A 270,563-nucleotide genomic window follows, 5' to 3' on the forward strand; every position below is an offset into this window, starting at 1 on the left:
TGTTAGAATACTTTTCCAAGAAGGGCCTGCATTTCAAAGCAATTTAATTTCAGGCTGCACTATGTAAATGCAATTATATGCAGACATTGCCTTGTTCACACTTTGTCACCAGATTTCAGTGTTGCAATAGTGTGCCCTGATATCTTTGACCTAGTCTCAGCTGAACTGTGCATGACACAGGTCATGTCTTTTACATTCCCTGCCCCAAGATCAGGTTGCCCGCATGTGTAATCCATGATGTCTCCAGATCATTGACAGATTGGTATGATGGGGAAGCTCTGTGCCACTCAGCGCACCATCCTACCTGGTTGCCAAGGAGCCTGTGCTAAGAGGTACATTTACCAGCTTTTCAGCAGCTGGAAAATTCTTAGCATTAAGGCAGTTTGGGTATAGTCATATATTATTTGTGTGCACAAGAGCAACAACAAAACCCAAAATATAAAAATGAATGAGCTTGGGGGTCTTTGTTTATAAAGACATTTTTGAAAATACAGCTTCTATTTATTCCTATGCCTATTTGTCACAGCAAGAGCAGCCTTAATTCCCTTCCCTTCCCTTCCCTTCCCTTCCCTTCCCTTCCCTTCCCTTCCCTTCCCTTCCCTTCCCTTCCCTCCCTTCCCTTCCCTTCCCTTCCCTTCCCTTCCCTTCCCTTCCCTTCCCTTCCCTTCCCTTCCCTTCCCTTCCCTTCCCTTCCCTTCCCTTTTCTTCTTTTTCTCTTATATTTTAACTTACTTCTCTGCCACTCTTAAACCTTACTGCCACCTTCATCACTTGCTAGCACAGCAACTTCAAACACTGGAAAGACTGCTATCAGACAGTTACTATCAGTAACAAGGAATTTCATTCTTGCTGATTTGCCCTCAGGGACATTGTGATTTTGCTGCCTTCACTGATGTCAGATCCCATGTCAGCTGGGAGCAGGTGAGAATTAGTTGGGATGAGGCAGCCTGCACGTGGATCATGTTCGCAGGGGAACCCTCCCTCTGTCTCAGTGCTTCTCTTGCAGCTCCCATTGTCCATATTTTCTCTGGCCATCAAAAAAGGGCATGGGAAAGAGAGATGGACCTTTTCAAGTACTGCTGCTTTAGCTCCCACAGCTGCTGGCACTGGAGACAGGGAGGGCAGGAATTCAGAGACCAAAAGCCGCTGTTGTTGCAGTAGTCTTTACTGCAGTGTTGAAGACATTACCAATCACAATACATAGCTGGGGTAGTCATCATATTCTGCCAGCCATGCAGATCACCTTAGATCAGCTGGAGATTATGTAATAGGGCTGGAATAAAAATAGGAAGCTGATTTATTCTCATTGTCCATTACTGAAATTCAGTGCAATTTATTTAAGGGCACTATCACTCACTCAAAGGGAAAATGCAAACATTCATCTTCATAGGTTGTATCTTGGATACCAGTAGTCTGGATAATTAGTTTGCTACCTCTGTGTGTGTGTAGTCTTTTCATATTCAGCAGAAAGATAGGGTTTTAATCAGCCGAAGTGTACCTGTGGCTTGTGTACACATGACAGTTTAAGCAAACAGGAGATGTTTGCTATCTTCAAATCAGTGGCACCCTCACTTTTCATTTAGAGCCAGTTTTATTTCTTTTGAATGGTACTAAGATTGTTACGTTCGAAACCTCAGTGGTTCTGCAGAAACCTCATTTCTCTTGCCTGGATTGTCCAGAAAACTTTCTGACAGGAGTAAGATGGAGATGAGTACATGCTACGGTCTGAGCGTTCACCTTGATTTTAGGACAGGTTTTGCTGTCCCTGTTAATCAGTGCACCCCTAGCTTACCTGTCACATGAAGCTTCCTTCTGGTGCATTGCGAGGTGCAGCTATGTCATTATTATGATGTTCATGTTCCATGTACCATGATCCTGAAGACACAAACACTGCTTTAGGAAGGGACATAGATTCAAGAAGCAGGAGCCCATCCTACTTCACATGGAGATGAAATAAACACCACCAGTGGGCAAATATTCAGAGGGTGAAGTAAGCAAAAATCACTGACTTATGATTTCCTCCTGACCCTATGAAAATACCCACCCTTCAGTACTTTGAATACTGGTGAAGGTCAATCTATGTGACCTCTCCCACTGTCAAAGACAAAGCTATGAAAGAGAAGATGTCCTGCAGTACAAAGACAGACAAAAAGCTCAGCCTTTGACTTCTGCTGAAGCTAGAGGAAGTCACCAATATTTTCAACTTGTTGGATTGTGAGATTTTGTCTATATTATTCAGAGGTCCTCATTGACTGCCTTAGGGCTAGGGTTAGAATCAGGCAGTTTTGCTCCTTTGGAGATGATGTAATGGTAAGGGAAAGTCAAGCTACCCAAGGACAGAGACTTGCTCAGATAGGATAAGAACACCATGATCTTTAGGGATGTCATATGCTAATTATAGAGCATAATTTCTTTGTAGTTCTACAAAATGTAGTGGTTTCTTTACTTTTCTAATTCAGGCAAAATGGTCTGAACTGAGCCTACAAGCCATAGGATAGTGTAATTTTTTCATATGGCTGCAATTTCAAGCCCAACAGATAAAAATTAAAAATAATACTCCATCCCTGACAGTGTTCAAGGCCAGGTTGGATGAGGCCTTGGGTGACATGATTTAGCGTAAGGTGTCCCTGCCCACAGCAGGGGGGTTGGAACTTGATGATCTTAAGGTCCTTTCCAACCCTAATGATTCTATGATTCTATGAATTACAGCTTCTCCAGGCAGCTGCCAAATGACCACATGATGCTTCAACATCACCAGTGAATAATATGTAAAATAAACTCTTCTTTTTTATTCCTTGTGGTACATATGTTTGCATAGTGGCATTTAAGTTGGGCCACCAGTGAAGCCAACTTACTGGCTGGAGTGGCTGGAACTCATTTGTGCTGCTTTTCAGGGGCTCTCCTTGCTGATCTGTGATCAGTTTCCAGGCTCTGGGCACCTCTTGCTGGCACTGGCAAACTGTAAGTAGGATGGATTAAGGTTCACCTCTCCCAACAACTTTAGTTTAAAATCCTCTTCACCAGCTTGGCAATTTCATGACCGAAAATGTTCTTCCCCTTCTCTGTCAGACAGACACCTCCAGCCCCCAGTAGACCAGGTTTCTCACAGTGAGTCCTATGGTCAAAGGAGCCAAACCCCTGGCTGTGGAACCAGTCCTGTAACCAGTCGCTGATTTGCCAGATTCTACTGGCCCTTTCCAGCCCCTTCCTTTTGACCAGGAAGATTGATAAAAAAACTACTTGTTCTGCTGAGTCCCTTAGCACTGCTCCCACAGCTTTGTAGTCTTTCCTGATACACCCCAGACTGCTCCTGCGTGTAACACTGGCTCTCACATTAAACAAAAGCAGTGGGTAATAGCCTGTGGATGGTACAAGTCTTGATAGTCTTGATAGTCTGTCAGAGACATCCCTGATACAGCATCCTGGTAAGCATCCCAGCTCTCTAGAGAATGTGCTGGATCTGCAAATGGGTGGCTCTGTAGCTCGCAGAAGAGACTCATCTGCTACTATCAACCATTACCTCTTCTTCATTGCACTGGCTGTAATATGGGAAGCAAATTGGACTGCCATACCTTTCTGGCAAGTCTTTCCCCTGTGGATGGCTACTACACACAGAAAATTGAGTCTGGGTCCATGTTTGCTTTACTTCATGGTACCCACTTGTCATGTGCAAACAGGACCAAGGAAAAAGCAGGAGCCACACCCCTGAAGTCTTGGAATGCAGACACAGGGACTGTGAGAATGAAGACCCTAGGCCCACTGTAGGAGAGGATCTGGTTTGAGACCATCCTAAGCACCTGAACATGTACAAGTCCATGGGACCTGATGGAATCCATCTGCAGGTCCTGAAGGAGCTGGCAAATGAAGTTGCTAAGCCACTCTCCATCATATTTGAGAAATTATGGCAGTCAGGTGAAGTTCCTGACAACTGGAAAAAGGGAAATACAACCCCTATTTTCAAGAAGGGGAAAATGGATGACCCAGGGAATTACAGACCAGTCAGTCTCACCACTGTGCCTGGCAAAATCTTGGAGCAGATTCTCCTGGAAGGCATGCTAAGGCACATGAAAATCAACAAGGTGCTTGGTGACAGCCAGCATGGCTTCACTAAGGGGAAATCCTGTCTGACCAATTTGATGGCCTTCTGTGATGGGCCTGCAGAACTGATGGACAGCGGTAAAGCAGTTGATGTCATCTACCTGGACTTGTGCAAAGCGTTCGACACTGTCCCACACGGCATCCTTGTCTCTAAATTAGAGACATGTCAATTTGATAGATGGACCACTTGGTCGATAAAGAACTGGCTGGAGAATTGAAAGAATGTAAACCCCACAGGCTGAGATAAAAACAGTCCAGTAACTAAGGTATAATACAAAACTACTACTGACATAATAATAATAAGGGAAATAACAAGGGGAGAAAATATAAATCTAAAAAGGGGAAATAAAAAACCCCAATAAATACAAGTGGTGCTCAGCACAAATGCTCACCACCTGCCAACCAATACCAGCCCAACTTGAGCCAAGCCTTCCAGGTAACTCCCCCAAGTTTATATACTGGGCATGATGTGCTGTGTTATGAAATAGCCCTTTGGCTAGTTTGGGTCAGGTGTCCTATCTCTGCTTCTTCCCAGCTTCTTGTGCCCCTCCTCACTGGCAGAACACGAGACTGAAAAGTCCTTGACCAGGGTAAGAACTAGAGAGCAATAACTAAAACATCGGTGTGTCACCAGCACAGGTCTCAGATTAAAGCCAAAACACAGCACTGCACCAGCTACTAGGAAGGAATAAAAAAAAATCTGTTACAGCTGAACGCGGGACAAGCTTTCAACTAGCCCTAAGAGAAACACCAAGGATTGAAAGAAGACAAAAACAGTATCAATGTATCTCAATTAATTTGTTGCTTTGCAGGCTTGAGGCTGGTGAGCCTACAACCTGGGAAAACATGCCAGGGGTAGACTAATCTCTCCAACACTCCCATTAGAATGCAAAGCAAACCCATGACCTCTGTCACAATGGGAGTTTTTCCACTGACTCCAAAGGCGCCAGGAGTTCACCCTGAGTTTTCCATAATGAAGGCCAGATTGTCCCCTTGATTTATAAAGCATGGGGTTTTCCAGCTTCAGTGCACATTGTCTCTTGTTTTCCAGCAATGCATTCAAAATCTGAAGTGAACCTTTGTGAAACAAAGGTGTACACAGAAATGCATTTAAATAAACTAACCTTTCTAGCGATAGAACTTGATGTTGACCATTTGCTAATTATACTTTGTGACCAATATAAGTGCAAACCACATCTCCTCTTTTCACAGAAGAGTGCTGTAGTCTTAGAAGAGGAGGATCATGGCATTGACCTTATGTTTAGAATGAAAAAATCTGGCATGAACAAAGAAATCCCACGGTGTTTATCTCCAGTTAACTGTTTGTTTAACATGTTGCTATATTTACTTGAGAAACTGTAGCTTTTAAGAGAAAGCATCTCAGTTCTGTTTTGCAATTCTGTTGACTTCTGTAAGTCCATCAGGGTCTCCATTTCAATAGGGTAGTACTTTCATTTTTAAGACCTTACATTCTGATTTAAATAAGCAATTGTCTTCTTCTTCTTTGCACGTTTTCAGTCTTAATGGAAATGTGGAAGATATGATCTCACAATCCTGGAGGATTCAAAACTAAGGATGGTAAGAACATAGAAGGTCTTAATTTTTGTGTACACTCCTAAGCTTCTGAGTGGCAAGTACTTGAGGTTTGCCAAGGCCAAGCACACAAATAAGCCTTTAACTAAGAGATCTCAAAGTTACTTTGTGGTGCATTAGCACTTAATTTCTAATGTGATCATAAAGTGGCATGAGGCTGAGAGAGACCAGTTATATGAGGGTCCTATAGATTTTAAGCTTCCTCACCATGGAAAAGGGTGATGTGATAAAAACAAATAAAAGTTCACGTAGCAGGGCCCTGGGGCTATTAAATAAAATGTATGCTAAGTACTAAATTGTATGCTTAGGAGCAAAGAAGGCAGGCTGTCCTGAAAGCATGTGGAAACATATCCTTGGGCTCAATGGCCCTGAAAGGGCATTAGAGGACGCAACGCAAAAAGCAATTCAACAAGAGAATGGGAATTGATATCATGGGAAATGATAACAAAGTTAATAAGACCATTGAGTGTACGAACAAGGAATAAGTGAACAGGAGAGGAGATTAAGGTAATTTTATCTCTACAAAGTACAAAGCTGACTTCTAGGAGAACTCTGCACAATTGTAAAATAACACTGAAAAAAATGAAGAAACACAGAACTGATACTAGAGCTGAAAGAAGTAGAACATCTTCCAGACAGAAACATAATAAATTTGGCCTCTCTTATCAGACCACATCTTAAGCAAATAAACAAGAATTAATCTGATGATGGAAAGAAAATAAGGCAATGCTCACAAGATCTTTAGTTCAGAAAGGCAGAAAAAACTCAGTATGTGGAAAAAAGAGTGATATAATTAGATGAAAACTGACACAACTTTACTTACTTGATTCAAGCGGGACCAGGTGTTAGACACATTTCTGAGGGAAGTCGAGAGTGCCCACATCCCCCTTACCTGACTTTAAGTTTAGCTGCCTTACAGGAAAGCACACTTAAATAAACAAAGTTAATGGAGCACAATACAGCCATAACTAGATGAAACGTAATGGCCTGTGATGTACACAAGGTCAGACTAGATGATCTAATGATCCCTTCAGGCCTCCAAATTCATAAATCATTTCTCACAAGCAACCCTAATGAGCTAGCTCCCCTTTTGGACCAAATCTGGCTCCGAGTTTCTCACTCCAGTTTCACTGTGGTGGCAGAATACTTGACAATTTCAGGGCCAGAAGCAGTGCAAGTGGCTGAGAAGAGGTTCATACCTGGCATGACAGTCAGGAGCAGCGCAATACAGTGGTGCATCGGGCTTGTCTTTCAGATGTCTTGTTTGTTTATTGCTGGATCTAGTCTTTGAGATCTCAGTGTCCTGGCAAGCTCATCCCCTAAAAAGTGCATCTGCCAAATGATCTTTATTTGTTACTTCATTGTTAGTAAAGCCTGTGAAATGGAACCTGCATCAGTGTGGCCACACATGTACCTAAGTGTGGCATTGCTCCAGTTCCATGCTGAACAAGTCCTTGTTGAACCTCTATGGAAAAATACCCTAAAACCAGGTATTTTAGGTAGAAGGATGCTCTGCCTGAAGGCTGTTTGTCTCATTTGAAAAACAATCTCATCATTTCATTCATCAGTTGGCTACTCCTTGCTTCAGAGGCTTTGTGCAATGAAGAATATTTTTTCTTCTTCATTCTGCCAAGCTTTCCCATGTATTAGCATTTCTGTGTAGAGTGACTGACTTGTTAAGCGATGCAATTTCTGTAGGCATCACAACAAAGACAGGCGTCCATAAAGTTTGTTAGAAATTAGCGATCTCCTTTCATTCAAATTTAATCACAAGTGAAGTTTAACTTGCAATTGTGAAGGATGATGCATTCTGATACGGCTTTATGGTTACAAAAACATGTAATGATTTTGATACTGGAGCCAAAAGGACATCTTCAGACAAGAAGAAAATTATCTCCCTGGTAATATTTAAGATACTTTCAAAACCAAGTGCCTGGAATTGATGCTTTCCCAGCTCTGGAAGGGTATAGTAAATTCTCTCATGTATTGGAAATTACATCTAAATGTAATCAACAAAAGCACTAGTACAGTTTATTTCCAGATGAGACCTTGAAATTCTGCCCTGTTGTTCAGATATCTTTGTTAGACTTTCATCCTGTTAATTATTTAACACAGTTATCCCATCTTGCCCTCCACGCGACTAAGTAGGTGACTTAGTTATATTCAAAATCACAATCTGATGCAGTTTGCTGACAATAAAAGTCACTGTTAGATTGTTGGTTTATTTATATGTTTAGAAATAAATACATGCAGGCTTATTTGCTCATATAATATAGTTGAAAAATTATCTTTCACTTAAAAAATAATGAACTGGGCACATTACCTTTCTCATGCCATTACAGTAAATACATGCTGAATGCAACAAGGAGCAGAAAAATTTAAATAGTGTTCACAGCACTTCAAATAAAACACATACATGCACGTATATATGTGTGGTTTCCTGTGCTAGTACAAAATGCATTAGTTTTTTTTAGAACTGCCAAAATTTATTGCAATTATAAATTAAAGTATTACAATGGATCAAAAATAAAATAACGGTTTTCTTTCAGAAATAACTACCAAATATTTAGTTCTATATTTATGTGACATGCCACAGTTCCAAAATACTTATATGCATAAAATATAATCACAAAACCATCCTTAAATACCTTTTTGATTAATAATGTCTCATTTGATTTGAGGCTTGACTTCAGGCCAGTGAGCTAATTGCAAATACTCCTGGGGACTTTGTTTGGCTTTGGACAAAGGAACACACTTCAATACAAGAAAGAAAGGTCTTGGGCTTTGGCTCACGCTTTGTACCGTAACAGTGTGAGACAACACACTTAAGTCTAGTTTTTTTCTGCTCCCTTCTGTCTATGATACAAAGGCATATATGAGGGGAAGTGATGCTCTGTTAGTTGTCTAAGTTTTTGGCAGTACTTTAGTAGTGTTCAGTAGCAATTGAAATGCACCCTAAAACGTTAACACGTTGTCGTGGTTTAAGCCCAGCCGATAATTAAGAACCACGTAGCCTCCCGTTCACTCTCCCCACTTCCTTGCCCCACTTGTGGAGGGATGGGGAGAATTCAAACAATGTAACTTGCACAGGTCGAGATAAGAATAGTCCAGTAACTAAGGTATAATACAAACCACTACTGCAGCCACCAATAATAATAATGAAAAGGGAAATAACAAGGGAAGAGAATACAACCTCTCACCACCCACTGACCGATACCCAGCCTGACCTGAGCAGTGATATAACACTTCCGGATGTCTACCCTCAGTTTATATACCGGGCATGATGTGCTGTGGTATGGAATACCTCTTTGGTGAGTTTGGGTCAGGTGTCCTGTCTCTGCTTCCTTCTGGCTTCCCCTCCTCCCTGGCAGAGCATGAGCCTCAGAAAGTCCTTGGTCAGAGTAAACATTACTGAGCACCAACTAAAAACATCGATGTTATCAGTGCTGTTCCCAGGCTGAAAGTCAAAACCACAGCGCTGCACCAGCCACCAAGAAGGAGAAAAATGACTGCTACTGCTGAACCCAGGACACAAGCTTTTCATTAGAAGAAAAAGAATCTTCCTGAAATATATCCTTTGACACCAACAGAGTACAGTTTTTAAAAATCTAATCATGGAAATGCAAAACATTTCAGAAGCTATGGGGGAAAATCATAGTCCTGGCTCTTGGATCCACATGTATGGATCTTTTTCTTGAGCAACAGTGGATGAAACTAATTGAATAACCATTACTAGGCCGCCTTCTTTCAGTCAAGCTGAAATATTTTGGGAAAATTTAAGCAATGAAGAAAAATGTTTGGTTGTGAATTATTCTTCTGGAAAATTTATGCATATATGCAAAATTTGTTACTAAACCATTTTTAAGTGAATTATACAAAAGTAACTGGAAATTAATTCTGGCCTGTTTTATGGATTTAATTACTCTCTTAAACAGTTTCTTTTCAGTGCTTTTGATAATTTGCAAATATTGAGAAGGAATTCCTGTATGCTCAGTGTAATTTTGCTGTTTTTCTTAAATCAGTATTTTCCATTAGCAATGCTCCCTGTGCTTTGTACAGAGACATTTCTGACTGACATAAAGCAAGTAAACTCAGCAGGCTGTTCCTGTGTCCCTAGGAGCAAACAAAACCAAAAGGCCAAAGCAGAATAAAAAAAAAGATTTCAAACTGCCCAAACCAAATTAAGCTGTTAGCAAAAATTCATGTAATGTGTCTAGTGAAGACCACTCAAGATTACCAGTCAAGCCTTGCTGCTTCTGCCAATCTAGTATTAGCCTTTGGTTTTTTGGTGAGATTATTTCATATTCTATGAAAAAAAAAAATTGAGATTTTAATGAGGGCCACTGTCCTCTTGAAGGTGGTTTCACAGGCTGTTACAGACTTCTTGTGAATTAGAGGGACCTAGCAGGTAGATTAAAATACAGTCACTACTTTGGGAAAAGCATGGTTTTCTCAGTGTAACAGTTTTTTGGTAGGAAATTTTCACTTGTTGCAGATACAGCTTATGTTTTCCCTTCAGTTTTCACTTCCTTTGCCACTGTTTCCAGTAATGTTCTAAACTATTATTTTGATGACAGCTGAACGACATCTATGAAAAATTAATTAGTACTACAACATTTTAAACTACACTTATGTGGGGTTTTTTTTCACTTCCTTTCACCTCCCTTCTCCCTGTTTATTTGTGCAAAGCAGTATTTGACACCCTAGGCCACTTCTGAGCTGGGCAAAAGCTGAAACTGCGAGGAAAGGTTGTAGGCAGCTTTGTTACTATTTTGACAAAAGATGCTCCAAAAGATGCAGTATAATTTGGGAGTCAGCATGCTAACTGGTTCCAAATTACTGTATTGTGTTGCTTTCTAAGAAAGGGTGTGCAGCTGTGCATGATATCCCCGTTTTCCTGCTCCTACTGGTTTCATTCTGTCTCTACGTCAATCCGTCCTTATTTTCTGGTGACAGGAGATATGAATCAATACATAAAACAGAACAAATGATAGCATACAAAACACAGGAATAAATATATAAGGGTTTAAAGGAAGCATTAATTTAAATTAGCGTGTCAAATGTGAGGTTAATGGTGACCTGTCCTGCTCATAGCTTCAGAGTCATGTCACCACATTTTTCTGTTTCAGGTACTGTGCACACAGGCATTTAGAAAGGCTATTAATTCAAGGTATTAAGTTATTTTGCTCTAGCACTTTCTCATCTAGTAAACAGGGCTCTTAGTATGAATGAGAAAGGAATCTGGATATGCTTCAATTTGTAATGGCAGTGCGGTCCTGAACTATAGTATCGTTGCACTGTACCCACACAGTGCCTGTATCAAAGATTCTAGGGGTGGTCTCTGAAGATTATAGGGCAGTTACCTGCTGGTGATTGTTATGGCCAATATCCCATCCTGCAGCATTTCTGCATAGATCTCTGCTTATGGGAAGAGGAGTCAATGCTCAGGTGCTTGGGATGAATTACAGCTTCCCAAGCTCAGGTGCTTGGGATGAATTACAGCTTCCCAAGCTCAAGTGGGAATAAATTAGATGCCTGCCTCATAAAAATTATCTGGCATGTAATGTATGTGTAGTGCACAGCATAAGGATACTGTTAGCACAATCACCTCCCTGTTCAGAGCATTATCACTGTATAATTATCTTAACAAGGTGAATGGTGGTTTCTTAAGACAGAGAATATGAAAGCTGGCTGTCTTATGCCTCTGTCAGATTGGCTGTTAGTGCTGTCTACAGATGCTTGTGACCCCTTGCTGCATTGAACACCAGGGCAGTCTGAAACATCCTGCAACCTCCCAGTCACTTAAGATAATCCAACGCCTCTTAGCAGATACCTAATTTCTGACATTGCTAGTAAATGCCTTTCTCATACTGTAAATCCTGCAAAGATGGACTACCCCATCTGCAATCCTCTGCATCTATATAGAATCATAGAATAGTTAGGGTTGGAAAGGACCTTAAGATCATCAAGTTCCAACCCCCCTGCCATGGGCAGGGACACCTCACACTAAATCATATCACCCAAGGCCTTGTCCAACCTGGTCTTGAACACTGCCAGGGATGGAGCATTCACAGCCTCATTGGGCAACCTATTCCAGTGCCTCACCACCCTAACCGGAAAGAATTTCCTCCTTATATCCAATCTAAACTTCTCCTGTTTAAGTTTTAACCCGTTACCCCTTGTCCTATCACTACAGTCCCTAATGAAGAGTCCCTCCCCAGCATCCCTATAGGCTCCCTTCAGATACTGGAAGGCTGTTATGAGGTCTCCACGCAGAAGTTCTCCAGTATCCTCCAGTTCTTCAGTTCTTCTAATTCTCCATGCACTCTTACACACGCTTTTGTGTTTATTTACCTCCCAAATCTGAAAGCTCAATACAAGGTGACAGAAAAGAAAAAGGACATTTTAGAAGACCAGAAATCCACAAAAACACCAAAAATAAGTTATGGTCTTGCTCAACTGTGTTTCTGAAGAGAAAGAAACATCAGAATCCATCTTCCTTACAAAGAAATGACACATTTTGCAGACAGAACTAGCGGGATTTACAAATTGTGTAAATCCAATTCTTTAGACGAATGTTATCTTTTGGCATAAGGCTTGCAATTTATTAATTACATTATCCCCAATAAGCAGTCTAGGATCCACTACAGACTAAAACCTTTGTCCCTCTGTAAATTTTGTTTGTTTCTGCCTGATGCACTGAGGTAGTTGAACATCATCCCTACCAGAGGAGGAGCCATCCGCAATGTAAACCTCTCTTTGAAGCTGTCAGCCAAAGAACATCTTCAGATACAACAGTGAAGTGGCTCTTATTTATTACTTGGTGTATTTTTTTAGGTTTTATTTTCATTTTTGAAGACAATTATGAGTATTCTGCTTACTCACTGTGATTTGTACTGCATAGCAAGTACATGTATCTAGCCAAGACACAGCAGCAAGTTTTGTGGTTTTGGTTTGGTGGGTTTTTTTTTAGTTTTTGCTCTTTTCCTTTCTAATTCCTCTAAATCATTAATGTACTTACTAATTTGGAAAATAATTTTCCTTTGGAATTAATGTTTTCAATAGTTCTTTCTATCCCATCCTTAGCAGCTTTCAGGAAAAGACAATGTTGTGTGTTTCAGCTTAGAAATGAACATACAGTGGCATACAAAGCACATGAATAAATATGTAAAAGTTTAAAAGAAACCTTAATTCCAGTTAAAATGTCCAAAGTGAAGATAACTCTGAACTGTCCTGCTCATTGCTTCAAAGAATGTCACTGTTTTCTCATTTTGCATACTATGGAGACAGGTATTTATAAAGCCATACGCAGTATATTGGGAAGCAGCTCCCCACACTTAGTCTATAGTTTTGAAAGCTTCTGGATGGGATCAGATCACTGTGTAAGGAGTCTGGGATGGTACTAACAATATAACCCTGAGCAGAGACCGTTTCCTGCTCCCTACAGCCTGGGAGGTTTGGGGGACTGCAGCCCAGCAGCACAGGGATCTGAACAGAGATCACACAATATACAGCTTTTTTTTCACCTTTTAATAAGGCAACCATTCAATTAATGTCACTTCCATCTGAAGACTTCAACCTGTCGTTGGTACAACAAACACCCATCTGAGATATTTTGTTAAGCCACTTAGGAGATAAGTGTTGAGCATCTGGGTAATCTCAGGGAAAGTGACTAGATGATAACCGAAAAGTGTGAGCACAAATTTTTCTCTTCCATCATTTCATCACTTGTTAGTAATTTGCATATTGCAACAGTCACTTTCACTGCAGATTCCAATTACTTCTAAGTTCTTCTCACATTAGAAAAACAAGTAGAAAATAGGAAAGCAGTTACATAATAATAATTAAAAAATGCAAAGAATGTTCATGCGCAAGAGAAAGAAGTAAAAACATGGACTCCATTTTAATGAGGCTGCATCTGAGGACATTTATTTTAAGAAAGCGTCTGCTTGAATACAGTCATTCTCTGTATTTTGCTAAATTGCAGACGTAAAGGGATATCTTCTCTTGTCGCCTCCAAAACATTCTCATATTTCTTTTTGATGGCTCTCAGCACCTGAACCTGAAAAAAAAAGGATGATGCCATATTCGTCCTTACCATACCACTCAGGATTTATCAATTCTATACTGTAACCTCCTTAAGTGTGAAGACTCAGAACTGTATTTAAGATTCCACTGAGGCATTCCTTGGAGGTTTATTTTTCTTGAAGACTTAGCACACACTATACACTATCACTGTTAGAATAAAAGCAGCTATTCCACGTCTATGAAGGCAGGTTTTCATCTTGAATACCAAGTTCTCTCCCACCCTGTATTGTCTTCATCAAGTCAATGACCAAAGTAGAGGGGAAAATCAAATCATATCCACATTGATTTTTCTCTTTTATGACCAGCATACCTCAAAAACTTTTTTTTTTTTTTTTAAATCTGAAAGTGTAAAGATTTCACACAAAGATATACTTCTCCATGTATTCCACCTTTCCACCTCCTTTCTTCTCCCTTTTGTATTTCACTGACCTTGTTCGGTTTTATCTTCCACTGGATGCAACCACTGCAGGTTTAACTGTATACCTCATGATGTTCACTCATCCCAAGTCCCTAGAAGTCCACTACTTGGAACTTTCTGCCATGCCCTTCCCATCTCTACTATCAGATCTTTTCCAGAATGCAGGAAGACTAGAAAAATTACAGAACAGAAGATGAAAGAGGTGACTAAAAAAAAGTATTTTGTATATATCAATGTATACAGAAAGACAAAGAAATCAAAATAACAGACTTTGAAAAATTTCTTGTAGATGTATACATGTTTTAGAAATATGAGTTCTGAAGAAAATCTCTATCTCAACAGAGGAATGTTAACAAACAGCTAGGCAGCTTTGCTTCTGGATTATGACTGGTTTCTTGTGTAAGGACTTTTACCAGAAATATGTTTTGGTTGTTAAAAAGAAAAAAGAAAAAAAAAAAATTACCTTTAAGAGCTGCACACCCTGAAATAAAGAATGAGAAAGAATCTGACATCAGTAAGTTCAAATCATGTTATGAAATGTTATAAAGGTAACACAGATTTTTCTATGTATCTCCACTTTTTTGGTGCATGTAGTTGAAAAAATTCACTTGTGTTTTGTTGAACCTTGTTTTGGTTGTTCCCAAGGTATGTCTGTATTTTTCTATATTTCACATAGTTGATGGTTTTTTGCTATATTATACAACTATGTCTAAGTAACTTTTTTTTTTAAGAAATAACGCATTTTCTGACACCAAGTATTGTCTTGATGTTGAGATGCAATTAAACCAAAGAACCATTGATTTTTTTTCACATAGTAGTTTATTTTAGATCCTCATTATAATTTTTTACTGAATATTATGACTATGTTGCATCAATTAAAATAATGTAGCTGCCAGTATCCAGTCCTAACTGCATGAACTATTATAGTAACAGGAGGAATAAGCAGAGGAGAAGACAATCTTTCCCAGAGCATACTGCTGTGGCAGGTATCAATAAAGATGTAAGAAGAAGAAGTCATTATGGTACTGTCTCGCAGACCTCATTTTGTGGTACCATATGCAACTGTAAATGATATTCACTGTGAACATAATAGAATTGGGTTCAAAAGTACTGCCAGGTAAAATGTCTTGTCTTCAGGATAACAAGTTTATATGGGTGTGTTAACATCAGTATAACAGTTACTTACATAAGAAATGAGGAAATGAATTAAAAATTTGTTGAACAGCCCCTTGCTCATTCCACCAAATCTTTTAGAGTGGCATTGGGGTGTCTGAACATAAATTCACCTCTTGCAAGTCTCACCTATTTCATCAAAGAAAGTTTCACCACTTACTGCTGGAGGTATGGAAAATGTTTCCCCATAGATATTCATTACAGATCCTTCCGTATCTCACAGTCAACCAAAGCAGCAAACCACTGGACCAGAAAACCAGTTTATCAGGACTTCCAAAACTGCCAGACCGTGACACACAGAAAGCCTTCCTTAAAATAAATAAATAAATAAGTTGTAATGCTCAGCTAAGCAAAGCAGTATAACAGCTTGGTCTGGACTGGCTTATGAAGAACAGTCCTAATGTGAAAGTGTCAAGAGGCAATCGAGTGGGATGCAAGGGTTTCCCAGCATGGATGAACAAGGCCCTTCACAGGGTCATGTAGCCTGGTCTGAGGCACTCTCTCAGAACAGTTATTCTATTGCTCTAGGAGATATGCAAAGACAGCCTTTTCCTGTGAGCTTTCCTGGCACAGCTGTGACATGTACAGCCCAAATCAAGAAGACCCATGCATATATATAGCTGGTTTTCTAGTTGCCTTTGAATGCAGTGCCTCCTTGTCTCAGGGAAGGGATCCTGGCTGAGCTCCCTCTTGAAACCTGATTTACAGCCATGTTTTTCTGACCTGCCAAGGTCTTTGCCCAATCCTGTGACCATGAATATGAACCACAAGCTCCTGCAAAATAAAACCCCTTAAAAGCCTGCACTTCCCAGAGAGCATGGGCTTGATTCAGTCCCCAGTATGGTCAGGGAGAGAGAGAGCAGCCTCTCCATGGAGAACAACCTTGTTAGTGGCTCTAATTTAGCAACCAAAAATCTGTCTTTTTAATCACTTGGTGGTTCTGCTCTGTTTCTTCCCAAGCACAGAACATTTCCAATTTGAAGAATTGCTTTGTCATAATTAAGTGAAAAAGAGTTACTTGCAGCCCTCTGCACAAATTGCTACACAACGAATGCAGAATAATGCATGTATTATAAGCAGTACTCTATTGTATTTATTATACAGGTATTGACGTGTGTTGGATTCATTCTATTTTAGAGGCACTGCCGTGGTAACTTGTTTCTTTTGACAAAGGTTTTGTGTCAGAGCAGAAATGGAAGATGCAGAAACTGAACTTTGAGTAGCCAGTGAGATGAAGGCTGCTCATCATTCACCTCACCAAAGCATCACTAGAAGACATGCCAGTTTGTACATCTCCCATCAAATGTCCCGCATCCCAGACAATGATCAACTGTGGCACAAGACAGAATCAAGGCATCAGCTGGCAGTATCTTCTTATGGTAAGAAGCAAAACTCTGTGCTGCATTAGTTTCCAGGATGCCAGCTGCCCACATAGATTTGGTCACTGGCATGTTTTGATGAAAAAATAACAGCATAGAAGAGTTACCTTGATCTGACAGTGTTATTCACTGCCATCAGGAATATGGCAGGGAACCAAACAACTGGAAAGATGTAATGCCAGAACCACTTTGCTGCCTTTCACTACTACTGCTGTTCTCACTTTACATATAACAACTGCTTTGCTACCATTTCAAGGTACTGCTACAGACTGTCAGTTTTATGTTTTGGGGGTCTGGCCCTGGCTTGATTTCTTATTCTGACATGAGATTTTCTAATCCTCTCTCAAACCCTCTCTCATCACACCCGCTCCCCTGAGCAACCCAGGTTTTTGACCTCTGAAAGGCAAAAAACCAGGGTCTGATCCTTTGTTAGGGTCCCAGAAGACATCACCATTACTCATGCCACAGCCCATGCTCTCTGCTGGTTTGGGTTTTATGGCCCCCACTGCCACCAGCTCTATTATTTTTATAATGCTAATCATGGTGAAACCCAGGTTGAGCATGATGCCACAGACTTGAAATCAATGATACTTGAGTCCATTGGTTGTATTTCTGGATCTCTGAAAAACACATTGACTTTGCTCAAAAAGATCCTGCAGCCAAATTTACCTTGGGTACCATTCTGACTTGGTAAAGCCATCTCTGAACCCTGCCCTGACTCACATTCGCAGGAAGGTATTCAGCAGCAAATCTAGTCTGAAAATTACTGCTAAGCAGTACAGATGATGGTGCAATAGGATTTTGCACATCTTGGGAAAACAGCATGACCTGCAGACTTCACTGATCCCTACCCAGCTGCCTAGCGTGGAAGTCAGTGTGGTTGCACAACACAAAGTGAGCCAAAAGAGCACTGGAACAATTTGTAGAGAACCTAGCTCTTGCCAGCGGGATTAGTCCCCCACTGGTGAAAAAATAACATTTACTGCCAACAGGTGTTATTTTAACCAAGTGAAGCGCATATTTATTCAGTGGCCTCTGTGGTATCGAAGACATCATGTTTACTCTCCATCTGCTTTCCCTCATCCAAGCCTCTTTAGATTCTGGATTGCTGAAAAAGACTGGTGCTAATGACATTTGATAATATAATTCCCCAAATCATAAAACTGAAAAAAAAAAAATCAGCAGAAAGAGATGGCCTGAGTTTACAATGGGCTGTTTGCTGAGACTTTTTTTCTTGTGTAACAGCTTGTACGAACTGGAAGACAGACTGCCGAAGCCCCCATGTTTGAGCATGGTGGGGGGAAAGGGGAGCACGGGATATGAAATCCATATGTTTGTCTGATTTTTCCTCCCAAAGACTTGCTGTTCCCAGCTGTGATTTTTCTTGAAACGTTAATTATAGGAGCTGGGGATGTCAGCAGTACTCTCAGTAGACTAAAGTACTGGGAAAAAAACACACGATGAATAAAAAGCCAGTTTTAGAAAGAGCGATCAGCTACAGCAGTAGGAAAATGCACCACTGGTTTTTGTGAGGAGAGCAGGACTGCACCTCTGCCTACCCTGCACTGCACTGACCAGGACACTTCACAGTGGGTTTGTCCATGTACCAGTGTGCCAGCTTCCTAAGCCCACCTCAGCAGGAGTGGTGAGAATGTGTGGGGCTGAGGAGGGTGTGCCCAGAGCCAGCAGCGGGGAGGCACACAGCCACAAATACTGCTGGTGCCATCCAGGGAGTCACCTGATAAGAACACATGAGTGAGAGGTGGTGTGACTGTGTGTGCCTCTGAAGACACTGGGGAAAGCTATATTGGTTATCCCTTTGTGAGAAAATTTAATTGGTGCAATAAAAGCAGGATAGATATTTCACTGTTTGTATCTTGAGCCCATTAAAGCTACAAAGCTATGCCACTGGGTGACTTATCAGCTGCTGTGTCAGGGATAAGCTGGGATGGTGCCTCACGGAGAGAAGGGGAATGGCTGGTGTCAGGGAGCTGGTCCCCTCCTGGGGCAGGGCTGGGACCCAGCCAGTTCTCTTCTATGAGACCCACAGCTGGGGTCAAGGTGAAAAACTGCACAAGGCACCCAAGAAATGGCCTTGAGGAAGACACAGGGCCAACCTCAGTCACCAGCTATCTGCATAGCATACAACATGCGGTTGCCTCAGTGGCAATGAGAGGCATCCCTCAGCCAGCAAGTCCACCCAAAATGGAGGGTGTACTACTGATGTGCCACAGCCTCTAGCAGTAGCCCATGCTTCGTGGCCACCCTGCTTGCTAGCTCTGATGCCATAACAGCATGAAGATGGGAGTGTGAGCAGCTGCGAGCAGGGTATTTGTTGTGGATATGATGATAGGTGATTCCCATCACAGTGATTAACACTTTTTCCCACTAACCCAAGACCAAGACCATTACACCTTTGCCTGCCTCAGTGAAATTGTGCTCCCTCCCTCATCAAGAGTCGGCCCTACAGTGCTCCAGAGGCTGCAGAAAAGAGTAGGGGAGGATTACAGCTTTCAGGCTGCCCACAGCCACAGGTACCCAGCTCAATCTGGAGATACATCCAGCCACCTCCACAGCACCCCATGTGTCTGTGTTGGGTTACTGCAGACGAACAGAAGGCTTCTTGGCAACACTGGACCCAGCACTTGACAGCAAAGAGGTATTAACTTCGTCCTGCAAATGGTGGATGAGCCGACCAGGAGAGGAGCGCTGCTGGATCTCATCCTCACTAACAAGGAGGATCTGGTCGAAGCAGTAAGGGTTGAGGGCTGCCTTGGTTGCAGCGACCACGAGATGGTGGAGTTCAGGATCTTGTGTGGTAGGACCAGTAGAATAGCAAGTAGAATTGCAACCCTGGACTTTAGCAGGGCAAACTTTGGCCTTTTCAAGCAATTGCTAGGGGAAATCCCATGGGCAAGGCTGTTTGAAGGTAAAGGGGCCCAAGATAGTTCGTTGACATTCAAGGATTGCTTTTTCCGAGCTCAAGATCGGAGCATCCCGACACGTAGGAAGTCAAGGAAGAGGGCCAGGAGACCTGCGTGGCTAAATAGGGAATTGCTGGGTATGCTCAAGTGGAAGAGGAGAGTTTACAGGTCATGGAAGGAGCGGCTGGCCACTTGGGAGGAATATAAGGCTGCTGCTAGAGGATGTAGGAAGACAGCTAGGAGGACTAAGGCCTCCTTAGAATTAAACCTGGCGAGAAGGGTCAAGGACAGCAAAAAGAGCTTTTTCAAATACATGGCAGACAAAACTAACACCAGTGAGGTGGACTGCGAACTGGCTGAAGGAGAGAAGCCAGAGAGTTGTAGTCTATGGGGCTGAGTCTAGTTGGAGGCCTGTAACTAGTGGAGTGCCTCAAGGGTCAGTACTGGGACCAGTATTATTTAATATATTCATCAATGATTTAGATGAGGGAATTGAGTGTACTATCAGCAAGTTTGCTGATGACACTAAGCTGGGAGGAGTGGCTGACACGCCAGAAGGCTGTGCTGCCATCCAGCGAGACCTGGACAGGCTGGAGAGTTGGGCAGGGAGTAACTTGATGAAATATAACAAGGGAAAGTGTAGAGTCCTGCATCTGGGCAGGAACAACCCCAGGTTCCAGTATAGGTTGGGAAATGACCTGTTAGAGAGCAGTGTAGGGGAGAGGGACCTGGGGGTCCTAGTGGACGACAGGATGACCGTGAGCCAACACTGTGCCCTTGTGGCCAAGAAGGCCAATGGCATCCTGGGGTGTATTAGAAGGGGGGTGGTTAGTAGGTCGAGAGAGGTCCTCCTTCCCCTCTACTCTGCCCTGGTGAGACCGCATCTGGAATATTGTGTCCAGTTCTGGGCCCCTCAGTTCAAGAAGGACAGGGAGCTGCTGGAGAGAGTCCAGCGCAGGGCAACGAAGATGATGAAGGGAGTGGAGCATCTCCCTTATGAGGAAAGACTGAGGGTGCTGGGTCTCTATAGTTTGGAGAAGAGGAGACTGAGGGGTGACCTTCTTAGTGTCTATAAATATATAAAGGGGGAGTGTCACGAGGATGGAGGCAGGCTCTACTCAGTGTCAAACAATGATAGGACAAGGGGTAATGGGTACAAACTGGAACACAAGAGGTTCCCCTTAAACTTGAGAAGAAACTTCTTCTCAGTGAGGGTGACGGAACACTGGAACAGGCTGCCCAGGGAGGTTGTGGAGTCTCCTTCCCTGGAGACATTCAAAACCTGCCTGGACACGTTCCTGTGTAACATTATCTAGGTGTTCCTGCTCCGGCAGGAAGACTGGACTAGATGACCTTTCGAGGTCCTTTCCAATCTCTAGCATACTGTGATACTGTGATACTGTGATCATGCCCATCATCTCTATCAGGATGTGAACACCCAGAAACCCAATCAGTGCAGCTACTTGGGTACAGGGATCTGGGACACTTGGTTGCCTGCACTCTCCCCAAAAGCCACATGATCCTGAGGGCTGTGCAGTCCCTTGCAGCAGCACCCATGCTGTGGCTGGTCTGTATTCCTATACTGCCAAGTCTGAGGGGAGAGGGGAATATTTGTGTTGTGGCTGTAGGATATGAGCATGCTGAGAAGAGACCCTCCCATGTTGCTCCTTGGTAGATACCACAGCCTTTCAGTTCTGCTTAGGGGCTGTAGATCACAAGTTCATCTTTTGTCAGCTTTGCAGGCTGGCTGGCTCCCACACATGGTTTTTCTCCTCTCTATTGCATGGACTATAAATACTGTTCACCTACTGTCACAAGTACTGAGAGCATCTGCTATCTCTGCAGTATCAGGACACAGAAATTAAAGGACATTTACAGGTGTGAAAACCAGCTGGCACGGAACAGTCTGAAGTTGATAGCCTCTGCCAGATTTGAAGGCTCTGCCCTGGTAATTCATGCCAGGGAGAAGAAAGTTCCAATTTAAAGAGAGCGCTGCCAGGACCTGGTCTGGTGACACTTTCTAGAAGGGCACACAGGAAGGTTCTCTGAAGAGGAGATTTTTTTTTGCTTTGATTAGCCATCACAAAACCAGATGTAAATTGGTTTCATACTGTGAATGAGAAGACCCTAAATGCCTTGTCATTCCTGTTGCATCCTCAGCCTTCCAGAGAAGGACTTGGTTTACCCTAAGCAGAAGCCTGCCCGGGAGTTACCTGTGTCAATATTCCCATTCTCTGCTAATCACCAATAAATCAATAAATTACTTATTCATTCCCAACAGTTTCTAACTGGGCTAGCTGGCAAACTCAGATTAATTAATGCTGCTCCAGCTCTGGCCATGCTGTGACACACTGAACAGCACTATCAGTTTTTTTGTATTTAAACAAACTGTTTCAGAGAAAAACAAAATAAAAATCAGGATAACAGAGTGGCAGACCTGGACCTTCTATGAGACTGGCTGTCACTGTATCATAACAATCCGCTTCTGGCTTAGAAACATATTCTGTATTGGAAGTACTCAAAATATATGGAAATAATTTGTCAAGTGTCTGTTCTATTTGTCTTTAAGGTTAGACAGTGGGACAGCAAAACTACATGGATAGTATTTACATCACATTTTAAACAAGTGTTTGCCCACTCTCTGATCTTAGAATCATAGAATGGTTTGGGTCAGAAAGGATTTCAAGATCATCCACTTCCAACCCTCCTGCCCTGGGAAGGGACACCTCACAATAGACCAGGTTGCTCAAAACCCCGTCCAACCTGGCCTGGAACACCACTAGGGATGGAGCATTCACAACTGCCCTGGGCAACCCATTCCAGTGCCTCACCATCCTTACAGTAAAGAACTTCTTCCTTATACCTAACCTGAATTTTCCCTGTTTTAGTTTACACCCATTACCCCTTGTCCTGTCACTACAGTCCCTGATGAAGAGTCCCTCCCCAGCATCCCTCTAGGCCCCCTTCAGATACTGGAAGGCTGCTATGAGGTCTCCACGCAGCCTTCTCTTCTTCAGGCTAAACAGACACAGCTTTCTCAGCCTGTCTTCATACGGGAGGTGCTCAAACCCCCTTATCCTCATGACCTCCTCTGGACATGCTCCAACTGTTCCATTCCTTCTTATGTTGAGGACACCAGAAATGCACACACGGCTTCAAGTGGGGTCTCACGAGAGCAGACTTGAGGGGCACGATCATCTCCTTCAGCCTTCTGATCACGTTTCTTTTGATGCAGCCCAGCACATGGTTAGCTTTCTGGGCTGGGGGTGCACACTGCTGGGTCATCTTGTCCCAACTGTCTTTTCTGTCCTTGTATACTATTTAATGCAGACCCCAGCCACAAAGAACACAAGCTCTTCTGTTCTCAGCATCCTTCTTAATATTGGTCTAGGCTGAGTTTTAGCTCCAATTGTGGTAAGTTGTGATAGTACATATTTTGCATAATGTGGCTATCAGCCTAAGAAACTAAAGCATTTGTTTTTCCACACCCCTCTTGTTCTGTTTATGATCTTTCTTATTAGTATTTTTTATTCGTAGTCTTCATTGCATCAATGGCAGAAACAGACCCAAACCCTAAAATCTTTAACTCTCAACAGGCAGTTGATGCTGAAGGAACCCTGAATGTGTTGTGCAGATCAAACCATCTTCAAGGAGTCAAAGCACAGGACTTCTCACTCAGAAACGAGTTGGGTGATTCTTTGAGTGATTGCTTCAAGTATTTTTCTTTCTTTCTTTCTTGCATGAAGTCTTGCATGTCAGAACCTATGGTTTATGACAACTATTAGTAAGCCGCTTTGTCAGGCTAACCTATGAGCTGGTTTAGTAAAGTATGCCTGACCTTGTCATCATGACATCCAAGATTTCTTTTTGTCTTTTCTAGGGTTGTCCTTCTTCTTTGCGATGTAAAATTTCTCAATGATTTAAAAATAAGTTATTGAAGTCATTAAAAAATACTAATGGGAGTAATCAATATGTACTGTGAATCACTTTTAAAATAATACAGTGATGAAGATGATTAATTACTGTATGAAGTATTTAGCACAAAGCCTTCTTTGTCATGAAATCAATTGTGGAAGTTTGTTGAGCCTTAGCAGAAGCAGGTGCAATACTTATGTTGCATATTCCCTCCTGCTATTTCATAACTCCCTGTGGGTTTTAGGCAGAAGGCAGGTGCATTACGAGCTAATGGGTCTTTGGCTGCTGCAAGGATGTGTAAGGCTGTGGCTGAGCAGCAAGTGGAAGGCTGTGCATCTGGTTGTGCACCTTGGGGCAGTGACCTTAAATAAGCTATCAAGTCTGACATGTTTTGAAGCATCAGGAAGCTTCTCAGCCTCATTAATGGGTCTTCTTCAGGCCCCTTCTGCAGCCTGAAGTAATGCCTTTACCCTTCTAGTTGCAGTGAACAAAAGGAAATAAAATTGGCAGCAGCCATTGTGTTGAGGTTGGGCTTTGCTCTGTGACCTGGTGCATACTGCAGGGTCACACATGCCTGGGTGGGAAAGACAGGAATCACATAGAACTCTTCCTCCCTCAACCAGGGATGAGCGCAGGTATCAGTGTATCAACACCTCCTGCCTGACTAAGGGACCAACGGGGAAGGCTGGGATGAGCTGGGGAGCATCTATGGGACACGGTGGAGAAGCGAGGGGGCTGATGGGGAAAGGAAGCTCACACTGTAGTCTTGATGGGGCTGGGCTACACAGGAGAGGAACAACTAACCTACCATGCTGGAAAAATAGTGTACTGCTGAGGCTCTCCATAGGCTTAGCTGGCTCATCTGGCCTCATGATGCAGAGTAGTTATGAGGAAAGGTAATATCCAGTCCCTGCTGCTCCTACATACACTCTTTAAGTGTATGTACTTACAGCCTTAAGAATCCCTGATGAAAGGGAACAGTGAGGCAGGTGTGTGTCCTGTTGTGCCCATGCTGCAGGCACTGCAGTATGATGCTTACACAGGCTCAGCACTGGCAGTTTCTGCAGCTCTCACTGATGCCAAACAGGCTTCATTGCAACCAGTTATCTGCAGTGAGGCGTTTCATTTTGGGATCACAACACCAAATCTGGCAGGAATTTGATTTTACCATGGAAGCAGGTATGGCAGTTCCAAGTTACTGGATGAACATCAATGGCCTACAAATCTTTTTAGTGTCATTCAAGGATATTTTCACAGCTCTGGCCAAACTTTATCCTGAGGCTTCTTCTCAGTGGATTATTTTCCTTTGACCTTCTGAATTCCTGTAGCCAGCTCATCTAATCTCAGAGGGGTCTCCTGGCAGAGGGAAGCAGACACAGCCATAAAGTGGCTCTCACAGTTTCATTCTAACCTTGAAGAACTTGGTTTAGATCAATAGCTTGTGGAGAAATCTTTAATCAAGTTGCTGAACCTTCCTTTGGATGTCTAAGCACTCCGCATTCTGAATCTTAATTATGTTCCTCAAGGATTTCAATTTAATGCTGTATTTGTTCACAATATATTCATTGTAGACTCACATGAGTTACAAAGGACAAGCTACAGTTTTACTGGAGCTGTGGTTTGAGGGACGCTTTTAGCAAAAGGCAGAAAATATGTAAAGGCCTGTTTCTGCTAGAAGATAACCAGGTATTTGCAAAGCCATATCCCCAGATGAAAAAGTATTCAAATAGGATCTCTAATTTGGAAAATTAAGACTATAAAAAGACTCTGTTATCACATTCAAATTGGGTATTCCTTTCCCTGTTACTACGTGTCTCCTCTTTCATCAACTCTAAGTTCCGTGACCTGTTTTTTATTCAGAGCTTTAGAATGCAAATATGTAAATGTGTGTACGCATACCAAACAGTTCCTTATTTTCATACTTTTCTGAAAGAATGGAGGTAAACAAGAACATTCAAATAAAAGAAAATAGCACACAAGACTCATGAAATTTTTAGGGCTTTCAAAGTAATGATTTTATCTTTCTTTTGGATGACATTGTTTATTGTAAGACATCATTTTTATTAAATACACTGTAATACAAGAGACTTTCCATGTCATGTCGAGAGAAGCTGGTCACATGATTCACAAACAAAACTTTTAACACTGGTACCTAGGCATCACTTTGAAATCAGCCAAGATGCAATGACAGTTTTAAAGCAATGGCTTGTTATAACAAACTGCGAAACAAGAACCACTAAATAGTTCCACGTAGACACCACGTTAGGGATTAAAAAGAAAATAAAAAGAAAATAGAAAGGAGAAAGATAGCTCTATACACTAGGTCACGGTTTGGTGACAATATAGAGGTTTATACTTATCTGTAGATATCTTCCTCTTTACCAAAGTGACAAAGAGAGCGATATCTAGAAATATATATACATAAAGTATAGGTGGAGAGCAGGGCTGGGACAAATGTTTCATAATTAATTGATTCTCTCTCTACTGGTAATTCAGTTAAATATTAATATCGAATTAAATTACTTGTATATAAAACATTCTTAGCTGCTTTTCTTTAAGTTACAGAAAGATACATATAAGCTGCAAGATATAGACCTCTGGAAAAATTCAATTTGATCTCTATTTTCTCACATGTTCAATCAAATGTAATGGCCTTATTATTAGCAGCTTCTATTATCCTTGCCCGAAGTATTCAGTGTTTATAAAATACCAGCTGGTCATCACTCAGAACCTTCTACAAGCAAACAAAAAAACCCTACAGACCTGGTCTTGAATGCATAGACGGAAAAATAACACATCCATCATTTCCCATTTCTTCTCCTGAGATGTATGTTTAAAAGATGGCAAAATAGTCACTTGGTTGCTATTGTGAAATTCACAGTGTTTTCCCTGCAACATGTAGACTTTTTTTTTTAATTTTTTGCTTCACATTTGTGATGAATGTAGCATATCCCCCCCCAGCCCCCCCAAACAAAGGTGTTTTAACTAAGGCTCTAAAGGACCTCTTGATTCAAAGCAGCAGTGGTTCATCCCAGCCCTCACAAGAAACTGCAACTTCCTGTGCTATCAAAACCATCACCTTCAATTAGAAACCCCAATCTCTTTCCCAGCCCCTCCCAACCCCCCTCCCACACATTGTATAGCAGTATTTGAAATGCAGTTACAGGCTGCAACAACCCAGACACAGACTTGTTCCAACACATATGCATTGTACCTTAGTCATCCAGTGACCTAATAATTTTATTGGGTTAATTCTTTTTAAAGTGTTTTGTGTAAGTCTACATCAACCACAACAGAAACAAATGCTCAGAAAGGTGGGGTGGGAGGTTACAGAGAGAGAAAGAAAGAGAAGGAAGAGAAAAAGGAAAAGGAAATGAGAAAAGGAAAGAAAGGAAAAGAGAAAGAAGGAACAAAAGCAATAAGGAAAGAGCAAGAAAGAAAAAGAGAAAAAATAGGCAGTTACGTATTAAACTGTAGACAATATATAGATATACTGTTTTCCAAATCAAAATGAATGAAGTCCTTTTAAAAAAGGGTACACTCCATCATGCATCATGGGGTGCTTTTGCTTTACAAGTATCTGTTCTCCATGGCCAGTTCTGAGCTCTGCAGATCTATTGAGAGTGACAGACAGAGTGTGGCGAATGCTGACATTATTACTGCTGAATTTTGGCATTCTCATTGTCCTACGAGTCATGTTGCAGTCTGAATAGTCCAGCTCATTCTTATTTCGTTACTGCAGATGAGTATCAAACGCTAATAAAGCTGCACTGTTATTCTAGGACAACAAAACAACAATAGCACAAACCTAGAAATGGCAGTAAAACAATCTCTGTCTTCCAAGCTTGGAAGCTTGTCTGTTCATTTCGTTGTGAGAAATCAGCAAGTGAGATGGGAATGGAAGAAATGTTTTTATGTAATCATCTGGGGAAGAAAAGTGCATGTTGTTATATCTCTGGCATTCTAGCACTGCCTCTGCTGCACACCAGTTAGTTAAAAAATTGAATCTTACAAACATAGAAAAACAAATTTCAAAAGAAAAAAAGGTATTTTGGTTACTCAGCAGACTTTATCAATTTATTATTAGCACTAATCATAATTTGTCAGAACATAGGTGTATGTAAATTTATACATATACACACAGCCCATACATAATGTGCATGCATGTCTGCACATATATAAATAAAATACAACAGACATAGGCATACATGTATATGCTATGTGTGTATATATACACGCCATATGCAAACACACATATATAATATATATTATATATATGATCAGTTCATAGCACAGTCCAGAAAGACTTTTTAAATGAGTCTGATTGTCATATTTACTCAGTGTAGACAATTTAGCTGACAGTGCAAGCATGATTAATATGCACATATACTCACCCTTCATTGTGATTTGAACACATTTCTTCCTCTTCTCTGCTCATTCTGCTACACTTACCCACTTTTTCATGAACAAACACAAACTATGTATAGCTACAGTTTATAGCTTGTCTACTGTGATTATATATTTTACGCACTATCAAGAACATTAATAATATAGGTCAAAGTTATCCATACTGGTGGCTCTGTAGAACATTTGGTCCTTTAGAAGTTTAACATACTGCTATGTTATTGCACAATGCATTGTAATACTATTTATTCTCTGAAATGACTCTAATAGTCTCACTAGTAAATCAAAAAGAAGATGCCACTAAGTACATTTTCAGGGTTTTGTGGTTATTTTTGGTATACATTCTTTCAGTGCTTGCAAAACCCACCTGTTTGCTTTCAGGCTGGAGCCTGCTTTCCAATAGAAGCAGCATCTCAGATGCCTTTTTCTTCAGCTCATAAGAAACTAATGCAAAATACAGCAGGTAGAAGCTTAGCATCCCCTCCACCACCTGCAGCCTCCTTCCACTGCACAGTAAGAGCAGACTCTTGACACCTTTCTTCTCCGACACTATTTTGAAAATCAACTTCAAATCCCTTTAAAACACAACATTCAAATTCTCAAGAGAATGGGTTTCACTGGATGCTCAGTCTTTATCTAGCTTTCTGTGAACTTTCAAGACAGTCTAGATAAAATCTTAAGGCCCATTTTGTAGGAATCTTCTTCTGGCTTTTTGTGTGTTTCCAGTTCAGTAGCGGTTAAGAAATAACATCTAGCTTATTAAAGAAATACTGAGTATGGCTTTATAGTTACACTGTCATGTTTATTTATAATGCTGCCTTTTCAATGACATTGAGAAGGGTAAAACTTCATCAGTGTCCAGTGAACTGTTCTCTTTTGAAAATGTTCAGAATCTTCATGAGCTAGCTCTCAAAGCTTCTGAAGAAAAAAACCTAAAGTGCTTAATAAATAATATATGCAAGCAAATTATATATTAAATGTGCTATGGGAACACTTACAAAAATAAAATGCTTAATTTATTAAATAAATATCCCCAACACAAAGATGAAGGACTATTTTGATCTGGCTCATATCAGTAAAAATAACAAAAAGAGAAAGCTGAAGGAAAGATCACTTTTTTTTTGCAGTAATGCTCCCTCACAGAGGGAGGCAGAAGTCTTGAGGAGTAAGTAAGGTAGGTTTTCATTTGTAAGAATTCATATTAAAAATAACTCTAACTCTAAATTTGAAATCCTCAAACTTTTGATTTGAAAAATAACAGATATGCCCATGAAGCTGTCATCAACAGAGTGGCCATGCAAATGTACACATACAATGCCAATCCAATCAAAAATAAACTATTTAAGAAAAAGTGGATGTTGGTAATGACAGCACTAGTACCAATACAAACATGGTGCTGAGCTCAGAGTCTTTACACTCTGAATAGTAAGCCATAAACTCAGAGTAGTATTTTTTCTCTAGAGATCTCTATCCCCTGTCATGTTACAAACATAACCAGTGATCTCCATGCTTTAGATTATTAATGTTATATCAGCCTATTGTATCTGTAACATTGTAAAGGCATTTTAACATGGCTAATGTCCTCCATTAGCCTCTTCTAATGAAATATATGCTATATTGTTATGAGTTTGCTATGCCTACTAGGGTGTACTACAGGATGAATGATAGTTTCTGCACAAAGGGCATTAATCAACAAAGACCCTGCACAGGTTGGCTTGCATGGTTCAATTAAAAAAAAAGAAAAAAAGAAAAAATATTGAGGAAGGAAGGAATATTCTGCTGGACAAGCAGAGTATAAGATACACCTGCCCCAGCATCTACAGCTTGTCCTATTTTATCAAAATCCTTAGATTCAACATGTGATCCTGAAATTAACACTGTACATTAATAAGCCTAGCTTCAGCCTTTATTAAAAAATACTAGCTGGAGAACATTTTTATACCAGTGGCATGACAATATCCTACCAGAAGACGAAATAAGGGTGTCTGTTTAGTTTGTCATGTTGTAACGTAATTGTGTTCAATGCAGGCAGCATCTTTTTCCCCTTTACAAATATCTGGCAATGAAAGGTGATGGCAAAGCACCTCCTTGAACAATCCTTTTAGTCCTCAGAAAGACTCTTCAGGGAAAATGCTAAATCCCCTCTTGCCTTTCATCAAATCTTTTCAGTGTTTTTTTTTGTGGGTTTGGATGCCGTCTGATCTCCTAGTTCCTCCAGATAGTGTATCACACAAGACTGTCTTCTTTCCATCTGGCTTTATCTCCGCAAGGAACATGCTTCATGTAGAGAAAACCAGTCTTCTTTTTCCACCCACATGCTGAAGCAACAAAAATTGAGGTGAATCCATAGAAACTCCCAGTAGCGGTACAGCAGAAATCACAAAGTTCGAGTCAAATATATTTTTCCCTTTTTTTCATCCACATCAAAGGCATGAATACAACAATGCATTGTTAGTTGTGGTGGGCAAACTGAAGAGTCTGCTGATATAACAGATCAGGTTTTTAAGGCCTTTGTCTATGCAGAGTTATAATAATGCAGAAGCCAAATTGATTAGAAAGACAAGAAAAAAGGAAAAAAATGATAGAAACTGAAAGAGAGAGAGAGAGAGAGAGAGGAGATACATCTCAGTAATGTCTAAAAAGTCAATACTGTGTCTACAGATGGAGAAGTGCACATTGCTTGCCCTTTGAAAGCTTCTCCGCAACTTTGTCATTAATACTGTCAAAGTTAAGAACACATCTTAATAGAGTTCAGGGGCAGTTGAACACATTAATTCCTGCAGCCCATAAAAACAAATGCTAGACTTTAGCCTAAAATATCCAAGTAGACTGGAGATGCCTTGGCCAGATTCTGGAGGAGTAAATGGATTTCTTTGATGTTGAGCCTCATGTGAGGCTCCCGTTGCCAACAGCCCAGCATCAAGTCATACACTTCCTTGGGGCATGTGCGAGGTCGCTGAAGGACTCGGCCCTGAGTGATGCACTCAATCACCTACAAGAAATCACAAGGAAAGGATCAACACAGCTGTGCCAAGTACATAAGTGTCATCCATGGAAGAGTTAACAGCTAATCGCCACACCAGCCTTACTAGTGGCAGTCACCCAGCCAACTCTGCCAAGGGCTGTGTTTCTAGGTAGACTCATGAGCAGCGTGATGTGATTTGGAAAAATCACTGTAATTTAAGTTGTCAGGGAGCAATAACTTCCATGATGTTAAGTTCGCCCACGTTGCCCCTTTTACTGATGAGGGAATGATAGCCAGGAAGTAATCCCTCTCTCTACTCATCCGTCAACCTTAACTTAACTCAGAAGGAGTCTAAGTTTTCAACCTGCTCACAAACAGAATCAATGGCTCTCCCTCCCTCCCTCCCTCCTTAAACTGTATCACTGTGGCTAATCCCTGGAAAGGGGTGACTTATGACTGCCTGGAAATCAACAGATCATCAGATTACTTCAATCTAGTGAAGAATGGTTTTGAACAACCACCCCGCAACAATGAAATGTATGGTATGGAATTGAAACCACCCAAAACCCATTCAGGGTATAGCTAAGCTCCTTTTCATTGCCTTATGGTCTGTCTCAATAGCCAGAGCAGACTCTGTCCTACACAAAGGAAAAAACTAAATTCCAACTGGTATAGTTCTGTTTGGACAAATTACATCATTTCCAGGGAGAAAAGGGTGAAAACAAAGAAATCCAACCCCAAAGTTCATGACAATACCATGAATACCTGATACCAGGGATCCTGCCTTTACTGAATAAATTTGTTGCTGTCCCTTCTCCAGAGAAGCTATACAGTTAACGTGCCAGCCTTCCCAGTGCAGTTTGAGAATATATTACACACACCTCATTGTTTGAGAGCTGATACCATGGCTGTTTGCCATAAGTAAAGATTTCCCATAGTACAACCCCCAGGCTCCAGACATCGCTCTCTGTGGTGAACTTCCTGTACATGATACTCTCTGGAGGCATCCAGCGAATTGGCAGCATGGTGTGACCCCCAACCTGAGAAAAACAAATGAAAGAGTCAGAAATAATTCCTCAAGACCCTCACAAGGAAGGGTATCAAGATGTTAAATAAGAATCCATGGTTTCCTTTTTTTCCCATTTGAAACCACTCACTTCAATGACCTTTTAAGAACTAGAGATTCATGGTCAAAAGTTCTCTTCCCCCAACAACAATCACTATTATTATAGGTTTCTCAACAGAATCTCCAAAGACTTTGTTCCTGAAGTACAACCTCACCTTTAACATCTACTTGGCACACTCTACCCAAGGAACAGGAAGCTTTATAAAATTATTAACTAACGTAGCTTACCAACCCAGTTTAAATTAGGCCAGTTTTACTATCCATTTTAATGCTCAGGAAAATAAAAAAGATTCATGAAATGTAATCTATTCTACACTTATGATTCTCCTGGAAACTCATCAATATCAGCTGAAATCCATGAAGATACCGTAGTCTGACTGCATGACAAAGTAAAATCAGGATCTGTATAGTATAATATTCTATTTCTGAGTGAGTTAAAGCAATGCTATTTTCTGTTAATAATTTCCAAAATTAATGCATCAAATTATTTTATTCCACATTAACTACCCAGTCCTTCACAGCTTAAAAAAAAATAAAATCAGTCCTTTTGATATATTTCTTTGATAATATACAAACTTGTAAGACATGGACTCCTATCCCAAATTAACTCAAGTTGAATAGGATCTTTCACTGAATTAATGCCTTTCTAAAAGTCTCTTAGCACATTTTTCATTTTCCCCAGAATGCTATACTTCCTTAAAATTAGGATTCCTAACCTTAACTTAAAATATAAAAAAAAATCTTCTCATTTTCTAAACAATTTATTGTTCCTGATACATCCCATTCTGACTGAATCACATCAATAAAGACATCTACTCAAGTGCTTGTGTTATTCTGAGTTACTGTAATACAGATATTTAGATATTCTGATTACTTTTGCATCAAGACAGCTGCAAATGTTTCCAAGGAAGTTAGGATTTAAAAAAAAAAAAAAAAAATAATCTTTCAAGGACGTCTAATTTTTTATCAACTCTCATTTTCCTGTCTGAAAATGTATTTAGTTATGAAACGACATTTGTACTTTCAAGACCCTGTCAATTCAAAATATCATTTCTCCTTGTGAGACTTCACATTATGTTGTTACAAACAATGCCCTCCTTGTTCTCATGTTGAACAAGCATGATCGGAGCTAGCCTAGCTAGAGCCACAGCCGGCACGCTTCAGCGACCGCGAGGGTCAACGGAGATGAGGAAAATCAGAGGGAAGTGCGCAGACATCGCGACTCCCGACACCTCCCGATCCCCGAAGCCCCAGCAGCCCTTGCGAGAGAGCGGCTGACGTGGCGGGGGGCGTTCCCACGGTGACGGTGACCACCCCCCTGCCCCTTGCCTTGAAAGAGCCTTTGAGAGGGCAGCAACCGGTCGGTGCCCACTGGTCGCCGGGAGGAGCAAGCCGGTAGTGTTGCTGGTGTCCCAGACTGCGCACCAATATGGTTGCCTCCAGAAAGAGAGCTTGCAGTAAGGTGACTGCAGCAACTCAGACAGAGACCCCGTCCCAAACCGTGGCTGTTCAGGTCTCTGGGTGCAGGGAGTGCCAGTGCCTGCTGCTGCCGGGAGAGGGAGGACAGCATTCCACCTGCGTGAGGTGTGAGCAGGTAGAAGATCTGCTTAGCCTGGTGGCAAAACTTAAGGAGGAGGTTGAGAGGCTGAGGACCATCAGGGAGTGTGAAAGGGAGATCGACTGGTGGAGTAACTCCCTGGTGGGCCAGTCGGAACGGTTCCAGGGAGATACCCCCCAAAAGGGGAAGGACCCCCTGCCTTCTCAGGCAGAGGGGGATGGCCCGAGACAGCCCCTGCCCTATAGCTGTTGCGCAGAGGTAGGGGACCAAAAAGATGACGAGGGTTGGAAGCGAGTTCCAGTTCGGTGCCGTGGGAAACCTTCCCCCCTTCCTGCCCTGCTTCCCCAGGTGTCCCTCCGTAATAGGTTCGAGGCCCTGGATCTTGAAGGAGAGGTAGGTGAGAATGTGGGGCAAGGCCAGCCCACAAGGCCACATAGGAAAAGGCGGTCGACTTTGCACCTCAAGACTGTCTCTGTTAAGAAAGAAGGGTCACTGTAGTAGGGGATTCCCTTCTGAGAGGAACAGAGGGCCCGATATGCAGAGTTGACCCTCATCATAGGGAAGTGTGTCGTCTGCCTGGAGCCCGGATCAGGGATATCACTAGGGCGCGCCCCAACCTGGTGCACCCGACAGAGTACTACCCGCTGCTGGTCTTCCAGACAGGTGGGGAGGAAGCTGCTTCCCGCAGTCTGAGGGGGATGAAGAAAGACTACAGGGCCTTGGGGCAGATGGTGAAAGAGTCTGGGGCTCAAGTGATCTTCTCCTCACTCCTTCCATCTTCCACTGATGATGTGGGAAGATTCAGTTCATAAACAATTGGCTTCGAGACTGGTGCTACAGGCAGGGCTTTGGATTCTTTGATAACAGCTGGTTTTATAGGGCACCAGTCTGGACAATGACAAGTGAGAAAGTTTTGTCTCACAGAGGCAAAAGGATGCTGGGGCACGAATTAGCAGGGCTCATTTGGAGAGCTTTAAACTAGATTCGAAGGGGGATGGGCTTGTAGCTGGGCTTGCCCCAGTGGGGCAGTGCTCCAGAATTAATGAAGACTGGGAGGCCTCCTATAATCCTAGGGTGAAATCGGTGTGCTCAGCTCGCTCCCTGGAATGTCTGTACACCAATGCGCGCAGCATGGGAAATAAGCAGGAGGAGTTGGAAACCTGTGTTAAGTCAGGAGACTATGATCTGGTGGCAATTACAGAGACGTGGTGGGACAGCTCACATGACTGGAATATAGTCATGGAGGGCTATGTCCTTTTCAGAAAAGACAGGCCAGCCAGGAAGGGTGGTGGGGTTGCACTTTATGTGCGGGAGGAACTACAATGCACCGAGTTCTGTCCGGGGACAGATGACAAGCGAGTTGAGAGTCTGTGGGTGAGAATTAAGGGGCAGGCTGGCAGGGGGGATACTGTTGTAGGTGTCTCTTACAGACCACCAGATCAGGGTGAGGAAGTTGACGAGGCCTTCTACAGTCAGCTGAGAGCGGCCTCACAGTCACAGGCCGTGGTCATCCTGGGGGATTTTAACTTCCCTGATGTTTGCTGGAAGGACCACTCGGCAACCCAGCCGCAGTCCAGGAGGTTCCTCTAGTGTATGGATGATAACTTCCTCCTGCAAGTGGTGGATGAGCCGACCAGGAGAGGAGCGCTGCTGGATCTCATCCTCACTAACAAGGAGGATCTGGTTGAAGCAGTAAGGGTTGAGGGCTGCCTTGGTTGCAGCGACCACGAGATGGTGGAGTTCAGGATCTTGTGTGGTAGGACTAGTAGAATACCAAGTAGAATTGCAGCCCTGGACTTTAGCAGGGCAAACTTTGGCCTTTTCAAGCAATTGCTAGGGGAAATCCCATGGGCAAGGCTGCTTGAAGGTAAAGGGGCCCAAGATAGTTGGTTGACATTCAAGGACTGCTTTTTCCGTGCTCAAGATCGGAGCATCCCGACACGTAGGAAGTCAAGGAAGAGGGCCAGGAGACCTGCGTGGCTAAATAGGGAATTACTGGGTATGCTCAAGTGGAAGAGGAGAGTTTACAGGTCATGGAAGGAGGGGCTGGCCACTTGGGAGGAATATAAGGCTGCTGCTAGAGGATGTAGGAAGACAGCTAGGAGGACTAAGGCCTCCTTAGAATTAAACCTGGCGAGAAGGGTCAAGGACAGCAAAAAGAGCTTTTTCAAATACATGGCAGACAAAACTAACACCAGAGGCAATGTAGGCCCACTGATGAACAGGATGGGTGCCCTGGTGACAGAAGATACAGAGATGGCAGAGTTACTGAATGCCTTCTTTGTCTCTGTCTACTCTGCTGCAGGCAGTCCTGAAGAGCCCTGTACCCCTGAGACCTTAGATGAAGTCAGGTCGACGGAGCGGTTTGCCTTAGTCGATGAGGAATGGGTTAGAGACCAGTTGAGCAATCTGGACATCCATAAATCCATGGGTCCAGATGGGATGCACCCGCGGGTGCTGAGGGAACTGGCGGAAGTCATTGCTAGACCACTCTCCATCATCTTTACCAAGTCTTGGGAAACGGGAGAGGTGCCTGAGGACTGGAGGAAAGCAAATGTCACTCCAGTCTTCAAAAAGGGCAAGAAGGAGGACCCGGGTAACTATAGACCGGTCAGCCTCACCTCCATCCCTGGGAAAGTGATGGAACACCTTATCCTTGGTGCCACCTTAAGGCATATCAAGGATAAGAGGGTTATGAGGGGCAGTCAACATGGCTTCACCAAGGGGAAATCATGTTTGACCAATCTCTTAGCCTTTTATGAGGAAATAACACGGTGGATGGATGATGGCAGAGCGGTGGATGTGGTCTACCTTGACTTCAGCAAAGCATTTGACAGTCTCCCACAGCATCCTCACAGCTAAATTGAGGAAGTGTGGACTGGATGATCAGGTAGTGAGGTGGACTGCGAACTGGCTGAAGGAGAGAAGCCAGAGAGTTGTAGTCTATGGGGCTGAGTCTAGTTGGAGGCCTGTAACTAGTGGAGTGCCTCAAGGGTCAGTACTGGGACCGGTATTATTTAATATATTCATCAACGATTTAGATGAGGGAATTGAGTGTACTATCAGCAAGTTTGCTGATGACACTAAGCTGGGAGGAGTGGCTGACACGCCAGAAGGCTGTGCTGCCATCCAGCGAGACCTGGATAGGCTGGAGAGTTGGGCAGGGAGTAACTTGATGAAATATAACAAGGGAAAGTGTAGAGTCCTGCATCTGGGCAGGAACAACCCCAGGTTCCAGTATAGGTTGGGAAACGACCTGTTAGAGAGCAGTGTAGGGGAGAGGGACCTGGGGGTCCTAGTGGACGACAGGACGACCGTGAGCCAACACTGTGCCCTTGTGGCCAAGAAGGCCAATGGCATCCTGGGGTGTATTAGAAGGGGGGTGGTTAGTAGGTCGAGAGAGGTCCTCCTTCCCCTCTACTCTGCCCTGGTGAGACTGCATCTGGAATATTGTGTCCAGTTCTGGGCCCCTCAGTTCAAGAAGGACAGGGAGCTGCTGCAGAGAGTCCAGCGCAGGGCAACGAAGATGATTAAGGGAGTGGAGCATCTCCCTTATGAGGAAAGACTGAGGGAGCTGGGTCTCTATAGTTTAGAGAAGAGGAGACTGAGGTCTATCTATCTATTAGTGTCTATCAATATATAAAGGGGGAGTGTCACGAGGATGGAGCCAGGCTCTACTCAGTGTCAAACAATGATAGGACAAGGGGTAATGGGTACAAACTGGAACACAAGAGGTTCCACTTAAACTTGAGAAGAAACTTCTTCTCAGTGAGGGTGACGGAACACTGGAACAGGCTGCCCAGGGAGGTTGTGGAGTCTCCTTCCCTGGAGACATTCAAAATCCGCCTGGACACGTTCCTGTGTAACATTATCTAGGTGTTCCTGCTCCGGCAGGGGGATTGGACTAGATGACCTTTCGAGGTCCCTTCCAATCTCTAGCATACTGTGATACTGTGATACTGTGAAAACCAAAACACAACAGAAGTTCGGTCAGTTCACATTATTTCTAAATCACTGAGAACGTCCACTTCCAGCTATTTGTCAGTAATTTAGCATTATCTCAACACACAAAACCACAGCCACGGCTGTGAGAGCTCAGCCCGGTTCTGTGCATCACCACAAGCCAACGCTTGCTACTGAGTCCATAAAAAGCAGAAAGTCGTTGCTAAAACTTTCATAGACTCGGTCTGTTACCTGATTTTTATTCTCCACCCCCTGCATGAGATGTCATGTGGGTGATGGAGGAATGTTTTTGTCAGGATGCTGAATGAAAGGCAGGGCCCCCAATTTCAGTTCCAGGCTACAATGCAGGTTTGTTTCTGACGCAATGCAGGTTGCTGTGCGCAGGTTTTAGAGCCTTTCAACAAGGGACTTAATTCCTGTGGCTTTCCACCTAAACTAAAAACATACATGTGAACACTCTACTGACAGAGAATGCATACACATTTTTAAATGCTTTGGCCCAGTCATCTCTGTGTTACAGTTTAACCCTCTGGCAGGCTGTAAGGCTCTGTGCATCAGAATTTTATATATTGCTCTTGTGAGATCCCTCCTGGAGTACTGTGGGAGTTCAGCTCTGGGGCCCCTGACACAAGAAAGACCTGAAGGATATGTCTTCGAATTGGAGAGGCATGGGTTTAACAGATGGACCACTCTGTGGATAAGGAATTTGCTGGATGATCACACTCAGAGAGTTGTCGTCAATGGTTTGATGTCCAAGTGGAGAGCAGTGACAAGTGGTGTTCCCCAGGGGTTGGTACTGGGACAAGTGCTGTTAAACATCTTTGTTGGCCACATGGTCAATGGGATGGAGTGCACCCTCAGCAAGTCTGATGATGACACCAAGCTGTGTGGTGTGGTCAACAGGTTGTAGGGAAGGGATGTTATTCAGAGGGACCTTGACAGACTTGAGAGGTGGGCTGATGCCAGCCTTACGAAGTTCAACAAGGCCAAGCGCAAGGTTCTGCACCTGGATAGGGCAATCCCAGGCACAGCTACAGGTTGGGCAGAGAATGGATTGAGAGCAGCCCTGAGGAGAAGGACTTGGGCTTGTTGTCTGACAAGAAACTCAGTAGGAGCCAGCAGTGTGCTCTCACAGCCCAGAAAACCAACTGTATGCTTGGCTACATTAAAAGGAGAGTGATCAGCAGGTTGAGAGAGGTGATCCTGCCCCTCTACTCTGCTCTTGTGAGACCTCACCTGCAGTACTGTGCTCAGCTCTGGGGCCCCCAACACAAGAGATATGTGGACCTGCTGGGTCGAATCCAGAGGAGGCCATGAAGATACTCAGAGGGCTGGAACACCTGGGCTGCAGAGACAGGCTGAGAGAATTGGGCTTATTCAAGCCCAGAGAACAGAAGGCTCAGGAGGGACCTTCTTCCTGTCTTCCAACACCTAAAAAGGGCCTATGAGAAATACGGAGAATGACTTTTTATAAATGTAAGTAGTGATAGGGCAAAGAGGAATTGCTTTAAACTGAAAGAGAGGAGATTTAGATTAGATATTAGGCGGAAGTTCTTTACTGTAAGGATGGTGAGGCGCTGGCACAGGCTTCCCAGAGGAGCTGTGGCTTCCCCATCCTCGGCAGTGTTCCAAGCCAGGTTGGAAGGGGCTTTGAGCAACCTGGTCTGGTGGAAGTTATTCCTGCCCGTGGCAGGGGTTTGGAACTAAATGATCTTTAAGGTCATTTCCTCCAACCGAAACCATTCTATGATTCTGTGGTTTTTAACCATCTTTGGCAGAGAAGTCAATGACATGAAGAGTTTGAAGTAACGCACAAACACACTGAGATGCAAAAAAAGTTTACGTTTCCAACCTTATAACAACCCTTTCCATAACCTAAACTGACATGGCCACCAAACAATTCCACACCTGCATCTTGAGAAATATTTCATTAGAAAGTAAGAAAAGTTAGTCCTTTAGAAACATGCAGCCACATACACCCAGACAAGGGGCTAGTGCTATCGAAAGATGGTTGGGGATGAGAAGTTTTGATCTCAGCAAATATTAAACCAGCTTTAAGGTCTGCTCATCGTATAGCCTCTGCTACTGGTTCTATTTGACGATTTCTTTGGCTCATTCCTTAAGCATTAATGAAAGCTGAAAACAATAAAACATGTGTCTATGTTTTTCATTATTTGTCACATCTTACATTAAGAGATTTTGAAAAAGCAATTAAAAAAAAACAACCCCAAACACTCTCCAAAGCTTCTTTTTCCATGGTTCCTTGCTACATAACCACCAAGTATTTGTGGTATGACTCTGTGCTGAGTTTCCAATGTCATTCAGTAAATATGAAGAACACCCCTCTGGAGTGGCTATGATAAATTGCCATCAAATGATGGCTCTGCAATGAACTGATTTACAACATCAGACTTAGCTGTCTCCCTTTGCAGCCATAGAAAGACTGACTCGTCAGTACTGACACCAAGAATTCAATGTACAGATAAGCACAAGCCACAGGGCTCTTTGGTGTTCTTCCCACATCATCTTGCCTGGAGCAGTGTCCATTTCTGTCCCTGAAGGCAGAAGACTTCACTGGGCAGAGTACTAATACAGGTCTCAGAAGTCCTGAGGTCTCTCCATCCCTATCGTTTCAGTTCAACTACATCTAAAGCACAGGTCAGGACCTGGCCAAAGCACATTTCCTTCTCTATTAATGATCAGTGGTTACTAAATCAACACTCACTCAACTCAGAAAACATTAAGGTCTGTGCTATGTATGCTTAAAATGAAGCATATGCTTCAGAGCTTTCTTAAACTGAAGCTTAGGACTTTACACCACTGTTCACAAGATGCCTGAAACAAATTGAAAGTCAGTTGTGAATTCCATCCGATCTTTATTGGACTGTTGAGTCTCAGCACCCAAAGTTGGGCCACAATAGCAATTAAGAGAGGTGCAGTGGATTTTTGCCTTTCTGCCTTTCTGGTGTTACCAAACTCTCTGCAAAGCTAAGGGGTGTTTTCCAAGAAGGAAAACAGGACTACACTGAGCGAACTTTGAAGGTGCTGAGTGCTTCAAAGCAATGCTTTCTGGGTATGCTTTAATAAATGCAAGTATTACACAGCTCTCAGATATCATTAGCACTCTGCAGGATAAAGTTCCTGCTATACACACTGTAATTGCAGTGCTGCTTGACACACATCATTTTAAAATGGTTGCGTGCTAAGCAGACTACAGTTGCAGGTAAATAACACATTCATATTCCATCTAGGTAAGGTTATGACGGGTTTAAAAGCATTACAGTTTTCACTTAATATGCTGTCACTTCAAAATCCATAGTGTAGTAAAAATACTGCAAAAATGACCATTTTATGGAATTAAATTAGGGTATAGTACCTGAAAGCAGCTGCATTATAATGGTTCGTTTTTATTCAGAATCACACTTCTACAGATCCTTTCTGGGACTTAAGTACTTGCTTCCAAATTTCAGTTTATGAAAGCAAGCACTCCCTAGCTCAGCCATAGCCTTTCATTAAGCTCACTAGTTGCTTTTACAGTCAATATTGGGCTAGAAACCAAACCAGAAAGCCTGGTGTATTAGCTTCTGCATGGTGCTGACTATCCACAGGGAGGAGGCTGCTATGCCAGATTAGTCAACTAAGATAGTCTTGAAAGAAGCACTTCCAAGGGGAAGCCGCCACTCCTGTTCCATGTATGAAATGTTGCACTTTCAAAAGTACAGTGCCATTCCACTTGTCACCACTTTCAGCACTCATCTTTAAATGAATTTAACACTTTGAAAGGTGTCAGATAAGCTGACCCTGAACATTGTTTTCATCTATTTGCAAACATCAAGCTTCAAGGACTGTAGAAGCACCGTGTCTTAGCCTTTGTGCACTTTCTGGATTCATATGTTCCATACCCTGCTTCATAGGCACTAGAAAATGATGAAGTTTGTCAAATGCAGAAATTTCCATTTTAAGAAGGAAACCAGGCCAGCAGTACAAAATTCTGCTGCATCATAGAATAGTTAGGGTTGGAAAGGACCTTAAGATTATCAAGTTCCAACCCCCCTGCCATGGGCAGGGACACATCACACTTAACCATGTCACCCAAGGCTCTGTCTAACCTGGCCTTGAACGCTGCTGGGCATGGAGCAGTCACAACCTCCCTGGGCAACCTATTCCAGTGCCTCACCACCCTAACCGGAAAGAATTTCCTCCTTATATCCAATCTAAACTTCCCCTGTTTAAGTTTTAACCCGTTACCCCTTGTCCTATCACTACAGTCCCTAATGAAGAGTCCCTACCCAGCATCCCTATAGCCCCCCTTCACATACTGGAAGGCTGCTATGAGGTCTCCATGTAGCCTTCTCTTCTCCAGGCTGAACAGTCCCAACTTTCTCAGCCTGTCTTCATACAGGAGGTGCTCCAGTCCCCTGATCATCCTCGTGGACCTCCTCTGGACTTGTTCCAACAGTTCCATGTCCTTTTTATGTTGAGGACACCAGAACTGCACACAATACTCCAAAGTGAGGTCTCATGAGAGTAGAGGGGCAGGATCACCTCCTTCGACCTGCTGGTCACGCTCCTTTTGATGCAGCCCAGGATACGGTTGGCTTTCTGGGCTGTGAGCACATGCTGCCAGCTCTTGTTCGTTTTCTCATCAACCAATACCCCCAAGTCCTTCTCTGCAGGGCTGCTCTGAATCTCTTCTCTGCCCAGCCTGTAGCTGTGCCTGGGATTGCTCCGACCCAGGTGTAAAAAGTTGATGGTTGTTGCTGTAGCTGTGCCTGGGATTGCTCCGACCCAGGTGTAAAAAGTTGATGGTTGTTGCTGTAGCTGTGCCTGGGATTGCTCCGACCCAGGTGTAAAAAGTTGATGGTTGTTGGCCCAGAGTGTGCACACTCCATCCATCCATCCATCCATCCATCCATCCATCCATCCATCCATCCATCCATCCATCCATCCATCCATCCATCCATCCATCCATCCATCCATCCATCCATCTCAATATAAACCCAGCTTTCTTGCATGTTAGTATTACTGCTACAGAGAAGAGCCTTCAGCTGATTGCCATCAGGTACACAAATAACGCAATTTCCCTATGCCAATTAAAAATGCATCTGTCAGTACCCTGCCCTGATCACTGTTTCAACTTCTACTGCCCAGATGACATGCGAACACAAAGCCCTGTTGCCCAATGTTTGTGATCAAATGGATATGCTCTGTTAAATCTCTCTTACATTCATCAAATGAAGCCTTGTGCTCCAGCTAGGAGCAGGAGGCTGAGGGTGGAGCTGAGGGAGGCCAACCTACAGAGTTATGAAGAAACAGGCTGCATGTGGGGCTACAGAGATAAGACGCAAGTGAAGGTCTGGGAAGAGCACAAGAAATAAAGTTTTTAGATGATCACTGAATCAATTCACACCAGTTTTATGCCTTACTTTTTTATACAATTGAAGGGGTAGGGCTGAATTGATTGGCCACACTTTTGTGAAGTGCAACTCACTCTCACCATAGCAACACTGTGGTGCTGAGGGCATGTGTGCCAACTTTGTTTGAGGTAGAGTTAATGTTCTTCATAGTACCTAGTATGAGGCTATGTTTTGGATTTGTGCTGACAAGAGTGTGATAACTCCAGGATATTTTAATTACTGCTGAGCAGATGTTTATGCAGAGTTAAGGCCTTTTCTGCCTCTCACTCCACCAGTGAGCAGACTGGGGGTGCATGAGGAGTTGAGAGGGGACACAGCCAGGACCACTGACCCCAACTAACTCAAAGGATATCCCATACCATATGATATCATGTTCAGCAATAAAAGCTGTGGGAAGAAGAAGGAAGGCAGGACATTTGGAGTGATGGTGTTTATTTTCCCAAGTAACCACTACTTAAGATGAAGCCCTGCTGTCCTGGAGATGCTGAACACCTGCCTGCTGATGGGTGAATAAATTCCTTGTTTTGCTTTGCTTGTATGTGCAGATTTTGCTTTACCTGTTAAACTGTCTTTATCTCAAACCATGAATTCTCTCACTTTTACCTTTGCGATTCTCTTCCCCATTCCCCTGGCAGGGGAAGGGCTGCGTGGGGTTTAGCTGCTTGCAGGGGTTAAACCATGACAGTCCATTCTGGTGCCCAACAGGGGGCTCAAAGGGTTCAAGTTAAAAACAGATTTGATTGCAATGTGCTACATCAAATTTATAGCTGTTATTGCTGTTTAGCTGTTAATTGGTGGGCTCCTGTGCTTGCCATGGGGCTTGCTTAGCTTCCTTTGTACAAGTCGTGTGCTTATTAGTGGCTGTTTTTAATTTTTACCCTTTTTGTAGGGCTGTACTGCTTCTCATCTTACTCTGTTAGACTGGGAACATTGGTTTTTTGCTAACAGGAATGTCCATACGCCTGGCCTGGCAGATGGCCAGGACATTGCTGCTATATCTGTGCTGCTGAACTGGACAGGCTGGAACTTCAGTCAAAGGGACTATGACCCATGGATGAATCTGTACAGGAGCACGACACCCTGAATCACCTGTGGTCATGGTTATGTCTCTACCAGAGCAGGTCTAGCTCTGAAGGGGTCATGAACCAAGTATAAGTCCATATTGCAGCAGGTACACCTTGAAGCATCGGTGGCTGTGCATGAGGCCGTGCTGGAGCAGCTGTATTGCTAAAGGCGTTGTGGCCCATGGAAAAGGCCACACTGGAACAGATACACCCCAAAGTAACCATGGCTGTTGACAAGTCTATGCTGCAGCCTCTATACCACTGAAGAGACTGTGGCTCACAGATAAGGCTCCACTCGGAACAGACACACTCCCAAGGGACTGCAGTCTGTGGATAAAAACACGGGCAAGGGAAGGTATTCATTGTGATGTTAAATACAACGGTCTGGTCCAAAGGGACCAGGGATGTAGATTGTAATGGGAATACCTTTAAACTGTTGTAACACAGGACTGGATTTGCATGTTACAGGAATTCCTATGGTGGTACCACTTGCTACTAGTCATTGCAACGTTAAACCCAATAATCTGGACTAAAGGGGCCAAGGGTGGAGAATGTAACAGATATAGCTTTAAATTGTTGTAACCCATTATTTCAGTTGCATACTGGAAGAATTACTATAGTAGAAACCACATGAACCAATGGAAGATTAACCTTATGAGAAGCAGTGAAAATGCAATCGTGACCTGACAAGAGCTGGCTTTGGTACCCAGTAACTCCACACAACAACATCTCTCCTGTTTTGATATACCACCATAACAGATGGAGCCCAAAGTCATTGACTAAATACTCAGTGGATATTTTGTGGACGCATGTGGACATTTTGCAGACATTTTACAGGGGTGGTCCATAGGAATGGGAATGATACATGTGTAATATCCCTGAGGATGGAAAGGGCAGTTGTAGGTAATGAGAATGTATTAGACAGTACTGGACCTGAGCTTAATGTTAATAGTACATAAGAGGGGGTGGGCAATGTGCTGGTTTTGGCTGGGATAGAGTTAATGTTCTTCATAGTACCTAGTATGAGGCTATGCTTAGGATCTGTGCTGGAAAGAATTTTGATAACTCAGGGATGTTTTAGTTACTGCTGAGCAGTGCTTGCACAGCATCAAGGGCTTTTCTGCTCCTCACCCCAAACCACCAGTGAGTAGGCTGGTGGTAGGATGCACAGGGAGTTGGGAGGGGACTCAGCCAGGACATCTGACATGGAATATTCCATACAATGTCATGGGCAGCAACAAAAGCAGGGGAAGAAGAAGAAAGGTGGGACTTTGGAGTGATGGTGTTTGTTTTCCCAAGTCACCATTATGTGAGATGGAGCCCTGTTGTCCTGGAGATGTCTGAACACTTGCCTGCTGATGGGAAGTGGTGAATGAATCCCTTGTTTTGTTCTGCTTCTGTGCACAGCTTTTGCTTTACCTGTTAAGCTGTCTTCATCTCAACCCACGAGTTTTCTCACTTTTACCCTTGTGATTCTTTCCCCCATCCCACTGGAGTGGGTGCAAGTGGCTCTGTGGGGCTTAGATGCTGGAGGGTGCTAAACCACAAGAATATGAACAGGGCTTTGAAGCTCCAGAGCCACACCATAAGATGCTGCATGGATGGGACAGGGACTAGCTGAAACAGGGAGTCTGTTCCTGCTGAATGCTAGTGGCCATGTTTGGAGAGCATCCAGCACTCCTGGAGAGGATGTCAAATCCAACCCCCAGTTTTTGCTGGCATTGCATTACATAACCATTTCACCCTTTCTTTCAGATTTCTGTCTTAAAGTAGTTGATTGCTCTGAATTCATGCAGTAAAAAGCACAGCAACAAACTGCACATCTTTGGAAGAGAGACTTCCTCATTTATGTTCAGTGTTCCCAGGTTCCCACGATTCCTACAGAGTGACATTGCAGTAATGTGTCACAGCGCTTTGTATATTCTCTAAAGACTAGTAATGCTTTTTCTGCCAACAGGATAAAAGTAATCTTTTTACTTTGCAAGCCCAGTGAACCCGAATGACTGACCCATGAGTTCCAGCCCTGATCTTGCCCAATGGCATGGCTGGCTTGACTGCTCCATCTCTCCAGAGCCCTGCGATCTCAGACATTTTGCAGTTCAGGGTGGCAGTCTTGGAAGCAGCAACACAATTCAACATATGCTTAAATTAACTTTTCTGTGACAAGTATATAACCAGTCTCTTTAACACATCTGGATCTTAGTTTGTCAAATTGGAATGGAGATGTACCTTTTGAGCCATTTGTTCACCCTTTCCTAAAAAAGCATCTTGTATACTTGCAGGGTTACAGCATTTCAGGGTAGTTTTCGCTATTTATGTTTGGGTCTTCTGACTTGTTTTCCCATCTCAGGATGATATAACTGCAAAGAGATGTTCTCTGCAAAAATTATCATGTTTTATTGCTAAAACTGAAAACCTCTCCTCTCTTGGTGAACATCTGCTCTTTCCCCCTCATAAAATGTTGGCAAATACTCTTCTCAGCACAAGAAAAAAATCAATAATTGTTATTTTCATTTCTTCATTGCCCTGGCCTTGCAGACAAAGTCAATGTCTCCTCTTAAAATATCATCAGTCCTGCCATGTCCACTTGCTGAAAAGCAATACATCATTTTCACAGTCATAACAAGACATACCACTCTAGCACGAGGTTACTGAATTATGAATAAGGCAAATTACTAGCCAATAGCTAAAGATATGTCCTTTCATTTTCACTTTTAACCCTGTTTTACTTCATCTCTATTCAAAGGGGCTTATGTCTATTAATTAATTCCACCAGTGGTCTTGTCAGAAAACTGAAACAATATCTAGAGCAAAATCTATTACACTTTAAATTTTCTCTTTCCTTGTGCAGCATCAGTTCAATATTGTGTGTCAGCTTTGTGTCACTGGAGATAAAATTATTCTTATTAGTTTCTATGAAAGCATGAGCAGTGTGGCGATCAAACACCTTCACATAACGCTAGAACCAGAAGACAACATAAGGAATTTGCAAATGGCAGGTTCATAAGAAACAGAGTAACCATGTCACATAACATATAATTGCTTGTGGAACTCCTTGCCACAAAATACTGCTAACCCCTAAGGGTTACCTGAGATCAGAAAGTGATTAAACACACACATGGAGGATAAAATCTGACAAGGACTATCAAAAACAAAGATACCATCTCTGGTCCAGGAAGCAACTGAGCTCCAGAGCGCTGGAGGCTAAGAAAGTACATGAAGGAAATATTAAGATGTGCTTTATATGCTTAACTTTTTTTGTACTATCCTGCAGGAACTGGTTTCTCACTGGTGACAGGTTCCTGGACTAGAGGAGCCTTTGGAGAAGTTACTTCTACATTCCTATGTAGATGGGCCACACATTGCAATATGCAGTTCTTATCAAACTTCCTAGCAATGCTTATGGAGATCTAGACACAATTTGCCAAAAGGGTGGAATGAAGGAGAGATACCACGTGAAATTAAAATAGGTGAAGGAGCTAATGTATCTTACAATTCAGCATCTTCCAAAGGTCTTTTCAAATGCAAAGGTGAAAGGATATAGAAACTGCGTCTATTGTTGTTTTTTACACAACATAGTATCATACTGGGTCAGCCACACGTACAGGATAATTAATAAACTGTAGTAGTTACTGCATTACAGAGTGCTTACTCTTCCATGAAAGGAAGATGAAGTGCCCTGGAGGTAAGATCAGATGAGTGTTATAAAGAAGGAGATATGATTCACATCTCTGATTAAAATAAATGTCTCCTGTCACAGGGACAGGAAGAAAGCTGAGTAGAAATCTGCAGCACTGAAAAGTAGTGGATTACAGCTCTTCAGTGTCCCAGGATGAAGTTTGTATGAATGATAAAAAGAAGTCTGTTCCTTTAAAATATCATTTGTTTTACTTCAAAATGAGAAAAACTTCTAATGTTAAGCAATAAATGATAATCTAAGTGAAAAGAATCGGAAGTATACTGTATAAATTGAAAAGAAAGACAACTTCAACAGTGTATTTCAACTAATTCATGGGACATCTAGATCTGTTTCTGAAGGTGAGAATTCAGGATGCTGGTGAAAAAAGCAGGAAGTTGAGATTACTGTAAACCAGAGCAGACTTGGCACATTGAAACAGATGGCTTCTCCTTTCTAAAACACCTTTTATTCTCCTAATGTGCCATATCAATTTATGCCATACCATACAGTTACTGATCACTCCAGCAGCAAAACTTGCAACTCAGAATATTGAGCTCATGTGAAGTCCTAGATTTTGCTTTACAAAAAATTATCACTGTATCAATTGTAGCCTACCATATTTTCATATCTGAGTGTTTGTCTGCTGGTTGTACCAGTGGATGAAAAGAAGCATCAGATACCAGCAGACACGCAGCTGGAACAACTCATGTTAAAATCTTCACAGGCTCTGGGATGATCATCTACTGTGTCTAAGTCAACAGCAAAACAATTTTGCAAAGCTCTATTAAAGGAACTATAGTTACCTCCTTTCTGATTTTCAAAGCAAACAGTTTACAAAATATTGAATTCCACTTTTATATTAATCCCAAGTAGCCTGGGCTACCAGGGCCAAGGAGGTTTTTAAAAACCCCCTTTGATATGCAGTGGAAAACTGGCCTCTACAAGTCTATATCACAGCTGAAATCCTAACTTCTGATTGCTTTTTTAAATAGGGGGTTTGATGTGTGGTGTGGTGATACGCTAGCTGAACTGCACACTCAGTATGAACAAGGAGCAGTTACTCAAGCGCAGGATCTGAAAGCCAAGTATCATACCACATAAGTCAGTTTGTGTTCACTGGGAAATCTTCACTCCTGACGTCAAGTCTGAAGCTGTTTCTCAACTACTAGAGATCACAACCTTTTCCCATATTTTACTGAAAACCACTTTCTTTTTTTTTTCAGATTTACTGTAGGTTAACATAGCATGCCTGATCTCTATTGGTCATGTCAAATTACATTACAGGAAAAGAGGGGAGCAGCAGAGGCTTGTAGGTTTACTTCTCCCTTCTGAGCCACAAAAGTTTATCTATAATGTACACAGCATGTAAGTACCACATTTTTTAGTTGAAATGTCTCAGGTATTCCAGTTCTTTCAATTTTGTTAGATAGCCTCTCCCTTTCTCCCCCAGATGCTAATAAACAAGGCAATGGCAAGGTCCTTTGCTTATTTTCCTTCCTTTCTACAGTCGTGGTGGTGTTTTCTGCTTCTCAGTTTTTCTGGGACATAATTTGTTTACATAAACTAGAAAACATGAGAAAAAATTCAGTAAAATTGAACAGAAAAAAAAAAAAATCTGTTGTTTTACTTCCATGAATTCTAGTTTGGTCTCCTTACTTGTACCACAACATCATTCTGTGAGTTGAAACAGGTATTTGTTTTGAAATGTGGCACCATCAAGCAACACGCAAATATGATCATTAAAAATACCAGTAACTGCTATTGCCAAAGAAAAAAAAAAGTTAAAAAATTACCCATTCCTGGAGCTTGCAAAAACTAAATTGTTCTTATCAAATTCATATGCAGAAAATTCATATGTAGAATTTGATAAGAAGCATGATTAACGTATTGTTCTTGGACACAAAAGACAAAGTGCGGCCCAAGCCATGATGAAATCATTGTGTAGCTCTTGCCTGAATTTCATCACTGTTGTAAAGGGAGAATTTACACCAGCAGAGGGCTTGGAACCACAAATTTGGTTTTAGGTTTTATATTGGGTTTTTTTTCTTCTTTCTTTTCAGTGCCTGTTTCTACCCCTCAGCACTGTCATTTTCCATTTGGAAACATCACACTGTGTTGTGTATGCAATAGTTCCTGGAATACATGACTACGTTTATTTAATACCAACAGTGAGCTGTAAATTATGTCTGTGATGCTGAGGTATCTTTCCTTCTGCCTCTAAAATGAGGCCAGATAATCTCTTGACATGCAAGCATTTACAGAAAGTGTCAGTCTAGTAAGAAATGCCCCCCTAAAGTTTTCCTGGGTGGATCTATTCCTTGATGGCATGTCATCAGAATGGTGGTTTGGCTTTCTGACATAAATCCTGTTGAACATGCTCATTACTAGGTGAGCCTGGGGAACAGAGGAAGAGCACAGCAATCTTTAAAAGGATTTAGGATTCTGAATCAGCACTACTGCATTTCAGGTAAAGGGTCTCTGAAGATTTAATAGATACAGATTCCCATGTCACACCATAGATTGTGCAAAATACTCCTCACATCCTTCACCAAATGCTAGTGGTGTGTGGACAAAGGAGAAGAGGTGAGTGGGAAAGAAACCCACAACTACACCTACTGTAACTGCATTTCTAGCACATATTTTCCAGTGCTTCAAGGGAGCATTGTGGAAAATCTTCTACCTCCTCCTAGGATGAAGCTACTCCTTACTGTAACCATACAGCTCTGAGGTGCTTCCTTCCCCTTGCATGCTCACCTTTTTGTCCGGATGAATAAAAAATGTATGGAACATTGAGTCCTCTAGTTGCTGCACTGCTGTAATAATGTAATTAATTCAAAATCAATGCATGAAGGTAATTCTAGTTTCACTGCTCAAACAAAAGTAGGATCTGCAGCAAAACGAGAACTCAAAGGTTAGATGCTCTTTTTTTTTTTTTAAGCAGGTTGAAATTTTACATCAAGAAGTTAGGGCAGTAATTTATTTCTTTTTTGAGATCTCTTATTGTTAAAAGTGCAGGTCAACTGTATGATCTTCAGTATAAATCTTACATGCAGCATTCCCAGGCTTCCAAGTTGCCTAGATGCAAGGAGGTCCTGGAGACATTCAAAATAAGCCAAGTGGGAAATGAATGTCTTGTATTGTTAAGACAACATATTTCAACTTTTTTTTTGGGGGGGGAGGAGGTGTTCTGAGAGTTTTGACAGGCCCGATGTTTTGGACAGTTCAGGAATACTTCAGGCTAGGAGTCCACATCAATTTCTGTGAAAATCTGGTGCTAAACCAAGTCATATTTAAATTAGGCTGGCAGTAGTTTTTTGACTTATGCTTCTATAATGCCTAGGTGAATGAAATCCTGATCTACGTGAGGCTCCTACACACCCTTGCAGTACATACACATAATAATATTTTTCCTAGCCACTTGAAAAAAATTACAAATGGGCTCATCATAACAGCTGCACTTTAACTTGGTTATACAACAGTGGGTTTCTATAGCTTTAATACTGTTCGTAATTCTGTATTTCAGAGTGTTTTCCATCTGCTTCAGGTGAAAACTTTTGAAATATTGTTCCATAAAGTCTGTATTTCCTTTCAAAGTTATGCCACTTTACAAAACCTTTTGGACATGCTTAGGGTGATCCACACAGAGTATTCTCAAATGCACTTGATGTTGTTATTAAAATGTTATGTGCTTCAGGCCTTAGTATACAGTTATCTTTGTTTTCTTGCCAGACAAATCTATTATTCTTTCTGTGTATTAAGCTGTCACTTTCACCTAACCCTGTATTCTGGCCTTCGTGGTTATTTACATTGAAAACATCCCTGGATCTTGTATCCATTAGGATAGTTTCATTTTATGGTTCACTGCAGCCCACAGGAAGGGTGTGGTTCTGGACTTCCCATTAGCTTTGACCCCATACTTAGGCTGCAGCCCCATTTTATTTTCCTTTCCTCTCTACTAGATAGGAGTTCCCCTCCAAGACACTTCAGTCATCAACCTAGCTAAGAGGCTTTTGTTAAAAAAAACAGATGCATGACTAAGTTCTCTCCTGAAAGGAACTTCATCCTGCCATAATGATTTTGAGTTTAGAAACCACTTCATTCTCAATGAGTCAACACAGGTCAACAGACCCATTCTTAGTGAATGCCCCAGCCTTCCATATCTTAAAGTGAGTGTTTACACAGGTCTTATGTTCATTTTACCAGTTGGCTTATCAATGGCTAGCTAACACTGTCAAAAGAGAGCGCCTTGCTAGCATGACAATTCCATATGAATCTTGACATTTTAAATTAACATTCCCTATGTTGCTGAACTGTGTATTTGATCACTTTAATTTGCTTTTCCATTATTTTGAAGGCTTTACATAGTTATCCCTGTACGAGTGATTTGGTATTCTACTGCTGAGAACCATAAACTAGGTAGTGAAGAAACAGGATTAAAGGAAAATCATGAAGACTCCATCACAAAATGTGTGCCACTTAATTTTGACATGCAGCTTACATCTAGTCACATAGAATAATACTTATAGCATGATAGTAAATTCCCTAGTGTGTGGTGTCTGGGCCCATGGCTGGGGTTTGGAAGTAGATGATCTTAAGGTCCTTTCCAACCCTAACTATTCTATGATTCTATTTAAGTTGTACTGAGATCTCACTGTTATGATACCTTTGCTGGAAAGCAAGAGGTGCCTCCAGTTTTCTGCGAGAACTGTTGAGCTAGGGAAGTAGTCAAATGTGAGTTATTCATCTGAAACCCCCAAATAATGCCACATCTACTTTCTCTGCCTGTTTTGAAAAGGTAACTATGAGTATCGTATGTGAGCTCATAGAGACCATGCTTATAGGAGACAGGAATTAAGTCTGACAATTTCTGAACAAAATTCAATCCAACTTCTCACTCTTTAAGGTCAGACAGCTACCCAACGTCCATGTCCCTCTGTGACAGGTGTGACACAATAATGGCAGAAGGAAGTTATTGCCTCCAAGACTGTCTTGGCCCTAGACAAAGTAAGTAGGGGAAAACTTTCCCTGTTAAACAAACTGAATATGGGTTACTTCCCCTGATGGGCACTTATTCAAATAAGGACTTCTTTAGGCTCAGCAGCAGCACTTTAATGAAGAAGCATCTACTGAACAAAACAACACAACAGCCTAGCCCCGTGATATGGGGAAAGGAATCAAGACAAATACGAACAGAAGAGAAAAGAGGGTGAGGGGTTAGGAGGAGCACAGAAAGTGAACAGGAGCTGAGAAAAAAGCAAAATAGTCACAAGCAGACCAGGGCATGCAGGAACCTATGACCAGTCAGCCCCCTATCGCATCTCCAGTAAGCAAACACACAGCCATGTGAGCACCAGGTCCTACATAACCTTCTTACTTACTGCACTCAGTCCCCTTATGGATGGGCTGAAGCCAGAGAAGACTCTTTCAGCCCCAGTCTTTCATGAGCCTTTCAGTTATTTTGGTAAATACCCAGTAATGTTAACAACCGCCTGCATAAAGGGGCCTATGGTCAAAACACTGCCATGTTGTGAGAAGTCTCAACCCTTCTCTGCTTCAGGGAAAGAATGCAATATTCAAAATGACGCTGTTGAAAATAACACAATATTCAGGTAATAAATATTATTTCACCTTTCCAGCATCTAGGACACAAAAATTGCAGCATCCTTCTCATTTGGTTTTCCTCCATAAGAGAGGGGTAGGGAATAAAAGAGTAAGGCAGAAATGGAACCTTCTCTAAGAAAACAGAGAGACAGGTTTCTCCTGCCCTGAAGGACCCCACAGGCCCTTACTGGTACGAGACAAGGCAACTTCTACTGACTCCTGGGGGATTTCACAGGTTGTAAGCAGCTGTCAGAAAGCCCTGATGAAACTGTGCTTTTCATCTGTCACCACCAGAAATAGGGCTTTCCCTGGAGGTAGGGAGCACAGTCTCTCTGGGCGAGCCTGTGGACTCTCCTCAGGTGAAACTCAGGCAGAGGTTTGGAGAAAGACCTACAGCATGCAGACTGACCCCAGATTTCAAGGGGTCTTGGGATTACGTCTGCCACCACAGGGAGCTCCCTCCAAAACAGTTAATGCATTTGTGTTCTGTCTTGCAGGAGAGTACAAGATTTGGTCATCCTGCATTTGCACCAGACATTTCTTCTTCAACCTCTAGCACTGGGTCAACAATTCTTTACCATTCCTATCCATGTCCTTGTCCTCTGAAAAGCCTAAATTGAAATACACAACTGACAAGTTCAGCACCTGTAAATATATTTGTTATTTCTGTCCAAGTCTTATATTCCATGATTATTCTTTAGCATAAGGCTGAAATTAATCTCCGTGGGGCCATGCCAAGGCCATGCTGTAAAAGTTGCTCATGATGCTCTCAGCTGGAGGGCAAGGGAAGAACTTCTATACACTTTCTGCTGATTATTAGCACTGGGATGGATGTCAATCACTATAACATATTTGCCACAAGTTCATCTCCAGAATAACTAATTTTAGCATGATATAATAATGGAAAAATCTTGTTAGTATTAATATTATCCATATTTTTACTATTTAAAGATATTAAAATGTAATATTTGATCTATACTATAATATACTATCGCTATGATACTACTATAAAATATATATAATATACTATGATAATACTATAAAATACTATCACTGTTAACATTAATTATAACTAAAAAAATGAAAAATGCACTAACTTAAATTACAGCTAAAGCTGCATCTGTAAGCATGAGCTGGAATGCAGGTTCTGGAATTCAACCTTTTTGTACTATTTGAAAGAAATGGATAATATTTTTATATTGTGCCATACTAGCCAGAAGTAGTCCATGCGGAACTGAGCCCTAGATTTTTTTTGTTCTGTATTGCCAATATAAAGAAGAGAGAATAATTACCTCCGTAAAGGAAGAGATGGTTGTATTTAGTCTAAAGACTGATAGAAGAATCACAGTAACTTTTGACTTTTTTATCATGTTAATACATCGTGATTCAGATGTATCAGAAGCAGAAGAATGTGAGAATGAGATAAACAGAATAAAACTCAACAAGGCAGGAGAAAAGTTCACCTTTTACTTCTAGACTGGGAACATCTCCCTTTAAACTTCTCTTACCCAAGAAATCCAAACTGATTTATGCAGACTTCTCCCTAGGCTACCTACAGTAGCCTTGTTAGTCTAGTCAATGAAATCACAGTGGTCAAAAGGCAGTTATGCTCTTTGTGGGAATTACTGGTATTTTGAAATGCTTTTGATTCTGTATCAGGCAAAAGTACTGAACATTTTCAAAAAATGAAATATTTGGAGCAGTTTTGAGAAAGAAATTGCAAAACAAAAAATATTGGTGTTTTCCAGCAAAACAAAACAGCCAGATGATCCCAAAAGATTTCAGTTTGAAAGGAAACTTAAACCAAAATGTCCTCAGATAATTAAAAAAAAAAAAAAAGTGACTGTTACTCAATTTAGGTCACATATTCTACAACATGGTTTTTGATATTACACATTGTCCAAACTGGTTCTGGCCAATGCGAAACAAAGCAAAACAAAGCAAAACAAAGACCGTCAGAGGTCTGTTAAGAAAAATCTCAGCAGTGTCTGCTGCTGGAGCGTTGGAGGGAATGTTATGCATTTAGAGGGCAACTTGCTGCAGACAGTGGCACCTCCTTGAGTATGAGGAAGCCTAACATTCAGGGGATTCCCAGTGTGTTTCAGGCACTGGGTGCTTTGGCACACTGACAGGTTGGCAGGGCCATGATGAGCAGCTCAATGCAATACCACTACTCTTTAAATTATTTCAATTATCACTTCTAGGAGTAATTCCTGGAGGAATTCTTCCCCTGCTCGAAACTGCTCCATGTATAACTTAGATACTCAAGATATACACTGACAGAAGGCACGTGTTACAGAGAATGCACAGGTGAAAACAAACAAAGCTTCACACAAGATCAATAAACTCTCAAAACAACTGGATCCCAGATAAAGCACTAGAACATGCTATAGGGAACAAAGATATATTGGGAAGGAAATGGATTATCTTACAGCCTAAACAGAAACAAACCACAACAAAATGATTAATAGGCAAATCCCCCTGAAATTTCTCTAAGCAAATTCTTTCCATGAACAGTGAAATGGTGGAAGAAAGTGTTCAGCAGTTGTTAAAAAGAAAATAAAAATCTGAAATAGCAGCAGCAAAGTCAAATTAGAATACTTAGAATGTTTTCCTTTTAGAGATTAAATATTTTAGCACATCTATATCACAACAGAATTAATCCCCCTAACAATCTCTGTCACACTGCATTGTTTATTCAGAAATACCTCAAAACATTTATAGCTCCTCTACAGCTGCATAAAATACGTGCAGCTTTTACTGAAATCAGGTCAGCGCAAGATTAAGTATTGCAACCATTTAACGGAACAGAAAAATAAATAAATAAATAAACACAAACAAAGAAAAAAAACAAACACCAAAAAAAAAAAGCCTCACCAAAAAATGCCCCACAAACCCAACTCCAAAAAAATCAGCCAACCAAAAAAAAACCCAGAAAGACAAAAAAAACCCCACCAAACGCCAAAAGAGATTGGGCCTAGAAATGAAGAAAAAGACTATGTCCAACAGAAACTGGATGCTCTACAGGAGGGGGCAGCATCTTTCTCAGCATCACAACTGGAATCTAGCAGAGCCCTTTCATCTGTTCCCATAAAAATGCACCCTGGTCTCCAAGCTGCATCTTTTCCAAAAGTCACGTCCTGGCACCCACTACAAGCTAAGTCGCAGCAGAGAAAATACCATATCTTCATCTGAGTTAAGTTCCCATTCTCTTTCCCTTCTCTGCAGTTCTCCTGAAGAATGGCATCTGACTGGTTTCATATGCACAGAATGCGTAACTCTTGTCCTTGTTTATGCCCAACAGGAAATTAGGAACTTCCCTATTTCTGCGGCATTTAGCTTGCAGGGTGTGAATGATGCCAGAGAGCTCATCTGTAAGACAACGGGTATGTGACAGGTGTGGTACCCTCCTTTCTGCCCCAGCCAACAGCATCTGCCCTTCAGCTCCTGCCTGCTGTAGGCAAATGCCCGCAACTCCATCTTCCCTGGGTGCGCTCTACAGCAGGGGCACCCCTAACTGCTGACTGTCTTTGCAAGCACTGCCTACCACAGCAGCCATGGCCCTGCATACTAATTGGCACATTTAATGACTTTCTCCTGTTCTCCCCTCCTATCTCCTCCTGAGCTGCAGTCTGGGAGCAGAGGAGCCCCGCTGCCATGGAAACAAAGCCTCCCAACACCCTGAACCTGCCCTACCAACCTGTGGAGAAGATTCCAGTAGTGAAGCTCAAAAAAGGGGATGCCCGAGGGTACGTAAAGGCAGAGGAGTAGGAAGGGATAATGATGACTGTGGTTGAGTGGATCTGGGCTGTTCTGCCAAGGCACTGCATAAGCTGAGCATATACTACATAACAAAGCCGACATTCAGGGGAAAACTGGATTAACCTTCTATTACCTGCATTTTTCTCCCGAATGTTTCAAATGCTTCTCAACCCCCTCCCTCCCACCCACTTACAGTCTAGATCAAATACCCCTAATGCATGCACAGTCCATCTCACCAAAGAGGTTTTAACAATCCCAAATATGACTCACACACCAGAAGGACTATTTGTAGCCAGAAAAAGTGCTGATTATGGTGAGCAAAAGGTTCAAGGGGGCCCCAGGCCCTCCACAGCATAAACTGGCAGAGGACAACCATAGGCAATAAGGCTGTAATCCCATGCCCAGCCTTTCATTCCTGCCTCCCTTTCCCAGGACTGCAGTCACAGGAAAACACAGCCTTTGTGGCACTGTCTGTGTGCGCTGATACCTTTTCTGGGCAGGCACCTTATCCAACTCCAGCTCTGTGTCCAAAAATATTCTGGACCCTGCTTCAGGGTGTGCAGAAACGAGAACTCCACTTTTGCCCTCAGTTCTACCTCCGGGGGATTTCTGGGCACATAATGGGGGTGAGTATACACTTAAATCTGAGTTAGCACCCAAATTTCACTGTCAGACACCATCACTCACACCCAGCCAGTCTCCTTGGAAGCTTTCAGGCCAGTAATGGAGAATCTACTTTGGTGTCTTTTTTCTAAGCAAAGTTCTCCATGACATGATTTATTCTTGCAGGGAGCCCTCAGAAAGTCATTAAAACTGGCATGCTTACAAAAATACACAAACAAACAAAACAAGGATGAAAACAACCCACTGGATCAGCACTTTCCTGAAGACTAGATGGAGCTGATTATGTCCCGGGCAGACTCTCTCACAGCAGGGATGTGCCAAATGCTTCAACCTCATACCTATCCCAGCCACTTGAACTACCAGCTTAAAGCTGGAAATTTTACTTCAGATCCAAGTCGGAGTGCTCCGTGCCATGAAGTGGTGCAAGGTTTTGAAGTGGAAGCATCCAAGACACCCAGCAGAGGCCCTGACTGGTATTCCTGTGAAGCAGGTGAGTCTACTGCAGCACAGGCTGGGGAGTGCAGTCAGACAGGTCTTAAGCATGACAACTAAGGACAGAGATATTCCTCTTTGGCTAAAAAGGGAAACTTTGGAGAACAAGCTGAAGTTTGCTTGGATTTTTTCTACTGGGGACTTTATGTACTCTTGCAGAATTCCCACTGACTTGAAGAGGAGTGCCCCATTATAAATCTCAGTGCACTAGGTCTGTCACATATGAGCTGCTACTACAGCACAAATTGGTGCATAAAAGGTGAAGTGCAGAAGGAGTGCTTGCAGGCCACTCACAAGAATGCCTAATCTAAGAGAGAAATCTGGTTTACAGGGTTTGCAGCATTTGTGTAAACCTCCACTCTCACAGAACTGAGAGGGATTTTATTGAATAAGAAATAAAGTTTGAAACAGAAAATGTTAGAGGATTACAGGAAGGGAAAAAGCTTTTTTTCTCAAACACATAGAGAAGTAAGTTGTTCATGTTACTAGGAATGGCATTCACCTAAGTCTGAAGGCATACAGGTGTATCACTATTGTTAAAAAGAGCAACTATGCCAGAAAGCTGATAAAGCATGGAGAAAACCAGTCTGAATCTTTCTGAGCAGAGTGGTAAACAAAAGCTCCTGTAAGAAGGATCCCACTCTATCAGTTCAGTGGTGTCCCACAGGGAGCTGGGATGAATATGAACAAAGATGATCCAGCAGGCAAAGCATGCATGGATTTTCAAAACACCTTTGATAAGGCTCTACATCAAAGGTTATTAAAAACACTCAGCTGCTGCAAAGTTTAGGAAAAGCCTTTCTATGGACTTAGGCCTGGTTAAAGGACAAGAAGCAGCAAGCAGGACATCAAGGTCACTTCTCAGGATAGAAAGGAGACAGTAGTAGAGTCCACAGAGGTCAGTGTCAGGACCAGCTACATTCAACATCTTCATTAAGAACTCGGAGATGGGAGGTCATTGCCAATCAGTCAAATTGTAGGAGTGATACTAAGTTCTTGGAGAGGCTTTTGAGAGTGGGATCTCGCAAAACAGAGAGAGCCAGCAGCAGACAAGGTTCAATGTGATTGATTACATGTGTGACAAACAGGTGTAATAGCCTACTAACCTATGATTATACCCAGCAGTTGCAGCTACAACTCAGGAAGAAGGTTTTGAAACCACCTCTGACATGAACAGCTCAGTGAACAGCAGCTGTCAAAAAAGCTCAGGACATAGAGCATCACTAGCACAGGTACTAACGACACATCACAGGGCATAATTCTGCCACTTCACATGGCCATGGGCCCCCTACATGCCTTTAGTGCTTTCTGCAATTCTGGTCTTCTCAGCTCAAAGAAGATATAATGTAATTGGAGAGGCACAGAAAAGGAGAACTAAAATGCTAAAGCTGAGGCTTAGAAAACCATTAAAGTGCTGGATAAAGTGAGGTCAACCAGCAACAACTGCAGAACTGTTATTAGCAAAGTCTGAAATACTGTAACAAGAGAAGACTCAGTGAAATTAGCAGGAAGTTCAATATGTATTTTTTTTTACATAATGGGTATTAAACTTCTAAAATTTGCAGCCAGTTATGAAGATAGAATGAAGATAGATATGAAGATATGTATCAGAAGGGGCAAACAAGGATTAGACAAATCCATGAATAACTGGTTCATAAACAGATAGTAATGTGAACTGGCAGGAATGTATCCTAACATACCTCTTCCATAGACTCTGGATTCCACAACAGTGTAAGAAAACACCTACAAGAAGTGGCCAGAGATAGGGCAGATAGCTTACAAGCAAAAGTGATTTACACTTAAGAACAGGCTCAGTCATTTCTTAGAAAGGCTGGAAAGTCACATGCATATTGATCTTGCTTAGGCAGGTCAGGACAGACAGGGTAGTGTCTGCCTTGTCAAAGTGAATTAGGCCAGAATGCTGAGCTCTGTGTATCTACGAGATGTCTAATTTTGAAGACTGGACCAGTTTGCACCTCACTTTACTGCTTATTGTTATATATCACATACATTTGACAGCTGGAGGGCTGGGCTAAACCTTCCCTTTTGGAAGGAAATGAAAAATCTCCCTTGCATGTTGAATTAAAATGTAATGAAATGTTAGATCTTTAGCGTTTCACAAGTCCTGGAGGGTTGGGTTTCTGAGCAGACAACCATGCTTGTGGGTAGTGGATAAAGACAGAGGGATTTGTGAATGTACTTCATCAATGCAGCTGATCACATCCTTGCATCTAGTTCATTTTGGTTTGTTTTTTTGGGGATTTTGTTGTTGTTGTTGTCCTGGATTGAAAGATTCCAGATCCACTAGCAATTTAAATATGAATTATGGAAAACAATTTTAATTACAGGATCTAATAATGTTTTTCCACAAAACTCCTGTTTAATTCTGCACATTTGCTAGACTGTGCTCAGCAAATGAGGGAGCTGTTAAATATTTCTTCTTAATCCCATCAGTCAGTGATGCCTAAATCCTTCAACATCCAACTTTATGCAAATGGAACAGTCCCTCGAAATGTGTCAGCAACGGGCTTTGACCATGGAAGGTCCAAATTGCAGCAGATGCACCTGCTGATCTACCTGATGAAGTACAATGTCTCTGAACTGCTATATTAAGATGGGTCAGCACCTGAACCAAGCTCCAGAACAGTGGTTACAACAAGCCTGTTGTCTCTTTGCTGACTTTCAGAAGGACAGATGCTCATCCCAGTTCTGGGATGCCCAGGAGAAGGATACACTGCCTTGATAGAGTACAATGAGAGAGCTGTGGCAGTAAGGAACATAGCCCATGTTTCTCCAGATACTCATGCAGGAGGCAAGCCCTTCTCAGCAGTGTGCTAGCATGGCTTGGGCAGTCATGCAAGTCCAGCCTTACACTGTGCAGTGGAGAAGGCTATGAGGACCTTTTATGTTAGGAAGTGTTTAGCAACCCACCCCTATAATTAGTCTTTCACCAAAGCAAAAGAAAGTATTGAGGTGAAGGGCTGGAAATTGCAAGTTGTGAGCTGAATGACAGAACAATTCTGGAAGGACAAGTAAACTTTTAGTTTTGTTTGTGTTTCATGGGGGTGGGGGATTTGCTATTCAGAGGGCAATATATATCTTGAAATAGCTGCCTGATAATAACTATAATTTAACCTGCCTGTCCCCTGAAGTCTCCAGACTCCTTTTAAAATCTGAGTAGTTGCTCTGTAAAAGGCAGAGGATCATCCTATATAATTAAAATTACAGCTGCAGACAGATACTCTCAGGGATTTCAATATGAAGCAAAAGCTCCACTGCCACCCTGGAACTTGTGCTTCCTGCTACTCAAGGCTCCCAGTGCTTGCAGTGAAGAGAAAGACCAGCACAATGCACCCAGGTACCTGCTGGAAATCAAGCAACTGACCTTGGTGCTATTCAACCTTGTACCACCTTAAGCAACAGAAGAAATTATGAACCATTAAGTGAACTTTAAGGCAACTTTCACTGGTCCCTTTCTGACAAATACTCTTTTTTCTAGGTGTTGTAGGCAAAGGTGTAGTGAGACAAAGCTGCTCATCTTTTTGAGAATAACAGGTTTGTTTAACTACATCTTCTGCTATTATAACTAACAGGAGGATTAGCCTTTGTAAATTTCCCATTTCTACCATGAAAGGCTCAGGAACAGTGCCATATGGGTGTCCTGTTTGTCAGAGCAATGTTGGACTGCTGCTCCCTTCATCATCCTATTAGGGCACTTGAACAGCCCTCTGGAACTTGAAACCTCTAAACAGTGGCTAAGGTGGTAATGGTCCAATGCTCCAATGCTCCCTGTGAAAGAAGTTTGGAGTTAGGCATATAATATCTAATAATTAATGTAAAGAATCTGCTACACATTATAACTCAAGTGACAACCTGGCATTATCCATCATGGAAGCCCCTGTGGTTTTACCACTTTGCTACCACTGTAGTTTTTTGACCTAAGGGGTAACTTCCAGCAAGGGGTAACTGAAAGGGTAACCAGCAAGGATTGCAATAACTTTGTCACAAATAAAAGCCACTCATCCTTTTTAGATGGGCAAGGGCTGAAAAGATGATTTCAAATTGTCACCCCTCTTGAAAAAAATGAAAATGGAAAGAAAATAGAAAGGAGATATAGATGGAGCTTAAGAAAAACTGCTTGTATGTTTTCAACCTTTAAAATCTTCTTCTGACTTTATCTAACAACATAGGGAGGACACTGGGAAAAAACAAGGTCAAAGCAATATTTGCTCTGCCTATGGTCAAACAGAAGCATCTGTAAAACTAAAACTCAACCTGCCTTGAATGTGGAGGGTTAAAGCCTAATTAAACCTAATCAAAATCAAGGGAGGGAAGACTGCATACAGAATTAAAAAACAGATTTCCCCAATGTCACAAATAGGATACAAAGTCAGGCCTGATTTTCTGTTGTGAGAAGTTAAGAGAGAAGCTAAGAAGTTACAAGCAAAATTCGCAGAGCTACAGGCAAGTATTTTCACGAAAAAAGAAAACTTTTATCTTAAAAAGTCTTTCCTTGCCATGAAAAATCAGCCATTTTAAGCTGTCTTTCACAAATACTAGTAACTCTTCTTGGAATATTCTGTGCAAACTAAAGATGGGATGAGCAGATCCAGACAAAATGGAAGTATCTGTGCTTCAAAACTGCTACTTATGTTGACAATCTGTTGAAACCAAACACTTCTGTTACAATCAGTAGTTTTGTTTTTTTATGTGCTTCAAGGTATGTGCTAAGAATTGTGAGGGGCACGCAGAGTCCTCTGGAACTCTTGCACCCTATCACATAGTTTGCCAGCATTACATCATTCTCTTCATAAGTTGCACAATAACACCTTAAAATGAGGCAGTTTTCTTTCCAGTTCACAGGCTGTGAAAAAATCTCATTCCTCTGATGGTTAGAACCCCCTTTTTAGTATCTTTAAATTCTTTCGCAGATGGCTTATACTTATTTATTCTTATGCAAGCATTGTCCTTTAGTTTGCACGAACTTTTTCTCACACTCATATATAGCTCTTTTAGGCTCTCCTTCAACAAAAAAATTTAAGCAGGAATGCCCTTGTACTTCGGTTTGGAGAAGTATTCTGTCCTCTCCGTAACCAGGAAAACAATGCTTGGGTTTCAGTTGGATTGTTTCATCAATACAGTTTGTTCAGTGGCTGCAGAAACACCTGTGCTGGTGCAGAAAAGTGAATGACATGGGAATTAGTTGTTGAGATAGCAAGAGAGCAGGACCTTCTCTTTGGGCAGAAGGGCTGTCTTAATCTGCTTGAAGAATTCATTGAACTCTTTGTCTGCTATCATCAAACAGGCTGTCCATATCCTATGCTGTTCGAGGATCTCTCCTCTATCCCTGTTCCAGGTTTAGCCTTCATGTTCCCAGTCCTATTAACCAAGTTGTCTATAACTTAATATTCAGCACTGTCCTTTCAAGATCTGAGGTCAAAACTGATTCTGCTTCCATGCCAAACTAGCTCTCCTTCCCAAACCATCATGTCTGTAGTGGCAACACTTTTGTCTGTAGTGACAACATTTTCCTCCTCATTCTCTTTACATTTAAAAAGTCAAGGGACTGTTTCTTGTTTATTTCAAAATTCTTTTAAAAGTCAATCTCAAATGTTAGGGTTCCTTTTCACTTTTCATTTTATCCCTCTTTCCCCATTAGCCTTTCTTTCTTGCGTGGTTTTGCTTACTTTCAGTACTTATGAGGTGAAATCACAGAGAGTTCTGCAACCTTTTGCTCCTCATCTTCTCCTGTGATTTAGGGGCCTAATTTCCAACTACTTTGTACACCCTTACTTAAATAAAATCCACCTTTACATTGATCCTAATGACTAGTTCCTTTAATTTCTCAGAATTGACTCTCTGAAACAGCTGTAGAAGGGCAGTAAGGAAACAGGTACTCCCCAAAATTTTGAGGTCACAATTATTCTAAACCCAGGAGTTCTGAGAATCCCAGGCTGTTTTAAAGTCCATCACTATCCCTGTAAGCCTTATTTATAGTAGAAAATTATACAACTACAGGTGCAGAGTAATTGCTTACTTGATGTGACTTGAAGGCTAAGCAGATCCAGATCTACTTCTTTTTTGGTTTTTTTGCTGGCTTTTATCTTAAAGAAATCTACTAAGATGTTGTAAAATACTGTAAGACCAAAAGGAATAAGTAGGAAAGAAACATTTTTTCTGATTGTCTTAATATAGTGCTGTTTTCCATAACTGACGGAGAACATATAAATACAAGCTACCTTTAAAGCCACTGGCTTGGACTTTGTGAGTAGCACAGTAGTGCTGTTTTCCATAACTGATGGAAAACATAAATTTCAAGCAACCTTTAAAGCAACTGGCTTGGACTTTGTGAGTAGCACAGAGAGAGAAGTGTATACCCCAGAAAAGCAGCGTTCACCCTGCTTCTGAGTACCTTTGCAGTCTGCATCAAGCTCATGTCAGTTTTAGAGTTGGCAGTGCCTGTCAACTAGATAGACCTTCAAACTCAACGTTGTACAGTGGATCCGTATAAACCTCTTCATGAAACTTCTTTGTATTTCCTAGTTTATGCCATTTTAGCTGTGCTTAAAAGTGTATTTGAAGGGCTTTTTACTGCTTACAGTTGAGCACAGCCTTCAGTTTCATCCTTTTCTACCCAGTGTTTTATTCGTCTAACTAAAGCTGATTAGGACAGAAAACAAGAAGGTTAATATTGCATGATGCGTAGGCAGGTACAAGCTGGCTTAGTTCCAGACACAGTATTTAGTCCTTCTCCAAACTGTCATGGAAACATTTGTTGGTCAAAACTGTATGTTCCTCCAAGCATGATTGATGTAAAATATCACAACTGTGTGTGTCTGGGCAAACAGGTAGGAGCTATGTAAGACAGATATTTTGGTTACTTTCAACATAACTCCCCTCTGCAAAAAATGGTAGTATTGTGCCTGTGTATTTGAAATAATATCCAAGCTTTGTTTTTCAGATCCAAATAGTATCTATTGGCTTTCTCCTGAGGGGTACATTCCACTCACTGTGTATTGGCATTGAGCTTTATTTTACTGCTGTTATGCTTTTCCCACACAAGTACTCAACACTAGATTCTTTTGTCCAAAAAAACAGCTGATATGGCATGAAACACCAGTTCTAGAATATGTGAGGATACTCAAGGAGCATGGAAAAGTCACTGGACTGAAAACTGCAAAATTCCCTTTTTCTTTGGTGTTTTCAGTGTAGAAGACAAGATAAGACATGCTGCCAAAATTCTGACATGAGATATTCAGCTCTATTTTGATCTCTCTTTTTTTTTTTCCCTGTGCCTTGTTTTGCTAAAGATGATTTAAAACTCTGCTTGCTGAATCCAAAAAAACAAACAGCTCATGCATATGACAGGCTGCCAAGAATGCAGGACCCTGCCCTTTGCTTAGCTCACAAGCAAGAAAAATCTCCTACAAGGATACCGCCAGCCAGCTATGCTGCACTAAATCTCACCATCAGAAAATAACATTGGCAGCAAAATCAGCTGCAAAAGGACTGCATGCAGAGCAGTAACTTGCAAAGAGCCCAGCTTATCAGCTAGCCTTTCAAAGTGACTTGGTGGTGACAGGCATCTGGTAAATCAATCTGGAAAGGGTCTTTATTCTCCAGATAACACTGCATTTTTATTTTGTGGGATTGGTCTTAGGCTGTATGTGGAAGGTGGATGACAAGAACATTAGGACAAATGATCTGTAACCATCATGTCTGTCATTCATGTTGCCTCTTTTTTTCCCCCCTCCTTTCTATTTATACTGGCAGTAAAACAATCCCAATGCTGATATGTTATCGAAGACTATCTGACAATATATTTAATGAGCAGTTCTTTATCTTCTGAATTCTATTGCCACAAAAAAAAAGAGAAAGAAAATGAAATTGAAAAAGAAGATGAGTGATTTGTCCTGATAAGATTTTTTAATTTCTGTGTACACCATTAAATCCAGATTCATAAAGACATAATCTTGCAAGTCATAAAATAATTTGAAGGACTCCCTTTACATGCACACCTTGAAATGGACTAAATCACATTATAAAGTAATCTTCTGAGTGAGGCTTAGACTGCCTTACATTTTATGTATCACTTGAAAAGAAAACAACTTACATTTCCAGCAAAATATTTGTTCCCTTCATGGTGTGGCATGCAAAGATTGGATGACAGGCTGATGTCTTTGGTTTTTTTTCATCCTTTAGATATTGCAGGGAACATGGAAGTGAAAACAGATGTAAAGCCATTAAAAATTTGAAATTAATAAGGATAAAGTTAAAAAACCTATTCCCAGTGATGTCAACTCCAGTTTGCTCATGGCTCTGGAGGCTAGACAAGAATATGTACTAATGTCTTTATGTCTTTGTCGTGGTTTAAACCTCAAAACACAGCACTGCACCAGCTACCACAAAGGAAAAACATGACTGCTACTGCTGAACCCAGGACAGTCTTCTATAAAAACTGTACAGGCTGAAAAACTAACTGCTTAGATCATATTCATGAAAAAAAACCCACAGTATTTTGTGCTTTAAGGTATCACATTCTCAAGGTTCCTGTATCTCTAAATGGCTTTTAACCTATTTTATTTTCACAAGTACTCTTTTATTACAAAGGCTTGTTATTTTTTGTAGATGTAGATTTGCAGACTACTATCTACTACCAAAAATCTACACTACAGGTATTCCTTAAAGTCCTGGCTTCTAAGCTTGTGATTATGTGAATAATTGAAATGAAATTAATTTAAAAATGTTCACTTCCAGGACTCACAGCTGAAAAGCCTGAACACAGCTGTGTGGAGTAAAGTAGGATTTGATGAACCCCAAGTACCACAGGTGACTATCATTTTAATCTTCTTCCCAAGTGTATCCATCTCTACCTTGAAAGTAGCTGGGCTTCTTTGTTACTGGCGCAGCTCCCACTTTTCCAGACTTACTTCTGACAAAATTGTCAGGTACACTGTCAATTATGCCAGTGCACATGCATTTGTTTCTTAAATAGTAACGACCTTTTGCTTGAATAGCTCTCTAGCCTCCTGATTATCCACATCTTGCCCCATTATATTATTTTACAGAATCCAAGATCTGTTTGTTTAAGAATTTAAGCTGTTCTGAGTTGGTGCATAGGGAAGCGATTAAACTAATGTTTTAATAATTAGAGCTAGGGATGTTGTAGCATTCCTGGTGTGGAAAAAAAAAATGGCAGCACATGTATTTTCTGTAATGTTGCTGAAAATGTGTTGGTCTCACCTACATCGGCAAAGACAGAGATTCCTTAAAATCCTTGCTAACCATTCACTGGTTGCCTCCCTAACCCCTCAGAAGTAAAATCTCAAAAAGAATTTGATTTCATTTGTTTTGCTACAAATCTGGATGAGTTTCAGCTAATTTTGCAGGGTTCCTGGTCACAAAATGCATACAGGAATGTAGTTCTGAGAACAAAAGCAGAACTCATAGTTGTCACAAAGGAAAAGAATGCCATAATAAATTAAAAGAATGATTATGCCAGTCAAATCAAAAGTTAAAATACAAATTAGAAACTAACTATGTTGATCAGCAAAAAGAGATGTAACTTGAGCAAGTTATGCTTCCACAGTTTTTAAACTAAGGCTCATCTATCCAGTGTATTAAAATTTCAACCAACATAAATATGTGTGGAGAATAGCTTGACAGGAAGCAAGATAACTTTAATGTTTCGCTGGAGAACAACATAAAGATATAAGGGAATAGTTTTGAAACTTCATTTGTATCACCTCTTATGGCTGGTACCTATATCTAAGCATTTCAGTGGGTCTGATTCTGCTCCCAAATCAAAGACATGAGACATCAGTATTGCAATATCAAGCCCTGAATGAGGTGACTTGGAGAAGAGAGGTAGGAACTGAATGTACGTCAAGTGCAATGCATTCAAACACTCAAGGGCGGGACAGCAGCTTTGCAAGGGTACAGTTAAGGCACAAATAAACAGTAATTTCTGAGAGTAAATTCAAGGTTATTAGCTAGTTATGTTTCTTGAAAGCATTTTAGAACACTGGGAAGACTTAAGTTACTTCCCACTCATGTGGCTTTTCTCCTGCAGATTTGTTTACCTTCCTGATGGATACAGAAGCATTTGAGTCACCACAATCTTTTATTTTTTTTTTTTTAAATCTGTACTTGATATCAGATGCATGTTCCCTCACTCACCTGAAATCAGACCTTCATTTCTTCCTAAAGTCAGGACGTGGATAGAAATAAGACAGCATTTTATAAGGGTTTGGCTCCATTTTTGTAAGACTAGATTAATGCAAAGCCAAGATATCTCTGAAGTCTAATTACAAAGTTCCTGAGTCTGCAAAATCACCTCAGTCCTGGGATCCTTACCTTTTGGGAAACCTGGAGAGCTGCTCCTGACAACTTGTCAAAAACTTCAGTACTGTTCAGGATGTCCGATATTGAAAAGGCTTCACAAAGGCATAAACATTACAATTACATGGGTAACCTAAAGCACGTCCACGCTCTATGTCAGTGATACCAATAGGCTTGGGTTGACCTGAGTCTTTGCTAATGACTTCCTTTCCCCTCCATACTGGATTGCAAAAATACAAGCTGCCTGGCTGGCCAGGTGCTCCAATAGACAGCTGAAGGACCCACAAAGCAATGAAGATCTAAATGACCTGCACTATTTCACAATGCTTCCCTTGTTTCCCATTTCCACTTACCATCGCTAGCTTTTTGCTATGCATGCACCAGCCTACTGTGCCAGCTTTCTAGGCTCTGCTCTATACCAGCTGATTCTGGCCTCTCATCAACTTGATCCATGCTGTTACTCATAGCGTTTCATAGTCTAATTGTCTAGTTCTTCCTTTCCATGCTTCCTGAGTTGTGTGGGCCAAAAGACTGCCCATTGTTCTTTGGGCCTAGGAAAAAAGAACATGCATATTTAGGAAAACTGCCTAGCAACTGCTTTCCTTATTGCAAGAAGAGAAGCCATTTGCATAAGAAACCTTCCAGCTGGAAGCCTGCAAGTCTACTCTGCTGGGAGCTGATTTTGTGACCAATCCCCAAAGGAGAACTCCTGTTTAGTCCTGCTCCCTCTGGGTGGCCTTTCCATGCTGTCCCCAACATCAGTGGGGGCAACGGTGCAGTTGCACAAGGTGCTGTGTGGCAGCCAGGAGCTGCTGCTCCCATTTCTGACTGTGCTCACAGTGCTCCCAGGGATCTTTTTCTCATTTTGTTCCCACATCATCTTTTCCTCACACCGTGTGCATCACACATTACAAAGTCAGCAGCTTCAGCTGCTAACCTTTGGAGTTGTGTCACTTGCTTTGCAGATTTCCTGCTGAAAGTGACAATCTGTAGCACTACCGTGCAGAGGGAGCTCCAGATAGTTACACATAGTTCCTCCCCACAATTACTAAATGGTATTAATGGCCCACACAACGACCTGGCCCAGGAATCACTTCATCATTTCTCTTGCTGTTCTATTCCTGGTCTCTAGTAAATGTTGGATGCAAACTTTTAATTTTGTAAAGCCCCAAACAAAACATTTGCTCTAGTAAAATCAACAGAAAAATCCTCCACCAGTATACCAACTACAATCCAGCAAATTGCAAAAAGTGCTGGGATTGAGGACATGGCTCTCTTATGCGCTAAACATCTAGACAGCGGTCAAATCATTTCACCACCTGCAAAAATGATTTTGAAAGGCTGTGCTGCTACTCAATGGAATGAGCTGCTTTCTATCAGAGTTCTGCAAAGTGCTCCGAATTGCAGCTCGTAAAGCTAATTACAATGTGTGAATCATTGCTTTCCTGCAATTTATATCCATATGTGTGGTTATTTTTGAGAATGATTCAGTTTTGTATATATAATTTTAAAAGGACTTTTTAAGTTAATGAACATCTGTGCTAAGAGCCCCTCAACAGAAAAGCTTGTGTCAGCCACCGGTGATGCTGACTGTGTAAACTTCCTGCTATTCTATAGGCGTAACTATGGATCCCAAGGATCTTACTGACTGCATACAGCAGGAATAACCCCTCTGAAACAATTCTGTTAAAATGCTTTAAAAATGGGGTAGGAAACCCAAAATTTTCAAAATTTTCATCCATTTGAAAACTGTAATAATCTATTTTATAACCAAGATGGGACTGAACAGTAAATTCTTAAAGCTTTCAATGAAGCAAACAGAGGGGAAAATTCCACTTAACATTTCCCAAAGACACTTCGATGAAGTCTTTGATTGATATTCGGAGCTCTTAGCTATAGGGAGTTCAACACAATTTCTGCATTTCCTGGCATATGTTTCTGGGTGCTGCTTCCTGGCTCAACTTATTTTCTCAAGATGAACCTACTTCTTGACATCCAGCATGAGAATCACACTCATGGGATGGATTTACAAAGGAATAATTAAACACAAAAATTCAACAGGTAATCAAGTAACTGATCGCAGAAGCAAGGTCATTCTGCTTTAGTTTGCCTTTTTAATCAGCTCCATTTTCCAACCTAGTCAGTATGTTTTTATGTCTCTGCCCTCTCTACACTCTTTGATCTCACCAACTGAAGGAGAATGTGCTCCAGAAGGAATGGAGCCAGCTTCCCGTTTGCACGTTTCATGCGAGAAGGGGATTATGTCTGGTAAAACAAAGTATGTCACAACCTCAAGGCTGAAAAACTCATTTTCTGTATTACCATCTTGTCATTTCCCCTGCAAGATGGAGTTTAGTAAGAACTCACTTTTAGATGCAGCACACTACATATGCTGGACATCTGATATTTCTTCTCCTAGCACCAACATGGAAAACCTTCTTGGACTCCTCTGGAGTCCCCCTGGATTCACAGGATCTGTGTCAGTGAAAACAGATGGAAACAGAACTATAAGTAAGACCAGTGACTTGGTGTCTTTGCCCATGGAAGGGAGGCTGGAACTTGATGATCTTAAGGTCCTTTTCAATCGTGGAACTACAGACCAGTCAGTCTCACCTCTGTGCCTGGCAAAATCTTGGAGCAGATTCTCCAGGAAGGCATGCTAAGGCACATGAAAAACAACAAGGTGCTTGGTGACAGCCAGCATGGCTTCACTAAGGGGAAATCCTGCCTGAACAATTTGGTGGCCATCTATGATGGGGCTACAGAACTGATGGACGGGGTAGAGCAGTTGATGTCATCTATCTGGACTTGTGTAAAGCGTTCGACACTGTCCCACACGACATCCTTGCCTCTAATTTGGAGAGACATCAATTTCATAGATGGACTACTCAGTGGATAAAGAAGTGGCTGGATGGCTGCACACAAAGAGCTGTGGTCAATGGCTCAATGCCCAGCTGGAGACCAGTAACGAGTGGTGTCCCGCAGGGATGAGTGTTGGGACCGGTGCTCTTCAACATCTTTGTTGCTGACATGGACAGTGGGATTGAGTGCGCCCTCAGCAGGTTTGCCGATGACAGCAAGCTGTGTGGTTCAGTTGATACCCTGGAGGGAAGGAATGCCATCCAGAGGGACCTTGACACACTTGTGAGGTGGGCTGATGCCAATCTCATGAAGTTTAACCATGCCAAGTGCAAGGTCCTGCACCTGGGTTGGAGCAATCCCAGGCACAGCTACAGGTTGGGCAGAGAAGAGATTCAGAGCAGCCCGCGGAGAAGGACTTGGGGGTGTCGGTTGATGAGAAAATGAACATGAGCCAGCTTCAGTGTGCGCTTGCAGCCCAGAAAGCCAACCGTATCCTGGGCTGCATCAAAAGGAGCGTGACCAGCAGGTCGAAGGAGGTGATCCTGCCCCTCTACTCTCATGAGACCTCACTTTGAAGTACTGTGTGCAGTTCTGGTGTCCTCAACATAAAAAGGACATGGAACTGTTGGAACAAGTCCAGAGGAGGGCCACGAGGATGATCAGGGGACTGGAGCACCTCCCGTATGAAGACAAAGCATTTGACACAGTCTCCCACAGCATCCTCACAGCTAAATTGAGGAAGTGTGGACTGGATGATCAGGTGGACTGCGAACTGGCTGAAGGAGAGAAGCCAGAGAGTTGTAGTCTATGGGGCTGAGTCTGTAACTAGTTGGAGTGCCTGTAACTAGTGGAGTGCCTCAAGGGTCAGTACTGGGACCGGTATTATTTAATATATTCATCAACGATTTAGATGAGGGAATTGAGTGTACTATCAGCAAGTTTGCTGATGACACTAAGCTGGGAGGAGTGGCTGACACGCCAGAAGGCTGTGCTGCCATCCAGCGAGACCTGGACAGGCTGGAGAGTTGGGCAGGGAGTAACTTGATGAAGTATAACAAGGGAAAGTGTAGAGTCCTGCATCTGGGCAGGAACAACCCCAGGTTCCAGTATAGGTTGGGGAACGACCTGTTAGAGAGCAGTGTAGGGGAGAGGGACCTGGGGGTCCTAGTGGCTGACAGGATGACCATGAGCCAACACTGTGCCCTTGTGGCCAAGAAGGCCAATGGCATCCTGGGGTGTATTAGAAAGGGGGTGGTTAGTAGGTCGAGAGAGGTCCTCCTTCCCCTCTACTCTGCCCTGGTGAGACCGCATCTGGAATATTGTGTCCAGTTCTGGGCCCCTCAGTTCAAGAAGGACAGGGAGCTGCTGGAGAGAGTCCAGCGCAGGGCAACAAAGATGATTAAGGGAGTGGAGCATCTTCCTTATGAGGAAAGACTGCGGGAGCTGGGTCTCTATAGTTTGGAGAAGAGGAGACTGAGGGGTGACCTTCTTAGTGTCTATCAATATATAAAGGGGGAGTGTCACGAGGATGGAGGCAGGCTCTACTCAGTGTCAAACAATGATAGGACAAGGGGTAATGGGTACAAACTGGAACACAAGAGGTTCCACTTAAACTTGAGAAGAAACTTCTTCTCAGTGAGGGTGACGGAACACTGGAACAGGCTGCCCAGGGAGGTTGTGGAGTCTCCTTCCCTGGAGACATTCAAAACCCGCCTGGACACATTCCTGTGTAACATTATCTAGGTGTTCCTGCTCCGGCAGGGGGATTGGACTAGATGGTCTTTCGAGGTCCCTTCCAATCTCTAGCATACTGTGATACTGTGATACTGTGAAGACAGGATGAGGAAGTTGGGGCTGTTCAGCCTGGAGAAGAAAAGGCTGCATGGAGACCTCATAGCAGCCTTCCAGTATCTGAAGGGGGACTATAGGGATGCTGGGGAGGGACTCTTCATTAGAGACTGTAGTGACAGGACAAGGGGTAACGGTTAAAACTTAAACAGGGGAAGTTTAGGTTGGATATAAGGAGGAAATTCTTTCCTGTTAGGGTGGTGAGGCACTGGAATGGGTTGCCCAGGGAGGTTGTGACTGCTCCATCCCTGGCAGTGTTCAAGACCAGGTTGGGCAAGGCCTTGGGTGATATGATTTAGCGTAAGGTGTCCCTGCCCATGGCAGGGGGGTTGGAACTAGATGATCTGAAGGTCCTTTCCAACCCTAACCATTCTATGATTCTATGATTCAATCCTAATTATTCTCTGATTCTACTCTATTTTAAGGGCCTTTCCAACCCTAACCATTCTATGATTCCATGATAAGAAAACTTCACTTGGGAAGTGACTACATCTATAGCCATGCTAAAAATGATGGGCTGTAGAAGTTTGAGACAAAGCTGAATTTGGTCTCTGTGTAGAACTGAGCAGGTCAGAAAACTGCAGTTCCAGACCAGCAGTCAGGGATGTGTTAAGTAAGAGCTGAGGAAAGAGCATGCTTCCTGTACACGACAAAATATACTCTGGCAAGAGCAAATAGTAACGGGCATCAAGCCATATTGCTAATCCTTCATCATCAGGATAATGCCATGTCCCAGTGCCTACAAGTTTTTAAATGCTGACACTGTGCTGACCTTTAGGAAGCTCCTAAAAGCCCTTTAGAATCATTAGGCCTAATTCTGCATGTGATTATGTTACTTTCAATTCAGAGTTAGTGCGCTGACTTTAAGGCAGCTAATTCAGATCTCTCTAGCTGGTCCATTATTTCCCATATTGTTTCCAGTTGCATGAAATCATCTATGCACGTCCCCAGGGCTGCTGAAACCCTCTGTCCTCCCCAGCACTACACATGATGCAATGAGCCTATGACGAAGGAGGAAAGCCAAGAAGTCCATGTAGGGAAGCAGATAACTTCCTTTTGAGCAATGGATGCAAAAATAGCTGCTAATAAAAAGCCTTCAAACTGTGCCTTCAAACTGTGACAATTCAATACACACACCTACGAGGATGCCTTGACAAGCTGCTTGACTTCTCAGTAACTCTTTCTTGTTTTCTTTAGTGCAACCTCCTCCAAACTCCCACACACAGGTATTCATCTCTGTAGTGACAGCTGAGACCTGCAGGTGTTTGCTGCTATTGCCCTTTTAGAATAGACAGACACTTGTTCCAGCACTGTAAACATTTGTTTCGTTATGCTTGCCCAGCTAGTTACAGCCCAAATAATAATAAACCGGCCTTTTCTTTTTTTAGCTCCTTGCAGTCATGCATTAATTCCCTTTGCAAATAGGCATTCAGTACTGGAAATAGCTTAAGCAAGATCACTCTCTGTTGATTATTTTACTAGCACTACCTTTTAGCAAATGAAAGTCACCAGAAAAGTGTATTAATGCAGTTGCCAGAAATACAGCATTCTCCAGTATTAGGCTCACACATGAAGGAAGGACTATGCCTAGCAGGCAAGCTGCTATACCATTCCAGTACTCTAATACCAACGTTATTTCACAGTGTTCAAACTGCTACTCTTTGTTAAGCAACAATGGAGATCAGAGTTGGGACTGTTTGCTGAGGACTATAATACTCCCAAGTGTAGAAATGGTTTCTCAAACAGTATTGTGACCTTTTTATGTAGCGAGAAGGTCTGAAAGCTGGGTATTTTTAAAATTGGCCTCGAATAGTGAATTGTGTAATCCTCAGGTTTTTTGGAAGTCTTCCTGCGAGGCTAAGAAGTGTAATAATGTCTCACATCTTAACTCAAAGCACACGGGAATTTTATGTTTTAAAAAGATATTTTTTTCCCAAAATAGTCACTTAGCGGTAACATTAAAGAAGTGATCAAGAAACAAAACATTAAGAAACAAAATAGAAAAAAATCTTTCTCACCCCCTCAGTTGTTTACTTTTTGGAACCATGATTCTATTTCTTCAGTTCTTTACTCACCACCAAACTAGACAAGACCTGAATTTTAATTAAAAAAAAAAAAAAAATGCAGCCCCCAAAGAAGCTAAAAATAAGAGAAACAACAGTGTTTTTTAACCACTAGAGGTATAAGATGTGCCAATATGAGCTGCAAAATAATTCACTTAGGGATTGAAACCAAAAACTTCAAGAAAAAAGGGATGTTCTTCATTTGCAAGGAGTAGAAGATGAGAGTGTCCCAGGGCACTGTTGGACAATACAGTGACTGTGCGCCAGTGACAGGCTGTATGAGTTTAGGATGTACTATGCAGCATGTTTCATTGGAGGCTGAGGTACCTCTGATACAGCAGTGGGCAAAATCTCATTGGGAAGTCCTACTGATGTCTGCACCAGAAAGACACTGAAACTGCTGTTTCACACACTTAAAGTCCTGGGAGAAGGCTACCATGAGGAGAAAAGAAATGAAGAACCTTTCCTTCTGACAGCGTGCATTTTAACCCTCCAAAACAGTTGGAAGGGGACAGGAGTACTTTTTCTAAATACACCTGAGAGGTAGAAGCTGGGAAGGGGGGTTAATAATGTGATCAGGTAGGTGTACACTGGACAGTGAGTTAACCCAGGTTGCAGATAAAAAATCCGCAGCCATTAGGACTGCAAGTTTATGGAGCAGCCTTCCGGGAAGAGCTCTGGCAGCAGCATCCTACTTGTTTTCAACACCCACTCTGATGAAAGGGGTTGTGTGGTAGGATAGGAGTGGTCCAGGAGTTAGAAATTCAAGCTTCAGAGGCACAAGACTGCTATCCAATTTGGTGGTATACCTGAGAGACATCTGAGAAGAAGCCTGTCAGCATTTTGCAGGCCACTCTGTATTAATTTATCTAACTAAAGTCTTTCTTCAGAACTTGCATTGGTTATCTGTGTTTTTGTTTCCTCTCTTGCTGTATGATTTGGCTGTGGTCAGCTTCAGTTTCCACACTGCTCTGAGGCACTGAGGACAGGTGACAAGGCCAAAGGTGCTCTGAGGGGCATTACCAAATGCCAGTAATGCTACAGGCTGGCTCAATCACTCAAACCATTATAAAGAAGATGGACTGATGGGGATTTCAGCCACCTCTTGTTGTGTGTCAGGTGTGACCAACTTCCTAAGATCAGGAATTTTTGTCAAACATGATTTCTCTTTAGAGGCTTAGGACACTGTCGATACCCTGGACATCTCTTTTTTCCTGGCAGACAGGAATTTTTATGGGGTTTGGTGCCTTACATAGAAAGTGCTAAAGTATTAAGAGCATTGGGGGTTTCCATGTAGATTGAGGAGGTCTGAGGTTCTTGTAGCTCCTCCCACTCTCAACCTACTGTGTGGCATCCTGCAAGGCTTGGGCTTAGTAACCTATGTTGCTTCTTCCAATCCTACAGGGTATCCTTAATTTTAATAGCAAAACATGGTACAAAATGCACATGGCACAAAATTTTATAAAGAAGCTGTGTCACTTTCACCCATGTCAGAAGTGAAGGAAAGTGATTTGTGACATGAATCTGTCTCTTTGTGGTGAGTTGGGCCTAAAGGAAGATAGAAACCTGATGAACAGCCCTAGTCTTCTGACAGTTTCTTGCACGGTTTGTACAAGTGGAGGAAAGGAGTCCTTATTCTCTCCACTGTTCCTCATACTGTTGCATAAAGGCAAGTAAGTTATACAATAGCTAAATAAGGATTACACAACTGAGCTCCATAAATCTAAATCAGAAACAGGGTCTCTATCCTGCACTGGATAAATATGAAGGGTGAAATTCTGGTCCTAATGAAGTTAATGGCAAAGTTACTCCAGTGAGATCAGAGTTTCATCCAAAATCTTGGCCCAAGCCTGTGGCTGGCTGACTAGGCTGGATATTTAAAGCAGATCCCTGTAAAGTTTTTTCTAAGTACTTGGATAAGATAACCTTCCTTTCTGAGGGGGGCGATTGTTTGTTTGTCTCCTTTTTCCTTTTCTCCTTTTAAGCTTTTTGCTTACAATAAAGTTACGCAGAAAAGTATGTTAAGTCTATTCACTAAGCAACTACTTGCAAACCTGAACTGGAACCCTAGAAAGGGATTAATATACTATTTCTGAGTGCAAGAACAAACGTTAGTAAAGCAGTGGTTCCCCTGCTTCAGTGTCAATACTTTAATCCATTAAAAGCTGCTGCTGAGTCACACTACTTGAGCATGAGAAGGAAAGATGGGAAACCCTGACCTGTGCGGGTTGGGATTTCAAACAGCACAAAACAGACATCAACAAAACAAATAAAAGCCCTTAATGAACCTGAGACCTAAGCTCTGCAAGTAAATAACTTTGTGAAATGAGCCACTGTGCTATAAGAACTGCAGCGTTGCTGAAGCTGTTTGGCACACAGACCAAACTAATTGCTCAACAGTTGTTTTACTTTTGCCTCGGGTGGACAGAAGTGCTGGGTAAGAAAAGCCATGCAGATTCTTCATGTCTCTGTACTTATCTAGTCCAACTAGTGAAAATTATTGCTGTTACACTGAATACAAGTACAACAGGGCTCCCCCCCACCCACAAAATTCCTGCCTGATTAAAAAGAAAGGAAATAAGAACAGAGGAGTAAAAGGAAAGTTTGTGCAATCAGGGCCACACAACATATGTATTCCCAGCCCAAGGGTTATTTCTCTCCCCCTCCCTGAGGCATCACTTAACAACTGAGCTGATTCAATGCAGAATGTCATTAACAATCTAACAGTGAACAAGTACTGGGGATCATTATTATATTACAGAAGCTAGATATAAATAATCATATTGGGCAAATCTAACATCCTGATAGAGTGGTAGGATCCCAAAAAGCTGATTCCAGTGTATTAATAAACACAAATGAACCATTTCTTGCAGAGCTTTTTGGAACTGTGTGGTGGAAATCTTTCCAAAAAGTATCAGATAAAGCTGTCAAGGCTGGAGAAGAATTGCTTCTATGTATGTGATTAAGCCTGGGCAGTTAAAAAGACTTAGCCTGCGATAAACAATTAGATATGGTAGGTCAGTGCCATCCCAGTGTCATTGTTGACAGTTTCATTACTTAGGCCTGCCATGAATATAATTCTCCACGCAACTGCCTGGAAAGTCATCATAGCCTTGACTGTTTCATGACCAGCTTCTGATCAGCCCACATACGGCCCAAGCAAGGCAAGCCAAAACCTTACAGGCTCAATTGTTAACTTCCAACTTTTATCACTGTGAAATACAGTATCACAGTAGGCTGTGGCCCTGTCCCTCCTCTGCAAAGGCTAGAAGCCAGCCTGAACATAAGGGGCCAGAGAAACAGTCCTTCATCTTTTTCTTACTTTGCAGAGTAAGTGACTACCCAACTTTATACCTATCCATCACGCTGCAAGCTTACACCATCATTTTGGAAGGACCAATGTTATTTTACGTGTCCATTCATCCCTTCTTACTCTTGTCAACCTCTTTCTACCTTCATTCACACTTGTCTTTTACTAACACCTCTCTGAACTTACCTTTCCTGCCTTATTTGTTCCCACATCTCCCTTTTCACACTACTGCCTCTTCTTTGTTACACCCACAGATACTACCCTGGCCTCAAAAAAAAAAAACAAAACAAAAGAGTTATAGAAGAAGGGAAGAAAAGAGCGATTCTGTGCAAGAGGCAGTGAGAAATGCAGTGTACCCTTTGAACTGGGTCCTTTGAGAGGTACCCAAGACTACCCAGGTTATGCAAAATTTTCTTTGGTGAACGCCTGCTTTCTCCAGGTTATGTATCTTATTCTACATTTATGATTCACTGGGTAGAAGCATTGCTTTTGTGCTTATGTGTTAAGACTCAGTGATTAAACCCAGAGGTACATGAGCAGGTAAGATGATGCCAAAGTCAGTATACTGTGATATGCCTGTGCCATGCCTCTATTATCCCCAGGAAGACCATATGATTACTTAGCTTCATCCTGTTTTGCACATAGTTTTTCCTCCAGCAGGGAGTTGCTAATTTTTGCCAGAAATAACCAGAGGATTTATTGTTAAAAATGCTGCTACTGACGGCAAGGCCTTTGCAAACACTTACTGTTATGCACAGGCATTCATTCTTTAGTATAATGACAAACATCATAAACAAATTCATCCTCAATGAAGTACAGAAAAGAGACACACCACCTGTCCCAGTAAGTATTGCTCATACTTCGGCTGCAAAATCAAGAAACCCTGGCCATTGATGCTCACTGGTGTCCTTGCAAGCACAGAGGGAGGCAGTGATTACTATTCTGTGTATTTTTCCAAGTTCCGAAGTGCAGCTTGCTTGGTTTACATTGACCAAATAACTTGAAGTGCCAAGTTTCCAAAATAACAAAATGTCAGAGGAACCTGGCTCATATGCTTACTAAATACTAGGTTTGCCTTTTGAAAGAAAAGACAAAGAACAGCAGAAACAGTTACTTCTCAGCTGTTAAGTGAAATAACATTCAAAAATAACTCTTGTGTACAGCTTACTCTGCCTTGTCCAGCTTCAGCTGGACAATCTCTCTCCAGGCATCCTAATGGTACTGACACCAAAGTGACACTCTCCTCTATGCACACAGCAGCCCAAACTGAGGGGCTAAGGAAGAGACCTTCATTTTAGCATGTATGGAATACACTGGCAACAGGTCACATGAGAGGCAGATACAGAAAATGTTCATAAAGATGCTAAGTGTAAGACAAGATCTCACAGGATAAACTCTGGGGTGTATAAACACTTTGGTCATGGATTACCTTCCCCAAGTCATAAACACCTGATAGGTTCAGTTCCAATTATGAAATTACAAATGTGGCAGCAAACAGCAAACGCTCTCAACTACACGACTTGCCGCATTGTACAAAGACAACACCAACAACAGTAACTAATGCACACATTCCTGTCATCCTAGCGATCCTAGAAGCCCTTTTCGAACTTCATAGATCATTTTAGGGCAGCCAAGCTCAGGAAAAATGGCCTGGGGCAGAATGAAGAATCTCAATGGTCTACTTGTACCCACAACAAAATAATTCTGCAACCATAAGCATAATAAGGACTAAGGACTTGGATTAAGGCAAGAAAAACTTAAAAAGCCTTTCAGGTGCTGACTACATAGTAATTTCCCAACAAGTCTCTTACTGATTAAAATAACTGGTCCAGTGCTGCTGTCCAGTACTTATACCTCTAGTAAACTGAAACATAAAATACCTGAATGTTACAATTTCCATTTCTCTTAGCAATATATAAGAACATATTTTAATAAATCCTAAGTGTTGGGCCAAATTTGATTGACCACTCTTCCTTTTTATCTGCTGCTGCTGCGTCTTCACTAAAGCTAAGCAAACTTGCAAAAATTTCTATCCAGAGAAAAAGACCCTTCTGCAATTTATTATTAGGATGTAAAGCCAACATATATACACAACAAGACATGCCAGTCTTACTCTGATTAGTTTCTTGACATTTACCAAAACTTTGTAACTCATAATGGCATTCTCCAGATACCAGGATGAAAATTACCCGACAGGCAGATGGTCAGGTGTAATAGCAGAATCAGTAGTATGAATGCAGTAAGATGACTGAACAAGGTCTAGGTTGCTACCCATTACAGCAGTTCACTTACCCTATAGTAATCCGTACTGTATACATCTCTAGACATCCCAAAATCCCCAATCTTCACCAGCAGGTTCTCACCAACCAGACAATTGCGGGTAGCAAGATCCCGATGCACGAAGTGCTGTGACGCCAGGTAAACCATACCAGCTGCAATTTGCTGGGCAATGTGAAGCATCTGGGATTGGGTCAGCTCAGCAGGACGGTTGCCTTCTGCCATCAGTACTGCATCTGGTCCATGTGCCCTGCACCAAAATGCAAACTGATTAAGTGATAGGCCACTTGTAAGCTGGAGAGCTGAAGCGCATTAGTGAGCCTAAACCCGCACAACTGACTCGCCCAAACCTAACAACTAAAAGGGCTATGAATTCATTGGTGAAATAGGGGAAAACTTATATCCTGTCTTTTCTTCATTTACTGTTTTCCTTTGCTGTGTGAAAGACAAGTGGTGCGAAGAGCATTACACAACAGGTGATATATTACAGACATAAGGCACATGTGTTCATAATACTAACACTTTGTCCAAAACTACCAGTTTTACCGGTTCCATTTTAGTAATCTTTTCTGGAGACAGACTGGCAAAATATAGCTGTTTGGTAACTGAGGAAAACCTTATCACTCTGTAAGAGTGAAAGGCAATGAAGTGGCATGCACAGCATCACTTTTCCTGTGACTAGCATTCCTTGATTTCTCAAGGGAGAGAGGCTATTGACCCTTCCATCTTTTCTTAAAGAAGAAAGACAGCTTCCTTCTGAGACACTATCTAAGAAACAAGGGCAGCAATTTTAGATTTATGTTTCTAATACCCTTCCTATCTAAATGCCCACCAGGAAACCATTTTTGCTTATTTTATCACCAAGTCCTGCCTGAGATGGCAATTCTTTACAATGGGAAGAGGACACAGAACACACACTACTTGGAACAACTAAACAGCTTCAGAAATTCAAGCTTTTCAAGATCTAGCAAGTCCTTAAAATGCAATTATCAACTGATTAATAAGGAACCTCTATACAATCCAGCAGAAGGAGAGATGATTTGCATTTGGAAAGCCCAGCAATGTACTGGAACACATGTGCTTCACCCATCCTAACTGTTAGCTTTGGTATACATGTATAACATCCTAAGATCCTGAAGATACAGATACAAACATTCCCACACCCAACATTTTTTTAGTTAGCATTCTTAGCTAACACTTATCCAATTCTTGAGGTCATCTGCAATCATTCCTTTGATACAGTTTAGGATAATCTGAATATTCTTTTCCATCCATTCCATTATTCTGCACTTTCAGAAGCCTTTTTTATTCCATTCATGAAGACTATTCCTTCTAAGAGACCACTTCTCCTCTTCCCTCCTTAACTTTTTTTTTTAATAGAACTTATTTTTATTTTTTCTTAGAAGTTCTTCCTTCCTACAGAGAGGAGTTTCAGAGAATCACCTTTCTAATCAGTAGAGCTGAGGCCTTGATTTATCCCTAGGGGAAGGGCACAGGAGTTGGGGAAAGAGTTGCAAATTAATCAAAACCTGTGAGACCAAATCTGACACTACGTATTAGAAATATGATATTAAAATTGCCCCAAGGGAAGAACCTCATGATCAAAATGACAGATGTGAGAAAGAAATGAAGGAGGGTGTGTAGCATTGCTGGGACTGCATCCGGTACCAGGCAAAGAAGCTCTGCTACAGGGTACATACAGGCAGCTATTCGACTGAAGTAGATTGTGGGGAATAAACAGGAGGATATGAAATCTCCAGCCAAGACTTACAGGCAAATCCCTATTGAAAAGCACTGTGCCTTTTCATTGCCTGAATTTTTTAATGACTGCTTTTGCACATAAGGATCTGAGTCACCAAATTAGAGAGCTCTTCAACTTTCTCTAGCTTCCTTGAGGACATGGTCTGTATCTAATGAAACTTTTGGACTATTCTTAACACTCCACCCACTTCACTTGTTCTCTTGGTGCTGGCTGTAAATAAGGTGCTCCTCAGTGTCTGCAACATCAAGGAACATTGACAGAAATTTCTTTGGATCCGCATGAGCCTTCACTAGTCAGAAAAGCACAGTACAGGCAAGACTTTGAAGCTTTAGTCCTAGATCTCAAACAGCTTTTGGCTGCATGCAGACAGCAAGGCTCATTTGGGTTAAATTTTAGATTCATTTTTCCCCAGCAGCCTTTGATGGCGCTGCAGGGTAACAAATACGGGCTCTTACAGCCTTGTAGAAGTAACCTTTGATGCGGACCACAAGCTGCAGCAAATGCAAGAGGAATGACAAATTGGAGCTTCAGCTTAACAGCATGTCCTAGCACAATCATTTTATGTTCTAAAGACAAGGGCTGATTAATAATTCAAAAAAAAAAAAAAAAGAGAAGACCTAAGGTAGGAAATATATTGTCTGCTAAACTATCTTTCTGTACAATAATTCAAGATAAGAGTTATGAGGTAAGAAAGCGCCAAGCAAAAAGAATCAGAGAGTAAGTATTTATTACAAAATCAGAAATTACTTCTTATCTGCTGCAAATCTGGCTTCTTTTAATGGAAGTTCATTGCGCTGAAGAAGTACTGCGATGGCATCTTAGAAGACTGCAGTTCTTTTCTGATCCATGGCAGAGGTCCAAGCAGACACATGTAAATGCCCTAACATGGCTCTGACAATATATCCTCTGCCAAAGAGATAAGCAATCTGGGAAAAGTAATAGCATTTGCTCTGCATCTCTAGTTCAGGCCCTGGTCTCCCTGCCAAACCTGGCAGTTTTGCCAATAAGGGAGAACGCTAGCTGGTGTCATTTGCTTTGGTGTGGCTATTTGTTAAGCAGACATTAGAAAGAGCAAACTCACTTCACATAGGTGATCAAAAATGCATATATGGTGACACTAGCAGTCACTAGCTATTTCAATCAGTTATTAAATCTGAACCTGTTTGAAGGGACATCAGTTCTGATTGTTTTAGAGCTTTGTCAGAGATTCCTTTCCAAAATGGTGGTACCCCCAGCTGTCTTCAGCAGGAGAAATCTCAGTACACTGAAAGGCCTTTGTGATATCCTTTGACGAAAATGGCAGAGAAGACCCTGAAAGAACAGTTCCTTGTGCAAACGTTTTTTTACATATGAGCAAAAGCTGTTTCTTAACTGCTTGTATTTATGTCAATGAGTGCAGGCTAGTGGAAATGGGGCATACGCAGAGCCACTGTTCACAACTTCCTGGTTCCCAAGTTACCTAATATTGTGAACCCTAGGTATCATCTATTTATTTATGACTGCTTTGCTACAAAGTTTCAATTTCCAATACACATTCCTGAACAGCTTTTTGAAATAAAGTCCTAATCCTGACCCCAAGATGCAGCACTTTCCATTGCACTGAAGTTTCCACAGCTCAGCTTTTCTGCTTCAGATTAATGGAAGTATTTCCAAAATACTGAGATGAGGGAAGAGAAAAGGGGTTAGATTTCAAAAGCTTTTAGATGCCTACACATAGCGATAGGTGTTGAGTGGGATCTTCCCAAGTGCTACCAGAAAGCCTGCAAGAAAATAATTCCTACTGTAGGATTTATAAGCAAACATTTCAGAATACACAAAATATATTTAAAACAATATTTCTTTGGTTCCCATTTGTTTGGTGCAAAGCATAAGGCTTGACTTCATGATACTTTCAAATAGGCAATTAACAATGAGCCCCACATCCCAGTACATGAGAATTGCATAGATTGTTGCCAGCATTTTCCAGTGGTGGAGGTTAATTAGACATTAAATACCAATAACATTTACCTTCTCTACCCAGTTCTAGCTCAGCAGCACAGTACGTGTTCATGCATTTACCTGAGAAATTTGTTAAGATCTCCATGCTTCATATACTCAAAGACCATGATGAGTGGATCACCCTCGACACAAACACCATAGAACTTGACAATGTGCTCATGTTGCAGGTTAGTTAGCAGCTCTGCCTCACGGTGGAAGTCCTTGCGGGCATTGTCGCTGGCATCCTTCAGTGTCTGTCAGAGAAGATGAAATTTAAGGAAGGTGAGGTATTTGCAGAAGATAGCGAACATGGGGGATGGTGCTGTAAGGGTAAGATAAGGACACACTACTGCATGGAGAATGGAAAAAGTACTTACTTAATAACTCTTTTAGAAATGTAGATGTGATCTTTAAATGCAATAAAAATTATAGCAGTACACCTTTAATTCTTCTGCCACACATTATACCAAACAAGAATTTTCCTTATGAGAGGATGAGGAATACTCATGATCTTACTGTGCCAAGTGTTGTCCACAGAGAAAATAAACTGATCCTATCCAAAAAAATATACTATTAAACAGCTGGTTCACATCCTTTAGCATTTAACTCAGGCAAACCCTAGCATCTTTTTGATATTTACCTTTCTTGTAAGTAATTTAAAATAAAACTCTCATTGCTTGAAATACTCAGCGGGAGCATAGATGTATTATGTATTACTAATGTCGCTGTTGCTGATGTTTGCCCCTGTGCTGTGCTACACATAAAGTAGATTTATACAACAGTATGTCCCTGGACAAGAACTTACAACCTGAGACTTCAGCCAGAAACTCCTTTGAAATTCAGTAAATCTAGTCATATGGCTAAGACTACTCATATGCATGAGTAACTGAAGGATCGATCCTAAATTGATAGACAGAGAGGACCTACATGCAGATCAGAATTCTGGTGGGTGAATTTTTCTCACACCCTTTTATTTATACAGCTCTAAACTCTTGTATATTTTCGTTTTGAAGGAAATATATCAACACTGGATTAAACAGGAGGCTTAAATGTTGTATAATGAAATAATGCTAATATAACTGCCATGCATAGACAGTTTCAAATCTCTTCTTAAGAGCTGTACTTCCTGAGCAAGAGAACACTTCCATGCACAAAAAAACAAAGCAAAACAAAAGTTCTGACACCAATTATATGAGGAATAATTATAATTGACAGTAAACCACTGCTAGGCTCTACCTTCAAAAGGCAACGTGGTTACACTATGCTAATTCAAACAATATTTTTAAAACACTTAGAGAAAGATATCAGGTTACTAATGTTTACAATTTAGTATTCACAGAAACTGATGCTTGTGTCCCGTACCTCTGGATTTTAACTAAACCTATACTTAATACAAAGAGAAGACACAAAAGCAGCGGTATTGTTTTACCTAAACATGCTTTTTCCTGACCATCTAGTCACTTTATTTTTCACCATGAATTCATATACAGAGTATGGGACCAAGCTTATTCATCAGAACAGACACAGAACACACTGATACTGTGCAGTCATTCTGCCAACATATTCAGATTTTGGCTGCACTAGTCATGGTTTGTTCAAGCCCTTTCTTTAACAGGGATACTGTCCACTTTTCTAGTATTGTATTTTTGCACGTGTGAAGAAGGGAGTAAAAGATGACTGTTGGAAAAGACACTTTACCTGTGAAACTGAAACCACAGGACTTGAAAAATGAACAACTGCCATAAAAAGGTTCAGATGGGGAGACAAGGGGCAGGGCAGACTGGATAGCCATCTACCAAGTTCAGGGGCTTTTCCCTGTGGATTTTGGGCTCTATGGATCCTAGAGGCAACAGAAATCACTCATGCCACAGATGTCCCTTTCCTGAGGGACCCACTCATGCATCTCACAGGTTAAGAAGGCCCAGAACCCTTCTTCCACAACTTTTACCAATAATGATGCAACAAGGTTATTACATCATCAAAGTTTAACAAGCACACAGCTGTATCATCTAAGGTGGATATCAAATTGACTCCCCACTATGGTCCTCACACATTCACAACTGAACTGAGTGAGGACTGGAACAAAAACATCTCCCAACACTGCTGGGCTCTGGGATGATGCTTTAGCATACAGACACCAACCCACAGTCCAGTCTATGGTATAGAATGAAATCACCCTGAATAATCCTGTTGCCACCAGAGTTTCCTTTAGTGGCTTAATGTTAAAGCAATTGGATTGTAATTCTTCTCAACAGCAACAGAATCAGAAAATTAATATAAAAAAACATTTTTAAATAATAGCAACCTGGGAAAAAAATGACAGGGAGAAGCATGGGCTGATCCTCTTTCCAGGAGGCTCTTTCCCTGGAAAGACAGCAAAAATGCTCTGCCCTGTGAGGATGGCATATTGTATATTTCAGAAGACACTTTTTATCTTACAGAAACAGCAAAATTATTATATGACAGAGCAGTTGCCATGGCAATTACACATTTTCTGTCAAACACCAAAATGCAGAAGGGTCTAAAACCCAGGTAAAACTCGGGTATGGTTTCTACTATAAAGGGGTGACTTGAATTTCTGTCACCAACCATTGCAGAACCCCTTTTTCATTATTTTATGCATTGCACAGAATAGACACAATGCACGAGAGATATCTGACACAGGCAAGGAGGGGACTGGAAAGTGAAAAAAAAAAAAAAGTACATAGAATTTACACAGAAATGACATTGACTAATGCATCTAGCCTGTTCTCAGTGCAAGTGAAAAAAATAAAAATAAACCCGTAACAGCACAAAGAGAGAAAAAGACATATTCATTATTCTTATCATTACTGACAAGTACACCCATGCTCTGCATACAAAGCACTCTCACCCGTCAAAAGGAGTTTTTCCCAAGAGATACAACCACATGTACTTTCCAACCACTCAGCCCGAAAGCTAAGGAGAAGAGACAAGCTCCCTTGGGCAACAGAGGGACACTGTGGCTGTTACAGGAGCTCCACATCTACTGAGTTCATCCCTGTTACAGTCAAACCACCATCCCATGCTTATTTCTCCTTCAGACTCCTTGCCCACATGTCAGTGTACCATCTGGTGTCTGCAGACCTGTGTTCTGTATCGAGTGCAAAACACCAGCTCCTTAGTCCACCGTGACACCATACAGGCAAGTCAGAGGAATAGCAGGGGGATATGGCTCTCACCAACATCAACATGACTTGGTAATGAAACTCTCACGACAGCTGTCCTTTATGCTGTTTCAGCCCACCAGGAAATCCTTACTACTTCTCCCCATCACCACACAAGACCTAAGTGATATATTTCTTCAAGAAATGAAGGCGTGGTTTTGAACCTTCTCTGAACTGAAGACCTAAAGATTTGGAAACCTTTGTTTTTACTCTGCAGGTACTGTGGAAATGTTTTTCACCTCATGCAAATGGCAGCCTGCAAGCAAAGCACATCCCTAGAATAGCACAAGGTGAATCCCACTCCAGCCTCCCAGGGGAGCCAGAGGCAGCTGCTAACCTGTGTCTTGACAGTCACCCTCACCTCCAGCTCTGTACAGGTTAAACTAGTGCAAGACTATGCCTAGGGATCCACCCTGTGAGGAGACAGTACCTATCCAGGTCTGAAGAGCCACTGTGGCATGGCAAAGTGGCTTGGAAAGAAATTGTAACTTTCCCTTCTTCCACCCTCTGCTCTCTGAAGCTGCCTGCAGCAAATGGTGTTCTGCTATGTGCTAACTCACACAGGGGGAAGGTTAGTACAGTGCCCATGCAAACAGATTAACCTGTGGTTAGGCTCTGCTCACAGGGTTTGACTCACAGAAAGCATTTCCACTCAGTGCTTCCCCCCAAAAGCCTTATGATTGAAACAAATTGAAGCAGATTTTCTTTCTCCTTTTCCAAGGAGCAAAACCTCAAGCACTTTGGGTTGCTTATGACAAGTGTGATTTTACATTTTTCACGGATTTTTTCTTGGCTTCTTAGCTCCTAAATACTTTGCTGCAGCAACATCAGCATTTTGGATACAAGCTGGTCAAAAAGGCTGCATGTTGAATCAAACAATGTGACGCCCAGGGCCAGGCATGAACCGTGCAGCAGCCCAGTAACCAGCAGGCACAGGAAGCCATCGGGGACCACCACTACCCTCATCTACCCCATGCAGGTGAGACCATATCTCCTTGCTGCCAAAATCCCTCTGGCACTGACTTACTCCTCACCAAGTACATACTCCTTCTGGGCTCACCAAATCAGTTTCACAGAGACAGGTGTGCTGTGGCTTTTCCCATAAGGGTGAAGCTCTCTAAAGCCCTTGCTGTGTGCCATAAGGGTGAAGCTCTCTAAAGCCCTTGCTGTGTGCCAGGAGGAGCTGCCCTCTGCTGTTGGCATCCAGGTCTGCTCCTCTAAAATGAAAAAATCCAAATCACACATTTTCACTGCCAAACCCTGTGCTCAGCATTGAGGTCTGGACACAGTTCTCTGGCTAGGCACTGGTGAGGTGCCACCGTTTGCCCTACACTGTGACTGGAAGATACTTATGAGCTACCGTTGCTACCACAGTGAAAAAGAGAAGTGCCAGGCAAATAACTCCTTAGTTATATGAGGATCAATCCAATGGTACAGTTCACCAAAAAATTCACTCTTTGAAGGCAGCCAGAGTCACATCTTCAATAGCCAATGTGAGAAATATTAAATGGGCATTATCTGCTCCCAGAGGTCATTCTTCCCACAGATGCCTGCAAGATCCTTATTAAAGACACTACAAAGAGTGAATTTGGGTAAAAAAAAAAAAAAGAAAAAAAAAAGAAATAGTGTGAAAACTGGTCGAGAAAACTGATAAATTTGTCATACAAATCCATGGAGACATGTCTCCCTTTAAAGGCTGAATGCTCTTCCTTGTGAGTTATGCTGAGAAATAGCAGCAGACAGTAAGGGTGGCACAGCATTTAACAGCAGAAGTGCTAGGCTCCATTTGGTCAGGATTTTCAAAGGGAGCAAGTGAATGGGAAGACTTTTATCATGCTTTCAAGCAGTTCTCTGAAGTGACAGAGGAAAAGCAATTTCCAGTCAGCTTCACCAAAATACAATGGAAACTTCATTCAGATCTAGTTTTGCCATCTCCTACCTTTTGCTTTCTGCAGTCTATGATATAACTCTTCAGGACCTAATTTTTTTCTCACCAGTCAACTTAACCAAACAACTCCCAAGTATCAAAAGCTCGCACCCTTGGCAAATCTTCAAAACCTGTTACTTTTGATGGAGTAGTAAAGCAGTCTACAAGTCCATCCTCCTTTCGTGTTCTTTCATTGCCAAACCCAAAACTCTATTTCTTGTTTCCAAATTCAGAAAGATGATCTACTCGATTTCTGTTACTGTATGGTTTGATTAAAAATGGATGCAGGGTTGCCTAATTGTGACCAGTCAGACAAAATTATTTTCGAATCTCTTAGCACAGCCCAAATTCAAAATGTGGATTTCTCTGCATTTAGTGAGATATTTCAAACACTGGACGCCTTGTTCAGCTTTTGGCAGAACTCTACAGATGGAGATGAAATTGTTGCCAGGAATACTTTTAAGAGTGCAGTTTCACTGATACTGTTTTCTAGCATACATCCATGGCTGAGGACAACACCCAACCTCAGCCGTTCCATTTTGAGGGACAAAGAGGTTTGGTATGGTGAAGCAGGCTCGGCATCCAAGCTCTGAGGCCAAGTTGGAAATCTTACTCCTTGCTGGATTCCCAGCACATCTTTACCTGTGCTCTTTTGGAAAAACAAACAAAGCCCGTATTTTTTTGGTTAGTTGGTTGGGGTTTTTTCTCCCTCCTCTCCCCAGAAATGTGAAAATGATTCTGTATACTTGAAACTTTAAGGTTACAGATATTTTCATGTAGTTTCTTCCTCCTCTGGACTATATTTAAAGAGAATTGACTGGAACTGAACCACTTCTCCAGGTCTGACACACCACGATTTCTGGATTTCCATACAGCCAGGGTTTAACAGCAGATGACAATATTATCCACAAGTTTGTTATAACATTCCCAGCAGATATATTAATGACAATTACTCACAGATAGTTTCAGTTGCTGACTAAAATAATGGCACAAGCCTGGAAAAGAAAGGCTTTCTTTGGCTAGCAGTTATACACATAACCAATTCCCTTAGCCAGTAATTGATTATTTTTCTAGACAAGTATATGTCACAAGCATTTTTAATGACCTATACATTATTTTTCACTAATTATATTTTAGATAAAGCATCAAAGATTTTGCCCCTCTGTAACACAGTCTGCTTCCCCTGTTTCCCTTATGAAATCCAGCTCTCATTTTATAATCCACTGCAAGATTAAATATTGCATTCTCTTAATGCTCCATTAGCCCTGCGAGTCTTTCTACATGTACCAGAGCAGTTACATTGGGCTACGGAATAGGCAAGCATGATTATTTACAAATAAAATAGCTTTAGTTGCAACCATGTATTAATGATGGAAACCCTAGATTCTTTTACCTTCACTGCCACCAAGATCTTGTCCTGCTCTGGACTGAGGTTATAACATTCTGCCAGAAATACTTTCCCAAAGGCTCCTTCTCCCAGTTCTCTTTTGAGAACAATATTATGGCGCTTGATGTGTTGCACAACTGTGAAGAGAAGACAAAACAGAGGTCATAAGTGAGCTGCAAGGCCAGGATGGGACAGGGTCCATGCTTACAACCACATGAAGAGTGTTGCATGTGTCATGGAAGGAATCATTAGCCATTCATTAGTGCCTTGTCCAAAAAGACTGAGTTAAGAGATTTATATTTGAGAGTAGAGCTGCAAAAGAATTTGTTGCAAAAGTATTTGCTGCAAAAGAAGATATGGAATTAAGAATCACCTGGGAAAAGGCTATTTATCATTGTGTTAGGATGACCACTACAGAGCACATGTAACAGCTACTGCTGTTTTTTTAAAACATCAAGGTGAAGAATCAGAAAGCAAACCAAACCTTTTTTTTCACTACTTCTATTTTTGTACCTCTAATAACAGCTGAACTCACTCTTCCAAAGCCAAAAAGTTTTAAAATCAACCTAATCCAAGAAGATAAAATGTGCCCTCCTTCAACTAAATCCATCTTACACTCTGGTACTCTTACCACTTGTTCAAGTGCTTTCCCTCTCTGTGCTTTACTACAGTTCCAGTAAGGTAAAATTTTGTTCTCACAGACATGATTTAGAGTATTGCTTTGAAGTAAAAGAAATAAAAGATGGACAAACGTTTTAGTCAGCATAGTGGACAGAGCTTTAGTTGAGTTGCAGCCCAGAATCGATTCAGACGTTAAAATCCTTGAGCATTTTTGTTCAACTGATTTTACATTTTCCTTTCAGCACAAGCTTCCATTAAAAGATTTAATATTTAAAAGACTGTACCAAATTTTTTAGAATACATTATCAATTTACAAAGTCCAAGCTAAATAAAGCAGCTTCAAGGGCAGTTTAACTGGTCAGCTCAAGAGGGTTGACAGCTTGTGTTGCTGAAATTGTACGAACCAGATAGCATCTCCTGATGAATTTAACCTCAGTGCATTTAGCTGCTTTTATAAACACTGAAAGTTAACCCTGCCTGGACAAATTCTATTTGCAACTTAAATATTGAATGCAGTGAAGTAAATGGTGGTGCACAGGCATCAAGATGGCTTCTGCAGAGGCATTAATCTCACCTTGATTGCTTAACTGCAGGGATCAGGGCTGAACCCTACCATAATTCAGGATATATTCAGATGCAGACTATGTCCTGCCTTCCCGACTGGCCACAAGACTTCTCCTGACTGGCTGATCACTTACACAGAAACCACCTTGCCTGTATTACTGAAAGATGGAAAACAGACTACTGCTGGTAACAGCAGTGGGAATGAATGGCACAGCCTGCCTCCATTACCATCACCAGCATTTGGAGAAAGGGCTCACAGTCTATGAGAGAAAAATAGCTGTGTCCCACACCCTGAGCTTATGGCAACATAACCCAAGAGTACTATGTATAAATGCTCTTGGCATCTGTGTGCGTGCATGTGAGAAGAGTCCAGTGCTGGAGCAAGCCAGGAGAGTGAGAAATGTCCTCAGACACATCCATCATGAGTCTCCCTGGCTTCCAGTGCGCCTGAGGAGCAGACCTCCATCAGATGCAGCTGGCACCTGCCAGAAACCCAAGCCCACCCAAGCCAGAAACGCAAGTAGGCCCACCATGCTCTGGGAGAAGAGTAAGGAAAGCTGGCTTTTCCCCATGCCATACCAGACCCTCCAGGGTCTGCTCCTGTTCCCACAGCTGGCGGCTGCAGGCAGGGGGACATTGCCACATGTCAAGTACTCATGAAATGAGACTGCAAGTTACTGATGATTTTTACTCTTGTCAAAGTCTGGTCTAGCATAAGATTAAGTTTTATCATGGTGACACATTTATATGGACATGCTTGCTTTGGCCAGCTACCCAAGAAGCTCCCCTGTAGTCAGTATTTTTGTCTCCTCCTCAGCACTGGCTTTTCAAGTAAAGTACAAAATGCAGTCAGCACAAGACAAGCCTGAACCAAAAACACACATTTTCCTTATGGATACAAGTTAACTGGCCCCCCTTGGTTCTGCTAATACTGGTCACAAGGCAGACATGAGGAGGACTGCTGCCCTGGCATGCCACTTCAGCACAAGCATGTCACAGCTCATGACCTGTGCTTTAAAAAATGCTTACTAAGAAATTAGTACAACCCCTATACCCTGCCAAACTTGCCACTCAAACCTGCCTCTTGGGGAGCTCTTCTCTTTCTCCCTGCTTGACCATCAACACCAGGAGGATTCTTCTCTTCGTTTCCTAGAGAGAGAAGTTCAGCTCAACACTGCCATTGCCACTATCTTAAAAAATGCTCATGAAACCCAGAGACGGGGACTAGGACTGAGATCCTGTCCTACTGGCGTCAGCAGAGGCAGCTCTTCACTTGGCTCTCTCCACAGCTGCAAAGACCTGGTGATGAACACAGTCAAATTTTGTGTGAATTTTGTGTGGGTCCTCTCCATTTTGAACCCTGGTGTTGGCCTTACATATGAAGGTTTTTTTATGAAGTTCCTGGAGGATTTCACAAACAATATGATAAAGATAAGCAAGAAACATATCAACTATTTTTCTGTAGTACACTTGCAGTTGCTGCTAAATGCTCTTATATAAAACAAGCATTTGAATAAACAACACATCTGATAAACCAAACTGTCAAAACCAAAACACAGAAAGCTACAGAAGAGGTCTGCGCAGAATATATTTGCAACTTGTCACGTTCTGTCTATCCCTGTTACCTTTCTGAGCTGCACCGAGTTACTAAACAAATAAAAAATGACAGTAAGTGTGACTAAGTGGGCAGAAAGATTAAATACAAGAACAATGTAAGTAAATCAAATACATATTTTGTGATGGAAATATAAGTTGAGGAAAAAAATCTGTTCAGCACATTCAGGGACCCAGCCATAATAATACAATCTTCAGCGAAAGGAGATTGCAGCAGAAGATTAGGTCAAAATCTGCTTTCAACTAATAGAAGGATAGAGCAAATTATCTCTGATGAAGTCCAGGAGAATATCCTGGATTTACACTGAAGAAACAAAATAGAATTTGGCCAGAGAGGTGACATAACTGAATTACTAAAGAAGTGGTCTCATAACATTGTCTCACAGGCAAAGATACACAAGCACTCTAAGGGCAGCTATGTATTTTCCTCCTTTTCACTCAAATTGTGATTGCCTTTGAGCTGCCATTTGTACTTTTAAGAGCTTATATTCTCTGGTTTAAAAGATCTTGTCTGATTACTGTAAAAAATATATTATAATAAGCTAAAAGCTAAATCCAGTTCAAACACTTAAGAGAAAAATGAAACGTAAAATATGAAGTGAGATTGAGCAAATTAAACAGGGGTAAATGCTGAAAACAGGCCATGGTGTTAAATACTAACCACACAGCTGCGCCCATAAAAGACAGGGCTCCCACAGATGACTGCAGAGAATTGGCTGGCAACAAGGAATACAACTGCAGAAGAGGGCTCTCTTCTCATCTGGAGGTCTCAGAGACATCCCACCAACGGAGCTGGACTTGTGGGTTATTCACTTACTGACAATAGCACATTGTTACTGGACGTGACACATCAAAGCCTTATTCTGCAAACACTATCTGGAGGCATGGGATTTCACTCCACAGGTAACCTACCTTTGACAGTGAGACTGAAAAGAGAGGGTCACACCACATTTTGGAATGGGTCCTAGCAAAACAGGCAACTCAGGATCACCTCACCACATTGAATTCACTGAAGTGGATGTGACTGATTCAAGCCACTGACAGCAGGACACTCAGTACAGATTATTAAAACGTTTCTGTATATAAATAAAAAGTGAAATGCTCTGACAGAGCGAAAGTGTTTTTCTCTTTGTCACAAACAATAGGTCTGAACAATTTACCACCACATCTGACCATGACACCACCTAAACTGGACTTCTACGTATATTACCGAGTTAAACCATAGACTTGAGCATATTATTGAGTTAAATCATAGACTTGTGCTTGGCAGGAGACTGCCTCCTGAAAGTGGCTGTGCCAGTCTCGATTTGAAAGTCTGAACCATTCACTTGTCCTAATGTGTAATCACTTTCATTGCTAATAAAAATGCATGCCTTATTGTCTCTTCATTTTTAGCTTGTCTGGCTTGCATTTCCCTCTCTTGATTTTAGGACACTTTCTCTAATACCTTGAGCAGCCATTTAAGGTCTAGTATTAAATATGCACGTCAACAAGCTTCTTGATCTTCTTGAAAAGGCAAACAGATGGAAGCTCCTCCCAGGAAAACATTTTCTCCAGTTCACCAATTTTCACAGCTCTTCTCTAGAAAAATTTTCAACAACCTTTTAAAAGAAGTGGTTTGTAGTTGTTTTTCCCAGCTGGAAGCCACATTCTTGTATCACACTCCACAAGGTTGTGACAAAAACATTTAATCAACTCTCTATCTCTGCACATCCAAAGATCTCACTGGTCCTTTTGAGGCTGGGTTTCCTAAACAGCACAAAAATTACACAGTTATGTGGCACGCATGTGTTTGTCTCATCTTGAACCCCTCACCCAATTACAATATCACAAGTGCTGTTAAATTTCAGGTATGTTCCTATGTGCCTTATGAGAACAGGAAAGCAGAAGAAAGGTCTGTCCTTACGTAGGGGCTGCAACACGGACTCACTGCCTGCCGGGCAGCACACAGGCTCCATAATCACTGCTCACTGAACTACTTACACTAGAAGATCCTGTTGTGCTGCATACTCACAGCACATCTGATTAAATCATCTGCTGAGGCTGCTTTCTAAGATACCGTTGAAAATTTTGCTAGCAGTACACATTTGGAACAGTCCTGATGAAATGAGTTGTGCCATGACCCTGAGAAGAGAATGAGGATGCAGTTGCATAAGGAAAAAGCAGCTGCAGAAAACATGCGATGTGACATAAGGTGCCACAGAAAGATATATTGCAAGTTTTCTCATTTCTTCTCCCTCCATTTCTCTTGCAATTGTTAAGACTCAACTATTGTAAGATTTTGCTAGAAAAAAATAGGCCATCTGAGTTCTGAGAGTATATTTCTGATTATTTGATGTATTTATCCCATACAACATTCATTGCTTATTATTTTTTACGCATTTTTGTGTAGTGCTGTTGTTTAATTTTTACCACACAGCAGCAACAAATTCTCATGCAAAACTAGTGCCCAGCTGTTGTAAGCACAAACAAACAAGCAGCATGTTCTCATACATATAGTCCACAGTAAATATTCAAATCACACCTCTTTAACAGAAGAAAAATAGGCCAACAGAAAACCTGGTCTTCAGGTACTGTGCTCTAAATGAAAGGTGCTGATACAGGCTATAGAAAACTGAGTATGGAGGACTCACAGAAGAACTAGGTCAGAAAGACCTACACAGAAGAAGTAGGTCAGAAAGACACTTGGGTCTTGTCACATTACCTGTACAAATATGGCTTCTGAATCAATTTAAATATTGTTTTGTTTCTTTGAAAAAGAGCGGTTTAATTCAACAGTTGTAAAAAAGTTATCCCTGTGTGGCCACCAGTGATTTGCCGGATTTTTCACATGCATCAGACCCCAAGTGAGCCTTGGGGAGACATTTACCAGGTAAGCTGAACAGCCAGTGGTCTTCCTGGAAGAACCGGAGACATGTATGAAAGGCAAACCTTTGAACACTCACAGGAATGGCATAATTCTCGGGGACTTCCCAACTGTCAAGAGCTACATCTGATGTTAAATCAAAAAAATCTCTGATTGCTGCAGCTTAACATTTCAGTTACTTCATTTACAACTTAAATCTTCACAGGATCTATACTCTAAACCCCAGAGTTTCTATTGTCTTGGCTGAGAATGAGACTTCCTTTTTTGACACAGGGCTGCAGGTCCTGGTGGGGTGACAGTCCTCCCCCATTTGCCTGAACTGGAAGGGCATGACAGCTCTTGCCCACTATAAACTCATTTTGCTGTAGCTGGCATGGCCCTTCCCTGGCTCAGATTCAAGTGTTTGCTGTCTTTTGGGGTTGACACTTGATTTCTGGTGAGGCATTTCATCTTGCTATTTTGTTACAGTAATTGATTTGTTTTACTTGGCCAATATCCTCTTAGTTTGTCTACAGATAGGCATATTGGCATGCTTGATTAGATACTTATAGTCAAATAAGAACTACCTAATAATGAATTACAATAATAATGCTATCATTGTTTTAAATGCATGAGCCTTATGAGCTAAATTCACCCTTCAGGAAAACAAGAATAATGAAGTTGACAGTTTTTCCAGGCATTAATTTGCCCTTGCATACAAAACTAAGGTACATAAGCCCTTCAAACCTTAGCAACCTGAAACTGGTTTTTATTTAATTTATAAATATGTATTAAATATGGATTTGATCTGTTATGTGCTAAAACAATTGGGATACCAGAATGAAAGCTAAATTTGGTGCTCGATGTTCAGAATAAATATCACATATTAATTGCTCTGCGTTTCTCTTTCTATGCTGCTTTCAGCCTGCTAATAGCTTTTCAGCACAGTAATCAGCTTTAAGCAAAAAAATGCTGGAATTTTGACAAAAAATTATCTTTGCAGATGTGCATACAATTAATTTTTAAATGCCTATCTCAATCCATTTCTTCCAAAAGATTAATGATTGTAAAACTTAACGGGTATTGTGCATGAGTTGCTGTATAAAACCCCTGCTAGTATTATTTTATTGTGGCAAATCTGGTCCAGCTTCCATTTTTAAGTTTAGTGGAGACAATGACCTCACCACCACCCCCCTTTTCTTGGCTCAGGCCAGGAAACCCTTTCTCTGAGCATGATACTAATCTTCAAGGATCTCCTGTGCTGCAGAAAGAGAAGTGTTCAACAAACTATGGGGAAGTACCATGAAGCATATCTCATATAACAGACTCTTGAAGGAGAGGAGGACTAATAAACATATTGTCTTCAAAGTGTTAACTCTTTTCTATCTCTGTTTTCAGAGATACAGGCATAATCTGAATTGCATCCAAGCATGCCAGTCTGAGGAGCAGGATCTGAAAAAAACATTTTACATTCAAAGACTGAGCTTGGCCTAAGTGGGTATGAAGGTGAAATTCAAAGAAGGTTGCCCTATTTTTGATGTAGCCTTCTCCGCTTTGCTTTTTTATCTTCTCATTTAAAAAAAAAAAATTTGTACCTCAATATTAGGGAGGACAGAAAGGTTTTGCTGATGGCCTTTCAAAAGGAATTATGAAAAGTAAATGGAGTTTTCAAGCCTGTGAAGGAATAAACCACATGCTTAGATCACAGCCCCAAATTCTATTCCCTTATATAAAAGCTAAGCACATACTTAATCTTTACCTTTTGCTGAAATATTTTACTAAAAGGTGGCATAGCATCTAATCTGTTATGCTAGATGGGTAGGTCTGTTCTGTTGCAGATAATTGTGCATAGAAAGAAAAGGGAACAATAGAGAAAACATCATAGGAGCATGACAGAACCCAGTCTTTTATACGTCACTTTTAAGCATATTATTTACCCTTTTCCTAATAATTTTTGTTGTGTTTCAGAGCAACTTTTACTGTTCTATCTGGCTGCAGCACACTGTGTGGCTTTCCATGAGAAAAAGCTGAATCTTATACATGCCCATATTTTACTTTTTTTGGGAGAACTGAGGTAAACTCTGCCCCCCCACCCCCACTCCCCTCCCCCCCCAGAGGAAGGTTCAATCTCTGTCTGCTTCCTTAACTGCACAGTTAAGGCTTTGCCGCTATGCGGTTAGTTGGCCTTATGATTCTGTGTGTACCTCCCCCTTTCCTGGTTTTGGCCATAAGTGTCCTTTAAACACAGAGAAAAGTTACAGGTTGGTTATCTCTGAGGAGGACCCAGAAAAGACACATGAAGATATTGGGCATTGCAAACGAAGAAAGGAAGAAACCTTAATCACCCTTTGATCAGATCCCTGTTTCACTGAGAAACAAAATCAGCAGGAAGGAAAGAAAATAAGTCTTGAGTCTTCCTACACAAAAGTAAAGAACCTCAGTTTGCCTCTATCCTCTGGGCACATACAAGGGGTGAGCACTAACCATATACTGCCCCAAAGCCCCATGCAACAGGAGAGATGAGCAAAACCATCATAAAAGGTAAACAGACCTGGAAAAGCGGCTCTTCGCTTTCACAGTCATGCTGTCCTTCAGCATTGCTGCATTCTTCCATGGTGAGGCATTTGTTGCTCTGCTTTTGTTTCAGTGACAGGCTGGCATACCTCTTTGCTACGGCATGCCATCTACAGAGGCTTACGTCCATGTAAGGCATTTCCCCCTTGGCCCCTGTTACAGTTTCAGAATCCCAGTGCTGTTGTAACTGGCAACATACGCATGCAAGGTACACTCAGAAAACACCTAGTTACTGATGGGCCATGACAGACACTCCTAATGGGGCCATAATGCAGTCAAAAGATTATTAAATTGTAATAGCTTCAAACAAGAGCCCTACAAGTTCTCACTTATAGGTCACCCAAATGATCGGTCACAAAGGGTTTTGCAAGACTGAACATGCTGTGGGTTTTTCAGCATCAGGTCCTCCACAACTGCAAAGAAAAGGGGGCTTCTCTGTTGTCTTGTTGCATGTGAATTGGAAAAAATTCTTCCTGGTTCCATATGAACATTGCACATGCCTCATTTTTCAGGCTTTAAAAGATCTGCTTATCATAGACCACATATTACCACCTCTGCTGACCTGGCTCTTCTATCCTGCATCCTCCAAAGGACCAAGACCATAAAGTATATGCTTATACAACACAAATTATTCCATGTGTGAAGGTCATGAGATTTCTATAGCTTGGGTTCTCATCATTCTTGAGGGTCTGACAACCTCCCTGAATCCTACAGAGCAATAAGACGGACATTCTCCCTGTGTTGAGCTTAAGCAAACAGTGATGCTCCCACTTGGAACTGCTCTGTAAATTCCACTAAACTATAGCTCAGCAGGATTTGAGAACACTTCAAACCTTTTTTAACAGCAGCAGGATAGGTAACTGTTCTAATTGTCCTGACAGAAAACACAACCTGGCCTATGGATACAGTGAGAAAAGCAAATCTGTGGCTTCACAATGGGAACAGCAGGGCTTTTCCAGATAATTTCTCTTGGGGAAAAAAAAGGTATTTTCTCTTCTCCCCTCTTGGATCTGCATGTTATTTTCATGTATCGTGAAAACTAACACATCCAGCTAAAAGATTTAGCAGAGAATATGAAAAATCTCTTTCCACTTATTCCGGACTGTGCTTCTGTGTGTTGAAATTAATGTTTCTCTACTTTTAATATAAATAAGGAGGAGACATCCTTCTTTGTTGGCAGAAGTTTGGTGAGGGAGCAAGTCTCAGCTACATACAGCCTCTTACAGTCAGTCTCCACAACATACAGCCCAGGCCCACTTGCCCTTTAGTGGATCAGAGGCAATTCCATGATCTGTATGCCCCTGTGGCTATAGACCAGCTAGAAACCAGTCACTCAATCAACGTGTAGTCCCTCTGTCCAGACAGCAAGCCAAACAGAATTAGGCTTAAAGTATGAGCAGACAGTGCCTAGGTTCCACTACAGACAACAAACCAACAGGTCAGTTTCTCAGCGATGTTCCCTTCAGACATCTGTTTAAAGAACAGTTTCATAAATTTTCACTAGCATGTATAAATCCTCTCCCACATATCAATAAAACTTTATTTTAGAGAAGAAGAATGAACACAGATACATTAATCAAGTTAACTATATGATATGTCAGCAGATAATAAAAACCAAAGACCTGTACTCCTTTAGGATAACAACAGCTTCTCACAGCACCCACTGTAATAATGAACTGTCAGAGCCCCGGTACCAAAAGCAACAACGCAACTAACCAACCACTAAACAGGATCTTTTAAAGCTGTGGCCCATGACAAGGTTGAGGACACGTTCGATCTCTGCCAATATGCTTTCAGCACCTAAAAGCATCTTGGTTTTGAGTTGATAATTACAGTGTGCTGAGCCAAGGAGCTGTCACTTAGGAACAGGAGCTGCCCAAATGAAGCAAAATACATAGAAGTTTACTGCTGACTTACGATACAATAGTGAACCCAGTTACAGCCTTTTGAGGCATGGAAGTGAAAGACAGAAATAGGGAGGGGAAAAAAGAGAAAAGGGAGGAAGAAAGAGGTTTAAACATTTTGTTCCGTCAGCTTCCAAGAAAGAGGAAAATGCCAGCTGTGATTCAAAGGATGCCCTCCCACAGCCCCACTGTTGCTGGAGAATTGGTCACTGGGCAGATACCTGAGACAGATATTTCCCAAAGCATACAGAGCCAGTCTTTGCAAGACGTGAACTTTGAGTGATGGCAGTACACACACATAGCAGGGCAAACAAGAAGAATAACAGCAGAAATGGCTGAATGAACTTTATTCAGGATCTAGCATACGATGTCAGTATAGTGAACATGACCTAAAGAAGAGTGTTACACTCATAGGCAGACTGAGTTGGCAGCTCTGACCAATTATTATCAGTTAATTTTACGGTGATAGCTACTACACACATGTGGTATTCTGTAAAAGCTTAATAGATGTCACCTTTCTCCCCTGCACTCTTTATATTTGGAAAGTACTTACAGTTGAATCTTCTGTAATACTTGTTGTAGACTGAAATGAATGCAAATGTAATTCTGGCAGTCTCTGTGAGAAACCAAAAATGCACGGACCAGAGAAGTTCACTTCCCACCTAGTGTCTGTATGACTGCTGCTTTTAAAAAACATAACTGGTTTGTTCCAACTACTGTACACCATGATATTTACAGCAACTGCAGTCTGCACAAAACCAGGCAAAATGTCGTTTTTTCTCCCCTTCCATCTTCAGTTCAAGTTCTCTCCCAGAGCCATAAATACCAGCTGCCCATACATTCATGTACTCAGAAATCATTTTGAGCAGCAGTAACCAACATAAAGGGCTGCTACAATTGTTGAACGGCAATACCCCACATGCTTAACAGTAAAGGAAATACTAAAAATTACCATATTTTTTATTTTTACCAGTGAAACAGCTGGATTTTTCATTTAAGTTGCTCAGAACTGGTACTTGCAGCTGGGTGTCAATACACACACCATCTGTGTTTGAATAAAACACCGAGGTTTTGTTGCATTGTTATTAAGCATTATTGTTAGCCCTACAGACAAGATGACACCACACTACATTAACACACCACTTTACAAGCAGTGCTGATTAACTGCTGCCTTCTGCAAGACCACCACCAGCAAGTACAAGTACAAGGGCAAGCACAGACCTGCTTTTAGGAGGAACTAGTTCAAAGCCTGCTACAGAACTGGAGGGCTAATTTGCCTTTTGGTAGTCCAACATCCACAGAACGGTTCTCAAGCAATTTCCACTCTGTGTTTCTAGCCTGTCCTTCTGGTCAGAAGTTTAAAAAGAGAAAGGTTCAGAAGCTAACATAATTATTTATAAACCGATTTCAAAATTTATTGGTTAGTTTTCCCAGTGGTTTTCCATGTACAACTCCCAACTAACTTACAGACTAGTGAGTTGCTTTCACCATTGCTTCTGTTACATTTATTCTTCCCTTGTTGTAACATTTTCTTTGATAGGATAATGGTAATTCAGCCACATTCCAAGAATATAACAAGCTCTAACTGCAAAAAATAACCATTACTGATTTGCATTTTTCCTTACAGATAAGGAGGCAACATTACTTGCTTCTGAAACCTAGACACACACATAGAGGTGAAAAGGTATTTGTCATCAGTGCTTTGGCAAATAACACTTACAAGGCTTCTGCTGAGTTAATGACTTTATCGTTCTTTTCCCCATGTAGAAAATAGGACCAGAAACGCTTATCTAGCTGTTTCATAATAGTTGAGGTTTTAAAAATTCTCATTACTTTCTATTTGGACACTCACAAAGCTGTAAGTTTTATGTCCATTGAAGTTCTTAATTGCAATATTCTGAAAACAACATCCCAAGCTCCTCGCTGCCATCACTTCCTTAGTTTCAAAATCTCAAGTGATCTTAGATATGGATTTGGCTGCAATGAATACTTTCTTTTATTTTTATAGATTCTGGCCTCCTTAAAGTATAAGTGCATTACAACACAGTCAAAAATGAATGCAACTGGGAAGAAAACAATACATTTTGAAAAATGATTTTACAACAATACTGCTTCTTTTGCATTTCCTTCAGTGTTATCTTATATGCCATGAAACTAGCCCTGCTCTCACTCACAAAATGTAAACTGGGAAGATCAGTGGAGTCCTAGATTAACAGTCACAAAGAGAAGCTGCTGAAGAAAGCAGTTAAGAAACCCACAGCATTTCTAATGTACGGAAAAAATAAAAATAAAAAAAAAGACTTGCTGTGAACAAAAGAAAATGTGAGGTCTACTGCTTAGCTAAGTATCCTAATTCTTTTCTTACTCCAGTCTGTATGTTGTTTGTTTACAGTCTTTTATATACCATCCTGCATAAAAATAAATGGGCCCCCGGGGATTTATATACCACAGCCAGCACTTCAAAACTACTTGCTGTAGCTCCCTTTCCACACCTTCATAAATGTAAATAAATACAGATTTCTGAACAGGAGCCACTGGAGTAATTTTCCTTCATATTGTGCCAAGCAGGCATTAGACATTCCAGTTGTTGTGGAAATGGAGGAAAACGGTAAATAGCATCCTAATGAGGTCTATTCTAGCTATGTAGACAACATCATTGGGAAAAAATCACTTCTCAAGACTATTTTAAAAGGCATTTTTGCTCATAATTAACCAAGTTGAAAGCTAACTACAATAGCTAGGATCAAGTGGTAAGGAATTTGCATTATCCCTGTTACTGCTCAAGAAGTACTGTGCTTTAACATACAGACCTTGCTGAAAGCCCCAGGTAAGGACAGCCATGATGACTCCTGCTCTACTACAGTGTTTTTAGTTCAAGCTCAACATTGTAGGAATCTAATACAACTTTCCCGAATCAGTGACAGGCTTGTCACTTACATCAAGGGAAACCTAAAACATGCAGTTTCACAGAAAAGAGGTACATCTTGCTTCAGAAATACCTCAGAAATTGGACAGGTGGTGAGTTTGAAATGAAAAGACAGTACATACAGAGCAAATGTGCTATGCACTGCAGCTTTCCACCCAGTAGTTCATATCTGCAGATATATAGGAGAGAAGGATGATCCACCCCATTGAGTTCATTGTCTCCAGTGAGAAGAGCAAGACTGAACTGCTGATGGGCTTGGACATAAGAGAGAGATTAAATATGGGCAGGGTGTAGTATGAACCCTAAAAGGAGAAAAGAAAGATGACTAACCTGCACAGCTTCAAAAGAAAACTAATCTCCAGATCTCAGTTGATTAGTAGTACTAAATAGATTTTCTCCTATTTCCTTATTTAGGCATTTTAGGTCCTATTAATTTAGAGTTCTTCATCCTGAACAGCCTGTTGCAGCTGCTCAGGTACAAGCTAAACATTGCTCAGGTATAAGCTAGGCATCTGCCCTGCAAAGACTTCCCTTAAAGAGTTTTTACAACATTTTAATTAAATACTATTCCTAGTACAGCAAGAATTTGCCTATATCTAAACCAGCATCACAGCCACTTGTTTCTGCATGGTGATGGTTTTTTTTCTGTTACACTAGACAACTATATTTGGGGTGTGATTGAAAGAAAGACAGAAACTCTTTCTAGCTAATTTATCACTACTTCTCAGTGACTCAACTTTATTTTGATGCCACACATTGCACAGCTGCCAGCCTGTTGGAAGTATTTCTGCATCCCACTGGGTTAGTTGTCCTACAATTTCAAGAGCATGTGATCTCTTATGGAAGTTTGCGGATGTAGTTCCCTCACCCTCCCCAGCTATAGCATGACAATGCACGCCAGAACACAGGCTCTGGCATGGACTTTGGAGACGGATGTAAATCGGTTACACAATTTTGCAATAAATTCATTATGTCAAGCAGCACCAGTTAAAGCAATCACTTTCCTGGCCAAAGAAATAAGTGAGGAAAAGAAAACCAGAAAACCCAAGTCTTCACTTTTCTGATGTCCTGTTGCATCAAAGCACAGGTTGCAACAAGCTGAGAAAGTGTAATGTGCTTCAACGTCTTTTTCAGTTGCTATGGTACAGTTTCTTATGGAAAATTCCTTGTTCTGTGTGATGTTTTTCCTGCCTCATTTGGGATGGCAGAACCGTTCCTTGTGTCACCTGAGAAACCGGGCTGTCAGTTTCCACCTATTGGTGAGAAAGAAACTCATCAGCAGCAGAACTCACTGGAAAATTCCTCTGGTAGAAGTTTCTGCGCTGGAGGCCAACATGACACCATGGAGGAAGAATGGATGGGTCAGGGGCTGAGAGGGCCACACAGGAGATCTGGCTTCACTTCAGGGTCTGCCACAGATTTCCTGCATGAGCTGGGGCAAGGAATTTAATCCCTGGGATTCCCTTCTCATACAGGCAGGACAATGAAACAACCTTCCCCCCTTCTTCACCCTGTGCATGAAGCCCCAGGTCTGTAACCTACCCATAGACAAACCAAACAGCTCCAGGTTACAGGAGCGGGGCTATAACCCAATGGCTCTTCAGGCAGAGGTTATTTGCAGCAGGAATCCCACAATGCTTTGCACTTTGAGGTCTTGTTTGGACCTTGGGGCTGTAGAGTAACTTTCACAAATATTAATAAATAATTGCACTGTTCTCCACTTTTAAGGAAAAATATCAACATAACCAAGGAGGGAAAATGCCAGCTTTACTGTACAGCCAAGCAGGAAAAGCATTTGCTTTTAGAGGATATCTGCAATCTATTTTCTGCATAAATAATAATAAAAAAGAAATGCTAGCAGCATGATATAAAAATAGTATTATGGCATCACAATAGTGATACAAAGCAATCAGGGATAGGGCCTTCTCACTAGGGGAATTCTTTTTATGGATTAGTTCAATGTAATCTGATTTCAATATGACATTTTTCCTGCTGAAATATTTTTCCTTCCAATCAAAAGATAATTAGATTACACCACTTTAGATTCATGCCAAAAACAAAGCATGGTTAAAAAAATAAAGAAGAGAAAGAGAGAGAGACGGAAGACAGAGAGAAAGATAGAGAAAGAAAGAGAGAGAAAAAGAAAAAAGAGAAAGGAAGAGAGAAAAAGAAAAAAGAAAAAGAAAGAAAAAGAAAAGAAGAGAAAGGAAGGAAGGGAGAGAGGGAGGGAGGGAGGAAGGGAGGAAGGGAGGAAGGGAGGGAGGAAGGAAGGAAGGAAGGAAGGGAGGGAGGGAGGGAGGGAGGGAGGGAGGAAGGGAGGGAGGGAGGGAGGAGGAAGGAAGGAAGGGAGGGAGGAAGGAAGGAAGGAAGGGAGGGAGGGAGGAAGGGAGGAAGGAAGGAAGGCAGGGAGGGAGGGAGGGAAGAAGGGAGGAAGGGAGGAAGGAAGGAAGGAAGGAAGGGAGGGAGGGAGGAAGGGAGAGAAGGAAAGAGAGAAAGAGAGGAAGAGAGGAAGAGGGAAAGAGAAAAAGACAGAAAGAGAGAGAGAGAGAGAGAAAGAGAGAAAGAGAGAAAGGAAGCGAGAAAGAGAGAAAGAGAGAAAGAAAGAGAGAAGGAGAGAAAGGAAGGGAGGGAGGGTGGGAGGGAGGAAGAAAGAAAAGGAGAGAGAGAAATATGAGAAGGAGAGTGAAAAAATGGCGAAAAAAGAGAACGGGAGAGAGAAAGAGAGAGAGAGAAAAGAAAGAGAGAAAGAGAGAGAAAAGAAAGAGAGAAAGAGAGAGAAGAGAGAGAAAGAGTGAAGGAAAGAGAGGGAGAGAGAGAGAAAGAAAAAGAGAAAGAGAAGGAGAAAAAGAGAAAAAGAAAGAAGGAAGGGAGGGAGGGAGGGATGGAAAGGAGTGAGTGATGGAGGGAAGAAGGAAGGAGCGCATTAACATTTTAATGCAGTTGAATACCTGCTGTACCAAAATACTGAAATTCCCATAGGCACCCTACGTTGATGAGAAAAGCTTTTGACCTCTCTGTGGAAATGGGTTTTGAAAATAATAAATGCATAAGTGCTTGAAAAGTGACTGCTTTAGTAATGTCAATCATGAGAATGAAAAGCATTCAAGATGTGACAATGCAGTTGCACTCCATGGGAGAGACTTTCTATTGGTGCCGATATTTAAAGGCCCATTGACTTCAGTGGAGTTTCACCCTTTAATACAAGAATGTTTGGACTTTGTTGGGTATCACTTGCAGTTACTACAACCACTTTTGTCTTTTAGAGTCCCTCCCCTTCCCAGATAGTCCAAGAAGAAAATTAATGGTAATGGGTGTAGGAATACAAGAAAATGTGCCAAATATTAATTGAACACAAGTCAGGACATTGAAAATTTTGATTCCCACAGCACTGGTTTCAGCATAAAGCCAGCTGAAAATATGACTGAAAAATTTAATAGTGTAAAATAAATTTTCGAAGATTTGGCAGCAGGAAAATGTTGATTTTCAGTTACTTTTTTGGTTTTCTAAGACAAAGAATTAAATTCAACTCTCCAAAGTGGAAAAGCTTATTCCACCCCACCTCCACACAAAAAAAAAACCAAAACAAACCAACAAAATATCATGCTTATAATTTTGAAATATTTGCCTAAATAAGTTTTCATTTTAAAATACCAAATTATTTAAATTTTATTGAAAATGTATATTTTTCCATTTCAATATTTCAATTCAAAACTTGAGACAAAATTGCCTAAAGTGCCTTTCCTCTACCTTAACTTCCATTCTGATTTCAAAGTAGAAAGTAATTTTGAAACACCTCCCATGGGAGGAAAATTTTATTTTTTAACAACTTTACTTCTGTGCATTTAAAATCTCAGCCATTACCCTGAAACTCTGGTGGGGGGAGGAGTTGTACTGAAGTTGGAATAATTCAGTAAAGGCTGAATTATTCTGGTTGTATAAAGTACCAAAGGCACTAGGACCTTCCTCTCTCACTTTGCATTATGGTGGAGGAACCTTGTTTTCAAGGCTATCTCCAGATGAAGAACTGGATGCCCTATCCATTAAAAACTATGTGCAAATGAAAAGGATGCAGAGAATGGAAGTTAAAACTCATCTTCAAGCATACCTAAGTCGTAAGCAAGTTCTAATGAAGCTACAGAGGTTTGAACCAAACCCAATATTTGAATACCACTTTGAGAAACTTTACATCCTGATCTGAATGCTGTAAGTACTCCGAATATCTCTCCCAGGCTGAGCAAAACTATAATCATTAGGGAAGGATTCTGTAATTTAATTCCTATGCTACTGAAAATAGTTTCATACACAAATCTTTGGAAGAGCTGAAGTTTTGCATACAGCAATGTTTTTGTGCTAGAATGTAGCATTTGGTTTATGATGGGCCACACCATCTTCAGTAAAGTTGGCGCTCTTACACTAACATTCCCAATACAAAGAAAACCAGTGTAATGGCTCCTCTGCTTTTCAGCAACCAATGCAAATCATATCTCTTGAATATCAAGTACCTTTGATAATCACAAGGACTGCTATTACCTTTCCCTTATCCCAGCATCCTAATAACCTTTCTCCTCATGTCTCCATCAGCACAAGAAGCAGACAGGGTCTGGAGCTGGGGAACACAGATGGGTACAGAAATAAATGGTGACCCAGAAGAACTTTTTGCCCTTCAGCTGCTTGTACTCTATTGATCCTTTCACACTGCCTAGTGTTCAAAGATGTTTTATAATTATGACCATAACAAATCAGGGATTCAAGAGGACTTTCCCCCGAACATCTTAGAGAAGCAATGGACATCAGTTTAAAAGCTATAAAACCAAACCAGCAAATGGTTAAAGCTACAGATACAAGGCTCTGCTATGCCAACCTCCAGCTCTTTTCACTGAGGCTCCAGAGAAGTGTGGATAAAATTCCCTTCCCAGCCCAACCCAGATATTCAATTATTTGGCTGTTGGAATGAAATGCAAGAAGGAGGGAAAGCTCGATGAACACATCAGCCTAGTGAAATGCAATTAAAAAAGATCCTTAATCAAGCATTTCTGCTTTTAACAGGTCGGGTAATGTATCAAAATCAAAGTCCATTTGCCCAAATCCTTTTGTCCCCCAGATCCAAATCCTGAAATCAGGGAAACCAAAACCTAGGCGGTGACTTCAATTGCCTGAACTTTGGAACAATACAAACAGTGCAAAATACTGTCTTAATTGGAGTAAATAACCAACAGGCCTAGTCTTTTATCTTTCATATATTTTATTTCCTTCTTCCTCCCCCACCCTCTTCTTCTCATTGTCTGGAAGAGGGAGATTTGTGCACATCACTGTCTTGCAGGGTGCCACTGCTTACTGGAGCCCTCTCTGGCTATTGCTTGTATTGCTTATATACATGCAAGTTGCAGGCTTTCGTGTTTTCCCCTGCAGTTTCCCTATTGTCTGAGCATGATTTACCTCTTCATCCCTGTGGCGTTGGTTCATTTCTGCCCTTTCTAATAAATTCTATTAACAATTTTGCCCCAGAGTTTATGATGTCATGTGTGGACCAGTGTCATCTTTAACAGCATACTGGCTTAAAAAACACCTAGAGATAAGAATTATAGTCTCAATGTTTGCAACACAGGAGGTATTCTCTGAAGCAAAACCTGAGGACATACACTGAATTCTGTCCATACAGAGCAGCTGCCTGTTAAAGGTACCAAGCAAAATGTTAAAGAGGCTGCACCACATTTCCTTTGTTCCATAATCGCTATAAGAGAGTACCACACTAAAAGACTGTATATATTAATGTATTTCATACTTTTGCATTCATGGGTACAGTGTGCATTTCATAAGCTTTTATGCTATTTTTTCCTGATGAAAGCCCACCTTTCACTGGGCTGAAGAGGAGGGGAGAAGAAACTTTAGTCTTCTATGAATCAAGTGTATCAGGATGCAGAAATTATTAGCTTACACTATTAAACGACTCTCTAGTTTACTTAAAAGCAACAACCCAAAAGCTAATTCCAAACATGCTCTTGTGAAAGACAATGAAGTTTGTCACAGATGAGGTTAGATAAAGGTTGTTCACAGAATCTGAGATACAAATAAAATGAAGAAACAACGAAAACAGCACTCACTGTTTTCGCTCAAATGTGTTCAAATAGGCTTTGATTTATAGTCTTCTTAGCCTGATTACCCAGATAGTTAGCATGCCATGCAAAGCTCCAAGTCCAGCTCAGCACTTACATGGCTTCTCAGAATCTGCTGGCAGAAAGCAGTGCATGGAATTAATGGGCAGTTTGTGAATACAGAGGGTTTATACCTGAACTTGTAAACTAGTATTTCCTTTTCCTATTGTAAGAGCAAGGAGATATAGGAAAGATTTAAACTCAGGTTTGCTATCTTTCTGCATTTCCACTTACATAATTGCCTTTCTTTCTTAAAATTTAAAACTTCTACATTGAGATATGTTTCTGCAGGAGGTTTGCTCTTAGCACTTCTTTGAATTTGTCTCTGAGCCCTCCGTAAGTGGAGAGAAATTCAGGGAACAAATCTGACACAAATTTTCTGCAGTCTGCTGCTGTACTTCTTTATCATAGGGCAGAGACTAGTCTCTCAGCCATTCAAATGTCCCCCAGCACAGCCTTTGGCTATAGTCGTGGAAGAAATGAAGTTTCAGGAAGACAGCTCCTGAGATAGTTCAGGTAATGAGTACTACGGATTTCAACATGCATGCTTGCATACAGCATACCCACAGAGAAAGGTTATGGAAAGGGTAACAAAATGTTTATTAAAATATTTTATGAACATTTGAATGGGATGACCTGGTCTGATGAGGCCGAGAACTCACTCTGAATGGGTACAGCCTCTTACATATGATAAAAAAAATAAATATAACAGGATCAGGCAGAAAGTCTGTCCGAAGGCTAGACCAAAACTAATGAAATTCAAGGATTTCTCTGTATGCTTTCTCTCCATAGTTAAGAAAAACACTACAGTGCTTTTCTATGCTTTTTCCATATAAAGTGTTCTACATATTTCTGTGTATGTATTCTGTCAATAAACACAAGCTGCAAAGTTGAGATGTCAAACCTGCCCTCCATGGCAGCAATGTACACCTGTTTACCTTGAAACCATCCTAGCTTGCAGTCAAGAAAATTTACCAGTCCAAGATAAATCTCTTACTAGTTTGTAAATGTTGCCATTTAGCAAAGTCTTATGTCAGATTTTGAGGCCAAACTCAAAACACACATCGATCAATAGGCTGGAAAACTCATGTTGATTAAAATGGGAAATCAATTCCAAACTGGGCAGCTATCACTGCAAAATAAAGTTGGAACTTCTCTCTTCTTCCTCTGAAAAGACATTTCTGAAAGATACAGTTTATTTTGCACTGTGTTTATTCCTCAGTATGGTAGAATTTCAGGGTTCTCTAAAATGCTGCCATTAAAAGAGGCAAAAGATTGTAACCTTAAAGTGCAGTACAGCATTGTGACAAATGTGTGAAACCAGTTCTAGAAAGGAAACATGCTGCATCAGAATGCATAATGCAAAATAATTCAATGAGTTGGGAAATAGTCACTTTTCAATAACATAAGGATTATTGCAAACAGTTGAATTCAGGTTAACTTTCAGGACAACTCACTGCATCTGAAGAAAAGCAATAGGCTTGTGTCTTCCTCTCCAGAAGCAAAAGCTAAGCCAAAAAAAGAGGTCCATTCTCCAACAAGGACTGTATGAATTTGAGGTCTAGGTCTGCGCTCCTATACCACATCTTCAGGATAAGAGATGTGATCTACTGTGTCTGAAACCACACCCCATTGAAAACCACCTTATGTCTCCTCTCAGGATTAGGCACAACACTGAAAGGAGCCTTCCTGCAAGGTTGAGTTGAGCACAGAGCTTTTGGACTTCATGTCTGATGCCTGCTGGGGCTGGCCGTGACAGCTGAAGAGGTCTGGCTCACCAACCCAACCTCTCCAGTGGTGGCCAGAGAGTTGATGTGACCTGAAGTCAAAGACAGTTTACACCTGCAGTCAGTGATAGGCTGTGAGAGTGAACATCCCTCTGCCCTTCCTTTGCTGCAGAGGGGTGGGCAGCAGTCCGTTGTCCAGGCACACTGTGAATGCAATGGTGATTCAGGGTCCTTGAGGCATGCCAAAAGCTCACCCCCATCACTACACTGAATGCAGGATACTAAAGCACATCTGATGATGCTAACCGTTTTGTGTCATTGCCTGCCAAGACAGAGGAGCAACAGCTCTCTGCTGCAATGTCTGGGTGTGCCAGTGAGCTTCTGGCATTTTAGCTGATTCTAATCCCTCTTCTCCTGATCTGGGAGTTTTGGAGCAGGGAGATATAGATATGTTGTTGTTAATATCAGGGGAGCTGTTACATACCATACAATGAGTAACTGCTGGTTTGTTAGGGTTAGTATTTAAAAAAGGACATGGATCTTTATCTCACAGAGTCAATTTCTATACGTTAGAAGACTTGGAAGGAATATACTTCTTAAGCTTTATTAGATACTTATTTGATGAAGGGTTTCTAATAGGTACAGTACCAGCCATTTCTAGGTATGAGAAAACACTCTGAGACTCACTGTAGCAATTTGTCCATTCCTGAGCTGAGCAGATTTTGGTACACAAAATAAGGGTGAGAATTTACCACCAACATAGACAGGACTGGCATTGCTGGACAATGGTAACACAAATCATCTTACTCTTACATGAGAATACCTCACCTTTGTGCACTCCCCACTGCACAAGTGAACTTCATGGACTAAAGCATCACAAGCACATGAGAACACAGTCCTGGAAAGAGCCGTACAGGGTACTTGCACTTCCAAATCAGAGGATGAAGGATGAGCCCATAAGCTTTTGCCTTGTGTTTTACCACCCAAGAAGGAGCTTTTCAAGTTTTCCCACACAGTGCTGGTCAACGCATTTATGTCTGGAGGCAATCCCATTGCTATTCCAGTCTCAACAGCCTCTTGAATGGAGACTGTAAATGCTGCAAAATGGTTGCTTTTCTTCTGATGAGAATAAAACAGGGACAAGACAAATCATGTCCTCCTGCACAAGCAGTTGGAGTAAATCAGTCATGTATTGTTCTTTCTTTGCCAAAGGCTGAGACTGAGGTTCTTTTGTTTCTTTTCCATTTGTTTCTCCCTTTTTCTGTTCCTCCCTACTTTGTGTGGGACACATTCCCCTTGATGGGTATCTGTTTTCAGCTATTTCTTTTTTTTGCTGTGAAGGCAGCCACAGGCCTTCCAAGCTGTGGGCACCAAAAAAATGAGAGCACATCCTTGAAAGACAGCCCAAGAAATCAAATATAAACAAATGTAAGCAATACTTAGAAATGAGAGGAGCTGTGTGGGAACAGCTTCACTTCAGAAGGTTTCTAACTAAAACTATAGCACAAAGAAGTATTCACAATGGCAACTGCAAATTCTGTCAAATCTGTATTTCCTTCAAAATGATATAAACAGAAGATTGTCTGAAGTTCGATTTTTGGGTTCTCATTATCCAAACTTGGGAACAAATAACCACATTATAGAGACAACCACTCCATTTTCCATTCTTTCTTTCCAGTGTTGTGGAAAACAAACCAAGGTGGGAGGAGGCAAGAGAGAAAGGAAGCGCTGCTGTGATGAAAGCTTCACTTCTCATCCCCTTAAATCTGTCTTCAACACTACAGTACAAGTCAGTGCTGCTCAAGTGATCTTCTTAGAGAATGAAAGTCTTTTCCTGCACCCTGAGACCTGTACAATTACTGGCTTTCAACAGAGTTTCCAGCAAACAGTCCTCAAAGGTATTTAAGTAGCTAAAGGCAAAGCAATCATTTGCTGGAATTGTCCAAAGTACTAAGGTGACTAGCACTGATTTCTATTGACCAGACTTTACACTTCCAAGCTGTTCAGGGGCTTTATACAAAACCAGTTAGTCGCTGATTTAGCACCTGAATGCCTCTGAGAAGCTCCTTTACATGTGCCTAGCTGACATCAGAGAACGGAATTTAGGTTCCCAAATCCAAAAACTAAAACAAAACAAAGCAAAACAAAAAAATCCCTACAGAGATTATTAGTTATACATAGGTTGTAATTTAGAGAAACAGGTGATAATTGGTAGGCATACACCACAATCTTTTTTCTAAACACAAACAATACCCTCACGCAGTTTGTTTTCCATTTAAATGTTAATTGCCCCAAAAGCCAATGAGCAAGTTGCTAGTCAGAGGTAGTGCACAACTTTTCATCAACAGAACTTTAACAATTTCAGACCTCGTTGCAGGGTCTTGACTTAGGTTATTTGACACTTTCTGCCCCTGCAGGAGTTTTGTACTTCAATCACGTGATTCCCCAGCAATCTGCAAATAATAGACTATTCTCTGGACTTGTTCCAACAGTTCCATGTCCTTTTTATGTTGAGGACACCAGAACTGCACACAATGCTCCAAAGTGAGGTCTCATGAGAGTAGAGGGGCAGGATCACCTCCCTCAACCTGCTGGTCACTCTCCTTTTGATGCAGTCCAGGACACAGTTGGCTTTCTGGGCTGCAAGTGCACACTGAACCCGGCTCATGTTCATTTTTTCATAAACCGACACCCCCAAGTCCTTCTCCGCAAGGCTGCTCTGAATCTCTTCTCTGCCCAACCTGTAGCTGTGCCTGGGATTGACTCAACACAGGTGTAGGACCTTGCACTTGGCATGGTTAAACTTCATGAGGTTGGCATCAGCCCACCTCACAAGTGTGTCAAGGTCCCTCTGGATGGCATTCCTTCCCTCCAGCTTATCAACCGAACCACACAGCTTGGTGTCATCGGCAAACTCGCTGAGGGCGCGCTCAATCCCACTGTCCATGTCAGCAACAAAGATGTTGAAGAACACCGGTCCCAACACCCATCCCTGAGGGACACCACTCGTTACTGGTCTCCAGCTGGACATTGAGCCATTGACCACAACTCTTTGTGTGCAGCCATCCAGCCAGTTCTTTATCCACCGAGTGGTCCATCCATCAAATTGATGTCCCTTCAATTTAGAGACATGGATGTTGTGTGGGACAGTGTCGAATGCTTTGCACCAGCCCAGGTAGATGACATCAACTGCTCTACCCCTGTCCATCAGTTCTGCAGCCCCATCATTGAAGGCCACCAAATTGGTCAGGCAGGATTTCCCCTTAGTGAAGCCATGCTGGCTGTCACCAAGCACCTTGTTGATTTTCATGTGCCTTAGCATGCCATCCAGGAGAATCTGCTCCAAGATTTTGCCAGGCAGAGAGGTGAGACTGACTGGTCTGTAATTCCCTGGGTCATCCATTCTCCCCTTCTTGTACTCTTCCCTGTACTCATCCCTGTACCCTTCCCAGGTCACCTGTCCTTGCTTCCACCTTTTATAAGCCTCTTTTTTCATTTGAATTTTCCTCAGAAGCTCCTTATCCATCCAAGGAGGTCTCCTGGCCCTCCTGCTGCACTTCCTTCTGGTTGGGACGCAACACTCCTGAGCTTGGAGCAGGTGATCCTTAAATATCAACCAAAAGATGACCACAGAAACATGTTTCAGCAGTTCCATTTTTACTTCTGTTAATTAATGATGGAAGTGTGTTCCTGGAGTTGTCTACCCGAGAAATCACATTTTTTTAAAGAGTAAAAAATGCTGAGCTCAGGTATTTTGTTATGCAGAATATATGTCTAAAGTGGATATAGAAGTTAAATACCTTCCAGTGAGAATGGAAAAGCCTCATCGTTTTGCCCCAACTGCTATTGTGGAAAATGGGAAACCTGTTAATCAACAAGTCAATGCTGAAAAAAAATATTTGAAGAATATTACAGAAAATTTCAGAATATTACCAACTGTGTTACTTTTATCTCTGACAACATTTTTAATGTCTGTTAGGTTCCACTTGCTGCTGGCCTACCCTGCTGCCATTATGCTGGCTCCAGGCATAGAATAACCCATTGCTATCCACAGCCTCCCTGCACTGAGCAGATCTGCAGACTTGCAAAGCCAAGCACACAGTCTCCTGCAGGACACAAACTACTAAACCACTCTCAAAAGTCAGTCTCAAAGGCCTGTCAGCCTTAATTCCTCAGAGACACCTCACGGCAAGAGGTGAGATGTTACAGACAGCTGAAAGACAACATAGCTCATACTGCAACTGTGATAAATACTATAGTGTCTTCTTATTGTGGAAAACTGTATTCCTGACAATTTTCTCCAAAATTCATCTTTAGGTGGGTCTATGCTCAGGCCTAACTGTATTTTATGCGCTCATGCTTTTTAATAATGATGCACTTCCCTGGTGATGAACTCAAGGAAATTAGAAATAGGGTTTATGACACAATTTTGGCTAAAATCTTAATTGATTTACTTCTGATTTTCTCATATTTTAGTATTTATTGGACTTAAAATTTATCATTTTACTCTTATTGATACTACCTTGCTTCCTTGGAATCTGTATTTTTTATTTAGCCAAAACACTCACTGACACAAAAGGAATAAATCCAAGGCCCAATCCTGGTCCCATGTTTAGGCTTATAATGAGGACGTTTTCACAGTGGATTACTTTTTTTTCCCCATTCAGCTTAAATACAAGTACTATCAATTTAACCTCTGTCATGTTATTTTCTGATTTTGCTTTCACACGCATGTGCAGGTTTCTGTATTTAAAATAACGTCCATAGAACTTAGTACGCAGCACAAAGCTTAAAAGGCATAATTTAATCATTACAACATAAATGGCACTATTTGTCATTTATGTATTACTGATATAGCTACATATTTCAGTGCCGAAATAGTGTTATGTATTTCTGATACAGATGTATTGTCAAGTGACAAACTGAATGTAGTGATTCCACTGAGGTCACACATACTAAAAAAGCACGTTTGTTTTTTTACCTTACTAATTTCCTAATTGCAGAGAATGTTTGTGCATATATTTAATTTAATTTAATTTTTCATAAGCCCTTAAGTGTGTTCTTCAAATGAAGCCTGTGTTTGGGCTTGATGTTGACAGTGCATTCCTGACCAATTTACATAAGAGAACACTAACTGAATTTTGACACCAAACTCTTCCCTGAGAGTGTATGTTTCATGCTGTTCTGCCTTGTAACTCTGTCTCTATAGTAGAAATGCATACTTTGGATCTTTGTTCTTCAGGTCTCCTGTAACATCCACTATTCAGCCAGAAGCATGTTTCACGTGTTGTATTTCCAGGTGATAAAACACTCACGCTATTCCTAACTTAAAGGTCAGAGCCCAAGCTGCTCTTTCTTGCAGTTGCATTTCCAGCATTTAGATGCTCAGAGCAAGTAATATACCAAATAATTCAGGTCACAGAACAACATTCTGTATGATGAAATGCAAGTGTTTTGCTGGAAGCATGATTTCTTGCCTTTTTTTATTAGATGTAAATGGGCTTCATGGACAGATTGAGACTGTAAAACAAGTAACTTCTGGGGCAAAAAGTGATCTTATAAGTAAGTTCACCTCTACACTAAATATGAAAATATTGCTTTCTTTCCAACTCTTAATTTTTGAGGTAGAAACACAGACTTTTCAAGATGAAGGCTTCTACCTTTGGGAGAATTTCTTCCATCTGGTTGGAAAACAAAACAAAACAGCAGGTCTCCTGAGTCTCAGAATGAGGAGCAGGATTTAAAAAAATCTAATTTCTTATGAACTTTTTCCCTATTACATTTTATTTGCCGGCAAAGGAAATATGTAACCACATATTGACAAAAATATCTGAGACTCAAAGTCTTATGGTCTGGGAGAGACATCAGCTTGTTAACGAAACTCAAATGCAAGATGAAATAGACTACCAATGTATGAGGCTTATGTTTCTGACACATAAGATAATAAACAATTATGCACACAGATTTTTAATGGTGACAGCAATAAGGGATTAAAGCATGCAATCAAGCTACAGAAATATTTAGATGATAAAATATACCTTCATATATCTTTTTACCTTTATTCAGGCAATCTCTCTTTCATACATTTACCCCTAGCCAATAAAATGTCTCCACAGTAAAGCACATCATGGGATCAGGACAACCAGTAAATATAGTATGTATATCCTTACTGTAATCTCAACCTCCTTCATATTTGGCTTTCAGCACCTAAAGATTTTTGGTTTTCAGTATCTGAAGGTCCTGAAGTGAGTGCCCTGTTAAGCCTCCCAATCTCTGCATACTGGCTACCAATGAACATCAAGACTGGCAGTTCAGTTTGGAGAATCAGGTTTTCCCTCTCAGCCTGGATTTCACTAAGATTGAACAATTTTTCTGCTCTGCATTCTGGCTGTTGAGGCCATGTGTATTTTATAGGAAAATTAGCTGCTTACAAATTATTAGCTCTGTCAACTTCGGGGATTGATGGAATATCTCCAGGTTTAGGGCTTAGTTGGTTGAGAAACCACTGCAGCAGCCTTTCTTCTGTGGTCACTCAGATATAAAAGCCTTTCAAAAGGGATGGAAATGCTGACAGAGTGTTTCCCTTGTGTGACCTTTCTACTGTATTCAGGGACCAGCTCAGTATACTTTTTAACCCTTAATGTGTGCTAAAAATTACCCCTTTTCTTCAAAACTGTAGAAAACTGTAGGGTGACAGGTACAACCAGCAACATGCTATAATTTGTTACATGGGAAATGAAGTCAAATGGAGATATTTCCCCTATTTCCCTCCCTGTATGCTCACACTCCCTCCATGTCACCCCATTGCCATGCCTGCCTGATTCCTGTGCACAGCTGCAGTGGTTGGGCTCAATGATCTTAAGGGTCCTTTCCAACCTAAATGAAGCTATGCTATGCAATGAGGTTGTCTGGGGCAGGCAGTCTGCTCCTTGTGCATTGCTATTATCTACAGGACACCATGCATGCAGGATAAGGAGCATGTGGAACAAATCTGCTGCTCCAGGTCAGAGGCCTGGCAGATCCCTACAGTGAAGAAGCTCTCTCCATGAATTTTCCTTTTTGCATGCAGCTTTTGTATCACCAGGTTCTCATATCCCTGCTGTGCAGTGAAAGCCCATGTACCCACCAAGGAAATGTGCACTGGGGCCAGGCTCGCCTGTGGGACTCCTGGGGTAAGGATGCCCAAGAAGCAGAAAGCGGGTCACCACATCTCCTCCTTCTGTTGAACCTACCCTAGAAGTATAGACAACTACTTCCTTTTTTCTTATTAAATTACATGTTGCTAGTGATTCAAGGGCTGGGGAGAAGGCTGTCAGCCTACTCCAAAATAAAGCAAAACCAGACGGCTTTGCAGGGTATGAGTAGTCAGAGCCACAGAAACAACTGCATATTGAAGTACAAGTAGCTGCACCTTTCCAACAACCAGGGAGAAAAAAATTCAACTTGGTGGGTTCTGGTATCTGGCTACTCCCTTCTGCTCTCTGTGGTGGCCTTGCCAGGGCTTTCTCCCCAGTCTGGCAAAGCAGGGCCAGCTCTATGCCCTATCTGCTGCTGCCATGCTTAAAGCTCCAAAATCAGGAAACTGAGTTTAAAAAGAATCACAACGTAATAAACATGAAAAACAAATCCAGATTTTTTTTTCCCATTTCCTCAGCCTTCTGGGGTCTGGTTCACATTCTCAAGCTTTTCTTCACATTCTTCTCATTCTAAAATGAAATCTGACATCATCACCAGATTCCCAAGACCCATGGCTTTAAAGAGAAAAGTCCAGTACTGTGGGAGTTGCGATAAAATGATAAAAATAACTGTCTTATTCCTTTTCTCCCTTAAAAGTCATTCAAGACAGTGACGAGCTGAAGCAGATCCTTTCTGCAGCATTCCCACCTAATGGGGACAACTGAAGTCTAGCTATGTATATATTTAAAAGAAATCTATACTTAAAGAACAAAGAAAGACAGAAAAAGTCTGAGATCAACCTTAACTAAATTGTGTAACAATCCCTAAAATGTAAATGAAAATTCATAATCATACATCAAAAAGATTAGTGTTCAAAATGGGATAGAAGAGGGATCTCAAATCTTCTGCCTTCAAAATCAGCATCACATCTGCGGTTAGCAATTTTACTCTGGAACTGCAAATTTTTTTACTGATCATTTTTACAGATCAGCAAAATAAATCAAAATTATTTATAAACATTATTTCTAACTCGTAAACTGCTGCAGACTTCCCTAACAGAGGCCAACTGCCAGCACAATGATTATTATCTAAACTGCATATTCGCACTCCCAAACTGCAGAAATATAGATCAAATATGAAGACTATTTCATGAAAATACCCTAATTTCCCATCTGAAAGCCACAATCCTGTAATGCAATCCATAATGCAATGGCTGTATGCATGGCCAGCCACCGAAAACGTCACACCACTAAACAACCCACTGACTAATCAACAAGCCTGCCCAGAATGCTGTTTTTCATCATTGATAATACTTTTAGGGATCAAATTGAGTGAGTTGCAAGTATGAATTACCTGGAAATTGCAAACTGATGTCAGTGATGTTGCTGTTTATCTGCCCTGGGTGACCTGAAAGCTGGAGCTTGCAAACCTCTACAGGAAAGAGCAAAACTCCAGCATTCCTTTCAGCTCCACCCAGACAATCACAGTGACTTTGTGGTGCTGGGGTGGGGGTTGCGGAGGTGAGATTCAGAGAACAATTTATTCTCAAAATCCCAAAACCACCTGCAAGCAGTTTCTCATCCAGGTTCTGCCCTGAGAATCTCAACCTGAGTACATCCACTAATGTTTTATGCATGCCCTCCCCCCAGATTTTGCTTTTCACATTACCAACAATGAAGCAATCTTATTTACTGACTGCATTTCCATCATTAACCATAGAAACGTAATAGTAATGGGCAGACGATACATTCCAAGTAATAGGCTGCAGACTAAGTGATGAACAAAGTCCATAGCCATTCATGAGGAAAATGGGTTTGTTTTTTCCATCCTGTTTGAACAGGTCTGGTTGGCTCAGTTGGCAACTTTATCAACTACAATTTCTGTGTGGAAATATAGTTGAAATACCATTGTATTAATGAAAATACCATATAGCTTAGGTGCTGTGACAGCTCACAGATTAGTGAAGCTAACCATCTAGCAATAGTTAGCATCTATGCCCTCAAGATACTACATCATCCAGTTGATTTCAGGGGATAAAAATCTTTGCAAAGTTCAACATCCATGCAAGTTTTCAGCATCTGGCAATGTTACTTCACTACAAAGTTATGCCCCAATTTTAAACAGCAACAACTGAACAGTGCTGGTAACTCCCAGGCATAAGGTTTGCAGGCCAATGCTCAAACACAACAGGGTTTATAATGACTTAAGTGCAAAGAATGTTTCACCATGTCCATCCTGAAGTCTCTTTCTCACACATCTGAAATCGAAGTTGTCACTGTTAGACAAGTAATGTCAAAAAGAAAATGCTTTTTGATTTCACACTAAAAGGAACCAAGAAGTCAGGTACATGTCTGAAACATGTCTGTGCACCACAGACTGTAAATTTTCTAGGTGGAAACATTCAAGGTACTAAAATGGCAGATGAACCTACCAGCCAGCAACAACCAAAGGTACATGGTAGGGAAAGTAAAAGCCAGGAGTGCTGGGATAGGGTATCAGACAAACATCAACTGCTGCCGAAGGACTGAAGAAGCATCAGTGGGTTTGCTGGCGAGGAAAACAGATAGTTAAGATGATGAGCAGCTGGAGTGGGAAATATCAGCCAATCCCAGTTGGAAGATGAACAGTAATTTTCTACCATTACCTCAATTAGAGATACAGAATGTTTTTGCTGGAACCTGGGACAGAAATTCACTCCTTCAGAGCAATGACTAGAATCTGAACCCTCAAGTCTTCATCAGTTTGCTTTTCCCACCTTGAAAGCTGTCTCTCAAGAGGAGGAGAGTTCTATAACTTTTAGCCTGAGACTCTTTAGAAGCCATCACTCTTCAGGATTTAGTTACGCAATAGTGAGAATATCAGTTTACTGATACACTGATGGAATTTCCAACTAAATTGATCACAATCAACTTTTTAATTTTCTTTTAAACACATATACTTCTAAGACTTCACAATGGAGCTTGATACACTGTATTCAGAAATGGTTATCTGTAGGCACATCAAAATATGGCTTAAATTAGTAACAAAAAAGAAACTCTGCTTGCAACTGACAGCAGACATACTCCTTCAACTTCTGTGAAAACTGCAATACAATCTGCATGCAGTTTCACCTAGTTCAAAGTCTCACCTCCTTCTATAGACCAATATAGGCTAAATATGTAAGAAATTTTTCCAGCATGACTATCAGTGATTGCCATGTTTAATACTAGCAGACAATGGAACTTATACCAGATAGGAAATAAAAATAAATGTTAATTATCTTGCTGGGTATGAGAAAACAGATGACATTTGGAGCTAGCATTATTGTAAACAGGAAAAAGGTATGAAAGCTACTTAACTTAGAGGTTTATAAATACCAGATATACACAGCAGGAGGAGGCTGGCAGCTTAAGAAAGGAGAAGTGCAACTCTGTAATAATAAGCGAATGAGAAAAACAGAAAGAGAGCGTATGCGAAATTTCTGGGAAGACCCACTTTTGTCTGAGACAATTTTAATTATGTTTTTTATTGGACAGATGCTCAATGTGGTAGGAGAAATCTGTCTTGATTTATACACTAACATAGTTTACCTGATTCTCTTTCCTAAGGCAACAAAAACGCACAGATTGGGACCACCATGGCAATGTGGCAAAATGCAGAGGATCAGCCCCACAACCCTCCCCAGAGCACCATAGCAAAGCACTGAGCCATATCCTGCAAACATTTATGCCCAAACTGAACTTCATGTACTGTGATTAATTTCCCTGACAACATGTGGGTTTCATTGCAGCACAAAAAACCAAACACAGACTTACGTATTTTTAGGATCAGGACCTACTTAGCACTAGTCAGGCGTGATTTAATACGTCTGTACTTGATGTGCAGCTTACAAAATGTGAGAGAATTCTGTGTTTTGGTAGTTTGGGTTTTTCCCAGAACAGTGTGTATATTGTTTCAACATTAATGATGAAAGTTGCATTCTCTGCACTGATGTTTATTTAAACAATTATTATGTTGTCTAATGCAGCTGGGAATGGAGGTACAGTAGCCTCATATTTAAAAGCATGGCCTTCTATAGAACATTAGAGAGCTCTAGTGGGCATGTTGCCCATTTCTGATTCCCTAGTGGCTTCTATTCTTCCCAGGAATTAATGTTCTATTTAGAATGTATCTGTACAACATTTTCCCTGTGTTGGTCAAGTATCAACAATTCAGTTATTACTTTACGCGTACTACTGTGTATGCTAGGCCAGATTGTTCAAATACCCTTTGGTAGAAGAGATGATGAAGCATTTCTAATCCCAGAATAGTGCCACAAAAAAAAGGGCTACATCAGGGATGTACAATAAAAAGGCAGGAAAAGACTTTCTGTTGAGTTACTAAGTTGCAGGAACTCCTGTGGATTGTGTTTCATGCAACAATCAAGATGTAGATCAGCATTAATATTCACAAGATATGTATATAGTTCAGCATCAGTCTTTGCAAAACTGGAAGTCATGCATACACATATGCATACATAACCTCATGCACAGATCAAGAAATATTCCTATTATGGCATTTAAGCTATTTGCAAAGTTGGGAGGCAATGGCTTCAAACCCTGTCAGTAAGCCCCTACAGTACAATTTCAATCAGTATCATTCAGGATAGGATACAGATGGGATGTAGTATCCCTTAGCTGCAAGCCCAATGCTCACCAGTTATACTGGGAATCTCTAGAGTGACTTCCCAGAGAATTAGTTCAGACTTCCAGTGATGATTCAGAAACGTTTATACATTCGCACACAAATAAAATAAGGAAAAAGAGATAGGAACAACCTTCTCTGAAACAAGTAAAGACCTTCATGTCCTGATGAAAAATAGTAAAGAATGAATTTACTATTAATTACAATATTCTTCAGGTATTTTTTCAGTTATCTATTCCAATGCTAAACACTGGTTCCAAAATCAACATTTCATATGTGCAGCTCTAAAACTGTCGCTAGGTTTGAAAAGTAGCATCTGAAGTTAGGGATACTCTTTTTTAATTATTCATGGTTAATTATGATTAACTCAGTATTTTTTCACCATTCACTATGAACTTCTAACTGAGCATGAAAGAATTTGCATGTGACATATATTGTCCATCATGCAACCTTCTGCTTCACTTTTAAATATTCAACATGTTTTCCAGCTGTAGAGGTTGAATTGTACAATGAAATTAAAAGAATTGAAGTTTTAAACTTTATAATTCTTATAACTTTACAAATACTCACATTTCAAAGTTAGGTTATGTTCATTGCCAATAAGATCAATTTAAAAGCAGCACATATTTAATAATACTGACTTCTGCTTCTGACCCAGGATTTGTTTTCTTCCAAAAACATATTCAGTGCACAAGACTGTCCAAAGACCACTGAAATCAATGGAAAGGCCACTAGTGACTTTGATGGAATATGGACTGGGCTTTGAGTGTAACACTGCTGAGTTTATTGACTTCATTGACAAGGGCTGAATTTGGATTTGAGAGATGTAAAGCGGTTCATACAATGTACCTTTAACAAAAGGCATGCATTTTAACCCCACCCTTCCACTCCAGGAATTTAGAGAATTTTGTTCTGTTTGCTCTGTTAAGAAGCCCCAGCACTTACACAGGTAAAATGACTGAAACACATACAGTTTCTTGTACTTACAGGTGTCTGTCTTGAGCTGATTGTTGGTAATTCCAAAATACTGAGGATTTTCAATGACAGGAATCTTCGTCATCCCAATGATGACTGCGTCAGGACCCCCCTCAGAAGAAGAAGGAGTGTTACTGCCATTTGAGATGTGGTGGAGGGGACTGGCTGAATCATCATCATTGCTGATAACTGAAGAAGGACCTAGAGTTAGAAACAAAGATTTTCCTGTAACTTGGCACATGGTTCCTTTCCCTCAGATAATTTCTTGTTTTGTTTTTTTTTTGGGAGGTTTTCTTGGACCGGTTTGTCCTCCATTCCCATAGTCAACAGCAATCTTTGTGTGCCTTGTTGACCTTACCTCAGGAATTTTATGTCTGCTTGCAGATAGAGAACCATGGGATTTTTCTATTAAGCATTGGAATGTGAAGCAAATTTTTGGACTGGTAGATCACTGAGGCTAAATACATCAGGATCTGTATTGTGTTACTGGGAATGACCACCAAATTTGCTGAAATCTTTCTGTCATTCTCAGAAATAAGCTTTGAAATACACACATTAACTTTTTACCATATACCCTGCTTGGATCACAAAGCAATAATTGCCAGAAATCCAGGGAATGCCTGCCCTCCCTTTGAGGTGGCCTTATAACAAGACAAGACACACGGGAGATAGGCTCATCCTGATGCAGGAAGCTGGATTTCTGAAAGTCAACACAGTCAAAATCCAAGGGACAATTTGAACATAAGCTGTAGAGCTGATGCTGAGAAGAGTAGTGGGAAAGACATATCCCACCCCATCCATACCTCAGCCTATTCACCTTCCAGAAAAAGGTCTATTTTTATCAGTAACTCAGTGTTAGTTTTGTTTTCACTCTGCACTTTATATTTTTAATGAAAGTGCCACAGAGATAAAACCTCCTAAAAAAAAGTCTTGTTTAGCAGTGTCCCATTTCTGTGAGTTGCAGGGGCCTTTGATCTGACAACAAGATCAGCCCAAATGACAACTGCACTCTTGCCAACTAACCCTGCCATTTAAATTCCACATTACATCTTACAGTTTACATCCAGTATTCAAAGAAAACCAGAATCACCATTTAGCAGCAACAACACTTTGCCTAATCTCCCCACTGAAGAGCCAGCAGAGCTCACACACGTCACATTTCACTTTGTTTGCCATTCATGTTAACCAGGGGTTTTGGGGTAGCATTCATCTTCTAACTGTAACAACCAAAGACAATGCTGGAAACAGATGACAAAATTCACCCTCTGGAAGTGCCTATTCTGGAATGGTATCCTTAGATGGCACCTGTGTTTACCCTGTGGGCAGCAGTGACAGCTGCCCCTCAAAGAAGGGATGACTAAAAGCTGTGTTTACTCTGGGTCAGCAGTCACCCCATTGCAAAATGTTGGAGCCCCTCATGCTGAGTTTTAGGTTGGACAAAAGGAACAGTGCAGAGGCAAGACAGAGCTGAGCAACTCCCCACATAGCATTTGTGTCTGTGGCAAGATGGGGGGTGTGAAGGGGAGAGAGAACAAGAATGGAGAACATCAGTAGGTCCTGTACACACAGCATTGAGGACCTGCAAGAAGATAGGCAGGATCCACCACAGCGCACACAGAGTTAAGGAGGAAGATGAGTACTAGGACAGTCCCAGACACAGCAGCCGAGAAAGGGCAGCTTTAAAGAAAAGAAACTCTTACTCTTTTGTGGCTCACTGTATCATTAAGAAAAACACTTTATCATCGCATGGCATGGCTAACAGGAATAAAACTTAAATAATTTGGCATGTGGCTATTCAACCTTAGAGACTCAAGTGTATGCCCACAGCTTTCCTTTCTCCCCAGTTGGTTTAATGGTGCATGAGGGAAATGTTCTCATAATTTGAAAAGTACTTCCCTCCATGGCCTGAAACATTAGAGGTAATTTTTCAAATACCTTGCACTTCACTAGAAACTCACTGTTGACAAATATAAGTGAAGCCTAGATCTCTGCAATTTATAAAGTGAAATGTTAATATCAAGTCTGGTTTTGCCATTACTGATCACCCAGGTCCTTGAACGACTGATTCTACTAGGAAAGCTGCCAGGATTAAGAGTTGTTGGTGGTGATTTCTCTAATGAAGTGCAGAGCCTAATAAATTGTGAGAAAGGGTCCCTCAGACGGCACACAAGATACTACATGAAGTGACAACACATTTTTCAGGTGCATGAGAATTGTGTTCAGAAGATCAGAGTGAAAACCCATTTAAAACTCCATCCTATTTTGACAGACATTTTTATGCCTCTAAACTTTCTGATGGTCAAGCTAATGGATACAAAAAGCAGGCTGGCAAATAGACATTTTCTTGCAAAAATAAAGTCCTTTTATAATAATAAAAGTTTAGTATGAGGGTTAAATCCCCCACCTTAGAGCAAATGGCTCTGTAATTTAACAGAGGAATGTCCTTTTCAGCCCTGCTGTTCTCTGCTGCAAAGAAGGAAAATTTTTTGTCATTGTTTGCTTCCACCACACATGCAGTGATGGCAGGGTAAAGTGACCATTACCATTTCAAGGTGTTAAAGTGGGATAATGAATAGAAACTCATTCTGTTCATCAAATCATTTCCGCACTACTCCAAGACCCAATTTTGCATAGTGGACTAATTTTTCAATCAGTATAAAGCACAAAGTGCTGTAGGTGAAAAGTAGACAATTGTTCTGTAAATCTATTTAGTCAGTTAGGCTAACTTGTAAAAACTAGTCTTCCATGTGGTATGAAGCAGGCTAAAAGCATATTCAGCTCCCTGATGTAGGTGAGGAAAGCCTGGAAAATGATGTGATTTCCAAAGCAATTCCTATCAGTATGAAACAGTTTAGGACAAATTCAACTCTCGAAACCTTGTGCTGTGTCACTTAGTGGTCCCTCTCACTTACTAACAAGTAATCAGCCCATGCAATCGTCTTTAGTAGTAGTTGTTTGGGTTCAAAAATCCTATTTCCTGTATATTTCTTCTCTAATTAAGACAATGAGAACTCAACAGATGGAAATTTTTGTGTTGAGCTCACAACCTTTCAAACTTCCCTTTTGCTGGGATCTTTTTGTCAACCTAAGCAAACTGGTACATAAACTGTTTCCCGACTTGCTTATTTGCCAGACTGTTCACTTAACATAAAGTTACTTCAAATTTTTTTAATGCACTAAGCCACATTACAGTTACAGGCCAGCACTGTGGCTGGCTATGACTGATTTTCTAGTAATGCAAAACCATCTTTCAGGATGCAAGATGAGGCCATCACCTGGTCTGACAAGAAGCTAGAGCTCTCCTTTTCTGCATATGTGCTGAGGTCAAGATGAAGGGTAATTTCTTAAAGCACCTTAAAATAGGGTTTCATCCACATGAAATGGGGTCACTGAATTACTTGTCAAAGGCAGAATGAGTATGATAATTACCCTCAGTCACTTATCACTTAGTCTGTTTTTTATAAAATCTGCTGTTCGTTTCACGCCTTAAATCTGAAAATTTTAGACAAAGCATCTTTTGTGGAAGTGAAAATCATGGGTTGTCAACAGCCATTAGCTATTGCCAATATCTGACTCACAGTCAGGTTGATCTTTTCAGAAAACTCCGGAGATCTTTTCCACCTTCAAATGTGCTACCCAACATCTCCACTTGATTTCATTTTTAGACTGTCTTTCTTATCTTAGAAATATAGAATTCAGAGCCACATGAGAAATGGAAGCCCTGGAGAAAAAAACAGGAGAGCTGTACACTGCGGGGCTAAATTTCTCCTGTCTGATTTTGAGCTAAAAGCCTGTCCCACCACCACCTAGGTGATGTCATTCTGCACCACATAGGCCCAAGAAAAATTCCTTCTGTGTATAAAACCCAGCAGCTCTCTGAAAAAGTGGTGACATGTAAGAAAACAAATTATATTTGAAACTGACAAGGTACAATAAAGCCAAAATACCTCCCACACCTAGGTTGTGAATTATCTTCAGCTTGTGGTATGTGACACCCAGAACAGCAAACTTCCCTTACTGCACGTCCCACAGAAAACTGGAGACAATCAAAAACTGCTGAGGGTGGCGCATGGTTTGCCTTCACTAGTGCCAGCACCCCTCCCTGAAACATAACTCACTTCTGTGCTACCTCTTCAACATTGCAGGCCTGCACTGTCCTTTACCTCAGTGGTTTCAATAAAGGTGAGTTTCCTTCGGTTTAGAAGTAAAATTTAATAAAACTAACTGGTTTTAAGGTGTGCAGCTATTTCTGGCCAGGAGAAGAAGTTTCATGGTTATGAAACACAGACTTTCCTGCTGCTTGTATTGCCATTGCAGTTATTGCAGTTTTAACAGGCACACATAATTTCAGATTTCTGCTAATATGTAGGTAGCTGGCTGTGGCAACACACCTATCAGCTGCCACTGGAATAATCCACATAACCTCCCTGTATACCAAAGTATAGAAAAAGTCCAAAATGAATACTGGCATGACTCAGATAAGCAGGCTCAGGCAAAAAGTACAGAGAGGCTCTCAAATCCAGAATCAGAAAGAACATATTGCTTTTGTTTGAACCTGGCTTGGCCTTGCAAGCCCATATTTGGACTTCAGTTTAGACGGTGGCAGACAAGCACTGTGCCCATCAACTTCTCCCTCCACCTACAGTGTAAAAGATATAAGCAATCTACTCTGCATGTTTGCTCTCCAAGCTCTACTAAGATCTTCTGGAGGCTACAATATCCCGCGTCCTCCTTGCAACACACTTCCATTTGTCACACATCACTCCAGTTACTCCTGAAGTCACTACTAATATCTCAAGCCCAGTGGGAAACAACAGAAGTAATAATTAAAAAAACAGCTGATTTAAGGTTTGTGTTGGAGATGTGTAGGTACAACAATGCATCTGCTTAGTCAAGTCTTGTGAGACAGCTCAGCTAAAAGGGATTGTTTATAGAGATGATTTTGTGCTGTGATGTTTTAACAATTATTGCTCCTTCCATGAAAAATTATGTTGACTGCTAGCAAGATTTCTCAACTGACCTTTCACTAGCGCTGGCTTTTCTTACTCCCTCTTGGAACAGGGAGCAGTCTGTGCCGGGACATAGTAATAGCACAGCAAGTCAAAAGCAGGACATGTCTCACAGTCAGCACCACCTCTGCTGAATTTCAAGACCACACTAAATCTTGTCTCTTTTTCCTCTTGGGAGGGGTATACTTTTTCACTAGTTAAATAACTTGTTCTAGAAAAGTAATTACAGAAGATTTCTTTTCCCATGAGACTCCCATATTTGCTGTAGATTCTTTTTTTTTCTGCATAACTAAAAGGTAAGTTTTATGCTTCAGCAAGAGCAGATATTCAATTTTTCCTGTTATTGAGCTAAGATGCAGCTTTCTTAAGGGAACAGACATCTTTTTAGCCTAACTCCTGAATCGCTGTCTTATCTTTCACTCCCTCTAGAAGACAACTCATTAATCACGGCTTGATACATTTTTTCTAATTAAGGTTCTATAAGCTTTAATTTTGAATATTCCTTTGTGCTCTTAAGTTCAACAAATGTATGCAACTGTGATATCAAACCATGTTTATGCAATTCTATTAGACTGGATAAGAGAGCCCAGCATAATAGAAAGTAATGCAATTATGGAAACATTATTTTACATTATTGGTCTCTTAAAATGCTGCATGCTGAATACAGGGAATTGAATTATAAGACATAAATAGAACACGAGGAAAAAAATTCAAAGCTGGCTGAATAAGCTTCCCAAAGAGAAACGAGTTGCATTTCACCCTGCTTGGTGGAGCTATTCAAACTAAAGTCAGATTATTCTGCAGACCTAGAGTGGGCTTATTAAAATGACGGTCTTCGCTCTGCAGCTGCTGATACTATTAATGAGAGAAAGTTCAAGGCAAGGTGCTCCTATGCTTTCCCACAGGTTCAGTTGTGCAGAGCAATAGCATTTCTTGTCTCTCCACCTGCCCACTGGCCCTTCTTCTCTCATATCCCCATCCCTGCATTTCCCGAGGAAACAGCCATTAGTGTCAGTGAAATCATCTCAACAGTCACTGTCATGCTCATCTGTGAAATGATTTCTTATGGGGTTAATCCTCCTTTGTTTGTGGTGCAGAAAACACAAGAATAAGAGCACCCCAAGAAACATGATACCAAAGTCCATCCTGCTGAAGCACACAGCTCAAACAGTGCATGTCCTTCTATACCAGTGCAGCATACTGAGCCAAAAAACACACTGTAGACATTAAGTCTGACTCAGAAAACTAAGACTTGCCAGGCTTGGGTGTTTAGAGGATAAATAATTCCACATCTTTTGACAGGTATCATTAATCTGTTTAACTGATTTGCACCCACCAGTGCTTGTTTAAGCTTGTACTCTGCTGCTTCTTGGTATATGGGATAAGAAAAACTTTCTGACGCTGCCCAAGAGGCTCAGTTCCCATCCAAGAGCATGCTCCCAGGAAGTCAGAGGAAGAAGAGCAGAGAACTGGAGAACTTCCCTGCACCCAGCAGATAAATGCCTCTGTTCCCTGTCAGCATTCACTTCTAACAATCTCTCAACAACAGAAGGAAGGGGACTCCTTGGTGGTCTCTTGCCGCAGTGAGTGGCTGAAAATAAAGGTTTAAACTCAAGGAGCAGCCCTTAGAAGTCTGTTAATTTACAACCACTGCAAAACAAAGTGGAGACATTTGTTTGAAAATCATGACAAAACCACATAACTTTGACATAATGTTTGGATCCAAGAATCCAAGGCAGTCTGCTTTTGTTTTGATGTGAAAACCCAATGTTTTGTCTTTCCTCATTCGTTGCAGCTTCACAAGAACACTAAATTGTGTTGTTATCACTGTATCACTTTCATATAGAACAAGTAATTTACAGTGGCGGATTATTTTCTTTCCTACATAGAATAATTTAAGTAATGCATACCCTTGAGTCTAATGAAATAATATGTATGTTATTGAGCTTTACAGGACCAACTTTTCAGTGTTGCTAGGTGTCAAAATGCCTTTCCCCTGAAATGCATGTTCCTTTTCCAGGGAAAATTTATTTCAAATACCTAATTCCTCTGGAGAGCAACAAACACACAACCTGGGTAATTTCCATTGCAATGACTGAGCACAGATTTTAGCCACTCAGGTATTTCATCAAGCCTGGCTTTGAATCTAAGAGTCACAGCTGCATATTTGTTTGTTTCAGTTTTATTCTGGAGCATGATTGTGGAAGAATCCCAGTCAGTTCCTTTCAGCTGCCTTTCCTCCACAACCTCATCTACACTACCCTGTATGCACACATTCACACATCCCTTTGCATACAAGCCTACAGCATTCCAGAGGTCACATTTTCTGCAAGGGAGGTTTTCCAAACAGGGAGGACTCCCTAGGATAACTTAAGGGACCCCTTCATAACACATGTCACTCCCCAAAAGCCCTGCAACCTGCAGGTCACAGGGAATAAGACACAAGTGCCTAGGGCTGGGACAGACTGGCGGAACAGTTGACCCAAGAAGTCTCCTTTGCAGCACTGCAAAAGCCTGTAGGAAAAAGGATGAAGTCTCTAATACGTACTGGATTTGCTAGTACTGTCTGACAGACCAGAGGGCACATGACTCCCCTCTGCCCCTGCCTCACTCCAGGGCTACCTCTCTCCAGGGATGCCATCACCAAAGCCTCAGCCTGTGGTACAAAGGCTGTCAATTTCTTTCTCCTTTCAGCCAGAATGGGGGTCATTTGTGTAACAGATCTCAGAATTGCAATCTGGTATGCATCTTCAAATTCTTAAGCATGGTTACCAATAAATCCTCACAGTTCATCCTCTGTGAGATATGTGCTACTATTATTCCCCATTTGGAGGCAACAGAAGGAGTTCTTCAAAGCTCCTTTATCTGCCCAGCATTGCAGGTGATCATGACCATGCAAAGGCCTACCAGCCCTGACTGTCGAATCATGATGCCCTTCAGGACTTACAGCCCCCCTTCAGCTATACGATAAATGGTAGCTATACAGCTGCCACTACTTCATGGACATGTTTGCAGTATCTGCAGCTCACATGCTGTGCCCTACCATAAAGAATGAGGAATTTATGGCCTCTCATTATTGGTAGTCAAATGAAACACAGACCTAAGACAAAAATCTAGCAGTGATGTAGTATATTAGTCAATACAAATATGTGAGTCAGAGAAGTAAGGATACAAGGCAGCAGAACATGTGAAAGAAAGAAAGAAGAAATGATTAATCTTTTTTATATGGATCACCAAGGTCATTCATTATAGCCACCTGCAGGTTTGGATATCTCAGAAAAATGGGGAAAATTACAGTTCTTCAAAAATGCTACAGTGAAAAATCACCAGAGTAAGGAAAAAAGATCAGCTGGCATACGCTTGTTGGCATCAAGTAAAAAAGAAAAATTCACCCAAATTAAATCTTTGTTGCCTTTAATTTAATTAAAAAACTAATTAATTAACAATCACTTCTCTGCACAGTTCTCAGGATAAGCTAAATGTTAGCGTTCCCATTCCTAGTGCTGGGAATGATGTCCTCTGCTGTCTAGAAGATTAATGCAATGTGTACAGAAGCAACTAAGTTTCCCCATGCTGTTTTGGCAGTCAGTCTTTATCTGAGAGAACAACAAAGCTATTTGGAATAGCCAGTGTCAATAATTTTCCAAATTCTGTTTAGCTGGACATGGTTAGATGATATGGCAGATACAGTAGATTGTGGAGAAATGTTCCTTCATACTAGATTTGTATTATATTGCAACACATTAGTAACTATTTCCCTTCTTTAAATCTTCCCTGATTATTTCTTGGGAACACAAGAGGTATTATCTACAGACCTCTTCAATCCAAGCAAATCAGCTGAGAACATGATAAGGAAAAGTCTATAAGTACTCGTGAGACCTGTTTAAATCTCATGAACTGGGTTGTTTTTTTTTTAAATTCTCAGCAGAGGTCTGAGAAGGTACACAAGGATAGCCTTCCAATGGAAGGGAGCAATCACTATTTCATGCCTATAATGGATAACAATGAAAAATTGCATGACAGAAGTGCATCGAGAAAAACTGAGGTAAAATGTTAGGAGAACATCGTCAGGCACTGCAATTTCTCATACAAGACTCAGAAATCTCTATTTCTGGAGATTTTGAAGCCACATCAGGAAAGTATCTGCTGGAAAAGATAGAGGTGTAGTTAATACAGGTTTACCATCTTGAGTGGTCTTACGGAGGTCGCTTTGGGTTCTTCAAATAATTAATTTTTTTCTATTCAGAACTTTATAAGATTTGTAGCTCAATAAATGCCCAGCATTAGCAGTTACTTTTCCAGACTGCAGAATCAATGTACGTTTAGTCGGGTGAGAAACACACCAGTGATGTAGCAATCCACAGTCTACAGTGGGTTACTCTACTAGAACACACATTATGTAATTGCATTCTTTATGTACAATTTATTTTAATTTTTTCTGAACAATTTTCATCAGAGGAAGTGTTAACTATGTGACACTGTAACACAAATTCTTTTATCATTTCTCACTTTCTGTTAGGAGAAGATCCTTACAGGCCTCCAAAATTGCATGAGTTATGAAGTCAACACTGTCCTAGACTGAAATATACCTCTCAATTTGTTCTCAACAAGCATTCCAGCATAACAGCTTCCAATTCATTTTTCACTTACAGCTGCACTGGCTAACCTTAAACGTGACAATCTGCAAAGAAGCAAAACTGAATGATCACACACAATCAACCCAAACATCATGCTCAAATTATAAACAACATCTGCAGAAATCTAGTTTTCCTGTTTACTGAGCTCTCACTGAGCTAATCTTGCAGCCCAGCTAATGCTTTCTTGGACTCGTACTGACTTGAACTGACTTTTTTTCATCTCCAAGCATTCCCTATCCTTGAAAATGGGTTTTATAAACAAAATTCAAAGACCTGAAAAGGATGGCATGGGAAAATGGTGAACTAACACTGTATCATCTCTTTCTTGTCAAGTAATTCACTCTCTCCTTGGCTGGACAGGCTTTAGGTCCTCATGGCCCAAACTTTCTACATGCTCTGAAGGCAGTAGCTGGTCTTGGAAGAGGGCTGCTGGAAGGGCAGAAGGCTTCAGCACAGAAGACACAATCCAAAACTGGCCCTCAGTGAACACAAAGCAAGAGACAGCTTACTTTTCCACCTGACATTTTATTCCAATTTATATTACATTACTTAGCAACAGTCAAACAGATTCCTTTTGTGTCTCTGGCCCAGCAGCCATTTCAGTGGCTTTCTCTATAGCCCCTATCCCTAAAGCAATTGGCAACTGTACAATTCCCTAGCCTTCAAATAGAGATCAACAACATTTGCTTGGTTGGCAAGAGAGTGGCTAGAACTTTCTTCTGGGAAGATTTCTGGTGCTCAGCAAACATGTCACTAGAAATTCTTGTGAAACCCAGGTGAAGCACCTGCCATATTCTTCAAAGTGGAATAATCTTAGAAACAGACTCGCTCTAGCAGCTGGTGGTTTTGTGTGAGAAAACATAAAGAAAACAAAAACAACTGCCTTTCATTAATCACTTTCCATTTCTACAGGTATAGACTTTTGAATTATGCTCAATTAGATCTTTTGGACATTATTTAAAAATCAGTTCACCATCAGAGATGGGAGGGAGCTGAATAGAAGTTTTGGAGGAATATCCCTTCAAATTAAAGATTCAGAATTGTCCCCAGATAACACCCTTCTTTCCCTAAGCATGATTCCAAAGGCAGTGAAGCCTTACACACTCAAAATGCAGATCTAAAAATTACTGCAGTGAAGCAAATGTCACTTATGGATGGAAAGGCAACATGACAAAATTCTGTCCCTGCAGCATCACTCACAAACTGTATGATTAGCTGCATGAATTGACTGTCTTACCTGCAGATGTTGATCCTCTAATGCCATTTACAGATAGCTCCTCCTCCCTGCCACATGATGCCTCAACTGCTGAAAACTCCCAGTCACCTTTCTCCTGCCAGCTTTCCTTGAAACTGCCTCCATGGCAAGCAGGAAAATGCCCCCACTCAAAGCTGTTTGCACTGTACCAGCTAGCTCAGCCATCCCAGAGGTGGCCACACTACAAACTGAGCTCTGGCAGTTTTGCTGCAGACGATTTGAAAATAGATGTATTAATTGTGGAACTGGTCATGAACCCACAATGGTCACAAACCCACAATGAGGTTTTGCTAAAATATTTAAAGTATCACTGTTTCTAGTCTGCAGGGCTTTAGATAAAAAACGTTATTTTTTTTCAGGATGCTGCACATAATATTTCCATACATTACTTCTGCTTCTTCTTTGACTTCTGAATACTTTACCAAGAATCCTCCCCTGGCTTTTTTCTGATGTGCTTCCTCTGCTTATTTACCCACTCCTTCCTTTATGAACAGTTTTGCCTCTCTCTTCTTAACTGATTCTCTCTTGATCATCTGGGTCTCCTATCCTCAATTTTTCTAACATTTCACTGGATTTGTTAACTATCTTTTCATTGCCCTGTAATATTCAGTTCCCATTTGTCCATGTGGCCTCCAGTGATGTAATTTCTATGTACGAGCTAAATACCATTAGTACTTACTAAACTTAAGTATTATAGGGTGACACTCATTTATTCTCAGTGTAACTTTCTCTTCTACCAAAAATTCAGTCACAGCTGTTTCTTAGCAACAGATTTATCAGAACAGATTTGCATAGACATTAAATACTCTCAAAAATGAACTGCTAAAGGAAGCTAATAAAATAGCCTTATTCCTGACCACCATTAGAAGCAAATACTACAAAACAGAATGACATGGGTTTATGATTCTGTATGAGAGTAACGAACACGTGTATAACATTAGCACCAACTGAAGTAGAAGACCATATGAACTGCCTTCATTAGTGTATCTTTGAATTGATTTGCAAAAATAATCTTCTTGTCTTCAGAGACTGCAAAAAGCTCCAAACTGCACACAGCCACAATCCTCTTGCACTGGGCTAAATTAAAAACTGGAGTCTACAATGGTCACATACAAATAGGTCTCAAAGGACCAGACTTCAAAAGTCAGACGTGTACTTCCTATGTGCATGAAAAATGAACACCCTCTCTTCAAGCACACCAATACTAAATAACCAAGAACTGGACTTCAGTGCAGAAACATAATCACTTAGTATTTAATTCTTTGGAGTCCCCACATTTATACATTAATTTCAGTAAGTGGAAAGGTTTTTATTTTCACAGTCTTTAGATTATTTTTTTTTACCTAAAATAACATGCTAAGCTCCAACTGGCTAGTTGGCAAAAATGTAGAGAAAAACAAATCTGGGGACAGGGTGAAAGAGTGAAACCAAACATGAAACATAAAACCGTATAAACAGAAAAAGTGAAATAGCAATACAGAGTCTAATGCCTTTCATCTTAATATCAACTGAGAGTAATTTATTAAAATGACAACGGTACAAAATCCCTTTAAACACCAGTGTAATCAGGACTGCTGTCTTTGTATTAAGAATAATGACAACCTTTTTGGCAAATGAAGTCTCATGTTGCTGTGGCACTTAGTTGTGTCACTGAAAGGCAGAATCTGTAATATATGGATGCACATGAATTATGTTAGGAATGGGTTAAAGTAATAGGTATGTATTATTCTCAAGAGGCAATGCCAAAAGGTAATTGCCCATATTTGTACCACTACATTACAGAGAATGACAGTTTCATGTCTTCCTAATGTTTAACTGAAAATCTATAAAATCTGTTTCTCTTTCTTGCTGAGAAATTAATATAGGACCAGAACCTGAAATTCCAACTCTGGTCATGCTCAGACAAATCTCCCACTGCAGTCAGTGGGAGTTTTGCCAGGGACAGGATTAAAGACAGCACAATTTGCTGCTTGCTACCAGAAATGTAAAAGCTACAGAGCTAGGTTTTCATTATGGTGCTGCTGGGATAGTTAAAATTAGCAAGGATTTGGTCTTTTATCTTTCACTCACGCAGTCACGTGGCCTGGCAGAGGAGGGATAGATGCGAGGCGGACAAGCCAGCTTGCTGGAGAGTGCTTAATGCTGGGCTGGCAGCCAACAGAAGTGAATCCCTCCTGCAGTATCTCCCTTCCCTCCTCCTCTTTAAGGCCCAAGAAGAAGCAGAAAAGGAGCAAAGAAGCAAACCTGTATCCTTAGCAAACAGCTATCTACAGTATCTGTGCTATTCCAGTAATGGGAGCATGCCTAAGCACACACCCCTTTCGGGAGGGTTCCAGCTGGGCTCTGTGCCGCAAAGACACCTCACCAAAAAGGTGGCAGGAAGCAGCCAACATGTAACAGCTTCACAGGCTTCTGCCAGGGGCAGGTGGACCACACCAGTAACGAGAGAAGCCCATTATCCTGAGGTGGGTACCTGACTGTGCACGATATTCTGAGTGGCTGGAACGGTATTCTACAACACAGTTTCCAGAGGCATTAGAATTTGGTTTGTTAAGACAGTAACAACGTTTCTTACTTTTCCATCCAATTTCTCCATATTTTCATGATGTGGTAGTAAAACCCAGGGAATGAAGAAACTACAGCTGGAAACAGCTAAGTTATCTAACCAGTCTGCAAAACGAAGCAAAAAATAAGTTCTGAGCTACTCATCCATTTAATTTTTTATAAGAAAGCAAGAATAACATAGAATCTCGCTACAGCTGTAGTTTTTTTTAATGAAAATTCTTTTTCAAGAATATAATTACAACAGATTTCTGACATTTTCTATCACTAGCAATACCATCTGGAACCAACTTCATTTCAAACTGCCAAGTAATTATTGCTAAAGAAATAACTAATATTCACACTCAGGGATATTTCTTACAATGTTTAATAAAAAAATGGATGTTTAGGGACCACCATGACTTGCAAAATAAAGACCAATACAGTACTAATCATTCAAACACCAGCATAAAGATATTGGGGTCCTGAATTTAAAATAAGCTAGCCCTATTGAATTAAACTCACTGATCTGGGTTCTGAAGCAAGTTTCAAAGTATATAGCATACATAAACTCATTCAATACTACTAGTTCAATACTATTCATTCTGATAGTAACACATGACTAAAACTGTAATATATAGCGTTATTTTACACCTACATGATCTCCTAAAAGATCCTTTTTTTAGAAAAAATGAAACTACAGATAAATACACATCCTGCAGAGAGTCTGGTTATTATGGATTAAGCACCACAAAAACCTTACCATTTCAGAATTAAAATTGCATTGCTTCATTTTGTTGGCATTTCCTTTTTATGTTAAATGCTTGGCAAGACGTAAGATGTTTACTCCTACAAATATTCACAATGAATTTTAAGCTTTAAAATTTACCATTCTTATCTAGTGGTAGTATTTACAAATGGCAAATATTTAATTTGGTCTCTTAGTTGAGGCTAATTAGTTAAAGGATTTGGCTCATACCTTTCTCAGTCTCTACTGATTTTGAGTAGCTTGTGGGTTTGCATCCCATGAAGAATTATTCACTGCTGGACAGACTGATCTGTTAGCATTTTACAGTCACAAAGCATAAACAGAAACTCAATGCAAGGAAAGACGGGAGAATCAGGCTGCACAAGCTGGGCACTTGTAATTGTGATGTGTAGGTGACAATGATAAAAAGTTTCAGAATACTAAAAAAAGCAGTTGCACATCACTCGGACAATTTAATGTTGTACACTAACGGTCCTCCCTAGAATGCTGAAGCAGATAAAATTATTTTGTAAGAGAATGTTGTGACTCAAAGCAGGACTCAAAGCAGGACATAGATATGCACATTTTCTTATGTTCATAACTGCAATGGCGACAAAAAATCTCAAATGAATAAATGCCCCTGATTTATTCTGTAGGGGAATACAGTGCTGTGTTTAGTCACAGGTCAGAGCCAGGACTCAAGTGTAACCAGGCAAGCATCTGCACAGACTCTCTGCATCTTGCAACATGCAGGTGGAATTCCTTATGAACACAGCAAGTTAAAATCACATTTATATTCTGTATTTAATAAATCTCAGAGTAGCCTGATTTATGGCACCCAAAGCAAGACATGCGTGTTTCCAAATGGAGAAAAAAATACCAGAAGTTTTCTGGAATTTCCACTCCCCTCCTAAAGATGACCAAATCTTCTGTAATTAGAGTGATGACAGGATAACTCTGTCTCCCCATCATCAGTGTTCAGCCGCTCTGCTTCGTCTGCCAAAGGTTGCCCCTTCCTGGCATCTTTCCCTTGGCAACCACTGATCAAACTGCTATCATGTAGGCCATCTACAAATCACCAGTGGTTATAGCCGCTCTCACCATGGGAAAAGTTCAGTCTTGAACCCAGAAGCAAAAAATGTTAGAGCCCCACAGTTAGGAACAACTGCGCCCAGAGGCAATGCCATCACCTCCTAACAGCAGGTTAACAACTTCACCTGTGTTCCAGGGTAGTGGAGTTCAACAGCAATGAGATTATATATACATTTGGATTCCAACAAAATGTGAAGTTGCAGCACGGAATGGAAACTTAGCATCCTCTTTGGAAAGAAAAAGCAGTTATAAATCTTTGCCTTCCTCTTGAAGAGGTACGTGGACCTTCACACTTTTTTTTTTTTAACACAGTGATGAAGGCTGATAAAGTGTGACTCTACCTGGAAAGAGATTATGCCAAATTCCAAAAGAAAACCAGTGTTGATATACAGGAAAAGGTAATCTGTTATACTGCACAGGAAGTGTAAAGCTGGTGTCTGCACATTCTGTTTCAAAAATGGTACCTCAAATGCCTGGTTATTACTGGAGAAAGGAAATGTCAGGCCACTCAGAGTGAACTTACCTGATTTTGATTCATACTGTCATAGAAAACAAATTTTGTGAGTTTTTGCAACCATTCTCATGAAACTGCAATATACAAAGATCTGCTTATTGTGTGCTCTGCATTTGTGCTTTAGAGACTGATTATTAACATAACATAGGAAGAAACACCAATTACTAAACCTGAAGGGTGATCTTTGAATTAATTTTACTGTAAATTGTAATGGAAATATAAACTATCCTACAAAAGTAACGTTTTATTCTTGCAGTATGTTAATGGAGAAATGCAAATGGAAATAACAATTTCTCAAGTTACAAATATCCAGTACATGATCTTTGTATTTTTTATCTCATTTAAAAGGACCAAATAAAGACATCTACAAGAATACTGTTAAGTTACTATTCATGCTCATTAAAAAATGAACCACTGTTTGCCTTTTTTACACTAATTTGAATTATCAAGATCATGAAGAATTTATGTTGCATCTTATCCTGTTGACTTCACAATTTTCCGTGCAGTGTACACAGCTATTTTCACTTTTGCCTTTACCTAGCTTTGGTTTTTTGATTGCTCTTCCTAGATAACTTCTTGCTCTGCTGAGGCTGCAAATCCTTACTAGAATATTTCAATGGCAAGCTTGCTACCACTCAAAAAAAATATCCAATACACCACAATTTAAAAATGTTCTACTTGGCAAAGAGCTTTAATTAATCTAACATTTTAAATTGCTTGAATATTTTCTTTATAATAACTGTATCTACCAGCTTACAGAATATCACAAATTGTCTATAATAGCAAGTCTTACTGAAAGCTCCTCTTAGAAAAATAGAATCTTTCTTTTAAATAGTGAGGATACTTCAAATTAGTTCCAAAGGCATATTTTATAGGATGATGATTAAAAAAGCATCACAACATCGCAATTCCTCTAATAGGTGAAAAATTCAAAATTCCCTGTGGGCATACAAAGAAGATTTGATACGATGCTTGGAAATGTGCTGAGTTTCCATAAGAGAAAAATGTGACCAAACATTTCAAAAGCAAGAAAATAAACATGTAACACAATATCCACATCTGCCATAGTCCAAATACAGCAATCAAATTTATAGGAAAATACGACATGCCTTACTGAAAAGCAAAAAGCCAAAAACTTGCACTTAAACTGCAACATAACAATTCCAACATTTTTGTGCACTGTTTCATTAGGTCTGTCAAGAAATCCATATGGTCCTGGCAAACAAACAGAAGTTGCAAAGCAAACACACCCTTCAAATCGCAGCGCTGATGTTTCCTCAAAATAGTTTGGAAAATCAGCACAGCTTACTTGAGTATTCAACCTACCAACTTTTTCTATTTTAAGTTCTGAGTAGATGAAGCATGCCCTGACATATAAAACTTGCTGGTTTCGCTTATGGCAAACAGCCAAATATGTAGTCATTTGATCTAAATACATCTGATCTAAATTCTAAATTGAATATATATATGCTAAACACATATATTTAAATTAAATTAAATAGAAATAAAACTATTAGAAGCAGTTGGGGAAAGGTATTTTTTAAATAGGATAACCATTCAAGATGCTTTAAAAAAAATAATTAAGGAGTTAAATCTCACTGTTTGTCAGAAAACAAAAGCAACAATAAGTACATTTATATCAGCAGATAACAGGTGATGACCTCCAAGATTCATGTATCTTCCAATACACTGCACAATAACTAATGAAATTCTAGATGCAATCAATTTACAGAGAGTGAAAGACACAATACAATGATAATGAATTATAAAACTTTGTTGGCCTGTTAAGTTTATCGATCAAGTCCATTTTTTGTAAATATAGATTATCTAAACTATTACTTGGGAACAAAAACAATGATTGTTATTTACAGGAAATATAAAACTGATTCAACATGAAGAATTAGAAGAGAGAGATAGAAGATTCATAGCTTGCTGATGGATTGCAGCAAACTTTTTTTTAACAAGTTTATGTTACGGTAGGAGGCATTGTTTGTCATTTAGAATACTACTTTTCTGAACATGTGAAAAATAAATTTTAGTAAAAAGTCCATATGTTCTATACTTTGAAACCAACATAATGACTCTTTTCCTGTTTTTAAGTTGAACTTGATATCCAAGAAAGAACAAGGAACACAGACAATACATTTCAAAGTATTTGCCTAAGACTCTGTTCTCAGGTTTGTGCAGTAGCATGGCAGCTCGATTATGCTCTCACACTAGTAAAGCCAGTAATATCAGTTAAAACAGCTGTGTTAAAAAGCAAAACAAAACAAAATAAATTAAATTAAAAAAAAAACAGGAAAAAAATCAGGATTTTTTTTCCAGTGTTGTAGGCATGCCTGAGGCATGAGCCCTACACTGCTTACCATCAGTGAAAAATCAAAGTCATCACAACAAAGCCTTGACTTCAACCCCTACTTGCTTGAACATCAGATAGCTCCCTGAAATCCTATATAGTTGTTCTTGTCATTCCAGCCAAGGAACAAAGTTACAGTGAAAATGTGGATGTGATGAAGGGATTTTCCTCCTATATTAAGTCATAATCTGCTTAGTAACACTGCTGTGAATTGCTGACTCCAGGGACTGTAGGGGAATTGCCTGGTTCAAAATGAAAGCAATTTGGATCTACACTGACTGCAACTCTACTTCAGGCCAGGACACACATGGTTACCCACCATACTCCAAGCAGCCACAAAAGTATAGCTAATAATGGAAAAATGCTATTACAACTACAAGCATATGGCATGTCTGTATCTCTTTTGATCTGCCTTTTTTTGATGAACATAAGTTAGCCACTTAACCTTTAGGTTTCGTTAAAAGACAGTAACATCTTCTACAAGGTCACTCAAACAGTCTACATGCTTGTGTAACTACAAGTGTGTTTATAACTAAACAGCTATATTTATTTCCAATTAATGCATCATTTTCTATTTTCACAGAAGATTTAATTGTGTGTACAAAAAAAACCCCAGAACGAATGGAAGCCATCTTCAAAAGTTTGGGGATACACATTCCCATGGAACTGGGACAATGAAATGGGATGTGAAACATGTAAAATAAATAGTATCAATGTACTGTGATCCTTATAATGCTGTATTCATAACTTTAAATACTTCCAAATACACCCACAGACTCTTGCTGTGGAGGTCAGATGACAAAATCTGGTGCAACATGGGCCTACAGTAAAATCTGGAGTATTTCGCACCATCAGATAATGATGGAAAGGATATTCAAAGATCCTGAATATTTGTACCCTATGGAGAAGAAAGCTTACCACAGCTCGCAAAGGAGGATATGAAGCTCTCTCTCAAACAGAAGAGAAGACAGGACCACTGAAATTCGGAAGAAAAAGAAGAAGCCAGAGAGAATAATGAGGAAGAAGATGAAGAAAAAAAAAAAATACTAAAAATAATTTCCAGTTATTTCAAATGTTAAATATGTAACCATAAAAGAGGTCTGAATTAAGAAGATATTGGAAAGGATCTTTTTTTTTTTTTTTTTACTTGCCTGGTAATGGCTTCCAACTTTACAAACCATTTGCAAGTTTTAAGCATTCAAACAGCTGCAAACAAAGTGCTGGTCTTCCTTCTGATAATTCAGTTTTGGATTTATCATGGATGGCCAGATGAAGCAACTGAGAAACTGGACATTTGCATGAATTCTGTTGCATAAAGAGCCAGTAGGATGTTTAATGGTCACTCCTACATGGCAAACTTCCATAAGTCTTTTAATCTTTGAAAACTTGTGCTTATGAATTGGCTGCACCCTAGGAAAAAAAATAGAATTCTAGTGCTTCCGCTAGCAGTCAAAAAAGAAAGAGCAATTCCAGAGAGAACTATTTGAAGCAGAATTATTTCCAACCAACCGTCCACAGGTTTTCCTGACACTGTCTGCTGCCCCCAAGGATCTTGATCCCACTGAAATGTTTTCTTCACTGCTGACTCGGAGAGATCCAGTTGGTAGTCAAAGGCAGTGCAAAGCTTGGGGACTGCCTTGCACGGGTTAGGGTACTCAGACACACACATTTTGCCATGAAAGTGTGTCACAGCAGCCTCTATCTGCCCTGGCAATAAGCTCTCACAACCCCAATCAAAATAAAGACACTTTCCCAAATATCCTTCTGCGGGAATAGCCTTCACAAGGGCCCCCAGCTTGCTTGGCATGGCACGCAGCTGCAGCAAGCGCAGCACAGACCCTGGATTCTGCCTGGGTATAATGCGCTTGTTTGTAACATAAACCTGGCCACTGGTCAAACTTCCACCAAATTCAACATGAACAAGTTTATTTAACAGACTGGATGGTACGTGTTGTCTCACACCATAATACCACAAGCACTGCTTTCTCTTCAGTCCACCAACTAATTTGCCCATCTAACTGCTCAACAGCTTATCTCAATACTTCTCTGAGTATATTAAATGTCAATTTAAAGTAAATTCCAGGATAAATACACCCTTTCTAGCAGAACATTAGAAATATGCTTTAATTTTAGTTTCATGTCTTTATATTTTTCAGTGAAAAAAACAGCAACTCTGGCTTTAGACATTTCCATAGCCTTTTTTATTGCTCAGCAAAACAATATAAAAGCTTTTAAATGTCAAATCCTGGATGTCCAGCAACTTTTACCATGTTAATGGTTCCTGCATAAGTCTTAGTTTCAGTCTCACTTTATTTTAAGGAGGTCAAGAATTTGTAATTAATGGAGCCCTTTGCAAACCAATACCATTTGGGCAGATCAGAATCTCTGCAGTTACAAGCAATGTCACTTACAATCAAGCTGAAAGACAGGAGCTAGTGGGTGCTATAATTGCCGTGTTAAAACTAGCTCCGTTAGCTTCAAGAGGCTCTGTCCGCGTACTGAAAATAAACCATTTTAGAAACAAATTGTATTTTTCCACCAATCATTAAACATCTGCATTAAGACATTATTAGCAACAAATCACATGCTGTAATCTATACAGTTCTGTGAATATCTGCTCCAAGTAATAGTGCACTGAGTGGCTAATATATAAGATACAGTACAAAATATGTAAGAAAGATATTCTAATATATATATATAAATATATATATATTTCACTGGTGCATAAATCAGTTGTGGTTTATTAAAGTTATCTCCATGATTACATAAAATCCAAAATACTGTGTCAGTACACACTGAAATATTTGAAGGTCAAACCTACTCTATATCATAAAGATGAACTGCAAAGTGCTACACAATAAATTACAAAAAAAACTATGTAAAATCCCCAATGAATAACTGTGCACAGTTATGCATATAAATATTATGAATCAGAAAGAACTACCTTTTTAATTAAATATTTCAAAAATTAACTGCCAAATTCCAGCTCTGCAAGTTTGCCTTTTTCCTTCCGGAAAAAAAAAAAGGTTCAAATTCTCACCTCATTTATTTGGCAATAAAATGTGAATACACAACAAATATGCTGACATTGTCCCAGCAAAAGCGAAGACTAGAATCTGGGCTACTGGATCAAGCTCTGCTCATGATCCAACTGACATTTAATGTAACTCCACTGACTTCAGTTCAAATATTGCTGACCTAAACAATTATCCATTGATTTAGAATCTGCTCAGTGTTATGAGACCTTATCTTAATAGGAGAGATACATGTGTAAGCAAGAAGTATGTGAAGAAAATAATTAAAGGAAAGTTAAAAGAGAAAAAGAACTCTGAAGAGAAAGTTAGTATCTCTCTAAAGTAAGACAAGACCATATCCACATAGAATCAAGAAGGAAAAAAAGCAGACATTCCTAATATTGTTTCTGAGGACCAGCACAACACTTGTTCATGTCTAACATCAAACAGTAATTATGATGGACAGCCTTAATTGTTGCCATCCCTCCCCAGGTCATCACAGTATGTACAGGGCAACACCACAATTGCTAGTCATCAGTAGACTTTCAGTTCCATGTTCCATCCTCTTCTTTAATGTAGGGACAAGAACACATCTTTGGGACAGATTTGGCAGAAGGTAAGAAAACACTTTAGCAATTGCAACTCCTCTTCCCTAGCCAGTGCAAGAGAAAGAATATAGCTCACTACACAGGCCTAGAAGAATGCAAACATAGACATATTTCTTGACTAATAAGGATATTTCTAAAACTTGAGCACAGTAGGAATAAGAAACTTGGATGTGAGAGACTGAAAAAAATACAAGGAAAAAACTGAAGCACTGAGGGTCTTAAAAGGCATAAAGCAAGTAAGTACACAGAGTTAGAGCAAAATAGTCAAGACAGTATTGTCTTGACAGAAGGATGGTGTATGCTGTAAGAGACTACAGTGAAAGAAAAGACAAAAGTGTTTCAATGGAAGAGTGAAAACGGATGAAATTAAATTGCAAAACCAATGAAAAGTGCATACAGAAGAGAAAAAACTTTCCTTTTTTACTAACTGTAATTGTATGGAATTAAAATCAAAACATAGCTCATAAATATAATCAAAATGCATAGAAATGTAACCATCTATCCCATTTTTTTGCTGCCCACCTTTGTAGTTAACTCTCATTTAAAACACTAGAAACTTTATCTTTCTTACAATGATTCTCTAAACTGAAAAGATCAAAGTACAAACTCAGGGTTTGATAATTAAATAGCATGAAAGTGAATGTCTAGCAGTGTATCTAAATGCAGTCCCTTCTCCTGCAAAATTGTCTTTGCTTAGCTTTATTTGTTATAATAACTCTCCTCAGAAGAGAACAGCCTTTCCTCTGAAGTATGCTGAAACATATGCTGAAGTATACTCCACGGTTAAACATGAACAGTTAAATATGCCTGTAAGCATACAGTCTGAAGGACTAAGTGTATAGCGTTGTTATTCTTGCTCTTGGCTCAGAATCGGCATTCCAGCCTGCTAAAGATTTGTACACTCACACAAACTTATGGGCTATATTGAATAAGCACTACCTAACTGAATCTGTAACTGATGGCACTGGTTCAATACCCAGACGCACTAACAAACAGTATTGCCACCTTTCTGTATACAGCTCGTACTGTCCATCTTCCTGGTAAAGTCAGGGGAACTACATACATAAATAAGATTTGCAAGGCCAGCTCTGCAATTTACTGCTTCAGGATTGAAGGCCACACTCTGAAAAGAACTTAACTTCAAGGATGTGAGCATTCCCACTGAAATCAGTGAGTTTACACACACACTCAAATTAGGCATTTGAAGTTTTGCAGAGCCACTAATGCAATAAAAAATAAAAGCAACTTTGCAGTTCACCTTTGATAAATATTATTTATAAACAACATCTTTCCAGTTAAGTTCATCAGAAAAAAATTGACAGAGGAAACAGTATATTGCAATTTGATCTCAATGTCATTTTGGAAGACACAGTAGGGACAAGGCAATAGAAAAGAGTATGATAGCTTATATCTGGTCTTTCTTGAGTTTTATAGCTGCCTCGGGCATTGGCTTCACCCTGTTCTTGCAAAACCAGCTACTGATTTGAATGTACTTCTACAGTTCTCCAAACACAGACAATGTCTAAAAGAGAAGTCCAAGGGTGGTGGCACTTCACAGGGCAAGAACACTGTCCACTCCCTAATGTGCAGCATACAGCTTCCACAAGCTCAACAGCCCCTCTCTCATCTTTTCCTTATTTCATTTACCCATCCAGTGGGATCTTATGAAATAAAACAAAACCTAAAAGAAACAAAATAAAATGTGAGAAATCATGCTTTTTAAAAAAAAAAAGACAAATTAATAAGAATGTCCAAACACAAACAAATACTTGACAATCAAACACATAAACATAAAATGCATTTAAAACATACATAATGTTAAATAAAAACGATATGAATTTATGAAAATGACAACATTAGCTCTATCTTGTGGCCAACAATTTTATTCATTAACTAAAAATTAGTATCTTTAACATATCAAAATATTCCTATCTAGATGTAATGAAATAAATCTAGAATTCTCCAACAAGGGACTGTAGCATGCATGGGTCAGAAAAATCCCAGCCAGGTGTGCTGCCTTGTGCAAAGGGTTACGGTGAACAAGCCTGGGTGCACAATGAAATTCTCTGTCTTAGGTCTGGTCCACAAACAAAGTGAAAGGAACCCTGCTACACCACACTAGAAGCACAACACCAGGTTCCTCTGTTTCTTTGTTTCAGGCTTACCTCTGTGCACATCATTCTTTCTGCCTGCTCGAAATAGACTCCTGTTCTTAACATTGTTAAGTTGCTTTGAACCAGCAGAAAACAAGTGGAGCTGGTGGAAACAATAGTTAACTACCTTAAAATTTACTGTTTCTAAATTTCAACAGGAACTTAAAAATCAACAACTAAATGTGATGATGGCACTTGGAAACGCAAGTAAAAATCAAAAAAAATTCTTTTTGAGATGAAGGGGAAACCCATCCCCCCAGGGTTACATAACTGTCTAAGGCTAAGAACTGGGAAGAAGGCTATTGTTTGGCCTTGTATGAAATACAACTGACTATAGCATAAATATTTCCTAGAACAGCATTGTCTTACCCAGTCTGCTGGTATCTGATGCAGTTGAGTTATTATGTACATCACTGTTGACAGTCACCATTACTTGTTCTAATGACATTTGGGAAAAAAAAAAAAAGTGAGAATGGTACCAAATGCTATCAGTAGTACTTTTTTTGTTTGGTTTTGGTTATTTTTTTATCTTGTTTCAGTAAGTTCTCAATGTTTATAAAGAGTGAAAGATTACCCGTACTCCAGCTCACTTTAAACAACAATTCAGAGCCAAATCTTTATTTGTTTCAATGAATGGGATTTAAATTATCAGTTTCAAGAGAAGTTGAATTTGACTGTTAGTAATTAAGTAACTATGACTAATTCATTTACATTGCATTTTCTTGCTTGTTCAAACCTTGAGGCACTCCTAGTACTTCTACCCGGGAAGTTGATAATGGCACACTCAGAAGCTGAACATGCTAGCTTTAAGCCACCACACATTTCCAAAAGGGTGTGGCAAAATTCCTTTTCTCTGAAATAACTGATAAGGTTTAGTGTAAGGTGTTAAGAAAAAAAAAAAAGGGAACTGGGTAATTCACAGAAAAAATAGAATATCAGTTGAAGTGAGCATCATTTCAGAACAGCTAGGCTTGTAGGGGGCTGTTTTGCCTAGAGAGGAAGTTTGTAGACTAGACTCACATTGAGAAAATGAGTTTATTATGGACATACCCACATGTAGTGATAAGCATCTTGAGAACTTGAAAGGAACACAACATTATTGTTGGAATCTGTGCTCTTACTGAATCTGACATTATTTGGGTCCTTCTACTGCCTCCTCTCACATAAATAAAACATCTTGAAATGAATTAATATTGTTTTGCCATACCATGAAATACCTGGGAGAATTAAAAATCAAAACTGTACCCTTGAAAATTCAGTTCATCAAGCAATATTAACATCACAGCCCTAAAAACCTACTGTAATGTCAAGAAAATGTACAGCTGTAAAATATGTTGACCTTCGTGACTGTATATGCACATGCAAACTCCATACAACAGAGCTTGAGGAAGACTGGGGATCCTTTTCTGCAGGCTTTTCCAGGACTTTCTTCAGTATTTTTACTGAGTCACTATGGTTAATCATTATTTCTTAAGTAATTTTCTGAGGACACTTGGACATTACAGGTTAGATGGAAAATGAGAAGCACCATCAGGGTTTCAGCAGTCTAGAACTGAAAGCTACTGCATGGTTGCTACCTTCCTTCTGAATTTCCTAGGCTGTTCAGACCTCCTTTGTGGAGCTTTGTTCTCCTAAGTTTGTGAGATTCCATACTTGCTTGGAGACTAAGTCAAAGGACAGACAGAAGTATTTACATAAAAACACAGATCTACACATTTTAGCACTAAAGCAAATTGCTGCAAATGAAAGTTTTCTGGCCTTTTAGTTTGTTCCTTACCCAATCTCCTGCAATCACAGTGAAACCACATTCCTGTGTTTAAAGTCACCTCTGAATTTTCAGTTAAGAAGTTGTTAATTGATGAACTACTTTTTAGTGTACAGTAGTATGTAAGACACATGTAGGCAATAGATCTGTTTATATTCTTAGCTGCATCTGTATGTATATTAGTAACTCTAGTAGTCAACAGTGATGTCTAAAGCAACCAGTATGGAAGAAGCCTCAGACCAAGGACTTAAATAGTCTAAAGGTGTCAAAAAGCCCATGAGGGAGTCCTGCAAGTCCAGAACTCGAAGGCATAAGAATTAATCGCAATAAATATGTTTTAAAGACCATAAAGAAAAGTATATTGACTTCCTTTGCTGAAACATGGAAAGCAACCAGGTAAAGTATGTAGAGAGGGAAAGGAGATAGAAATACAGAAAAATGGTGGGGGGGTTACGAAGCTTCTGACAGGACACAGGTGAAATGGAGCAAGAAAAAAGGATTGAAATATAAAGATGCAGAAATTGAACACAAATGCTTTGAAAAAATAGCTCCGGGGAAAGCAGAAAAAGCTGCAAACCCATTAAGCAGCAGGCAATCTGAACTAATTTGTACACTAGATCTCTGACTACTTGGAGTCTCTGAGGTAATAGAGGCAAAAAATAATGGGCACTGGATATTTAAAAGACGATTTCTCATGTCCTAACTGCCAGCTTCTCATCCGGCTTCTCAGAGTTCAAAAGGAGTCAGTAAGGCAGGTTGAGGCAAAGCCTGATTTTGGCTTGAGTTACTGCCAGGGCACTGGATTCTGAGTTTAATATATATTTAAAAAAAAAAAAACAACACTGCTGTTATGTAAGCTGCCACTCAGACTTACAGAGGAAAGTACACTAAAGAATAAAAATAAAAAACTCAAAATAAAAGTGAAAGAGAGAAAAAAAGTATCCCTGTACAAGGAATGACAGTACTTCATTCATCTTTTAAGGGAACATTTTGTATCTGTCTCTCTGAGATGCAAATGTGTCCAAGACAATAAAGAAAATTATAAGTAGTTTAAAATGTAACCTGCTGATACTTTATTTCCAATATTAGCTCTTCGTTCAGAGAGTTCTGAAGTGAACACTGCATTCATTATTAGTCTTAAACATCATACTGATTTTGCAATACACTATTTCAGGGACAACAAATTTAAGTCCAAATGCTCTCCCACAAAGAGAATGTGCTACAGCAAGTGAAATTTGAATTATGCTATTAATGTAGATCCAGTTGAACCAACACTGAGGATTGTTTTTAGTCTACAATTGGCTTTCTGGAAGTATCACTGAGGGTTTAGACCTGTGTCTCAGGCACTGGATGACCCGTAACTTCCAATGAGTTCACTCTCATTAGGAACTGGATAAAATGCCTTTTAAGACCTTTAATAGTTTTTAGCTTTTCTGTCATTAGAGAAGAAAGCATAAAAAGGAAAGTATAATAGTAAACCCCCATGTTTTAACATACTGAATGCATTCTGAAAAAAGAGCTTTTCATAAGCTTTCCTTTTTGCATGTAATGAAGCCCATTTTTTTCTCTCCTTTACCCAGCATGCAACACAGAATGGAGCAGTTAATGGCTTCATAATATCTAATGCACTGCCATATTTGGGAACATCATTGTTATGGAGATAGTCACATATCCATGGGCTCAATTTCTACCTGCTCCAAACAATCTCAATCACGTGCCTTCTCACTGGCTATACTCCCTACAAGCCTTCACCTAAATCATTCAGGAAGGAAAATGTTATGACATAGTCATCTTCTAAACTTTTTCACAAAGCAAGGTGATAAATTTTAGCTTGAAATCCTTTTCAACCAAACAGAATTTGAGATACTGCATTCCGATGAGCTGGAGGTCTGCAGTCAAACTTTCTTGGTCATTACAAACCTGACCTAAACTCTGCCAGAGTAAATAATAGTTTCCTGTAATGATGACTTAACTGAATTTAAAACTGTTTCATATACTCACATCCTACTCTTTACATATGACTTGCATAAATTTGGAGTTTATATATATAAACCCAAGCATTCAAGGTAAAACACAAACAAAAGAGCAACCAAAAGTTTCTATGATGTTAAGTCTCATTACACCTTCTCTCTTCACCAAGTACATGTGGTTTACCTTAAGCAGAATGTTACCTGGGGCCTTGATCTAAACAGAGTATTTTGAAATGAAGATTAATTAACATTTTCACTTTCTCCAGCTTGGAGAAATCAAGCACAATACAACATGTATCTCTGGTCTTTTTAAATGAACAATGAATGATTTATATGGGGAAAGCTCAAACTGCTGAGTGGAAGGGAGAAAAGCAAAAAGATGTGTTACCTAAAAAGGTATCATATTTGTCATTTTCTGGTTTCAAGTAGAAAATTAAATGAGATAATTCATTCCTAGTTTTTTTTGCTTCTTGGGTCTGAGCCACTGTTCCAAAAAGCAGCTCTGGCTAATGCTGTGGCCAATTGAGGACCAAATGTCACCTCATTTTTATTGGAAAGTAAGAAGAGGGTCCTGGTTTCTGGAGAATGGTTGTAGCACATGGTAGTGTGTCTTTCCTCACAGCAAGAAGATAGCGTTATCTGAAGAAATCCATAATTTTTTTTAGGATTTTCCAGATTTTGCCTGCAGCAGGCTCACTACTGCCTTGTGTTTCAGAGCCCAGTAACAAACATTTAATGCAACTTCTTATTTCTAAACACTACTTTTAGTCCATGAGGCACTAAGTATTTTTCATTCAAGTCGTCAAGAGATCTAATGGCATATGCAAATATTACTTTTCATACCTAAAGATAAAAGCTTGGATAAAAGACAAACAAGTGAAAACCAAAGACCTAAAGCCAAAAAGACCTGGACACACTCTTAACTTAACTCTCAGTTAGAAGTCAAGGATTCCCAAAAAAATCTGGATCTGAATTTCACATTAATCTTTCTTTTCAGACCAGAATTTACTTAGTAATTGGAAGAACTAGGACCAGAAGAGGTTAAACAGTCTATTCCATGAAGTTCAATATCAAGATGAAAAGTCTTGGCCCTCTTACGTGCTCCAGTTGCCTACAACAACAGGAAGGCAGTACGCGGTACAATGTCATTAATCTCTGTAATATTTATGGCAACTCAAAACTTCAGAAATTTTGTTCTCCTTTACAGTTCTTCAAAATTCTGCAGTATCTCAGAAAGATTTCTTTTTCACTATCACTAATATCTAATATTTAAATTTATGCTCCAAAGATGAGGAAATATAGTTTGTCATTTTATGGATACGGCCACCTATATGAGATTTCCAAATGGGCTTAATAAAATTGGAGCCATTAATATTAGTGTAGCAGGCAGCATTCAATCTATTTAATGGTTTGTTTCATTGATCTACAAGTTCATAAAATAAGAAAGGGGGTCAAACAGAATTTTATGTACTTCAGTATATAACCCTATAAAGCTGTTTTCAGTGTGAAATATAGAACCAAGAAAGCGAAACTTGATCTGTCTATTCAGCATTTTAGATGCAAAAAAAATATTTTTGGCTAACAGTTCTGTACACTGATTACAGGATCACTTTTAATACATTAATCTGTTTTTCCTTAGTTTGATTTGGAGTTTTTATTCTATTTCCCAGTATGGTACATTGAAAGATGTTCTCATTTTCCAAGCAGACAGCAGAAAATGAAACATTTGTTTTCAGCACTCTTAAGGAGAAAATATTGCAGCTTTCTCAAGGAGAGTCATTACCTTCATGTCTTCCACCATGATATCCAACAGACGTTTCATTTTACAGCACTACTGCTGGTGCTGCAGTTGTTTTGCTTGCTATTGATTAGTGAGAGTCAAGGACATTAAAATCTGAAGCTCAAACCACCAGTGCTCAGACCTAGTCAGTGCATATATCTTGCACAACTTCTAATTCAGGGACAGGTTAAAGTGAAAAAGACAGAGTGTGACTAAGCAACTGTTCAGACTATAAAACAGAACTCTGCAGTAACAGCAGTTCCCCCCAAACCCCAGTAAACAGACATTAATAGAAACCCAAATCATAGAAAAGGACATAGCAATTACTATCTGCATGCCCATTTTAAAACACGGATGTCTGCAGGTTATTTTACACTTCATTTGCATGAAACACTGTATGCCTTAGAGATCAATCAACTTATCAAGAAACGCTTTCTCAGATCTTTCTGCTGGTACTTGAAAAGTAGAAGCTATTAAGAAAAAAGGCTGTTTACCTTATGATATCCCTAGAATTTGTGTTTAATACACTCATTGGTATGCATGTAAAATACAGAAATGTTACTACACAGATATTTTTGACAAGTGCCAGTTACAGCCACAAAAAAGATCAGATCACATGAAGGACACATCATAATCTAGTCTTACCCTTTTGAAAAACAGAATCAATGTCAATTTTAAAACTATTCTTTCTCTAGCTAAATATTGAAGTCAACTCTGCCATCATGTTAGTTTGCATAATTCCAAGGATGAATAGATATTCCACATTTTCAATATATGGCCTTCTGACAAGAACTTTCAAAACAGTTTTTATATACAATTTGGGAAATACTGTTTTTATTCCTGTACAATACAAATTATGGTACTATATCCTATATATTCACTTATAGTGGGATTATTTTACTTACTGTTGCCTTACAACAATATTAACTTCTTTGATTTTTACAGGCTCATAGTTGCTACTGAGCAATTCTCCAGCTTCATTTCTATAACTTCTATAACTTCATTTCTTACATTGAGTCTGTGATGCCTGAATACTTCTTAGAAAATGCTAATCCTAATCACTGAGTACCTCTAGTAAAACACTAATGTTTTTATTTTTTTTTTTACTTCATTAATTTCAGCTGCTTTCCTTCAAAGTCACTTCATGCACTTCCATGCAGCAAAAATATCGATCCTTTTGTGGTCAATCATCATGACAATGGACTGATAGCAAGCCACCAAGAGCCAAATCCCAGCTAGCCAGTTACTCTTTTGCTCCATAAAATTCTCTTCTGACAGAAAAATTAAGACATGCCATGCTAGTTATCTCTTACCACAAATCCTAATGTCACAGCACAGAGAAGAGACATCTTATAGTTGCCTTCCACTGAACCTAATCTATACCAGTCCTCCTCCACAGCAGTACATGCACTCTGGTGGACGAGAAGGGTGAGATATGGGATGTTTCCTCATGAACCTCATAGCCTGGATTTATACTCCTAAAAAGCCATCTAAAAGTCTGGCACACATTTTTCAGGCAGCTAGAAATATATACATTCAGGTTCTACACCTCTTCCAAGACTCCAGGGATTTTTCTTTCTCCTAGATACCGCAGTAAAATGGAATCACACCAAAGACACTGTTTGGCTGTGAATGTCCCTCTGATTCCTCCCAAACACAGAAAATGGAGAGTATTGTAAAGGAAAAATAGTGCACAAGACAGTACTAAATGAAGCAGGTTGAGCCTCCTGTATCACAGCTGCTTGGAGCTAAAGTGAAAATAATGTGCATTTACTCCAGTCTGGCCTTGGTTTGCTTCACTCAGTTCTCAGTTTTACATGGGAACAAAATGCATCTCCATTCAAAGGATCAATCACCCTTCACAGGATACACCAAGGAATGGAGAAGGAAAATGGTCATAGGAAAAAGGAAAGCTCCCACTCTTTGCATTTCTGAACACTACCTCTTACAGCACATTTCAACAGAAGAAACACCATATTTAAAAGGTTAATTGCACCTAAATTACAGCCGAAAAGCCCCATCAGTGACTTTACAGGTAAAAGTAAACAATTTTATTAAATGATACCATGTAATTATAAACTTAATTAGCATGAAATAAATTAGACATGAGCTTATATGGATACAGTGTTTAGTTACTTATTCCCCTAACTGCCAGGTTAGGTTATTAGCAAGAAAGTAAGCGTTGTAAGGGGCAAGGTAAGTAAGGGAAGTAAGGTTCAAGTAAGTTCTCTTACTTGAAACTGTGTTCCTGCAACTGGAGCTGCTGGCACACAGTGTACTATAGATCCTATTTGAATCCTTATTGTCTGCTGCAACTGAGGCCCTGAGAAATTACCAAGCTGCTTGAACAGCAATGGAAATATCCTTCCTCGCTCTGTGAATGTGGACAAAGTCCCAGTCTCTTACCCAACCAAAGTAAAACACTCCCAGACATATTACTACCATGTAAATCTGTTAGGAACAGAACCAGAAAAGGAATGGGGCTATCGCTCAGTTATTTCTGTAGCGTTGCCAAAGTGTGCCTTCTGAATTTCTCTCTTTCTACAGAGAGAATTAAGAAAATGCATTAAATGCATTTGAAATAAGAGATATTTCTTTTGAAAGAAGAGAGATTGATGTTTACTTGGTGACAATTCCCCCTAACAGCACTCTTTTAAGAAATCCAAGGTCCTTGGATCTCCTTGCCTTTTCAGTCAATAAATAGCCAAGCCAATATGCCAGGCTCTTGTTTGGTCAGGCAAACTGAATGACTGCCTACCTTCAGGCTCCAGAAAAGAAACAGGTCCCAGCCTGCAACAGTCACAGGTTAGGAGTCCCTGGAACCAGGCAAAGCTTTGGTCACAATGCTGCCAGCACTGCCAGATACTCTCATTTGTGCTACTACCACTGCAGAAACAATCAGCAATAGAGCTTAGACCTGTTTTCCTTTCATGAGAAGGGGTTTCCGTCTCATCCCCACCTCCCCATCTTCCTCCTAGAAAATCAACTCAGACTTACTTAGAGCAAGGCTGCTGCAAAATAGAGCCTGAATGACTCCACCCCACCAGAGCAAACTTGTGTATTTAGATGGGGAGCAGACACACAAGACATGAACAGTAATTAACAAGCCAAAAACACTTCAGTGTAAATGGGATGTGCAAGACTAGTTGCTTCCAGGCCCACCTATTAAGCTAAAGACTTCAAAGACAAATAGGCTTGGGGCACATTTGTGTCAGTAAAAAAAAAGGCCATAGCCCAGGCTTGAGCAAGGGCATATCTTCTTTTTTATCCACAACTATTTAATCTATATTAAATTAAGGTACCATTTTGGGCTAAGATAAATAGCTCTTTCCCAGACAATGTCCCAGTATAGTTCAAAGGAGAGCATGACTCAGGAACTATTTACAATACACAGTATGTATGAGGTCAACTTATTTGAGGATGAAAGAGTTTTAAACATATGGAGACAATCAATGCCTGTCCCTAAGGGTCATAGAACACATCCTGACCCCATTTTCTTTGGTAACATATTGGTAGCCTCAAACACTTCTGTGCTTTGCCTCAAAAGTGAGTGAAATTATACGGTACACGCAAACCACACACTGTGCCCACTCTCCAGGGGGACCACATAACAGATAACACAGAACTGAATTATTTCTGATATTAGAATGAAAGAGGTGACTCTAATGTGAAACTCATACTGATATTGCAACTGGTTAAATTCCTTTGCAAATAATTGTACTAATTTTGTTAATGTAGGACACAAACCCCTGGTATTTGGCTGCTTCTAATTATTTTGGCTTTGTGCCATGAATCAATATTGATAGAACAGAAAGCAATTTTTGACATTCTGCCTGAAAAAAAGTATTAAAAGGTTCTTGAGAGTTCTTGTAATTTTACTCTTGTTTGGACTGGAAAATAAGACAATGATTGAAAAGAAGTCAGTAAGTTAAAACAAAACAAAACAAAACAAAACAAAGCAAAAAAACCCACCAACGAAACCCAAAACAGAACACACATACACCCCCCCCCCAAAAAAAAACAACCAACAAAACGAACAAACTAACCCCCACACACACATAACAAACAAATAAAAAAAAAATTCATCTGAAGACACCAGTCTGAACATGATATTTGGGACTTTTCCCTAGATATACAGCTGTGTTTGCTTATACCAGATGGATTCTTACCAACTGCTTCACAATGTATTTGTAACGAGCAAAGCAAGACAGCAAGTTATATTCTCACACTGTTGTTTAGTCCATCCCAATTTATCATATATTTCAACAGAATAAAATCCCTTTCAAGTCCTGTTCAAAGCCCTGACATTTACACAAAAAGAATTTCCCACATTATTAGGGGAACCTAACATGCATCATCAATTATTCACAATTTGGACTGCATATATATTTTTTGACCAAAAATTTATGTATACATGAACATAATAGGATAGATACATTCCCAAAATATAACTGAAAACAAATTTAGTGTTTCACAATGACATCTGTTCTAAGAATAAATAATTCTGCAAATTCACCAGGCATATTTAAAAACCACACAGTCTTTGCTCTTTATAGGTTAGGAGTCCAAATTGCTGTATCATCTCACCTTCATTGTCGCAGTCTTGCAATGAAAGCCATATTTGATCTACCAGACCAACTCCTTTTACTTCATCATGAACTGGAATGGAATGCATTACCATTAATGCAATTGTAAAGCGTTTGTTTTGCAACTGCCAATTCTACTCTTTTTTGCATATCTATATTTCTTCACCAATTGTTTTATTTTCCACCCTACTCTGCAGGAGAGAAAGCATCCATTGTGATACTCCTAGATTGTTCCCAGTTCACATTTTTCACAGTTTAAAAGTCTATACCATGAGGAGGGCTGTCACTATTAACTGGTATTTTTAGGACTGGACTTTACCACACACAGCTTATACATGTGGTTTGGAGCTACAGAAATATGCACAGCTTAAAGATTTTGATGAAAAAATCATAATATCATGCTTTACGATAAGCAGTAAGAAAATATTCTTCAGTCACTGGCCAAGTTCTTCTTAGTGCATATCCTTGGTCTGCAAAGATGAACTTAATGTACAGATAACCCCCACTGAAGTCAAGGGTCACTACTTAGTCACACTGCATAAAGCACTTTTTTGCTCAGAGTTTATGGTTTTTTTTGTCTGGAGCTTTTGCTGTTGCTGGGGATCATATACAGCCAAAAAAAAACCAATTCATTAACAGCCAGTTCATCACTTCATTGTATTAAAGAATCCTCAGAAGACTTAACATCAAAATAGCTTGTTCAGCACCTGGGCCTGTTCCTTATTCCCAGGAATATGTTGTGCCAGAGACCCTGGTGTTCGCTTGCTGCTTCCTGTAAGACGGGAGGTACCAGTGTAGCAAAACAACAGGTTTCCACAACTCCTGAACTAATCCAAGGTATTTCAGCATGAGGCTTCACAATGAACATAAACAAAATATCTGCAAATTCAAGCCTCTCTGTCCTGAGTTTTCACATATCAGTGCTAAGTATTCTCTGCAACATAAAAAAATGAACTCACATGCAAAGGCAATGGATCTGTGGTCAGCGGACCTAGACATACATTACAAATTCAATGTCTGAAACTAAACATATAAAAGCAAGTGACAGCCAAATAGCAGGACTCAAACATAGTGGGATGGCTCCTATGACTGGAGTGTTGGAATGGAAGGTTACAGGCTCTTTAGAAAAGACAGGCCTGGCAGGTGGGGAGGGGGAGTTGCCCTTTATGTTACGGATAGGCTGGAGAGTATGGAACTCTGTCTGGGGACAGGTGAGCAGTCCACAGAGATTTTGTGGGACAGGGTTAAAGGGAATATAGCTATGGGAGACATTACCATGGGGATCTGTTACAGACCGCCTGATCAAGGAGAACCTGCGGATGAAGCACTCCATAGACAGATAGGAAAAACCCCACGCTCACAGGCCCTTGTCCTCATGGGGGACTTCAACCACCCTGACATCTGTTGGAAGGACAGTACGGCCCGGCACAAGCAATCCAGGAGGTTCCTTGATTGTGTGGAAGACAACTTCCTTCTGCAAGTAATAGAGGAGCCGACAAGGAGAGGTGCCATGCTTGACCTCGTGCTCACCAACAGGGAAGGGTTCGTTGGAAATGTGACTCTCTAGGGCAGCCTTGGATGCAGCAATCACGAGATGCTCGAATTTGAGATCCTCAGGACAGTGAGAAGAGCGTGCAGCAAGCTCACTGCCCTGGACTTCAAAAGAGCAGACTTTGGCCTGTTCAGGAACCTGCTTCGGAAGGTTCCATGGGATACAGCCCTAGAGGGCAGAGGGGCACAAGACTGTTGGTTGATATTCAAGGATCACCTGCTACAGGCTCAGGAGTGTTGCATCCCAACCAGAAGGAAGTGCAGCAGGAGGGCCAGGAGACCTCCTTGGATGGATAAGGAGCTCCTGAGGAAAATTCAAAGGAAAAAAGAGGCTTATAATAAGTGGAAGCAAGGACAGGTGGCATGGGAAGTGTACAGGGATGTTATCCGGGAAGCTAGGGACCAGGGCAGAAAAGCTAAGGCCCAGTTAGAATTAAACTTAGCTAGAGGTATTAAAGATAACAGGAAGGGATTCTACAAGTACATATCAAATAAAAACCAGACTAGGGAGAATGTAGGCCCCCTCAGGAAGCTCTCAGGAGAACTGGCTGCACAGGATTTGGAGAAGGCTGAGGTTCTGAATGACTTCTTTGCCTCGGTCTTCACTGGCAAAGGCTCTGACCAAACCACCCAAGTCTTGGAAGGCAGACATAGGGACTGTGAGAATGAAGACCTTGGGCCCACTGTAGGAGAGGATCTGGTTCGAGAAAATCTTAAAAATCTGAATGTGCATGGGTCCTGATGAGATCCACCCATGGGTCCTGAAGGAGCTGGCAAATTGAGTTGCTAAGCAGCTGGCCATCATATTTGAGAAATCATGGCAGTCAGGTGAAGTTCCTGACAACTGGAAAAAGGGAAATATAACCCCCATTTTCAAGAAGGGGAAAATGGATGACCCGGGGAATTACAGACCAGTCAGTCTCACCTCTGTGCCTGGCAAAATCTTGGAGCAGAACCTCCTGGATGGCATGCTAAGGCACATGAAAATCAACAAGGTGCTTGGTGACAGCCAGCATGGCTTCACTAAGGGGAAATCCTGCCTGACCAATTTGGTGGCCTTCTATGAGGGGGCTACAGAACTGATGGACAGGGGTAGAGCAGTTGACGTCATCTACCTGGACTTGTGTAAAGCGTTCGACACTGTCCCACACGACATCCTTGTCTCTAAATTGGAGAGACATCAATTTGATAGAAGGACCACTCGGTGGATAAAGAACTGGCTGGATGGCTGCACACAAAGAGTTGTGTTCAATGGCTCAATGTACAGCTGGAGACCAGTAACAAGTGGTGTTCCTCAGGGATCGGTGCTGGGACCGGTCTTGTTTAACATCTTCGTCACTGACATGGACAGTGGGATTGAGTGTGCCCTCAGCAAGTTTGCCGATGACACCAAGCTGTGTGGTTCGGTTGATACCCTGGAGGGAAGGAATGCCATCCAGAGGGAACTTGACACGCTGGTGAGGTGGGCTGATGCCAACCCCATGAAGTTTAACCATGCCAAGTGCAAGGTCCTACACCTGGGTCGGAGCAATCCCAGGCACAGCTACAGGTTGGGCAGAGAAGAGATTCAGAGCAGCCCTGTGGAGAAGGACTTGGGGGTGTTGGTTGATGAGAAAATGAACATGAGCCGGCAGTGTGCACTTGCAGCCCAGAAAGCCAACCGTATCCTGGGCTGCATCAAAAGGAGAGTGACCAGCAGGTCAAAGGAGGTGATCCTGCCCCTCTACTCTGCTCTCGTGAGAACTTACTTGGAGTATTGTGTGCAGTTCTGGTGTCCTCAACATAAAAAGGACATGGAACTGTTGGAACAAGTCCAGAGGAAGGCCACGAGGATGATCAGGGGACTGGAGCACCTCCCATATGAAGACAGGCTGAGGAAGTTGGGGCTGTTCATCCTGGAGAAGAGAAGGCTGCGTGGAGACCTCATAGCAGCCTTCCAGTATGTGAAGGGGGCCTATAGGGATGCTGGGGAGGGACTCTTCATTAGAGACTGTAGTGATAGGACTGGGGAGGGACTCTTCATTAGAGACTGTAGTGATAGGACAAGGGGTAATGGGTTAAAACTTAAACAGGGGAAGTTTAGGTTGGATATAAGAAGGAAATTCTTTCCTGTTAGGGTGGTGAGGCACTGGAACAGGTTGCCCAAGGAAGCTGTGAATGCTCCATCCCTGACAGTGTTCAAGACCACGTTGGACGAGGCCTTGGGTGATATGACTTAGCGTAAGGTGTCCCTGCCCACGGCACGGGGGTTGGAAGCAGATGATCTTAAGGTCCTTTCCAACCTTAATTATTCTATGATTCTATGATTCTATAAATTAGCTATTTAAACTATACTGCTTGAAAATTTGCGTAGCTGCATATTTATATACATGTATATACAAATTCCCACCAACTTATTTCACATGAGTCACTAAACAGTTTTTTCATTGGAAATCTTATTAACATTAAGATACTGGTGCCACACAAAAAAGCAATAGAAATGGATTTTCTATTGCTAACTGTTTATGAATAGCAAAAAAACCAATAGAATATATATAAAACTGGTTTGAGACATATTAAATATGATGTCAGTAGCAAGAGCAAATTGAACTGGGGATATTCTTTGACTGACTAGTGATTACAACCCACAGGAAATTTGAATCCATTGTGCTCAACAAGCATGATGAACTGTTTTCATAATATTCTACAATAAAGCTAACCTCCAGGAGTTTGCTCCTGAAATTATTTTGATAACTCCATATCTTTTCATGTCTTTACCCTACCCAGATTTTCCTAAAATGCAGGATAGGGAAGAGATGATGCCCTAAATTTTATTTGTTATTTTTAAGCCAACATAAAAATTATATTGGACCAACTTTGTTAGCTCCTACAAATACATCCAGCTCATTCTGTTCAAGTTAACTGATCTTAAATGTCACTTTTAAACTGTAGAATTTAAATTTCAAAAAGCAGACCCTGTTCAGCAATATGATGTCTAGATGCATGTAAGTATAGGCAGCCTCGCTTGCCTCTTGGTAAAGCATCAAACCTGTATTTTATCAGGCTCTTCTGGAAGAAAGAAAAAAAGGTAAAATGCTTCACTGAGAGAATACTCTTACAGGATTAAACAAAAGATATTAAGGCAGTAAGATATTCTGCATTTTTGAGTGACTGAATATGATATTTCTCAAAACAGGAAAGCTATTTTACAGGGACATTAAAGGGACATTGCTTCCTTTCCTGCAATTAAAATACTGAATCTGGTACTCCCCTTAGAATTTATAATATAACTTCAGGAAGTGAGATTAGTTATTGAGTACGTAACAAGTTTACTTAGCCTTCACTGAACTGATTTCTAAATAAAGGCAGAAAATGTACCAAAAATGTACCAAAAAAAATACACAAAACCCCTATAAATATTTCTTTAAATATACCTTTCACTTACAGTACTGGAAAACAAATTGCCAAAACGTATTAAGAAGTATCATTGTCCATGCAGTGGAAATATCCTTTCCCTCCTGAAGTCAGAAACTTTACTTTCTCAAACTCAACTCTGTTTTACAGATCTTGCAAAATCAGGTATCTGAGACATGCTGTACCACTGTTTCACAGCTTTCCTGTCCATATTACAACCACAGGAATACTTGAGATAGGAAGGGAGGGAAAAGCCCCTGTCATAACTGACAGAAAACCATTCACGAGCACAGCACCCCTGTTCTTGGATCAGGGCAGAGTCCTCTCCTGTAATAATATGGCTTTCTGTCCAACACTGACTATGCTAAGAGCTACTGATTACAACCCCGATTAAACAAGTAATTAAATCCTCCAAAACATTCCTATGGTTGGGCAAGGGTTTTGAGAAGGACAGAGACCAAACAGCAGTTACGACCTTGAAAGAAAAGTATTGATCGAATTTTGCCTTCTGAAACAAAGGATGGGAAACTGAAACCAACTATCCTGAATCATTAATGAGCTCCCATAGCACACTCCTAACTCCAGGTTTTTACATATCCAAGTAATTTCTTTAGGCTTCCACAATACCAGCACATTGCAAACTACTCATGAAAAAGAACTGCAGATTCAGTCAAGACAACATGAAGTGCCTCTAGGCAACAACTCAAAGGTGTCACTTCTTGTGTACTTCAGACTATGTAAAAGAGAACATCTGTTATATGTATGTTTAAATATACATATGCATGCGTGTGTTTACACATATTACATTCATTACTGTGAGCAACTAGAAGATGCTATTGCTTGCCCATGCCACCACCAAGTACCCACTGATAAAGAATATGATTTTCCATTCTGTGGCTCTTTCCTAGGACTGACAGCTCGTTGAGCATACTTTCTATTAGGAATATCCATTTGGACCTAAAAAAAGGAGAATTCCGGTGGGGTTCTTTTTTTGGATTTGGGTTTGGGGCTTTTTTTTTGATTGTTTGTTTGTTTGTTTGTGGGGGTTTTTTTATGTTTGGGGTTTTAAAAAAAAAATAAAAGCTCTTCATAGAATGGAATGAAATAAAATTATGTGAAGTTATAATTTTGTGGCAGGAAAAATCCAACTAACTGCTGTTTTGTATTGATTAGCACTTAGTTCTAATAAGTGGAGATTAGGAAGCCAGCCATTAGATGAGACATAGGAAGGTGTTATGATAATTTTCTCCTTATTCATCTTACATTTCACTATATCCTCCAGTTTAGTGAGTTTTCTCTCCTCAATACATTCTTCAGTTTTTCTTGTAAAGTCTCCTTTCCTACAAATTGTTTCCAATAGCTGCTAGTAGTTGGAGCTATTAGTATTCACAACTGCAATTTGTTGCAACTGTTACTGGAGTACATGGAAAGCCTCCTTCATTGGTCTTGGCTCATCCAGCAAATTATTCTCTAAATATTAATGTATTTCTTCAGTGAAGTCATAATTTAGTTTATAGAACTGATTTCTGATTTCAAAATGCCTTTATTAGACAAAGCAACCATGTTAAAAGATTGGAGAATTATTAAGCTAAAATTTGTTTTAAATGTGATCAAACCAAAAGATTTTGAAGAAAACCACCCAAAAAGTGAAATGGGCGTTGACTATAGACATTTCCTCTCAAACAGATGCTGCTCAGCAAAGAAAAAAATATCAACAAGGTGCAAATACAAAAAAAAGAAAAAAAATACTCTGTTTATCATCCAACACAGGAAAGAATAATGCAACAACTTCAGTCTCCACTGGCACACAGCAGTGCACTGGCAGAAAATATAGGCTACATCTGCACAAAGGAGTACTCAGTGCTGTCAAAGACAGTGGGTTCAAATGTGTTGGAAGTTGGCTATTTTCAAAACATCCATGTGATTAAACTGCCTATTTAATTACCAGTATTTGTACTCCCTAAGGACTAGGAAGCTTCCTCAGAAATACAAGGACAATATGGTCACATTGACAAAGACGAGAATCACTACTTCTGGAATCAAATTCAGGCACCTTCTATAGTACATAAAATATGATATAAAAAACCACTCAAGTAACAATGCTGTTTCTATTCTTAATGATTACTGAATTAACACCATTAAATAAAATGCTATTCATTATCTTACACAGAGTGTCCTGGGGATTAAAAATTCCATACTGCAAATTCACACACAAATGGAAATATAACACTTCAGTTCACTATAGAAATATACATTTTTGTATGCTAGCAAAAAAACATCAAAACAAGATTAAAAGATCATAGGCAAAGAACAAGCAGGCTGGGCAATGATAAGGACATTCATTTAAGTAAGAGAGAAGAGATGAGCTGTGCGTTACAGTTGCAGTCTACGTATGAATGACAGTGCGCAAACATTGTCATACAGGAAGAGAAGAATCATTCACAATGTTACAGTTCAGTTTTACATTTTCTCTTTACCATTGTGTGTTGCATAAGACACAGATAATGAACTATGAGGTGTTTCAGTGCTATGAACTGGACAATATCAGAATGCCATAACCACAGGTCTGTAAAACCTATGGATTACATCTTTCTTGTAAAAACAAATGTTCACTAGGGGACAGTCTGGGCTTTGCAAAATAATCTTTCCCATCCTCCTACCTTTTTTGGTCCTGTAGTGGTTACAGCACAAGAAACACATTTCTTGGTCCTGGCTGTCTGATTTTCAGTGTCACTGTTCTAGGCTTGCTTCATCCCAGGCTGAAGTTTAATATTTTAATATTATTATTATTATTATTGTTTTGTTTTTAAAAGGTGTGCTGGAATTCATGACCATGTGGACTCAGTGAGGGACAGCGCAAAAGGCAGCTGACTGCAGGACACTGTTATTACCTAAGGAGCAGGACATCTCTCAGAACAGAGGCATGGATTCCTTTCTCTGATCCCGTTACATTATTTTGAAACATACATACCTCTTAGTATGAAATTCCACACTAACAAACCAGCCCCACAACCTTACCATTCCACTGACTTCAAAAGCTTGATTTCTGGTTGGCAACAGTTAGAAAGGACAGAAAAGTCAATTTCCCAAGCTTTCATGCTGCTGTTACAGAGCCCAGAGCAGCTCCTGGCCCTGCCTGTGGTGACTAGACTAGATCTGGCAACCTTTGCAAGGTACCTGTCAAGGATGCGTTCCCAATAATGGCCTGACCTAGAACAAACTGTTGTTCTGGGACACATCATCTCACTTTATCAGTTTGTCAGAGCTGATAACCTCCACAGCTCTCAATCCTCCCCTCCCACTGCCTGTTCTCTGACTTTCATTGAGTAGGATTACCAACTCATTCCATTCTTCATTCACTTTCCCACTGATTTTTTGCTTCTCTCCATGACATCATGGAACACCCTTTCAAAGTCAGATTGAAACCTCCCCCAGAAGGATGAGAAATCACATTACCCCTGTTTTTGTCATTGCTCCAACTTAGAGAAGTTAGACCTACCTTCCTCATCATAACTAACTATTGCATCTTCAATCACACCTTCTCCACAACTTCGGCTTCCCATCTTAATCCCTTCCTGCTCTTCTCTTTCTACTCAGTACATAATTGGAAAGGGGTGTGTTTTTTGCCTTTTCAGCTTGCTTTTCCTTAGTTATACAACCTTTATTACAACCTTTTCTTTTTTCCCCATGTACTGGGTTCAGCTGTAACAGATATTTTTCCCCTTCTCAGTAGCTGGTGCAGTGCTGTGTTTTTGACTTTAGTCAGAGAAAAGTGCTGATAACACACCAGTGTTTCAGTTGTTGCTAAGTAATGCTTACTCCAATCAAGGACTTTTCAGTCTCTCATGCTCTGCCCATGAGGAGGGGCACAAGAAATCAGGAGGAAGCAGAGACAGGACACCTGACCCAAACTAATCAAAGCGGTATTCCATAGCACAGCATGTCACATGCAGTATATAAACTGGGGGGGAGTCAGGCAGAAGGGCAGATAGCTGCTCAGGTTGAGCTGGGTGTTTGGTTGGCAGGTGGTGAGCAATTGCATTGTGCATCACTTGTGTTTATTGTTTTTTCCCCCCCTTCTCCCTTTTAGTTTAACATTCTCTGTCCTTGTTATTTCCCTTATCATTATTATGATCAGTGGTAGCAGTAGTGGTTTGTGTTATACCTTAGTTACTGGACTGTTCTTATCTCAACCCGTGGGAGTTACATTCTTTCAATTCTCCTCCCCATCCCTTGTCGGGGGGGGGGAGTTGTGAAGCGGGGGGGGGGGGGGAGAAGTGAGTGAGTGGCTGTGTGGTTCTGAGTGTGAGTGAGTGGCTGTGTGGTTCAGCTGGGCTTAAAGCACGATATGCCACCACTGTTTAAGAAATTCCCTACCTGCTTACCTGCTTATCTCTTCTAGTCTTCTTACTTAGACCCAAAGATCTGCTCTCCTATTTTCCCTTACTTCTTTTTCTCACCCCTCCCTTGTTCTCCTCTATCACTTCTCACTTAGTACAACTTCTCTCACAACAAAGGCAGGCTTTGGTCTTGCCTTAAAAAAAAAAAAAAAAAAAAAAAAAAATTACAACATCCGTTTCTCAAACTGTTACCTGTATTTCTCACTGAGCTCACTTAATGAAATGCAAGTTTACCGGGTCTTTTTCTTGGACTATCAGCCCTCTGGCTATGACTTCTCTGGTCTGCATCCAAGACTTTACTCAATGTCATCCTGACCCATGACTATATTTCCTATTACCTTTATATCCTACATAACATATCATTAGCCTTCTGTGCTTAGTTTTACATGACTCATGATTCAGAGATATTTGTTCTGTCCAAACTGCCACACTCTAATACTTCTTTACAAAATGATCCTTGAATTCTTTGCAGTCAGTTTCAGAAAGAAGAAAATAAATTACACTTTTCTTCACAAAGTAGCAGTCAAGGTGGTGCTACTATAAAAAATCTCTAGCCAACTGTACTACTGCTAAAGACAGACAAAAACCTACACTAAGAACTACAAAACATTATTTTGAAGGGAAAGAAAACTGAATTTGTTCAGTCTGACTGCAGGAATCATGCAAGATCATACAAAATTCACTTCCCTTATTTTTCCAACTTTAAAATTATAGACCTATTTTGCATGACTAGCAATGTCTTTTAGTGAAATTAAACAGCAGAAATGTGTCAGAGCTACAATCATATTTCAAAAGGTGAATCATAGCAGCAAAGCTGTGAAATATTTTAAAAGTTGACATGCTTGTTTTTTCAAGTGGCTAACCTATGACTATACTGGACAAATAAAAATATTCAACCACTATAAAGTTCTGTTAAACAAAGCAGAAAACTGTTTTGAGTCACATTTAAGAAGATACTTGTCTGCCTACAGCTGATGGGGTATATACCAAACCAGGAATGTGTAAGTATACATGGACACTTCAGTCTGTGTAAAAAGTATTCGTCAGTTGGACACTTCAGTCTGTGTAAAAAGTATTTGTCAGTTCAGGCTACAACCAGTACTCATATCTACCACTAGATAAGTTCAGTTTTCTCACTGGCATCAGCAAAATACTTCTTGCTGTACCTTTTATGCTTCCCACACACACCAACCAATGCAGTCAGATGTGTCTGAAATGCAGCTAAGGGAACCCTCTGAAATTTCAGTTCCTTAAACTCCCTCTTTTCATAACCTTTTTGTAGCTAAGACTCACCTAAGAGAATTGTTTCTGGTCCATATCTTGTAAAAAGCAAGTTCAGGAGAGACCTTACTAGCTGGGGCTCTTTCCTGTGACCTTTTTTTTTAAATCCTGTCACATTGGCTGGAAGCAGTATCCCAGCAAACATTGATATTTCATCCCCTATTTAAGAAGCTATGTAAGAACCACTCTACGATGCCTCCCTCATCCAGAGCTCAGTGTGTTACAGTGTGAAGGTTAATAGAGGAGTGAAGGGCCAAGATTAAGTTCCACCTATTCTTTGTGAGAATTTAGTTTCCCATGTTACTATAAAGACACTTTTCTAGATATACATGGAAGCTGGCACAGCCAACCGCAGGACCTCTGGCTACTGCACTTCCCAAAGAAATGCTAACTCCCATCGATTTGAGTGACTCCAATTCCTACCTACACTCATTTACTGGCAGGGTAGTATAAAGGGGCCATTGTGTAAAAGAAGTCAGGCTCGCTGACCTTTTTTTTTAAATAAAGGATGCCGTCAGCATACCAACATCTTTAGATATCAATGATCCATTTTATGCTGCCCACTTCCTCCTCTCCTTTCCAAAACCCTCCTACTTAGCAAGGACACTACCTCAGTTTTAAACATTAATGCAGCTCTTTGACAAGGTAACAGTAATGAACACTGAGTTCTGAAGTCAACACTGTAGCTGAGGTTCTTCTTTATTTCCTCACACTGAAGCAAGACAAACTGGTGACCAAATTGTTGAACTGAAAGAAAGCATTTCAGTTAAAGCATTTCCATAGCATTGCTCACCGTCTTGAATGCATTTTCAGGACTGTAGGAGAGGACAAAGACTATCAGTAGTCAGCTGCAATGCAATGAGTGGGAAAAAGATGGGATATCTAACTAGCTAACTCTGAAGTATCTAACTTAAATTCAAGTAAACTTGGGAGTTAGGACAGCTAGAATAGGCACTTGGGAAACTCTCAGAAGCTCTATGTCTTGTACGTAAAAAGCAAGTCATACATGACAGGAATTAATTTAATGCGCACAAAGTATGGGAGCTCAGCGCAAAGAGATCATTGTTCCAAGGCCATGGTGTACGCAACAGTTCACACATTCTTTTGTAGAAGTTGTGGCCAGTGAAAACAGTGCTCAGCTTTACATTTTATGCAATCAAAGCACATGTTTGTAAAATCATAGCTTTTACTTAGCAAAAAGATCATCCTGGCTGCTGGGAGCAAGTCAAAATTTACAAAGTTATCATCACTGCAGCACCTAAGACTTAATTGCTAGGCAACATCATTGTGACTAATAGTGAATGTCTATTGTGGCATGAACACTTTTTGAAGTACATGGGTCACAGCCAATTGCATAAAGACTGCAAACGCACAGTAGGAATTCTCTTGGCACTCTTTGGCACCACAAGGGTACAACTATCAGCCCAGAGCTGCCAAAGGCAAAACCAGAGCTGGACTGCTGCTATAGAAGGAAGGTACAGGAAGGCAGAATAAGGCAATCTCATCCTTCTCCCAGGAATACCACCTCCTCACAGTTCAAATTTGGCACATCTGGGCCTGAACCATGCAACCGGACAGACATTTCCAGTCCCCGCAGGGGACTGTGACCTGAGCTCAGGAACTGTCCAAACACACCAAAGGGAAAAGCAGGGATTCCAAGCTTCTTTGTAGCCTCAGGATAGTATGGTCCAACAGCCTGGAAGCATAAGTGCTCCTCACTTTCTCTGTTGGTTTGCTACCACACTCCTCTTGTCTGTGCCATGTGGCTTGTAGCATATTCTGTGTGAAAGACCCAGGCACAGGCTGCCTTGCCAAGGAGTGAAAGGAAGAATGTTTCCTCTGGTTCTTCTGCACTCATGCTAGATCACCTGGTGAATTGGTGGATTGCACCCTATATCAGCTAAAAGAAATTCCAAACTATTCTTTTGTTAAAATAAAGCTATGTGTACATATTTTAAACCTTTTTTTTTTTTTTTGCCAGAGCAACAGGGTGCTTCAGAGGCAGACAGAAGGAAATTTTCCCTTGCCAGTCTTCTTTTGTGCAGCAGGCGTAGAATGCAACAGCCACGTTGGTCCAACCAAATTAAGATCTATCACCCTGCCTCTGACAAAGGTCAAAAGCATCTGCCAAAAGCATCTGCCTGAGGGATCATGCAAACACAAAGCAAGCACATAGTCACACTTACCCAGAATACTTTGCTGCTCAGATTTCATGTGTGAAAGGCAATGCTTTCATGCTGTGTTAACAACTGTACTGCTCAAACTCACAGCCTCTGAGCAGGGAACAGGCCTTGTGCCATTCACCTGGCTCACAACCCGAACCCACAAGGCACCTGAGGTTTACTGTGCCACCAGCAAGTTGCATGACTTCGGGTGGCAGCAGGAAAACCTGCATTACTGGAGCATGCAGGGAGAGGCCTTTGTAAGAGCAGCTGCAATGCAGAAGCTTCAGGCATCATGAGAACCAGTTACAAAACCTGCTTAGCTGGCAAGCTGGCAGTCAGAAGCACAGAAATTTAGCAGCAGGGATTATCTACTGCTCTCCAAAGTAACTGAGGGTTGTGAGAGCTCACAGGAAACCTCCAAGAGGATGTGAATGGGCAGAAATATTTAACTGGGTGGCAGCCACAAGCAGAATTTGACTGCTGGTTTTAACTTCATCCTTGAGCAACTAGAGTGTGAGAGACATTTAACAAATGAGCAACTGCAACAGAGACAGCTGAAGACCTAGAACATGGCTGTTCTTAGTATATAACCCCTGCATGCCTTAGCAAAAAGACAGATAATAGTGCAGCCCTTGAGGTAGTCGAAGGGAACATTACAATGGCAGTCTCCAAAAAAGTTACAGGACATCAAGAAATCCTGTTTCAGAAACTATTGTAGGAAAAGGAACATTTCTCTCCAATACATTTCTGCTGTTGCATATTCCTATGAATCGCAGAAATGCAACTTCTTGAAAGTGCACAAATGTGGAATCCCTTCAGTAACAAATGTTCCAGCTGCAGCCACCAGCTCCTGTGCCTGAGAGCAGGTGAAGCAAAGGGTTAGTGTTATTCAATTCACTGCTTTTTAAGGGGAGTTTCTCTCCAAGTTTGAGAGACCGTCTTCTGACCAGGAACAAAGTTAAAACTTCTCCTGCTTTACAGGGCCATACAGGGTATGCCTGCTTGTTGGCGCTGGCCCTGTCAAATGTGGAGGCAAATCCATGAACACAGACACTCCTCAGAGGGGTTACAAATGAACTCCTCTGGGTTACAGACATCCTGGCAGATTATGTACTTGGGGAGGGGAAGGTGTGAAAAAAATATAGAAAAAGACCCATTCATTCCAATAAAACAATCTTATTTGAACTTTTGCCCAGAACTTAAATAAAACACTTAAAAAAAAAAGTGTTCCTTTTTTTCCAAAGCAGCTTGGCTACCTTTTGTCTCAATTTTTCTTAATTCCTGTGAACTTTTGTACTTCCTCAGTTCTTCCTAAGCATCAATAGCATTGCTACAACAATGGCTTTACAGCACTTCTTATCCTGAAAGAAGAAACACCATGAACCTGGCAAAAAAATCCAGAGGCTTTTTCCAAATATTCAGATCCAAGAAGTGTAATGCCATGAGACAGGACAAAGAAAACAATGGCATCTTAGGATGCATTAAAGGAAGCTGTGAAAAAAAAGTACTCCTGTGTGGTTTTGCAAAATCGGGCAAGAAGGAACAAGCAGTTTGCCTGATATGGGGAAAATTAAAATAAGCATCAGAAAATTCTAAAAATCATACTCGATTTCCAAGCAGTTTTGTTTGTGGAACTTTTTTAGATGCACACATTTGTCTGGAGCATACTTAAACAAGTCTTCATTTTCTGTGATTCTGTTCATACTACTTTAAAAGACACAGCTCTGCTGTGGGAAGCAGAACAACAGCTATGAGGAGAGCTACAGCAGAGTGCTCTGTATCAGCTATGCCCTGAGCCCATGGTTAATCTTCCCATAATGAATGCTTTTAGATCAATGAAACAAAAAAAAAAGGCACTCCAACTGTATTAAGATCTCAGCATCTGGTAACAGAATTGGTAAGTAGCTAATATGGCCAGGAATTTACAACCAGAAATTCATGAAACACATTGATTGTATTATCTATTATTCAGGGCAAGCACAGGGTTTGTCTCAAATTCAGGGGGAGAAAAAAAAAGTTAAAAAAAAGGAGCCATTAACAGAAATCAAATGGAATGAAACACATAAAATCCAACAAGTATTTTAAAAGAAGTGGAGCAAAGTCCTAAGCAGCAGATCCTTGTAATCTGCAGTGGTGCTATTCAACTGATATTCACATACCTGAGCCAAATATTTCTCTGAAAAAGATGTGAAAAAGATGTCCCTGTACTGTAAATAGTATGCAGTCTCCTGTAACCTTTCAGCATTTCCCTGTCCTCACAATTAAGCTGGTATTCAAAAGCCACACAGCTCAGAAAGTGTCATCATCCACATGACACTTTCACTTACCCCTTTTATGCTCCTCTGTAGTGTGAGTCAACATGCCCAGAGACAAGACAAGAAGCAAGGGCACAAACTGAAATGAAGAAACTTTAAGTATAGGGCAAAAAAAACCAAAACAGCTGTACTGTAAAGGTGATTGAACACTGGCACACATTGCCCATCCTCAGAGATATTAAATCCTAGCAGGCCATAGCCCTGAGCAACCTGCAGTAGCTTGCCCTGCTTTAGGCAGGAGGTCAGACTAGACACCACAGCACCTGCCAGCCTCGGCTGTTCTCTAAAAGCTGGACCAGCCTTCAGGAGCAGCCTCTAACAGCACCTCTGCTGGCGACTGCTTCCATATTGGCCTTTTTCCTAAATGAAGGTCATAGAATCATAAAACCAGCTAGGTTGGAAAAGACCCATACAATGGATTTCACCTCTACCAGGGATACCATCTATTTATCTACTATTCATGTTCCCACCTATGGTGTTCAAGAACTGCTTGATTTTTAGCATCTTGTTTTCTAGCAGCATCTAGTTTTAGCATTTCCTCAAATGGTGATCACAGCCAAGCACTTTGCAGTAAATGCTGCTTAAAGCATTGGCAATTGGGTTCACACAAAAAAAAAAAAAAATAAAAAAAGAAGATAGATAGATACATAGACAGCTAGACAGCCAGACAGCCAGATGATAGATAAATGGAAAGATAGATGGACAGATGATGGATAGACAGCTAGACAGCCAGAAAGATAGACAAACAGACGATAGATGATAGATAGATAGATAGATAGATAGATAGATAGATAGATAGATAGATAGATAGATAGATAGATGATAGATAGATAGATAGATAGATAGACAGATAGGCTGGCTTTGATATTCTTTTGTTCCTTTTCTTTCTTCTTATTCACTCCACTCATCAGAATACTTCCAACATCTTTGTGCCAGATCTCACTCTGAATATAGGTAAACAATTAATTACTATGTTCACCTTCTCTCCCACTTTCCATTCTCTTGTGCTTATATTTCCTCCTATGTCCAGTCTCATTAGTCTCTAAATTCCATGAGCTAAATTACTCTTTGCACGTAAGAAACTAAGAGAAAAACTGGGCTTTGTACAAGAAAGACTTATGAAGCAAATGTGGATGTAGACTCAACACAGAGTTAGTGTCTGCAGTTTAGACCTTTAAGACTGACTCTTCTGTTCTAACACTACCTTGATCTAGGAGCTGTGCTATTCCTGTGAGCCTTGGCCCATGTCAAGGTAGAGCTGTAGCAACTATGATTTTCTGCTCTCCTCAATTCCACTGTATCCATTACCAGTCTTATTTCTCTTTAGTATTTTTCTGGTTTGTCTCTGCTGTCCTCTACCCAACATCGCCCTAGTTCTCCAGGTCTTCTCACTTCACACATGCCACATGCATGTACACTCTTTCATCCAATCTTGTATACATCTATTTTTGGGGGCAAGTGGAGAAGAGGAAAGCTAGAAATGCCTAAAAGTATGTTTTGATAGGGTGACATGTCCCCAGAAGAATGCTTTAAGAGGCATTTGTTTTCTTTATTAGAACACAAGAGAATGGTGGCATAAATATTTCAAGATCTTTGTAAAATCCTTTACACAAAACTACTTTCACAGATCAGTTCAAAAGAACTTTCATTCTTGAAGAACTTACGGCAATTTAATACATACCAAGGTACTTAGAAGCATTAAAACTCTATTTTACAAATGTTTATGTGGTAAGTAAATATTACTGCCCCTATTATACAAGTGATGCACTTCAGACATTCAGTTTGTATGATCTGCCCATGACTGCAGGGACCAGAATGCCATTGTCAAACAATAAAAATAGCTTCTTGAGTGTAGTTCAGATGAGCAATATCATCATTGCCTTTACATGTCTATTCACTAAAAATACTGTGGATTTGAGCATGTTCATTTTTTTTCTACGTCTTACCTTACAACACTGACTCACATGAATTAATCTCTCTTTTATATTCTGCTCATTGACTAAATAATGAAATGTTCTAAAGACATTAAAGTATTGACGCCTACAGAACCGGCATTTGGGTAGGTACAACACAGCACAAAATCACTTCTATAGGTACAAATGGAAACTCAAAAAGTTCACGATTTCAAAGACTTGATGAAGGTCAAGTAGTAAGTATATTCCCAAGCTACAAACTGATCTTCTTAATTACCTGGCAAACAAGGTAAAATTGTCCAGGAGGCCCTTGCTACAAGCTTATTGGAGACCAATTTGAAAATTAGATCATACCTGTCAAACTGCAGGTCTTTGCTGAAGATGCAAAGTTTTTATTTTGTACTTTGTTTAGAATTAAAAGGAGTAAAAGCTTCTCTATTCTAAACTCTTCTACTCTCACTGCATTTCATTCTTTTCCTGGTCTATAGCAACCCAATTGCTAAAGAAAGACACGTTATAACACAGGAGTTATTAATAAAAGGAACAGCTCTCAAACCATTTGCTTCTAAACTCTCCAAAATCTGGACTCTTCAATCACCAATGTGAATGAAGTAGGGTTTGTTTTGAAGCCTCTTGCAATCACCCACTCTCCAACATGGAGTCAAGTAAAATGCATTAAAGCAGAGAATAAAATTACCATTTGCTATAAGCTTACAGACAAGTAAGACAGAAAAGATTTTTCCTGCTGTCCCTGAAGTTATATCAAAAAGAGTGTGCAAAAGCCTCAATAAATGGTCACATTCAGGCAGAATGGTAAAGCACTCCACTCTTAGCTGGACAGAGCTGTATTTAATCAGTCATTAAACACGTTAATATGATTTCTTGGTAAATGACAATTAAAGTCATCACAGATGCGTTGTATCAGAATGACAGTATTCCTTCATAAGAGGCTTTTATCATGCAGTTGTACAGTATTTCACGCCCAAACTAAAACACAGTAAGACAACTGAGAAATATGCTGCAACTGAAAACAAGTTCCAAGCTGACCTTTCCAGTACTGTCTTTTGGACCAAAGCTCAAAATGTAACAAGAGTTTACAAGCAAAAACAATATAGTGAATGACACACAGAGAACAAAAAATACTCCTCGACTACCAGTGTGCTCCTGTTGAGATAATCAATGCTGTTAATTAGAAAGATTTCAAAGAAGTTCATGGCCCAGCACAAAAGTTACAGAAATCACTTGACAGATAAAGCTACCAAGAAGTAGGAGAAAATATGCTGTTTTAACTTTGGCAGGCAAAGTTAACATCCAGGGATGTGTTCATAACATTTTTATTCAGCTTGGTGAATAGAACACAGCATCCTGACTGGTAGTTCAAATTTTAAACTTACACTCAAAAATAGCTAGCAAGTCTTGAAGGAAAGGTAGTATTTTGGGTGTCTGTCCTGAAAGGAACAGTTTTCTTTATTAAATCAACTCATATGATCCCATTACCGGATCAGAGAAAGACAAGTTTCTGTACCCTAAACTGCATAGACTTGAAAGACCAAGAAAGGGGTGAAGCTTTTGTAGTCAGGACTTATGTTCAGATCTTGTAGTAGTTCTGAGAGCAGTCAAGGAAGAAGAAGCATCTTTCAAAGCATGACACCAAAGCCCATGAGAAGATAGCTGACACTGCCTAAGTAGAATGGGAATTTCAGACTGGTTCTTCCCTTATCTTTGCACTACTGTAAGCACTGCAAGCTTAAAGCACTGATAGAAACTTCATATAAACATTCTTAAAACCCCTCTCGCCCCAAAGGGATTAAGTATACATATGTTTCCCCTACTTCTGTCAGATTGTATTTGTTAACTTCCTAAAAGACAGGACAGGCTGCTTTGGGGAAGAGTGGGTTCTCTGTCCCTTATGATTTTGGTAAAACCTGCAGAAACTTCATTTATCTCTACTGTAAAGCAGCTGTGATAAAACTCTTGTCTGTAACCACCCACTTCGAGCTTTTCTAGCAAACAAAGAAAACCAAGGATATTTCCTTGTTGATGGAATGGGGACACCCTGTGCTAAAATTTACTACTGTTCAAATCAACAAAAATGTTTTCACCCTTTTAACTGAATTACACTATTTCAAACTTTATCCACTCATTTGTGTTCCACCAGTTTCCTCCATATTTACATTCACGCTTAGTGGCATGCTGCCATAGTAACGTTTGGGAACTGCATATTGGGTTGGTTATGCTGCAACTAGTTGTTTACATTTATTTTTCAACATGGTATGTAGAATAAAACAGGACTAGAACTATTCTTCCACAAATCCTCACAAGCCTTCCCCTCTATTCCAGCTCCTTTTTTTTATTTTTTAGTTTCATAGACTGGTTGGATGGAGTCAGAAATAAATACATAGAAAATGGTAAGCGCTGTCTTAGCAGCCTTCAGTGAATTCCCACCATAAGCACTTTCACAACCATCAGGAAGCAAGCAAGCCAAGGTGTTTCGTAAGAACAACCCGCAAATCTTAATTAATACATTTAAGAGATTAACTTAAAAAAGCTTTCATCATTTATGCTGCAGCATCTTGCAAGGGTCTAAAAACCTCACCTCTAGATTCAAGCAACCAAATTCAGCTTTTCACACTAAGCTGTTACCAACAGACCCTTTATGAGAAGGTATTTAACATGTACGCAAGCGGAGAAATAGAAGTATTTGTCAGTTACTCTGATAAATTTTGCAATGGAAGTCTGGAAGTCTAGCACAACATGCGAGTTTATGCACAGAGTAGAAAGAACAGTATTGGGTTTTTCTTTACTAAACCTATTTTAAGTCTCTTCTAACACAGATTACAGACCAGTTTGTACTAACACTGTTCCCGAGTTTAATCATCAGAACCTACTTCCCCTAGCTCTAGAAGACAGTGAAAAGAAGCAAGACAAAAATTAAAACAATTGCCTTGTACAGCACAACCCAACTTCAACCAGAATACAGAACACTACAAAATGTTTTCTTTTTGTTACTGGTAGTGAAGGAGTGTTTTGCTTGTCCTCTTTACCTGCAAAACCACTCTACTACTACACTCTGGAAAAGTAACTGAGTGAAATTAACATCTCCCAAGTTGTTCCCTTATTTTAGATATAAAAAAATAAACTGAGAAGCCAAAAGATAGGGTAAGTTACTTTTATACAGTTCTTCAACAGATCTTGGTAAGAGATTGATTGGTATTGCCAGAGTACTTGAAGCTTCCAGAAGACCTTGTGCTCCCTATGCCATAAACTGGACTTTTTTCTGTTCAGTACAGTAATGGAAAGAAGACAACGGGGGCTGTGAGCTCTGTGATACTCTCTGTGGCTCTTCAGCGTGTGCAGTGCCTCCAGGTACAGGCAACTGTGACACAGCATAGCTCAGACACAACCGCCAATTCCACATCTCTTTCTGGGGACACTATCACAATTAGTCCCACACTTCAACCATGCTCAGGTGCTTCCAGCACAGAATGGCTCAGCAAGGACACAGTCTAATGCCCAGGGAAAAGATGGGATAAGACAAAATTTAAAACTATGAGACATAAAACAAGGTCTTCTAGAAGCTGCAGATGCCTACTTTAAACCCAAATGGGGTGAAAATTTCATACCTTATATAAGGACATTTCCTATAGGACACACAGTGCTGATAGCCTATTTAAACATTTCTTTTTCTGACTTTCAGTGGAGCATGTAAACCTACAGATTTACATGAAAAATACCATTGAGTACCAGTTTGACTGCTCTAGTTACCGAGTCACTATTTTGTTTTTTTTCTCCAAACTGCTCACTGAAGAAGGGTGGGGAGATGTTTAATGACAGGGCATCTCAGGTGACTGTTGTGTTTCACAAGGTAACAAAAAAGTGAAGCACAGCTTTTTGTGCATTTCTGCCTGATGTAGCTCAGGAAGCTTCTTATGAATGAAAAATGTTCATCAGTATTTTGGAGATTTGAAAAGAAGATTGTTTTCATCTTGTTTTATAAATATTTTCAATGGCAATCTAGATATTTTACTCCTTCCCACATCCCTACTAAGACTGTTTATTAAACCAACTCTGACACAATACCTGTATGCTTACCTGGGACTAATTTTGCTGTCACTGAATTCAATGGCAAATCACTTATGGAGTTCACAGGTAGCTGGCTTGATCCTTTGATTCAGAATTTCCAAGATACACATTTAAGTGTATTGTACTGATCTATGCTGACTGCAAAAAAAAATTCTCTTCACCTTTCCTTTATTTTCTTCATGCTCAAATACCCTAGGTTTTTTATTTTCATTTAGGAATTCTCAACACGTAGTTATGCTGCAAGCGTTTCAGAGCAGGCAACATTTTATTATTAATATGGGTATTACATATCTATCTGGTGTTCTAATCACTGGCCTTTAAACACTGCTTTAATATAAATTCTGTAATACTGATGATGATAAACAAAGAGAGTGTTTGAAATCTGAAGCTCAGGGTGAATGCAAACTTTGGAGAAGTTTGAGGGTCACTTCAGGGAAACCTAAGGGTCTCTCCTTTCAAGAGTTATTTGTAGTTCACAGAGACATTTCATCATATCACACATACCATGACTTTGACTAGTTTTTGAAGGAGTGTACCTGAAATAGGAACTCATTTTACTGATCTTCCTAACCATCACAGATCGAATGTAAAGAATTAAATAAATAACAAATACGAGGTTGTTGCCTTTTCATAATTTCATGTAGTCCTTGCTACATGGATAATTCTGCAGCAAAAAACTACTGAGGTCAAATTTACTGATAGAATAGAATAGTTAGGGTTGGAAAAGACCTTAAGATCATCAAATTCCAACCCCCCCCTCCCATGGGCAGGGACACTTCATGCTAAACCATCTCACCTAAGGCTCTCTCCACCCTGGCCTTGAACTCCTTGAACTGTAGTTCTATCACTACAGTTTCTAATGAAGAGTCCCTCCCCAGCATCCTTATAGGCCCCCTTCAGATACTGAAAGGCTGCTATGAGGTCTCCATGCAGCATTCTCTTCTCCAGGCTGAAGAGCCTGGATCAGGCAAGGGAATTACTTTTATGAAAAAGTTATACCTGAAGATGCTAAAAAACAATCACCATGTAAGGAGCTTCCTCGAAGGTAACTTCACATGTTACCATACAAAATGCAACTTTGCGCGTTCTCCCACGGGGTAGAATATGTTTCCTAGTTCCTTCAGTAATGTTGTATTGAAATATTTTTCAATTAATTTTCAATTAATATTGAAAAATTTAAATAATAAAAATTATTTAAAATTTTAAAAACCTAACAAGCATTCAGCTTTAAAGAGCTAACATCAGACATTTCTCAACATTGATCTCATTTAGCTTCCCCCTACTTTAGCTCTCTAAATGCAATTCAGGAAACTTCAGACACAGAATTTACGCTGAACTTCTGTTCAGTAGCAGAAAGTATTTTTATCGTCTCTGACCAAAATTCTGCAGTTCTATCCTGCTGGCTCCATTTCACTATTTAGGATATTTCACAATGAATGTCCTCTTCCAATGCCACCCCAAGGAGCAGAGACTATGCCATATCAGAAGGAGGTGAGAGGAAAGGTTACCATCCCAGCAAGCTAATCTGCACCAACTGCATTTCTGCTCTGCTCAGATCTCATTTGTTCCAGGATCTATTCTCTAACTAAAATACAGAAACACAAAATATACAAAATATTCAACAGACATCTCTGAAAAGAGCATTTGTCAAGAGCAAGTAAGGGTTACCAAAATATTCATACATGTGGTACTATGTCATCAGGACAGCTGAGAGGAAGGACATGCATTTAACAGGAGCCTACCAAAAACTTACTTACCACTCTCCCCACAAATACATCTTAAGTGCAAAAGCTTATCTCATTGAGCACACAGCAAAGAACCTTCTAGTCCTCCCACCAAGACAGCAAGTGTGGGGGGATGTTCCTTTTTTTATTTTTTAAATACAATTTCACCCACATTGACAGACTCAGACTGATGATACTATTAAAATAATTCAGTAATGGAGTTGTTTCAGGTACTTCTGTGTTACACATACCTCCATCTGTCTGTAAAATAAATAAATTAATAAATGGGAGGGCTTAGTCTTCCTCCTTCCACAGGAACATGAGCACTTGCCACTGGCTCCAACTGCTACTTCCCAAGGTACAAAGAGAAGCTCAGGAAAATGCATCTGTCAGAAAGCACCAGTGTGACAGGATCCACTGCAAATGCACCTTCTGCTCCTGCCATTGTTTCCCCTTGAATCTATAATCTTAACATGACATGGTAGTATGGTCTGAAGTACCTCTTACATGCAGCACAGATTCTCATCAAACTATTGTAATCAAACCCATATCAGTATACATTTCATTTCTTATCTTCTTACATACCTACACTGATTCAAGTAATATTTTGCTGCAGGAAGTGTCCCAGGGAGCTTTGCAGCAGAAGGGAGAGAAATGGGATTTCTCATAATAAAAAAAAGCAAAGCAGAAGAGCTTGATCCAAAATTCTACACTCTGCCTTACATATGCCTCTGCCCTTACTTACCTGATGAATAAACACTAAGTACAATGGCATATATCTAGTTATTTTGACTGCTGTCTAGTGCAGAAACCTATAGTATCAGCCCATACAACCCATAACAGTTCTGGAAGGTATAAAAAGAACCCTGCTTACCTTTCATCCCAAACTTAGAGTGTCTTCCAAACTTCAGAATAATGAGCATTATTACTAAGCCCGTGCACACCAGTGCTGCAATTCCCACCACGACATACACCTAAAAGAGGGCACAAACAGATTTGGCTTGTTTTGTTTTCATGATCGACCTTCAAAGACATTCAGCATGCATTCAGATTAAGCCAGTTAGGTAACGAGATTTGTTTCAACTGGAAAACATTTGCACTTAGGTCAAAAAGTACAGAAAAATTCCACTTCTTGAGGTTCCTTCTACCCTGCAGAGAGCACAGATTCAGACACATCTGAGAACAAGGTTTTTAACATCCTACACATTCAAAATAGGTAGGAGGAAGTGCCCATCACCCCTTTCCATTCCAGCAGACTGGCATGTAACAAAAGCACTTGGGGACAAAATAAATTTAATATAAGGGTGGATGAACACCAGCTCAGCCCACAGTGGCTGTGGAGTCTCCATCCCTGGAGATATGAAAGCCAGAGTGGACACAGCCCTGAGCAACCATGCTGGACCTGTTTTAAGAAGAAGGCACTGGACCAGATGATTTCATTTCCAACCTCAGACATGCAATGATTCTATTATCCAATGAGGAAAGATTGCCTGGGATCCTCCCAAAGTTTTAGCAGAGTGTCCCAACTGAAAGTCTGCTCTCTGGTTCACAAACACACACGTGCTCCACTGCCTGCTGCTTTACAGAGTCACTGATGCAGGAATGCTCAGTATCAGCCAGCAGGAATGCTGCAGTATCAGCCAGGCTAGCCACCCATTACTGGTTTTCAACAACTCAGTATTGAAGAGCGTGAGAGGCAACGATACAAAGAAGAGGCCCACCAATTCAGCTACCTATACTAAAATCTACTGCAAATTATTAGATGAAAAACCTACATAGAATTATAGAATGGTTAAGGTGGGAAAGGACCTTAAGATCATCAAGTTCCAACCCCCCTGCCATGGGCAGGGACATCTCACACTAAATCATCTCACCCAAGGCTTCGTCCAACCTGGCCTTGAACGCTACCAGGGATGGAGCACTCACAGCTTCCTTGGGCAACCCATTCCAGTGCCTCACCACCATAATAGGAAAGAACTTCTTCCTTGTATCCAATTTAAACTTCCCCTGTTTAAGTTTTAACCCTTTATCCCGTGTCCTATCACTACAGTTTCTAATGAAGAGTCCCTCCCCAGCAACCTTATAGGCTCTTTTCAGATATTGAAAGGCTCCTATGAGGTCTCCATGCAGCATGAAATCATATCTCTAAAGCATACAATTATAATTTGAGAGTTCATTGCAGCACATCCTCTCTATAAGGAGAAGCTGACTCCAGGACGGAATTCAAAGAGCGATCTTAAAATTTACCTTGGATGTCTTTGTTTTATAAATAAAAAGTTGTTCTTCTTGGCTAAAATGAGAAGAAAAGTCTTAGGCTAAAAAATTACAGTTAGTTGTTTTGAAAAGCAGGACACAAAATAACTAGCAATTTTACTTGTACTGAAAAGTGATTCACTCTTTCAAAAAACATGGGGAGGACAACAACAGGAGCATTGATTTTCTTTTTGCCCTTTTTTTTCCTGAGTTTTGATCACAGAACAGTAATAGCTGTGGTGTTCTGGTAGCTCAGGGTCTTATTACAATCTCTGCAGTTTTGTGAATTGTATAGCCAGAAAGTCTGCCAAGATTACAGATCAGGAAACAATGTATATACTTACAGTGATGCTATCTTCACTGTCTTTGTTGGAAACATCCGTAGAAGTTATTTGATTACTGTTATTTGTGGTGTCTCCAAGATCATCAGGAAACAATGTATATACTTACAGTGATGCTATCTTCATTGTCTTTGTTGGAAACATCTGTAGAAGTTATTTGATTACTGTTATTTGTGGTGTCTCCAAGATCATTAGGCGTGGTTTCATACTCTTAGGAAGGAAAAAAAGGTTGCTTTTATAATTTTGTAACCTTAGAAGGGAAAGGTTTGTCTTTATTATTTCTGCTCTCTAAGATGGTAAGGCCACTAACAACTTTCAGGGCTCTAAGCTCTTTTGAAACAATGCGTAATTGCTAATGTAGCTGGAACATTTGGGGGGGTATCCCTGCGACAGATAGATAATCAAACAAATGTGTTGGGACAGATTTGAAAAGAGAAGCCATCTATGCCATAATTTGTACCTCTACTGGAAAAACTAGAGTTAAATAAGAACTCCGTCCATTTTTATGGATGCTATTTTTATGTGCTTCTGACTTTGCATTAAAAATGAAAGACTGCCCTCTACAATGAACTTCTCCAGCCTTGTATTCAGCCAAATATAGGACAGTCTTAGAAATTAGCTTGGGCACTTTTGTTTAGCTGTGAAGAACTTGGCAGATGGGTTTGTAGCTACTTTTATTACTATCAAATGTAAAATGGCTGGTTTTCTTCATTTAAAAAATAATTAAAAATACTGTTGTGTGCACAGAGGTTACAGGAGCACCATAAACCATCATAAAAGTAAACATTTAAAAAATTAAGTGAGATAGTATGAAGAAATTTGATTAATTTGATTTATCAAAATAATTCCACGGATAGATCTGCAGGGTTGAATACAGAACTATTCTATAAAAAGAATGAACATGGCTGAATTATTTATTATTATTTAAAAATGAAACACACATAACTATAGTCCATGATTTACTGTGAAAATTATTCATATGAGATAAAAAGAATTAAATAGTATACTATGAACTTAGAGAAACATGCATTAAAATAATATTAAAAATTCATATATTTTATGATTACATCTGGAAAAATACATAATGTTCCAGTTTTATCACTGCAATGTGTGCAGGTGAAAGTAACAAACAGAGGCTATAACTGCATCTACGAAAAAATGCACCTCCAGCACTGTAACTTATATTTGCAATTAACTGCATATTTCTTTACACTTTCAATTAAAATCGGTGCCATAAGCCTACAGTTTAACTATGGATCTAAACAGGCAGAGTGCAGTGGCATAGCTCTCACTACCTACAGAGTCAGGAACTGTTCCAGCCACAGAGATGCTGCTGAGCAAGTGCAGGAAGAGCCCACACCTCAGAGGGTTTATCTTCTTCAGCTCCCAAGGCCAGTTTGGACAGCTCAGCTGGCAATGCTAGCAGTAAGTTGCACTGGGCTTTTGATCTTCATGCATGCATGAACACATTTGCTTTCTGCAAAGCACTTGGCAGACTGCAGATTTTTTGGTATATGAAGAAGCTACACAGCTACCTTTGGCTCCAGAGCTACAGTCAGTACAGTCGGGTAGTTTATTTTGGCTCTATACCATGCCTGCTGAAGGACAGGACTCTTTCAAGCCAAAATACATATTAAGTATACAAAGGTTTCAAGAGAAACCAAATTTAATTTCCTGGTCTTTTACCATTTCAATTCTTCGACTCAGCACTGCATCTCTACGCCTGTATCATCCTATGTAGCAAAGTTGTAACAGTGGCAAGAGGCGTATGTATAGCACTCCTTAGTCTGGGCAGCACAAACCTGTCCTGCATGGGTCCCCTGCATAAGTAGCCTGGACATTTGAACAAGGTGCTGTGCAGACCATCCACCACTGTGACTGCAGGTTGTGCCATAGCAGTGACTTCTGCTTCATTCATTTTCAGGGAGAGCCTGCTTTGTAACAAGTACCTCAGCCTACAAGATTTGGCTTCCTTTACAATTAGCTGGGACAAGCTTCACAAATACAGTTTTGACCAACCCTATACTAACTGTATTTAAAAGATCGCTATAGAAAACAAGTATTTAGAGCCTTTACTGCTCTGGCTCTGCAATACAAACTTTGAAGAGGGACATTTTTTGCTCTTAATTTTACCTGTAAATATGGCAGTGGGCAAAAGCTGATGCTATTTGCAATTCTATTTATGCTCATGTCTGTACTAAAGTACTGGAAATCACACCTGATAGACTAATGAGAACTAAGCAGAGTGGTTCATCCCTGGTCTGTGAATCCTCTGAATGCACTTTTAATCAAAATGGGCAAGAGCTAAAGTAGGCCACGCTGGTACACTGGTGCATTGCCGTTCCCCTTTGTATAACTGTGAAGTGCTCGCATTTGAACTGGTGCCAGATCTTCAAAGCCGCTTGAAATGAGTGAGCCAGGCAAGGAAAATATATGCAACAGCTATTCAGCCAAAACCAGCTATTCTGGGTTAAACAAATGCCTGTTCATTTCACTATGAAATCCTGACATAGATACTGAGCGCTCTGATACAGACAGTCATGCTTCTTGACTCATGCTATGTGGGACTAGTATTGCTTCAGGAGCAGGTTCTCCAGTGCTGCATACCTCATGCAGCCACCTGTGGCTATACCAACTGCGGGGAATCGCAGCTGAGGCTGTGCAGTATTTGGCAGCCATTTCACAAAGGCACATGGTGGCTGGGATACAGACAAGTGCAGAGTCACAGCAGCACTGGGGGGTCACTCTGCACAGTCCTCTGTGGGGATGGCTGATATGGGGCATGTGGTCTCTCTCATGTTCACTATCACCTTAGAAGAAGTAGCATGGCACAAAGATGTGAGCTCAGAGATAAAGAAGCTGGCTTGGCACCTGATTTCCTGCTCAGCCCCACATGAGTCACTTAATTTCTCTGTTACTTCCCAGATGGTGCCAAGACAGCCTTCACTCTCTGCCTGTTCCAAGAGGTGCCACAGAGGTGAGCTGGAAGCACTAGCAAGTGCGCCACGGGCAATGCCCCGTGCAGGCAGCACTCCCACCACACATGGAGTATGGGACTCTGATGGTCAATTCTCAAGGAACAGACCCTACCTAGCTAATGAAACTTTGCTCCACACAAAGGAGTACTCGAGCCTGGGGTTCCCTGGCCCTCCATTGCCTCTGTCTCCATCTCCTCACAGCCTGGCCCTGCCTCGCTATGCCCCACTTGCAGGCCCATGGCCTGGCCTCTGCCCCAGGGCAGTGCCCAGTGCTGGGGCTGGGGCTGCCCTGGTGTCCCCTGGCTGCCCTGCTCCTGGCTGGGGTGGTGGGACAGCCCCGGCTGCCAGGCCCTGCTGTGATGGACCCCCATGGGGAGCCCCATCTCTGTGGCACCCCACCACTTGTGGGGAAGCACCTTGCAGCTCCCATTAACTTTACTGGTAGCCAACAGACTGACAGACACACAACTAGTCCCAAGGCCCAGCAGAATCAAACCCTCTGCTGCTGCCTTTACCCTTTACACTAGGCACATTCACAACATGATTAGCATGGGGCTCTGAAAATGCATTTTAGAAGGAAGACTGCAGGTGGGGTCAGGGGGTGTGTGTGCTTTAAATCCCCCTTCCTACATAATCCAAGTTGTGGGTAAACTGCTTAGCACAGAGAGGTCTGAAAAGTGCTCAGTCTCTGGAGGGGGGGCACATCCCAGGGGTCCCATTGACAACCATGCAGGCAGTGGTTCTCCAAAGTACAGTAGTTCCTACACCTTCCAGCCAGCCTCATTCATTCAGCTCACTAACTGGACTTTTGAATTTGGAGTAATCAGGGAAACACTCTGGACTATGAAGTGTTTCTCAAAGCAAGCACTGAGTCACTGAAACAAAGATCAAAGACGGCAGTTTCAAACAGCAGAAAGAAAAGCCAAGAATAAAAAGGAAGGCTGCCTTCATCAGGATTAGGTCTTGCAGGCTGAGATCCGCTAGCACAACTCAAAGTGTGCATCTTAGCAGAAACCTACTCAAGTCAATTGAAACACAGCACTCACATGGTTGAACCCACACCCAGGCATCAGGACCTTGGAAAAGAGCTCAAATTCAAAATCTTCGTGCATATATAATAAACACATGTAAGAAACTGTGTAAACAGTCACCACCTTCACTCCCCCCAGAAAAAAAAAAAAAAAAGAATTTGGAAAAAGAGGGAGGGGAAAATATCCTTTAGTATTTCTAAGCACTTAAAACCAAATCGATGCTTCAATTGCACATTTGCTAAAGTTTAATGATGTGGAATGGAATCAAAGCAATAACATTTAGATCAGCTTAAGGAAACTTGAGTCATGGGCCATTTCATCCATATAAAAAGTACACCAAACAGAATCCAGCTTCTACTGGAAGTTAAAGGACGTTTTTGAGTATGTTGGTTAGGACTTTCCTACTCACCAGAAATATACCAGCAGTATTATGCTTTTCAATCTGCAGCCTCTATTCTAGTGCACACTGACTTTCACTAGGTACAGACCAAAACATTTCACCTAACTAAAAAAACTAATGTGAAGTGCGTGTCATCAAATCTTCTGGCACACACTCAGATATCACTGAGCTGATGGTCTGCTTATGCAAGAGAGATTAAGGGAAGGTACAAATGAGTGGACAGAGCAAAATAAATTGCCTACAGGAAAACTTACTTGCCAACCGCATTTTTAAGTGGGATTTAGGGGCACATTTTTGGAGGCAAAACAAGTATGGAATCATCTCTGAAAATAATTAAGTTATATAAGGAGAAATTGCCAACTCTCCTTCCTCCAAGAAATGTCTCCAAAGGGTTCATGAAATCTCATTTCTGTGAGCTACATCAGACAGCTGTCATCCTACGGGATCAACTGCAACCATTAGTAGCAGTGGATTTATGTTTCTCCTAATGTGAAAAAAGCAGCAGAGTAAGTAAAATGTCATATTGCACTCATGTATCTTAAATAATACAAGGCAGGAGAAGAACCAAAAATACAAAGTACCTTTCATAACTGTGATATAATATGTGCTATTTCAATTTAACTGAGCCTGACAGTCAATCTTTTAATGGTTTCAGTTTCTTCACTTCAATCATTAAAGAAAAGAAAAAGGAAAGCAAATATATACCATAAACGTCTGGATCCACAATTGGGCCACTACCTGTACATGGAGAAAAGAAAAAAAAAAGGAAGAAAGAAAAATCTTTGTAAATAGATTGTAAATGCTGGAAGAGCAAGAGTTTCTTCAGGAACTGTTCTCAGAGTTGACATGTTATTTGCAATAGCAATGATACCTACCCAAATGCAAAGCAACATCAATGTATCACATTACCTGCTTACCAGATAACTTTTACAGCAATGTTAGACCCAAAGGTTATTATTTTGCTCCATGTAAAACAGCTACTGGCACCAGCTCTGGCAAAGGCAGGCATATTTCCCAACTGTGCAAAATTTTGCTTTCTGCTAGTAACATGTATATGGAGTAAGCGCAACAATTACTATTGAATAACTGTTGAAAAATCAATAGTAAAATTCTTCCTGACTGTAGGTGGAAGCAGATTTCAGTGAGCATTATCACTGACTTTCACCTGGTCCAAAAATTTTGCTATTAAGTCAGTGTGAGAGCAAACCAGTTTAGCTGTGAGCTGGCAAGTTAAGAGCTAGAGGTAGCAATGACCTAAACAGCACAGTTTCATCTGCTTTGTAGAAGGATGTTTCTGAAAGCCAGCTGCACAGCTGATACACAGTCAGAAGTCTTACCAGAAGAGCCAGATGTTTCAGAAGCCAGGCTTTATACAAGCAAATAGATACCCATCTAGTCAACAGTTTTCTAAATTTTACTAGTTCCAGTTGGCAGCTTTTTCTAATTACTGCACATATGTAAGGCTGAGCACATACGTGAGTATAATGCACACAACGCCTACTGAAATTAGTGCATTATAATACTATTTGAACTTTGAGAGATACTTGTGTTGTATTTCAACATACCCTTCATTCTGGTCTATAACGTATTCATAGCACAGCTTATGTGATAGGCTCCTAATCAACTCTTTCATATTGTTACTCTTTGCTGGTTTGGAAATAAAACTAACATAGCTAAAATCTCTAAAGATTAATCAAACTTCAGAATGTCTAATTGTTTACAGTACTATACAGTAAATCCATAGCAGCAAATCCAGGCATTACTCTGCCATGAAGCCACTGTGAAGTATGACCAGAACACCATTGTTTCTGCTTCTGTCAACAGTGTGACAATCTGTACTTAAAATATCGATCAGAGTTGCAACCTATTTGCGGAAGAGCAGCAGATAATTAGGTATATTTTAAAATGCATTTGAAGATATTCTAGTATCCAAAGACAAAGGTTAATAGACCCCATGAGAACTGTTATGTAAATTTGCAGAAATAAATAACAAATGAAGAAAACTTGTAATAGCTGTCCTCAAGCAACATCTGACCAGGGTTTTCTGTCCATAAAAGTTCATGGATTCAGTTTTTCCAGTATAAACATCCACCTGCTGAAAGACAATATTTTAATTTACCTTCTGTAATCTCCAGGGGAAAGAGAACAACAAAAATATTCTCAGGCATCTACTCCTGAGTTAAATGGCAACTTTTTTGTTACTGTTTACTGGAATAGCAATAAACTAACCAGATTAGTTTAACCCCCTAACTCCTCCTAGGGATATAAACTAGAAAGTCATAAACTCCATTCAAATACTTTTTATATAACTAAATACTCCACTTCAAATAAATTTGCAAAAAATAAGATGCTGGAAAACCACCAAATTTCTATTCAGTATTCCATTCATAGAAATGTGTCTACTCAATTTAACAAAACATCTGTTGAAGCTACTCTAACATTAAACTTCACCACAGTCATTTTGCACATTTACACACAATTATTTTCAAGGCAAACAAAGAACAACATTGTTGTTTTGGTCTCTGGTAGAACAGGTTGTTGCATAAATAAACTATAAAGACACTTATCCTATTCACTCATCTTTATAAGCTATATCAACTACAGTTGGTTTGCTTGCTTCTTTCTTCATAAAGTTAACATTTCAAAATAAAGCAGCAGCAGAAGAGTCAATCCAAAAATATACTTCTGCAGAACAGCCCCGTGTTGTTATGCCGCACAAGCAAGATGTGACTTCTAAGGCATATTTAACATATTCTTTTAATTTGACAAGATGTATGTGACTTGGATTCCTTCATATGAATTTTAGAGTACAGAGCTGGAAGATTAATAAATTTAATTAAAAATACTTAATATTGGTAAAAAACTCTCCCACATTTATTAGCTGTTTTGGATCAACTATGAGAACAGCCTCCAGAATTTTTTGCTTACTGTTTGCTGCAGTGTAATCTAAAATAATCAAGTTATCCTCAGCAAGAAGAACTTTACAGGAATCCAAGAAGTTTAGAGACTAAACCTAGTTTAAAATCCAGCTAATAGGATATGAAATTTATTCTTCCAGGCCTTCATATCTAAATGAAAGTCATAATTTACAACATTAACTGTAACTCAATCTATATTTCATTGTGGTATATGGTTTCCTCTCATTTATGCCTGCACCCTTGGACCAGTGAAAAATGTTCTGCAGGTAGCATGCTGGAAGTTGAGTGCATCTTAGCACAAAACATGTCATTATGTTTCATGAAACTTTGAAAGTGGAGTATTACACTGCTGATGACAGAACATGCTTCAGACTTACTTGTATTTAATCTAGATAGACATATGGATTATAGGTGAGGTGGGGATTTTTCTCTATTCCTTTTGTTTTCACCTTCAAGCATTTGCCCGTAAGTGATGCAATAACCAGAGAATCAGTTTAAAGCTCAGTGAGTATACCCCACCCCATGAAACATCAGGGCTGGTATTTAATTCAGTCAGGAAAGCATGGAAACGAATATAATACCAGGGTGTGGGCCTTAATCTTCATGCTTCATTGTACAATATGTGGGCCAGAAGAAGAAACTACACAGTAGCGACAGCAGTGAAAAAGCCTTTTAAGGGTTTGAAAAAGCTTGACAGTGCTTTAAATAGTAATAGTTTAAAATAAAAATTGTAATATGATGCACAGAGGATTCTGGTTTCTTAACATTTGCTTTTATGCCAGGTTCAGTGGAGGAGACAACAAAGTTGTGATGTTTTCTAAAGTTCAGTGGCATGATTCTCATAGGGAAAAAATAAAAACAATATTGAGGAGGCTAAGTAGATAACCAATTTCCCTTGTTAATTTTTAAGACTGGTTTTGTGTCATCCATTACGCATGAACTGACTTCTAGTCCAGTTACATCCTGTCTGTACATAGTCCAATTTCATGTATAGTGTTTTTGTGAGAGATTATTTTAGGAGATTTACATTCCTTATGACTGTAAAGAGGATGGAACAAACAAACAAACAAATAAATAAATAGTGCTGAGTTTCTAATTTAGAAGATACCTACAGTTCTATTTACTGATTTAAAAGGTCACAACTGGGAAATTTTCAGTATATAGGGGAGAAGGGATTTGGATTAAAGACAAAAAATTATAAATTCACCCGAATGTGTTACAGGAACTGGTATTCTGTTAAGAAAATGCAGCTAGGTTTATATTAAATAATCAGGATGTAAGAGAACTTCCACTGTACACAGAGCATGCATGAGATGAAATGTTTTACAGAACCGTTATAATGCAGTATTACAGGATGCCAGTAGATGAAACCATGGCATGTTTCTGTAATGGGTCTATTTAAGGAAGAATTCCAGGGGAAAAAAAAGAGGAGAGGAGCACTAAGGGCAGCAGCAGTAAATAAAGCCTGTTTATATGAGTTCTTCACCTTCTCCTTCTAGGGGTGAGAAAGCAAAAGACCCTCCATCTCTGCCTACAGCAGACTGAACTGACAGAGAATAATGTTAAACTCAGACCACATTTTTACTGTCTGTAGCCTGCAATGTGTGAGAGAGAATTTAAATATTCACTTCTTTATTCCTACTAGATAACCTTAGCACTACACACTGCTGTTTCAAAAAGGAGGGCGGCTATTTATATCTCACAGCTAAAAAGCCAAAGGTACACAGATGCTCATATTTTCAGATACGACTGTGCAATTATTTGCGCAGAAACATGTCTTTATTTCCACTCCAGCTGTGCAAGGTCTACTCAGAGTTTTTTCCACATACAGGAATATGCTTATATGTATGTCTTCTTTACATATGGTTTTAAAGATGTGGGAAAAGATCAAGCCACAGTGAACATCAATCACTTACAGCAATCCCCGCAGTTCAATGAGTTAATCCACCTTGAGCCTGCTCACAGAGAATTTAGGAGGCATGAGGCAGAGCCTTTCGAGCAATTGAAGATGCATATATTTACCAGGAACCATATTGAATATAAATATTCCTAGGCGTGTGGGTGCCCAGCCTCTGTTGAAATGAACGGGAACTGGATGTTGCAATGCCTGTGAGGATCTGAGACCTTGTCCATCCTGCCTCTGTGCTACTTGTTTTCTCCCCAGCTCCCGCTGGTGTCCTAAACAACATACTATCATGAACTCACTGGACTGCACTATTGATTTTGCAACAAGGCACTAGATGGTCATTGCCCATGCTCTTGGATACATGGCCTACTTCCATCTGCAGGCAGTGCAGAAAACTCATGGAGTGGCTGAATTGGCACTCAGTGCTTTCCATGATCAGAACTGAGGATTGAGAAAACACTTCGAAACAGCAACCTTTTCTTAGCCATAACTAGCACTGAGGATGGTTGCTCATAAGGAGGATTTACAGAGCATTAGCATGGCCTCCCTTGAGAAGCAATAAACAAGAAGAAAATGCTCAAACAAAACATTATCTTACAGCTAATCTTTAAGACAGTCATTCAGAGAAGAGAAAAAAAAAAAAACCAAAAAACCATATAAAAAGCTTCCTCCAAAATAGCTAAACTGGCCAGAAGAACAGCGTCCACAGTCTCATCGGTCTGCAATTGCTAACATGGAAAAAAATTATACTCACCGTCTCCAGGCACTGACATGAAATGAGCATCAACCCGTTTTTCATCCTCTCCATACTCATTCTTTGCTAGTAAGGTATAAGCACCATTATTCAGGTGGGTAGGATTGTCCAGCTGAAGGCAGCCATGGTATTCACTTTGATTGATAACGTGTATTTTAGTACAGATGTATTCAGACTCATTCAGTATAGCCCCTTCATAGAACCACTGCAGTGTGGGCTTAGGGTTCCCTTTCACAGTGAATGGAATACACCAGTGGTGGTCCGGGGTTGGAGATTCAATAAATGTGATATTTGGTGCAACTGTATTGGAAAAAAAGAGGGAGGAATATCAGAATATTTTGAAAAGTTGGCCAAAAGCAATTGATACTGGAAATATATTCAGCTAGGAATCCAAACTTCATATTATTTTCCTCACAGAATCAGAGCCAGAACAGATGACTTAATTCTCTGGATTCTTCTGTCAGAGAAAGATGATTTTCTACTATGCATTTTCTCATTCTTTGCTCAAACCTGTTAAATGCCTCAAGTTTACAGACTTGTTCTCTTTCTCTCAGGAGATTATTCCAACACCTTGCCCATTATTTCATTTTTGGGAAATTTTCCTTGATATTTGTTCTTAACTGAATTCAATTTCATCTAGTTATACTCCCTTTTATTACTCATAACAGTGCCAAGCTCAGAATCTCATTTACACTGTTCAAACATTTCTAGCTTATATTTCTTCCCATAGCTATCACATATCCAATTTCAACCTACAAACCTACATCCACAGTGACTTTTCTAGTGTACTCTGTCATGAGCACAGGCTGAACAAAGTTTGCCATCTACAAAGCGTTCCATTCCCATCTTCAGTTAAACAGAGTGTTGCAACTTGTGAAAGCATGCTGTTTAGTTCACATAAAATGAATTCAGGCTGGAGCTTAGATCTAAGAAGCGAAAGTATCTATGCTACATGTCCCTTCCCCCTTCCTTGGCACTGACAAATAAGTATATTATTCAAAGCTATGACAAATAAATTTACATCTGGCAGCACAAATGTTGTTCCAAGTGTGCTATTTTTTGCAGTCGTTGCTTTAGATAATAAGAACTTAAACATTTGTAGTGTCATAATTAATTCTATAATCCTTTTCTTGCATTCACACTTCTTAATTCCTAAGACAATGTTTATGTAAACACACACCATTACAAACCTTCTCACACTGACAGTGGCATTGAGTATTTTGCACTTCAGACCTTTACTTACGAATCATTCTAACTGGAAGATAAAACATTTAGAAATAGATCTTTTGCTGAACGCAGGGCTGAAAAAGATAAATATAACATCTGCTGGTTGGGCTACTCCCAGCATTAACTGCACTAGATAGTTTACATGCCTGAAGAGCTTTTGTTTCAACAACCTGCGTGCCCAAAAAATATTTATACCCAAAACAGTTGCTGCCAATGCAGTTTCACTTCAGGAGCTGTATGGAGGCCTGTGTACGTACAGAATACCGTGAGCTCAGCAGAGGCTTGGTCCTCTCCCACAATGTTCTCTGCTACACAGGAAATCCACAGTCCACTGTCCATGGATGAAACATTCTTTATGGTTAGCGAGGCAGGGTTCTTACTTGTGTCACTCTACAAGCGATCAGAAAAACATGTGTCAACTGCAGCATAAAGAACAAGGGAGAGGGAGGAAATCACTGGCCCCACCTGAATGGCATTTTTCATGTCCCATTCCTTTTAGCTGTATTAGTCCACAATTAATCAAAGCTTACTTCAGTGTCTTATCCAAACAGATACAAAACACCTACAGAATCAAATGTAGCCATCATTGGCAGTGGATTCAGAGATCCAGAAGTCCTGCTACAAACTCTGCACTTAACCATTTTTCTGTCTTGTCACTTTCAGTTTCTGCCCTTCTTAATACTTCTCTGACTCTGTAAAAGTATTTTTTTCTCTACCCATACCCTTACTTATCCTTCTTTTCAATTTTATGACTGACTTTCTGATCTGCCTTGAATTTTTTTCTCCTCCTATATTCTGTTCAATCCTTGCTTTACCTTTTGTCTCTTTCCTTTAACCCTTGACATCTCTTCCACTGCTGCCTTCTGAGCTCTATTGTAGCTTGAAAACAATGTGTCTTCTCTCCCCTCTTTAGCCAAATTTCTCTTGAAAGCTTCTTCTTCTCATGAAACCTTACATGATAAATTACATACCTTCCACTACCTAAGCTACTGGCCAAATACTGTTGTATGTGTTTAGGCACAGGCTACTTATGGTAAAAATTATAATTCTTAGAAATCTTGTTTCTTATGATTCTTAGAAAGCTCAGTCCCATTTACAGCCTTAAATGCCATACTGAATATGCAGCTAGGCAACACTGAATAAAGCTGAACTAAAAAAAAAAAAAAAAGAAAAAAAAGACAGCAAAAGATAGCAAAACTGCTTTTTAAAGCAGGCCCTTCATTTGAACACCAAATACTTGCTATTTTATACTTGAATTTTTCATAAAATGCAAGACTATGTTCTTACATAAGAAAGAAACAAAATGCATTCAAAGAATAAATACGAATTAGGTTTTTTTTCAAAAATACTTCTGAGTATTTTTTTTACTGTAGACACACACATCAGTGCTGCACAGAGCACAAACAAATGGCACACTGCATCTGTAAAACCACGGTGGTTTCAGTGGCAGTCAGTGGGAACACTCCTGCATACAGCCCTATGTGATCAGAATTTTGAACCTCAAGGTAACAGCTTAACTCCACTTAAGTTAAACTTCCCTTTGATTTCAGTGTGACGCTAGGGGAGGTGAGTGGAAAATCAAACACTCCATTACACATTTCTCTAATGCAACACAACTCTCAGAGGTGAGCCATGCTCAAAACTGGACTAAAAGCAGAGGGGCTCAATTGCAGCTCAGGGCTGAAATATAGAGCAAGACAAATTTAACCAACATTAACCAGACTATGCGTCAGCACAGAAACTGAGAGTGCACAGTTAGTTTTGCAAGACTAGAGTTTAGTTTCAACTTTTGTAGAACAGGAAAGAGAAACAGGCAGAAGCAGCATAGGAGGTGAAGAAAAGAAAATGCAGAAATTGTGATATGGAAGTGAGAGAAAGGAAAGCAGAAACAATACTCACAGAAAAGGGAAGGACAGTTGTGAATGGCTAATGAGGTTTAACAGGCATTCATTCTTTTGCTACTGAAAAGACTACTGTGTCCCACGTCTATGTCTTTAGCTAGCCTATATTATGAGCGCCTCTGAAATCTCAAGATTAAGTTATGCCAGGACAGAATATTTCTGGAAAGCCTGAAGCAAACTGACCACGGCATTTCACAGATAGGACGGTTAAAAAATTAGGTGATCTCACCTTCTGAACAGGATCCCACATTTGTTTTGGCTTATAACCCAAAAAAAAAAAAAAAAAAAAAAATGAAGAAAGGAAAAGAAAGAGCAGAACTTGGCATGGGTTCCTTAAACTGTTTTAATTTCTTGTTCTTGATGATGACTGATGCCTTTGGATAGTTTTACAGATTAGAGAAAATTTTAAAAATAAAACTAGAGTTCTGCAGAACTCTTTCTTTAGAGAGCTGAAAGACAGGCTAGTCACATTCTATACAGGCCTGATACAACGACCTCAAGGAAGAAAGTACAAAGACCATGAGACCCCAGAGATCCTGCCTCTGCCATACCGCAGCAATAATTTTGGAAGTACATATCCCACACTTTGTACAGACCAGGAAGCTTTAGGCAGTCTGCACCATGATGAATGTAGGCAAGTCAATGACATAAAACTGTAAATAACTGCGGGTCTTACCCACCATGTAAATAATGGCAATTTAAGAAGTTAGAAGCTGCATTTTGAAGATTTGCTTATATGCCTCTCTATCAGAGAAAATAATCGTTTTAGCTCCATTGTGCACACAATCTAAAATAGGGACACAGAATACAAAGATCTCAGAAAATAAAAATCCCCCTGCCTGGATGATTTTATTGAGGAAACATCTTCATACTTAATTAAAAAAAAAAAAAATCCATTCTTTTTAGTAAAAATTTCCATTTCTGAGGCTTCCTATTGTTGCTTTGTTTCTTGAAGAAAACTAAGCCACAAAATTTACAACCAAATTCCAATACAGCAAGCTTTTGGCATGAAGATGTAATAAAATTAGAGATACAAAGCTCTTTTTTTTACAATTAGGTAGATTAGACTTTCTCTGCATGCAGGTGTCAGTGGCAATAAGAAAGCCTTCGTGTTTCAACATCCCAAATTTACAGTATTCTCATCTACAAGTGAACAGCTGAAAACCTAAGTGCAAATCACAGTCTCAAGGAGCAAATGTCTGCCACTCTCCAGAAGCCCTGTGGCAGTCACCCTGGATTGAAAGTAACTGGAAAATAAATGTAATCCAAAAATTAATTTTCTATTTCGTCTTTTTATTAAAAACTTAGCTAAAGGTGGACATGAAACTTCATTCCATCCTTCAGCAGGTATCCCCTGTCTCTGAATTGTCACGTATTTGAATATGAAACTTACCTCATGGTTTGAAACAAGATTAGTGAGCACCCAGGACACATTAGGAGGTGGCCCACCAGTAGTATCGCAGTACAATGTGATGCTCCTTCCTTCCACTACAGTGATGTTGTAATTGCTTAGGTTTGCTGAGGGTAAGTCTACAGTAGAAACAACAACAACAAAAAAATCCACATGCATTTGTATTTGATAGAAATAAGCAGCACCAAATTATAAGCAGCCTGTATAAATGCAAGCAAAAACACTGCTAAACCACATATGTGTTGCGCTCAGTTACTGTTCAAGTCAGAGAGCACAATCAGCATTTTTAGAAACATATGAATTTTTAAGCTGGTATGTAACATTCTTCTGCAGCTCCTCTGCTTTATTTCCTAAGAAAACATTACTGCATCTGGAAGTACATAAAGCTAATTATATACAGAAATGTTTCAGGTAGGCAAACAGAAGTTATCCTAACTTCATTTTTTAACTTCAGTGAAAAGAAACCAACATTCTCTTACACTTTAAAACGGGAAAATTAATCTGTTGCTTTGTAGCAGCTACAAAGAAACCTCTATTTTCCACAAACTGACACTGTGGTATTCCCACTGTTCTCCACAACACTATCAGGGAAATCCCATTAGCTCTCAGTATCACACAAGAGACTGCAGCCGTTTCTCTCACACAGACACAGCTCACAGAGAGCAGGGCAAAAGCCAGATTTTATGTACAAAGTGGGGGACACAGAGCACGGAACAGATCAAAACAGAGGAAAGAAATGACAGAAGAGAAGGTGAAGAATTGTACAGAACTGCTATCCAAGGCATCTCAGTACACTTCACTAATGCCCTCAGGAAAGCAGAAAAGCAGTGAGTGAAATGGTACCACTCACCAGGAAACAAGCCCAGACACTGCAAAAATCAGGATTCCCCTTCCATCTCACAGAGCTATAAACCACTCTGTATCTCATTCTTCAGCACTAAAAGCAATGGGAGGTTCCCGAAAAAGTAAGCATATAGAATCATAGAATCATAGAAAGTTTGAGTTGGAAAGGACCTTAAGACCATCTAGTTCCAACCCCTGCTGTGGGCAGGGACACCTCACACTAAACCATCTCACCCAAGGCCTTGTCCAGCCTGGCCTTGAACACTGCCAGGGATGGAACATTAACAACATTCCTGGGCAACCCATTCCAGTGCCTCACCACCCTTGCAGTAAAGAACTTCCTCCTTACATCCAATCTAAACTTCCCCTGTTTAACTGTCACCCCTTGTCCTACCACTACAGTCCCTAATGAAGAGTCCCTCTCCAGCATCCCTATAGGCCCCCTTAGGATACTGGAAGGCTGCTATGAGGTCTCCACGCAGCCTTCTCTTCTCCAGGATGAACAGCCCCAACTTCCTCAGCCTGTCTTCATACGGGAGGTGCTCCAGTCCCCTGATCATCCTCGTGGCCCTCCTCTGGACTTGTTCCAACAGTTCCATGTCCTTTTTATGTTGAGGACACCAGAACTGCACACAATACTCCAGGTGAGGTCTCACGAGAGCAGAGTAGAGGGGCAGGATCACCTCCTTCAACCTGCTGGTCACGCTCCTTTTGATGCAGTCAGGATACGGTTGGCTTTCTGGGCTGCAAGCGCACACTGAAGCTGGCTCATGTTCATTTTCTCATCAACCAACACCCCCAAGTCCTTCTCCGCAGGGCTGCTCTCAATCTCTTCTCTGCCCAACCTGTAGCTGTGCCTGGGATTGCTCCGACCCAGGCGTAGGACCTTGCACTTGGCATGGTTAAACTTCATGAGGTTGGCATCAGCCCACCTCACAAGCGTGTCAAGGTCCCTCTGGATGGCATTCCTTCCCTCCAGCTTATCAACCGAACCACACAGCTTGGTGTCATCGGCAAACTCGCTGAGGGCACACTCAATCCCACTGTCCATGTCAGCAACAAAGATGTTGAACAAGACCGGTCCCAACACCGATCCCTGAGGGATGCCACTCGTTACTGGTCTCCAGCTGGACATTGAGCCATTGCCCACAACTCTTTGTGTGCAGCCATCCAGCCAGTTCTTTATCCACCAAGTGGTCCATCCATCAAATTGATGTCTCTTCAATTTAGAGGCAAGGGTGTCGTGTGGGACAGTGTCAAACGCTTTGCACAAGTCCAGGTAGATGACATCAACTGCTCTACCCCTGTCCATCGGGGTATAGTCATAGGCTGAATGCTTACAAAACCACAAAGAATTATAGACTGACCCACTTCAAAAACAATAGCAGCAATATCAACGGACTTCAGGCACAGAGGACCTCAGTTATTTACATAACAAATAATTATGCAACATGCTAGAAATATTGTATCTTTTTTAAAAGATACTGTGCTATCATTTGGAGCTGCTATATTCTGTAAAAAGCCTTTGCCTCCTTTTTGAGGTATGTCTCATCAACTGTTCCAGGTAAGTTTTACCTGCAATCTATCATCTCAAGTAATTGAGTTTATCTGCTGTGCTGGATATGTATGTATGATCTTGCAATGACTTCTTCTGAAACAATAGTTCTTTTTTGTTTTGCTTTGTTTTTAGCTTTCACCATGGACTTGCAGGCATAGAAGTTCAGCAGAAACTTTTTGCTTATGTAAAATGTCCCATACAACCAACCATTGAATCAGTATGAACACAGTATGTCTGCTAGATCTTCAACAGAAGCTGTATGTATTGGAAATCTCCCTTTAAGTTTAATTAGTTCAATAAAAATTAAATGAGAGGAAGTACTACAGAAAAGAACACAAATAATTTTCCAGGCAATGCTTTCTTGCCTAATAAGATTTGAAGATCAGTACAAGTATACAATAACTGCTTAGGCAATTCTCCCAGTGCGTTAAGCAGTGCTGTAATATGATTCCCATTACAGGCATCATGGATTTCTTCTATTATGTTCACTTTATAAATCATATGTTGAAGTTTATTGAGACAGAGCTGGACAGTTTGTACGCCTTGATGCAGTAATCTGTTAGCGAAGGTAGCCATCTGCTCTCGCCTGCTGTGAATTCAAATCTCAGCAGTGTCTGTCAACTAGCTGAGCAGGAAATAAAACTAATCTTAGGGAACATTTGGATATTAATTATACTGGTTAGGGAACAAGGAGAGAAGTAATGAGATCATTTGCTTTATAAAGTTACACTTCCACACCACCTCTGAAAATCATTCCAACTACTCCTGCCAGACCTGAACGTGTGAAGAGATTAAAGCTTCCCACTTCTTCCTGGCCCTAGCACTTGGGACAAGGTCTACACAACAGATTAGTGTTTCACTATGCAACCCAGCACAGTTCCTACTAACACATTGTTTCACATGAAACCTCTCATGTAAGCAAAAATAAAAGCAAGTTTGGTCCCTTAGAGCCCTCTGTTAATAGCTGTTAAGTTCTGAGACAACTGCTTCCTGCAGCATGTTTATTTACAGGATAGGCAACTGAATTTGCTCTGGTACTAACTGGCATTAAACCTGGTACTGGCTCTGAACCAGATCTAGTTTTGGTTTTTTGCGAAAGTCTGCACATGTCACATTAGTGTTATGTCTCTGAGGCAAACAGCTACATCACGCTTGTATCCTGCCAGAAGGTTATAAAATAATAGTGCTTATTATTCTATAGATTCCTGAAGTTACACTAAAAAAACAGCTGCAAGACCCAGCTGAAAACACTGCAAGAAAGTAAGAACAGAAAGGAACAGTCACATTACTGTGTGTTCTCTATTACTCCCTTTCCCACTCATAAGAGAAGTGAATGGGAAACACATACAAGAACTGTCTTAGGATGTTTTTTTTTTCTGGTTGGATATCTTGAGTTAAGGGACTTTAACTGTAAGGTTATTTTGGCTTTTACTTCCAATGGCATCCAGACTGCTCAGCAGCAGAATGCACACTAATTGAGAAGTGACTCTGTTTGGGAAAAGCAGACAGTTGTGTAAGACCTTGTGACTAGAAAATGTAATACACTGGACTTATCAACAAAGCAATGAAACTAAGCAGCAAAACCTGTAGTGAAAAATAACTGCATTCAAAAATACACAATGTGTCCTAACAGACAGGTATGCTGAGTATATATGCTCAGTGTAGTGTGAGACCATTTATACAAGTAAGCAGCACTTTGACACCTACACAATTACAAAGACATCAGCCATGCTGCATTTACTCATGACTTAATTTAGTTAAACACAGTGTTTTAGATGACTATCACTTCTGTTGATACAGATGTACATTTCAAAGGACTTTGTATACAGTAATTGATACAAGCAATCAGACAACAGGTTCAAATACCTTTTTTACACTGCCAGAATAGTAAATTTAGACTAGCATAAAAGCCCATACAAGCTAGACATGACATCATCTTTCCACAAGTCTCATCTTGATATCTGTCAGGCAGAGATTACCCTGCGCCCCAAAGTTTGAAACACAGTATTTCTTTCAGACTTTGATAGCATTAATTATTATAATTCTGGATATCTGTAATAACCCTGCTACTGATTTCTTTTTTACATTTTCTTTTTTTATGTTTCCTATGTTCTTGGCCTATGTTCTTGCTACGTTTTTAGCCTTCTGCAGCGATAAGCTTCACAGGCATGCTGTCCATGCCATACACAAGAGCCATTCCCTTTTATTTGTTCTACACCTGGGTCGGAGCAATCCCAAGTACAGCTACAGGTTGGGCAGAGAAGAGATTCAGAGCAGCCCTGCCGAGAAGGACTTGGGGGTGTCGGCTGATGAGAAAATGAACATGAGCCAGCTTCAGTGTGCGCTCACAGCCCAGAAAGCCAACCGTATCCCAGGCTGCATCAAAAGGAGCGTGACCAGCAGGTCGAAGGAGGTGATCCTGCCCCTCTACTCTGCTCTCGTGAGACCTCACTTGGAGTATTGTGTGCAGTTCTGGTGTCCTCAACATCAAAAGGACATGGAACTGTTGGAACAAGTCCAGAGGAGGGCCACGAGGATGATCAGGGGACTGGAGCACCTCCCAGATGAAGACAGGCTGAGAAAGTTGGGGCTGTTCAGCCTGGAGAAGAGAAGGTTGCATGAAGACCTCATAGCAGCCTTCCAGTATCTGAAGGGGGCCTATAGGGATGCTGGGGAGGGACTCTTCATTAGAGACTGTAGTGATAGGACAAGGGGTAACGCTTAAAACTTAAACAGGGGAAGTTTAGATTGGATGTAAGGAGGAAGTTCTTTACTGCAAGGGTGGTGAAGCACTGGAATAGGTTGCCCAGGGAGGTTGTGAATGCTCTATCCCTGGCAGTGTTCAAGACCAGGTTGGATGAGGCCTTGGGTGATATGATTTAGCATAAGGTGTCCCTGCCCATGGCAGGGCGGTTGGAACTAGATGATCTTAAGGTCCTTTCCAACCCTAACGATTCTGATTCTATGATTCTATATCTGTGACATCTAAATTCATTAAGTGCTCTCCTGTTCATTCAGGACAGAAAAAAGAGAGTTTCTGAATGATCATATGAAGATTACTTTGGTTTATTTTGTTTTCTCAAGTCCTCTTTCTTCTCAATAATCTATCCAAAGCTTTTCAATCTCTACAGAAAGTGGCAGGATACAACCTGCTAATGAGAAGTTTTAAACTATAATGTAGAGATTTATGCAATTCATAGATGAATGCATACGCTAAAACCCATTTTTTCATTATGTATGGGTATATAACAACTATATTCTTTCACCACATGCAGAATATCTGTTCTCATATTCAAATTGATAACATTTTATTCTTAGGAATAGACACCTCTGGATTAGAAAAAGAAGTCACTTCCTTCTCCCCAGGGTAAGTGGACATGACAGAGACAAGTAGGAGGAACTCATGTCACCTGATTGTCTCCAAATACTATCTCATGCTTTAGAAGGCAAAAACCCTCTTTTCAGGAGGGGGGTTGCTACTTACCTTCACAGACCATCATTAGTGGAAACCGATAGCCCAAGGCCATGAGATAGTGGAACTGTCAAACACCTTGAAGGAATGACTCATATCTTTACTGTGCACAGCTGGACCTTCAGTAATCACAACACTAAACACTTTGGGTGAAGGTTACTACAGCATTTGGCTATCCAGCTGTCAATTGAAATTAATAAAAAGAATGTGCCTAAATTCCTAGAGGGCTTTCAAAGTCTTCATGCTGCTATGTACTACTTTCCATAGAAAATTTACACCGGCCTTTGCAGGGCCAGACTGTGACTGTATTTCAAAGGAAAAGTAAGTATTAATACAAACTCTCTAGTCTGCAACTCAGCTCTCAGCACCAAGCTAGCACTCTATCTAATACAGTACAGTAACTTTTAGAAGAAAGAGATGTTCAGCAAGACAAAACAAATCATGTGGTTTCACTGGTAACTGTCTTCACAGTTACAAAAATTTTTACAAAATTATTTCCAGATTGATTTTTTCAGCTTCAACTTTTATCTGTACAGTTCTGGGACTTGTTCTGCTGCTCAAAAATCATCACCAAGAAATCCTCTCAATATGGTCAGTTAGCCTCACTAATACCTAAGGAATGAGATGAGGAAGAAATGAGCACCTGAGAGAATACCAAAAATCCAATACTGTATTCATTTATGCTATCCTTTGCACACTAAGCTCCTGATTTTCAGTGGTTTATCGACAAACTCTCTGAGGTATAGACATGATGCAGTGTAACTCAATGGGTGTCTATGGCATCTCTTTTTTGCTTAGCACATTTTTGTAGGTTAACCTGTTCTGTGACAAGAACAAGCAGTAACCAAGAAAAAAACTGACAATTTTTTCTGAAAACTACCAAATTCATTTGAATTTTAATAAGGTCATTTCCAACCTTACCTGACATCCTTAATCATATCTTAATAAATATATCAGACCAGAATGATTAAATTAATACTGAGCCAGCAATCATTTATCAAACTAAAACATGTAAAGGCAGATTACCAGAACTGCTGATTTATAAAATAACCCCAACAATTAGGAAGATACAGTGGCTCAAATCCAGCCTGCTTGCGTCACATAGGGTTTCCAAGATTTTTAGCTCCCCTTGGTTTTGATTTTTCTCTCTAGGGAGGAAGCATACAACTAATTACAACACTACAGTACAGCTTAGTAACACCCACTAGTAGTACTGTCTGGAGCCTGAAAACAAGATGGTTGACAATGCAATTTGTTAAGAACTGTGCACATGGATCTGCAAATTTCAGATGTCTTACCAGCTTCGAACAGGTTGTGCTAATGTAAGATGTAAGAAAAACAGCTTTCTTAAATTATTCTACAAAAATTGTGCCTTGTTTGAAAATACAGGAATGTTTAAAAATTCCAAAGGTCTTTTCTTATGGGATGTTTTGGGTTTAAAAAAACATAACAAAAAACTTTCTAGTAATTCTAGCTATAAAAGAGGAAGAGATGCTGGATATGTGATTCACCTCCTGTGTTTCACTCAGCAACTGTCTGCAGCCAACAAGCTCTGAGCCAGATTTCAGCCATTAGGTAAATAAGTGGGCATGTTTCTACTAAAGACTGCAGAACACTGGGGCTAAAAATCAGCCTGGCTTCATCTTTAGAGCACTATAAACAGGATACCCCAAAAGTTTACTTGCAAAACATGAATTAAAGAAACATAAATCACTGTTTCCATTTCCTGTTGTTTGACAATCATAGAATCAACATACTCAATATATATAGCTATTATGACAACAACCATATTCAATTAAAATAAAAAAAAATAAAATAAATAAAATACAAAACCATAGCATACAATAAAATAAAATAAAATGAAATAAAATACAAACATCAAGAACAAAAAACATTTGGAAAATAAAATACAGAATTAGCAGAAATGAGGGACATTTAAAAAAATTATCATTTCACATGTATCTTCCTTTTTCTGGAGTCCAAAGATCACAGATCACCTTCCTTTCCAGCTACAGGGAAGAGAAGCCTGGAACTTTTCATTACACCATGTCCTCCATCTCCCTACTGTAACTTTGGCATCATGCATAACAGAATGTGAATTTCCTCTTGGACCAAAATGAAAGTAAGGGCACCATTCTGAATGGTGTAAGGGGGAAAGAGGAAAAAGAATCTTAGATTATGATCCTTTCCCCCAAATTATTTCCATACTCTGCCCACTGAATGTTACTGTAAATTAAAGAAAACTCTCCCAGATCAAATCCTCTTCAACTCTTTAGGAGAATATATAGTCATTGAATAGAGCACTAAAGAACGACTTAACAGAGATGTGCTTGTCATCTTGCACAGCAAACCTTGATGGGTGTTTTCCACAATAACCATGGAATTTTGCACAAGTCTGACAGGGTTAAGCTAGAATAGACTCAAACACTCTACAGGTTGGTGGTGAGGACATTAACCTGAAAGTGGTAGGTTAGATTCCTGAACTAAACCTGAAATCAGAGAGAGACAAAATCTCCTCCTGTAGCTACTTCTCTTTAAATCTGAAAAAAAAAAACAAAAAAAAACCCAAACAAACAGTAAAAAAAAAATACCCACCTTGTTATTACATGGAAGAACATCTTTTTTTTTTTTTTTTTGTTGGAGGCAGAGTATGGCAGCCCACTGAGACACACAGATATTTTGAAATACTAAAAGAAATCTGCCTCCAATCATGTCACACCTGATTGTCACATTCAGCTGGGAACTTTTACAGAAAATAATTAAACAAGTATGGCCTCTACTAGAAGATAAGTCTTTAAAATATGCTTTCCCAGAGCAAATATACCCTTACTTTGCCTTTAAACACTCCATCAGTCACTGTTTAAATGAAATTATCACTACTAGCAAACTTAAGTAGAGCCAGAGTGTGCCACAGCAAAGACCACAGTACTTGCTAACTCATCTTCATGATTACGGAAACAAATGCTACTTCTGCAGAGCTGCCATCCCATTCAGGGCTTCAAAGGTGTCATGAACTCCACGCAGGCAAAAACTACCCACAGCCACGCACCAGAATAAATTCACTTGGACAGCAAGCTGTCCTCCACAGTCAGCTGCATAGATGCTTTGAAGGCTGCTGCTGATACTTCAAGCCAGATGAAGGGCTTACATTTCCAAGGTTTACATCAGCTCCTTAACTTCTGCACCTTTCTCTTACTGTCCTTAGGCCTCCTGACCTGGGTTCTAGTAGGAAGATGCTAAAAAACAAAGGATCTTGCAGCACCTAAATCATTTAATTGACCTCTTTCCCAGTATTAGTATCAACAGTTTGCAAGAATTTTGAGACTATAGAGGCTATTGAACTTGTCAACAATTACCTTGCTAGCAGTCTCCTGAAGGTACCCAGCCATGTTTTCTCTCAAATTCCCCAAATGCTTAAGAAAATTAACTTACATATAGAAAAATTGTACTTAATTGATGTTTAAGCTTCAGACCACCCACAACTTTCAAAAGAACCCCAAATACATTCAGGACAGTTGGGCTGAACACAGCACCCGAAAGCTTAACAGATGAAGCAAGAGCTAAACAGCCTTTGTAATGTAACTTAATGAGGCCTAAACTAGCTTATGCAATCCTCTAAAACATGGCTTATTATTCACCAGGGACGTGTAATGCCATTGCAATTCCTGTATCTTTATCTGGGGAACTTCATGTATGTCCAGTAAATATTGGAAACAATGCCAACATGTCAAATACTGCAAGATGACAAACATATGCTCCCAAAACAGGAAGATGTTCAGAGAACTGCATAAACGAGTAAAATGATGGGTTTCACTCTTGATATCACATATACTGCATAACAAGTATATGGCTGAAGGGATGTCTTCATGAAATGTCTCAACTTTTAAAGTGAAAAAAGTATTTTCTTTAGACTTCAGAATACAGCTATCTAGTTGTTAGTCTCCACCTAGTTACATCGTAAATGCAAAGCAAGAATACCATCAGACAACAGACAGCCATTCTCCCTCAGCAGATCAGAGCTCCACACTTACATAGATGGCGTCAAGTCAGACATAGAGAATACCTCTGCAAATGTGCATGAAGCACTGAGTTCAGAATGATACCAGAGTGATCATAATGTGTTTCTCTCCCTTAGATAGTACCTTACTTCTATTTCTAACCTGCTTTGTATTATAAACCTGCTTTGTTCCAGTTAAAGCATAAATTGAATAAGAATTATAAAACAAATTTCTGCTTTTTTCACATACATCACATATACTCAACTATCATCATTCACAAACCCTGATTTACATATTATATGTCTACACATCTATATAAAAGTTACTAGTTGCTTCATGAACAGATAAAAGTGTGTGCTCACAAGGAAGTTATGAATGTGCCTTTGAAAATGAGATTCCTGTTGCCTTTTCAAACATACATAAATTATTCGCTATATTCACTTAAAAGCTGGAGTAATGAAAATTGTTTTAATTATGTTTGGAAAATTCTAACTCAACTGTGGAGCAACAGTGAAAGTCCATTAGTGTCAAAACTCTCATAAAAAAAAAAAATTTATACAGCCCATGAGCACAGATAAAACTCTTGAAAAGAAAATAAGAACAGTTTGCCACTATAAATCATGCATAACATCTAGTTCTTGAGCCAAAATAAACAACACAAGCTAGAGAGCCCATGAATATTCTGAAAGGTAAACATGGACAATGTTTAAGGCTTTTTTAAAACTCACTTCATTCTGCCTGTAATGTTTTCCTTCTGATAGTCTTATCTGTAAAGTCTGGCTGTTAATGGAAAAAAATGTCAACACCCACTGAATTAAGCCTTTGCTTGTGGTTTTAGACTGCATTGTACTGTGATTGCCTATGATCTCATGCTTATTTTATTGACTCGCTAATACCAGAAAACTTTTTTGTAAATTCAAAGAAATCAATGTGTCAATCCTTCAGTTTGCCTTTTTCCCTGCTTGCAATTTATAACCACCTGCCTCCAGACCATTTACTTATTTACCTCTAGGACAAAAATCTGTCACCAGAAAGAGGCTGAAATGAAGCCAGGCCCAGTCAAGTCTATCCGTAGCCATCTGAACAACTGTCTGTAAAAATTTATGGCATCCCAACATGAGCAAGAAATGGGCAACCCAGCTCTTTAGACTGCAGTGCTACATTACAATAGCTTCGAAAATCTTGTCAGTCATATAAAAGAAGCAGCAATAAGAGCAACACCACAGTTACTTCATGTGCAAAAGAACAGACAGACAAAAAAAAAAATAGACCCATAAAACCCTGTAGGTCTCAGACAAGCCAACCTTTCCACTGACTGGTTGCATATGTAAACAACAGCCAGTCTCAACTGGAACTAATTTGCCACTTTGTTCAGTAGACTTTTGTTAGCATGACCAATAACAAAATAGAAAACATCTACAGAAACAATGTACATTAAATAAGCTAGGACACTTATGCTAGGACACTTATGCTAGGACAGTAACTAAAATCGAAAGCCAGATCAAGCACCACACCAGCATATATAAAGCAATCTGACTAACTAAATTGACCCCGTAAGGCAAAATGCTATCTCCAGACTGAGATAAAGAGCAACAAATAATCCACATGGAACTACAGAGACAGATAGAAGCCAGGGCTCTCCCAGAAACACCACATGAGAAAGAGACTTCTTTCAGTATCAGTGAGTTCAACAACAGCAACAGAGAAACTGAATGGCTACCAGAGGGAGCAACCAACACCTTAATAACCAGTCCCAAAGACATGGTCTTGACTCCTTGGTGTTCAGTGAGGTCCAGGTGATCTCCAGACTGATGGTCTTTTGAGTGACCCTACCCCAGACAGAGGACATGCCCTCTTCCAAGAATAATACACCAGTGGCAATTGCTGCCAGATCTTACAGAGGTACAAATAAGAACAAAGCTTTTACTTATCTAGTTGTCTTTCTTGATTTTCTAATGATATTTATCAGGTGGAAATAAAAAAAAACCTGAAAGGATGACATAGGTGGTGATGCTGTCCATGTTGTACAGATCACCAGCAAATACTCTGAAAATTAAACAACACTATTCACCTACACAGAAGGCTGTTCTAATATTACTATGGTAGATGCAACTTAAAAACCTTTGACATAGTAATTCAGTGTGGATTTAAAACTTAAAACAGTCTGACAATTATCATCACACATAAATATATTTCAACTACACCTGAAAAAATAATTCTGCAAACATCATAATAATTGACTGACATTTGTAGTATTGCAGCTGGAAAGGATCTTGCAGATGGTGAGTATACCTGACTTTAAGCCTCGAGCAAAGAAATTACAAAGTTGATGACATTTAAATTGCAACCAGCCTTTAATCAGCACATTAATGAATTCTTACATCATATAAACAATAAGTACCACAGAAGTTTGCTAATTTTCACACCAATTAACTACAAACCAAAGCGTTATGATCCTGAAACCACAGTAGCCTCTTCCAACTTACCAGCACGAGATTTATTAACAGTATACAGTAGCGAGATGTCCTATTACCAACACATTTACCACATACTGTACAGGCCACTTACTATGATATTATGAAGTAATTAATAATACCTGCACACAAAGAAGAGAGCACATTTGCTTAATTTCTGAATTGGAAAAAAAAAAATTAACAAACCAAAGATGGGATGAAAACATTTCATTAGCAGAAAAAATTAGAAAATGTTTTATTAACACAATGAAAAGGCCTGCACAAGCAGGAATTTCTCTTGACGTTGAAAGTTCATGTATGTCAAAAGCTGAATTCTTTGTTTATTTCAGGTCTACCTATTAGCCTCTCAGACCTGAAATGAAATAAATCAGCTTCATCAGTGAGGGTTTGGTGGTTTTTTAATTGTCCTGCCCTTTTAAACACAGAAAAATATCTGCAGAAGGCAAGAGACATACATTGGGTCTTTCAGACATCTTCCAGAGCACAGCCCAGGTTCACCAACATGGTCATTCTTCTTCACCTGGGCTTCTCTATTCTGTGCCTAGGAAAAGTCTGTGTTGTCATCTTTACTAAAAGCTACATTGGCTCGTTTTGAAAAAGTTATATTAAGGGGAAAGACCCACAAAAAGAGAAAACAAAACAAAATGAAGCAAAACCCACCAATTATGTAAAGTTTAGTGATACCTGAATCCTGAAAACTAACATAAATAATTTGCAGGCATTTGCTGACATACACACAGATCGTCAGCACCATGTTTCCCATATGCAAATTCCACATGTTGCAAATTCCAATCTGAATGTTGTATATACTCATCTTTTCTCCTCCTCTTCCCCCTCTAGTTGGAAGTGCAACCTTTCCTTGCCATAGGAAGTATTTTAGTCAAGATATGCCAACAGAATGCATGCATGTGTACACATGCATGCACCGGGTCAGAAACAAGTCTGTTGTGACTGCAGATGGTTAAGAACTCAGGGGAAAGGATTAATGCTTCATAGGTCTAATTCTGGGTATTTAACATCAAAGGTTTCAAAGGAAAATCCTAGTTACCTGGTGGCTTCTATATGTGCCAGCCAGGAATGTTAGAGAAGATTATGCTGGAGTTCCTGGTTAGTACTAATTTATCTCAGTCCATCAGAAGACCTTTCTCTATCCAGGAGATTTATTCACCATCCAGCTGGAGCAGAAAGCTGGCTCCATTTAGCTCATCTCGGTATCATCGCCCACTTGAGGTAAATCAGATTCTGCAGGTCACAAGACTCCCTGTGACAGGTTTGGGTTTTATGGATTGCACCAGACACTAGCATCATTTTTGTCCTGAATACACCACCACACCAGCAGAAAGCTGGACATGAGCAACAGCAAGATACATGGTCATAAAACATATTACTGCCATTAAACACCCCATCTTGGGTCTGCAGCAGGTCCTCTCCATGGCTGTTAGTTACTGACAGCTGCTACCAGAGGGTGTCACACCCTCCATATAGGCAGTGGAGAAAAGGACACTCAATAGCCACTGGTACAAATAGAAAGGGTTATAATTTTTGTGTTTCTCCTGCTATTCAACTATAGCTTTACCAATACAAATCAGCCCTCCATGAGACTACCCTTACTTCTTTCTTTCCTGCCTGATGCTGGGCACCCTCGCTCCCTGCAGAAGAAACTACAAACTCCAGCAGGTCTCACACTGTATCAGAAACACCCGTCCTCTGCCCCTCATACACAGAAGAGAACAAATCTTTTCAACTAGCTTGTGAAACTTTTCACCAGCTGCCCTGGGACCAGACACACTCAGCAAAGTTGTATACAAAATAAGTAAGAGGATGTCCTTATTGTAATAGCATTTTTTCCACTATCTCCAGATCCATATAAGCTAACAGAAAACAGTATGCTGCAACATTCTACAGACCTAAGATTCTATCTTTTGCATAGCATTTAGAAATGAACTCAGTAGAGTTTTATCTGGGTGAAGAACATAACTATTGCTGATTTATCTTTATTGGCATGCTATTCTTCTGATTTTTCTTCCTATAGTCCTAGCTCCATAGTTTGTATTTATGAAGGAAAACAAAGACTTCATCAACCATAAATACCTAAAAAAAAATCACAGAGGTAAATTTTCGTGTCTATTGAGCTTGGAAGCACTACTATTTAGTTTAACAAAGGCACATGCATTTTATATAATTGTGTGTTACCTATAATTGTTCTGGTTTCCTGCATTTGAATAGTGGCACATTATAAAGGATCAAGAGAAAATAAAAGAGTTCTGTGTGAAGCTCCCAGAATCATTCCATGTGGGATGAAAGACCACTGAGTGGTTAGTATCTCCACTGAAATCTTTTCCTTTAGCAGTGCTGTTGTTATCCTGAGAATGCATCTTGTAAAAAAACATGTTTGTTTTTTCTCTCTTACAATACTTTAGCAGTAAATTTATGTTAAAAGGGTATTACCGCAGTTCGGGATCTTCATATCCATCAACGATGTCCTCTTGTCATTGTCATCTATGCAGTATAAATCCTGAGTTTCTGTATAAAACTTTGTCTCTTGAAATTTCTTGATCCACATAATTTCACAGGAACACTTGAACGGATTGTCCACCAATATCCTAGAGCAAAAAAAACCCAACTTATTTAGAATGCAGAATGTGTCATGCACACAGGAAAAAAATGGGGGACAGGGAGACTCCAAGCACTCAGCTGGGTAAAAGGAGAAGTTGATCTCTTTAGTTAAGAAGGATAAGCAACTCAACTTTAGTAACTTCAATACAACACAAGCTGCAAGACAATAATGGTTTCCATGCAAAGAATGAAGCTCCTCTTGTACCAAGAATCCAGACTGTCATAGATCAGAGAGATCACACAGGGGTCTTGACTACCATCTCCAATTCACTGGTATAAATCAGAATCACATAGAGAGCTGGGCATTTCACCAAGCTCCATTTTGTTTCATAAAAGTCAAGAAGAGATCAGAATTCCTCTTTTACACTTGACTCCCTGCTCGGCTACCTGAGAAAGTTCATGAATAAAAGGTTTACTGCTGTGAGGTGGTAAATTCTTTTTTGAGTCAAGCAGTCGTGGATTATAGACAAACTCTAACAAACTCTAATCATACAAAAGAATTTTGCCTAACCTTCAAAATTCATCCACTACAACAGTCTAAAAAAATCTCACAGTAAAACCTTAGGTAATGTGATAAAGAAACAATAACTGAAAAAAATGTCCCTGAAACAGAAATGTTTCACCTAGCTATATGATATGATGGAATTGAAACCACAGGTTAGCAAACGTACCAAATTCTAGGCTTAAAATTTAATAAAACCACACAGTAATGTAATGCAATAACACCCAAGTAAAATACCAACAGAAACAACCAAATGTCTATGTAAAAAATGCTCCAGTGTTATTTTTTCATGAGATCAAATAAAGCATGTTCAAGTTACTGTTTATGACACCTCATTATAGGAGAACAATTGTTCATAACAAAATCTCATGGGTATTTTTGATGTACAGAAACAAAACTCAAGCTGCTCATGGAATCTATGTTCACAAATGTCTCCTGAGGACATGAAGTGTGCAAATAACAAAAACCTCAGCTTATGAGAGCTGTAACCTGTTCCCCCAAAAGTCATCTGCAGTTGTTTGAGGATTAACAGCTGGGCACCCTGGGCATCATTCTTGCAAGTCTCTGAAGGTGCAATTTGTATTCACAGGAGTCATTTGCTGGACTTCACCATAAGCATGGAAAAGAATTGCTTATGCAAGACAGTGAATGAACATTAGGATCCCTTAGGTCAAAATCCACAACATGCATTTTCAAAACAGCAAGATTTACATCCCATCTTCTGATTCATCATGTAACTTCCCTGTTACAGAGAAATTTCCCTTCACCAGTGGCTGAGCAGTCCTCTTTTCCCACTGTTTTGTTTTGTATTAAACCCATGAAGGGAGTTAGGCATATCATAGGCTGGAGAGAGGTATGATGACCCTCCACACACACTTGGGTGAAAGAAAGAATCTGACCTAGCAAAAGCAAATTACATTGAATCATGGAGTCATAGAAAGGTTAGGGTTGGAAAGGACCTGAAGATCATCAATATGTCTTTATCTGGTTTGCTGTAATTTTACAGTTGTAGCTACAGTTTGTTCTGAAAGAAGAAGCCTTTAAAAGTGGCATTTTCTCTACAATACCTGGTGAATATCTCCTATTTCACTACTACTCCTACTATTCTGAACTTTTCATCCCTTTATGTTTTGATTTACAGAAGTGCTAACAGGACACTTGCCTGTCATTAGACGAAGCTCCTCAGAACTTATTTACAGTACGATTTCCTTCCCAGATTTCCCTTCCAATACTCTTCTTTCTCTCTTTTTCTGATTTTCCACCTACGTATTAGCCACTTATCAACAGAATTGTTCAACTGCTAGTAATTTTAGCACTATTTTTCCTCCCTTCAGGTTATGCTTTCCCTCCTCCTACTTTCTTTCCCTCACTTGCCCAATAGCTGTTTATCTCACTTCAGTGCAATCTCTTTTTGCTAAACTTTAGCTCTTCTATCCCTACACTCCACTCTTTCCCAAGCCCACAACACCCTCCCTCAGATTTGTAGCCTTTCCCTCTTTCAACTTGTCCCTCATCACACACTGGCTTCATACTTCAAATACTACTCAGTTTGACTTCACCCCATCCATTTTTCCCATGTCTGGCTCACTCCCAGTACCTCCCAGTATCCAGTACCTTGCCTCTACTACCATGACACTGAATGGCTATGGTTTAACTCTGGTATTAACAACACAAATATATTCACTCCTAATTTACATTAGCCAGTTGTTTTGCCTCCAAGTGTTATTTCCCTGACTCATTAAACTTTATTTCCATAATCCCCATCACATATTTGTAACATTTGATTTTCTCACTCTGTCCCAAATCCTTTTTCACTTCTTTCTGACCAGGTGCAGACCAATTTCTTCAGAATGACAAGCAACATTGACATTATTCTCCTCCAAATTTTCATAAGCACTCAATCCACCCACAGCCTAAAAGAAGCTTTTCACCTGAGATGGAAAGAGTCAAAGGTGGCTTAATTTCTGCTTTGGAATAAACTTGTTTCTGGCAGCAAACTCCAAAAAATGGGAGCAGACTATGCCTTCAGAATTGCAGTAATTTCCTTTTTTGCATGCTTCCTAACCCTAAAGTATAACCACTCATATTTTTGAAACCCAGGGAGATCGGCAAAGGTGACTCCATTTCTCCACTAACTGTTTAGAATAATCACAAAAGGTCCAAACTTCACACTGTGCACTGGTTTGAGTCCTGTATCTATTTTTTTGAGATCACAGTAACTACAAAACAAAGAAGCCACAGCCATGTATACACTAACAATGGCTTTTTGGCAGGGACTAGATGTGGCATATGAAGAAAAAGGGACTTCAGAACCAATATACCTATGCAGGGCACGCAGCAATGTGAGTACTCTGCAAGTAGCTCATCTCCCCATTAGAGTGCTTGGTCACCACCAAGTTGTGAAATTCCAGTAAGCAATGTTCCCTGGGCTATAAAGGAAGTGATTATACCAACTTCACAAAACATACGTAGGGGGCATAAACTCTTTTTGTGGCACTTGGATTTACTCATTTCATTTCTCACATGGTGAAGTCCACCAGAAGCAGTCAAGGACTGCAAGGCTGGTGTTGCAGTACTTGGACTGGCAACAGCCAGGCAATCAGCCATCTGATTCTGCTCTGAACTCCAGGAGAGCAATCTCCTACTCCTTGGCAACCCCAACCGTCCCAAAGCTCCAGCAGGCTCTCTGCAGTCCCACATATTAGCAAACGTGCAAGATGAACAAAATTTTGGAAGGTATACCAGTACAGAAATTCTGCTTGACAAAACAGAGGATAAAAATGCAATATTGAAATGATCAACAAATACATGTTTACCAGAGCTTCCATTACCAAATGATTATATAAAGCATGATGTAACTCAAAGAATAAGAAAACAATTCAATAGCCAACCATCAGTATAGCAGCTGTGGGGCCAATATAAGAACATGATAGAGAGGCTTCATTTGAAGATCTGGAGAAGGCTGTATTTTCAGTAGTTAAAGTATTTAATGCAAACAGTATTTTTGTGTGAAGTTATCTCACAATAAAACTTTTTAAAGCTGAAGAGCAGAGGTTATTTTGAACTCTATGTTGTTTTAAAAGATTCAGCTGACCTTCTTGAAGGCCTGGAATGAAAACCTCTCTGTATTTCAGTGTCCAGCATTGATGCTTTCTTTGGATCAGAATTTCATTCATAATCACTGATGGACCTTTACCTTCAACAGAACAAACTTTAAAGTCTTTTTCTTACATTCCAGCCAGAAATAAACTTTATTTTAAGAAATGACAACTTACAGATCAGACAAACCCAGATGGTGAAAAGACTTCTTGGACAAACTTGAGAGCTTGTTTCTGGAGAAATTGCTATGGGAAAAGAGAAAGATTGCATTAATTAGAATTGCTTCTTCTTACACTGAAAACAGAGTTTGTGTTTCCTAAAAAAATTAAGGACTCAAACCAGCTCTAAAAATCCTTTATTCCTTTTACTTCAGTTGTAAAGACATTGTGTTCAGTCTCGTTTTATGGTTTAAAGTCAAATGCATTCAAAATCAAACTCAGCAAGGATCAATATTTTCACTTTTAGCACTTCTGTTCATTGCAGAAAAGCAGCAGATTTAATTGTGTTTCAAAAGTATTTTGTAAAGTCCAGGTGCTAATTACATGCTCAATTTATTCATAACTGAAATGGGTGTATCCTTTTCTTTGATGCTGCATTAAGCTCTGTACTCACATAAGCCCTCCTCACATGCGAGCACACATTCGTGTCACAGCCTCTTTTAGTTATTCTTTTCAAATTGCATGTACAATATGCACCCATATGGAAGATCAAAAGGAAAACTTTAAAATGCCTACACTGGGCTTTTTTATGTCAATTAAGCGTTTATGGTTTCCAGTGGTAATTAAGTGAAAGGTCCTCTCCCATTATGCAGAGCAAAGAAACATTCATCTGAATCAGAAATACTCCTCCTCTCCCAGGCTTACAAAATCACATTCTCCACCCCAAAGCAAAATAGTGCTGGGTTTCTACAGTCTTATCAATCCACCAATTAAAGATAGTGAGAGCAGAAAACTGTGTAACTGCCAACAGTACAGTGCAAATCAGTGTTATGAGACAAAATACCACAAGTTTTATGTGGTATTATAAAGGAGCCATAGGGGCTTCATAGTTAAAGATGAATTGCATTTAAAACCAGGGATTAAACCTCTTTTTTTTAAATTCCTGACTAAAGAATACAGTGTTTACTTCTCAGACTTTCAGTCCTTAATCTCTTAGTACAAGATAATTTTGAGACAATTTACAAGTTGGATCTTCTACAAATGTTTAGAATCGAAACTTAAAGAGATTCTATTTACTGTATCTCCTCGTTGACTCCTTCTGACAAATAACAGCCTCAAGCTTATAAATTGACCAGTCCCAATGTGTGAGAACTAAACAGATGAGCTACTATTTCATTAGTCATGTGGACTGGATTGCCCTGTAGCAGACACTGATGGAAATGTCTCACAGACTTTGATCTGATATATCAAAATTAAAGTACAATTTGCATGTAGGACAGAAGTTACATTTAAGTAAAAACTGCCACTATGATTTTTTTCCCAGTCTGTATAAGCCATATCTTGGGAGAAGGAAGATGAATCTTCATACAGACTTGTGCTTTTGTCTCCAGTACCAGCGTAATGTGAAGCAGACCAAGACCCATCCCTCCAAAGGCGACTCATCACTCACCATGCAGGAAAACACTGCCAGTTCTGACACTGCCAAACAACACATGCAGATGTATGTTTGGTATTACCAAACAAGGCACACAACTGCTTCTTATACCTGGACAGCGACTAAACCCTGTCTTTCCAGAAAGATAATACCACGGGCTATCCTGCAGACAGATGGCCATGCCACTCACTGCTCTGATGGGAGACAACATATTCCAGGTCATCTGGTTTCCACACAGCAGAGGATCCTACTCTTTCCTATCAGGAGGACTCCCTAACTATCAGAAGATGGATTCCTCAGGGAATTCTCTATCCATCTGAAGCCATTTCACTTTGTGTGATCTTCCCTGGCGCCCCATTGGGAAAGCCAGGCTCAAACTCTGATCCCATACCAAGGCAAATCAAACGGGATTTGAATCCCTCTCCCACCAACACCTTCTAAATACTGAAGTTTCACAATACAGATCTGAAAATGGGCCACAAACATCTTTCAGAAGAGACCCAGCCATCCTTTGTGATAGCATTTGTCTTTTTTGTTTTAAGAAAATAACACCTTAAAAATAAAATTTTGAAGACTGTCTTAAAAACACAGAGATGAAAGTGAGAGGGTTTGCTGCTTGTAACCCAGTATGGACATAACAGCTCACTTACTTCATGGGCAAGACTGAAGTCCCATGTTTCCTAAAGATTTCCTCTTAGCTGCTTACATGTTTCCTTGCTCAGCTTACTCATAGTCATCTAACCCATCTCACCTCTCTGTCTGCTTGAGAGCTATGACCTCTATCAAACAACAGACTGTGAGAATTAGGCAGTGCCATAGCTGTATCTTCTTGTCATTTAGCCTCAAGACGGTCCTAGCTTTGGAGGATTATTGCAGACCTTTAGACAGAAGAACAGCCTTTACTTATTCAGACTCGTGAGCCAGAGTTACCACCCAGATGTCACCAGATATGCTACTTTCTGAACACTTTGTGCAGGTATTAATTACTCCAAATGAGCCACCGAAAAAAAAAAAGAAAATGGACTGCTAATTTAAGTAAAATTATCAAAACAATAAAGAGTCATTCTTTCATTTTTAATAACTCCAGTTTAAAAAAAAACAAAACCACCTTGATAGCTTTCTCATTTCATATTTTTACTGGCTGTGCTTGATATGCACCAGGAAAGGGAAGCAAGAATAGTGAGAAAAATTAAAAATTAAAAGCTCCTGTGCCTTATTCTTGATCATGGATTGAAACATTTAGTGCTTTCTAGACTGTAGCATTTTGTCCCATGTGGTTTAGCAATTCAAGGTTTTTCAAGTTGACGAGTAATTCAACACAAATTTTTCAGACCACTCTTACAGATTTATCCCCTTAAATGATACTTTGAAGGTTATTCTAATGTTCTATTCCTAGAGATTTCTGGACTTTCTTGGAGCATGGCAAGTTCCCATCTCAGCTTCTTGCTGCTACGCTGGAGTACTGCATTCAGCTCTGGGGCCCTCAACACAGGAGGGCCATGAAGATGATCTGGGGCTTGAGCACATGGCTCATGAAGACAGGCTGAGAGAGTTGGGCTTGTTCAGCCTGAAGAAAAGAAGGTTCTGGAGAACAGGAGGCCTTAGAGCAGCTTCCTAAAGGAGAGCTAAAGATATCTGGAGAGGGACGTCTGACGAGGGCATGTAGGGACAGGACAGGAGGAATGGCTTTAATCTGACAGAGGGGAGATTTAGATTACATATTACAAAGTTCTTTCACTATGATGGCAGTGAGACACCTGCACATGTTGCCCTTAGAATCTGTGGCTGCCCCATCCCTGGCAGCATTCAAGGCCAGGTTGGATGGGGCTTTGAGAAACCTGGTCTAGTGGAAGATGTCCCTACCCATGGCAGGGGGGTTGGAACTGGATGATGTTTAAGGTCCCTTCCAAGCCAAAACATTCTATGATTCCATATATTTCTCATAAACTGAGCACTTTATATTGATTACAAAGATGCCTGCTGCAGTCTCTTTAATTCATGTTAAGTGAAAAAATCACTACCAGACTTACTAGAGAGTAGTTGAGGGCTACACTTGCACTTCCACTGAGAGAGAATATAAATTAGTTTCCCAATTCAGCTACACATAAAAAGACCATATTAAGCAACCCTGAGATCCATATGGGGTTCTAAAGCCTTTTTTTTTTTTTTTCTAAAAAAGACTAAAAGTCTGGCGTACAAAGCTTGGCAACAAAGCTCAAAGCTACACCTAAGGACAGGACCCAAATTCAGTTAAAAGCATGCCCCTATTTTACATGTGAATATCAAGCTCACTTTTAACCTGCTAGTCTTAATTCAGCTAAAAAGCAGCCCTGTGGCATGTGAGGAGTGCAAAAGCAGCCTGAAAAGCTGCATAAATATTCACACAGCTAGCAAGACAAGCACACCTCTACTGACCGTAGTGCTCTTGGCAAGGTGGAACAAAAAGGAAGAGGAGGAAAGAGATCTAAGGAGAACTGAGGAGAAAAGGTGAAGGGCCAGTTTCGCTACGCTCAGTCTCCCTCCACAGGCAACTGCTTGCTCTGCCTATAGCTGGCTGGGGCAAGGCTGTGTGCAAGCAAGGGGAAATCTGCCGCAAGGTCTCAAGTGGTTTCATTTTGCTGCCTTACTTAAACTTGAACAGTGTAGAGATACAAATGCATTTTAATACCAAGACCTGTGTGTATATACTATACTCACAAATCTACAGTGATACAGTCATACACATCCTGGCATATAACAATAGCTATTTTAAAATATTTTTGGAAATACACACTTGCTATGAAAAGTATTTTTATGTTGAAAGGTATTGAGAGTATGCCAGGCACATGTGTTATACAGGTCCATTAAAAATACTGCTAGTAGCAGATAAACTTACAAAATTTACAGCCTTACTAAACTAGGACTGGTTAACAGCCTGTTAAATGCAACTGTTGACTAATTTGACTCTAAAGTCAATGAGAATGGCAGAATTAGATGAGCAAGGCTATTAATGACTCTTAGGTAATATTTATTAGAGCATTTATTTTCCTGCTATTTATGTTAGTATTCAGATTTTCTCATCCTACATAACTCTAGACAGATATCTGGGCTACAGAAGTTTGGCCAAGAAAATAAGGGCATAAGGAAATGTGTACTAGTAAGTTCCTTATTATCCAATAATTCTCATATGATTCAAGAAATAAATACTATGTTCATATAATAAAGCTCTTTAACTACAGCAAAGACTTTTCACAGAAGAAAATTGTAATAGTATCATCAACAAAATTAAATCTTATACAGTTATATCAGTCTTCAGAAAATGTGTCTGGAGATTTCTTTTCTTTATAAATATGAACAAATTGCTGCTTCAAAATAAAATGCAAGACTTTTCAAAGACCTATACTCAGAGGTTACCTTGGTAAAGTGAAATGATTTCAGCTCTTAATAGTTTTCACTGTCCCAACCACAAGAGGGGTAGTGCATTCCCAGGGCAGTCAACAGGAGTTTTATTGCTGATAAGAAGCAGTGATTCACTGGGGCTTTCAGAAACATTTTAGTGTGCATCAAGACTTGCCAGAGAAAACAAACAAATGCATTCCTTGCAAGGATAATAGATCGGCCTCTGCAAAGAATGCCTCCATACTTACTGCTTTGTCATGTGCTTATAGAGCAGGCAGTGCCATTTAAGATTTTCCATCTTATCTAGGCTTATCTTGTGTCTGCTAACATTACTAAATCCCCAGTAAGAGAAAACACAGTAAGAAACTGGATAAGAGTTTCATAATGTTTCATAATGCAGGTATTCCATGTACATCAACCAAACAGATGTCAGTCAGCCTAATTTGTTTCTAACAAGGAGCTTCATGAACTACAGACTTAGTAAAGCCTGCTTACCAATTGGTATGTACTTCACATTTGACTGTGTGCTCCAGCTGAAGCTCTTCCTGTGACTAAAGTATTTTAAAGACATCTTGCTCACATGGGTTCTAAAGTGCCTAGGAGGTCATATGGGCATAATACTTTTCCCTTAAGTGGGATCTCTAATGGGGTCTCCTTGTTCTGAGCAATGGTCACCTTTACTGTTTAAGTTTTGTTTAGAAGCAACCATTGGTTAGAAGCAACCAGAGACACTTTATGACTGCATGAAACCCATTTCCCCAAGGAAACAGGCAAAAAAAAAGCCCATCAAGAGGATCCCTATCTAAGTTACCTTTTGCAGTCTACTTGCCCTGTACAACTGAGAACATCCTGCAAACACCTACTTACCTTGAGTTACTAAACTCATTATTTTTCACACTGTAGTCATGGTTGTGGAGAGAACTGATTGCTCTCCTCATAATAATTATTCTTCTTTAAAGGGAAAATGTTCTTTTTCAGTCTTCTCTTTATTGGACAGAACGTATTCAGACTCTGAGCCTCCTTAAATTATTTGCTTTACAGACTTCTTACAGCTCTGTTGCTCTTGTCTGTAATCTTTCAAGATGTGTAGATTCAGTGTCCTAATCTATATACAGTATTCCAATAGATGCCTTCCAAGAAGATAAGGTAATGGGGAAAAGATGTAAAAATCTAACACAAAATTCCTTTTGATCCCAGACTGAATTTGTTTTGTTCTGCCATGATAAGCTGAGATTCTGTCCCAGCACAGTGACTAAATCTTTCTCTGCAAATGTGCCTCTCAGGCAGTAGGCTCTTATTGCACATTTTCCACAGCCAGTGCATATGCACTTGGCTTTATGGAATTTTATCTTTTATCATAACTCTTACCATAACTTTCATCTTTAACCATAATTCAGTGAGCAAGTGTTACACAGGTAAACACAAATTTATTTTAGAAGATACTGCCCTTATATCATCAACTCATTATAGTAAAAGATATTTACTTTATTAATGACTGTATAAAGTAATATGTAAGTCTCTTAGGCTGCCAAGATGTGTTTTACTGTCCTCCAGTGACAGTTCCACATTAAGGACAACAATTACGGTTTAGGCAGATACAGTCGCTCACATCCACTCCCTACATGAATTAATTTCCCTTCTTTGGAAAATAGAGGTGCAGAAAGTGATTCCATTTAATTAGCAAAGCAATCAGCCCTTTGCTCTCTTCAACAGTTCCTCCCTATTACAAGGAAGTTATTTTACAAGCCCAAGGCTTCACCTTATGTTTCTCAGTCTCATTAGGACTTTAACAAAAGCAAGGGGTTAAGTGCTAAGTATATCTAACAAAGATGGATGGACTGAAACACACACTTGAATACTTGGCTAGAAGAGGGTACCTGTGAGGAACTGAGTCCTTCCCATGATCTCAATGTTTTGTACAACTAGATCTACAGTTTTCCATGTAAATAGCAAAGCGAGCTACTCCATGTCTATTCCACCAAGGTCATGTACTTACTCTAAACCGAAACAAAGTCTTTCAATTAGCTGATCATTTTTCTCTGTACTTTTATAAAGAACTTTGCTCTTTTATAAATAGCTTTGATCAGTTCAGCTTTTGCTAACTCTAAAGTACACACTTAAAAGGCTTCACAAGCATCAACTCTGCTTCCTGAAGTTCACAAAGCACGCATTGCATTTTGGTATGAAAGTAACCTCATTCTTATATTCTTCTTTGGGTGTACTAGTTCAGATCTTGCATGAGCTTCCAAAGTGAATTTTTTGATCATTTCAGGACCAAAGTTCAGGACTGTCACATCACAGTCTCTGGGCATGCACACTGATCAAATTATATTATTCTCTACGCATGCTCCTGCTGCAGTGTGTAGCTACTAGAACATGTTCAGCCCATTAGTTAGTCAAACTCATGTCGCCCAGTGTGATGCAAACCCTCAGCACCAACTCACCCAGCTGAGAGAGGCACCCTCTCTGCTACTACTTACAACTAAATACACAGCCAAAGTCCATTGTTAGAGACAGGATAATGAACTGAACAGTCTTTTTACCATCCCACATTATGTTCTTATGATCTGCAAGCTCCTTACCACGTATTTCCTATGTTCTGCCAGTTCCTCACCACACTTCTCTTACTTAGGGTCAATTAATGACAGAAGACCGTTATAACTCTGCCTTGTTGGAACATTTTTTATGAAGGAAATGGTAAAAGATAGAAATAAATTAACAATTAATTAATATGACTTGGGCAGTTTTGACCTAGAAGGCAGACACTGTTCCTACTTACATGTATTGTAGGTTGATGTTTTTCGCAAACGCCTGACGGGACACAAATCTTAAGCCTGAATCCACCACAGTCCTGTGAAAATACATAAAACTGTTATGTATGCTATATATTAAATGCAATGAGTATTTAATTTAAAATGTAATGGAAAGCATATTGATAATAATGGTTGAAATAAGAGTGTGGATCATATCTCAACAAGGCTGAACTGCAAGATCTACAACTGTCCTCTATTACATACAAAGTTAGGCCTGCTCTCTGATGAGGTTACTATACGCTTCTATAAAAGAAATAATGAAAAAACAACTTTATTAAGTATGTATCCCATATACTCACAGATTTTTAAGTCCAACATAAAATCCAACTTCGTTGTCATTGATACTTTCTAATTTTTCCTGGTTTGCGATGAAACTGTTGAAAAAGCAAGATAGAAAAATTAGGAAAGTGAATCCTTCCATGGCTTTTGACTGTTCAAAGATCAAGCACTGATGTCTGAAAGTCAGCAGTGATTGCTGACCTACACAATTAACATTAAGATCTTGTTAGGGCACCTTCAGAGTGAAAGTGCTCATAAAATATGTCCCCATCATTTAAATGGCACTTTCTAGGACAGGGCTGGAGGAGAAACAGTTGAGTTTTACACAGGGGAAACGAAACCTTGTTCATCACCCTGAAGGCACAGTAAATAAAGCTGCATTACAGTGCTACCAAATTCCAGGGCATACTTCCCTACCTCACAGATGTCATCACAGCAAAAAGGCCAACTTTAATGGTGGCAGTGGAGTTACTCCCACTTATGCTGAGGGGGGGATCAGACTGCCCTAGCATTTTCTCTCATGCTGTTAACATCATCGCTTGTTAAACTGATTTATTCCCTGCCACAAAGTTAGCTTCAGTTCTATTTATTTACAAGGTATTGCTGTAGGAAAACTGAGAAAAGGGATGCTGTACATCATGATGTGACATGCAAAAGCAGAAATTAAGAGAAAACCCATAGTATACCAAAGCACTGAATACACTCACATAACATGAATATCTGCCTGAACCCCAAAAGGGTGTGGGCATGCAAGCTGGTCCTTTGTAATATCATCATGTGAGATCTATGAATAACCAGTGACATCCCACAGACTGGAAATTAAAATGTTTTACAGATAATGCATGGATGATATATAATCTGAAAAAAAGTCTCACAGTGCAAACCATTCAGTCTAGGAAGAAGAAATTGGTGGAAACTGCAATTCAGCTGACATTATGGGCAGAAAAGTAAGCCACATGTAAGAGATACCTTGCTAAAGAGTCCATGCATTTCAAAAGACTACCCAGTCCCAGAAAAACTTACAGATTGGCCTGTATTTTCATGCGTATCCAGGACAAACCAAAGACGTAGGTTTTCCTAAAAAGACTTTTTTTGCTATAATAAAACTTGTCTTAATTTTAAGATTTAGTTTTTATTTAAAGGGAATTCTGGTGAACTGGAAAGAATGTATATTGCTTTTCCAAAGGCAACCCATGTATCTCAGCTGCTGTGTTGGAGAAACCCATTGTGTGCCCAAATCCCAGCAGAAGCTTGAGAATCACAAAAGCTGGGTTGGGCTGACCTCCAATGCTGCAAAGCTGACTTGGGCTACACTCCTGCCAAGTACCAGGAAAAGCAAAAATTTTGCCCTAATGGATTCAATGTTCCTTGGGAAAAAGAAGGGCAGTAAAAAGGCAACACACGACACTAGACAACACACATTACTACAGGATCATACGACACTTACTGATCTGCAGGACATTTTAGGATAAGACCAACACAGTGTACCCATTAAAAGATAACAGAGTCCTCCTTATTTTGTTTCCTTCCTTGAATTTTTTAAGATAATCTGATTTATTCTCTTTGGTTTATTAATCTGTTTTTTTTGTTTGTTGGTTGGTAAATTTACATATTTTGCCAAATTAAAAAAAAAAATGAAGTAGTTTATAAAAAGCTATAAATTCTTCAATCTGAGAGTCTTGCAAGTGAATGATCATACTTCCTCTGAACCTGGCCTGAAGAAGAACTCATGGTTTAATTACCACCTTCTCTGTCACTTGGACTTCATCATGCTAAAATAAAGCTATGTAAGAGGAGCAAAGATACCTTCTTCATTCTGCCCTCAGTGTCCAACCAGCAAGAACCCTGTCAAGACTATAGAGAGACAGGGAAAAAACAGAAGAGCAGGAAGTGAATAAAATGGACAGAGAAACAGGGAGAAGAGACTCAGAAGAGCAAAATAGAAGAAACTAAGTGACTGGTTTTGCCAGCTGAAGATTAAGCCATCAAAAAAACCTCACTCTAACAAATACTGCTGGAAAGCAGATCCATCACTTTAACACATTTATCACCCATCCAAATCTGACATTGCAATTTTAATCATAAAAACATTTAACTAGAACCTCTCACTATGAGAAGCTCCAGAACTTGATGTAACTTACAGTGCCACACAGAAATATATTAGCATATTACATCCTGTGGTAAGCCTCAGCCAGTGTAAAACAGCTCAGCTCTGCTGAAGTCAATGAAGCTACCATAATTTACATCAGAAGATTTGAGTATGAGCACACAATCTATACAAAAAGATCAGTGTTGGTCCATTAGGGAACAAACCAAAAGGATGATATTTGGGAAGAAGAGGCAAGAATTTCCAATCTTTTTTTCCCTTTTCCTTTTCTTATTACATCCTTTAAAAGAAGGTGAGGGGGACACGGTGGTGTCATAATTTACTCTGAGCTGGTACTAGTTTCTTTATGGTTTCTTCAGTTCCTAACTGAAAGAGCCAAAAGAAATCACTGGTTTTCCATAACCACACTAAGAGTTGAGACCCAGAAGAAATTCTAGCTAAGTGCAACCAACTCAAAACAATAACTGGTCTGCAATGCATTTGTAGAAATACTCGTAGGACAGAATATGACAGAAAAGCAAATTTCACGCAGCTGAAAATCTTTGAAGAAAGAGTAAGCAAATACAATTTATCACAAGCAGGTTACGTCCTCTTACACTTCCTCACTTGCTTAACAAGTCTGTTTTAAGTTAAGCTTCTGCAGCTATTTCATAGCAGCAAGAAAGAAAAGAGTACAGTGATGTAGCTGTGCGCTGTAAGGGGAAGTTGCTGTTCTGTTTTATTGAGGGAGGTTTGAAATAAAACTTCTTCATAGCTGAAGACTATTTTTACCTTCTTCACAACTACTCTACCTTGATGCTACTTATCATCAAACATTAATACTCTAAAAGCTCTGACTTGCAGTGGGCGACACTGAGAAATGTAATTTGCCTGCCTGCCCTTAAGAATATCCACCCTAGTCTTTAACTGAACATTTTTATTGCAGCACAGAGGAATAACATCCTGACTCACTGCTGGCTGAAGTCACGTGAAGAACTTGGAAGCTCCCACTGAACATTACAGCAAAGCGCAGCACCGCCAAAACCTGTCAGTATAGTACCCAGTTGGATCACACATATCAGGCCACAAATACCTCTGCCTCTAAACCGAGCCATCAGTTGCCTGCAGTACTACCATTCTGCATCTCCTTTGTGAGTCATCAGTAAACAGTATTTGTTTTCAGACCTTTAATTTCATCTCCCCTTTGTAAACCACTGATTACTTCTAATAAAGGCATTCAGAATCACAGACCAACTGACAGCACATTGCAACCTACTATAACACATTCATTTCAGCACACTTCATCAGCTATTGAATAATGTCACACATTTATATATTACCACTTCTGCAACATTCTCAAAAGGATATTTTAAAATCAGAAAACAGCTAACTCCTCCAAATAAGTTCTCCTTTAAGAGGATGGTCTTCACTCCTGATCATTACACCTGTGAAAGACTACAGATACAGTCTGTATAACATCAGTGAAGCAGCCCCTGAACCACAAGGGCATGAGAAGGCAAGTTCTGCTCTTTAAAGAGGTTTAGGTAACTTTGTGCCTCAGTAGCTTGAATAAAGGTTTCACTCTAACTTTCAAATCTTTTACTTAACCTGAAAAAAAAACTGTTCAGCAGAAGTATGCCTTCCTTATTATTTTGATTTACTCTATCTTCTCTGGATTAATATATATTAAGGTACACTACTCCATTTGGAGCTATTGGGACAGGCTGGAAAACTGGCACACACTAGTCTTAACAACATAGATGCAAGCAAATAACACTGTAATTCAGCTCCAGAAGGATTTCTGTTGCCAGAAAGCTCCCTTTATGGGAAACATATTTTCTTAACACTCTAAAAAAATAAATCAATTATATGTCCAGCTCTGGTTCACACAGCTGGGAAAAAAAGTTTTTAAAATTAAGAAACATTCCCTGGTGAAACATTTCTGAACTTTGGGAAAACTTTATACTCCAAGTTATTTTTTCACTAAATCTTTAGGGAAAAAGGCAGCACACTCCAGACATTGAACTGTCAGTAGATGAACTACCATTTAACGACAGGTCACGTATGTCCCTAGTCTCCCTTCTGTGAGAGCTATATGGTACCATTGACAGTTAAACACTGCAAAGTTCTCTAGTACTGTATTTTCTTATAAAATCAAATGTCAGACCAAGTCTGCTAAAACTTTAGGGCACTTTCAACACACTTGGGGTGATTCATGCAAAACTTGAAAGCTTCACAAAATACTTGATGAAACTTAACAGATTCAACTGGTTTCATTTGCACCCTCTCTGAAATTAAATTTAAAATACTACTCAAGGGGTGTGAACTCCCATAGTCTGAAAATGAAGCATAGAGCTACACAATGCTGCATATCAGGAATGAGAGGCTTCAGACAGATGACCAATGACATAATCTCTAATCTCTAATCAACCAAGAAACCTTTCTACATTAGATCAAGCTCCCTCTAGGAAGGAAACCAACAGCAAGCAGTGAGCATGATACAGACATCTAGTAATGACATGTTCTCTACAGATATACGGCTTACTCCAACTACTTCGTTCTGTTTTGCTGTCTCCATCTGGTACCATCAGTGCCAGTTTTCATACAGCCAATCTCAAGAAACTGAACTTCTACTCCTAAAAGAGCATGTCATAACTCAAGAAAGAGGCAGTGTGTCGAGTTAGTCCATCGTGGACTTACCTATCATTCAGCAATTTTACAGACAGGTACTTGACTCTGTAGATGTCTGGTGTCTCCTGACAAATTCTGAGCAAGTGCTGTGGTGGTATTGGTTTTTTTAAACTGTGAATCATTCTGTATTTCACAAAGAGTGAAAAACTGATTGCCACTACCACAGGCTCCTTAAGTCATCCTTCAGGGTATTTTCTTCCTCCTGTTTAGAGCATTTAAGCATGAGTCACGGAAGACTACAGGACGTAGCTCTCCATGTGCAGTATAGCAGCTCTGCAGCTGACATAATTAACTCTGGGATCTTTCTTTACAGCCACAGGCACACCCAGTTTTTTGAGCAAATCCTTTACTACACATTCAGATAATGCGCTATTCAGGGCGATCTGGAAGTCATCTAATGGTCAAGGTCACAAATCACAGTTACCTTCAAGAATTCCCTATTCTTGATGTGTGGCTGCATCAACTGCCAAGAGACTGTGGGGCTCAGACATTCTGCTCCGTGTCAACATGCTATGATTATCCAATTAGTAGTACACAACTGCTATTGTGAATTGCTTCTCCAAAGCCATCACTCTGAAAAATTAGTGCCAACCCACCAGCTTGAAGCAGGAGAAAGCAGGAATTCAGTGGAGATCCCAATCCTGTTTTGGTATTGCAGGAGCAGATCCACACTCTTGATTATGACTGCAACTCCCTGGGAAATGGAAAGCCCACAATATGCCAGCCAACCTTAGTTCCCTCTTTACAGTATGCAAACATGAAGGCAAAAGTAAAAATAAATAAATATGTCTGCAATGCAGAGTTTAAGGGAAGAGTTACTATATTTAGAGGCAGGGAAAACAAAACATAGTGCACCCCTGGCCTTACTTACTTTTCTGGTTTGGCCTCAACGTGTTTGGCCTCAAGGTGTTTGTCCTGTTCTCTTCAAATAACAGACTACCAAATCAAGCAAACTCTCAAGACATATCATGCAGCTTTCCAGATTTAAGATCCATGCCCTTGATGAGCTCCACCTTCAGAATTATTTTTCAAAAATCCATTTAAAGCTTATTTAAGTATTTTCTCCTTTTGGAAACCTGTCCTCCCCCTTAAGCTTCATGAAATTCATGCATTTGATATTTCACCAAGACATCAATTTTTGACATCTTTCCAGAGGACAACTGACAGCTACAGTCTAGTGTTTCCTTAGCAGTGATATTTTGGAAATGTTGATACTCCTCGATATAGTCAGAAAGAAGTATCAAGTAGCCAGACAATAACCTATTTATTCAAAAAGGTATGTCTTAATTACTGACCTTATACTTATCTACAACACACATTTTATTCACTATGTATGAAATTGTCCCTGCAGACTGTTAGGAAGAGGCTTAAACTCCTGTACAGTCCTTTCATAATATATACATTAAAAATCGCATAAAATAACATACAAAAGGAGAGTAGTAAAGGTGGCTTATTATCAGTTCTTGACAGAGATGTGACTAACCTTTTTTATTATTTGGCTTGCAAGAAAGAAAGAGCACCTCGAATGAATAGATACAAATATATCTGACATCTCTTTCTCCTACAGAACCACTTAGTGTGGTGATTCTTCAAAGACCAGTAACACAACCACTCTCTTTTTCACGAGTTGCATCCATCACCTTTGTAGCTGTCACTGGCCTTGATGTAAATGAGAATGACAAAACATCAGTAAGACTGCTCCTAACCATTCTTTATGTGAATCTTTTGGGGTCACTCAGTGAATCAAAATATTAAAGCATCTTGGTTGATGTCAAAACCTTTGAATTCTCTTTACAGTTACCCATACTCAGGCAGTGACTGGGTGGAAGGATATCTTAAGTGAGTTACACATCCTTCAGAGTTAGATAAGCACTTGTTGACATTATGCTTCCTAACATTTTAAGTCTTTTTCCTATCTCCAGGTTTTGGCATGTTCAGTATTACATGATTCTTTGATTCAGTGTAAGAAATTCCCTCTGAAATTCTCTCTAGGTTGGCCTTCACCTGACATATATTCTTTCCACTGCTTGACATTAATTCCTGGCTTTATTCAGTTTAATATTACTGGCTTTTGGAACATCAAATACTCTGTTCAATCTGCTCTGATACTCACTGGAACATCGAGACATATATCCGTACCTGATACACTATCCACTGTCCTGTTCACTGCATGCAGTACACGCCATGCCAAATACAGATCAGAAGGTAATACTTCCATATGACAGAGTGAAACTGCAAAACTTAACGACGTCTGTTCAAGAAAATCCATCTATAGCCTGTCAATGTATTAAATTATCTGCATAATTTTACTCCTGACACCTCAAAGAATAATTATTTTTCCATAAACCAGCAAAAGTTTTCCTTCTTATGTTTTTATTTAAGTCTTGAGAGTCTCCATATGGTCATAATCTCTACCTTTTTCTCTGCAATTATTACACAGAGAACCCAATTGGTAGATATTTTTCCAGTCTTCAAATGATACCATCTGCTGCCATGGTTCACAACTGATTTCCTATTCTCTTTCCTAAGACTTGTGAAATATCTCGTGTAGCCTTGACCACATATCTGTGTGTTCTCCAAGATGTATTTTGCTTTTAATGGAAGACATACATGAATACAACTTCACATTGTTACTGAAGCATTCCAAAAAGCCTATGGGTTGTATTTTTGACTTTCCATGGTACGGCCACTCTTGATATTTATCTCAATTTTCTAAGCCCACAACAGGCTGACACTTTCTGTATGTCAACACCAACCTATTTATATTTAACCCATGCATTTTTTCAGACAGCATTTCAACAACATCAAATTGTTTTTTGTTGAAGCCTTTCAAAGGCACTTCACTCTTCCATGTTTATTTGCTATTCACAGCTCCCAATTTCACTTTCTTTTATCACATTTATTTCCATTCTGGTTTCTACCCTGTATAGTCCATTTCTCATTTTAATTGGCTGATCTTTTGAATTTATAGCTTCTTCTATTAGCATTTCCAAAAAAATCACTTTCTCTTCACTTGAGGAATCCTGTTCTTCACTTAATATAAGTAGTTTCTCACTTGCACTGCATATATTAGCATAATGATGTGTTTATTACACTTCCTGCACATTTGTTAGTATCCAGAGTATCTCTAATACTAGTGCTGACTGCCACATTGCTGCCACTGTTTCCATAACTTTCCATGTTCTTTTTCTTAGCCAGTTTGATATTAGGGAAACTCTCTCTTGCAGTGGTACATGCAGACTAGCATCCTATATCTATCTTTCAGGTTTCTCTTTGTATCACTGTTTGCTCTGCTGCCTGACATACACGTATTTCCTCTGAGTGAGATCACCTTTATTTAAAAACCCACTTGTGGTTGTCTTTATTGTTATACCTAAGGAAAATACACTCTTTTATACGCATTAGTTTTCCAATTTAATATAATTTCAAGCCTTAGATCATCTTCTCTACCATTTCCCCTTCAAACTAAACTCTCATTCTGCATGTACCTATTCATAAGGTGACATCTTTTACTACAGTAGTCTTCAAACTTTTTCAGTATTTCTGCAAAGCTGCCTGCTCCTTACCCACCAATACTTCCACACTGTTCTCCGTTTACCTGTACAGCTATTGTTTCTGTCACTGCTTATGAGTAGAGTAGTATTTTTCTCATCCACCAGCCTGTTTCTCCCTGTGTTTTCATGAACACACCACAGCACTGCACACACCTTCTTCCTGCACTCCTCCAGCCTACACACCTTTGCAGCATTCTCCCCACTCCAGAGTGTGCACAGTGAATGAAGAATCCACTTGCAATTATACAAGATCAAGCAAACATTTCAGTGATACCTCCAACTGTCAGGAGTAAACCTTACGCTTCAGATAATCCCTGTGAAAAGCAAAACTGCTTCAAAGCAAACTGTCCATTAAAAGTTGTGAGAATATGCAGAAGCACTCTACAGCTGTGCATACAACCAGACCAAGAAAACAGAAGGAAAACTACCCTGTCTCCATGCAGACTAGAACGTCACTGGAGGGCTGGGAGAAACGTTCGGGGCAGGAAGGATCACAGAGTCTTTCCTCCACACACATCCACCTCCAGGATAAGTGGTATCTATTTCTGCAGCTCTGCCACCTAGGTCCCCCAGATGGAACAGGCTCTAGGCAACAAGACAGTCACTGCACACAAACATGGTCGGGGATCTTCAGTGACGTCTATGGCGGAAGGAATATCCAGCATCAGAAGTATTTTTCTATTTACCTTGATGTAATGTGGATTTGTGCCAATTCAAAATGTCTGTAAATTGATTTGAATCTAACCTGAAAAGTTTAAACTTTTGTGTATGTATGCAATACATAGTCTTCAAAAGATACTTATATTGCTACCACTCTACACATTAAATACTTCAGCATATGCTTAGTCCCATGAATTTAACATAACTGCCCTTAGCAGAAGAGTACAGTGCATGTGTTTATCAGATGAGGATCACGGTATGCATAATGTGCCCAAACCCTGTTTCTAAATATTAGGAAAAGGGGGGGGGGGCAGCGAGAGGGAGATTAATATGTAAGGGGGGGCAGCGAGAGGGAGATTAATATGTAATGGACAATTCACACACCAGGGGGACAGGGGGCGTGCGGAATTTTATCTTCATGAACTTGACCCATATTCACCAAACAGATTCACCTGCTTAAAGAAAAAAAGAGAAGAAGTGTCTGTGTGAGGTAGAAGACCACAGATTTGGAAAAAAAAAAATGCTGACAAAGTGCTCCAACACCATCCAGGGGTACCAGGTTCAATTCCTTCCTCTCCCTAAGGGAATGTGATCTCATGTCTCAGAAGATACCATACTATAAAGCAACCTGAGAGAGGGTAGTCTCAACTTTACCTGTTCATGCTGTTCTAATTTTTGCTGTAATTGAACACTCAGTGGAGCAGAAGCAGGACCCAGCTGTCTTGCTACACAAATAAGTGCCACAGTTGCTTAGCTAAATAGACTGTTCTGCTCTCTGACCCAAAAGCACATTTAAATACTCCATGCCAAGTAAGGCAACTTAGATGGGAAGACTCAAGGCAAAGCACACACCTGTATGCCATACAGGACAGTAGCTGAGATTTGACGTTCAAGACCTTTGTTTAGACCCATGGTCTACTTGAAGTGGAGCAGTTCACCACATGCACTGCTGAAATGGTTCATCTGAGACCACAAAAACATCTTACTCCACAGCTCGACCCTGCTCATTAAAACTAAGGCCTTGTTTTTTCCACTCCCAGTGGACAAAGTCCCCAGGGTTTCCTTACACTCAGTGGAGAGAGAAGGGGACGTCTCCGCAGGTAATTTGCAGTAGGAACCCAATTTAGCCTCCTGAATCACTTCCTGGAAGAAGTGAGTTCTCCATCGCTGGCAGGAGAGTACCCAGCTGAGTTAAGTACCTTCATTACACAGTTCATGAGAACTTGCCAGATTTTAAATGCTGAGGCCTGGGACAGTCCCAGACATGATTTATCAAGTCCAGCGCTTGACACCCACAGCAGATGCTGTGAAAAGTCCCCCAGTGCATGCCCGGTAAGCCTGACATGCCCAGTATGTGCACATGATTTATACACATATGCTCGCTGTGCTGTCTGGCATTCAGAAAATCAGGCAGTTGTTGCAGAAGAATGGGAAAAGTCACGTCCTATACACTTTTCATATGGAATACCACATCTGACTGTACAATGTGGGATATGCATGCTTCACAAGATATCTGCTGAATACAGCCTTAATTATTTTTACACATATGGTTAGGATTAAAAAAAAAGGTAAGAATAATTTCATCTAAATCTGAAACTGGAAGACTTTTGGCCCAACTGTCAAACCAAGAGGAAAAATAGGTGACTTGCCTAGCCCAAAGTACAGCTCATTGTCAGATTCTTCCAATAGGACCTCAGACACATTGTCATTTCATTGCTTTTCTGTTTCAGCAATGGGCTAACTTTAATTGAAGTTTTACCCTTCTTTTACTTACACACCAGACAACTATATACAGTGAGACATAAATCCTCAATGGACCAGCACAAACTTCTGTAATGGTTGCAGCTTCTACATTTTTGTACACAGAGGTGTAGGTTCATTTCAATACAGAACTATTTAAAGCCTTGTAAAAGAGCCCCCTAAAATACTTGATCTCAACTTCCTCTTGCCTCAACATATTCAGTCTTCACACAGTAGGAAAACACTTGAGAGTCAAGGCAAGATGCAAGTCAAAAACACATCAAATAATAGAGCAACAGGCTTATTCTCTCCCAAATTTTAAACAAGATAATGCTTGAATCAACTTCTTTTCATCCTTCACAAACATCCTCTAAATTACTCTACCCTGGCAAAACACTAATTGCAGCCAGTTATGTCACTGCCTTTAACAAGGCCAGAATCGCACCCTCGGCTTCCCCCTGAAATAAAAGGCACATAAGTACCTTGTTGGATCAGGACCAGCTGCTTCAGCAAAAGGCTGGTTCAAGTCATACCATTCAGAGATTACAATCTCTTTAAGTGCCTCTGAAAGTGCCATGAGGCTTTAGACTGCTTTGTTCCACTTTCTGTTACTTCTGCAAAAAGAAAAAAAAATCTCACTTCTTCAAGCCTTGTCTAGGAACCAAAGAACATTGACCCGAAATCTGATCTTCAAGAGTATATCCTACCGATGACGACACAAGCCAGAAACATCAATAGCTGAATTGGTACTAATATATTTATGTTTCAGCTATAATGTCTGTTGATGATACAATTCAGTGCAGGTCATTTTTTTCCAGAAAAAAAAAAAAAAGGAGATTCACAACAGAATTTCCTTGACGTGGCTCCTTTCCCATAAGTCCACTATGATTGTTCAATGTTAAGGTTAATAGTACCTATGTAAAAAGCAGCATCTCCCTATGCATATTTCAGGAGAGGGAGTAGTTAGGTTTGCTTTTTGCACTTTCTGAAAATATAGGTGACAATCGAACAGGAATTAAGGTGCACCCTTATTATATTTTATTTTAACAGCAGCTATGTTCCTACATACATCTGGATGAAGAGATCTTAACAAACACAAAGTGTCCTGTAAAAGAGCACATTCCCATTCCAGGCAGTGCAGGCTTTCAAACATCTATGAATTTATTTCTCCATTTGGAATATATGTAAATTAATGGATTTATACAACGAGTGCTTCATTTTTTAAAGGATGGTTTTCAAAGAGAGGTTTTTTCATATGTAACAAGCTTAATATACATTTAACATAAATAAAACATTGAGACAGTTTTAGACTTCTCTGCTCCATTTTTCGGCTTTTATTATTCTTCATTACCTGCTACAATCATCAAGCTTGGGCAAGGGTATTTGGATGTCCACCTTCATTAACATACTGTTAGACATTCATGCAGTGACAGATAACAAACATGGAAGAAAAGGAACTGCAATTCAGTGAGGGAGGTCCTTCTTGCATTAAAATGAAATTCAGAATAAGGGCCTTGTTTAGCTATGTACAAGTTTTTGCTTTACAGTTATATGGGATCTAAAATCTCGCTAAGCTACTTTCTCCCTTACGCTGTCAGCATAAAAATAATGAAGAAAAAATAGAACCTGAGAAATCTGGAAAATGCCAGCCTAAAGATATCTCAGGCTGCCCTGCTGGGCCCTCTGTTTTCTCATTAGTATGGAAAGAAGTGGAAGTTTCTTGAAAACAACGTCTTCAAGACCAAATTCTTAAATTCATACAAATAGTTTTCATTTTAGCATATAAATCCTAAACCTCTCTCAAAACTCTTGAGGACAGAGACATAGTCATAGAGGGAGAGGCAGAGTTTTGGTAGCCCAGCCATGAGCACCTTCTGAAGGATGCTGCTCTCCTTCAGCATAAACTGTTTTGCCTGAGCCTGATGGAGTCAGCCCCAGCGGAGACTCCAAGGAGCCCCTTCAGTCCTCATCAACTGGAAGGTCAATGACTGAAACAAGCTAGGTTTCTGGGAGCAAAAAAAAAATAGAAAAAATAATGCCACTATACACAAAACCCAATGCTTTGTGATACTTGGAATATTTTTAGACCCTAGAAATTAAAAACTGACTCTTGTAAAGAGTATTTTCAGCTCACCTTAACCAATTAACCAGATCTTTAAAGGAAGATAAAAAAGATGAATTCCTAAAAGCAGCTATTATATCACCACTGTCCAAAACCCCTTTTATATTTGTAGCCTGATGCCTCGTGTTTTATTACACAATTCCAAGTCACCAGAAATAACTTTTCAATCCAGCCAAACCATGCGATGCTGCACAGCCAAAAGCTGTTTTGAGGAAGACGGGGCTGGGGGCTGGAGGAGCCTTGTAGAAGGTTTTATACTACATTAAATCTACAATAGCCTAGAAATCTAAAATGAAAAAGACCCAAAATAACAACAGCTCTGAGCTCCATATGAATTTAAACATGCCTTTTTCTTTTTTTTTTAGCACAAGCTCACATGACTTGTTAAATAATTTACTCTATAAATTACTTATCCTGTCTTACTTATTAGCAATTCTAGAGTGCTTTATATAGCTCCAATAGAAATTTATTTTGTGGTTTTGAAATGTACGCAATACAAAATCACCTCTCCTTTAATAGGCAAGAGCTTGAAAGTCACCCAATATTTTGTGGGCAATTGGTTCTTCCTGAAATACACCAATTAATTTCAAACCCCATTCACCTGAATAACCATAAGTCAACATATTAACGACTTGATATCAGAACTGTGAAACTAGGCCTGGAATACACTTGCACTGCAGAAAGACACTCTGAAATTAAAGTCTTTGAAGAGTGATATACTAACGATACATTTTACTTAATAAGAAAGTATTAACCCATCCTTTTACAAGGAGTCCTGATGACTTTAAACATTATTCATTTACTATCCGATTAGTATTTTTGCTCACCCAGGACTACTTGTTTGATATTGTGCCTACAAGACTTGAATTTAGCAATACTTACATACTCCTTTTGCTCTCACCACTCTTGGCCCTTGGCTCTTAATGCAAGTGCAACATGAGCTCAAATGACTGGTACCATGATTTTAATGCAGGATCTCACTCTGGAGTTCAATTTATCTCTAATAATATCAAAACTACCAAACAATTACTACCATTAAGCTCTGTTATGATAAGGGATTTTAGCACTGGCACATGCTTTCCAGATAAGGAAAGCCAATTGTACGAACCTAAAATCTTGTTAGAACAGAATTTTCAAAATCTGTCTTTTATTCATCTTAATAGAAAACTACACAAGAACAACCAGTTAGGGAAAAGGTAAGGAAGATGACTAAGAACAGCACCAGGTATAAATACTCTTATGCCCTCCCACACCAAGTTTCATCAGCTGGCCATCACAGGGCTGATGCAGAAGTGCTCAGGGTGTCTTTCCACTGCTGTTGTTAGATTTGGGTGCTGGATCCGTCCAGGAATCAAGAAATAGCTGGACTGGGAGATGAGTGTTCATTCAGCTCTAGCTGCAATTTACCTACAGGTCAAAACAGAGCCGAAGCACCAGAATGTCTGGTGAAGGATACCCGATGTGTGGGACCACAGCTCTGTTACTCCTACCAGCACCACCCCAGCTTTCTCTCCCACCTCTCAGAGGAAAGGGGAAACCCTCGCTGCCTGCTTACATCCTGAAAGCTTGTGCCATCCATCTGGCCCACAGCCAAGCCTCTGCACCACCATGGGTTTCACATGCCTTCCCTAACCATGCAGTTATCCTAACACTCCAGTACATGTGGCCCCAGTGAGGATCTAGAGTCAGCCCGCATGCCCTGCGTGCCTGTCAGTATTTTGCCTGGGACTGCAGGATCCACTCCTGACAGGAGCAGCTTGTGAGCAGCAAATGAAGGATTGCTTTCAACAGAACTCAGGAAATACATAGGAATAAATTACTAGAAATTAAGTGTCTTTTCCTCTTCTCTTACTTATACCAAGAATGATTTTACCAGAGACCAGTGGAACTGTGCTCCTCTATCTACAAAGCACATAATGAAAAATCAGGCCTAAAGCTTCCCAAGTAAAATACAATGCCCTGGTCTCTTAAACTTGTTTCTTAGCTAGTATATTTCCACAGTCTGTATCTACCATATTATAAGTGCTTCCCTACATATTTACTGTTTACTGAGCTCCCACAGTGAAATAACAGCTAGTGCCGTCCGATTTTTAATTTATGCCTATAAACTAATTAAAGAGTCTCCGTGTTTTATGTTGAAAGTACGCATGAAAAAAACATCCTAAATATGTGCAACAGCATCTCCTGAGAAATCCATGACTCAAAATTATTTTTAGATCACCAAACACAACAACGTGCAATGTCACAGAATGATACAGTAAAAATTCAAAAGAAATGCCAAGACATGCTCAAAAAACACAAGAAAATGAACACCAAAAGCACCAGAGCAAAATTACTAGACATTCTTTAAGTTGATCATGGCTGGAATACATATTTGCATGCATGTTTCCTCCCCTGGCCTTTTAAACAGAGTTAAATTCTAGAGGGGGATTGCTCTTTTACCTCCAAATCGAACATATCAGAAAATAGCACCAACAAAGCCTATGAAGATAAGCAGAGATGCATAGCTTAAAGCAATTTTTTTCTTTTCCTAGTGTAGCAATCCACCAAATATTAAACACACATCTAAACCAGTAACTGCCGTAACAGCAAGTCTGTTTCTTTACCACAGGTCCTAACAGTCTACCAAAGGTAAACCATGTAGGAGTAGTAGAAATTCATGTCTCCAAACACACATGGGGGGATGCAGAAAATTGACTTCAGCAAACTGCAGAAAGGTAGCCCAAAGGGTACAGTTTAATCTAAAATAATTATTTCACAGTATATTATTTCTAAAGGAAATTGAAAGGGAGAAGAAGGATGGAGAATGCAAACAGTATATGTAGATCTGGGGGGAAGTATTCTGACATCTTTTTCATTAAGTGTCATGGAAAACAATCCAGAAACCACAGGGACTGGAAAATAGAGATAGACAGAACAGCTTGAGAAGGTTTTCTTCCCCAGATCTATCATACGCAGGTCCAGTATTCAAAATTTTTTGCTCATCAAGAGCCTTTGCAGCTTTTCTCTGGCAGCATCTGTGGATGTCACAGAGCAGAGAGCTGTGAAATGATGCAGGATTTAAGAAGTAAAGCTACAGAACTCTTACCGAATATCATATGCAAGCAAATGAGACTGGAAGCAACACATGGGTAAGGCAGAAATTGAAGAAAAAAAAAACAAACCCAAACAACTTTCTGCAGCTTCCTCACTATCAATAAGGGTTTCCTAATCCTTTAGCACTTTAGCTGGAGACAGCACAATGCTCATTCCTCTGCAGGCTTAGCATTTCTCCTTCCAGCCACCTTACTGAGAAGGGCAAAGCAGGCTCGCATGCCTATGGGGAAGATAGTTTGCTGTCCCTTCCACCAGAATCTGCCGCATCATCTCCTTTTTTATCCTTTCTTTTTGGTTGATTGACCGTGGGGATTTTTTTAACAGAAAAAGCGTACAGGAGAGATCGGGAGGGAGGGCGGGAGGGAGTCACCCGCCAAAACTCTCGGTTCCCAGGAATAGGCATAGGGAGATAAAGTAAAGGAATTAATAAAATAGACACCCTCCCCCCCCAGCCCCCCCACCCCCCCTTTCCAGATGAGCCGCGGCCGCAGAGTGAGGTCTGTGCGATGCGCTCCCTTCGGCCAGTGCTGGACCCCAGCTCGCCGTCCCGCTCCCCGGCTGCCCCGCGGGACCTCCGCACCGATCTTCCGCCGCGCCGCCAGTCCCGTTCCTCGGGAACCGCATCGCGGGCAATTAGGATTCATCACCTTCAGCGGGCTGGCAGCGGAATCTCTGTGAAGTCTCGTTCAAATTAAATCACACCCAGCCGTCAGGCTGCCTGCCACCCCCCCTGCCCGAGGAGCAAGTGCCTTTCGGCACGGTTGAGTTCCCTGCCGCTCCCCCCCGCAGCGTCCCCCGGACGCCCCATCCCGCCAACCCCCGTTCTCAGGCCGGACCGTACTCACATCTCGGTGACATTGTCGCCGTCGGCGCTCCCCTGCGGCACGGGGAAGGAGGCGATGCCCGGCACCGGTTCCGCGCACCAGATACGCCAGGAGCTGCAGCGGCAGGACGCGGGGCAGCCCAGAGCGCCCCGCCAGCAGCCCAGCACCAGGCAGCACAAGCCCCACAGCCGCGCCAGGCCGGGTCCCGGCCTCCGCCGCCAGGACATCATGCTGACCCCGCTCACTCCAGCGCTGCCCCGACGGCCTCCTCCTGCTCCCGCTGCAGCCGCCGCCGCTGTTGCCGGAGCGCACGCCCAGAGGGTGCACAGCCTACCGCGCCTCGGGCGGGCACCCCGCGACTGGGACTCACATGGGCGCGCCGCAGCCGCTGCCGCAGCTACAGCTGCCCCGCGGCGCTGCCTGCCCCGAGGACTCCGGGAGGCGGCGGGAGCCAGGGCCGGACGCTGCGGCGGGGCTGGGGCGGGGAGGGTAGAAGGAGTCGCCGGCGAGGCGCGGCACCTGCCCCCGACCCCGCGGGCGGGCGGGCGGACAGCGGCACCGCCTTGGTCCTCTTGGCGGCTCCCGATGATGCTGCAAAACCCACGGAGCGGCGGGGGCAGGTGGCGGAGGCTGCGCTGCTACCTGCGGGGGCTCGGGCAACCGCTGCCCGCCGTAGGGAGGGAAGGAGAGAAAGAGGGAGGCACAGCCCTCGGCAGCGTCGGCGGGGCTCGGAGAGCCGTGCTCGCCTCTTTACGCACTGTCGCCTCCTCCTTCCAGCTGATAATAAAGCAGCCCCGGCTCCTGCTCCAGCCCAAGCTAGGGAGCTGCCGGCAAAGTGACGTGGGGCTGACGCAAAGAGGGGCAGAAACTCCACAAAATGAGCCTGAAATCCGAAAAAAAAAATAAAAAAAAAAGAGAGAGGAAAAAAAAGACAAAAGCAACACGGGCGGAGGGAGGGGGAGCGGAGGGAGGGTGACGGAGAGCAGATACCAATAGGCACTCTGCGCCTGAGCCTTCAGACGCGCTTACACACACTCACGCTCACGCGCGCGCGCGCCCTGCCGCCGATGCGGGGTGGGCGCCCCGCCGGGTCGCCTCGCCGAGGGACACCGGCCGTCCCCATCAGGGCGATACCTCCCCATCGCGGGATAAACGAGGGCGCTGCTAGAGCCCCAGGAGGCGGTGGACCCTGAACCGCTCCCCTCGAAACGCCTTGCCCTTCCGGCAAGGATCCGCGGCCGGGGACATGTCGCCTTTTCCTTTGCCACCCCCGGGGCGCGGGCTTTCCGCAGCAAGGCCGGTGCGCGGAGCCTGCAGCAGAGTCGGGCGACGGGCGCTCCGCAGGCGCCACCGCGCGTCCCGCCGCCGCCGTGCACCGCGGTCCCTGTGACCCTATGGACCAGTGCCCTATTCCGAGGCTGGGAGAAGGAGCAAGAAGTTACCGTTTCCCTGCACCGAGGCTGAGGCTAGCGTGACTGACAGATGTGTATCACATATTCCCAGGTGCAAATAGCAGCAGATCTGGGGAACTGGACCTAGTGACAGTGTTCATCAGATCTGGGGAACTGGACCTAGTGACAGTGTTCATCCTTCGCCGTTTCTGTCCTGATAAATGGCAGGCAGTCCTGACTTTGTGTTTGCAGGGTGTTCGGTTGCCACTGTACCACTATACCCAAAGACAGTGATGGTCCTTTCTTATTTAATTACCCAAGCTGAGTACTTCGAAATGAGTAAATCATGGTGAATTAAAAAAGAAACTCATAGCTGTACCTAGCTGGAACACTATAAGGCAATGAGTAAAGACTAGATAAAGAGACATAATTGAAAATATTGTCATTCTTGCTGTCAGACATGGACAAAAATTAAATGGAAACATAAGTAAAATTGTTACATAGATACATTTCTTCGGTACAGAATATATATCATCCGTACAAAGTTCAGCACTTTGTCCTTTCTAAATAAAACACAAGGAAGATCAAGGAAGTCCTAAGGAATAACAAAGCAGAATAAAAAAAAAATGTAAGGACCATAAAAAATACTGTTCAAGTGAAAGGCATTTTGTCTACAAGTAATACAAAATTGGTAAAAAGAGGCATTAACAGCTTTAAAATATTTCTCAAAATAGAAATACTTACAGAAGGATAACAAGATAAAAAAAAATCAGGAATGACTTTCTAGGGGAAAGTATTTAAAAGAAAAAGAAAAATTAATAGCATAAACTGCAATAATATTCCACTTTCAAAAAACCTTGAGAAAGTCCTTGATGCAGGACACAAGTGCAAAACCCTGTTAAGTTGCTGCAAATCCCGTATTACTGTCCTCCAGCCACATCTGCTTACAACTTTGAAAAATATGGTTAATTTTCCCTCTTTCCCCCTGATGAACACAAAGACATCAGCTCTTTAAGGCAACAAATACTCATCATAATTCTACCACTGTTTTCATGACAATAAGCTCAGAGATGTCTAATCAGATATAGGCAGACACATCTTATGTCTTTATTTTCTATGACTCTGAGTAACTGAGAGGTTGTTAAAAAAGTTTCAGATAAAACCATGCACTTGGGTCAACTTGGTTAATTAGATATTTCAGTAGTGTAGGATGAGTGAAGTTTTGTATGTATGACCTTGAACTTGTAAGGACTGCAGGTTTAAGTGTTAAATAGCACTAGAGCACACACTTGGAAAGGGGTGTCACCACCTGTTGTGGCAAAAGTCTGTTTGCATTTTCTGCAACTCATATTTCTCACAAGACTGTTGCTGAGTTGTGCAGTGGTCATGTCTTAAAAGGGCTGGGACTTACTGACATGGGTTTTCTGCGACAGTGCAAAAATGACGAGGTGTGAAAACATGTTGGTAAAATACCAGCTTCTGTTAAATACCAAATTCTGTTGTATGTCCTAAAATCAGCATTTTATCAATATAGATTGGGGAGAGAATGTGGGAGGATGACAAACTGAAAGTGTAGTACACTGACCACCAAAGTTGACAAAAGGAAAGCTAGGGAATAGTCCGCCAAGAAATACCATTTCTGGCCTACTGGGGGAAACAGCAGCTCTTTCAATAGGCACAGCTAGATGCTTTGAGTGTTTTAATTCTAGGTTTACAAAAGGATAGCTGTTCAAAGAATTGCTGTCATAAGTTGTGACTTCATTTCTACATAGATAAGTTTTATTTATAAATGTAACAACATTCTTCTATGGTATGTCTCACAGATTAACAAAAGTAGAAAAGAACTTCAAATACTCCAAGACTTCGTATGAACCATTACTTAAAAGAGAGCCACAACTAAACCACTAGAGACAAGTAGCTTTCTAGTAATGCTGTAAGAGCAGTCATCATGCTAAAGATGGTAGAACTAGAACAAAGATGGAACTATGACTAAGCTATAGAGTGTGATGAGAGGGCTAGAAAATATGAATTCAATCTTAAGATGAAAGGCCTCTCTTTCTTCAGTGCATGAAGGACTTCAAGGAAGTGCAATAACACTCCTGAAATATGTAAAAGGGTATGAAAAGAGACAGGTAACAATTTTTTTCCTTGTCTGTGGGACAATAAGTAATGCTCTCGATTTACAGTGAGGAAGATTCATGTTTGACAACATGAAAACCTTTGTAGGGAAAGGACACTTAAGCATGACAAAAACATCATCTTGGAGACTACTGGAATCTTGAGCAATAGAGCCTTCGTAGAGCAGGTGGGGTAAGCCTCTCCAGAGCAGGTGGCGTAAAGTCTGATTTGCCTTAGGCAGGTGAAAACAGATTAATGACCTCCCAGGGATTCTGTTCCTTTGCAATACACATGTATTTGCCCACTTTTTTCACTGATGTGTAGTTATGAAAGCACATTCATCTGAATATATTAGAAACAAAACCTGAAGATGCTGAAATACTTTAAGTGTTTTTTTTTTTTTAAATTACTGTCTGAAATTAAGTTTGATATCTCTGAATCTTTAACTCACACACTATACATAAAGTATGTTTATATTGTAGCATAGGTATTGTAGCAAATACCTGAAAAAATGCAAACATGGGTTTCTGGAAAAGAGATGAAAGCCTCAAAGAATCCCTGTGAGAGTATAGTTATTTAGGTGGGGGAATAAGACATTATACTGCAGAGTCTGGGAAAAGGTAAGAGCCATGTGATTTGTGTGTGTACTAGGTTATCCTTGTCCAAAGATGTGTATACAGACAAATCAGTCTTACCAAAACTGCATAGAGATAAACTGCTCATTTTGCTTACAGTTTGGGGAATTTTAGCTGTTATGCAAGGGAGAGCTTGGACAGCTCATGGGAACTCCTGACTTTATCACAAACATTTTGTTTTCCAGAGAAATATCCTGATTGCCATGAAACTTTCCACATTAAGATTTTCTGACATTCAAGCTAGAGCTATGATCAGAGACCACACGGCTACACCATGACCTACAGCAAGCATAAGAACTCTAATCTCCAGCATCTGCTGGGCTAGTAGCTATTACCAACATGTACTTGCCTCTCTTCCCTGAGCATCCACATCTTTTCCGTCAATGACAAAAAGCAGTCTACACACAGTTCTTTTCTGAACTTCCTCCAAACATGATGCACTCTCCTAATGTCCTAGCTCCCTCTGAACACAAAGCACTCTCTGAATGTCCTACCTTTCTCTGAACACGAGGCGCTTCCCGAATGTCCTAGCCTGGGTTTTGTTATTTCCAGTGTTCCACCTATTTGCAGATTTATCCAGCTACTTGATCATAGCTGATTTTGCACTCCTGAATAATAGAAGCATTTTTACCTATCTTTTTCAAGCACAGTTTGGCGCCTACTGCCTTTAAAATGAAGTTGAATCCTGCCACCTTGTGCTCAAGAAAATCAGCACACCTTTTTGTTTTGGGAAGGAGGGAAGAAGGAAAGGGGAAGGAGGGAAGGAGAAGGAAAGGGGAAGGAAAAATTAACTGTAACTACCATCTTTCTAATAAACAAGGAATTAAGTGAGGGCTGGAGGGTTTAATGATTGGTTCCCATTTGATATTGCCTGAGATGTCTACCTGGGACATTTTCAGGTCAATCTGTCTTCTAGGGGCACTGTTCACACCACAAAACATTACTTTTCATATCCCTACAGAGTTTCAAAGCTGTGGCTGCCCCCATGATCTAATGATGGCAACATACCCACCCAGCGTAGGTCCCATAGCCTGTGTCTCATGGCTGGAAGCATTAATCACAAAGCTCCTGGTAGCCCTTGGTCAAATTTGTTTGCTGTGAGAGCAGTGCCACTTCTTTTCATCAATAAGCAATCATATCATAGTGTGGAAGGAAGGAACCTCCTTATTTATAAAAAGAAGTAGTATTTTTTGTGGGAGTGGTACAAGTAATAATTGTAAGGAGCACAGATCTTTTTTTTTTTGCTGAAATCCAAGGCAGCACTCTTTTTTTTTTTTTTCAGCTGTCAGGACTCTGTAAGTAGCTTTCTGATAATACGAGAGCAAATATCATCCTGAAGGTACTAAAACTAGAACAAAGACTTGAAAGGGATGATTTCCTCCACCTTCTCTCTGTGTCACTGCAACCTCTTACCCCTGCTTCAGCCTATTTAGTCTACAGCTCTTTAAAGTCTCCCTGCAGTCAGCCAAACAGGGCTATTGTTGATTCTGCAGCTACCATTTACCACCATAACAGCCATGAGCAGAGATAAGTAGTCAAACTGGTAGAGACCTAGAAAGACATAACTCAATTGTTCCTGACTGATTGATTTAGGACTGAGAGATCCTGGTGGTCAGTACTGCAGCTGTAAGTAGAGGCAATTCTTCCACTTATCTTACAGATAATATACAGTGAATAAGTCTGATTGGTAAGTCTAATCTCCTCCTATTTGAAAGTCATGTATATTGGAGCATTCTTTTTTTCTTTTTTTTTTTCCCCTAGAAATGGTACTATGTACATGTAGTACTTGTTAGCAATTTCTCTTCCTTTTTTGACTGTGTGTGTCTACTGGTAATCTACAGGCACCTGGACAGCTGTACAACAGAAGGCTTTACATGACATTAACTATTTTTTATACTGAGCAAGACAAAAATAGGAGAATTGTTACAAAAGACCTGCTAACTTCTTTACAAAATAGTCTCAGAAAATGTCTGTCTTGTGCCCTGTTTATGAATCATCTCTTGACACCAACAAAATTCCTTTCCACCCTCTGACTTGACTTGAGAAAACATATTGACAAGTTTTCTGCTAAGTCACTCTGCTGTCATCAATAGGCTTTCCTGTTCAAGTTTAATTTCAGGATTTAGTCTCGAGTAGGAGCTATGCAGATCCCTTTGTTGAATACTTTTTCCACCCTGTTCTCTCTCTCACGCACACACCACACATCCCCCAACTATGGATAAAACCACTCCCTTGATGATTTTTTCCTGTGTCTCCTGCAGCCTTTGCTGGTCATCAAGACATTGTGATCTTTTCCCCATACCCTCTGGAGCCTTTTCCTCCTGACAACACCCAGATTTGGTCACAGGGCAGGAGGGATTCTCTTATATAATATTCTGTAGGTTTCTATGGTACTTTCACTCCGTTTCCCACAGCAACCACATGGAGCAGGAGACATTTTAAGCCCTACCATCATCATCAGTTACTAATTCTTATCACAAGATTTAGATAACATTGATTCTTCATATTGTCATGTCCAGCTAAGACACAGACGTCATTTGGTGTCAGTTTTCTGAATTTCGAACAAGCAACCTGCTTTGCAGCTCGACATCTAGATCAAAGAAAGTCGTACAAGTTCACAGTCTGAGAACATTTGGGTTTGCAACATGTTAGCATAAACTAATCTCAGTATTTTTGGTACCTTCTCCAAACCTCTAAGGCAGTGCCCAGCTGCCTCACTCAAGCAGACATTATGTGCAATTCAGCTCAGGAAGCAGTGTCTGCTGACTGTTGACAGTATTCACATTTATTTAAGTTGAATTCACCAAACAGCTTAGGTTCTGAAGCTGAAGTCAGTGAAAGAAGGACTCCTACTGCCTTAACTGAAGCATATCTATCCTGCACAGCTTAGTCCTTGGCAGTTAAATGTTGTTTGAGTTGTACTTCTTTACCTTGACCCTATGTTCCATCTGTTAGCTTGAGCTGGTAGTGCAGCAAAAGTTACACCTACTTTCAGTGGAATTTCCTGGAGTTTTTAGATGTATGAAAATTCTCATTAATGTGCTGTATTCATGCCCAAAATGCTTCACTATGTGCTCTTCCCATGTTGCTTTTATTTCTTTTTCACATTAATGTTGATGCCTGAGCTTTCACTAAATGTATTTTTCACTTGAACATTTCTTCCAAGAATTACAGCACAAAAAAGGAGAGAGGGAAGGAGAGGGATGGCTCTTTCTTACTCACCTCTGTCAATGCAAATTGAAGATTAAGTTTTGAGGGTTTTGCTGTAATTTTTTCTAACACTTTCAAAACCTAAAACCAAAATCTGAATTCCAGTTAATGGCATTATATTTTTGTAAGGGCATGATATCCATCTGTACACCATCAATGCGTCCCTGAGCCCATTGGTCTTTGGCTTAGAATGTAATTTCACATAAGCCAAGAGTGATTGCTCAGTCTTTCTCTGCTCACTAGCAGATTTAACTCGGCAGATTTCTGAGACCCTGCCATGAGCCAGCCCCAGTCGCCCTTCCAAGCACTGCTTTCCACTTAATGACTCAGATGCTCCAGCTCTTTGTCTGGATCCCTGCATCTTAGGATGTTTCACTCATTCCAAATGGAGTAGACAGATTTTAGTAATCTTTCTACAAGTGGCAAACTGTAGAGGAAATTAAGGACCTTCTATAGAGGGTACCAATATAAAGCATTTAGATTTGGTTTTGCTGCATCATTTGCAGTATCATTACTCATGCTACCTGAAGAGTAACCTCTCTTCTGACTCTGGTGCTTTGACTTGTCATTAACATAAGCAATGCTTGTTGGGATTTGTTCCTGTCAGAAAAAACTGAATGAAACCTTTTCTCTTTCTTCCTGGGCCTCTACTGTCATATACCACACCTCATAGGACTTATCTTAAACTTTTTAGGTAAATACAGTTGTATGGGTGGAGTAACGGCCAACATCAGTGACATATCATCAGCATCTCTCAGGTGTTCACCAAATATTTTATCTGTCTAGCTGTTTCAGGGATTTCAGTCTATCTCCGCTGAAGAAACAATCAGATGAAATAACAGGAGATGAACTCACCTTGTGACAGAGAAAGGGGAACACCTACTGTGCATGCACACATAAGAGATTAAGTCTGCATTACACAGGTTTAACTTACTACCTTGAAGTGCCCCTGCATACTCCTCTTTGCCTTGCCTATGCAGCAAGAATTCTCTGATTTTGTTAGAAATTTGGTCCTGCGCTTAGAAAAGAAGCCCAAAGAAAGCCAGAAGTTATAAACCTGTTGACATCAATCACAGACTATGCCTCTTTAAATCTGGTTTTGAAGACCTCTCCTGGAGAATGATCATCTTCTGAATGAGATACATATTCCTTAACAACAGAGAAAGGCTGTAGTGGCAGGATTCATCTGATTACATATAGAAATTCACAGTATAACTCTTATGTTCCTTTTGCATTTAGCAGGGAGAAATGGACAATGCCTGACATATATTGTCCTACAGTCGTATCAGAATAGTTTGGATACGTCATGTTCTGAAAGCGTCTGTTTCTCCACTAACTTCAAGATGATGTAGAAGTTTTTATTCCAGATACGTATATTTAAGTGGACATTGAGCCTGAAGGGATTTCTGCCTTTGAAAGATCCATTGAGGAAATTCCCTGATGTTCCTGTACATATTTGGAGAGTACAAGTACTTCAGACAAAATTACCTTGACTCTGGCATACTGCCTTGCATAAAGATATTTCTTGATTACATGCCTTGGCCATCTTTTTTTGTCAGTGAAGTATAAAAGGCTTGGAATAGCATTCTCCAGAAAAAACAGTGAACAAATCCCCCTCAGTTTCAAGTTTATGGTATTCCAATACAGCTTGTACATCTACACGGCTAATTTCATTGACTAATAACCAGTGATATGTAGTTTTCATTTTTATTCAAGCAGATGATTGTTTCTTCAGTATGTCTACATGTAGTGGAACTATTTTGCCCACTGCATAGCTGTTCAACAATAGTAAATGTCTGTTTCATCAGATACATACACACCCCTTTAATTCAGACCAGGTTTTGTCTTTCGGATCTGCCCCTGGGGGCTCTGATGATTTTGTAATCATCACGGCAATTGATTGGATTTTTCCTGCTGAATCTCAGCTACTCAAATCCTTCACCCTCTCCTAATCAATGGCACTGTATACCCCCAAGAAGCAAAGCCAGTTCTGAAATCCATGTCTAGGATCTAGCCGTAAAGCTCACCCACTCCTGTTTGATTCATTTACCTACTATAATAATCCTTCCTTCTCTTGCATGGTCCTGACCAGTGTTAAAAATCCCACAATTCTTGTGGTGCAGCATTTTCTTATAGCAAATAAAGTCAGGATGAGACACCTCGTGTGCACCATTCTTCTTCACAGCACATGATTGTGGCTCATTAGAGTTTTGTGCAGTCATGTCAGTCAGGGATTCCCCCAGTATTTTGAAGATAAGAATAACTTTCTACAGTCATGGTTCACACATGGCCAAAACTAGTTTATGTCCTGGTTTTGCCCTTTAATGCAGAGAGAGGTTACTCACAGTTGGATGTACTCTCATGTTTGGCATCCCCAGTTGCTGAGCCAGTCTAGATTCTGCTGCAGCTACAGGGCTTCCACCAAACCCAGGACAGATATCTCTGTCTTTGTCACTGCTGCTCATACAACAAGGTTTGGAGGCTAAGGTGCTTATGTTCAAAAACAGCAGTGATTTTTTTTTCCATTGTATCTTTAAGGAAAAGGGTCTCATGTCCTATTTTGTGTTGCATGTACCCACATTAGCTCTTCTGAGGAGGCTCAGGAGGAGTCACTGAGATCCAGTTTAGTCTTCCTTGCCATTGTTATTTATTATGTCTTCACTAGATATGTTTCATAGAATGGCTTCTGCAGAGTAGTACCTACAGTTGTTTGTTTGGTTGGTTGGTTGTTTTTACCTGAGAGGAAACAGGTATTTGAAGAGATTCCCAGGGCTTCACTCACACACATATTCCAGTCATAAGAGTCTGTAGGACATACAGAATGCCTTGCTTTGCTGTTTGAACCAAGAGCAATATTTCTTGAAAGACAGATGGCCTGATGGTTAAAAGGTTAAAAGCTTTGTTAAACATGTGTGTGCGTTTCCATTGATTGTGGATTTGATGGTATTTAAGTGTACTTTGAAAGGAAGCCACTGACGTAGGGCCTTCTCCTTGTCATCCTCACTCAATCCCAGTGTGAAACAGCCTAACAGATTGTCAATTTATTAACTGACCACAGAGTGCAGGCCAAACAACTGAAGTACATGGGTGGCAGTTACTGTGGTTTGATAAATCAGGGCACATGAAAGTTCATTGCAGCTTCAAGTGTAACTTTCAGTCTGGTGAGAGAACTAACAAAACTCTGGTGCTGAGTTTGTGCAAGATGTATGGCATAGCTGAATGCAAAAAAACAAAACAAAACTCATTATTACTTCAGGAGCTCATTTGACTTGGGAAGCAAAAATAAACTTAGCCACGCGCAAAAAAGTGTCACCATTCTGAAAAGCAAGAAAGGAAATACTAAGTGTATAATCAGTAAAATGATAGGCAATACTTACATCAAGGTGATAAACAAATCACATAACTGTTTAAAATCTTGTAGGATTGCCTGATGTTTGCTGTTCTCTTTTTGCCCTGATGTTAAGAGAAGTTGTTTGCCCTGCTTCCTCAGTTGTATAAAAATTTTATTTAATTTTAAAGGCAAGAAATGTGAGAAGTAAATGTAAACAGTGGTAGCACAGATGATACACAAATGATGGTATAAAAAAATGAGTTTGTGATTCAGTTATTGATATATGATAAATATGTAAAAAAAATTTGTTTACCATGAGATATACTCATTAGATTATTCTTCTCAAGCATATAAACCTTTGTAGGCTAAGAAGCCTATATAATAGATTTATGACAGAGAGAATTAGTATGGCAGTGCTATCCCAGAAGATATTAGTCCTGCCAGCATTTTGTAAAAATTATCTATGATTAACTCACGAAGTGTGTTATTTCTGTCAACCTAGAAATGCAGACCATAAGCACAAGAATGCAAACACTTTAGAGTTGACAAAACAAAAATCACATGCTTCTGCAAGCAAAGCAGCATCTATGAAAATATTTTTTGACTGTTCTTGCTTTTGAATTAAGTTCCTGTTCTTGAATATCCAATATGATTCCTGAGACTTCACAGAGGAATATGAAGACCAATGTCTTGATTATAAACATGTACAAAAGTGAAAAAAGCAGGCTGTCTTTTATTAAAATGGATAGGATTTTTTCAACTTCCTGAGGTACAATGGTTTTGTGGCATCACCATGTGCATTAAGACAATCATCTGCACATCCTGAGCATTATCCCTGCTGGTGATTCAGTTAAAGTGAGCAGGCTGTGCAACTGCCACTAGGGAAGACTTGGAAAATGTTGAAGAGAGCATATACTGGGGAAAGAAAAAAAAGTGCTGGAAATGCTTCCTACTTGAGCTTAAACACAAAGGGAATACAAAAATACCAAAAGCATCTTTGAGGACTTACAAAGAGACCTGGACAGAGAACACAGGGCTGGTTGAAGTGCATTACTAGATTGCATTCAGCTCGTAAGAGGAGGGAAGAGCAAAGAGATAGTTTGCCTCAGAGTGACAATTATTAGGCCATAGGATGGTACCCCAAGGGAAAATTGCTGGAAGCACATTACTTGGCAATTAAAATCACATTAAATAAAGTATTAGAAACTCTACTGTAAGGAACAGACTTTATTGGCATGCTAATATTCTAATCTTGTACCCTACTGGTGCACAAAATCATAATAGCTGATGTCCTAATTTCCAAACCTGTGACCTAACACTTCTTTTTCAAGACATTTCCATGTTTGCATAAATACAGAGTTGGGTCCCGGGTTCCTTGCCCTTTTGCTAAATGAGAGGTTTTTGGAAGGATGTGGATTCTTTTGCGGTTTTGCATGCTTTTTGACTGCAGAGTATGACAACACTGAGAAATGCAAAGTAACAAGAAAATACAGCAGCATTTTGGCCAGTGCTTAAAGGAAAAAAAGCAAATTATAAGAGTAGCATGCCAGCTGTAAACAGAAGAGTAACACTGGAACATTTGTAATAGAAGCCTGGGGCACCGAAGTCAGGTTGTGCTGAGCCTGCAAAGCTATCTATATCAACAGTGTCAGTATCTCTTGGTCTGGCAATAATGGCACTAAAAACTGTGCTGTCACAATAGATGCAGTAAGACAAAGGGCCTGACTCAACAATGAATTACCCTACTTTTGTGTCATGGTATCTCCTCTAAAAACATGCAGAGGCAATAAGCTGTAGCTGAGGAAAAAGAGATGCTAATCTACCTCAGCTCATGGCAAAGATTTCTGCTTGCAAGTTTTGTTTAGCAAAAACACCTTATTTTGCTGAAATAGAACACCACCAAATATTCCATAGAATATATTTTCTAAACCAGATTATATTATTAATGGTATAGCAAACTGCCAGAATGATATCCTGCCCATCTTAATGATGTTTTCATGGCAGTTGTCATCAGGGACCATCAATACACCGTCTTCAAAATATTTTTCTTAGCATACAAGCAAAAGAAGATAAGGTGTAACATGAGGGAGATTCAGTACGAAAGCAAGAGATGTTGGCAGAAGAATTTTTACTTCTCATAAAATGGAGGCAATTTCTGAAGAAAAGTTATATCTGAAAATAGGAACAAGTATTGTTGCTGGATTGCCGAAAGAAGAGCTTGTCTAAATGCCATTTGAAGACCTGTAGGCAAGGATGAATGCGAATACAAAATACATGCCCTGGAATAATCCTAGATTTTGTAAGTCATTCATTTTTTTACCTGAAAGGCCCTGGGTATGTGTTATCTCATACTAGAGGGGAGTTCTGAGATGACAATCAGACACAGATATTGGAAAACACAGGCTAAAGTGTTAGCCATTTAATTATATTTTCTGTAAGGTTGAAGAAATACTGTAGGGATTATCATCCCCTGTAATTAAAGGCAATTACTTAAGGTACTAAATTCCAGGCACTCTGGAGGGTTCACCTGTATAACCTTTAGCTGTGATGCTGAATGGCGGGGGTCCAGAGCAAAACTGGTGGGGCTTAGGGGATAGATCCTGGCAGAAAGAACTGCCAGAAAAAGCATTCCCTAGTGGAACCCAGAGGCACAGAGGACCTAGTTCCCAAATTCAAAGTAGCCATCAGGACATCCAAATGAAATGCAAAGTAACTTGCCAACAAAGAATAGCTGCCAAGAAAGAATAGGCCAGGTAACAAACGTAGACCCAGCTGGGTTGCTGTACTCACATGCATGAGCTTGTTTGTTGGTCACTTGTCTGATTGTTTGTTTAATTTTTACTCCATTTTGCAAATAAATGTATTTTTTAAAAGCATCATTTTGTCCCATGAATGAAGCCTCTATATCCAAATAAAAACGTTCATTCAAGTCCTCCCAGCAGACTAAAGAGAGGTGTGGTTTGCAGCATACGAAGCCACAGAATCAATACCCCTCATTATGCTTGAGGAGATTCTGAATGTTTTGAAACCAGTGAGGAAATTTTCACCAACTTTTGCAAGACCAGAATTAAACTTCAGTCACACAGGACCAGCATGAAGGCAGTGAGATTCTCCTGCAAATTTCAGGTGGGGTCTTGGGCTTTATTTCTAAATTTTTTTAGATCTTTTTTTACACGATGCACCAAAACTATGAGAAATGAGCACCATTTCCAACCACTTTGTTAATTTTTTTGTCGACTCCATTCACCTTCAATACTTAGTTATAATTTGTGACAATTTCATGTTATTCACCAGAATGGGTTTTCTAATGACACACTCCCATGCTTTGTGTGCACAGCATTCCTATTTTCCTATGCAGACAAGTTCTTGTAACAGTAAGAAATAAAAGTTCCCATAAGTGTTGATCAGCTTTCTATCTTGAGAGAACAAACCCATGGAAATGTGTATAACTATATCAAATACTGCTTGCCTGTGTGTGGTGTGATTCTCATTCCTGGATCAGAAACCCAGAGATTTGGCTCACAGGCTGTGAGCTGGCCTCCTGCATGAAGCTGACATCATAATTAGTTGGAAGAATGTCACTGTAATACTTGAGATGAGGCATTAGCGTAGCACATTCTGGATAGCATCCACTCCTACAAGTGGTATCACAAATTGCCTGGCACAGACACAAGCTCTCATCATTAAGGGAAAGTGCAGGAATGCTATTGGGATTCCTGGTGTAGTATAAAAAACAAACAAACAAAAAGCCCACAGTTATTCAGTCTTCAAGGATGAAAAGCAAAGAGTCTATGTTAGTGGGTACATAGTGTGAAGGTGTAAACTGCATCAGATTGCACCAGACTAAGATAAGAGGTTGCAGCTGCCACTAATGCCTCACCAGAAATAGGAAGGCAGAAAGTCTTTAGTGTGTCCCCTAAAGTATTCTCACTCCTCTCATTTCTCCACTCTTCTGTAACATGATATATTCATTCATTTATTTCCCAGGATGAGGCTGAGCACAGTTGACATGTTCCTATTGGTTCCTTATTTTACATTTCTAGCCATTTTGTTCAACAGTGATAACAAATGGGTGAACAATATTTGTTATCTCTTCTCAGCTCAGTATTCACAGCTCAAGCTCAGTTACTTTTGCGGCTGTCTGCACTCCCGTTGATTGATCATTCCGTGATCTCTGTCATTTCTTGGTTTAGATCAGGGCTTCCCGGTAGGGCTGCTGTCTGTGACAAGCCTTCTTGACTCTCTTATTCCCAGAAGATACAGAGAATGAACACCCCGATGACTGTGACTCACACTTGGAAGCTGCTGCTGGTCCCAGCTCAGAAGCTCTCCTCTTTTGGCTTGATTCATCAGCAGTGTAACACAATCCATGATCTCTGAACACTGCATCTAATAGCCAGACTGGAAAGAGGAAAGAAAAGAAAAGCAAGCTCACTTCCATTAATAAGTGTGCTTTCACTGCAAATCAGAAGTATTATTTCTCTGCCATACTTCATTTTTTGTTTGCTTGTTGTTTGGTTGCTTGGGTTTGTTTTTTTTTTAAAAAAAAACTATGTTCTGAGCTGGATATAAATTCTGATTACTGAATTTCTTATTACTATATTTCATTAGTTGTTAGGGGATAAAATTACTAAAGCAGCTCATTAAATGAGTTGTTTAATTTTCTTGGATCTACCTTGTATTCTACTTAACATGCAGAGAAAAATTTGATTGCCAAAACACAGAATATTTAGGTTTTGCTCGCCATCTTTCCCTAGTCAATAATTTTGTTAACATATAAGGTGCAGCACAGCCTTGTATGTGTAATTGTAAGAGTGGGTCATATGTGTGCAAGAGCAAGCCAAAGATGGGTAAATTTGTAGCTTTTCTTCAGTGGGATAGTAAAGGATAAGTAGTACTTCTGCATTACATATTGGCTGATTAGGAACTTCTATGACTTGCACATGCCCTTTGGTGTACCCCTTTACAGGAATAATTGACCCCTTGAGCCATCACCTTGAGGTTAGGAACTGGAGACACGCTTCCCAGTTCACTGGAGAGCGCCAGCCGTGTCCTGTCCTGCCTCGTGGTTCTGGTGTCTGTAAAAGAAACCTGAGGCAGTTCACCCCAGAAGGTCCCAAATCTGGGCAGTTGTGATCCTCCAGATTCAGCTATGAGATCTGGAGTGACAGAGAACATTTTCGCTCAAATCCTAATGGCACCTGAGGGGCAATGCAGTCCTTCCAGCCTTTGATGTTAGACTTCTCTGTGTTTTCTGAGGTCCCCTGTAGCTCCTGTAGTTGTGTGAACCAGTTCAGGATGAGGAGAATGACCTGAAAAGGAAGGAAGGCATGATTAGACATTACCAACATGATCTCATATTCTTAAAGCTCTAGAGTTCTACAGTTGTTCAAAAAGGAAAAAGTGCAGCATTTTCTTAAAAAACACACAGAAAATTATATAAAATCATTACCACTTACTTGACAGAAGCTCAGCAAAAGAAAGTTTCATAAACTAAAGTGTATACCTAACATGTACAATGTTTTACGAGGTTTACATTTTCAAGCAACTTTGACTCTGTGGTTGACTTGAGAGCCAAAGTTACTGTTCTGCATGCCAGATTCGTTACACCTGTGGGACTTAACGGATAAAGTTGAAACAGGAGAAAAAACCCCACACAGTACACAGTATAAAACAGCTGAAGGTCAAACTCACACTACCAGGTAACCTGCTTTCCACTTCTGTATTGAAGTCACAACCAGGTGAAGAATCATCAAAAATGCACAGAGATCTCAAACTGCTAATAATCCAACCAGAATTTCTTGACAGTTTTTAGTCCGCTGATTCATTACAGATTTCTGCAATATACAAGGGAAGAAAGTATTTCAATCTATGGAGACAATTTTGCTTTTCTGTCTTCTATTTCCATTTCCTTTCACCAGTTTGTTGTGGGGTTTGTGGTTTTGTTTGGCAGTTGTTCCGTGCTGGTGGGTTTGGGTTGTTTGTTGTTGGATTTTGGTTTGTTTTTTTTTTTTGGGGGGGGGAGAGATTAACTACAATTTAAATGAACTAATTTCCACCTTTCATTTTCCCAATATCTTCTGCCTAGGTCAAAAGTTGGTCTCAGTATTTTGAGAGCCTCTAAAACGTCACTTAACTGGTATTTTGAGTACTTAGGGAACAGCAGTCACAAAAATACAAATCAGAAGCATCTGTGACTTCCAATAAAATATTTAAACCAAAGTGTGAAATGATATTAGCTTGTTTTCATATCAGATCCAGATAATTCAGCAAAGTCCATGCTCTCTGTACGTTTTTATTCTTGTTAAAAATTTAAAAGGCAAGCTTTTATTGTCTCAGCATTAACTATTGTTTTAGTCATTCTGTAAAACAACCGGAGAGATGGTATTAAAAGTATATTAATAATAAACTAGGTGCTTTAAAGAAAGCTTAATATCCAGGCAACCTCAGTCTACTTTGCTTTCCATGTAGCAGACCTGGCTGAGAATTTGTGTGCTCCAGTCAAGCTTAAGAGTGGAGCTTTGGATGGAAGATTCTAACTTTTCACTAAAAACTGAGGCTTGAGTATCCTGTTTATGTGATAATTTTTCTTTTTTTTCTTTTTTAAAAGAGGCAGATGTTGCTTTGGTCTTTGATTTAACTCGTGAAATCAGTTACTAGGGTCATAATCTATTTCTAAGGAACATTGAGATGCAAGTATGAAATAGCCACTGAAGGAGCATCAAACAAGTAGCATCTAATCTGGGCAGAGTGTTTTTGCTATCAGATAGTTGAGGCAGAGGAAAGAGAAGATGTGACTGTCAATCCCTGAGAGTTTTAGCCGCAAGAATGTTTCCAAAAGTGAGGCTTCATCCCTCCTAGTCCAGGATCTGAATACCAGCGTGCAGTGTGGCCATCTTGGTGCAGCACATCAAACTGTAGCATTCTCAGGCATAGCCACAGAACTGCATTTACTCCAGAATCAGGATATAACTAAGATTTCTTAAAGACAGCTTTAGAGACAATAGTAATACTTAGGAACACCTCCTGTATGCCTCTTCTTACCAGCTTCCTTACATATAGCAAAGGTGCTCTGAGACATTAAAACTTCATGAAAATCCTATACTAGCTTTGAACAGAATACAGTGACTATTTCCATATTTCTAGTGCCTGTACTACCAATCTTGTGACACCCAGCCTTGCCAATAGCACAAATGAACATATTACTTCAGGAATATGTGTAAGGATGCATCATTTGCAACTGCAGGACCACTCTAAAAAAAAAAAATCTGGCATTATTGATAGCCCTTCTTTTTGTACAGCTGAAACTGGCACCTAGCTTTTAAAACTTCTTAATTTAGCACACATAAAAGTTCATGATATCCATCATTACACCTGCAGATGTCTGCACTTTGTTCAGATTTTTACAGACCTATTTGCTGTATTTGCTGTTGCCAGTAATATAGGTTTACCAAGCATAAGAGCAGGACTTTTCCACTCAAATGCCTATAAAGCTTACTACACATGTTGAAGGAAAAAAAAATTACCTTTGGCAATTAGAGGAAAAAAGCCAAAATATCAGTTCTTCCCTTTCTAAAAGAGGCTGCATCTATCTCAGTCATGGAGATCTAAGTCAATTCTTAAGTTACAGAGGTTCCTACTTCTCAAGTTATAGATGCAAGTATGCATTAAATGAGCCTTTGGTTGAATGCTTTTCAGATCTTCAGGTAACTCTTACAACCAAGATTTTTTTTCAGGGCTTCAGTGAAATTACTTATCATGTTCATAGTAACACACTGCCTCAGGTCTATGGAAGTATAACACAGAGAGATACTGTCTTAATAAACATAGGTTTATATCCTGCTTCCCTTGTAATAGCTATAAAAAGCAATAGGAACTAAGCACATAGTCCTAAAACTATTGGACAGTCTCCAGCTGACCTAGGGCAGATCATGTTTTACAGTAAAAATACTCAGACTAGAAGCCAGTCGTAAATTGGCTCCTCCTTTTCTTTCACATTTGATATCATGTTTACGGCAGAAGCATGAGCTGAAGAAAGATACAAAGCTCAAGCATGAGCCAAGTACCCTCCTTGAAATACAGAAAAATTCTTCTCTCCCAAGTATGTTTAGGACCTCTTAATCCTTCCTAGATCAGAGAAAGACTCTTTATCTCCTGTGGACTTTCCATAACAGCCTTATCTTCTGCTCCAGCACAATCTGTCTAATTTGCACAGGCTAAACACTGTACAGAGCTGGGGAAGGAGAGATGGTTCTAAAAAACCTTCCTCTTCACTTTATTTCACATAGTCAGAGCCCCTTACATTGGCCCTGATGTTAAGCAGGCACAGGACATAAGAGCGGGCCTTAGTGGCCACCTCTGCCAGCTGTGCTGTCATGCCCGGCTGCTGGCTCACCTTGCTGTGCAGCGCAGACAGCCCTCATTGCTCTGGTGTCTACTGCAGCTCTCAGTATCGAGAGTCACATAAAAACACAGAGCTGGAAGGAAGGACAAGCTCCAGGATCCAGCTATGTGATTAAAGACAGAAAAAAGTCTTGTGATCTTTGGTTCTCAGAGGCAGATTCAGATGCTTCTTTGGAGACTCACTTCTTGATGCTGTCTGCAAGGAATGATGAATAAACCTTGGAGTGAGCCTGTGGGCTCTGTATTTGAAATACAGGAGCTTTGGAAGTCTGGATGCTGAGCTTCACAAGGACTCCTGTGTCTACCTTATCCACACTTAATAGTAGCTGTATTATTTATACCTTGTTTCACATTTGTATATTTTCAGAGGGCAACAATGAAAGCAATCCCAGGATCTTCAGATCAGTGAGTAACAAGCTAGAAAACAGAAGCAGGGCCCTAGCAAATTCAGTTCATAAAAACAAAATGCTGATATGTGGATTTTGCAAATGATTGCAAATCAAATCACACACAGTAGTCTGGGGTGATCTCTTTCTCCACCTCCCCACTGAATGCTGTTAATTTCACCATCAGCTATCACTGGTGGCAAGACACTACAAGCAAGTTTTGATGGATGAAGTGACACATACTTTACCAAGTAACTGCTGTCCCAGGAATTGCTAAATGCTTAGACGTACACCACATCTTATTATTCTAATTGCATAAGCCATCTTAGCTTAGGCTGTGGCCTGCAATCCTCAAGTTTCTTAATTAGAAACTAAGAAAGAGACAAAAGCCCTGAAATGGAGTATAAAACAATGAAGGGGTTACAGTAATGTACACTGAACTTCCTGGAAAGGGAATCTCAACTTTTTGTTGGTTTCAAATGCAGAGTTTGTCTCCAGAGCATCTCTATCCTTTGCTTCTCCTTGAGCATCATTTGGCTTTCTTCAGACTCCATGTGTTCTCAGATCCCTTGTATTCCCTCCCTCGGAAGGGAACAGTGGGGTCTTGTCAATACACCATGCCTCCAGTGTATGTTTTAGCCCAGCTTGATTTACAGGCTGATGACAATAAGTAGTGTCAGCCCTCTGAGTCAGTCCCAGGCACTTTAACGGGTCAGACAGAAGAACTCATATCATCTCTGCATCTGAGGACAGACAGAATTGCTGTTCAGAGACACAGAAATATTTGGGGATTCAGATAATTGTGCAATCATACTTTGGAGAAAACAAGAGGTTCCATTTTTTCACCCTCTGAACAAAACAGACCTATGGTATAATACACAAGTCCCATATCACAGAAATAGAATTTTTTGAGTTAATATGGTTAAGCACAGTTGATGTTTGTATTTTTAAAACCGTATTTTTGTTATTCCTGATAGCCAAGGAAACCTGAAAAATATAAGGTGGTGTTGAATGACCCTCTTCCTCTGGGTCATCTTTGCCTCCCACTTGGAATGTCAAATGCTTGTGGGTTGTGATGGGATAGGCAGAGATGTCTAAACAAATGTCGTAACTAAACAAATATGCTCCACTTGCTCCTGGTCTCCTGCACACTACTTCTTTCATCCCATTGATAAGACACTGAGACACTTTACATCAAGGGCCTTTCGTAGCTGAGGTGGGGTTTGTTAGGCTTAAAGAAAGAAACTCACTTCTCTTGGGTATTGTCGCAGCACTGCTGCCATTTAAATGTTAGAACTTCAAGACATAATGAAGATGTAAGTCACCTTTCAGGGGTCAGATTCTACATTTATAGAGGGAAAAGAGAGAAATGAGGCATTCACACAGAAATCTATCCCGGTAAAATGCGAAAAAAAAGAGGCTGCTTTTTTCCTGCACCACATTACATGGTGCTATTTATATGATGACTGGAGATTTTATCTGCAGCTTACATCTGTAAGAATTTCCAGGAGAGTTTTTAGAACACGAGAACGCAATTGCAAAATTAAAAAAAAAAATTCAAAAAAGTTTACAACTGAAAAAAGTTATGTTTAAACTGAACTGCTAAAATTGGAGAAGAGCAGAGCTTTCAGGTTTGTGCATAAAATACTGAAAATGGCAGGGGGGAAATATTTGTAAGCATTTGATAGCAATACAATTACTGTCATATAACGAGCATGCCAGCTCAAGATAGGTTTGTATTTCCCTCAGTAAATAGATGAGTGCGACCGAAACGCAAAGCACACTTATATACAAGATTTATAAAGCATTAACACAATGAAGAAGACAGCCTTTGAGGTTCTAGATAACAGCTTTCATTTAGAGTAATCTAAAAACAAAAGTTAGTGAAAAAAATAGAAAAAATGTTAGTATTCCTTTATTAAGTATTGCTAAATATAAACCATTCAAAAATTATTTTAATAGGAAATTAATTAATAGGTATTTTATGTATGCATAAATATCCTGCAGAATTATTTTCTTCTCATTTGCTCTGTTCTTGATTTTGCCCCTTGTAAGCACTGAAAGGCTGCAATTAGGTCTCCCTGGAGCGTTCTCTTCTCCAGGGTGAGCAGCTACTTCTGTTGTAATAAAAAAACAACCAGAAACTCTGCGATTGAATCAAAGAGCGATAGAAGCCTGAAGACATGCAAGACACTCCTGGAAGCCAGCAAGCCAGCTTCACTTGCACAAATCTTTTCTGGAAGTCAGTGACACTTCCAGTGTCTAAAATAATGCAGAATTTTACCTTTCTAATAGATTGACCTTGCCACTCTATATTTCTTCCCTCCTTCCCTCTCCATCCCCCATCTCAGTTACACCTGCCTCAGTTCCTTTAGATTATAGCTCTTCAGAGGTGGGACAATTTTATTGCTGTGCCTCCACAACTCAGCAAACCTGGGTCCTGATTTAGTCTGGGCCCTTTGGCTACCACAATAAAGATAGAATCATGCTAGAAATATGCTTTCTTCTCCCCATATATGCAAGTTTAGATAATTTTGCAATACACAAGTGTAATTAATACCTTTTTAAACTACTAAAGAACATAAAAGCAAACAAGCAAATAGGTTCTATTGATGAGTCTGTCAGGGCTGAATCCAGATTTCTTCAATGTGAGCAAGAGTTTTGCCATTAATTCAGTAAGACCAAGGGCTCACAAATTACTAGGCCAGGCAGTCTGATGGTGATATAGATTAACAGTAGATTTAGAGAGGTCTTCTAGTCTCTCTTCTCTTCCTACAAGCACAGTTTAACTTCTGTTAACTTCTGGTTTTGTTCTTTATTGCCCTTAATGAACTTGATCTTAGAAGATTTGAGTGAGGTTTTTCTTTCAAATACAGCTGGTGTTTTTCATTTGGAATTGAAAGACAGAAGGACTAAACATCCCTATGTGCTCCATTTGAAAAGGCCAGATGACATCTTTCAAATAATGCCCCCGCTGTTAGATTAAAGGGATTGAAAGGAGTAGATAAACCAATGCTTACACAATTCTTCATAGTAATCTGCTAAATCTGCCAGCAGCTGTGCTGTTTTGATTGTTTTAGAGGCACAGAAAAATCAGCCAAGATGATCATGTCTTTCCATGATGCCATTTTATAACAAATATTTTTGTCTGTAGAAACCTGGCTAGGTTGAAATCAAGAGAGGTCCTGTAGCTTGTTATAAATCCCTTAGTTACCTTGGCTAGACTAAATTCAAGAGAGGTCCTGTAGCTTGTTAAGCTTGTTATAAATCCCCTAATTACCCATTGGTTTGCTTTTTAGTTTCCAAGCTTGATACCTGCATGAAATTTCCTTTAGTCCATCGCAACCATCATAAAGTGCTTTAGACCGATAATAAAGAAGTCATAAAATGATTTACGCAATAGACAAATAGAGAACTGAAAATCAGACTTGAGCTGGACACAACACCACGGGTAATGAGTTACACATGTAGTTCTATAAGTAGTTCTAGGCTGATAAATAACATTTCTTTAAATTTCAGATGAAAAATATCCCCCAGCTCAGACATGAATTTTCTGTCACAAAGAGTGCTTTGCAACTCCATTAATCGCAGAGATCATTAGACAAAAGAAAAAATGAAGCAAACAAACAAAGAAGTTAATTCAAAACTTGTTCTTCATCATCCTTGTTGCTTGGTACTGCTGTTAATTTATCATGCTTCTGCAACATATGAGCCAAACCTAATAGTGGGTATGCTAATGTATCCCAATTCTCTTTAAAAGTATTAATATAAATACTTGTTCATGTATCACAGAACTTATTGGCATGCCAAGTATTAATATTAGGGCAACATCTGGACATTCTGCTAGCTAACCATGCTGTTTGTTGAGTATTATCAAAATCTGACTTCATAAGAAAAACACACTGCTTGTCTTTTAACTTAGAAAAACATTAAAACATGACTGACAAATGAAATATTAAAAAAAAAAAATGGTATTTTTAATTCTTAGATTCTGTTTAAACAGCCCCAGGTTTAAAGGCTAGATAAAATGGAGAGTGGACAGTCCCTAGTGGTGTATCTCAGTGGTCAGTACTGGTGTTAATACTGTTTAACATCTTCATTAATGGTCCCGATAATGGGACAGAGTGTACCCCCATGTGTTATGGAGGAACTATATTACCCTATGTACCATACACTGAAGACTGACAGCTTGGGCAATGGCTTTTCAGAAAGGACCTGGGGGTCCACAAGGTGAACATAAAGAAGCGATGTGCCTTTGTGAAGAGAAAGCAAACAGCCTCCTGCTTTAGAAGCATCACCAGCAGGTCAAGGGAGGTGATCCTCTCCCTCTGCTCAGCACTGGCAGGAAACTTTGGAGTAATGTGTCCAGTTCTGGGCTCCATACAGGAAATGAACATACTGGAGCAAGTCTACCAAAAAGCCATGAAGAGGACTGAGACTGCAGTATGTTTCACAAGAGGAGAGGCTGAGAGAGTGGGGACTGTTTAGCATAGAGAAGAGATGTCTTGGGGGAATCCCATTAATATGTGTAAATATTGCATAGGTGTAAGTAAAGAAGATGGAGCCCACTTATCATTCACACTCAGTGATATTACAAGAGGAACTGAAGTAGAGGAAATTCCACAAAAACCTTCTTTGCTGTGAGGCTGCTCTAACACTGAAACATATTTCCCATGAAAACTGTGGTCTCTATTTCTAAAAGTACTTGACACAAAAGTAGACATGACCCTGACCTACCTGCTTTTGCTGACCCTGTTTTGAGCAAAATGCTCAGACTAGAAGAAACCCAGAGACAAGTTCTGGAGACTGACCTGTTCTTATCCCCTCACAGTGTTATCTCCTGCCTCCTTTATTTGGATACTACTGTCTTTTACATAATAGTTGAATAGAGAGATATACTCCCCTGATTCTTAAAAATCTCAAGACTTTGACACACATAGACTGTGCAATTTGCATTATGTATAACAGAAAAGTAGACAATTTTGACAATCTTCCAAATTATTTCAACTATTTCCAAAGCCTGTTCCCATTCTGAATAAGTTTTAATTAAAGTAAATCCCACTTTACAGTTCTGCGATGCTGGGGTTTTTTTGGTTTGTTTTTTTTTCCTTTCTCTGGAAATTTTACAGTGCAGAAACAACACACATGATACTGAATACAGGCCAAATTAAAATATACATATAAGATTACATTGAGTTGGAGGAACAGAATACCTAAGAAACTTCTGACAAAAAGACTAGAACTCTGAGTATAAAGTTAAAAGGTTTGCTGTCAGTCTGGCAGATAGAACTACTGAACAGAAGAAAATGTCTGCCAAAAAAGGCTAACAGAAAATGCCTGCCAGCTTGGGATCTGTGAGCCTGGGAACTAGGCCTCTGAATCCAAAACATCCTTGACTCTTGGACGTATAGCTGAGGTACCTAGAAAGCAGAGATATCCTGAGATACCATCAGTAAGTGCAGAAACAAGGGACTGAGTAAGGTTAAATAAGATTATAATCTGAAAAGGTGGAAAACAGTCTGGAAAAATGAAAATTGCTCTGACAGAACAGAAAACTTAATCATCTATTAGCTGTTACATGCAAAAACCCAAAATTAACAGCATCTATTGGCTGCTCGAAGCAGTGATGTTCTATGCCCTCCTATCTCTATGATATAAAAGGAGCTTATTTTGTACCCAAAACGGGTCCTCTCTCCCTGCAAACTTCCCTCATCATGCATACTTTTTCATTTCTAAACAGGTTGAATTATCCACTTAAAAGCAATACTGAAGAGACAGCTGAAAAAGAGGGTAGCCACTGTAAAGGATAGACAGATGGGAGAGAGAGGACAGCTAAAAGAAACCTGAAAAGGCTATTTATTTTTACCTTGCCTTTCCCACCTACAAATGCAGGTAGTGGTATTTTCCTCTTTTGCAAAGTACTCACTTGTATTCAATAGATGATCTGAGTTGAGTGCACTTCAGCCAATGCAAGATACTTTTCAGTCCATCAGGATGTGAACTACTGATTGCAGGTGGCAATCCATGTGTAATCCTAATAATGTGGCTGACGTTCTGATTTTATCTTTGTGCAGCTGAAGAAGTTAAACAGTGATTGTGATTGTCAGTAATACCTCAATCCACATGAAACCTATCACATACGAGAAAAAGGGATAGGCAGAGCATGACAACTCTACTTCATAAAGATCTGAGGGATTTCACAGACCTTTCAACTAGGAAAGAAACATAAAAATTCTCCACATTAAGGAGTGTATCTGTGAAATAAAGCATTGCAGATCTTGAATAATTTCACTCTGTTGAAGTCTAAACACACGAGGTAGGGGTCATTTGACTTAAATCTAGGCATCGACTTTTGGCATCAAATGCAGTGTTACCAACCAGCATCCCTTAACAGTCAACAGCAAAAGACATGTACTCGCAGGGGAAACTCATATAATCCATCTCAAAAAACAGCTGAGGTACTGGATTAATGACATTCTGAAGATGATTTTTTTGTAGCTAGCTTCTATACATAGAGTTTACAATGCCTCACCTTTCCACTTCTGCTGCCATGTCAGGACCGATGAACTGTACTTAAAACAAAACAACTCTACTTACCTCTATTTAAGAGAATGATGATTTAGGACACTAGTTTGTATGGAACACATGAATTCTGAGCAAAGTTTAAAACAATTCCACCACTAAGTGCGTCAGGGTATGAGGATTACGGCTGTGCTGTATATCTGCCAGGAGGAAGAGAGACCGATGTGGTTTCTACTGAAGTACTAAGGCATATCATAGAGGAAATAAGGTCTTTTCCCACTTCTCAGAAGTGGAATGAGTATGCAGATTGGGTCAGAAATAATGACAACTAAGATGCCACATGCTTCTTTTAAAATACACAAGGGCCACACTGTTTAATGAAATTAAAAGAACGCAATATTGGCTGGGCCAGGAGAGGAGGAAGCACACTTTTCATAGTCAAGGGTAGAAAGAAAGTAACTACAGAAAGAAAGACTTTATGATTTGCAGTATAAATCATGTTCTAGAGAGGAGAGTCTGGCTTATGCACAGGTGTTATGCAGACAGCAGCAAGAATGACAGACTTTACATTACACTTTTCTAAACCTTACTATTTTGTGAGTCACTGTAAAATGAGTAAACCTACGCATTTATGTGCCTTTGCCCTTGTATTTCCTGAAGACCTGAACTGTTAATCAAGAATAGCTCCCACATGGGAGGTACAGAAAAGTCATGTTCAGGGTGAGAATGGGTCAGATGTCATCTGCTCTGTTTCTGTCACTGAGTTATCTGAGTGATTTATCTGAGTAATCCGAGTGGAAGCCTCTGCCTTGGAATGCAAACCAAGCAGACTAAATCATCCAGCAAGTGTTGCGGAAATTCCATGACAAAAGTTCAAACAGGTACACAATCAAAGGCAAGTTTAAGAAAAAATATCCAGCACAGTGAGACTTGTAACCAACAACCTCAGAACTGAGCAGCCAGGGAAACTCTTTAAGTGCACATTGCTTACATGGAAAGATGAAAAAAAAACACAAAACCAACCCAAACAAACAAAAACCACAAATCACTAACATTTTTCTCCACAAATGTCAAAGCAGTTTGCAATGTCCCTCCAGAAGATTTTATCTGTAATGCCAGCAAAAGCAGTGAAAAATATCATTTTTGCAGATCATCAGATTCTTTGGCAAATGTTTCTGCTAGAACTTTCTTGTGAAGTTCTAACTGCAAAATATTACTTTCACAATACCTGTAAGCCAATTGTGCTGTAGGGCTAAAACTGAGAGCAGAATTTGATTTATTACTTTCACTGGTAATACTCCACAGAGAGTCCCAGTATTATAAGGTTGTTTTTTTCCCCTAAGGAATGATTAAAACATTTTGGCTATTTTTGCATTCTGGTGTTTCACAGCACTTCAGAGATGTTCAAATGATTGCATCTTGTTCTGTTGTTATATGATTGTTATATGACTGAAACTCAGTCAATATTCTCATGCTGTATTTTCAATAAGTCATCATGTGCAACTTCACTGAATTAGCTAACTTTAAATTGACACAGAATTAATAAAAATACCCAAAGGGGGTCCTTTCCACATTTACACTCACTGTGTCCTTTTTCTAATAAGGAATAAGTATTGTGACCTTAAGGTCTAGACGTCGCTCTCACTTACAGTAGCATTAAGTAATGTCATGAAGTTAGAGGACCTGCCCCTCTTACACCCTTGCACAAAAAAATCACAAGAATCTAGTCACCACAAAGACAGCACCACCCATCACTTTTTACACTGCATGTTGGCTTTCCTTCTTGGTTTTCCCAGTTTCCTATGAAGACAAGGGTTATACAGCCACATCCTGCTGATCTGACTATCAATGTGGTCAGTAGTCTGTTAAACTTTTTTCCGTGAACCATCACATTTGAACCTAATAGGTAAGTTTCAGCCAAACTGATGGAGGGATCACTGTTCTGGGAAGAAAATATGACTCTGTAGTTAGACTCAGTGATTTTTTAACTCAGTTTGCAGAACTTGTTACTATCTTAAATGAGGAAAAGAGGTTAACATAAATTCAAATGTTACTAGACACCTGAGAATGGACATTACACATTCTATACCTTCAGAAAAAAAAACAGCAGTCATGGCCTGCATCTTCCCAGAAAACAAAAGTCTATCAGACATAAGATACAAACCCACAGGAATCCAGACTTACAACATGTTTGCTGTTGTTAATGCATACATTTTTCAGGCTGAAATTTTCCAGGAGGATTTTTTTTTTTTTTTTTTTTTTTTTTGTAGGTGA

General features: G+C 40.2%; 1 protein-coding gene across 6 annotated transcripts; it reads right to left on the bottom strand.

The window, feature by feature from the left end:
* Positions 1–25,601: 25,601 nt before the first annotated feature.
* On the bottom strand, positions 25,602–243,161 carry NTRK2 (neurotrophic receptor tyrosine kinase 2). Of its 6 annotated transcripts, XM_057428725.1 has the most exons (18): positions 242,315–243,161; positions 225,541–225,615; positions 225,208–225,279; positions 217,634–217,702; positions 213,689–213,843; positions 198,878–199,014; positions 195,841–195,973; positions 194,357–194,656; positions 189,484–189,516; positions 184,479–184,579; positions 182,650–182,749; positions 158,952–159,023; positions 124,935–125,123; positions 91,189–91,319; positions 84,765–84,937; positions 80,960–81,194; positions 31,839–31,997; positions 25,602–30,984 (listed from the first exon to the last, which is right to left on the bottom strand). In XM_057428725.1, the coding sequence occupies exons 1-18, from the start codon at positions 242,521–242,523 to the stop codon at positions 30,799–30,801; spliced, it is 2,529 nt and encodes an 842-aa protein (XP_057284708.1). In that variant the 5' UTR covers positions 242,524–243,161; the 3' UTR covers positions 25,602–30,798. The 6 variants fall into 6 exon arrangements, with proteins under 6 accessions (XP_057284708.1, XP_057284709.1, XP_057284711.1 ...); XM_057428726.1 differs by lacking the exon at positions 158,952–159,023 and having other exon boundaries at positions 242,315–243,160; XM_057428728.1 differs by lacking the exons at positions 25,602–30,984; positions 31,839–31,997; positions 80,960–81,194; positions 84,765–84,937; positions 91,189–91,319 and adding an exon at positions 104,930–105,483 and having other exon boundaries at positions 242,315–243,156.
* Between the last annotated feature and the right edge of the window lie 27,402 nt (positions 243,162–270,563).

This window comes from Pezoporus wallicus, unplaced genomic scaffold (genome assembly GCF_028554395.1).
Source record: "Pezoporus wallicus isolate ANWC-B61680 ecotype Strahan unplaced genomic scaffold, APGP_CSIRO_Pwel_v1 contig_708, whole genome shotgun sequence".
Classification (NCBI taxonomy): domain Eukaryota; kingdom Metazoa; phylum Chordata; class Aves; order Psittaciformes; family Psittacidae; genus Pezoporus; species Pezoporus wallicus.

Excerpts from the sequence above, each read along its gene's own strand:
- NTRK2 (XM_057428725.1), bottom strand. The coding sequence starts at position 242,523 with ATGATGTCCTGGCGGCGGAGGCCGGGACCCGGCCTGGCGCGGCTGTGG. Across the intron at positions 125,124-158,951 it reads GCAAGACTGCGACAATGAAG|GTCCTTCTTCAGTTATCAGC; the intron begins GTGAGATGATAC and ends TTCTAACTCTAG. Across the intron at positions 84,938-91,188 it reads AGATCTTGGTGGCAGTGAAG|ACACTGAAGGATGCCAGCGA; the intron begins GTAAAAGAATCT and ends CTTCTCTGACAG.